Source organism: Arctopsyche grandis, chromosome 6, assembly GCF_051622035.1.
Source record: "Arctopsyche grandis isolate Sample6627 chromosome 6, ASM5162203v2, whole genome shotgun sequence".
Taxonomy (NCBI): Eukaryota; Metazoa; Arthropoda; class Insecta; order Trichoptera; family Hydropsychidae; genus Arctopsyche; species Arctopsyche grandis.
The window spans coordinates 16,855,965-17,073,413 of record NC_135360.1 but is presented as its reverse complement, the minus strand read 5'-3'; the positions used below and the strand labels follow the sequence as shown (position 1 = coordinate 17,073,413).

Sequence of the window (217,449 nt, the reverse complement as noted above, 5' to 3'; positions counted from 1 at the left end):
GTAGCATTATTTTTCTTTGAATTATTATATATCCTAGACCGTGTATCGAACTGAAATTTTATATCTATAACTTGTATTAACTTGTACGCTCGAACTTACACTATTTTTTGGACTTATTAATTAAATGTCTACTCTTATCGAAAAAATATAGTCCTTCAATTAATATTACATAAATAATAAATAATCAATAAGTTTTATAAACCGGAAACGAGCCTTTTATTACATACAAATCTCAAAAATAATGCGACTGCTGCTGCCGATGCTGCTGATTTTTTCGAAACTATTGGATACTCACATTAAACTAATAGTTGATAGTGTCATGCCGACTCGAATTGCAAGTCAAGTGCCGTTTTATTAAGTGATAAGCAATACTGTGTTACATTCATTGAAAGCCTAGGTTCTATAAATCATATTCATTAAGTAGATAGAAGAAACGGAATTCAGCGAAGAAATGTCATACGATGAACACTTACCATTTTACATATCGACTAATTCCGATAAGTCATATTTTAAATCCATTGTCATATGAAATAATTATTATATATGGGATAGATGAAACATATTGTGACTAATCAGAATATATTACAACAGGTAAATACACTTTTACTATACATATGTACTCTGTTAATATTTTTCTTATATAGATATATACTTTTTACCCGAACACTAGAAAAAGTCAAAGATTTGTGGAAACATTGTGTTTCATTTGATACTTACTCTAGAGAACAGCTGGCATTGTTATCATTAACAATCTTTGAGTTTTACTGAACAACATTTCAAATCTATTTTCAAACAAGAAATCGAACGGAAATAAACTAGAAAATATATATCACTCTTTATCTTCCGGCGACAATTCGTCTTAGATTGTAGAAGACAAGAGTCTCCACTTGCTGAAGTTAAAAATTATAAAGAAAAAGTAAATATATATTAATTATTTAAATAATGGGAATAAAAAGTACACAGTAAAATTTTTTAAATTGAAAGAAATAGAGTCTTTTGAAATTTTTTTAATACACAATAGTTATGACAAATATTAATAAACACGAAAACACAGTATTTAATGAATGGTCTGGTATACAAATATTTAAAATATAAAAAAACTCATGGTGTGGGGATTTATTGGCAGTCTTTTCACTACACAATAACCATGAGCGGTGACACATCACTTGCAAAACTTGATTTTAAGTGGCAGTCATTACATAACAATTCATTCCACAATAACAACAATTCAAAACAACATATCAATTCGGAAATCAACGAAAACACAGTATTTAATCATTGGTCTCGTATACAAATATTTAAAATAGAAAAAAAACTCATGGGGTGGCGATTTATGCAATAGTATTAAAGCTAATCAGTCTTTTCACTACACAATAACCATGAAAAGTTATAAACCCCTGATATGATATACATATGTAGTGTTTGTGTCCTTTTGATGTTGTCGATTTTATATGCTAAAAAATCAATTCACTATATTAAAAAAAAAAAATTATACTTTCTCGAGAATTTTCCTCGATTTGTCCGATATATTTTTGTGCTGGCCACCCCAGACTGACTGACAGTCGCGCTCCAACGGCTTCGGCATAAACACGTAGTTTTTGTCGCCACCGAAATCACCAGCTCGGCCACTGGTGATGGGTTGTGACGATACTTGGAGACCAGCGACCAGCTCCAGTATCGCCAGTATAGCGGTGTGCATCAGAGGGTCTGTCTCAGTTGTCGTCCAGAAGGCAGCTACTCAACAACTCGTAGCCAGCTACGCGTGGCTAACCTCAAAAGGCACGCGTGCTTTCTGCTTTCTTTGTTTACTCCCCCCCTTTCCTCGGTTGCTCTGCTTGATCTCTGTATAACTTATACAAAATACAGTCGCAATACATAAACAGATTTACGCCCTGTTTTCATTGGTTTACAATTTCCTCCCTTTTTTCCACATCACGCATCCCACGCACACTACGAAGGAGAAAGGGACAGCAGAGCAGCCGACATCTTAAATTAAAAAATAGCAACTAACATATAGGTACTTTTATAATATTTCTGATAGATTTTTAACTCATTAAAATATATTTTTAAGATCTTTTTTTTTAATTTGTCATAGGACCCAGAATTAATTTTCCCAGGGCCCAGGATATTGCGATACTGGCCAATCAAAATATGTACACGAATATTGAATTAATTATACCTCCCACTTTAGATACGGTGGGACCGATTTTTCATTGTATTCATATTTTAATTCATACTCTATCATCATTAGCTATAATTAATTATAATCACTGATGATGTTATATTATTATGAATGTGATATCACTCAGGAGATAAATTATTCACATCAATAAAATCATAATGAAACTGTGTAAATAATACGTTCTTGAACTAGTACAATTATTTATAATGCTGTATTGTTTTAGATGCAGATACCATTAATAATACTGCAGATTGTTTATCCTACCAGAACAGTGAAAATGTTGTAAAAGTACTTAAAAGAAGACCAGGAAATCGAATACGGTGGACTAGAGAAATTCATATCTAAATATAAGGGACAACCCGTGTCTGCAAAAAACCCTAACATCTGGATTGCTCAAAATGTCGGATTTTGGTATTCAGATAACTTCTCCATTGAAAAATCAAAATATTTTTTGCAATGCATACTCAAGTCTTGTTGATTCTGCACGTCAAAAGTCGTACATTTGTTCTATAGTCAAAATGAAGCCTTTTTTACGAGGCTCTTTTTTATCATTTAAATGTACTTTTGTTATACTCATAATGAACATTTCAAGAAAATATATAATATGCAACTTTTATTTGTGCTGAAATGTAACATGTCAAAATTCAATACTTTCATATATACAGTTATATTGTATGCCAAATCACTCCATAAAACTTGAAATAATTCATACCAGTAATAATTCATTTAGAATATTGTACTTTAGAAAAATTTAATTTATTTATTTATTTATTTGGAAAATTTACAGTTTATTAAGTTACATAGATTGATAGTAAAAAAAATATAATTATGTTAAATAAACCATTAATAATTTTCACATATAGGTAAAAAAAAGAAAAGCTCAAACATTTAAAATAAGAAAAGAGTAGGAAAATAAAGCACATGGAAATAAGGAACATGAAAAGTACACAGAATAAAATATAGCAATGTAATAAAAATAAGATAAATTGTAAAACGTAAATAGAATTGGCAATTGATGAGTACGTAGTGATAGACGTGTAGATATCCAGAAGCATAAATATCAGCAGTTATGTGTATATGAATATAAATATACACATACATACTTGCATCCATAGAAGCGATACGGAATTACCGAGCAAACCATCACTCGTGATACCAATTGAGTTAAAATAAAATTAATAAAGCGAATTATATAGTTTTTTGGCAAGTATTTGTTCATAATATAATAATAAACAATGATTTAGATGACAATTGACGATAGAATTGAAAATAAAGTGCGTTTAGAAATATAAGAAAGAACCAATAATTAATAATGAAAACAAAAACCATAATATATGGGCAGAATTGATAGAGTGCGTAAAGATAGACGTATAAGCCTACATGCGTAGGTAAGCATAGACATATGTATACAAATGAACATGCATCAATAATTATAAACAAAGATATAGAACTATTGTTCAAATAATAATCATTGATGGTAGTAAATGAATCTGAACATATATTAACAAAGTGAAATATGGAATTAACCAGTTTATATTCTTTAACAATAATATTAATATTGAGACAATAATCAATAATAGAAGTGAAACTATAGTTTTAAATAGAGCAAAAAGTATGGAAGAAATTACAGTAAAAAATGTAATTGCATGTACAAGTATATGTAATTATAAATGAAGATATAGAATCAATTATCAAACAACAATTATTGATGATAGCAATTGAATTGAAATAAGTATTAGTAAAATAAAATATGGAATTAGTTAGTGTATATTCTTTGATAATAATATTTATATTAAAATAATTATTATTAATAAAAGTGAAAATATAGTAAAAAATATGGTGGAAAATACAGTAAAAAAATAAAGTAAGAAATGTAGATATAAAATATAGAGAAGAGAATAACAGGATCGGTAAATATAATTATCACATAAAAGAGAAGGTAAGAAAAATATAAATAAAAAATTAGAATAGATTGCTTATTCATTGAAAAAATATTTATATAATCTTTTTTAGGTCGTCCAAAGTCTTAATGTGTAGAATCTTTGAAGTGGAGTTTTTTCTTAAAAGTATGTTTGAATTTCTTACCCAGACGTATTGAAACCCCTTATCTTTAGCATAGGATTTTGTTTTGGTCAAAAGTTGTTTATTGGCAATGGTTAATTGATCATTTATGTAGATTTTGGCATTATCAACACCAACACCTATATCATTAACTGTGAGATTCTTGTGTTTACGGGTAGTCGCAACAAAGTCTTCTTTAATATATCTATTGATGAAGCTCACTACAAGTAGTTTATCCGAAGTGCGGGTGGGAACTCTTGTGATATAATTAATTTCTGATTTTGGAATATTACAATTTACAGTTTTGGAGATCGAGTCAAAAATATTAAAGACGTTTTCATTATTTTTACAAGGGATTCCTTTTATTTCAACATTGTTGAGCCTTAATCTCTGTTCAATGCTTGCGATTTTATTTTGTAATACATCAACAATATTCTGAAGTGACTCGATGTCTTTCACTTTATCCTCTACTGCACTTATCCTACTTTCGGCCTCAATAATCTTTGAACTGTTAAATTCACATGTTGCTTTGAGGTCGCTAATATCAGTTTTTATCGTTTTTATGTCCTCTGCAAGCGACGGCAGGCATGATATGTTACGTTTGATATCAAGGATCTCCTTAAGTAGTGTACCCAATGAGGGCGAAGGTGACTCAGTCAAAGACTGAGGACATTGTGGATTACGGCATCGTGGACACTTCCATGTAGCCCTTTTAGTAGCTCCCAATCTATTGTAGCCGCCTTCAGTAATTTTGGCACAATTAAAATCGTAATGCCTCTTACAATTAGCACATTGAACACCATTAGAAAATTGCGTTTCACAAGATGCACAACACTGCATGATTGCCAAATTGAATTGAACTAAAGGTTGACAATCTATGAAATTCACTCTGCGAACGAGAATGTATGGACTACCCACTTGAAACTTGAATTTATATTTTTTGTAATTATTATGAGTATATTGAGTATATTTTATAAGTACGAATTAAAAATAGCACAACAGGAACAAACTTTGTTGACAGATTTTTTTATTTTATTTTATTTTTTTTTAAGACCGTTTAGGTACTTTAATTAAATATTATTTATGGAAGAGCTAATAACGGTGCGAATGCGTCATCGATCGACAACGAACGACGGCGAACTGAACGACGGCGACAACGAACGACGGCGAAAATGCCAAATTCACTATTTTATTATTATTATTATTTATTTAATGTAATAATTAAACGCTAGCAAAGCTTTCCCTCAGTTGTTCTCACCAACCACAACCATTAATATGAAGTACACGTATGATTTAAGTGAAGTTATATTTCGCAATTGCAATCACATTATCTTAGAATAGCATGAAACATTTCATTACTCAATATAATCAATTTCACCCTACTTATTTTATTTATTAAGTTTTGATAACATGGGATCAATTAAGGTAATGATTTTTTTTTTTAGACATTGGAAAACTATTTCTGAAGAGGAAAGGGTTGGAATAACTGTGGAAACTTCTGAGGACCCGTTGGTCCTACTCATCGAGCCAAGAATATCCTAAATTTGTTGTTAGTAGATTTATGCGACAACTAATGGAACAGTATCACATTTGTGTTAGCAAAATTTGATATGGGAGCTGTTTCGTTCACAGTTATCGTCGCAGGGAGGCAATCTGCGTTAGAGAATATGTCAAGATTAAAATTGCTGAATTCCATAATTTATTGATAAATATTACTTATACTATGCTATTTTTAAATTTTTCGTTCTAGTATATTTAGAACTGAAATTTGGATTTAATGTACGTTTAGAATCCTAGCTCCACGCTTGAAACCCAATTATAAATGTGATATTAAATTCTGAACTAAAAAAGGATTTCGAAAAAATATGCGGCTTCAAATTTTTAAACTCTTTCCAATGTTAAATTTTATTTATCGCTGTGTGAATGAGCTGATAAGCATTAAATTTTGTGCGAAACAATTAGACATGTCACAAGCTACAGTTATTGATTGAAATCATTATTTACTTAGGGTCTGTGTGGTGTCACTAATAGAACAACCAAATACCATGATCGGTGGAGAAGAGATGGTCATTGAAATTAGTAAACGTCTTTTCGTTTATATACGTACCAAATTTTTTGTAAAAAACTTCTATAGCTTCACACAAGAGTATTTTTATTACATGACTTGATACAATAGTCAATTTTCTTTAACGTTAGTTGTTTTACATATTGATTATTCATATATTGAAAAGAATATATGTGTTCTGTGTTGTCTGTAATAAGTTGACCATCTGTAATACCACTCATGAGTTTTTATTATATGAAAATGTTTATTATAAATTGGTTTATTTCTGTAACTTGATTAATAAATTATTTATTATTTATTGTATTGCTTGTTTCTTGTCTTGCTATTATTGTTTATATTTCATTGTGTTTTGCAATCTACGTATAAATTACTAACTGATTTATATTTGTTATGTATTCATCATAATTTATATTTATTACGTATATTTAAAATTATTAATTATTTATTATGGAAATTGTATCAATCGTAGAAATTGTACTAGTCTGTCTATTATACATGCGTTTTCTTCTCACCTTCTTTTAATATTGATGATTGGAAAGCCAATTTTAATATATGTACAATAAAAAAAATCTGTATATCTTTTTTGATTCCTTTTTATTACTTTGTTTTATCATAAATTTTATTGTAAATATGTACAATGTTTGCTATATAATATAGTATAGTATATATAGCAAAAGATAATACAAAGCTACAAAAGCAATTAATTTTTTCAATGTCCTTAATTTAGTTAACTCGCCATTAGGTGGGAAATCCTTTTTAAATCTTCTGTCGGGCGCAATATGGTGTATATAGAGTTTAAGGGCTATTTGCAAAGAAATGTTATAACATTTATCTGTCTATGTTACTACGCCATCTATTGATATCGCGTCGAAAAATTACTAAATAATAAAATTTACTACTATTGGTTTGAAACTCGGCTACTGCTGGTTTGAAACTCGAAATTAGGTGAATGTGTCATTCGGTATAAAGATATTAGGTGAATTTACCATTAGGTCAATAGATTTTCGGTAAAAGCGTCATTAGTGGAATTGCATTAGGTGAATTGATTTAGGTGTATTGCATTCGACCAATTTACCTGCTCCCGCCGCTCTGTTGCCATGCTACTTTTTGGCCGTAACGTTCACCTAGCGTCGACCTTTTGACAAATTCATTTTTTACAAGCTCTTTTTTTGTTTCGCTATGTTAGTCAGGGTTCGGTGATAACTGGTCACAAATTACTCGTCACAAAGTCACTAAAATCTCTATAACGGAACATCTGGCAGCCGAAAAGTCCATCATACTAACGATAACTATCATAGTAACGAGAACTTGAATGCCAAATATTGTGTATTCGCGATTTTCATGGCAAAAATTGTCTTTGTGACCAGCCCAATGTGACGAATAGTCTAATTACCGTTAGTCAGTTATGTTAATTAAAAACACACAACAATCTATCCTTTTATCTTTAAAAATCTTATAAAATTTCTTCTTCTGTTTCTTCTAAAAAAAAATAATATATAAATTAAAATCATCATCAATCTATATATATGTATATATAAAATTGAATGTCTGTCTGTTTCTCGTATAGGCTTGTGGCGGCTCGCTATACGACATGGTCGAGTTTGGTCACCTTCCTGCGAGTGGGGACCAACTCGATTGTGTTCGGAGTTAGCTACCTTACTCTGCCTTCAGCTGTCATAAATAAAACACGTGCATTAACATGCCAGTCGTCTCATTCGTTCATCCCCCATAGACTCCTAAACCACTGAACCGATTACGATGGAATTTTCAGGATTTGTTGAATCCATGTCCGAGAAGATTACTGTGAAAAAAATCACCCAAAAACGGGAACGGAAACGGGAAAACGGGAATTAGTGTCATTGCAACGCAATAATTTCAAATGTGTTCGCTGCCTGCGTTTTCCGACAAGTGGGAACGGGAACGGAAATTGCATTCGTTATTATGGCATTGCAACGCATGCCGGGTTCAGCTAGTAACTGATATATTTATTCCTGATAATCTATTTAATTGATTACATGAAACATGTTTCAATTTATTTAGTAGTTCGGTGATTACATCGCAAAAGTGAATCACTACCAAGATAATCGCCGCTACGAAAATCACGTGCGCGGATCTCCCGACGAACGAAAATTCTTCGTACAGAAAACTGTGTAAATGATAATGCGCGAACGTTTTTTTTTTACGAGATTTTTATTATTATCATTAAAAAACCATTCGCGCAATAATATTTGTGAAATTTTCTATACGCCGATTTTTCGTGCGCCGGGAGATCCGAATACGCGATTTTCGTAGCGGCGGTTATTCTGGTAGTGATTCACTTTTGCGACGTAACCCGTTTACTACTTAGGTATCCTTAAATTTTGGATGCATCTTAAAATCTTTGATGTCCACCTACTTATCGAGGCTATACATCTACAATTTCATCGACTAAGTTATTTTTTAGAATAAATATGATTTGGAAATTTTAAACTAAACGTGTCAACTTAATAAATTGATAAATAATGTGTGAATCAAATATATGACCTTTATTTATGATGTGGCGGCTCGCTTATACGACATGGTCGAGTTTGGTTGCCTTCCTGCGAGTGGGGACCAACCCGGCTGGGTTCGGAGAGCCGCTACTCACTCTGTCTTCAGCTGTCATATAATAAACATGTGCATTAACATGCCAGTCGTCTCATTCGTTCATCCTCCATAATATTATTATATTTATATTATACAATACGAAACAGATCTTATTATTTATAAACGCTTTATAATTACAATTACATACTGTAATCAGTTACTAAAATCAATTAAAAACAGTACAGAGCTATGCTATCTTCAATAATTGAATAGATTTTATTTTGCCATCATAATTAAATTGACTCAGTATGCAATAAAATAAAAATCACCGCAAAATATGTATGTATATGTATGTATATAATATATATGTATATATATATATATATATATATATATATATATATATAATATGTATGTATATGTTTATCGTCGATTTGTATATCTTATATCAAGTAAAGACACAATGTACAAAATTATTTAAAATATCAATGTTTCATAATGCCGATATGATAATAAGATAAGATATGGAAATTGTCAAAAATGTATCAGATAAAGACTTTTGATTAACTCTCAATTTCACTATCATAATCATAAAAGGTTAAACTGTCTCTCTTGTGTCTTTAAAGACTTGAAATGGGCAAGTTTATTTTATTGAAAATTTACGTTAAAATTTGAATAAAATATTTTTTTTGCTATGGTCACACTGATGTTGATGGGCCGGCGAGCAGGGTGCAGGTAAATTGGTCGAATGCAATACACCTAAATCAATTCACCTAATGCAATTCCACTAATGACGCTCTTACCGAAAATCTATTGACCTAATGGTAAATTCACCTAATATCTTTATACCGAATGACACATTCACCTAATTTCGAGTTTCAAACCAGCAGTAGCCGAGTTTCAAACCAATAGTAGTAAATTTTATTATTTAGTAATTTTTCGACGCGATATCAATAGATGGCGTAGTAACATAGACAGATAAATGTTATAACATTTCTTTGCAAATAGCCCTTAAACTCTATATACACCATATTGCGCCCGACAGAAGATTTAAAAAGGATTTCCCACCTAATGGCGACTGAACTAAATTAAGGACATTGAAAAAATTAATTGCTTTTGTAGCTTTGTATTACCTTTTGCTATATATACTATACTATATTATATAGCAAACATTGTACATATTTACAATAAAATTTATGATAAAACAAAGTAATAAAAAGGAATCAAAAAAGATATACAGATTTTTTTTACTGTACATATATTAAAATTGGCTTTCCAATCATCAATATTAAAAGAAGGTGAGAAGAAAACGCATGTATAATAGACAGACTAGTACAATTTCTACGATTGATACAATTTCCATAATAAATAATTAATAATTTTAAATATCCGTAATAAATATAAATTATGATGAATACATAACAAATATAAATCAGTTTACATACAAATATAAATATAATTTATACTACATATGTATTGCAGATTGCAAAACACAATGAAATATAAACAATAATAACAAGACAAGAAACAAGCAATACAATAAATAATAAATAATTTATTAATCAAGTTACAGAAATAAACCAATTTATAATAAACATTTTCATGTAATAAAAACTCATGAGTGGTATTACAGATGGTCAACTTATTACAGACAACACAGAACACATATATTATTTTCAATATATGAATAATCAATATGTAAAACAACTGACGTTAAAGAAAATTTACTATTGTATCAAGTCATGTAATAAAAATACTCTTGTGTGAAGCTATGGAAGTTTTTTACAAAAAATTTGGTACGTATATAAACGAAAAGACGTTTGCTTATTTCAATGACCAGCTCTTCTCCACCGATCATGGTATTTGGTTGTTCTATTAGTGACACCACACAGACCCTAAGTAAATAATGATTTCAATCAATAACTGTAGCTTGTGACATGTCTAATTGTTTCGCACAAAATTTAATGCTTATCAGCTCATTCATACAGCGATAAATAAAATTTAACATTGGAAAGAGTTTAAAAATTTGAAGCCACATATTTTTTCGAAATCCTTTTTTAGTTCAGAATTTAATATCACATTTATAATTGGGTTTCAAGCGTGGAGCTAGGATTCTAAACGTACATTAAATCCAAATTTCAGTTCTAAATATACTAGAACGAAAAATTTAAAAATAGCATAGTATAAGTAATATTTATCAATAAATTATGGAATTCAGCATTTTTAATCTTGACATATTCTCTAACGCAGATTGCCTCCCTGCGACGATAACTGTGAACGAAACAGCTCCCATATCAAATTTTGCTAACACAAATGTGATACTGTTCCATTAGTTGTCGCATAAATCTACTAACAACAAATTTAGGATATTCTTGGCTCGATGAGTAGGACCAACGGGTCCTCAGTAGTTTCCACAGTTATTCCAACCCTTTCCTCTTCAGAAATAGTTTTCCAATGTTTAAAAAAAAAAATCATTACCTTAATTGATCCCATGTTATCAAAACTTAATAAATAAAATAAGTAGGGTGAAATTGATTATATTGAGTAATGAAATGTTTCGTGCTATTCTAAGATAATGTGATTGCAATTGCGAAATATAACTTCACTTAAATCATACGTGTACTTCATATTAATGGTTGTGGTTGGTGAGAACAACTGCGGGAAAGCTTTGCTAGCGTTTAATTATTACATTAAATAAAATAGTGAATTTGGCATTTTTCTAAAGTACAATATTCTAAATGAATTATTACTGGTATGAATTATTTCAAGTTTTATGGAGTGATTTGGCATACAATATAACTGTATATATGAAAGTATTGAATTTTGACATGTTACATTTCAGCACAAATAAAAGTTGCATATTATATATGTTCTTGAAATGTTCATTATGAGTATAACATAAGTACATTTAAATGATAAAAAAGAGCCTCGTAAAAAAGGCTTCATTTTGACTATAGAACAAATGTACGACTTTTGCCGTGCAGAATCAACAAGACTTGAGTATGCATTGCAAAAAATATTTTGATTTTTCAATGGAGAAGTTATCTGAATACCAAAATCCGACATTTTGAGCAATCCAGATGTTAGGGTTTTTTGCAGACACGGGTTGTCCCTTATATTTAGATATGAATTTCTCTAGTCCACCGTATTCGATTTCCTGGTCTTCTTTTAAGTACTTTTACAACATTTTCACTGTTCTGGTAGGATAAACAATCTGCAGTATTATTAATGGTATCTGCATCTAAAACAATTCAGCATTATAAATAATTGTACTAGTTCAAGAACGTATTATTTACACAGTTTCATTATGATTTTATTGATGTGAATAATTTATCTCCTGAGTGATATCACATTCATAATAATATAACATCATCAGTGATTATAATTAATTATAGCTAATGATGATAGAGTATGAATTAAAATATGAATAGAATGAAAAATCAGTCCCACCGTATCTAAAGTGGGAGGTATAATTAATTCAACATTCGTGTACATATTTTGATTGGCCAGTATCGCAATATCCTGGGCCCTGGGAAAATTTATTCTGGGTCCTATGACAAATTAAAAAAAAAGATCTTAAAAATATATTTTAATGAGTTAAAAATCTATCAGAAATATTATAAAAGTACCTATATGTTAGTTGCTATTTTTTAATTTAAGATGTCGGCTGCTCTGCTGTCCCTTTCTCCATCGTAGTGTGCGTGGGATGCGTGATGTGGAAAAAAGGGAGGAAATTGTAAACCAATGAAAACAGGGCGTAAATCTGTTTATGTATTGCGACTGTATTAAGTTATACAGAGATCAAGCAGAGCAACCGAGGAAAGGGGGGGAGTAAACAAAGAAAGCAGAAAGCACGCGTGCCTTTTGAGGTTAGCCACGCGTAGCTGGCTAGGAGTTGTTGAGTAGCTGCCTTCTGGACGACAACTGAGACAGACCCTCTGATGCTTCCTCTGGCGCACACCGCTATACTGGCGATACTGGAGCTGGTCGCTGGTCGCTGGTCGCTGGTTGCTGGTCTCCAAGTATCGTCACAACCCATCACCAGTGGCCGAGCTGGTGATTTCGGTGGCGAGAAAAACTACGTGTTTATGCCGAAGCCGTTGGCGCGCGACTGTCAGTCAGTCTGGGGTGGCCAGCACAAAAATATATCGGACAAATCGTGGAAAATTCTCGAGAAAGTATAATTTTTTTTTTTTAATATAGTGAATTGATTTTTTAGCATATAAAATCGACAACATCAAAAGGACACAAAAACTACATATGTATATCATATCAGGGGTTTATAACTTTTCATGGTTATTGTGTGGTGAAAAGACTGATTAGCTTTAATACTATTGCATAAATCGCCACCCCATGAGTTTTTTTTATATTTTAAATATTTGTATACGAGACCAATGATTAAATACTGTGTTTTCGTTGATTTCCGAATTGATATGTTGTTTTGAATTGTTGTTATTGTGGAATGAATTGTTATGTAATGACTGCCACTTAAAATCAAGTTTTGCAAGTGATGTGTCACCGCTCATGGTTATTGTGTAGTGAAAAGACTGCCAATAAATCACCACACCATGAGTTTTTTTATATTTTAAATATTTGTATACCAGACCATTCATTAAATACTGTGTTTTCGTGTTTATTAATATTTGTCATAACTATTGTGTATTAAAAAAATTTCAAAAGACTCTATTTCTTTCAATTTAAAAAATTTTACTGTGTACTTTTTATTCCCATTATTTAAATAATTAATATATATTTACTTTTTCTTTATAATTTTTAACTTCAGCAAGTGGAGACTCTTGTCTTCTACAATCTAAAACGAATTGTCGCCGGAAGATAAAGAGTGATATATATTTTCTAGTTTATTTCCGTTCGATTTCTTGTTTGAAAATAGATTTGAAATGTTGTTCAGTAAAACTCAAAGATTGTTAATGATAACAATGCCAGCTGTTCTCTAGAGTAAGTATCAAATGAAACACAATGTTTCCACAAATCTTTGACTTTTTCTAGTGTTCGGGTAAAAAGTATATATCTATATAAGAAAAATATTAACTTTCATCTATCCCATATATAATAATTATTTCATATGACAATGGATTTAAAATATGACTTATCGGAATTAGTCGATATGTAAAATGGTAAGTGTTCATCGTATGACATTTCTTCGCTGAATTCCGTTTCTTCTATCTACTTAATGAATATGATTTATAGAACCTAGGCTTTCAATGAATGTAACACAGTATTGCTTATCACTTAATAAAATGGCACTTGACTTGCAATTCGAGTCGGCATGACACTATCAACTATTAGTTTAATGTGAGTATCCAATAGTTTCGAAAAAATCAGCAGCATCGGCAGCAGCAGTCGCATCATTTTTGAGATTTGTATGTAATAAAAGGCTCGTTTCCGGTTTATAAAACTTATTGATTATTTATTATTTATGTAATATTAATTGAAGGACTATATTTTTTCGATAAGAGTAGACATTTAATTAATAAGTCCAAAAAATAGTGTAAGTTCGAGCGTACAAGTTAATACAAGTTATAGATATAAAATTTCAGTTCGATACACGGTCTAGGATATATAATAATTCAAAGAAAAATAATGCTACTTCCGGCAGATTTGAAAATGAAAAAAAAAATTATAGCGCAACGATTAAAATTTTATTACACAGTAAAAAGTTTCAGTGTTTCAGTTTCAAAGATATTTAATGGTGTTTGAATTATTACTAAAATACACAGCCAAACACGCACATTTTTTAAAAACAGTGATCGACTTCATCTATTAATAAAATATAAATTTTAAAATACAACTTAATATTTTATTTTGTTTTAAATAATCTTGAAATTATCAATGCAAAAGTGCCATCTATCCGTCAACGTAAAACAACCTTCATTCGATCAATTTGTATTAGGTAAACTGCAGTTAGGTATGTATGACATTAGGTATGGTCGTCGTTCGGTATGTTGATATTCGACCAACTCGCTTAGGTATACTCGAATTAGGTGAATTGCATTAGGCGAACTTACAGTGAATCCGGCGAGCAAACTCCGGCAGTCGCTCGTAGCTCGTTGCGTCGGTTCGTCGTGTCGTTCGTTCATCCGTTGCCGGTTCTAATTTAGTCGTTGATTTGTATACTTCCGTTTACTTCGTGGCTGAAGATGAGGCCAGATATGCCTGCGCTCTGCGCTCGTTGATGTGATCGGCAAACGTCGAAAGTTTGGATCTACATCTTGTGTGTGACGTTTTGGAACGATCAAATCGGCGAAGATGATCGCAGACGGCCACTTGGTCGGCGACGGGTCGTGGACACTGAAGGTGTTCGTGACGGACACCAATGTCGAGAGAACCCTCAGGGTCAAGGGAGACACTCACATCGGCGGGGTTATGCTCAAACTAGTCGAAGATCTAGGTGAGTTCTTCTCTTCATTTCTTCTCCTCTCCTCACTTGTCCCGTTCCCGCGAAAAAAAACACGCTCTATAAGAAAGTATATAACACATTTTGTGTTAAATAATAGCATTCATTATTACAAAGATTATATTACGATAACGTTTTTTCAATTATTCGCGCAATTTAAATTTGAATTAAACATAACAAAAGAACGTCATCTGTCAAATGAGACGCGTCAAGTAGAGCAATCGTTATACACTTTAAACTAATATAAACCTTGGAAGAATAGTTCCAGTCGATATTACGAATTATGTTTAATGCATGTGCTAGAAGCAATTTAAAATGTTTTCAGAGCGTTGAAATTAAAAAAAAAAAACAATTGTAAATGGATGTTTTCATTTTTGACATCATCTTTTTTCTGTCATATATTTGAAAATGGCGGTAATTTGAGTAGTTGTCAAATTTTTAGTTGATGTTGATGTTCTTTTTGATAGTTATCTTCGTTAGCATTGCTTCAAAAATTATGTTTATTGTTTTCTCCGTGTTAAATCGTGTGTGTGTACGTGAGAAATTAAGATAAAAGATCGATTCATTTGAACGCGACCGGTTCGAATTGCGGTCTATATGAGATCGAAGGTCAGCCATAACCCGATCTCACAACACGAACGGCATTATTGCCTTAATCCCCTTTTAACTGATAAACGAACTAGGTACTCTTCGTCACGAACTTTAAATGATAATGTTGTTAAATGCTTCATTAGGCCTTTCTAAAAATCTATCAGCCCACCTTCAAACAATTACATAAAAAAGGAAGAAAAGAGTAGAACACTCAACACAAAAAATTTTTTTTATAGTTTTTATCTAAATTTTTACTTCGATATCTATACAACGTTTTTAAGTTTACGAGACAATGTGTTTTTTTTAATACATAAAGATTGACGTAATATAATTTTACATACAACGACTTTATGCGTTTCCCTCCCACCTCAGCCAGGTATCTTTTGGCCGTAAAAGGCGCGGGTGTATAATTCGAATGTTGTAATAATTCGAAGCGCATTATTTATTAGTTCTGCTGGGCTCCGATTTGGACGTCTCGACGACCAATTATGGACCAGTAAGGTTTCACGCGGTTAAATCTCCACGTGAACTATCGGAATTTTAAACGTTCTCGTGCCTCATTTGTCTTATTTTGTACAACTTGTCGTTGTTTGTACGTGTGGTCCAACGGACGAATTTGACAATCGATAATATGACAATAGTTCAACAAACGAACCATTCTTATCTATGGCAATGAATTTTAATGAATTCCGATCTATGATGCTTAGATCAATTACATGTGTACATATTTCCAACGAATATTTGTTATCTACATGTATGTAATTAGCACCTCGTAAAAATTCACATTTCCAAAAAAATGTTTATATAAAACTACTTATGACCCATGGGTAAAATATCAAAAAGTAGCGACCGTCAATATAAACATCCCAAGTCAAAAATGCCTCTGATCTCATGCCTATAAATTTTCTCTTAAATTCTTTGAGTGTAGTACTATCGATTTATTTTTTATTTTTTGGAAGCAATAGATTACCACGAACAGACGCGCTGTTTTCTAATTTTTAATTCGTACAGGTTTTGGCACATTATATATTATCAATAGTACGGAATTACTAAGCTGTCAGTTCAAAAATTTAAGTAAGGATTCCATTTCCTTAAAAAGCAAATATAATCATCGAAAAATCAACCAATAATGAAAAATCAGACTATATCTACATATATATGTATGTAAGTACATATAATCATCATCACCATTTTCAGCCATTCGCTATCCACTGCTGGATGAAGGCCTCTCCAACACGCTTCCATTCGTCTCTGTTTTAAGCACCTCTCATCCATCTCATTCCACACATTTTTCTGATTTCATCCACCCATCTCCCCTGTGTCTTTTCTTGCACCCTTTTACATTCTCTCGGGTACCATTCGAGCACTTATTTCGTCCATCAATAGTTCAGTTACGTGACCCGCCCACTGCCATTTCAATTTATTTAGGCTTAGTTCATAGTCTCGACAATGTCGCTGCGACGTCGCAACGACAATGTCGCTATAAAATTATTGTGTCCGCGTCACGACTTTGTCGTAACTTCATCCAGTTGAACGATGGATTTTGTCGAAATCGATATCGATATTCTCGTCATAAAAATTTTATATTAGATTCTTATATGAATTCAAAATATTTTTTTCAAAACAATTGAATTTTTTTTATTGAAAAAATTAAAAACATGTTTTCTTTGAATTTGATTCAATGGCGTTGTTGAAATACAAATGTTATATATGTAAGTAGTTCATATACTAAAAAGCTAAAATATGAAAAAGATTCAAACTGTATCATGCAAAAAAAGTCCTTCGATTTATGTAATTGATTTTAATAGGACCTTTTTATGTATTATGTTTTCAATTTGGATGCCCCTCGCTCCCCCATGACCATTTTATAGATCCGCTAGGGTCGTCGACCAATAGTTATCAACAAAGATCGGCGTTGGGTCGATGCTTTTTGCGCAAAAGATGTTCCACTATTGTCAACCATGCTTTTTTGCTCTCTTGCTTTGTACAGTAATGGAGCGGTCTATTGTTATTTTAAAAGCATCAAGCCAACGCCTAAGTCTAGTTATCAAGATCTACATGCATATAATTTACCTACTGCTAAGTTTACTTATAACTTAGAGCTTATTATCATTAAGTATCTGTTCACAGTTCAACCCAAAACTACCATGTACTTTCAAAAAACTAAGAATAGCCTTGTTAAAAGGATTTATTTTATTTTAATTTTTCTATGAAATTGTGAAGAATATCGCGATTCAGAGGTCAGAGGACTACACAGTGTGTGACTAACTCTTTTAGATAACTTCAGACCTCGACTAGTGCGCTTCTGAGCCTAATTAAGACCTCCACCAATAGGACCGGGTGGATAGATGGACAGCTATGCAGTTTTTATCGAACGGCTTAGACACTGGCAATTCTCCTAAGCTCGTTGCGCTCTCGTTGTGCATCGATGTCCTCGTATCGTGCCATATTAGTCGAATCGTGCTGCAAATGGCGGCTCGCTGTTCACGGGACAGCTACTACATACATAGGTGAGAGAGCAAAAGGAGGGGGCAAGGCCGCGTAAGGCCGCAGCAGGTGTCTCCGGGAAACCGGGAATCGCTTCCCCCTCCCCCCAACTTCCCGTCCCCGACCTTGGAATGCTGATGATGATGGAGACCAGCGATTTCGCCACGAGGAATTCCTCGTCGGATGAGCGTCCAGTCGCGGATGAGTCGCGCTCGCTCGACCGGACCGACCAGTTTCCGCGGTGACGATTTCAATGCGGATTTCGTAACGATGTACAATAGCAGCAGCGCTGGCGAAAATTCCCTCATCATAGATCACACAGTAAATGGAACTATGTACAGCGGTCGAGTGAGCTGTTGAAATGCTGCGTGTTGAAAAATTCGATCGTGCAAATGCTTCGGCCGCAAGAAGTATGGCGCCAATCTATCGCCGCTGGTGTTGCAACTCGATCCGGTTGTGTATGGTAGTTGTAGGACATACTCGTAGATCTTCCGATTTTCAATATTGACGTGGTGGTCACTCACCGGTCAGGAATTGAACTGAGCAAATGTGTCATAGCCGTACATAGTACGTACAGGTTTTGCAATTAGAAATTTATCCGATGACCTTGATCAGAATGCTGCCGGTGGCGAATAAAAGTGCATTGGAAATTATTGCGATTGAAATGATCATTTGAGCAAAATTGGTTATTTATATGTACATATCAGTGGCGTGCCGTGGAAATCTCTTTTTATTTATCGCACAGTCTTACTTACGTGTACGCCAGCAGGATAAAAGGAGACTAGGTATGACGTCACATAGTCCCCTTATATCTGTGCGACAAAAAAATGGAGATTTTCACGACACGCCTCTGGTATGTATTTATGTATGTGGTTTTGTTCGAATGGCTTGTAAACTTTGTGTGTATTATCAAACCAAAAGATCAGCTTGATTTTTTGTTGCGTTTCGATGATTTAGTGTCCACTTTTGGAGGTGGTTCTCTTCTGCAACATTTATAGGCTACTAAATTTAGTGTTTATCAAACTGGCTTGTCGAAAGCATTAAACCACTTTTTAGGCAGTTCTTTGCTAAGCGTGTGAAACTGATGTGTACAACTAGATCAGTTTTTTCTTATTATACGTTCAAATCCTATGTTGTTTTTTTACGTTATTTAGATAAGTATCCTTCAAGTTTGGCCAAATAGATAAAAAGAAAAAGAACTAATTTTATTCAATAAAATAATGTATACATCAGTGGCGTGCCGTGAAAATCTTTTTGTTTTTGTCGGACGGCTTTCCTGACGTATATCGTATGCACGAAATGATACAAGAGGACTCGGTACGATGTCACTTAGTTCCTTGTATCCTGCTCTCGCATACGTAAGTAAGCCTATACGATAATAAAAACGGAGATTTTCACGGCACGCCACTATTATACATATATATGACCAGCAGCATGAACTAGTGGTTAACATATCTTGCTATGGTCAGTGTGGTTAAGAATTCGAGTCACACTGGTTTCCGCTGGCCAGACCTTGGTTTGTGACCAGGTCGGTCGTTTCCTATCAGAGTTTGCCAATTTTTCTGATTTTCTGCAAAATTGGCTTTTCCTCCTCTCCGCAAAATCTTGAATTATTATGTTATATCTCAAGGTTTGCTCGGTTTCTCTCCATAGATGTTTCTGTGGATGATTGTTGTATAAAAATTCGTATTGTTGTATAAATGTTTGTTGATCATGTTGTATACGATGTTTGCAATGCACTTTGCTATGTCTGACCATAATTTGTATTAATATATAATTTGGTGTGTTTCTTGATCTGTATAGTACACGAGTCGCATTGGAGCGATCTGTAATGACGAGTGTAAATAGATTGATTGAATAAAATAAAATAAAAAATATACAATTTTATTGCTCGTACTAAACTGTAATCCGCAAATCTTTCAAACCAATTGGCGGTTGATATTGATGATTTTTAAGCTGTATTAACCCACCCACCTTTAAAATATTTAAAACACCGTTTTAAAATCAATTCCTAGTATATACAGTTAATGTTTACCCCGCAAAATAAGTACTCCACCATGTAAAACATTTTTGTATACATATGTATATACAAATACGACGACGAGATATACCGAAAAAGTCGAGAAAACGAGTGGCGAGAATTTTCAAATCGGTGGAACGGCGACGGTAGACCCCATTTTCATAATCGTCATTGGCAAAAACCAGATTCTGATTTTTCTCGCTCTTTGATTTGTCCTTATGTTTTTTTTTATCTTCTTTGAGAGTCAATGCGCCGGATTAATTTTTGCACAACCGAAACGAATTTTCTTCATGCATGTTTGCATCAAATAAATTTCGCCACACGTATTTTCACGAGCGATTAAAAAAAACTTCTGCCCAAAAACGAATACATATGTATGTACATACATACCTTTCTATATCTTTCGTTCGACCCCTACATACTTGAAGGGCTCGTGGTTATTTTTATGTGAGATATGTAAGTTTAGTCCCTTGTTGGGTTTTTTTTTTATTTGTTTTATGCGTTGGTTCACCTTGCTTGACACAAGTCAGAAGGAAAGGATAACCGGTTCTGTAGCCGAAGGAAAATATTGTACCAGTCCTTCGAGACTCCTTCGCACTCAATACATTCGTCCCTACAACAAAATCAAATAAAAATGATCCACTACAATGAGAAATTCTACACCAAAAATATATTGTATGTATATGTATTAAGGTTTTTTGATTCATACATATTTGTATGATCATTTTTTTTCAATTCCGGCACTAATTTATTTATAAAGCGAACAATTTATTACATATCTTCGAAAGTGTCAAAAAAAGAGCTCACACAACTTTCTTACTAATTGATCATTTTATCAACCACATATTTGTATCAATTGAATCGTGCTTATAAATAGGTAGGTATCGTATTTTTATCGAAATTTATATTTCTTCGGTTTTACATTTGCAATCTGAATTGGCTGATTTATCTGACCTCAGATAATTCTCAAGGATTCAAAACATGCTTTGGTACATTGGTAGATATTTTATTTTTTCGTTTCTAAAATGAATTACTTCGAATAGTGTCTATCATTTCTTTAATTGCGTAAAACACTCATTTGGAAACCTTGAATTTTATTTCTATGGAATATGTATATGAATATTAAAGAAAAATAGCACATCTATTCAAATGCCACAAACTTGACACAATTTTATAAGAAATAAATGCTCGTAATTTCCGCTTCTGCTCATCTAATGGCAAGGCACTTCTAAGCATCCCAAATGAGATATCACAGAACGCTCTATTATAATAATGGGCGACGAATAGACCCGAGATATGAAAAAAATAACCAAATCAATTACACTACACGAAGCTCACGTAACTGGGCGTATCATCATTAATTTAACGATTCGTACTGCTAGAACTGTACAACATTTTTTCCCCGTAAATGAAGCGGTAGTCATTCATCAGAAGCGATTACCTGTACTTTTTTTGTTCTGGACCCCTTTTTTCGAGTGCTCACTGCCCCCCCACAGTTTCATTCATTTTTGTCTACCGCAAGAATAATAATAAATACGTTTAGTCATCCGTCCATCTGTCTATCTTCGTCGAACTCTTCACGCGTCAATGGATGACGACGGTTCACAAGAAATTTTATTGGGTCAGGGTCGGTGGAGGTGTGTGAAGATATACGTGTGTAGATTTGCCGATTTAAATATACCTCATCTCGAGTTGTGTGCGTGCGTTATGTACGTATTATAAATATATCGACCTTACGAAGTGCCTTTTTTTATCAACCGGTGGCATTTTATTATGAACGCACCCAGCTTTGTCTCATTGTGTGACCACAAATTCGTTCGAATCACAAAAGGCATTCCGGTATTGTGCTGTCGTTGCACAAAAACTACTCTAAATCATCTAATATGTACTTTGAATATTTATCGACTATGTTTTTGGTAACGCGACGGCCTCGATTTTTATTAAAACGGATTACGAACGAGTATGAGCGCACATATTGTGCTTTTAGCGCCCCGGGGCTATCGAGATTAAATCCGCATTCTTATCCATCTAAAAATCTCCAAATTATCTGTAAGCACTTAATGCAGTGCGAAATCGATTTATTCAAATTTATCGTATCCTCAATGTGCGATTGTTTTTTTTTTTGTGACGGATGATAATGCGATTTGCTGGACCACCCTCTGTATATTGATGCGAGCTAAAGTGCAGACACAGAATGATACGCAGCACGTTTTTTTTCAAAGATAGTTTTGCCGAAAAACGCTAGCACGCCTAATCTATACCGTCGCGATTCTTAGAAAAAATCGTCCCCTAGAGGTTTTTCGATGATTTTTTATCCTTATATTGACAAAGGTTTGACAGTGATCGATAACGGTGATTCTAATATTTGAAATGTAGGGGAAACTTACGTATAAGATAATAAGCTAGTATAAGGAAATAATAAGATAATAAGGAAATAATAAGATAGTAAGGATTAGCAATGTCATAAGACACGCCCATTCACAGCTGGGGTCTATCTAGGCATGACGTGCCGTACGATTCTGTGCGTCTGCGCCTTAATACTTGTGAGATCATTCGAACATCATTACTACATATGTATTTTGTCTGTATGTACATATTTCAACTTCACATCGAGGCACAAAATCTCACATCCGATCGTCAACATTGACAAAACGCTATGCTTATGCGCTGTATAAGGAAATGCCACAGAAAAATTAGAATTGCATGAATCTAAAACGACAAAATCGCGATATATTTTATGCTGGCGATTTACAATGTCGTCGGTTCGGCCTATTCCAGTATAATAGTTTCTCTCAAAACGTTCGCATTTTATCTACGAAGTAGCTCATTGCGTGTATTGAATTACAATAAGCTCATCACTTATACAGTAAGTATTACTCGTGGACTCGGAGCTCAAATGTAATGCGCCGACTTCCTCTTGTCATTTCGATTTATAAGGAAAAATGATACGTGTTTTTTTAAATAAAAATTTAATACAAATACATATTTAACATACCAAAAATATGTACATATCTTGTACTTTAACGCTGTGAAAGAGTGGATTGTGTCAGCTTTTATCGTATCTTTTTATCGCTCAAATAAAAGTATAATGCTTCGATTGAATTTACTACTTTTATCATTTTATCTGTGAAAATATATGTGTACGTTCGACTATTTAGATCGAATAAACAAATAATCTGTACGTACATAAATGGTATAAACGTCAAGGCTCGTAACTCAAAATGGCGATCGATTTATCTGAATGTGGAGTAGTGATGGTTTGTAGTTGACATGTCATGCCAAATGAAGCATACGAATACAGTGACTATTTGCTAATTAATCAACTTAAGAACGCGTACGTATTTGTAAGTTGTTGGTTGCTAAAAGTCTGTATGTACTTGTGGAACTGAATTGTTGGTTGTCAAACCGGCAGTATAGCTCAGTAGTCGCATTAATGCTAACCACTGAGAGGTTCTCGAGCTAAAGCCCTGTGTACATCGGAGTATTTCTGCAGTGCTGAATCCACAAGCTATCTCCGTGGTTGAAACGATTCAAGATCAAATTGGCAAAAACAACAATTACAATTTGAAAATGATTTCAAATTTATAATCTATAAATTTATACAAGTTTAATTTACATATAATAATCATAGTCGACACCGATGTAAAAATACACAAAATATAGTAAAATTTGATCACGGCTCAACTAGAAATGTTAATAAATACGCAGTGAGTATGTAAACGAGACAGACGTCTTATGAAAAATAATATTATGTTATTAAACTATGCATACTTAATTACTAAATATTTTTTTATTTAAGCTGAAAATCCAGTTTTACCATGTTTATAAATTTTGCCGGCATTTTTTAATATGTCGAGGTTTATTTTTCAAACATATCGAATTCCATTAAATTTAATTACATACTATTTATTCTGAATATACAGTGGAAAATTTTTATGTCTAATTTATCTTATCGAAATATTTTTCATTGAAAATTTATTTCATAGTTAGGGTAATAAATTAATTATAGAAATTTCGTTCCGTATAAGAATTTTCTTTTACGTTACTCGTTTTCGATTAAATTTTTCACTATGACACCTTATTCGTTAGTGTTTATAAAATTTTAATGATTTAAATATTATAAAATGAGTGTCGGAATTAAATTAGAATAAGTCGTTCAATGTTTCAGAACATTAGGTAACGTGTGGTTATTATAGTATAAATCCGATTCTAACGTCATTTCCGTGTCTTTATTCAGTTAAATAGAAAATAAACCGAACATTTCCTTGTTATCGAAATCATCACGTACCATTTTTAAACCACATCCTAGCGATAGGTCGGTCATTCTGGCTTTTAACAGGAATATGTAATCACCTTTTAAACCAAATATTACGTACATATTTTCATTCCAATTTATACAATACATATTTTACCGGAGGAAACCGATAGTGTTCCAAATGTATACGGTTTTATTAGACATAAACCCTTTTTATGTATGTTTCGTTGTCATTTTATAGCTGTAGCTGATTTATGCTTAGTATAATCATACAAAGAAACCATGATTCTCAAGTGTTTTTCTCTGTCTTCCATATCATTCGCTTTTATAGTTTACTGTTGTTATCTTTACGTTTTCCTTTCTTTTACGACTTCGTAGTCATACTGCGGAGAAATTCGGCACGTTTTGGTCAAGCCCTGCTGAAACTGCATTCCGCTTCTCATGCAATTCGCATTTGCAACTACATACTTCATGGCACGCCTCCTGCTTCATACGAATCGTTAACCCTTCAAGTGCGGACAGATTCCCACGATTTATACACCCGTTTGACTGATAACCTCTCATATATCAACAAGATATGTGAAATATGTCGTGAGCAAATGAAAGGCAACGTATGTCATTTTATCGTTTACATATAGTATATTTATTTGATTTTCCGAATACGGGACACTGCTTACATTAACTTAATTTTTAACCGCCGAGTGTTTGATGCTACTACTTGTACATTGTACATATGTATATACTTAAAATAAATCGTCTTGCTTGCATTTTGCAGTACATCCGCCATCCGAAATTAGTTGATGAGTAAAATTTAACGGATTTTTGCAATCAATACATACTGTGAATAATTAGGACTAATATGGATTTCATGTCCCATATGACACTTATTTGGATATGTTTTGATGGATTGTCATACTTGTGTCGCCGGTGACATTTTCATCCTTGAAAATTTGCGAACTGTCACCGAAAATGTGACGTAGGAATTTCCCTGGTCGCCCCACATTCTGCATGAAGTCGAGCCAGGAATGCGGACCTCCCGTTACTCGAGGAGGCCGTGGTCCAGTCTTGACAATCGCAACACCACGGAGAGAGCTTATGGATGACTTTGCAAATCAAAGTCATCATCGCCTCAAGTGCGTAAAATCTCTTTATGAAAGGCTTTTATATATTTTTTAATATTTTTTCCCATGATGTAATTGTGGATTGCCCCTGAGCGACACCTATGGTATACTTGTAATAGTGTGTAGGATGATTTTGCCAATTTGATGAGAAACCATTTTAATAATGAAATCAGATAAATTAGCAAACTTTGACAGGAAACGATCGACTTGGAGTCACAAATATCCAAGTCTGACCAGCAGCACTGCAGAAATACTCCGAATTTCAATCGAGGTCAAACCAGGAGTTGAACACGGGAACTTTTCGGTGGTTAATATTAACGCAACCACTGCGCTATATTGCTGGCATATAAATTAATTTTTAAGATTAATTTTGGCTCAACTCCTCTTGGATATATGGCATCTACGCTATATGTTGAGGAAAACAAATTATAGCCAAACTTCCAATAAATAACGTGCTGGATCGATTCAGCAAAAAGGCATAAGAAATTTAAGAAAAGGAAATAAAAAAATAGAAAATGTAGGAGGGCATACGTAGGAGTTGTCTGTATTTCTCCAATATCAGTGGATGACTTTTAGCAAAATTAACTGCAATTACTGACAGTTAATCTTTATACAAATAATATTTTAACAGTTCTATTGAACAGGTTTTTACGGCATTGGAAACAAATTCGCGTTAATTAGAACCGTATCGATGACCAATGTTTGTAAATATTTTACATTTACAATTAATTTGCGTTAAATTTGTGGAAACTTTTTTCGACGGATGAAAATACGCCCCTTTATTAGTGCGCATTGAGAGATAAGTACATCTGGGGAGATTAAAAATAATATATTATTGAAATACCAATGATATTTATTATACGAATATCCCTTTAGAAAAGTCTTTATTTTATAGACGTACCAGTTGAACATATATAGTAGATCAAATCAAATTTGGATTTAGTGTAATACTTCCTGCTTATAAAAAATAAAACACTTGATGCTATTTAATGCATCTTGTCCCACGCATTTATTGTAATTACATATGAATATGTACTTTAACGACACCGAGGCGCGAATCTGAACCATCATTGACGATACTTACATGTATATTGTTCGATTTTGAACGCAATTGTCTCACCTGACACTGATGATAATCGACATCTACGAGTGCAGCACCATTTGTGTGCTGATTCTGTTATGTTTTTCGAACGCTATCAGCTCATCTCTACCGCATCCCGCCCACCCACCTACAACAATTGCGTCATTGTTGCGTCCGCTCGTTGCGCAATTGAAACACGGCAGGTTTGCTCTGCTTATCACTATTTGTTTCAGCGCTGAACGAACCGTGAAAAAACGCATGAGTGCTAACACTTGCTCCACATTCGACACACCGACTCGATGAGTACATACATAGATGTTGTACTCGCATAGTAGCACGTAAATGCACTCGCAGATCGTCTACTGGCGAATCTCGAGCTGATTTTGCAAATGAAACCTCCTCGCACACCCACTGAAATCTTCCGCGGATCACGACCATATGGCCGGTCGACCCTGAGCAAACATGTGGGCAATTCCAATCAACGTCACATTTTATTCTGATCCTCATATTTTTTTACACAGCATGAGGGCAAACGTTTCTGATTTGAAAATTTATGTATGTAAATTTCTTGCATTTTAATTCTTTATTATTATTTTTTAAATTTAATTGAAAAACAAGTTTGTTTATAAGTAATTTCGTAGCTGTATCTTTATATCATATACTAGTTGTTTTACCCGCCTCCGCTCAGTATCTAATATATAATTTGGAAAGTGACTTTGTATGTTACATTGGTTGGTTCGTTCGTAAATTCGTGACGTCATCGAACAAATGATTCGATTTTTTTCGATTCAAAGGATTCAAATTTCCCGGGGGCGAAGACGCCATTGGGGGTGCAGGCGCCGAGGGCGAGGGCTCCGGGTGGCGCCGGGGGCGATAGCGCTGGGGGAGGGGGGTCCGCCGGATTTTATATAAATTTATTTGAAATGCGTATTCAAATAAATTTATATAAAATGAAACTATTGAAATAAATTGAATAAAATATTTACTATTAGATTAGTCATGTTAAAGCGGTTTATATTACAAATACCGAGCGAAGTCGGGTAAAACCACTAGTTTTAATATAAACAGCTTAAACATGGCGAATCTAATAGTAAATATTCATTTGTTTTTTTATTAAATCTATTTGAATCGAAAAAAATAGAATATTCAACCAATTGAATTGTCGTCATAGAAACTTCGTTTTGTTTACGAAGTTCTCAACCAAAGATACTTACATACATACATATATACATACTTACATACGGAGTCTTTTTCGAAATTATATATTAGATTATTAATTCTCAAATCTGGAGATTTGAGAATCTTATTTTCTCGAAATATTTGAATCTCGGGAATTCGAGATTTTCTTTTTTGTTTCGATTCTCGAGAATTCTCGAGAAAGTATAATTTTTTTTTTAATATAGTGAATTGATTTTTTAGCATATAAAATCGACAACATCAATAGGACACAAACACTACATATGTATATTATATCATGGGTTTATAACTTTATTAAAGACATGATGAAAGAAAGATATAGAGAGATACAATAGAACATTGAATAGAAAATAAAGTAAAATTATATTAAAAAAAATATTATAAAAGAAGGCACGAAAAAAAATATATACAAAAGTAATTTAAAATAGTAAAAATAACAATATGTAACAAAGAATTTTATAAAATTCCCAGTTTCGCCACCTGGCTTTGCCCGTGTTTTTGTGACCGGACAAATAATAAAAATACTGAACATCTATCCATATTAAAATACTGAATATACATTGATTAATATATAAGGAGCAAATACATGAATAAATAAATAATAAATCAAAAATCTTTGTTTTATGTGTGTTACAGTGGGTTCATATTGTCAGTGAAAATATATTTTCACTAGGGTTTTAGTGATATCATAAAATATTTCATATTGTCAGTGAAATTATACTTTCCCACTAGTGACTAGTACCTACATACACATATATGTAACTTTAAAATGGTGCGATTTCGTTGTGACATGTGGATATGTACTTATGTATATGATGACCGGATAATAAGTTACCGGACAAATAATAAAAATACTGACCATCTATACATATTACAGTACAGTTTATTGAACAAAAACATGTAGTGATAAATTAAAAATATTCTCGATATTTTCCAGATTCTAATAAACGATTTCTCGAGATACGAGAATCTCGAATTTTCACAATAAAATATTCTCGAGAAACGAGAATCAAAATTTCTTGAGAATTCTCGAGAAATCTCGAGACGAGATTTCTATATCAAAACCTCTAATCATACTCATGGTGGTGACATAATAGGTAGGAAGGATTTTTAACCAATTTTAATCGGGAACCGTTTCAGCAATGAAATCAGAGCAATCAAATTAGCAAACTCCGATAGGAAACGATTGAACTGGAGTCACAAATATCCAAGTCTGTCCAGCAGCACTACAGATATACTAAAAATTCTTTTCAATCGAGGTCAGCTCATGGGATCGAACCCGGCGCCTCTCGGTGCTAAGCAGAAGCTTAAAGACCGAGCTATGCTGCTGGCTAAATGGATAAGAATATCGTTAGTGTTTGATCATCATATATAGTATGACGTAAGTTCGTTAAAAGAATTCACGGAAACTGATGAATTATCCTACTCAGTGGCCAGTTTATCCACATCAGAATAGCTATGCGAAGATAAATTGGCGTTGTTTGGTTAATTTGTCGTAATTCGTATTCGTATACGGGCCGGAATTGTTAAAAAAAAAAAGTCGTACGTATAAATCGCCCCCGCGCACATTCGAACCATCTCGTCCCATCGTGTGTGGGTCGTTTTATTATATTATATCTCTGACCGGTGTCACCTCCGGCTTTTAAATGGCGATATTGAATTACCCTAAAAAAGGTGTAATTTCACCACCCCTATTTACTGGTTTGTGTAAACGATATGTCGTATGTCGTCTTATCATGGATGTTTACTCTTGTGTTTGTTTACATAGGCATACCTGTGATAAGATAAGCTTTACCCTTTTTACGTCCTTTCGGAACGTACTAAATAAGTACCTTTGACGTATCGATTTTCATTATCAGTATATAATATATCATCGTTTTATCTTATTTAATTAATTCCTGATTTCGAATAAATCTTTTTTCGAGTATGAAGCAAGCAGTCGTGCTGTGCTATTAATGTATCCGCATAAATTGAAGAATTATTATATTTTGTATTATTTGTAACATTATATAATGGATACGACAATCCATTTTAAACGCGTTTTATCCATTTTAAACGCGGTAAATTTTAAAATTTTGAAGGATTTTGGATTATCTTTCCTATATGTATAACCAAATTGCCTTAAGAAAACGATCTTCAATCAACGTGTTCTCTCCGTGATGACTTATGGATGTGAAACTTGGACATCGAACGAAAAAATTAAATATATAGGTGAGAAGTATTACAAGGGTAGTTGATATAGTGGAGAATGTGAAGACATTGAATTGGCAATGGGCGGGTCAATGAGCTAGAAGAATAGACGAATGGTAGACAAAAGAAGTGCTGGAATAGTACCCGAGAGTTTGATGATAAATGGTGACTGTAGGCCACATGGAAAATAGGTGGATGAAATTAGAACAAATTCTGGGGCGAGATGGATGAGAGTTGAGCAAAACAGAGACGAGTGAAAGCGTGTTGGAGAGGGCTTGATGTAAATGAGGCCGTAAATGATAATGATGATAACCTTATTATTTGATTTACACTAACTAATTAACAATTGTTATCTTTTTAACTTTTTTCAATAATTTAAAAGCATTCTCGTGTGAATTTAAAATGATACAACGAGAGAGACATATGTATTTTTGCAAATTTAAAACCGATTTAAATTAGTTACATTTTGGCCTTCACAACTTACATACTATACTACATATATGTAGGTACATTGCATGCGTTTGCAGTTAGGATAAAAAAAATACGCCACTTCCTATTGGGTAGCTAAGATATATTGATCAAAAGGAATTGACCAATATATTTGCAGAATTTGTCTACTGCAAAGTCTAATGAAACCAATTATAGCGAGGGCACTATTATCCAATTCATATTGTAGCTATTGCCATCTACCATTTTTAAGTTGATTTATTTAAGAATACTTGGGAAAGGGGTGCGATAATACAAGGGTGTAGTTAAGTAGTACACAAATAAAATAAAAATAATAAGATAATAAAAATAAAAAAAATCAAAAACAAAGAAAACCGAAAATAAAATAGTAACAACTCAAAATAGACAAATAATCAAGAGAAAATACAAATTTGACTTAAAAGAACTACAGAAACCCATTTATGTTAAGGAAATCATCAAGTTTTTTTTAAAAAGGTTTAAATTACTAATTCATTGGTTAGACTATTCCAAATTTAAACCACTCTATTTAAGAAGGATTCTCTAATTATTTTGAAGTAAATACACATTTGAATGTGAGAGAATGACCTCAGATGAGTGTTATTGTTACACGTAGGGAGGTTTATCATAGGAAAATATTTTTATTTATAATATTATAGACTTCAATTAGATCACCCCTCAGTCTTCTCGTCTCCGAAGTGTAAAGATTAATTCTTTTTTCAATCATATGAAAGTGATTTAAGTTCGGAAGGCATTTTTGTAATTCTTCGTTGGACCCCGAATAACCAAATCTGACATTTTTATAGTTTTCGTTTGTTTATTTCTATATATTCGTATTGTCTATTTTTTTACTGCTATGTATGTTTCTAATGCGCTTTATATGTGTTTTTTGTTTTGTGTATAGCTCGCTCGTTTACGACTTTTCTTTGCCAATTCGACTTGGGTGTGAGAACTATAAATATTTGTCCAGCCTCGGAATTATTTTTAAACCCATTCTTTTTCAAAGAGTACACATGTATGTAAAATTTCACGGAATTTTTTTAATGACTGAAAGTTATGATACTACAGAAATCAAATCATGACCGTGGGAACGTCCGTCGAACGTTTGTCACTGACGTTTTGCGGCTTTCACCACCTTAAACAGACATTCAACACAACAAATTTCATAAGTGGCATTATAAAATTATGTACACCTATGATTTTATTATTTTCCGAGTGCGGTTTAGACTTATATGGCACTCATTATGTGCGGTGCTCCGTTCGCGTGTTTCGATACTAATTTATTGACACGTTCGTACGATTTGTTATAATATGTATGTATGTATGTATATACTTGCCGGTCGGAATTAAAATATTTGCCATTGAAAGTGAGTGTCAGCGGTGGGAAACTTTTTTCCTGATATGAATTTTTCTTGAGAGTCGTGCTATCTATTCGTATCTTCGAAGGGAGCAGAACATCCCGAAATGGTTTGAGAGCTTTTAAGGAAATGGGTGTTCTGGAATACTGAACAAGTGGGATGCTTCCCATTTGATAAATACACTCGAAACCACTTAGTTTATAATATTGCCTTATATTTATGCCCCATTATATTGTTTTTTTTTCATGAATGGCCTATAGTTACAAGTTGAGTCCGATTTACATTTACATCTGGGATTAGGCCTGGTATTGAACATAAGCTTTTATGTACTTATTTTTAAATATGTTTCATATTCATAGATCAATATATGATTTAACGATAAAATAACGACATTTGTCTGCATAGATTGAGGATTGTAAAATTTTTTATCACTAGTGAATGAAACCATAATACGTTCATAAATTACTGCACATTGAAAATTCGCAGTTCCAAATCCACGTAGTCAATTGGGGACCATAATTGGCCGAAGTCATTGCGACGCTTATTTAATTCACGTTATGATTGAGACAAGCGCCATAAGTGTTCTGTTGCCCAAATTGATGATGTTAAAAGTGGAATCACAATGACGCTTCCTCTCAATGACTTTCACCTTCCTGTGTTACTTGAAATCATCCTCTAATAGTTACTCGTCTTGTATCTGGTCTTGTCGTTTGAAGCTTCGCCGAGAACGACTGGCAACGTCAAATTTAGCCATTACGTAATTCTACTAAAAATAATAAACATGCTAAGGCCAACCGGCCGAGAATGATGCTGTGTCGCTTCAGAACCGGTGTCATCACCGAACAAATTATGCTAAAATACGTTGAATTATGTTTTTTGACACTAAACAGAACCAAATTGAATGCTCAAACTTAATATCCGAACCGTCGTTGTTCGCATGATTTTGCATGACCTTCACCTTACTATCTTCAAAAATCCAAATGCTATCTAATATGCTTTACACTTTCGTTAAGGTCGTTCAATCTTATCTGTTTAATAATCACAAATAATGAAATGCAATACATACATGCGTAGAATAATCGTAAATCATCATACATGTGTTTTTTTATTTATTTAAACGACCGTACGACCTTTGCTTACTACATTTATATGCAAATATCGTATGCAATGATGTAAGACATTTTCTATTATTATCGATGTATGTGCCAAAAATCGGATTTTCCCCGAAGCAAAATATTTTGCATGCATCTATATGTACATATGCATGTATGTACATATATCAAATGTGAATGTATAATTTTGCTAACATTTGGCGATACGTAGATAACCTCATCGTAATACTGGGAGAAATTTCCCTTATCTCAAATTTTATATAATTCGGTATTCCGGTATTAGATTCCACTCAAAAACCATAAAAAAATATTTTAATTTCAAATTAATTAATTTAATTTCAAAATTGACGGCAATATTGAATTTTCCAATTCAATTCTTAAATTGGTAATTGAAAAAGTTATTATCTATACACATAATGGAATCACACATGCAGGGCTCCAATGGGCGTTCATATTGCCGCACTGTGATGGATAGCAAGTGACCAGGACTTTCATTTTATTTCTCCAAATATACTGAATGCATGGTCTTCATATTTTATGTATATTCCTCACAAAACCTCTATGATTTGAATTATACCATTACTAAATAAAACATTAATTAATAGCAACGGAAATAATTATTTTCGCGTGCCTCACAGATGCGAGAGAGGTGAAATTCAGTACGCGTCGCGCTCAACTGTCAGTATGAGATGATATCCGCCTTGGAATGTCTTGTTTCAGTGGTCATTTTTTTTTATTTCCTGCACTTATTTTGTATTATTCGACATTTAATACATGGTAAGATAATTATTATTGGTAATTACAGTAATTTACCTCGCTGATTTTGCGTTATTTTAACTTAAAACACACATTTTTAACTGTACGCTTGCAGTCCAGCATAGTGGCTAGCGGATTTTTTTGGCACAGTAAGGCAAGTGTTAATTTCGATTCGATTGTATTATACTGAAAAATTTCACCTCGAGTGAAATTCAAATTTTATCCAAAAAAGACTCGTTCTAACGACGACACGCTTCTTTCAATTACCCTGTATGTGTGTGTTTGTACTAAGCTTCCTCATTCCTACCTTTTGTGTCGCATACTAATGTCCTAGAATTTTTCTGCGCAACTAATATCACTGCTAGTACATACATACATAGATACTTACTGGCAAAATGCTGCTGCAACTGCTTACTTACGGTTAGCCACATTCGTGTCGCAAGCCTCGACACACTTATGCGACATATGTTTTGTCGATTCAAAGAACGTCCGTCTTGTTAACACACTTCTTGCACCCAAACGCGTTGTTCCAAGTGTAGACAATCGGAGTTGCACCTTCGCCTACTCATTGCTATTCGGCACCCATCGACCCACCAAATTTCACTACAAACAAACCAGGCAAAAGTTATCGGGTGCAATGACTTCTCCCTCTGCTATTCACCTTGCTGTGTTCAACTGATACGTTTGCCTACATAAATGGGCTTATTTTTCTGCTTTGATTTTCGATTCAATCCATCAATTTGGTGCTCAGTTCCGAACAGGAAGACGTTGCGAGGATGTGCTTGCTTTTATTATGTACCTTTGCTCGATGCTATGCTATAAAACTGAAATGGTATAGATTCAATTCCTGTTGTTGTTGCTTCTGCATTATTCAAGTTCGTATAAAATATACATTTTCTTTCATTTATTTTGTGCACTGCTGAAAAGGTTTCTGCAGTTTTCACTGTTTGTATATACGATGCAGTGGCGGCTCGTACATATGAGCTGTGGCGCTGCAGCACCCTCAGAAAAAATCCGAAAAATTGCAATTGCAAGTTGCAACCTGGACAGGGTTACCAATGTTTTGGAAACGTTTCAATGAGATAAATTTGTATACTCTGAAACGATCGACCTTGGAGTCACATGTCCAAGGTCTGGCCCGCAGCACAGCCAGGGAGTGAACCCGTGACCACACAATCAGAAGCATTACACGCTAACCATTGATATATGCTACCAGTAGTTTGTTCATGCATAAAGTATTAGACATAAGTTTAAGTATTTATTGTCAATCGTTTGTTCCATACTCTTATGTTTTATGTATGCTTACCATGGATTGCAATATTTTTAATATTAGCGGAAATGAGAATTGTAACAACGTTGTAATACGGTTTCCATAGGATTTCTCTTTTGTATATTTGGCGCTTTGACATTTCAAAAGTTTCATGCCAAATATACACCAGGTGAGTCTATTTGAAAATAGCTTTTGACTGTTTGCGCTTAAATAGTTCGTATATGAACAAACTAGTATGTTCGTGAACACTAAGACTGTAAAGGTCTAAACGCACTAGGCGACAGTGTACTGCAGCGACGCAGTGCAACACTGATGTGCTGCGCCTTTTGTACCAACCAACTTTGATAAGTTGGTACAAAAGGTAAATTTGACGCGTAGTGTTGCGCTACTCGTAGTACGTTCTCCTCATACAATTTCATACCAACAATATTTGGCCGCGCTGCGTCGCAGCAGTACAGTGCCGCCTAGTGCGGTCTAAGCTTAACATACATACATATGTATGTATGTATGTACATATTTCATCCTTCACTTCTGTTTACGCGTTTTGTGTTTACATATAACAATAGCCTGATATAAAAGTCGATGATTGTATCACACATGCGTGTATAAGATTCACGTTTATGTTATGTGTCATATAGTTTGGCTTGGCGCCATAGGGATTGCACAAGGCGCCAAAATCGATTTGACTCGGATTGTGGTCGATTGTTGTGGTTTGTATTATTCAACTTTTAGCTAGTAAAGTTGAAAAATAATCTCTTCTACTTAACTATGTATGGATTACGCACTGAGGTCGATAAGTCATATTCCAGAAACTTTCCGACTCCGCACTGATTCCTAGATGAGAGTGCTCGATTTGTACATTGAAAGATTTCCCCTCTGTCGACAGTTCGATTAGCCTTGCCGGCTGCATGGTCATCAATAAAATGTGCGAGGGCGTTTTTCTCGTGCACTTTTATCCTCCCCCGCTAGTCGTGGACGACTTGATGACTTTATCACGTGATATTTACGACTGTTATAGCGCCATTCTGTAATCGAGATCGGAGTTATTGGGGGGGGAGACAAAAATAATATCTCCCTCGTTATATGCGTATTACGCTAATACGATCAGCTCGTGTCTTATTATGTATTTACATAATAATACATGGGGTGAATAATTTCATTTGTATATTACATAAATACATTATTCGGAATTGTAATGCATCAAGCGTGAAACATCAACGCGCTCATTTCGCTCTAACTTTAATCTGATCTGTAAATGTACTGATCCCAGCTTATTTATTTGGTTGTTTGTGAATTAATTACTGTCAAAAATTTTCCGTTTTTTATGTTCTGGGATTGTACATACATTGACGTAAATTACGGTTTTGCTCTTAAGATTCTCGTTCGTTTAAGATCACGCCTCCTACTTCCGTTCTCATAATAGTGTGTGAAATTGTACAATTTTTCGTGGCAAATGAAAATTGACCCCAATACCCCACTAACGATATAATGATCGCCGTTTTAGAATTGTTGTAGGTACGGCAGTTTCTAAAAATGGCGTCAAAAATACATACACCTGTATGTGTGTTTCAGTTGAATATCTTCCAGTTTTAATATATTTTGACTAGTTGGAATATATTCAATCTAACCTGGTATCAACTACCGTTATAGCTGTAGTGTATTTTCGGTTGAAATATTTTTTAACTAGTTGGAATATATTCCGTATAACCTAAGTAAATTGATTCATATGGCGAACTAAATTCCAACTGGTCAAAATATATTACAACTGAAAATACCTCTTAACTACATGTTGGGACCAGATTAGATGGAGAGGTTAGGTTTTCGTGAAAACGTCATTCTTAGAGTTATCGTAAAACGATACTCATTACCATAATTCGTAATACCTCGCATAATATTAAGACATTATTGAATTCGTACGCATTCGTAAAAACATCAGAACTGTCAAAACTCAACTTTTATATTACAACTGGCCCACATTGTGTATTTGCGCTTGTTGAGTTATAATTTACTATTGAATTGAATTGTATTCGAATATGAATGTCCTAAAACGTCAGTTGGAATATATTACAACTGAAAATACACTTCGACTGTAACATGTGGACTAATTGAATTTTATGAAAATGTATAACAAATTTATATTTTCAGCTAGCGTAAAGGTTAGCAATAGCATTGTAAATGTCAGTTATTTATGCTGTAATGCTATATGCTTGTTTTGTTACTTGTCTGAAGTCGATGCGTAGACACTCGTTAAATTTAACTGTTTGGAAATTTTAGCAAAATGCGTGACGTTTGAAATAATACTTTTTTGACTAGTTTGAAATATCTATTTAAATGATTTTTCAACTTTTCAGTATTACCAGTGGCGTTACAAAGATTATAATATTTTATTTTTCAAATAAAAAAATCTTTGAATTAAAAATATTCATGATGAGTAAATAAACAAGTATATGACTCGTGTTAGATGGTAGATATTATCTCAAATTTTGCTCCTAATTATTCAAACTGCGTGAAATTCTGTTACGGAGTGCATCCAGACTTTTACGAATGGAAAAATACATAGGATAGGGTGGTCAAAGTAAATTGAAAATGTTCATTGGAGCAAATGCGTATGTGGACCGAATTCGTATCGGTTAACGTTGCGGTGTTAAATGGGGTGTGCAGACATTAGCACGAATTCGTTTCGTCCCATTTGCATCATGTGCGCATTACTACTTATATTAAACTCGTGGAATATAGGGCACTGGAGTGTCTGTGACATTATGATGTTCTATCACCGGACTGCCAAGGAATATTCTATAAAGTGTACGAAAATGTCAATGTTGATAGAAGGGAGGACACGAATCACTCTGACAGCACGCCATACGCGTTGATTATAGTGTTATCAGATGTTGACAGTCGCTTCAACTCCCAGTTGTTCTGTAGTGCCACTTATGCATATGTATGTACTTGTACTAAGAACAAGTATGTATGTGACGCGTAAAACACTGTATGTCATACAATGTTTTTATCGGAAAATTTGTGTGCGACTGGCATTTGCATCTGAGTGCATTTCAAAGTCGTTTGTCTGCAACTGCATAATTTTTACTGCTGTTTTGACTGTCACGAACCACTTAAAAATGCACAAACACATGTATAAGCCAGACGACTTTTACATTTGTCTTTTATTTCCAACCGTTCTTTTCGGATTATATTTGCAGATTTCCTTAGTAGTTTGTTGCACTCTCATTATACTCCTTTGTCGTTCGTCTCTCTAGAGTTTTTTTTCTTTAAACCTAAATAATTTTACTTCCATTTCAATACACAAATAAATGTATTCAATGCCATTGAAATATATAGTAACCATCCGAAAGAAAAAATAATAATTAAGTTCGGTCTGTATTAATAGTAACAGTATGCAGAACGATCTCTACCAGTGGCGTCCGTTGAAATCTCCCTGCTTTACCGCACAACCTTCTTACATGTGCGCGAGAAGATACAAGGGGACTAGGTGACGTCATATTGAGTCCCCTTGTGTCCTGCTCGTGCACACGTAAGTGAAGCTGTGCGATAAAAGCAGGGAGATTTCTACGGCACGACCATGATATGTACATACCTATATAGGATTTTCTGTTTCAAATTCAATCATGAATTTAGATGAAAATTGAAAACGTTCCGAAACTATCCAAAACGAATCGGAAGAAGCGCTCCATCTTAAAATTTCACTCACCGAAGCAAATGGTTGTAGGAAACGCCAACAACTACTGATCGTAATGGATTCGCCACACGTGGGTATCTCCAAACGCCCACATCTCTTGGCAATCGACTCTCCAATATTTTTAACTCTCCCCGAAACATCACGGTGAATTTTAACCGAATCATTCCCACGTATGATACATCGGAACTCTCGTTTTCAATCGATCCGTTCACTTTTCCATTGAGCATGCATGTATCTTTTGGGTGTATTGACCCGTTACATAATATACTTTTCGTACCTTCTGGCGCTAACCTTGTTTTCCTTTTCGTAGGCTTTTAACCGCATTTTCCAGGGTGTGGCGTGCTCTGAGAACTCATACATCATAACGCGACCCGTAAACATATAGGGTTCTATCGATACTAGAACTATGATTTATTAAGACACTTCTCGAAAGATCTATTGTAATGCGCGCAGCACTGTAAATTGATACTGATGATTTTATTATAAGGTAATGGTTCGTGAATTAACTCGCTTTACGTGAGCTGGATCATTACTCAGACAATAAGTCGTTGATTTCCATCACGCCAACTGGGCGTATCTGTTATCACCACGTTCGGCAAAACATTAACAATTTGCACGCGTTCACAAAAATGAGTCGTCATTTTTTACTACTTTTACAGACGATCCGAAATAGATATGGCAAAAAACTGTCAGTTAGGTCTAAAAATAATAAAAAAGATCGTATCTTTCGAGATGACGGGTGGGCACATTATGTCAACGCGTTATGGATGTTTGCTCTGATGATTTTTTTTAGGTAGGTATATTAGTACCAAGATGTAAGCACGCGTTCATTCAGTGGCCTGCGGCTCGCTGTCTGGTTCTTCATCATCACCAATTGACGCTAGTTCGGTGTGATGATGAATAGGCTTCTTCCGATCGTATGAACCTATTTTATTCCCTTCACGTTTATGCGTTATAATAACAAGCAATCTAACAAAATCGACGATCGTTATCGACGAGTTATTTTCTTATATTATACCACGATGTAAATTGTAGAGTGCAGTCGGGAAGTATTTTTAGAGTAAAAATATTATATACTCAGTCAATAGGTGATTCTACAATAAATATCATCAAAATTTTTAAGTATAAAACCCTATGACCCTATAATTTATTTCATTTGAATCTACCGTATGATCCTACATATGTATGTACTTAAGTACGTTAAAGTCGATTTTTTTCTTATTTAAAATATATATTTACCATGGTGTCGTTATGGGATTTGCCCAAAGGCGACACATATGGCAAAATTAATACATATGTACTTCATATAAATTTGAAATTAAATTAAAATAATGGTGACACATAATGATAGGTTGCCAATTTGTTTGGAACCGTTCCAACGATGATATCAGATAAATTAGCAAACTCTGATAGGAAACGATGGACCTGGAGTCACACATATCTAAGATTTGGCCAGTAACACCTGGCCTGGGATTGAACCCATGACCGCTCAGTTATCTCAAAGAAGTAGAAATTTTGACGTCATTGAATAACGAAAATGCTTTAATTTTTCCCACTATCGTAGAATGGGCTAATCTATTGACATTTCCCGTTTACGTAAGTGTCTTGACATTTTACATTATGTGTGCAAAATTTTGTTAAAATACGAGACGATAGTTCGTTGGCTTCTTTTTTGAACAGTCTATCAAAACGCAAGTACGTACAATAAACAGGGAACATTTGAAGGTGACCGTTCCCATTAAAATGCACTCTTCTTTATTTATTTATCTTCTTTTTCTCAACCGACCGAAACTGTCGGCTCCCTCGCTAAAACCATAATAATAAACATAAATTCGATTATAACAGCTCGCAATAAAATAACCTCGATTCTTAAATACTTTTTAATTAAAATTGCCCCCATTATGGTCATATTTGTGCCCGCGGACTCGAACACGTAGAGCTCATCTTTTTATTGTGGCATTACGGGGGCTTGTGAATTAGTATGCTGGTCACGCGAGAGCATACGCAAACATTCGACTAGTTACAGGAGATGAGGGTTATATTATCTAATAATAAAATATGTAATCAACCGCAATCGTAAATAGTAATACAAGGTGTAACGAGCGCCACTGGTTTCCATTGACCGCACTAATGTTATATTGATGTTATCTTTTGTGATTTGATTCAAAGTAGCCGCCTATTTTTGTTAAGCTCGATCACTGACTTGTTGAACACCTGTGCGTTGAAATAAACAGTACTATTTCGCATACAGTGTATGTTTATACTGTCGATTCCTATTGTCTGAATAAAGGTTTACCCAACTATGTAAATAAATATGCATGAAACATCTTCAATTCCACTTGTTTATATATATTCGCACTGCAATCGAGAAATAATATTCTGGATCATAGCTATCAATTCACTTTCTAAAAACCACCTCATATATATACATAATTCCATCCTGGTCACAATTTGACTTTCATTTTAGCTCTTATGTAGGTCTATAAAGATTATTTTCTGAGGAAAATATCAGATTTACACTTTCGATCACTCACCTCATTCACCAATTGCATGTTTTCGATTTTCCTTGGTTTCTTTTACATCCTTTTGTATACCATTTGAATGCTTAATTTGTTCAACTGTCATGGCTTAGCTGTATTTAATGTAACATAGTAACCTATATTCATACATTATGAAGTGATGGTGAATTTAATAAACAACCGTAGACTGCGTAGAACAAGAAGAGTGTCCACTTGAAGTATTGTGTGTTCGCTTTAATTTTTAATTTGTTGGGATATGCTGCCTCATAACTAAAGAGCGGATCAAGTTTGCGCCGTTCATTGTTTATTGTTCGCCGTGCATTGTTCATTTTTATGATGAACCTTTTTTTTGCACTCTAGCTTTTTAGTTTTCCCTGTTTCCTGGAAAATAGACCCAAAACGTCCTGTTTCCTGGAAAAAGCACGCTTCCGGTCCTACCTCTACTCATAACAGCAGAGATGGTCGGACATGTTCTTTTACCCACAAAAAAAAAGTTCACTATTTTCAACTCTTTTTGCTCCTATGCAGAGATCGGCGGCCAGGATTATTTTTCAGTACAAAAATTGGTTCACTATTATCCTACAAAGCAAGAGAGCAAAAAAAAGGTTGACAAAAGTGAACCATTTTTTTGCTAAAAAGAATCCTTGCCGCCGATCTCTGCTTATAAGTAGTCACCGGAGCCTGAGGGGGCCGTGTATTGTTCAAAGGTTGTAAATGCATTGTTAAAGGTTTGCCGAACAATGGATAGCACTGTGACTATCCTACCTCTACTCATAAGTATCCTATCAGTATCTCAAGTCTTCGATGGGTAAACAAACCTGGTCTGAGGCCCACGGGTTCGATTTATTTTTACCAAACTACTGAACAAGCGTCTGGACTATTTCTGATCCAAGAAAAACTGGCGGCGCCTCCTCCCTCGCATGTCCCAAATTTGTATTTAAATGTTATTCACGAATACATATAGTAATTCCATGAACGTAGAATTTATTTTTGTTTTTATTTTTGTTACAGGTAAGAGATCACAACTTGAATTCTTCAGGTGTCGTACCTGTTCATCAAGCGTCCCGTGCGGTATTGTATTGTGTTGTGTAGGATGATTCTATTCTTCGACAAGATGTTTCAAACCACACTTGTACGATAATGGACGAACAAGTCGTTAAACCATTCTATCGCAATAAAAGAACAGTATTCTGCTTTTATTTTATGTATGTATGTACGTGAAAGAAGAAGTCAATGGATATGATCTTGTTCCCGAATGCTTGCTTCCTAGTAAACTTGGGTAGGGCTTTTTGTCGGCGCGCGACAAAGGGCACTTAAAAACAAAAATCTCTTTCAAAAAGTTTTTAGACACATTACACGGTTATAAAGAAACGGTATAGCAAAACAAGAGTTTTTAAATAACAAAGCCATCTCGCCGGACATAAAAATCTTCTGAGTCCGAACGCACTTTTGTTCTGTTCAGAGCAACCGTTCCGTTTGAAAGACTGCGCATTAGAAAAGTTGCTGTTTATCGTGTCATCTTCAAAAGATCTTGTCACGTAGCAGAAACACAATTTTTCATAATAAAAACCCACTGTCTGAATTTCCCAGAATACCTTTTTGCCGAGCGTGTTTGATTCGTTTATACGTTTTTTTGATTTGCTTCTCTTCTTTCTTCTACCTTTTTTGTCCCGTTCAAAGGGTGCGATCGTGTGGCCGAATTTCAATGTTTATAACAGTGGGGTGTCATAATTACATTAAACGCTCTACCGCTTCCTCCATTACTAGAAACCCAGAACTAGTTGAGTTTAGATCAGTGGCGTGCGGTGACTTTTCAAACAAGGGATGCTGTCTGTTTATTTTATTCTTCGTTCCTTTTTACAAAATTCATCGATAACCGCATCATAGAATTTTTTATTGTTTTTTAAATTTGACATTATTTTCTTTTCGATTGCAATTTTAGTAAGACCAGAGAGTCTTTCTTCACTTTGACTACTTCTGGTGAACGTTTTAATTCTTTTCATAGTCGAAAATGATCGTTCAGCCGATGCGCTCGTGGAAGGTATCGTACAAATTAATTGTATTAAACTAAATACTTGTTCCAAAACTTCTATTAGATCATCTTTCACAATTAATTCCTTTACGTCATTTATAGATTTCAAATGAAAATCTTGCGTTGAGTACATGTAAATTAATTCGCTTTTTAATTTCATCAAATCAAATTATTTTCCATAAGTTAGGTGGAGTGATTTAAATAGGATATCTGGAAAATTATTTTCATATTCTTTAAATTTTTTGACGTTAAAAAAAATTAAAAGAAATTTTAAATTTTCGATATCTCGAAATCGATTGGTTGTATTTACTGAAAGAGTTTCTAAAATTTCAGAATAGTGAAGTTTATACGTTGTTTTCACATCTTCTTCACATTCAGCATATTTTCTTTTTCTATTAAAATTTTTAGTTATTACTTTGTTCCACAATGAATCAAAATCGTCTTTTTTGTTATCTAAATATTTTACAAATTTCAATGGTTTTTTTTTGTAAAATTTCAAATAAAAAATCTGCCGAATTAAATATTGCAGAAAATAAATGCAAATTGAAATTGAATTCAAACTCTTTTAAATAACGATGAAGGACTTCAGCATTTATGACAGCATCAGTATCCCATTCGTCTTCATCATTAATTATTTGATTAAATATTTCCATTAATTCTGTTTGATATTCTTATACCATATTTAAAATTTTGCTATTGTAGTTCCATCGTGTAGGGGCAGCAGTGGGAAATCGTTTTTTTATTTGACAATCGAGAAGGGAAATTCTTCTTGAAGACTTACAAAAAAAAGTTGAAAATGACAACATACGGCTGAAAAAACGTTTGCATCCGGATATATGTTTAACAGATTGCGACAAAACTAAATTAAATCTATGAGCGTAACAATGGACAAATAAAGAATTAGGACAAATATCTCGAATTTTTCGTTGCACTCCATTATGCTCCCCGGACATTACAGCCGCTCCATCATACGTTTGTGCAATTAATTTGTCCAAACAACCAAATTCTTCCAAGGTCTCAAGTATGTGCTGAAAAAGAAAATTAGCTGTTCTATTGGGACTAACATCGACAAATCCAACTAATCTCTCCTGAATTTCATTGTTTTCATCTACATATCTAAAAATAGTAGATAGCTGAGCTTTGCGACTGATATCTGTAGATTCGTCCACAATTATGGAAACAAATTTTGATGCACGTATTTCAGTTTTAATCTCATCTAGCAAGACTTTTGATATTGCGGATACCAAGTCATTTTGTATATGGTTCGATAATCCAGTAAACACCGTAGAGTTATCTAAATGAGTTTTCAATTTTATGTCTGATTCACTCAACAGATACAGCAATTCAATATAATTCCCTCTATTTTCCGATTCCTGGTGCTCAAAATGTCCTCGTAAAGGTTGTTCTTGTTTTGCTAAAAAACAGATCGCGCTTATTAATTTCGACAAAATGTATCTATTTGCAGTAACTTCTTTGTTGTGCATTTCAATATTTGCTTTAAATTGAGCACTTAAAAAATTTTCTATACGAGGTCCCTTTCCAAATTTTTTAAATTGAGCAGCAGAACATATGTGAGCTTGAGAACATTCATGTCTCTTGCGCGATTTACTTAAATTGTTTAGGTCAGAAAATCTAAATTTACTCCAGACATTCACTTCTTGAGAAAATAAAATATATGGCCAACAGAATAATTTCGTTAAGTGAGCACATCCACAAATCCATGAAATTTTTTCGTATGTTTCTGTGTTAAAATACCTTTTAAATGTTTTTGTTTTAGACTGAATATTTAATATTGGTGTGGGTTTGGGGCTCTTAACAATAATCTCCTTTTCATTAAATGGGAGAGAAGCAAATCTTCTTTTCAGCACATTTTCAATTAAACAATTGCAATTATTATTGATCTCGACGACAAGTTATTTTCGATATCCATATTAAAGGCAATAATGAAAACTCGTAAGTAGTGGAACAGTAAACTAAAAATAAAGTAAGACGAAACTAATTTAAATGAAAACATAATTCAAAAGTAAAAAATAACCAACTTACAGTATAAATGATTAACTTCGTCTAAAGAAATGAATCGGCTAGCTTTTTGATAAATAACTTGGGGCGTAGCGTGCGGAAATATCGATCAACAGCGGCTTCCAAGTGAAACTCAATAGATAAGCAAACAGAGAAACCGAATCCACCGTAGAGGTTAAACAAGTGTCAACGCGTCCGCGCGAATAAGACAGCCTCATAGTGCGCATGCGCAAATGGGATCGGTCGCGACTCCGAATCCATGACGCGGGCGCAGTCAGCGTCTACACCCGTCACTCGCCACTCGTCTACGGCCGGCCGCCTATGCGAATCGTTAATAAAAATTATCAAAAGATCCTATATAATGCATCATGTAACAAAAAACACGTGATATGTGAAATATATATATATACTCATAAACTACATCATAATCACGTACATCACTAAGAATACATCGAAGCGAAATTCAAATATTTATTAAAAATACTCTTGGCTTTTTAAAGTTATAGGGGATGCGCCGCATCCACCGCATCCATGGACCGCACGCCACTGGTTTAGATGTTTGGTGGTTCCATGGGGCGATGCAATTACTCTCCCTTCGTTTTATTTTTTTTACTTTCAATAAAACACCCCGCAGTTTTGCTCTTTGTTGATATTATAACTGCTATGTGAATTGAACACTCATATGTATTTATATACCTACATATGTGAAATGTATACTCTGCCAAAGCCACACCCTGTTGCTATAAAAGTAATGATAACCATCAATTTGTATTGTATTATCACTGTGATACTAATTTTAGTTATCAGAAGACTCTTTTTTGCAATTGCATAATACAGCCTATTTCGATAGGACCGTCAATATTATGAAACCTTATCAAGGATGATTTGTGTCGATGGGCAGTCTTCAGAATCTATATCTTAGTATACGATAATACGCAATGCCTTATCAAGTATAATAGATAAAATGATGAATAAATAGGTCATGTTTTATCTTTGCCGACATTTCTAAATATTCATTCACTATCGAATTGAATAGAAAAAATGCGATATTTTTTCTTTCCTATATCAGTGTTTGCACTCGTTATGCAGGAAGTGACCGAAATTACGTTCGACTTTATTACGCACGTTTTTTTGTTTTTGTACGCGCCCATTTTCACTAGTTACCGTATATGCCAAGGTTGTCCAATTCCTTACAAAACGTCATTATCTGACGATAACTAGTCTTTCTTGGCATTCGAATACGTATTCATCTGTCGTCGATCCTGCGGAAGTCGCCATGTCGACGAACACCATTGTTCCTCTTGATACATCCTTCCGTTTATGATGTTGACCCACGTCAAATGTGCGTCAAGTCCATCCATATACACAGTTTCTTGAGCATATTTGATTGGCGCCCATGCATTTCCTTTCCATCTATGGGATATTTACTATTGAAGTAACACGTATTTGTAAAATTGTCGTACAAACATGCTTATGCTATGACGTAACGAGTGTAGCGAGTCCTTTGAGCCTTAAATGGTAATATAAACATGATCATATTACCTCTCATTGACAGTTGATACTTGCGAGCATTTAGTTTCTCGTGACACCAAGACCTACAAAAAACAACTAAAAATTAAATAAGAAAACAGCAAACATTGTAGAAATTAAAAATCAATTAAACTGCTCGTTTGACTGGAGTTTCACTCTTGCTGCTTAAGTTGCCGTGACTACATTTTGAACGTGGTCAAGTGACATACACAAATTAAATACAAACATATGAGATTATTTGTAAGGCTCATTACACACACACATACCGTTGCCTTAAAATATTTTTTGAATATTTTTAATAGTTTGTATGTGTACTCATACTTCTTGCTCAGACGCTTATGGAGAATGTTCATTGGGATTGTTTATTTGTACTGCCAACATTTCTGCTGATTCATTTTCGCATATGGTAGCATATTTGAAGAGAAATTTCGAGAATTTAAATGTGTAAATATTTCTGATAACATTCCAAGCTCACTTGCAGCTGAAAACATACATTCTCATCACTGTATTTGTGGTAGCGTGCTAGATAGCCCCACAATTCCTTTGTTACCCATAATAATGTAACATATCGCAACAAATTGCCTGTTAAAAAAAAATCTGTTTATTTGGGCACTTTCCATTTCGTATTTTAGACCTGACGCAACACTAGTGGGAGCGTCAATTTGGGTCAAGGGCCGATTACTGTCCACACCCAACTTTGTTTCCACCCTGCTAAAACTGACGGTCAAACAAACACAATGCGACAAAGGGTCGTCGATTTTATAGAAGGGTTACATTTTATATACATATAGGTCACCTTCGAAAGAACCCAACTGTGCCCTATAGAAGGATGCAGCAGAGAATCCAAACGTTCCATCTAATCGTTCTCTTTAATTTAATTCAATTTGGGCGCATTCAAAGCGCTGGCCCTTCATTTAATTGTATCCATAAAAGGGTAATCTGTTTCTTTTAACGTCATCGTAAATTTAACCGAGACTGTTCTGTTCTGTTGGTGGCTCTCCTAGTGAACGATCTCTTTGATCGCAGTTCAACACCACCGCGTTTTGTTCTATATCATTCATTTATCAACATTTTCCTTCGTATTTAAACATCTCTTAAATGCTTCGATTGTCATTGTCTATATGACCATATGGTCGAGATTTATCGTCTTGACATTTTGCGAAAAATCGCCTTGCGCCGCTGCCTTTGTCCAAGTGAAAGCTGTAGGTCAGGTCATTGTGCATTTCAACCTGCTTTTTCATACTCGCAAACCCACACACAGACACTCATTAAATCTGATTTAATAGATATTATATTATACATTCCGGATGATGTAAGCGAGCGATCGTGTCCTTATTTGCGATGGATATTCTCTGCAACTGTCAGGTGTTTCGAAAGGTCACCACCGCGAACAAACACACCTCATGAATGAAAGGAATACTGCGTGGGTGTCAAACCCGGTTCACTTCACGGTGACTTTACACCACCGATCGATTGATTATTATTATTCGCCGTGTTTTCCGATCCAGGTGGCCGCTAGACCAGTTTCATTCATCGTGTTTGCCGTGTGCAATTTTCGGAACGATTTGCAGTCGTCTGACCCAATTTGACCCAACAATGCGAAAGGTGAAGACGATCCATAGCGCACGTCCCACCAGATATTACGAAGCGTTTATTTCGGTTGAGTACTCCAGTTACGTCACTTTGTTTGGAATGTGCTTCGAGACTGCCTTACTGTGTCTTCTCGTGTGGAACTTAATTGGTTGAATTTCATCTGTATTTAAAATTGTCTTAGTTCTGTTTTATTCTACAAACTTCTAGATTGAAAAAGTTTATATTCAATGACTATTTCTTGACGTTGCTGGAATTTCTTTCGAGAATGCTAGATCACATTTGTGTAAGAATAGCAAGAAATAAAGCTTTGCTAATACCGAGAAAAAGTAATTGGTAGTCCTTAACCTTGTGTAGTGTACGTATTAACTGGACGCAGATATGTAGACATTGGTGATAAAGATTATTTAATTTCGTGACTATATTTGAGTTAGTGTAGGTGTAGGACTTGAGGTGTGGACAAAATTTAATTAATGTTTCATTCAGTCATTCATCACTTTCGGACAGCTCCGGGTAGACCTTGACCTCCACAAAAAACCTACTCATTTTAGTGTTTCAAGCAGGCAGTGGCGTCACAAGGCAGGTGCGGGGGGTGCGGAGCGCACTGGGTGTCACCATCCAGGGGGTGACACCAAATGAAAAATACTATATAATACTACAAATTTTAAATTCATTTATGCACAGCCGAAACCACTCGTCCGTCTGTGGATATGATTATTTACCAAAATTTCGTAGAAATATCTCCAATACAATGTAAAAAAATACATATGAAAGGGCATTCCAACTCAAGGGTAGCTAGGGGTACCATTATTATTATTATTACTAGAAGCTAGAAGATAATTACAGAAGCGCGGTCACCTAGTGTAGCATGCAATTGAACAGGTGCTTTTAAAATCGCAATAGAGAAGATCTAGGGTTAAAAAAAAGGTTGGCAGGGGAGCAAACTCACTTTAAAAGAAGAAGAGAGGATGTTTGAATGCATTGATCGTTTTCATTCTAAACTCAAGATCAGATCAAGTACCATTAAGGAACTAGCAGCCATAATTCAATCTATCTAAGCCAATAGTCTCATATCTGCCACCGAAGAAGAGTTTTTTTGCTTATTTAAATTTATGACTTCAAGGGGGGGGGGGGGTGACACCCTGAATTACCGCACCAGGTGACACCAACCCTAATAAAACCACTGCCAGCAGATATTCTCCAGTTTCATATTCTTATTTTGACACTTTTTGTAAGATTCCTTCAGAATCATAGAAGGGTCGTTTTCGTATTATCTTCAACTATCAATGGCGCCGTCCACACACACGATATCTACTACGGATATTTGCAATATTTTCCATATCCAGTTACCATATTGCAACCTGTGGTTGCTATTTAGGAACTGGATATGGAAAATATTGCAAATATCGGTAGTAGATATCGTGTGTGTGTGTGTGTGTGGACGGCGCCAATAAGCTTATTTCGAAGTGATTCTTATATAACGTGAATATATGAACAGTCAGCGAAGTAATTGATTGGACACTATACACTACAACTCAATTAACGCTTCTTCGATAAAAAAATTACAATAATATATTCCACCCGTAGACATTTTATTGCGGAATTCCTAATTTGTTACGCTCAATTCAATTTACAGATAACCATAGAGAGCGTTGGCGGTTTCTTGAATTCCAACGATAAAGTGTTCATTTTTAATGTTGAAAGTTTTGATCATATACGATGAAAAAACATGAAAACTTTCGACCTAAACTCGCCATACAACCGAATAAATTACGATTTTGCAACTGACTTATCAAAAAATCTCTATGAATAAAAATTGATTAGATTCATCAAACAGTTGTGGAGGGCCGAGAGGAGCACTATAGTGATTGGCGCATTGTCGTAGGCAGATCGGTTCGACCCACACGCGGCACAGTTAAAATCCTACGAATATGCGTGGGTTCGTACGATCCATTTCGCCTCGAACGAACAACAATTACCACTATTGGCCACCGTCTGTCAATCTTCATACGGTCCTCCGGCACCGGTACTCCTCGAACGGTACTCTTCTTTCATGCGACCTTGTCTGTCAATTACGAAGTCGCCCACTTTTCACCGAAGACGTTCGATACGACCCTGCTATTAATTAACCCCGGCGTCTCCTCTCTAACTTTTATCTGATTTATGTTGCCATTTTAAAACGAACAATTTACTTTAACGTCGCTTGAGTTATGCAAATGACACTGACGCGATGCACAGTGTGCTTGCTTCAATTAACCGAAGGTCGTTAGTGCTACCGTTTGCGATAGCGCACGGCTCGTGTTACGTTGGGCATGCACGTTACGACGCTATGACTGGGGTATTAAAATTTTTATCTCAATTGTGTCAGTCTGGGCACTTTTTTATCGCCTATTTTGTATGTAAATTCTGGCAGTTCTCCAAATGCCGACACGTTTTCGGTATCTGGAATCCCGCGTGCACATTGTCCATATGATGTGTCTATTTGAAAATGATCGATTTTATTTTTAAACCTAGTTTTTGGTATGCGTTGCGCTTAAAATATTCGTTTGATTCACAGGAAATTTTGCAGACGCAGTTAAACTGCCGCTTGTGGGCTGCGTGAGGCTCTGGTTATCCTACTTTGATAGTTACAACGCCAACTGTTGAATAGGGACTGATTAGTATTGTATATTCTAGAGGCAAAAGCCTCCGATATCACCTTCCTTGTACTTAACGGGATGTTAAATTCGTTCTCCGGTATAATAATGATTAAGTCTAATGGTTCTATATTTTGCAATTCTGAGCTTTGATAAATCTAAGAAAATCCTAAATAATAAATACCTTCAATTCAATGCGACATCCTCACATATGTATATTGATTTCGAAATAATACTAGATAACTTGACCCTAACTTCTAGATGGTAAAGAAGCTGCTCTGAAAGACTTTGAATATCTCGATTATTTCTTCCTAACAATTGTCTTTATCTAAAGAAGACATCTTTGGCGCATATTTTAATACCGTCAAAGCGTCATTGGTGAGAAAAATATAAAGTCTGTGTCTTTTATTTATTTATACAGATATACACCCATTTTTATTACTAGCCCCTTCTTATTGGGGCACCAACAATATTACTTACAATATTTTCCATATCCAGTATTTGAGAACTTGGGAACATTTGGGAACTATTGGGAACAAAAGTATTATTCAAGGCCAATTACAAAAATCAATCATCAAACATTAGTTGATGATTAAACATTAGTTGAAGTTGTCATAGTAAAATCTGCATATGGACAAATTTTTGCAGCATTTTTAAATATCAACTAATTATGTTGTAAACTCAAATTTTGCGAGAAATAGGACAGAATAGCCAATTTGTTGGGGCCGTTTCCAGATAAATTGGCAAACTCTTAAAAGAAACGATCGATCTTGGGATCACATATCAATGGTTTGGCCAGCAACAAAGACAGGGAGGACCCGTGAAAGACCCGTGACTACACAATCAATAGCATTACATGCTAACCACTTATCTATGTTGCTGATTGTCAAGAATAAAATGATGAAAAGACACAAATTGGAGCATTTTGGACATGTGATGCGAAACCAGAATACAATATCATGTGCCTATGTAGTGATCCAGGGAAAGATCGTAGGCCAACGGAGTCGGGGCTGGCGCAAAGCATCATGGTTGAAGATTCTTCAACAGTGGTAACGATCTCAGCACATGAGCACTATTCAGAGCAGCGGTGGACAGAGTACGTATGGGATTTTGATTGCCAATTTCTAGGGGGACAGGGCACATGAAGAAAAAGATGAAATATAAAACGGTTAATAATAGCTGACAGGAAAACGTAATTCAGTTAATCGTTATCAACTCAGTTATTCCGAGAGAGTATTTATAATTATTGTGCAATTGCGAAGAGAACGGACGTTAGTAATATTATTGTTATTATAGCATTGCAGTTATCTGAGCTCTTGGTTGACTCATACCATTCAATTCCATTGAAGAGAAGAAAAGCAAATCGATGATTTTTGACCTTAGCGACCTTCGCTTAATCACGAATTGGCGCCGAGATTCTATACAGTATTGTATATGTAGTAAGTACGTACATGTACTCATCCATATGGACACTGATTTTTTGTATGGAAAGATCATGACGTGTACAGACGTAAAAGTAATTATTTACGATGACGGCGTAACTTTGATATTAATTGACTCCTCTTAATACATCGATAATTATTATTGTTTCCGTTTAAAAATCGTTACGCTGCTCTTGATACGAAATGCATATTTACGTCATGGTTAAATTTAAAATTTATCTCAATCCACGCGGAAATGGTATACGCCCCAGCACGAGGTAATGGTATACGTTGCGTTTGTGACCCAGCAGCTAAACTTCCCCGCTCTGGTTTCGATATTGCTGGATCGAGTAGCCGTTTTATTTATTGCCTCGTACTGATTAACTTTCGACCGGAATCGTGAATGCGAAGAGATTGCTAAACTGGCTTTTCACAGATCGAGAATTGCACGCCCACGAAAAGGTGGGCGATCGCTGCCCACTCGCCCTGAAAACCTAGGCGAGCTGCACAAATCGTAGTGAAGCAACGCATACCTTCCTTCTTATGAAAGTTACGAGGCTGACGGCTCGATTCTTACTATCTGGATTAACCCTTTGTGGACTCTCCGAAACGGTACGCTACGAAAGTAACTAAATGCACTTCGTAAATGTACTCGATAAGCCCACGCATAGCCAATAACAATGGGTCGGACCTTTGCCGCTTTATTTGTTCAGTTCAACGTGAACTTTATCTCCTTGTATTGTTTTTAAGATGCTTCTAAATTCTGAAAGGTTAACGAGACGCTTGTAAGTTTCATTAAGACCCAAGAGAATGCTTTTACTTCATTTATACATACATACATGCATACAATGAACTGCTGCCTTTTTGGCTGCAGTTTGATTGCATTCAATAATATATAATTCTCATTGCACCTAGATATGTTCTGTATATTTATACCTCATCATCATCATTCACAGCCATTCGCCATGCACTGCTGAATAAAGGCCTCCCAACACGCTTGCATTTGTCTTCATGTTTCATTCCACACATTTTATTAATCTCATCCACCCATCTCCTCTGTGGCCTTCCTTGCACCCCTTCACATTATCTCGGGTGCCATTCAAATACTTCCTTCGTCCATCTATTATCCGCTCTTCTAGCCACTACATGCCCAGTGCCATTTCAATTTTTTAACTCTCGCTGTACCAAGCGTTCCATACTTCTTTAAGGCGAAAGCACATTCAAATGAACGGCACGGCATGTCTTTGTGGTTTCCAGTCAAGAAAGGACGTTCCCAGTTCATTGTTAATTCGTACCAGCAGCGTGGTCTAGTGGTGAATGTTGAATTATTTCGTACTTGATGTTACGAGTTCGATTCGAAGTCTCGTTGTTGGCCAGACCTTGATTTGTCTAGGTCGATCGTTTCTTATCAGAATTTGCCAATTTTTCCGATTTTCATTAAAACGATTCATGTAAAATTGGCGTTTCCTTCCCAATTTTCTGTTGCGAACCTTTAGTTATTGTTATATCTTAGGTTTCGCCATATTGCTCACCATAGATGTCTCTGTGGTTGTTTATCGAATATAAAATTCGTATTGTTACATGAAATCGGGTAATAAAGTTCACATCATATTCATCGTTATTTATCGTATTAATACGATGTTTGTAATATATGTATACTGACCATAGATGTCAGATATTTAGATTTACATGTATCTATGTAATAATTATGTGGACCAGGAAGGCGCATTTGGGGTTTACCTGTTAAGCCTTCCTGGTATATTTGTATATATGTATGTGAAAATATGTATGTATGTAAAAAAATAAAAAGTACGATCTTATTATGTCGACTCACTTCTCCTACATTTCTTCAAATATGAGATTAGTCGTTATCAATCACTGTCAATAAAGGACATATTATATCAATACAAGGACAAAATAACACCGAAAACACTTTAGGGGGTGATTTTTGGGACTGCGTGCCTCATGGATGGCTAGGCATGCTTGGGTTTTTTTTGCATGCTAAAGAGAATCTAAAAAAAATACGTGCCGTGTGCCTCTCTGTGTGATTTCGCCTTTAAGTCCACTGGAACTTATGCAACATTCAGTAAAACGACGCCGAATACATATCATTACCACAACATATGTACATACATATGTATATACATAGGTTGTTGAATTGATCTCAAAATATGTTTTCTGCAAATCAGTTGGAGCTGTATATACTTGAAAGTATGGTAGCACAATACACTTATCCTGTATTTATTACTCAATCATACTATATTTAACTTTGATATCATTCTTAAGGATACATAAAATTTCCTTAATGTATAAATATTCCTTTTTTACAATGTAAGGATGTATGTATGTATACACATACTACATATGTATTTAAAATAAATACATAGTTTGGTTTTCCTTTTTCAGAAGATTTTCCTGAACCGTTTACCTCCTTTTAAGAATGGCATCATCATACTTATTTGCCTGTTGTATAAATGTTTACCTTTGATATCCCCACCGGCATGTAATCCTGATGGATTACCGACTTCCGTCCATTCTAAACGTTGTTGATGAACGCCAGACGGTCTCCTCTTCTTCCCTCACATTTGAACTCATTGAAGACCGATTTTTTTCAATTCTAGTCTAAACCCAAGAGAAATATTTCCATCTACTATGCCACGTGTGTTTGTTTGGAAATATCGAAAGGACTGCAGTCTGCACACGTGCTTGCGCCATCGTCATCCAAAAGAGTCTGGACGAGGCCGATCACCTCCCTCGGCGTTCCAACGCGCTTATGTTTTTAGATTTTTGAAGATGTGTGTTTTGGAGTCGTGACCGATTTGCCCGGATACAAATCGCCCGTGTGATAGTACGAAAATAGTGACGGTTGTCGCGTGCACCGGATGTGAGGTGTCGGGCAGAGGCGCGTGCGCTCTCTTTCCGTCTCCTATGCAACTTCCTGGTGATATTGCGTTTTTAAAAAATCTTCAATACCATATCTCGGCTACGCTTTATCTTATTGGGTTTGGTTTCCTTTTCATTTTCTCAAATTTACTAATATTTCCTCCCTTAGACCAGAAATTGTTACGGAATCATCAGCAATAAAAATCTATACATACTTAGTTGAGTGTAATATATTTGTGTCAGTCGGAATTTTTTTTTAGGCACCGAATCGTACGGCTCCAGCTGTGATGGGCATATCCTCATATCATTGTTAATTCGTACGATCTTATTATTTTGACAAGTTGCTTTTACATTTCTTCAAATATGGGAAGGACACTAATTGGTAAATGTCAAACATATGTTAATACAGGGATAAAATATCACACTCCAGGGGGTGAGTTTTGGCCCGGATTGTTGTAGCATAGATCAGGCATGTTAGCATTTTTTTTTTAATGTGCAAAACCATCTAAAAAAACACGTGTCGCGTACCACTCTCGTGTGTGTGAATGAAGCAATTCTTTAAAACTTGAGAAGAAACAACTTTCAACCAAGTAGATTAGTAATGAATAGTAATCAAATACAATTATTATCATTACATGAAAATCGTTAAGTATTTATTGCCGTTTTTTGTATCATTTGACCAATAAATTTCTTCCCCCCCCCCTTATTCAATATTGGGACCGAGTTCCAACGCATCTGTCATAGTTTGAGTTCATTGTATTTACAATTCTTTCGAAATCAGTAAGTATTCTAATAACCAAATTACTAAATGTAGATTGACCAAATATACGTTTTTTTTAGTACAATTTGACATTTAAACGTTGACTTGGAGATGGAAATAGCGTTCGTCGATATTTAGGGTATAAAAATTGACTTTTCAATACTCGTGGGGGTTGACTTTTCTGCGTTGAATGAATTAATGCATGCTCGACATTTTCTATGAAGCGTTTCTCAATTTCTGGGAATAAATTGATTATTTCTCACATTTGACAGATCTGCCATGCACGATTGGTAAATTAAATAAGTGTGCGCTTTGAATCCGCAATGTCAACAAAACACGGGTAATAAAGTTCACATCATATGTACTCATAATATTGTTAAAATCGCAATGTTGTTAAAAATCCGATTGCGTGTTGATGTGATGAAACGCGTCTGTTGTACAAATTAAAGGTTATTTATGTACATACGTATGTATGTATGTATTATATTTATATTCAAACCATGTCCCCTTATCTGCAATTCAAAATTTGCGCTATTGAACTTGCTTTTATAATGCCGTATATAGTTGATAGGTGTCATCGGGTGATTTTTGTATATTGAATTTCATAGTTCACAGGTGAAAGAACTTTTCATCGATGCCAGACACGTTTCCATGACATCAGCTCTATCTATTTATTTTGGCGATTCTGCAACCGTAAATCGCGTGACCACTTACTTGCAAATTTTGTATTGTGACATCATTTGCCACATTTCTTTACACTTTTTTTTAACTGGGATTTGTTTCTTTTACAAACACTTGTGATTTCGGTTTATTATTTTAGGTGCACTCATTGTTGAGAATCAGTAGCACCCTGATTTAGTATGGCGCGTGCGTCGCACGTGTATTTACCACGTGTTCCCTCAGGGCAGCTGTTGCTCTGCGTTGCTTTGATTATACACACAGTTCACCTTTTATCGTCTAGGAAATTGTGTGCAGTAGCCTAAAATTATAATTTACGATTAATACCAAATGACGTTAATATACATAAAAACTTTTTAAAGACATCCGTTATTCATAGGAAGCGAAAATTTCGATCAACAAGCAAATAGTGTACTTTTCACTAGGGCTGTGGAGTCTGTTCAAAATTTCCCGGCTCTGGCATTATTTATGATTCAACTTCGACTCCGACTCCAACTCGAACGATTTTAGTAAGATCAACTTTTCTTGCCAACGTATAAAATTATTATTAATAAAAATAATAGCGATCTTCAAAATATAAAAAAAAATATTGAATTATTGGTAATGAAATATGTATAAATAAAAAATAGTCACATTCATAATGTATGTGTATGAATTTCATACACAGACAAATCAATTTAATAAAAAAAATGAGAAAAAGAAGATGGGATTAAAGAAACATTCGGCTGTGGCCACAACACATCAAAATATGTACGTGCAATTAAACGATTTCATTTAATTTTATGATTTTTACGAAGAAATTATTAAATTTAAATTTATTAGTGGATTTCCTTCAATAAAATTAGATATTCTTTTCGACACATACCGTAATACTATTAATTAAATAAAGTAAGAATTAGTAAAAAAAAAAAGGAATCGGATTCGGTTCATTTTTTTACGACTCCGGCTGTAATTCCACAGGCCTGCTTTTTTGTAAACAAACCAAATTTTTTAAAACGATAAGATAATACTATTATTCAATTTGAGCCCTCGACGAATATTTTGAATATTTTGTTAATAAAAAGTGTTGACTTTTCATCCCCTTCGTAGTGTGTAATTGCAGCACTTATTTATGTATAATTAATTTTGATCTTTAGGGTGACACTGACTAGAAAACCAAAAAGAGGAAATATTTTAAAATATCGCAGAAATTATGCTATATGAATTTATGTCAAACGGTTCTCTTCTTAGAACGTCCATTGTTTTGTATTGTAATTACACAGGTGATTCTTCAAACATTGTCCACCTTTGCATATAAAGCGGCCAAAACAAATGAGTCGATTGCAAAACAGCCAATTTTTACTCATACTAGTCATCCTGGGAACTACATAAATGCGTGCGAAGACCAGTCATGAAGATGTAAGGAGACGCATCTTAATGAGGTCGCATTGCGGCGAAGGCAATGTGCTGCCGATGATTTATAAGGATGTGCGGTTGGCGCCACACCCTCATCCTACTTTGCTGATCCTGCAGCTGAAGTCCAAACTCCATGACGACACCCTTTATAAATAGACGCCTCATGCGCGATCGTTTTTGGAAAGCAACCGCTTGTGAAATGATTATTGCCGTCGAGTCCGAATCATTGGCGTCGATGACCAAACAAGCATTCTAAAATGGCTAGTCGATGGGTCTATAAATATTCGAAACGCTGAAGTATGTTGGCGCTAAAAGGACATGGAATAGTATTGGGTATCAGTCATTATCCTAAATTAACCTAACCCTAGGTAGATTAGAGTTCATAAAGTTCCTTACGGCTATTTAACTAAATTTGTGTATGCACATATAAGAGTGAAATATATTCTAAATGCATGTACACGTGTAGTTTTCTAAAATTATCTATACTGAAAAGCACTGGGTTTGGTCTAATTAAGTTAGTTTAGACCTACATATTTCTCAAAGACGAGTCAAAATATAGTATTGAAATCTATTAATATAATATTAACTATTTCGTTTGGTGTAATTGCTTAAGCATTATAGGAGATGTTCGCATTCAACATCTCAATTGTATAATATGCCTAAGAAGAAATCCAAAATTAGCATCATTAATTTTTTTCATTCTATAAAACATTGTTCTTCTCATTCTGTATCAAAACCATGATAGATCACTTGCCTTACTTCTCTGAATGGTGAACCCAAATTATTCGAAAATGATCTGAAACTTCTTCAGCATCTGCCAAATCCTTCACTTCCACCCCAGACTAAGTTGATGATGCGCGAAATTGATCCAAAACTTCCTCTGCATTTGCCGAATCCTTCACTTCCACTCCAGACTAAGTTGATGATGCGATTCGACATGCAAACCGACGGGAAGTCTCATGTTTTTTCAACATTTTTCTTTGACACCGGCTCTCCCATCTTGGGCTGCTTCTTTTTTGGTTTGCTGACGTCTTCGCGTGGGATCAACGCTTCCTTTATTTTCTCTCTAGCTCGCCTTGCCCGGTTTTTACGCACTCCACTTCCTCCGTATCAAACTCTTCCTTTTATTTCCATCGTTCCACAATTGAATTCATTGAAGCCAATGTTTCGACAAGATTTCAGTCTTTTTTTTGTTATCATATCATTTGGTTGCGCATCCGCTTCACTTGTCTTCTTTTATTAGTGCTTAACAGCTGACAAGTGTTGTCACACTAACTAGGCTACAGCTTATTTTCATAATCGGCTCCGACGTGAAAGCTTCTTTGCACAATTTGCATTTTTATTGAACCCCATACATTATACGTATATTTATAGCGTGTTTTGTCTACAAGGTATGCTAATGCCTCGTTCCCCGAAGACAGAATAAATTAACGCTTCGGACAATATATTCCAACCTTGCGACTGATTTTTTACAGTATATCTGCTGAATAATCGACTTTCTCGCATGAAATGCGATATTTGCGCAAGTAACAAATACTGGTTTTTAAGTCTTCTCAAAGTCGCACGCATCCAATCGTGAAAGCCATAAATACGTCTGGGAAAGGATTAGTGTCGTCTGTCTTTCAGACAACTTATTCGCGTGAATTATACTTTCCATTGCGTATATGCAGTCATATTGAATACTCGGATGCTAATTGCAGTGGATTTGTCGTCTGGGATTCTCGCATGCCTTTTTGGTTTCTGAAAGAATTCCGATTTCGCATGCAAAATTATTGCCTTGTTTTTGCAGCAAAGTGGTCAACGCACTTTGACCACAATTTTGTATTTAAATTCCTTTACTTATATGGATTGGAGTGGCCTCGTCCGGCTTACTGCCGGATTAGGTGAACTTGAATATTTCCAAACAAGTATTATATGCGAAATATTCTACATTGTATACTTAAAATACCTCCTGCTTTTGCTATTTAAACTATTTAAGACTTAGTTGAAAGTCCTGTATTCGAATTCCAATGTGCTCTATCTCAACATAAATATGTATGTATATTCAAAATAAAACTTCTGCAAATTATTAGCATCTATAATAACCTAGCCTCATGCAAAAACTTAGTTCATTCTTTCTTTCCTGTTCCGCGTTCAGTTACACTAATTGAAAGTATGTACTACCATTATCCTTGGTGACACACATTAGCCACTAAAACATTTTCATTAAACTGTGCATTTTTAGACCTGTGTATGTATTTATTAAACATTGTATTGGCTATACATATGTATAACCAACAACAGAGCTCAGTGGTCAGCGTATAATGCTAACAACTGAGGGGTCAGGGGCTCGAGCCCTGATCCGGTGAGTGTGCTATACAGATTAAGAATTATATATGGTCATGTACCGTAAACTATGTAATGTATCGATTGAATCTTTTTGAGTTTGTAAGTTTCAGGTTGTCTGGTTGATCAATGTTCTTATGTTGCATTGAGAGCCAAACATCAACCACGTAACTTGGGCACATCAAACAATCAGACGTCATGCGCTGCATCTTGTCAACATGAATGTCGACAAGTGTCTTCGTATGGTCAATGCTTTTACGTATTGTAGTCAAGATTTATTCGATCTTGTAAGTCGTGACGAATGCAAATTCTGATATTTGCGTCGACCACGACATTTGAGCCACATCACCTTATTAGGTGTTGCTGATCATCTCGTATCGAACGAATCACACACGTACAAGTAAGCGTGTGCCGTTGCAAAACTTTCTCAGAGATCTGCCATCTCAAATTATAAACTTTGCTAGAGATGATCGCTCTGCGAATCCACGTCATCGTCTTGGCGATGAGTGCTCTTCCCCTGGCCAACACGTACGCAATATCCGATAGCCGTTTTCCTGTTATTTCGTCGGATCAATTCACTGCGAGTTCGATCATCTCTCAATGCTTTCTCCCACACCGTGACGTCATCTGACGTCTCATTATTTACGCGTCGTGTCGACCGTCACGCAATGTCGCCATCTCCATGTTTGTACACGCGGTCTCTTGTCGTCTGCATCGCCAAAAGCGAACGGAAACTGCGTTGCCTTGAATCGTGTGGGTCGAGCTGATGATGACCAGAAGCGATGACGCTCGCTTCCATCCGCGGACTCCACCAGTACCTTCTGCGTCTCCTTTTTAGACCACCACTTTGCATAGAGGCTGAATTGTTGGCGGAAGACGTACAACACCGTGGGCTTTGAATACTTGTAATTCAACAGTGGATTTTGCAAGTCGCAACTATATGTAGATTTCAATAATTCATTACCAAACGTTTCATTCTTCTTTTTTTAAACTGGCATATGTACTTTGTTTTGAGACTGTCTCTTCACTTTTTGATAAACATTTTGACAGTATGTATGTACTAAAACTTTTTAGTTACATAAAATTTATATTAGTTTTCAGCTTTCCCTTTCTATAATAAAAGAAAGGGTCATTAAACATGATAATTTGATCAAAAACTTAAATCTACCTTCAAAAAATTTTACTCTACTTTTACTCAAAAATTTTTTTATGTTAAAATTTGTCAATTTTAGACATTGTTCCATACAAAATAAGCAACATTAGGGCAAAAACATACTGAATCGTAAACCATGGATATTCTCGTGGCTCCCAGCTGGGAAGGGTGTTCCTTCAGATCATTGTTAATTCGTACGATCTTATTATTTCGACAAGTTTCTCGTACATTTCTTCTAATATGGGAATCACCGCTTTCAACCACTGTCAAACATATGTCCAGAGACCGGCGGACACGATGCTCAACGGCTAAAAAAATGTTTCACTATTGTCAACCATTTTTGTTTTGCTCTCCTGCTTTGAATAATGGAGAGGTATATTGTTATTTTATGGCAGCATCCTCGCCCCCCTAAGTCTGCCGATGTACATATGTCAATACAAGGAAAGTATATCACCGAAAATTTCTCCCGTGGATGATTTTGGCCTGGCATAGATCAAGCGTGCTAATGTTTTTTTACACGTGCAAAACTATTTTTAAAAATACACGCGCCGCTTATGATTCTAATACTTGTACGCCGCTTATACTTGTACGTTTTTTTGTGTGAATCTTTTGTTAAAATGATAATATAACATAAAAGAATTCTTTTCACTGAGAATGTACGTCGCGTATCAAGATCGAAAAAATCAAACAATTCGTTGAACCAAAAGCCATTCATGAACTAATTTCTGCATACACCAAATCTTAAACTATACTAAGCAATATCTCAAGTATGCGTCGAAGTTTCTATATAATATGTACTTATCTTATCATTGCAATATTTCTTCGCTGTTATATTGTTTACATTATTAAGATGTTTTCTTTTCATTTCTGCTGTCTTATCAACAATACAGTCTGAATGCTTATGTTAATCGTCTGAAACATGACTATTTCCAATCTTCGAAACTAAAGCGATAAAAACGAAATGCTAAAGAAATACTCATTTACAAACACATACCACACTGTGATGATTCCACCAGTGACTAGTCGATATCTGCATACACTCGGCGCAAGATCAAAGAGTTAATAGTCATCATAGCACACATCATACTTGGCTAGAAGTGCTCAAGCACGTGAGCTTTGTCGCGTGCGGGAATGCGTCGATCTTGAGCACGTGCCTCACTCCCCATTTAACCTGCACAAGATCAGGGTCCTATTTGCACCCATTAGATCCGCCCCCTGTGCGTGTCCCTCGTGTAACTCAGCTCAGCAGTTGATGGGTCATCATCTGACGATCAATTGTATTCATCGGCAGCTGTATTGGCTCGTGCCAACAATAGAAGTATTGGTATGTACCATCTGCTTTGTCAGTGCGTACATAGGTAGGTACTCGATAAGTAAATGCTTCAGTTTATTGCTACCACTCTCCATTGCTGTCTCTTTGACTCGCGGTTCGTTACTGCAATTTTCCGCATTCTCGAACCCCTCTACCTTAGCGTTGTGCTCTTAATTAAATTATCGCAATTAGTCTACCGTCAAAAGGAAATGCACCAAGGAATGTCTCGCTCATTTGAAACACTACTATGTAGAAGAGAGTACAAATTAACTTTTCGAAAAATCTCCTCATAGTATGTATATTTATTTTTTTGACTTTGAGTTAAAATTGTTTAGGTAAGAACTAAGAACACACTGAATCCAGCTGTGACGGGCGTATTCTCTTGTAATTGTTAATTTTGTACGATCTTATTATTTCGACAATTTCTCTTTCATTTCTTCAAATATGAGAATTACTGTCAAACTTATATATTATATGTATGACAATACAAAAGGATAAAATATCACTGAAAACATTCCAGCGTTGAGTTTTGGTCTGGATAGCGACAGTATAGATTAGGCGTGCTAGTGTTTTTTTTACATGTGCAAAACTATCTTTATCGTTTGTGATATTGAAATATCCAAAGAATACGATATACATACATACATACTTACATACATATGTACATATATCTGTTGCCTTTTAAATGGAGTTAAAAGGAGAAAGGACTGGAACAAAGACACCATATTTCTAAACTGACAGCTTCTAGAGATATCAGTTTAAACGACATGTTGAATCAGATTCAAACCATCATTTAATTGTCAGTCACATTATATCCATTTTAGCTGTTTATCTCGCATTTACATCAGCGTATAGAGCGCATTGACAATCGATTGGTGGTTTGAGTCCCACTTAGTAAAAATTTTCGCCATGCATCGATCTAGTAAAGAATAACATTATCTTAATTGTAATTGAACCACGTGGAAATGAAAACTGAGAAGTTCATATCATTGACTATCTGGATACGACTGACTGGATTAGATCGAATTCATTCGATACGAATCATGTACATACATGCGTATATCTAAAGCAGAGCTGAGTACCTTTGCTAATAGAATTGTAACGCAAACCAGCTAGACGAACCGCTTCCAAATCAAGACATGTGTTATTTTCTCTATCTCACCTTATCTTATCTCACGTGTTTCGAGACCACATCCTCAAATTTCACAAGAACCGCCACATCCTACACAGTCCGTGATATCGCAGCGTTTTTAACGACATCCATTAAACGCGATAACAACTCACGTACAGTGTTTCGCACACGCAAATTTTCAAAATTCGTCCATTATTTGACCTCTACACTGTGCAAAGTGAAACCGCAAACGCAGCAGCCTACATTGAACAAAAATGACGAGTCTGACACACGTGACGAACTTACAGGCATACCTGGTATTTATTATTGAACGCTACACGTAATGCAATGATTCACGAGGATTACGCATCCCTCATAGGATGTATTATTAGCGTGTGCATATCCTTTAACATCCAGGATTGGAGTATTGTCGTATCAATATTTGTACAAGTCAATTACTGTGCAAATTAAATGACGTAATTCTTATCGTTTAATATCTGCGTTGCCTTTTTTTACCGCACACGTATCATATCCTGTCCGACAGACGACTTTTCGATGCAAAGTCGATCTCCCTTTGTTTCTTTTAAGATAACAAATGTATATAGGTTTTAGCATAATTAAGGTCAGTTGCAGCGGTCAGACCTGATAACTTTATAAGAAGCACGATTCATCGTTTCCAAAATTATTTTGCTGACGGTTTCAAGATTATGTAGATTTGATTAATAAATAAGACAAGTCATTCAACATGGTAGTTATTATATTTTTTTTTCTTCCAAGTTTCGATAATTGTTCTGAAAATCTTTTTTTAAATAAAACTTTTTTGCGGATTGTTTAGTAAATTGCTTTGCTATGACGTCTCGCGTCACGAAAATTTGCAATGTCAAAACATTGAAACGAAACTTAATAAAATGGGACGGTGGGAAAGGTCATCGTTCATTTCCTGCCTTGAGGATTGTTTCACAAACGTTCGGTTATTACTCCACAAAAAGCGATCTCCCGCACGTCACTAAAATTTCGATCACGGAACATCTGGCACCCAAAAACTCCATCTACCGAATGCCACGCGAAATATTGTACTAATGAGAACTCGAGTGCCAGATATTCCGTATTCGCGATTTTTGTGGAAACGATTCTCGTGAGCGCGATCGCAATTTGCGCAATAATCCGGCTACCGTGTTAAACAGTCGTTTTTATTATAATTAAGAGTATTTTCGAATTGGAAACATTTTTTCCCGCGACAGCTGAATTGTGCTCGGTTTGGTTTGCCATTTCACCGTGAATAGACTTACGCTAGAACAACGCTTGCAAATTGTGCAAATTTATTTCGAAAATCGTGATTCAGTTCACGAAATTTAACGTGCATTTTACAGTCGTGAATTGGCCTCTTAGATCGTGTGATTCAACACCTTTGGATTATTTTCTGTGGGCATATGTGAAGTTGCTAGTCTACGCCTATAAAAAAGAGACAATCGAAGACTTGGAAGCCAACATTTGCCGCCATATTGCCAATATACGGCCCTAACTGCTGAAAAAAGTGATCGAAAATTGGGCTTTATTCGAACCAACCGCATCGCCCGTATCATATAATATTTAAACATTAATGGCATAACATTATCTTCCAATAAAGCCAATACCATAGCCACTAACAAATTTTATGTATTTTATTTAATTTTAAAGTTATATACCTCTAAAAAAGACACCTTTACATACATATATCATTGATAAAATGCCTTTGAGCTCTGCATCTCTTCCTTTTTGAAATCTGTTTATTTTTATCACATTCTTTTGAGATGAATGTTTTTTTTTCAAATTCAGTATTAAAGTTCTAACAGTGCAAATGATCGATTGACGACTCGATTAGAGGAATCATAGATAGACCAAACATATCTAGAATATGAAAATTTAGTCCCTATTTCACAACTCTTCGCAACTGCAGTAGTAGATCAGTCAAAATTTTCACCCCTCCGCTCTCGTTCAGCTCTTATAATCTCTGATGATCTGTTTACGACATCAATTAAAATTGTCCGACTAAGCAAACTTTTCTATGATGATTCCACACTTTATTTCTAGATCTTGTTTCATTGCACATTAGTTCAACCTTGAAGTTTTAATTTGATCAAATCGCTTTTGTCATTTCTGTAGTTTTAGTACGACTTCGCATTAAATTTAACCTTGATGAATAAAATACATGGATGTTATTGTTTGTAATCATATACATATTTCTCGAAGTGCTACTTTTCATACTTCAGCGTTAATGTTCAAGTGCTTGACACACGAGTATTATATTTCATTGTTTTTCCACTGAGCTTGGATACATGCACGATCAGAATTGCTAGTCGTTTATTGTTCGAACGTCTCTTCCTGTTTCACCAGCCGTCTGTTTTGGAAAGAAATGGGTCAATCGACCCTAATTCGACAGCGTTGTTGCAATTGGGTCACGCGTTCCATTCGATCCAAACAGACATACTTCAATGTTCGAATTTAAATTTCGTCTGTCTTTATTTATTGTGTACACTGGACCATTTTCATCAATTTGAAGTACCACGAGGAACTTGAGCCGAAAATGGACAGATCGATCAGCGACATTGCGTAGTTGTCAATTTACTGTTTACCATTGCCTATCATCAATCAATCACGAGAACATGTCGCGTTTGCTAAGTGCCGATATGTATTTATGTAATTGATATTGATCATTATTTATTTACATCCCATTTTATTAATTTATTAGATATATAATCTCACTTTTATAGTTTCATATTTTGAAACATGTTTGATCATTCGTAAGGCAACCAAATTATGCGATATAAAGTGCATAAATAAATATGTATCCTATACACACAGGATGTGAGCTTTCGTAAGATTATTATAACTTTCTGTTTTTCAGATAGTAAAGTCGCCTATCGTCGATTCTATCAAAATTGATAACCAAAGAAAATATCCCATTCATAGTGTTGGCCCTTTGAATTGGCTGTGTTTATCGAAAAAAATGAACCAGTCCTTTATTTTTACCACTACATTTACAACTTGTCAATAAATCGTATACGCTTAAGCGTTATTGATGAATAATTTCGAATCGTGTCCCACATCACGCTCAATAACTTTTAAATTGATTTTTATTATTGTCTGATGCGGGTAGAGAGGACCTATCGAGTCAGGCCATGTGGCGTTTTGAACCTCCCAATTAGATCAGCTATGAAATTTAAAACCCTCCTAGATTATTTTTACATTATTTATGACCGCATTCCGCACATAAAAATAACTATAAAACACTTGATAGTATGTACTGTATATTCATGATGCTTCTTTGTATCTTTTCAGCTATCACAAAGGATTGGTCTGACCATGCTTTATGGTGGCCCGAACGCAACTGTTGGCTGTCGAGAACTCGCTCAACCCTGGACCAATATGGGGTTGCAGCCGACGATCTTCTTCACTTTACTCCAATGCACAAATTACTCAAACTTCAATTACCCGATCGACGGTACATGAACTGTGTTGTCGATTTCTCAGTGAAAACTTTCAACGCTGTAATGAGCATATGTAAAGAATTCAGTAAGTTATAAGCTTTTCGAATCAAAGTGTCACAAATTCAATTGAAAATCTTTCAATGTAATCAATATTTTGTTTGCTTTAGAAATAAGACATCCAGAAGAGTTATCACTCTGTCGACCATTAAAATCAAACCACTTGAAACAAAACTATCAAAACGGAGGAAGTACTGGAGTGGTAGCACCGGCTGATACAAACACATTCATCGCAGCTAGTGGCCGAGCAAATGGTGGAAGTTTAGATGCCGGTGGTGCACCTTTATTGTGTGCTCCACTTCCACCACCTCCGCCTCCACCTCGTTCACAATCTGCGACACCCATTGGTTCACCCTTAGTTGTTAGTATATTTCTCGATTGAATTACCTTTACTATACCCATATTTTCATAGCCACAATATTTGGTTCAATATTTAATCGGGAGTTTAATTTGTTATTTGAAAGACATGGGAAGCAAATATTTGTGAGAAAAAAAGTCACATGATAAATAAACTAATTCATTTTTTCAGTAAAATCAACCCGAAATTTATTTATTATAAATTATCCTGAGCAAAGCTGGGTGTGACTACTAGTATTATGTAAGAAAGTACATAGTGTTCATTTAAATAATTGTTTTATATTTTCCAGCACCAGAATGGTACGTGGAAAAAGAGTCAAAATGGTACGTTTCAATCAAACGGTGATCTGTCCGATGGTTACCTAACACCTCAGAACATGTCGTGGGAAATGTTGAACGGTTCTGACACATCGTTGGCTGAAAGTCCTGCAGATCCAGGACATGAAGCAAGAGAATCAATGGTCAGGCCTAAGTCTCTAGTCGAGAAAGCTCGTATGAATGTTGGGTAAGAAACATCGTTATATCTGTTACAAATAAATGTTCCTATTTATTTATTAACACTAAACTTGGTGTTTTAAATTTTGCAGTTGGTTAGACTCTTCCCTCTCAATTATGGAACAAGGTGTCCGAGAAGGTGATTGTTTACTGCTGCGGTTCAAATTCTACACCTTCTACGATCTGAATCCACGCATTGACAGCGTTCGTATCAATCAGTTATACCAGCAAGCACGCTGGCAAATCCTCAACGAGGAAATCGATTGCACGGAAGAAGAAATGCTCGTGTTTGGTGCACTCCAGGTAATTACTTACTCAGCAAATTTATGACTTTGGGTAATATTATTAGTTTCAATAATCATTGATAATGTTTTATTCAGTTACAAGTAAATTTACAAGCCGCCAGTGGGCAAGGAAACGATTCAATAGATGGCATCACATCCGGAATGGACACATTAAATTTCTCCAACACAAATGGTTCGATGGGAGAAGACGAAATTGACGCAGCACTGTCAGAGCTTCAGGCCATGTTAGAAGGAGGAACTCCATCGACGCCGACCGATATAACTCGCGTACCCGAGCTATGCGACAACCTTCGTTTCGTAAAGTTAGTTTCTATATTTTATATTAAAATCTTACCATACATTACAATTCTCTTTTAAAATATATGTATATTATATTATTCTTATTTTACTATTGGGGGTCACAACATAAAGCAAACACAATGATGGGTCCTGTTTACCTACGTAAGAAGCTTTAATCTGAAGTGTATTTTGGTTTATACATAGCGTTGTAATTTTGCATGAAAATGTTTATATAAGCCCTCCATTATTAAATTCATTCATATACATATTTGACTAATGTTAAACCTACGTCAAATTTTACGAATAAATGGACTCCATTCATCTCGTTTTTCAAACTTAAAGCTCTAAAAACAGATCTGTCCCCAAGTGTAACCATTTTTGCGATGACCTTATTCAAACCCTTTCGTATTCTCACTAGCCCCAAAATGTCTTTTGTAAAACTTTTGAATTGATATTCCAACTTCTTTATTCAATAAATATAAATGTAAAAACATATGTATATTCTTATACAGACATGTGACTAAAAAGGTGTTCTGAAACAATTAGCTATATATATGTATATGTGCCATAACCAAATTTCAAGTCTAGGACCTATGTGTTTTAATAAAAATGTCCTTTCAATCTGTATATAGGTTTATACTAAAATGTTTCAGCGCTTAGCTTAATATTTTTGTGATCCTCACCGAGTGCGATTTATATTTTTAAATTAACTGTCCAATATTATGTCATATCAAGTCCCCTTAAATCTTGAGGAGAAATTCACTTGATTCCATTGCCTTAAATGTGTCAACTAGGGATCGGGTGGTGATAAGGGCAATGGCATTTCACAATACATGTTCCAACAATGATGAAAGCCATATCGTCCAAAAAGCATATTCCCCTAATCGCTATCCACTGACTAGTCATATTCCTGTATAAAATAAATGTACATAAATATGGTTGCATACTAAATTACATTTTCATGTTATTCAGATCCAAACGTTTCTTCACTTTGCGTGGATTCAAACGGTATTGGTTTACTTGTCGTGATCTGCAACTCCGAGCTTATCGTCACCGTCAGGATACTGAATCGGAAACGACAGCTGCATTCAGCGTACCTTTACGTGGAGTCGAAGTTACCCCTGATGTGAATGTGTCGCAGGCACGTTTCAACATAAAACTCGAAGTGCCGAGTGAGGATGGCATGACCGAGATGTTCTTACGATGTGATAATGTGAGTATCCATTATTTTATATTAAATGTATATTTTAAAATTTCGACTAAAATAGTAAAAGTATTTGATTTATTCCGTGTTAAATTACAGGAAGAACAATATGCCCAATGGTTATCCGCCCTCCGTCTAGGATCACGGGGACGTACTTTAGCTGATGCAGCATGGGCGACGGAAGCCCAAGCCATCCGGGACTTCATAACCCTCCAAAGACCTGCCCAAGGACCGACAATCAACCCGAGAGATTTAGATATCCGACCTCAAGATTATCTTTCACCAAAATACCAAAAGAAATTGAAGGGAAAGGTAAATACATCTTTTAGATAAAATATTGTGAATTTGTTTGTATTATTTTTCGTATTAATATATAATTTATTTTTATTCATAGACAACACAACGCATATTGGAGAATCATTCCAACGTTAAGGAATTATCAGCGATGGAAGCAAAAATGCAATTTATTAAAGCGTGGCAAAATCTATCAGACTTCGGCATATCTCTATTTGTCGTCAAGTTTATGGGTCATCGTAAGGAGGAACTCATCGGAGTTGCTCAAAATCGTTTAATGAAATTAGATATCAATACAGGAGATCATCAGAAAACTTGGAGATACAATACGATGAAAGTAAGAACAGAAATCCGTAGAATAATCATGTATTTATTAACAAACTGGAATTTGCTCTAAACTTTATAATTTTTTTCAGGCGTGGAACGTCAACTGGAAAATCAAGCATATGATGGTTCAGTTCGAGGAAGGCAACATAATATTCTCATGTCAATCTGCTGATTGTAAAGTCATACACGAATTCATAGGCGGTTACATCTTCCTATCGATGCGCTCAAAAGAAGCAAATCAAACACTCGATGAAGATCTTTTCCACAAACTCACAGGGGGTTGGGTATAATCAAACGCCCGATGTAATATTAAATATAAATTGAAATTTCAAGATAGTGTTACAAAGAAAGTTGTAGATTTTTTAACGCATACACATTACTATTGTAATGCACAGCTTTGAAGAAACTACTTAAACGAAGTCCACATCCAAAATAAATATTTAAAAATAAACAATGTTTGCTTAATTTTTTTTATCTAGTGCACATGAGGCAGTTTATAATACTGGGGGATAAACCGTGAATCTTATATTTATTATGCCATTCGCGTATTAAGTGCCTCATATCGATGTTAGTTAAAGAACAAATTGTGGACTATGAATAACATATTCACTAACTCTACAGGGGCCTTCTTTCCTGCTGGCTAAATTAGACAATTTATCCTTGCAACCGGAGTTGTCGTATACAATTATTGTTCAAGTTTTTATAAATGTATTTATTAATAAAATATACTTTTTATAATCGTGCACCGATCTAAATACATATTAAAGTTTGTATCTATTTCCTTTGATACTAAATATCTTCAATTTATTTCTATTCTTATACTGAAAGTTAATTTATTTGAAAACTAACATTTAATGTGACTAAATTGAAGATTAATCTGCAATGTTTTTCTATCTTAGGTAATTGAATCTTTTTTCATATGAATTGCTAAATTGTTTTTGCATTGAATTAGTGAGATGACATGCCATAATTATAAATTTACTGTAAATACATATTTTTATAATGACATCTTCCATTTTACGTTCACATTGATTTGGAGTCAATTCTTTTTATGAAAAAGAATGTAATGAATTACTTAATTTTAATGAATTGCATGTACATACCAAAAGTCCATAACGGCATAATATTATTTGTAATGAGAAATCAAATGAATTCGGTGTTTTGTAGCAATTTACACTACGATGTAATTTAAAATATGTACCGAGTGCCTATTTCCATCAAAATGCCTTAACAACTGAGCCTTCATTTACCTGGGATTTTTATTATTTTAATTTATTTGTTAAGTGTGTTAGTTAACGTAAATTAAGCGATTAATATTGTATTAAACTTGCCGTTTTGTATGCATTATATGAAAGCCTTAACCAGTGTATGTATGTATTGTAAATAAATGTAAATGTACCATATTCATTTTCCTAATAAATTTTAAATATTATTAGTCGTTTTATTCATCATTATGTATGTGAAAATGTCATCAAGTTTTATGGTAATAATGGAAATTAATAAAACAAACTTTTAAACTGAATTATTATTATTTTCAGGTTTCAGTTCAATTTTTTTGTAATATATAATCAGAAATACAAATAAAACCCTAAGGAATAAAATTCTGCATGATTACTGTAAAGATGTTTCACATTTCCATAAAAACCTCGGAATGATAACCACTCTGTTGTCATTAAAAGTTCTTCCAACGTCGGATAGATACCAGGACGCAATTGAATACGAGAGCATGCGTCAAATCAAAATGATCAGATAGCAAAAAAAAATAATAATAATAATTCGAATATGACCATGATTTTTGTTGGCTTCTTCTCGTTCATGAGACATGAGCGTTTAAAAAAAGCGATTTAGTTGGCTTTTGCAGTCTTAAACTCAAAATTTAGTATTCCTGTGCCAAAAGTGAGTATTGAAATCACATAAATATTAAATATATCTCATAAAGAAGAAGCCAACAAAAATTAATGTAATTCGAATTTAGTGGGTCAAACTTAGTATATTATTTTCCATTGTATCTTTAGTAATTTTGTTGCTCAGTGTAATTAATACAATTGTAATCATATCAAAAAGATGACAATACATAACACATAATAATGAAGTAAGAAACACAAAATAAAGATGACATTCATATATGTATATTTAATTTAATTTGTGGGTTTGAACTAGTTATGTCAGTCTTTTAAATCGTTAGGCCTGTATGCACCAATTTCGTAAGGTTTTGATTCGCGAGTTATTCACGGTACTTCGTTTTGATGAATTTCATCATGGAGTACGGGGATTCGCAAGAATAGGTAATACTGAAAATCGAAATAAGTCGGCAACAGTTTTTCTTAAATTGGGGTATTTTACTTCCGGAACAAGTTTCCAAAATTCTGTCGGAGATGTACATAGATGCCTTTTCAAGACTTGATATTCTCGAATTTCAAAATACTCTATTTCTAAAGCTGCCGTTTCAGGAAGCACCAACTGGGACATCGTAAAAGCATCGTTGATCAAGTCTATTTCATATATCGTCAAGTGTATCTGAATATATTTTGAGCCAAATCACAAAAAAATTTCCCCTTTCCTTGTAGTGCCAAATTTAAAAATTGTAAATGTTCCATTATGTCGGCCGAGAATATTATATCCTGCAACCAGTTATAGTCTTCGAGTTGTCCTTTCCATTAAGAAATTGTACAAGACGCTCCAGTGGTTCAACAACTCGATGAAGTATCTTGTGAGTCGACAACCATCTCACAAAGAAATTGAAAGATACATAATGAACAAACACAGCTGCAGATCATTTTGAATGTCTGTAGTTTCGTCAAGCGTTTAGAACGAGCTATGTTAAAAGATATTAAAAAAAACTGGCTTCAGATCGCCAAGTGATAACACGAATGTTGGTTGATTATAAATAGTAATTGTAAAGAATTCAGCTCGTCAGTCCTTAATTCCGAGTTCAATGGATATTTAATCGAAAATTGTGAATGAATAAGTTGGTAATGGACGTTTTCAGTTACCGGCCTTATAATTTGCGAGACTTCCTTAGCAAATAAGACTTGAGGGTTTTCTTTCACTATCAATAAATGTGAAATATTGTTCCCATTCACTTCTGAAGCTTCTATTTTCTTCCTCATATTTTTTTCTTGTTTTCAGATGCCATAATAATGAGTTTCAATTATTATGTAAGCGTTAAAGAATAAATTTAATCTTTAAATTTAGAATAAATCCAATCCTTTTTATTATATTATAGATTTATTAAAATGGCAATCAAGCCACCGAAGTGACATAAGATACAAAGTTTATAATTCAGTCTACAAGCGTCGCTATGAATGCTACTTTACAAATGAGTGAAAAATAGTGCATGAGCAGTATTTATACTCTAGCAAGCGGTTAAAAGCGAGACAGATGATGGCATCGATTGATCAATAATAGAAGAGCTAAGACCGAGTTCCAAATTGTAAAACAATACTTAATACGATTGCCTAGAAGGGTTTTTTCGGCTTAAGATAACTTAGCTTTCTGAAGAAACACCACAAATCTTTAATAGTCGACCGTCATTGAAAGTGTTTGCGACTTTCATTGGTATGAAGTTTAGGGGTCTACATCACGGCATCGAAAGGTCGAAAGATAGAAAAAGCAAATATAGGAAAAAAAAGATAGAAAAATCAAAAAGAATGTATGCATGGTAAACGGTACTGTGTATATATAATATAAATCAGTGGCATGCGGTGAAATTATCTCTTTTTGTCGTACAGCCTTGCTTAATGTGCGCGGGCAGGATACGGGAGGAAAAGCCTGTTCCTCTTGTATCCTGCTCGCGGAAATTAAGTGAGGTTGTATAACGGGGGGGGAGAGTTTTACCGCACGCCACCGATATACATATACTACCAGCTTTTCATATGTATTCATGGTAAACGAACATTTTCGATTTTTCGATGCAGTGACGGTCACCAGAATTTTAGCTACCTATGGCATAGAACTTATAACTAACGAGCGGACCCAGAGCGCGCTGTTCATTGTTCACATGTTGTAAATGCATTGTTTAAGATTTGCCGAACCTTTTTTACAAAGCATTTACAATAATGGAACAATAGACGGCGCGCTTCCGGTCCTTCCTCTACTTTTAACGAAACTATTTATATTTTAGATGTCTTCAAATTTCGTTTTAATAAACTTCTAGGAACTTATCAAATTATTACGTTTTGTTGAAAGTCCATTGTAGTGAATCTGGGAAAAAATGCTTTGCTGCTGTCAAACTAATTTTGTGTGAGACTTCGAAATTGATAATTTCACGATTTCAGTATTTGTCAACAGTATGGTTTATCTATATTTACCATTCCTTAGCGCATACTTTTCATTTTACTACTAGTATCTACCAGTTCCAACTGTTTTGCGCAGATAAATAAAATATTCATAAAGTATTTATATTCCTCGCGTATAGAATTATACCACAAAGCGCAATCCAGATATGTTATCACGCAGCTGCAGAAACTATAAAAATCACATAGACGTATTATTAACAACAATTTGTAAAATACTTAATACAAAGATTGAATAGCATCATAAAAACATTATTACAAACAGTCCTGAATCTGATAAATACTAATATAAAATACCTCTTTTATTCCATCAACCTATTAATTGGTGATGTCGGTCAAACAATTTCAGTACACAGCGACCTAGGCTTGGAATGTAACTTAAAATTTTACAGCCTCCAGTAAGACAGAAATACTTAACCCATATAACCTACCAATCTGCTAGCAGTGAAAAATTGCTTCATTCTTGTACTGTGTAGATTTTATCCAAACGGCTATTTATTAGTGTCAGTAGATATAAAATCGGTAAATGAATATCAATCATTAACACTTCAACACCGGAAAAACATCTTGCAGGTTGAATTCACAGGTCAAAGCAGTCAAAAATTCAAAGAACGTACAAGAGTTCTTTCAAATGGGTCTACCTCTTTTCACTGACATGAAATGGGTTGAGCTTGCATAAATACAAAACGCATGAAAATGTTTTACATAATGAAATACTTATTTTACAAGATAAATATTAAAATAATATAGTAAGAATTTATTTTTAAATATTATAAAGGTGTTAATAGATTAAAAATCTATGAATGAATATATCTCGTATATTAAAGATATTACATACAATATACAAAATCCTGTTCAAGCAGACAAAATTTCGGTAGAACGGAGCGCAACCATTTCAAATATGTGAGATTTATCAAAATTAGAAACTATTTTTTTTATTTCGGCCAGATCAATATTGAATTTCCTTAAAAGGTTCAATCTCTTAATCCATGAAAATGATTAATTTAAAATTTATTTGCAAAAATCATCCAAGAAAGTATGCTTTGAAACCCCCAATAGTTGAATAATAAAAATAAAGCTTGTAAATAGTGGTGAATTAATCGATGTTTTCGTTTCCGTAGCCCAAGTGTTAATTATTTGAACTGCATCCCTAAAATTTCAAGTGTATTCTAAAGATTCTAATATCTTCTCAGAAGTGATGACTACGTAGCGCCTCGATCCACCTGCACTGCCGCTGAAACACAAAAAGGTGTATAGTATATTTTTGAAAAATTAAAAATCGACAAAAAAACGAAAGGAAATTTGTGTGTTTCAATGATCATTTTATTTTTTCACTCAACATAAATAAATACGAATACAAAACAAATCATTTCACACTTAAATATGTGTTGACAATTCATCTAGCAAAGTGGAATTTTAGTAGTGCTTAGCTTAGAACTATGTAAAAGAAAATCGATACAATATACTTATCCTATATTTAAGATACGACACTGCCGTCCCCGTTCCAGCCTAACGCTATCTCTCATAACGAGAACAATCCACTGAAAACAAATCATTCCACATGACATTAAACGGTTCGTCAAGCTCTGAATACACAAATCAAACAAGGCACCTTCAGTATAATTTGGTTACAAAAAAGCATAGAAGAATTTACGGTATACATTATTGCGACAATTTTATTAGATTAACCAAATTACAAACGATGCTTTGTTTGCGGTAAATAACAATTTACTCCACCTTTTGAGATGCTCGATTGTGGAATTGTAGAATGTCGTATAAACAGCGGGAATCGACAGCACATTATTTCCTGGAATATATGAGTGCATTACTACAATGAATTTCATCAACTTATTTTACAATATACAAAAATTAAACACTTAAATTACAATAATTGTTAACGCTTAAAACTAGGAACTATACATCCAAAAATAATCGAACCAAGGTAACCAGAATAATAACCACTGTGTATTGTCACGTTTTAACATAAAATGCAAAGTATCACGGTTTCAACGGAAAGTTAATTATCTCTTTTCGAAAAAGTCAACTGTCGGCCAATCAACCAGTCACTCCACATAACATGTATGCCCAAATCAAACTTATGATTAATCATACTAACTTGACTGGTCATTGCCGCACATTATAAAGCGGTATTTTATAAAATGCACCCAAAGTTCGTTACAATCATGCTGAAGGATCCAGTCGTTAGTAATACTTTTTAATTTTTTTCTTTATCAAATATAATTTAACACTCAGATCAATCTTCGGCGTAGGTCCAATTGCGAACGGCGTTTTCGTTACATTTAGAGCAAAATTCTAAAGACATCTTTTTATTGGAGACGTGCAAGCAGACGCCCACTCCTTTAGGTATTTCATCATCGCCGTCGTCGTTATCGTCGTACATCGTCGAGTAATTGTGCTCTGAAAAACTGCCAGCACTCGGCACCCGTTTACCTGACACCGGTTTCATAGGCTGCAGGACATTCTCCATTACATTATCATCCATTGGCGAGAGGTTGACGTCGTTGAAAACGAATGAGTAATCATCGGAGGGTGAGAGTGGCATATCGGCTGTGGGCGAATCAATGGGAAATATTAAATCGTCCGGTAAGTCCTTGGTCTGTGAGCGCGTCTTTTTGACATCTGTCATATTAATGGGACCCCGCAACTTCCTGACGAGGCATCCTATCTCGTCGGCGTTGGCCAGGGTGGCTCTAAGATATTTGATTTCGGAGTGCAGTTCGTTAATATACGTAGCCTGAGTGCCCAGCAGTGTCCTCAGCTTCTTGGAGTCCCGTTTGAGGGTGCTGATGGTGGCTTCCAGCCCGTCCACGTACGCCTTCTTCTTGCGCCGGTTTTCCCTCGCCAGCAGAGCGTTCTTGGAACGACAGAGGGGGCGCCGGCTCTGGCCGCGCGCCTCCGCCCCCCCCTCGCTGTCCGAGCTCGTGTACCCGTTCATTCTCACGTCTACGAAACGCTTGTGTAATCACCTGAATGCGTCAGCCAGTCCGCACAGCGAAGGGCAACGCGCGAACAACGCAATAAGATGGCGGCTGCCGGAAACAGGGTTGCCAGCCCAAATTTGCCGCAACATGGTGTTGTCAAGCTAAAATTTTAAATTACCTTTCACTTATTTGAGTGCTAAAAATAAATTTTGATTACATCGCAAAAAATTATCACTACCAGGATAACTGCGGCTAGGAAAATCGCGTGCGTGGAACTCCCAGCACACGAAAATGCGGCGTACAGAAAACTACGCAAGTAGTATTGCGCGAATGTTTTTTTTAATGGTTGTTCAGACCAATTTCCGTATGGTCGGCTTACGACCCACGAGCTGTCCCATGTTTTTTGTACTGGCCACACTGGTGTGGCCAACAGTGACACTCCCGCTCCAACCGTCGCCGCTTGAACACTGCTTCTAAGCGACTCGCTTCATCGATCCCGAATCACCAGTTCGAGACTGGTGATGTTAGACGATACTTGGAGACCAGCTACAGTATTCGTCCGGGGTGACTTGAGGAAGCCTGGTCTGTCTTCGTCCCGAAGGCAGACAACTTAGACACGCGTGCTTGGTGCATAACCTCAAGCCACACAACACGTGTTCTTTGTATACGAACTCCCCCCCCCCTCCCCCCTGCTTGTACTCCTCTCTGTACATTTAAACTTAAAATACAGTTGCTCACATAAAGATTTACAACCTGTTTTCATTATATAATCTCCCTCCATTTTCCCTCTCCCAACATCACGCTCACATACGCACACTGTACGAGAGAGGGAGACAGAGCAGAGCAGCCATCAGCAAAGACGACGATCAGCAGGCACCTTGGGGGAAAGCCTCTACCGACGATCTACCGCTGAGCAGCTAAACATCACGTCCAGGTGGCATCTCGATTGAGAATGCCTGGCGTACGTACAATGGTAATAATAAAAAATCTCGTAAAAAAAACCGTCGTCAATATCATTTGAACATCTATACGCTGATTTTTCTGTACGCTGTACGCTGTTATAAATATAATAAATACAAAATATTTTACTAACCAGATCTCGGGTGCCAGATGTTCTGTAATCCATATTTTAGTGAAGTGTGCGAAATCGTTTTTTGCGGAATAATCACCGAACAATTTGAAGAATATAAGAAGTATAACAAACAAAATTCGACAATGACGCACGCATAAACATTCACACATACCGCCTATGAAAACTTTATCGATAAAAGTTTGAGCGCTAATGTAGGATCACCTCTAAATATTTTGAATTCTCAGAATTTCTCCGTCGAAGGTCTCCTACTTTCTAAAATACTCTTTTTTTATTCAAAAGGGTAGTATTTCGAACATTTTTAGGTATTCTATTATGATCTTATGTGAATTTCGAGTGAGTAACTTCGATTTGTGCGAAACGTAGCGAAACATCGGTAAATAATTTTGCAAACAAGCTCTTATAAATGTTTGAATTCTTGGAATTTCTCGATAGAAGGTCCCATACTTTCTAAAATGCTCTTTTTTATTTAAAAGGGAAGTATTTGGAACATTTTGAGGTATTTGAAACATGGCGAATTGTGCGAAACTTGAAGTGGCGAAAAATTGGCAAATAATTTCGCCATCTTCAAGAGGATTGTCCACACGAGAAATTACTTTGCAGTTGAGATATCAACGAATAATTTTAACACGTATAGGGGATGGACGAATGAGACGACTGGCATGTTAATGCACATGTTTTATTTATCACAGCTGAAGGCAGAGGGAGGTAGCTAACTTCGAACACAATCGAGTTGGTCCTCACTCGCAGGAAGGTGACCAAACTCGACCATGTCGTATAGCGAGCCGCCACATACGTTTCCTCAAAAATAATCGAGAAACGGAACCCGGTAATCGCAAGCAAGGTAGTCATAGCGTAAAAAAAATAACACCGCAAGAAAATCGGATGATAAAACTTTCGTGTTGCTAAACTGTCTTGCATTCGATATTATATTGTTGCGTAGGGGTAGGTGGAGGATCCAAGTCAAAGGCCAACAGTCGTTTCACAGCATTTATTGATGATTAAGGAGATACACGCACTGGCAGTGCTCAGTCCAGAATGACATGATATCGCCAAAGTATCGCCTTATAAGGGATAGATCTCTCAGGACATCTTCGTCGTCTAATTTGTTTACCTATTGTTATGGTCACGTACGGATATGTCTTCCCACGACATTCGCTCCCACGGTACAGGTCAATTCTGAGAAAGGACCAATACCAGCCAACTCGGTCGCCATTGTTTAGCCTACATGCACTTAGCCTGTCGCTAATCCTTGAAACCACTTATACCGGTCACACGGTCTCTCAGGACGCTACCCGGCCTAATCCGATCGCAATTACTCGGCGGCTCTTTTCAGTATACGTAACAATATTAATTACAACGTTTATATCCTAATCCATTTTGTTTTTCGTTGAAAACTTGTTTTATCAAAAATCACACAGATATACATACATACATATGTCCATATATAATATATGTATATAAGTTACGTAAGATTTATTTTAATATATCCCAATGCTTATTTACATATAAAACAATTGTTCATATATGTAAATATTGCATTGTTAGTATTTTTTAAATCTAGTCGCTGGCTATTAACATCTTTATTGTTAATTTATAATATAAACAATGTATTAATAATTACATCAATCTACCATAAGGTAATTAAAAAAATAATCCATTTGAAAATCGTAAATTAATAATATTTAATATAACAATTTATATTCTTAATCCGCATTTCATGTAAAAACCTATTCTATTGGTATGTATGTATATACGTACATACATACATATGCACTATGTACATATCTATGTATGTATCTATCGAATTGATATTTTGGTTTTATGAACTTACGTAAATATAATTAATTAAATAAATATATTCGACTTGTATTACTATTATGTAGATATTACAAAATGAAAATAGCACTTGAATATCTTGTTGTCATTCATACACATTCTTTGACCATTTACCATTTGCCAAAAAGGTATAAATAATTTTAATGGAGCAGAAAATGCCAAGGCAAGTTTCCTTGATATTTCAAAGCGATCAAAATTTAAATAAACATTGTATTGAGATTACAAATTAATTTGTGCCAGATCCCAAAGCGGAAGTCGAAGCACCATATCAAAACGCAGCAATTAAAAAAAAATTGATCGGTTCAACGCGTTACTCAAAATCACACATACATATGTATGTAATATACATATATGTACATACATACGTATGTATGTATTTTCACTAATACATATTGCTACAATAATGATAAACGATTTACATATACATACATTTATTTTATTATATCACACAAACATAATGTATTTAATCGGTAAAAACAGCTGAAAGACATTAAGCAATTAGGGATGCCTATTCCTTCATTAGCTATCAGTCAGATTTTAAATTGATTGTAAGCTAGTGGCTTTACCCGGATTTACTTAGTATTTGTAATATAAACCGCTTAAACATGGCTAATCTAATAGTAAACATTTTATTAAATTTATTTGAATAGTTTTATTTTATTTAAATTTAGTTGAATATTCATTTGTTTTTTATTAAATTCAACGTCACGAATTCTACGAACCAACGATAGTTACATACATACATATATAGTTACATTCTTACAAAGTCTCTTTCGAAATATATAATTTCAAAAGAAATTATATATTATATATAATATATAATTAATAGGTTTTTGAGCTCTTTTTCCTATTGTGCATCCACATCCTATTTTTCCTATTGTACATCAACTTTAAAATAATATAATATTATAATTACTAAGAAAAAAAAAATATTGCCAAAACATACAAAAATATTAGTAGATCAGTAGCTATTAAAATAGATATAAAATGTATTGTAAATATAATTAAGTTAAAATAAAAAGCGTTTAAAAATCAAAAGATTATAAATTTATACCATTTCTGTGAAAATATCGATTCAACGATTCAAAATCCATTAGCAATTAAAATTATAAAATTAAATTAAAAGTGAACGAATAAATTAAAACATCCCTAAATGACTGTTTAACGTTTTTAATGTGATTTATATTAAACTTAAAAAGGAAACAGATGAAATCAATAAAAATTTTTAAAATATATGATACGGGTTTAAAAAAAAATAATTGAACAGATATACCGTGCTATAGTGGCGATTATTAACTGTAATATTAGATTATACATCTACAGAATATATTATCATAATTATCAATTACAATCATTCACCATTCACTGCCGGATGATAGCCAGCACGTTTTCATTGGTTTCTGATCTGAACAACACTCATCCATGATACATAGTTGAATGTTCTTCAGATGAGATAGATGATCTATCTAACCATATTCTCCTTACTTCGTCGACTATTTGACTAGTGGACTTCCTCGCACCTTCTTATACTAACTTTAGTTACTACAGGGCCGCTCTAAGGGTAGTTACCCTCCCCCCAAAATTAAAATAAAAAATAAAAAAGTTCACGACTCCTTTCCACCACCATCCATCCAATGTTGACACACATACAAATTTTCGTTAGCAAAAATAATAGATATAATGTGAGGAGGGCGGCATCACAAAGAGTGCGTCTTTTTGGACGCCTCTTATATGATTGATAACTCCTATAAGATTTATTTCAAACATATCACCTTATTATTCAAAATTGAAGGTCTTTCTTAGTTCTATTTATATTATATCTTAAAGTAATATTAACTGATGTAACTCAATAAAGACTTAAATTATTGACAATTTTATTTTATTTTAATTAAGAATTATTTAGAAATTCAATAGAAAGCAGGTATACAAATTGTAGCTAATCCAAGCAAACCCTAGATCACTACCCTAGATAACTACCGCCGAGGATTTCGAGTTTTGTAAAGGTGTGCTTAGAAACTCTTATATATCTTGCAACAATATAAAATAAACAAAAAAAGTCTATTTTTCCAAAACTAGTTCCATCTTCTTCATTGTTGTTAAAATATAATCCTCACAATCTAAATGCCAAGCCACAATCTTAATTACTCAGCAGATTTCCATAGAGAACTTCTACTATGATTATAAATTCAGAAATCCCGGTGTAAACCAGTCTTTATAAACATTGACACGGATCACACGACCCATGTTCAATGCATTTTTTTCATTGCTACCTGGAAAGACTTAGCGGGTAATATTCTTGTAATATTTTTGCGGGTAATATTTTTGTACATGCTTAAAAAACAATTCCTATAGGCGTATTTCAGACTCATGGACTTGTCAAAACGCCGATCGGCGTTGGTTAGCATTCAAAGGGTTAACAGAAGCTGCCAATATATGTATATATATTTTTTTTTTCGTGGACCTTGGCGCCCTTTGGAAATTTGCCGCCCGGATGTTCTGCACCCTCAAATCACCCCTAAGGGCCGGGCCGCACCGAGCGACTTGCGAGCGACTTGGTCAATGAGCGACTTGGTCTAGACCAATGCATGCAGCTAGATGGGACATGCTACACCCGTCAACTTGTTTGTCGCACACATTTCCATACATTTTTTCGTGTCGCGCAACTAGTCGGCCGACAATGTTGCACGGTGCGGCCCGGCCCTTAGAGCGACCCTAGGTCAGAGCATCGTAACCTGTGTACCGCGGCAATATGTGTTCCCCGAGCAGCACGTCGGCCTAATGCGTGCGAGTGAGATCGCGTGTGAGGGAGAAAACCGATGTTAGTTAGTGTTTTGTCCCTATGCATATACGGAATAACTAGCGACTGCCGATGAAGTACATACATATGTATGTATGTACGTAGCTGACAAACTCTATGAGTCGTAAACAATGTGTGCCGCGAATATCCAAAGGTTACGATGCTCTGCTGGGTTACAACTCGAGCATTTTTGGCCACCATGTTTCTAGTTACAGCGGATATAAAATTTAAAGTTTAAGCTTTAACATATGGGCAAAATTTAGCAACCTTTTGAAGTTTTCCCTCTCACGGTGGGAAAACTAATGAGGTGGGGAGAGGAAACATGGAAGAACCTTCAAAATATACATCCGGTAAGCGCAGACGCAGGCGCACGTGGAAAAACCCGCGTAACTGCTCTAGAAATCGATCTCGTGCAGATAATCCAACGGCGATCGATTAGGCTGGTGAGCGGCCATAGTGGGGGATACGCGCGACGACATCGACAGTTCACCACGGTCGATCGGCGCGCGTGATCGCGCCTACGAATTTCCCGCCTAAATCCACACTCGAACTGCGAGTCGTAATGCATGTGACGACGACCATCGCCGCGGCAACCTCAAACACACTAACCCCCGCAAAGAGGACTACAGTACGAGAGTTGTGTTAAAAACTTATGGGTTACATCGATTTTCATGGGCAGTGCTGAAAAAAACAAAGTAAAAATATAAATAGTGTCGAAAATTTCGCATACTTAATAATAAAACATTCGCGTGTGCAAAACCATCGATTCGTTTAACGAGCATGGTTTATTTATATGAGAGGTGCGTGATGTGAAAAGTTTTTTTGGCGTCGAATTTTTTTATTCAGTCATTACTTACTATTTCATGAGGTCGTGTATGTGAAAAAATCGCGATAACGCATCGTCAGGTACATGCGCAAGTACAATAACGGTACTTTGATTTTCGCTACAAGTTTTTTACAGTAATTTTGACACATGCTGTATATAACTTTTAGTGCAGAGTAGCGTTCGTCTGTGCGTATTTTTAATTCATCGCTAATTGTTCTTTTTTTTATTCTATTTTCAGTCACGGCGTGTAAAGTATTTCGAGTCTTGCATGACACGTTAAAATACATATTATGTATATTTACATAAACAGAGTTTTATAGATGTTCATATTGTCGGTGTATTTTTGTTTCGATTATATGTGGGTGGGTGGGCGCCTATACGAACACAAGTGCATATTGCTGTCGTGCAAAATTTTCGACTTATCTCTGTGAGGTATCATCCCCAAAACACGTTTTGATCATTTGTAGCAGAGTGTCGGTGTATGATGATTAAGCTCTCCCTTTGTTTACGTTAAATTTTGTGAAAACTATGAATAACAAATCACGTACAATTTTGAAATATTAACTTTTCACCTATTTTAATACCACGGTCGATCAGATCGTTCCGTTGTAATGACCAAGGTGAAGACAAATCAAAAAATTATGTTCTTCACCCGCTTTTACCATACACAATGTATGAACAAAATGACTTATCGTGAGAAAGCTCAAGGCGAAACAAAACAAAAATCGATTTTCAACCACACGAAATTGTAATTTAAAAATAATATTCAATTCAATTTAAAAAGACTCACAAAAGACGCACGATACATATGTACATATATTATATTTGAAGTCTGTTCAAATTTCATCACAAAATATTTCTAAGTGTATATTGGACATCCACATATAAATTTATTCATTAAATTTTAGAGTTAAGTAATTAAGAGTGTATTTTTTAAATTAGCTAGATAGCTAAAATTATATAAATACATAAATCCGTATCTAAGTGACTTTAGACTATACATATTTGCCTGTTTTAATATATGTACTATTAACTTATCCATAATATGGCATTCTAATGATTTATGAAGATCCAAATTTCTAATAGTATACATCAGTGACGTGTCCTAAAATTTTATCTGTTTTTGTCGCACAGCCTTACTTAAATGTGTGTGAGCAGGATACAAAAGGACTATGTGGCGTCATACCGAGTCCCCTTGTATCCTTTTCGCGCACACAAGTAAGGCTGCGCGACAAAAATAGGGAGCTTTCACCGCACGCACTGGTTTACATGTAGAATATTTAATATGCAAAATTATAATATTATATCTTTAAAAAAATATAGGAACCATATTTGTGTTTGTGATTTACTTATTTTAAATATGATTTAATTTAATTTAACTCGATATTTGGGTGAGATTATAAAAAAAATATCAGCTGTTCAAGATACGCTGCTATAAACCACTTAAAATTTCAATTCAATTTTATTTTATCTAAATTTCACTTTCGTGTAATTTTTAAATCATAGATAAAAACTGCTTTGTTTAATAAGATTACCTTTCCATTTAAGTTTTGTTTTGTTTATCGGCTTATAGTGACACATGTGATTCAAATCACATTAAAAACCAAAATCCCTTCTATCACGTGTACCTACCTTGAAAAGTACTAACTACTATTTCTAACTCGTAATAAATACATACGGTCAAGGTAAACAGAGTGTTGTCGCTAATGGGTAACTACGTATCTACTTTTCATAAATCCGGTAAAAACTGTCCTTATGTGACTGACTTTTGTCAACATATCTGTGCCTTTATACATATATGTATGTATGTATAATATGTATATATGTTCATAATGTAAATATATATTTTTCAAATTGTGAACTATTTATTTGTGAATATGCATTTACATATATATGTATGTATGAGTATGCACATATTTGTATGTATGAAATATGCATATGAATGCATATGTTAGTGTCAATATGATGAACTGGTTATTTTTAATAAAATCGGTTAACGCAATTAATCTAATTATGAAGGAGATACAGTTTAGGTTATTTAAAGTTAGATTGTGTAAGGTTTGATTAAAAAGTAATGATTATTTTTAGTCGACATACTAACCGGTATTATGAATAATAACGGGATTTACCATATTAATCGTAAAATACATACATACATATGTATGTATGTATGTATGTGTACATTGTACGTATGAAGGATTGCGAATTAGATTATTTCACGCAGGAAAAACTGACGCTGTTTATCAAAAGTTGCTAAACTCTTTCATTAGATGCTCTTAGTATAATTTAGCAAACACGTGGGAATTTGTTTCATTTTGAAACCACCGTACGCATGTCTTGTGCAAATAAAAAAAACTTGCATTGGCTATAATTGGCTATTTTTGTTTGAATTAAAAAATACGCTCATTTGATTCTGTAACACTTTTTTGGTTATTATGAAATAAAATACTGTCAATTAAATATGCTTTTAGGAAAATATAATTCCAATGTATTCCCAATAGAAATGGGAGTGGAGAATCATCGATCACGATCCAAGCTAGCAGGCTGGATTGTTGACTTAGCTTAACATACTGTTGCGTAGGGGTGGGTGGAGGATACAAGTAAAAGGCCAACAGTCGTATCACAGCATTTATTGATGATTCAGGAGATACACGTATTGCCAATGCTCAGTCCAGAATGACCCGAGATCGCTTACGTACCGCCTTATAAGGGGTAGATCTCTCAGGACGTCTAATCTGTTTACCTACTGTATAGTCACGTATTCGGATATGTATTCCCACGGTATGAGAAGTGCAATCATTGTTTAGCTTTCATGCACTTAGCTTGTCGCTAATCCCTAAAACCACTTACACCGGTCTCACGGTCTCTCAGGACGTCTAATCTGTTTACCTACTGTATAGTCACGTATTCGGATATGTATTCCCACGGTATGAGAAGTGCAATCATTGTTTCATGCACTTAGCTTGTCGCTAATCCTTAAAACCCACTTATACCAGTCGCACGGTATGCATTTAGTTAATCCGTTAACAGATATCCGTTACAGATAATCTTTGAACGGTCACAGTCTCTGGGATTCTATTCGCTTAATCCGCGGCGTACGTTACAATACATACATATGATTATCAATTTGACAACTCAAGAGTGAGGCCTGTCTAAGTTGCCATTAAAATTTCGACCAAGATCCAAAGACTCTTTAATCACTTCTGACCAGTGGTGTCACCCCAATTTTGGAACAACGGTTTTCCAATTTTTTGTCAATTTATATACATACACCTATATATATATTTTTTTTTTTACATTTATATTTATACATATACATATATTCCGAAAAATGGTTTTTCTCCTTACCTGCTATGTAATCAACCTTTTCGAAGTTGTAACCGTCGAAAACAATTTTCAAGATTTGTATAATTTTCAGATTTCTAACGGGTTTCCGGAAACCCATGGAAACCATTAGGGTGACACCACCGTTTCTGACTATGTAAATTATCACTATTTATTTAAAAACATAATATGAAATGTGTATTATAAATCTTAAATCATATGGGCTGCGGCTGCAGCCCTCCCAGTATAGTGCATATGCATGCTATTTTTGTCGGCTATTTGGGATACGGGGTTGCAGCCCTCCTAGTATAGTACATATGCATGATATTTTTGTTTGCATTTGTTCATCGGTATGGTCAACAAGCTATTACAGCCCGATTCATTTCTGCAGCCCCCTACTGTGAATTCTCACGAGCCGCCACTGTTTTAAATTTGATTTACGGTTTACCTTTAAATATCCACACTTTGAATAGAAGGTATCTAATATACATATGTATGCATGTATATGATATTATAATATATGTAGCAAAGGTAAACAAATCATATTTCACTGTCTATTTTCAACGTGTAAGCGTTAAGATTGCTTTTTAACTCAATCAACAGCCTACAGTAAAAAATATATTTAATACAACGCACCGAAAGAAAATTATAGTAGTTTTCAAATAATATTATATACGACAGCTTTTATCACAATGAATTAATTTATTGAATTGATGTGATGTAATTTCGAAATATCGAAAACGCGCACTTGGTGCTGATGTCATTCTATGTGATAATTAAAGCATTACAAATATCAATGAAATGCATGTTTGAACAGACTTTATCAATAGCAAATATATAGAATTTCTATATTTATCGTATCTATTATACCTACTTATTTAGTGCGTCTTAAATCAATTCGACGTTTTCCCTAAGATAAATATGTATATACCATGCCGTAAAAACCTCCTTGTTTTTATCACACAGCCTCATTTACGTGCGTGCGAGCAGGATACATGGGGACTAAGTAACGTCATGCCAAGTTCCCTTGTATCCTGCTCACGCACACGCAAGTAAGGCTTTTCAAGACAGAGAGATTTTCACGGCACGCCACTGCTATGTATGTATGTACTTTCGCTTTTGTCTACCGAATTTTATCAGCTTATCATATTTTTTGCACCTGTACCTGATTTAATTCCTCTGATCTATGGATATCTTGGTCAGTAGCGTATCTATATTTTTATTTCAGGGAATGAAGAGGGGAGAATTGAACTATTTTTTTGAAAATTCAACAAACTAAGTGATCATATTAATTTCTGTCTTGTTCTCTGACAGTTAAGTTTTCCAGACAATATTCGTTGAAAGGGTAGTGGCTTCATTTTGATGGTTTATGTGTCAACATCAGTGATCTTTAATGAATAAAGGTGCAAGCACACATAATCATACGGCACGTCATGCCTGGGTAGACTCCAGCTGTGAATGGGCATGTCTTGTGACATTGTTACTTAGTACAATCTTATTATTTCGACGTTTCTCCTACATTTCTATGGGAATCATCGTTATCTAAATATCTAAATATGGGAAGCATCGTTATCGATAACTGGTAATACAAGGAAAATATATCACCGAAAACACTTTAGGGGGTGAGTTTTTGCGTGGTATAGATCAAGCGTGCTAGTGTTTTTTTGTGCAAATATATCTTTAAAAAAAAAAACACGTGTTTCGTAACACTGTGTCTGCACTCTAATAATTGTTTAATAAATACACATATTTCGTTTATACTCTATTTTTATCAAGAAAGTACGGAAGAAAAATCACTTCTCATCGATCCATTTCTCGATGACACTTCTTCTTACTTAGTCCCTTTGTAAAGAAACATGTACATACATCCCACAACTACTCGTGTTTCAAGTAATCGGAAACAAATTTCATTGTCACATCTTCTGACCGCTTTACTGCCATTATATCATATACATGGACATTTGTAGGAACAAATAAACGAAGATAATTACACTCGGAACTCGATCATTACTTATTATCTCAACTACTTAACTACCCAAAGTATGTACATACCTCGAGAACCGAGTAGGTTAGGTAGGAATCAATTACTCAACAACATAGGGTTGATTAAATTATTGTAATCCCGTTCAATTAAACGTCTGATCAATGTTGTTCACAATGTTGTTTACCCGTGGAAGCTTAATATTTTTTAAATACATACATAAGGTCATATGAGTTGTACGCTGCGTATACACACCTACATTAGTTTTTGACTATTTCGGGGAGAGAGCCGTGGATAAGGGACAGATCCAGAGGATCATTATCATTTAATCGCCTTATTGCGGATATTTGAATGAGTGCATCCATCGATTGCATCCAAATTGGTCGTTCGACTCATCGGGACATTTTTCGCGACATTTTCTCAAGTGGCTATTTCTCGACCGGACACCCAACCGGCTGACAATGACCCAGTTGTCGTACCCGACAAACTTTGAATTGGTACATTTCGATACTGTGCACCGATATCGATAAATCTGGTACAATTTTGCACCGATTCGATTCGTGAATGAGAGAGATAGTCAATTGAGGAGAGACCAAAGACTAATGTTGTTTCGGCAAATTAAATCACGAGACCATAATTCACTAGCTGTCACTCGTTAATAGTCACGAGTGATGCAATTGAATTTGAGTTCAAACGCTGTACTGGAACAAGAGGACATTTATGTATGTGTCCCAACTTAATGCGATCGATAAACAACAACGCTATTTTGAATTGTGAATTATTAGGAACTGTAGCAAATCACTTCGATTTGTGTGTGAGTGTGCGTGAATAAGATAAGATATGTGTGACAAACACATATTTATCTCTACCAAACAATTTCTATCAACGATTTTGGTTCGTTGTTTCTCGAGTGCTTACTTACGATGCAAACAGCTGTCTAGCATTTGTCAACTCAATTTTTTGTGTTATTTACAAAAATTTCTATGTTGATTTAGTCTTATCTGAGCATAATTTTATCACTGTGTATCTCTTGTAGGCGGGAAAAATAATACAAATAAAAAATAATATGCACATACCAGTGGCGTGCCGTCATTGGACTATGTACATATGTAGAAGGAATATTCCCCTTAAATTTAAAAATATCAACAATTTACATAAATCGTTGTCCATATTGATATTGTTCACTCAGATTAGCGAAGTTCAGAAACCGGAATCGGCCCTACCTGAGGTAGTGGTGGGGGTAGTAGATTGTAAAGATATGGTCCGCCGCGTCGTTCGCTTGCACGGGCTCGCCGTCTCAATTCTGTTCCCTTCGCGATACTGGCGAATTGTTATGTATAGGTGTTCCGTTAAAAACTAAAAAAAAAAAGATTTACTCTTCTCTTCAAGCATTTATGGAATTTTCACCAAGAATATTCTGATTGTCAATCAAACATCATTCTGAATTTTTTTTTATGTTAAAATAACACATATTTACACAGAACTTTTTGAGTGCAAATATAGCAAGGGACTCGGCTCGCGAAACGATTCCCTCAGAACAAATCAGTGTGGAGCGCGCGGAAATAAATAATGAAGGCTTGGAATGTTGCATTCTCGATCGATTGTTTGACAAATCATTCAGAACATTAAGTTTTGAAGACAAACAATATATTATTAAGAAAAATAGGATATTTGTGTTATGTATATATATGTATATGTACATATTTTTTTGTCAATACCAGTATCCCTGTCACCACTGGTAGATATGTACATACAAATAAAGAAAATTATTTTAAAAATATGAACATTATTCTACCCTACAATTTATTTCACTAATATTTTTGTATTTTCTTCAACGACAGCCCAATGAGAATTTTCCGCCTGTTGGCCCAGTCTATCTTTTGTGCTGGGTGTGTATTTTGATTTCATCGACATTCTTCGCAATGAGATAATATTATGCTCTTTCTTCCTATAGGAACATTTGCCTGAAACATTGTATGTATACCTACATATCAGTCTTCAGCTGCTGAATTGGCGTTCCTGCCTGTTTGGCGTCCATTCGTCAACCCATTTGGCTGGCCCTGACACCTTTACGGGTGCTGAACAAACAAGATGAGGTCGACATGTTGAGCATCTCTCCCGTTTCATTAATTTTGTCATCATGCATGGTTTACGGCATGACTTTTCAAAGCTATGTAGACACATTCGTTCGTCATATGTGCGGGGCTCTTTACAGTTATCTCGTTTTATATGCATATTCGATCATGTGTGTATACTTGATTGGGTCATAGAGCCTTGCTTGCTTGGCCTAGTTTTTCGAGAGCGAAATCCTATCCAACCTTCGCACGAGTTTAACTATATTACATACGACGAACGTATTTACCTTTCTATTGACCCTTGAATACGCTGTCATGTTAAATAACGAGCATATGGCAAACGGTGCGAATGCTTGCTTTTAATTTCTCCGTTTGATGCTCGATGCATTATACGTTTTGTATTTAAGCCAAAGACTGTGTATGAAGGTCAATTATGCTTTGGCTTCAAAACCCTTTTCAAATTACAATATGATAATATGAAAGTTAGCAAAGTTTCGCAATATAAAACTATCGATGTCGATGAATGGTGAGTTTTTCACTAGCGCTCGATTATAATTAGGATTTATTGGTCGGTTTACTCTTCATGGTCAAATGGTTCAAAATTTATATGTGATTCATGTGGGAGTGTAATTATAGCCTACTACAAATTTGCGATTGCATAAGAAAACGTGTTTTTGTAGTTTTTGTAACTAGGATTATTTTTAATGAAAATTATTTAAATAGTGTTTCTAGTCGGATTTCTATTGCATTATCATTAGAGTATCTCAACTGCATTCCGTTTTTGTAAAATTGCATAACCAGTTCAACAGTCAAAACATCCAATTGATTTTCAACAATCGATATGTATGTACATATTACGACGAATATGTGTAATTTAACTTTTTTGGGTAATAATATCTATAAATTGTTCAATATATATTTCGTCAGCATTTGTCTGCTTCCGTGAACAATTAATTTTTATAGCAACTTTAGTCAACCGGCACACATTAGTCAACTGGTAACTTAACCAACATTAGTCAACTGGTACACATAAAATATAAATACACTCGCATAAGTATTGTATAATATTTCGAGTTTATCAAGTCGTATATTATTATATGTACATGTTTAGTTTACATAATAATGTTTCGAAATCAAGAAAAACCTCCAAAGATCAGACGAATACATTTTTTTTAAATATACATATGTTAAATTTTAACAGCTACAATGTTACCGTCCAGCTATGTATGTGGTAATTGAAAGTTTTAGTGGCATCTGGTCAAAGAACATGCATTAACTTTCAAATAATGTTTCCTAGTGTGCAATAAATTGTGCTAATATACCAATATGTGTACGTAAAATAATTAATTTTCTAAATATATATATCGCAAACACACGTATACTTCACTTTAATGACGTATTGTTTGCCCTCTATTGTTCCTTTTGCGGTAGCATTCCTATATTACGTGGTTGAAACGAGTATTCACCAAGCAATATGTGATAGAAACAGACGTCGAAGAATTTGAATCTTATTGTTGAATTTGTTGATCGTGATTTGAATACAGCTTAATGAATTGTTTCATGAAATCCTTGCATTATTTTTCAGATTGCGATGAGCACGGCGGTGCCTCTATGGCGGCCACCACGCCAGGCGAGTCTCGCACGCTTAGGAGGCCTTTTTCTTAATTCTGCACTCTCGAACAAAGCCAAAAATAGTAAGTTATTTTAATCACATCGTTACGTACATACATATTTTATAATTTAGTAAGCGGAATATTTAGCAGTATCTATCCTGCCTAGACGCGAATGAGAAAAATACTTCAATAGAAGCAACAAATAGACTGTAAACAAGCAACACATGTAAACTGTTATCGATATATGTACATAGATATCATCGCCCATCGGTAACTGCAAGCAGTTTCTTGCTTTTTACAAGGCTCTTCTATTTGTTATCTTGCATCTACAGTGTACATACTCTGGATGAACATTGTACAATGTAAAAATATACACAGTTTTCCTTAATAGAAGTCACGTCACTTGTCAAGCATGTCAAGCTACATATGTGAATATGAACATACAAATACATATGTGCTATTTTAATCAATGGTTGAAAGCAATAAATAAATTTTATATAAATCATGCGCATGCCAATTAAATGAAATATATTCAAATATAAGACGATAGATTTTAATTAAGGGTTTCAAAATTTTTCCTCGGCTTGTTTTTTTTTTTACTATTGTTAAATTTTAAATTGTTCGCTTGTTTTCCGCGTTTTAAGTCCGAGTATAAAAAAATATTAATTTAGGTTTATTTCTCTACACTTCGTTTTCATTATTCATTAATTTAAAGTTCGTCGCACTGTGGCGTGAAGCAACACATTTTAATTGAAGAGAAAGGTAACAAACGACAGCTGCAAAATCACCGTGCGTTTTAAATTTCATACTAGGGATGCTCTTCAACATTGAAATAATACTCCGTTTGTGTCATAAATAACTTTCGCGTCGGTAAAATCGTAATTACGAATATTATTATTAAGAGGATTTTTCCCGGTTTTTTTTCACAATTAGCTTCCCGGACATGCATACATCAAATCCTGAAAGTTCCCTCGTAATCGGTTGAGTGGTTTAGGAGCCTATTCGAGACAGACAGACAAACAGAAATTCATTTTTTTACTAACCTCTTCTTACTTTCATTATATATACATATATAGAAGATAAAATTTAATAAATTTTTTTTGAAGATATATTTCAATTAAAGTTTGGATGTCTTGAGAGTGCGGTTCTCTTGGGCGCATTTATCCGATGACCATCCCTTTTTAGGGCTGCCACCTCAGACCCTGGTCACACCAGGAGATTATGATAAAAAAAAAATTTATTCATATAAATTCCATATTATTGATAAAAATATCGCAGTTCAAAATTATAGAAAATAATAATGTTTGGTGAAAACATTACAGGAAAATATTTCAATCCATTTGTTATCGCCATGCAAATTGAGTGATTTGATGGAAGGAATGATATTTTTTTAAGAAGGCAGATATTATCATACAATAAATCGGCATTTTATTCTACATTTGCGAATTTTGCAGCATCACAAAATTTTTCACTCTTGAGATTAATTACTGAAAAATATTTGAATGGGCAGTCTTTAAAACTAATTTTTTTTACTAAAACCTTTATCTTCACTTTAGTAACAAATTTTTGCACTCGAGATATCGCTAAGCATTTTGTAGACGAGATGTACGTCATAGACCTTTATGTACGTCATGTACATATGATGTACGTCATAGACCTCTTTAGCTCTTTATACGCGTTGCATACAAGTTGTAAATTTCTAATATACAGTTTTATTTATTTTTATAATTTTGTGGGGGAATTTAATACACATCCGGAGAAATAACACTCAAACTTGAATCCCGAATACGATTAACTGAAATCCAGAGATTCCGGGTCAAAACTATGAGGGCAGCTTTATTTCTCTCATAGAAAAATATTGAAATTGCACAAAAGCATGATATAAAAGGATATAACGCTATTATCTTACGTTTTAATTTTTTTTGCCCAGACGATTCAGAGCGTTATAGAAATTGACGTGTGTAATTGTGGTAAACGGACTACTAGTCAAATGTGAACCAGTCACAGGACAACCGGTCGCTCTAGATCGGTCACACGTGATTGGTTGACCGATTTTAGGGTGTGACCAGTTTTCTTGTGACCAGTTTTAGGGTGCGACCAGTTTTCTCGTGACCAGTTTTAGTGTGACGGGTGATCACTAGTTACCGGAGCCCGAGGGGGCCGTGTATTGTTCAAAGGTTGTAAATGCATTGTTAAAGGTTTACCGAACAATAGATAGCACTGTGACTATCCTATCTCTAGTGATCACGTGTGACCGATCTAGAGCGACCGGTTGTCCTGTGACCGCTTCACATTTGACTAGTAATCACCGAACCGTAATTGTAACTTTAAAACCTCGTTAAAGCGAAGTACGAACAGCAGTCAAAATGTTTCGAAATATTGAAAAGAATTCAAATCTAAATGTAGACAAACGGTGGAGGGTGCATATTGAAGGCGAACGAATCACATAAATAGTGCGATGGCGATCGAATGAGCGGCGAAAGGGGAAAACGCAGTCGGCGACAACGGCAGCCGTCACGTTGGCGAGAGTGGTCGGTGTGTTGGTGTGTTGGTGCGGTCTGGGCGGAGGGCGGTTCGCGGCAGCGGCAGCACCGGCGCGGCTCACGTCACGCGCGCCGCCATTGCCGGCCGCCGCTAACAGACATGGCCGGTGAGTCTCCAACCGTCACTCCTCGCTCACCACCCACCACCCACCACCCACCACCCACCACCCCCGCGCCCTCGCCGCTCGCCTCGCGCCTCACGCCTCACGTCTCACCTACTCGCCCTCCCTCCCTCCCTCCCCCTCGCCTATGCGACGACCGCAGCGGCGTCGCATCCGGCTTCGGATCTGACAAGCGCGCTCGCCCCTCCCCCCCTTCCTCGCCGCGCTCCCCGAACCCCACCCCTGCCCCCCGCCCTCACTCTGAAACGCTGACACGAGTTCGTCGTGTGATACGTCTATGTTGACAATGTGGCCTCGGCCGTGTACCGACCGAGGTCACGGCTTCATAACCTCTGTTCGAAGGACGCCAGCGTTGCCAACCGTCGCCCAAAATAAAAGACGCGGCTTTCCATTTTGATCCATTGCCTACTTGTCGACTTTCCCCTCCACATTCTCAGCAAAAATTTGCATAATTTAAACGTTGCTCTGTCTTTAACAATTCGCCACCAAGACAAATATCACTTGAACAGATACAAAGAAGCTCACCGATTTCAAAATTGATTTCGACTGAGAAGTTTTTCTACGCTTACCATACAAACCAGAGCGTTGGAGTAGAGCTCGGGACGGTGGAGCAATAGGGTATTTCCTAGGAGCCTGAAATTTAGTGCTTTTATATGTTCTTAATTGAAATTTAGATGTTCTTAATTGTTGTTAAAATTTAGGTGACCATTTTTTCCAAAAACATATTTCTAAATACTTCCAATTACTTATAACAAAGATTAAAGAATCACATCTAATATATAATTTCGGAAGGGACTTTGTATGTATGTAAGTTTTGGTTCGTAGAATCCATTACGTGAAATTTAATAAAAAAAAAACAAATGAATATTTAAATAAATTTAATAAAATGTTTACTGTTAGATTACCCGTGTTTAATCGGTTTATACTACAAATACCGAGCTAAGTCGGGTAAAACCACTAGTATATGAAAAAAATTGGTTTCATTTTCTTATAAAATTCGACACAAGACAGGTTAAAATTATACCAAATGATTGGCAAACATTTTAAAGTTTCAACATTCAATTTGGTTTTATCACTGAACTATATATTTTGTTCGTCGAAGTAAAAAATCCATCTGCTAGTGCATTTGTTTCTGATAAACGGAAACAACGTTTGACTAATTTGCCAATATTTTTGTGGGAGACATCGTTTTCGCCGGAGAATTTGTTTATTTATCCATCTATTGGATAAAAATATTCAATTACATAAAAAAAAGTGTACTGTTCTATCTCACGACTTACCAGGACAGATGTCCAAAAAAAAAATCAGTACGAATGGACACCTTACTCTAAATACTAAGGACGAAAACACACTGAGTGGTACGTGCCGTCACGTCCTCGGCTCCCTGCTGTGACCGTTAACAGTGGGGGTTCCCCAAACCGAATTCGGGTGTAGTTGCATGTGCAGAGTGTAAATGTTTGGGAGGTTAAATAGGTATTTAGTTCTTGTACCAAAAAACTCGAGTCAATTCTCAATGTTTCAAATGAGTATTTTATTCTTAAACCTACCCGGATATATAAATCAATTGTTGTTTAGAAATAGGACACTTTATCTACTTTTGTTCATTGTTTATTAATTAATTATAAAACTGAATTATTAAACAATAAAAGCTTGAACTCTTTTAATGTCATTATTAATTTCGTCAACTTTCTCCTTCATCGGCCATCTCTAGTACGATGTGTTGAGTCGTCACCATAGATACAGAATAATATAGATGAGGCATTATAAACAAATTTGCCTGGAGAACGCGGACCTAACAACGTAGGGGTTCGGAAGGTTACATGTGCGGGGGAAGGAAGTCAAAAATGTAAATCGACTTTGAAGCCAGCTAGCTATTTTTGTATACATCTTTCAAAAGGGAGACAAGTTTTCGATCGGCAGGCCCCATCAATGTTATTCACAAAAAGGAATTGCAGACTATTCCTCGAGCATAATTTTCTCGGAGGGTGCTGATTTTGAAAAAAACCTTGGAAAGAGCTAGATGAACGAGTTTTTAATAAAAAAAATTGTATAATGCATAATTTTAATGAAAAAGAACTTGAACAAGTTCCGGATAGTATAATATATACACAGGTAGACTCGATTGAAATTAGTGTTTGAGGATATTAAAGCTTACCAAGCGACTATTTTCCGCACTGAAATTAATTTTACGATTCTGTTACAAACATTTTCAAATACCTTGGCATCAGTGGCAGCTCATGAGAAATCATAGCGGCAGGACTATGTGGACGAACCATTGGGCTGCAGTAGCTGTTTGCCCATACTGGTGACCACTATATATATATATATGAAGAAAACCGCCATAAGCAGATTATGGATAATTCTTCTAGCTAGTCCTTTGTCCATCCGACAGAGAGCTCAATGAAAATAAGTCCAATAAATCACTAAAAACAAATGGTGGATACTTTTTTTTTAGAGCGTTGATGGTGTGATATCCGTAAGTCGGTACATAGCTGCAATCCTTTGCATTTACTGGGCAGACGACATAATTAATGTATTCCATTTGTACTCCTATTTAAGGCTCATATAGGAATTGAAATATAATTTATGAACGGTGATAATGAAACAACATTAATTTTATACCGAGTGGGTGAGTGGGTCGTATGCTTGATATGCGTTTTTTTATGTATTAAACTGTACTGAAACAATAATAAATGCAATTGCGTGCGAGAAATGATAGGAGATTGGAAAACATCGGGGATGATTATTAACATTTGCCACTTGGAAACAGTGCTCCAAATTTCCGTTTTTTTTTTGTGTGAAAATCTTTACTTTCAAACAAACTAACTCCATTTCACTCAAATTGAACACTCTAAGGATAAGCTCATAGAAGCAACATTCAAAATTCTCCAAACAGATGGCAATATGCACTCTAAATGATTGTGTGTACTACTTCTACATAACATCGATTAATGTATTAATTTCTGTTGTACAATTGGCCAACAACTAGTGTTTTCCCTACACTAGTATGCAAATGTAACGGAATCAACATGTATACGAGTAATTCCTTGATAAACTTTAATTATTATTCGCTCGAGTTTGCTCTGTTAGACTCAACTACATACATTAATGGTACAGATTTAGTAAACAATAAAAATAATGTGGTGAAATTTTAATATAATATTAAAAGAGTTTTATTTTTACAACTTAATGAATGGTAGGCAACTTTTGTAATAATATATAATATAATACGTTATCTTTTTCAATTTCGCCAATAAATCTTCATAGCTGTATTAATAATTTATATATATTATATAAATGCTGAGCAAATTTTTATTTATCAATTGAAAGTGTTACTCAAGTTTTGAATGAAATCTTTTTATGATTAATGTGGAATTCGGTAAATAAGAAATAGAAAATTTGAATCATAGATTACATAGTAAATCAGAGATAAAAAAGTATTAGTTTTACAAACGTGATGTTGCCTAATGCTTTCATCTCTCGTAGGTTTTTTTCTTTAATTAAAATTTTCGCTGATGATCTATATGTGTTCAATACAATTTTACCATTTAAGGAAGTAATTTACATTGCAAAATACCACTTGGCATCTGTTCAAGCATGTATTGAATACATATGTATGTATGTATATATGTATATGCATTCATTAAAAGCACATTCCATATACATACATACATATAACTAACTGGTCTATGGAAATTTCATAGCAATTCTTTTCAATCGTAAATTGTAGAAATTGTTTTCGTAATTTGAAATAAACTTAATTAATGTGTAATTTTCTATTCTTGTTTGCTGCCTTTTGTTATTGTTTTAGCTATTCATTGTTTCCATAAATACAATAAGTGTTGTCATTTACCTCATGAATATAATATTACTTGAGCAGCTTTTGAATTTGGGTTTTTCATTGTTGTCTGATGCAGTATCGTATATCTCTTGTTAATTTTAACATTCTTAACACACGCTTTTGTAAAAATCCAGTTTGAAACTATTGTACCCTCAAAGGCAATTGATATTCTGGTTGTTTGAATGCAACTTGTTTCATTTTGCGTCAGACTCTGGATGTGAACGTTGTGTTCGGACGTTTCAACTGTCCAGCCATTTTTATAGTTACCGCATAATTTAAATATAACATGATCCAAATATTAGTTCTATTCACGTAATGCGTTGAGTAATTGGCATACTGTGTGTCGCGAAAAGATAATAGTTATCTAGATAATGCTGAGACGGCGTGAGCTGCATCATAGATTTAAATTACCCGAAAACATCAATTTTAGACAAATATGTTCGAACACCTGTCACCACCATTGGAATTCTCGTTGTAATTGTCAGTGCCAAAAATTGCATAAAATTTTTATGCTTTCATATACAGTGAATCTTGTTTATCACGAACACCGAAGACTCGCCTTTAATCATACGAGAGATTGTTATAAATGGAAAATATTAGTATTACAAATAAAGATCTTCTCCGCTATTCAGTTATAATTTCGTTATAATCGAGTTTTACTGTTGTATCAATGTCAGTTTTTAATTTAAAAAAAAAAAAGAAAACAGTTTATTGATTGTGATGATTTATAATATTTATCAGGTAACGGTGGTGAAACATCATGGTGCTTCAGTCAAGTCAAAGGAACTCTAGAAGATGAGGTAACCGATGCCGATCTTATTAGTTGTGTGGAATTCAATCACGATGGAGAATTATTGGCCACTGGTGATAAAGGTGGACGCGTTGTTATATTTCAAGTGCGTATTTTTCCTTATATATTTACATATTATATTCAACTTTGGATTAAAAGCTAAATTTCTATTGGTTGTTTCAATAATTTTCAGAGGGATCCTGCGTCGAAAGTTTGTGTGCCTCGTCGAGGAGAATATAACGTGTACTCAACCTTTCAATCACACGAGCCGGAATTTGATTACTTAAAGTCGTTGGAAATAGAAGAAAAAATAAACAAAATACGATGGTTAAAAAGAAAAAATCAATGCCATTTCCTTTTATCCACTAATGATAAAACTATTAAATTATGGAGGGTACGTTTACGATCTATATGTCTTGTTAAACAATACTATGTATTTGTTATCATTCATGGTTTTTCATCAGGTGTCTGAGAGAGATAAACGTATAACTGGATATAATACTCGGGAAGAAAGTGGAGCTTTGAGAGATCCATCCCACATCACCCGTCTCAGGGTTCCCACTGTTCGACCCATGGATTTATTAGTAGAAGCCTCTGCAAGGTGAATTAAAATTTTCAATATGCATACTAGTTACTAGTTAGTGCATCTTATGTATTTGGTATTTTTACTACTCTTGTGTCCTTTTCAAAATTTCACGTGAGTATGGCGAGAGATATTCATCAGAAGTTGATGGAATTTTTAATTAACTGTTTTAATTTTGTTGGATTGATTACAGGCGAATATTTGCAAATGCGCATACTTATCACATCAATAGCATCAGTGTCAATAGTGACCAGGAGACGTACCTGAGTGCGGATGATCTTCGCGTAAATCTCTGGCATCTAGATATTACTGATCAAAGTTTTAATATTGTGGATATTAAGCCTGCTAACATGGAAGAACTTACCGAGGTATGGACAATTAAATTATGTTAAAGTTGTTCAATTTAACGATTAAAATTGAGCAGAAAAAATGCTTCATGATTTGCAATATTTTCAGGTTATTACTGCAGCCGAATTCCATCCCACAGAATGTAACCTGTTTGTGTATTCTAGTAGTAAAGGTGATTTTTTTTTTTTAATATAATGCTATTGTGTCGATACTGCATATTTCATGGCATATTTTTACATAAAATTTTATGTTTAGGCACCATAAGACTGTGTGATATGCGTGCAGCAGCACTCTGTGATCGTCATGCTAAATTGTTTGAAGAGCCAGATGATATGGATCCACGAAGCTTCTTTAGTGAAATTATTTCGAGCATCAGTGATGTAAAACTGAGCAACTCGGGACGTTACATGATAACTAGAAATTATCTTTCTGTTAAAGTTTGGGACTTGCACATGGAAACTAAGCCCGTGGAAACTTACAATGTTAGTTTTTCACTTTTTTGTTTATAACTCAAATTGATTTAAAAATATTCATTTATTTTTATGTTGCTTTTTCAGGTTCATGAATATTTACGTGCGAAATTATGCTCATTATATGAAAATGATTGTATTTTTGATAAGTTTGAATGTTGCTGGAATGGCACAGACTCTGCCATTATGACTGGTTCATACAATAATTTCTTCCGAGTGTTTGATCGTACAACCAAAAGAGAAGTTATCCTGGAGGCTTCAAAGGAAGTTGCCAAACCTAGAACAGTGTTGAAGCCGAGAAAAGTAGGAAACGGCACGAAGAGAAAGAAGGACGAGATTAACGTTGATTGTATAGATTACGTTAAGAAGATATTGCACACCGCATGGCATCCAACAGAGAACATCATAGCCGTTGCTGCAACAAACAATTTGTTCCTCTTTCAAGATAAGTTTTAGCAGTCTGTCAGTAACAGTGTTCGCTACCCCTTTGTGTATGTGGGTATAACAGTGAAACTCAATGTTGACAAGACTCTAATGTGCTGCTGCCTTGTTATTATTATGAAACGATGATTATGATGAAAAGTATTCACAGTCGCTATCACATGGTGTGTTGAAACGGATACCGATGGAAGTATTTTTGCTGTTAAGCGGCTCTACCACGTGTGTGATCCATTTACCGTTTCATCGGTTCATGGAATCTCTGCCAACTGTAGTGATTATTTTGTACATCTTTTTTCATACCTGTAAATAATTGCTGTGTAACTAATTCGTTGACAATATTTATATTTTGTAATTGTCCAAAAGACATGAATACAAACAACGTCACAACGCATCATCACCAGTGATTTTTTTCCAGTGATATGGATTCACGCTTTATCATGCTAAGAATTTCAAAATATAAATTTTAATTGAAGCCAAGGCTATTTCTTTTCATTACAGACTGATATATCGTGCAATTGAAATTAACGTTAATTTTATTTTAAAATTATTGACTCGCGAGGAGTATTTTTTATCCATTTGTGCTCAATTATAATAATAAATAGTTCTGATTTTAAAACGGTGAGGCGTTTTCAAGGTGATAGTTATAACGATCGATTAAAAGGAAAAAATGTTTTATTTTTTATATGTTTGTATTTTTTTAATATTACTTTTTACATTGATAATTGTTTCTAGAATATATTTCTTGTTATTTTGTGAATTGTTTCAATGTAAATTAATCAGTTATCAATATTCTGAAATCATTATTATAAGACATTTCAAATGATACAATTTTTTTTTCTATCATTAATTTTTCAATCCACATAAATGATCCCTATGTCCACATACATATATTTACTTTTTAGCTATAAGAATTTTAATAGTTTTTGTGTATATTTTGAAGGATAAATCTAGAAATAGGCGAGAGAATTTGTCAATAAATGAATTTTATTTTTTCATATACAAAACATCGAAAGTATTACACTTATTTGAATTAGGATATTTCGTATTTTCATAAATTTACAACCAAAATATCTATCATTAGCTTGATTATATCTAGTGTATATTTTGATAGACATACTCTGTGAAGTAAGTTTCAGAAACCATTCAACTTAATATTTGATGTGTATCTCAGATGAAGTCTGTTCATTTTTTATTGTTTTGAATGGTAATAAAAAAAACAACTACAGATGTCTGTCATGATCCGGAATGGTGCTGGAACTTACGTTCGATAATTTTAATCTTAAATACAGTGCTTTGACACTTAGTGGTTATGAATTTTCTAACGAGTCAATAATTTTAAAATTTATCAGTTTCATTTGCGTATTAGCATTTCTGTATAATTGCGTATCAAGTATCTCAGCGAGGCTACATGTAATAAATATGAACACTTAAGTGTCGAAAAATGTATACATTGACTTTGGTGACGATAAGTTGTTCTCCGCTAATGTTTGCATTATTCTGACAAATATTGTGCTGTAAAATATCGCAGAGCTTTAAAAAAAAGTGTCACTGTTAATATTCTTCCGTAAATTTGAAAATGCACTTGATGTTTTTAGTAGTTGAAGTTGACCATAATATTGATTAGGGTATGCAAATGTTAAAATATTAAAAAAAAATACGATTGTGAGATGCTTCGCTGAAATAATGATAAATATATTTGACACTATATAAAATACAACATAATCTATTGTGTAAGAATGGTTAACAAAAAAATCATTATTAAGTATATTTGCGGCAATCGGCCAGTGTTGTTCTAATATTAAAAAAAAATATTGTCAGTTGGCTGATGTATAAAAAAAAAGCTATAATTGTAAGATGTAAAACATGATCAAGACTACTTAAGTGTTGCAATAATCTTATTTTTGCTGTTGTTTTTGAGATTTCTTTTTTTTTATATATAGCATTGATTTAAGACTACATATTTCAAAGATCACATTTGTATTATGATATTCTCTAGCTTTGATTATGGACAAATGAAAGTCATTATAATTGACGTGTAATGGAGCATTTACATTGGAGAACACAAACAGACATTTATACTTAATTGGATCTGTGGAAACTTATTGAATCAAAATTAAACCCGTTTAGTGGACGATATTCAATCCACTATACTTTCTTGATATTTAATATATCGTTTGTATTTGGCTTTGCCAATGTAAATAAACCATAGTAACAACGATTTGTGATCAATACCCTTTTTTTATCTTGTACGAATTACAATAATCATAAAAATAAATAATTGCATACCTCACCATTTCAACTTGCTTAATTTGAAAAGTGATGCTAGTTTTTTATAACGTTTCTTAGTTATCTAAAACTATTTATAGTAAAAATTTACGGAATATATGATACGTTCAATTTTTCAGTTGTCCCTTATAAACTTGTTTAGTATAATATAAATTTAAAACGATTTTCAGTGCAGTATATATATATTTTTTTCCATTAACCAGTCGAGTGGGAATTGTGGGCTGATTGCTCTTCATTCACAATAGATGTAACGCGTCTGTTGAGTTTTGCTAAAATATATCACGTGTAAATTTAAGTACCTCCCACTTGGCTGAGTAATATATTGTGATGAGTGTAGATATTTATATATATATATATATATATATATATATATATATATATATATATATATATATATATATATAAATACGTATATTAAAATGTCATCATTTTGAAATTCTTTAAAAATGAGAATTTATATATACCTGTTTAACATCTCCGTAATGTGTAGTGGTTAGGTGAAATGCTCCTACTTTAATCGACATTTCAATACCATAGTGATTTATTATACCGGAGAAAATGGTCATACAATGAAGCATTTCGAGTAAAATTGCCATCGTCTCCCACGCAGGGGAATCCTCCCTCAGCACAACAGGTAATATATTTTCAGCATGTCAGCGTAATATTCTGTGAAACCGTTGCGATACCAACAGTCGGATCTGTACATTTTAATTGACAAGAATTTTCAATGCAAATTATGTAGGAATTGTCACAAAATGGCGTACAAACATGCAATAGCCTCCCCCCCCCCATGCTAGGAGAGATCGATCTACTGTGTAGCTCGAACCTTGCCCGCAAACAAGTGGAATTGTTCCCTGCATGTGCCATCATTTTTAACTATGAAATATTGTATTGTTTCCGTAAAATAAATGATATTCACTTTGCTGTCGGTTGGACAGTCGCCAGTGAAATGTTTTGTATTTTTATCATCCGTGCAACTTTCCTATTTATCCATTTTGAATCCTGCACAAATGTCGACACAACACATCCCTTGTGATTCCAGAAGGATTATTTTTTAATCATAAATAAAACACAAATTGAGATATATTTTTTTATTGAATTAACACATCTTCAATAATTACATGTATGTAGTAATGCAAAAATAAAGTTTATTTTATATTAAACATTAAATTAATTATATATAATAAAATCTGGTTAACTTTAATGAAATGCTTTCACTTTCCATATCTAATATTACTGTTGGTTATCATGCGATGTGTAAAATACACATACAAGAAGTAATTATCATAAATCAAGAGTAAATTTCCCAGCACTTACACAGTTCCAATTCTTTTACTGTTAAACAGCAAGTCAAAATTTACATTTTTTTTTTTAATAAATAATTTGAAAATACTCATGCTTTTTGGGTGTGGAAAATTCCAATCGGTAAAGGTCATCCATCAAGTAAAGGACATTCTCTCTATATCATATTTTACTAGATCACTAGGGATATGCAATAAATTTAACAATTCATCCATCATTACTTTTTCGCCCGTATTCTTATTTCGATTGACTTCAATGAGTTCTAATAAGGCACTCTGACACGCCGTTCGCCAAGTTATGATGAGATTCTGAAACTCGAAGCAACTCCGCACTTTTGGATTTTGAATTTTTAACATTTCTAATTTTTCTTTCTTTTCCTTTAATCTTGTTTTAATTTCTTCTATTTCTTGTATCACACTCTTCTGATTTTTCGATGTAGAAACTGTATTTAAAGATTTCTTTTTGAAGGTGGTCTTTACTTCAAAATCATCATCAGAATCGCTTGCCACGGACGACGAGACTGAATTTTGAGACAAGGCAATTTTACTTATCTTAGTTTTATTTGATTTACTGCAGTTTGTTTCAGATTTAGATTTTTTCATTTTAGTATCCTTTTTGCTTTGAGATTTCTTACTCTTCAAAGTTTGATCGTTTAAATTTGGCGATGAATTTTTTTTTGATGTAGAACTTTCATTCAATAATAGCTTACTACAAGATGAACGTCTATCATCAAAATCATCATCGGACATAGTAGACATAGATGCTTTCTGTTTAATTCCGTCTTTATTGTCTCTAATATTATGCAAAGTAACTTTCGAGTCATTGAGATCAACAAAAGGTTGGTTTGAATTGGTTAGATCTTTCAAGGGAATGTTGTCATTATCAGAATCATCGCTAAGTAAAATGGAATTTTTAGTTGTTGTGCACGTTTCATTCGATTCAGTCTTATTTTTTTGGGTGTCAACGATATCGTCACATGATACATCTTCAATGGCTGTCTTGGTTAATAGGTTTGTGACACCATCAGTACTTTTCATTTTGTGCGTTGATGTTAAAGTGACCACGTCTGGTATGTTTTTTATGGCTGATTTTGAAATATCATTCAAGTCGATAGGGTTGACACAGTCTCCTTCGGGCGATGAAGCTATGGGATAATGTCGGGTTCTGTTTCTTGTGCGTTTATTAGATTTTCCGTTCGTTATCTTGTTTTTTTGAGGAGATTGTGAGATATCATTAGTCTCGGAAGGAGTTTTAGCTGATTTATTTACTGGTTTGGTCGATTCATACGAAGTTAAAGTAAGGTTAACATTTCCCGTTGAAACATCAGGCAAAAGCTTGATTTGAGTACTTCGTTTCCTGGAAAGGCCAAGTCTGCGACATGGAGTGAGTAATCGACGATTGATGGTTCCTGCCGAGAAGTCTGAGGAGGCAGCGGGTGGAGGGGACGTAGGATTGCGAGACCTCTTCATCTTGTTTTGGCGCGCTCCGTGCTTCTGTCAATTGTTCAACTCCAAACTTGTTACATTATTTGGTCCTAACATTGCATTATTCGACCATATCGTACAATTATAGTGAGTTCACGATTTGGCTAAATTGAGTTGTTAATGCAATTTTGTTCCAATATTCATATTTTATTAGGGCACACCAGTAACTTTTCAAAATAGCGTTACATATTTTACGAAATTTAAAAGATTTATCATTAATTTCAAACCATGTATCAAATTATTTTCTAAAACCACACTTTCTTTTTTAAATCAGCGGAAAAAATATTGAAAAAAATAAAAGCCAAAAGAACTTTCAATTGAACGACAAATATAAATCATTTTTACATTTTGTCCCCCTTTTTCATTGCAATATTTAAACCGTCTTGATTCATTGAAACTTGTAGACATACTATCGTTGTATTCTACTGATGCAATATATAATATGGTTATTCTCGTCGACTACTTGCTTTTTAATTATATTTACTCTAATAGTGCTTCATTTCACTAATCGAAATACATACTCAGTATTAAAATATGAATGAGTAGATAGTCTTATTTGTTCTTGAGTGAACAAATGCATACTTCTTTTTTTTTAATGATTCTTTTACTTCTTTCATTTATCAAAATAGATTTAAAGATATTTTAGAATGTAGATAATAATAAAACAGCCATAGGATATACACAATTTTGTGATATAATAATGTTGACCAATACATAAGAGTAGTTATCTCAAACTTTTTAAAGGCAACAAATTACAAAGGCCAGTATTTTATTAACAAATGGTCAGTATAAATTACAAATGGACAGTATAAAAATCTGACGTACATTCGCCGGAACAAAAAGCAATGCATGTTGGATGGAATTGTTTATCAAGATCGTATCAATCTTGTGTTGTTACCAATGAAAAATTAATATGTACTGGCCATTCGTCAAAATAAAACTTACCATTTAACATGAATATTCACCATATAATATATGTATATGAAATTTCGAAAGAGTCTTTGTAACTATTGTTGGTTGAAAAACAAATGAATATTCAAATTTAAGTAAAATAAAACTATTCAAATAAATTTAATAAAATGTTTACTATTAGATTGGCCATGTTTAAGCGGTTTATATTACAAATACCGAGCGAAGCCAGGTAAAAAGACTAGTTTAAGATTAATACTAACCTTTTATTATTTATACTAACCACTTGTATACTGAATGATGGATACTGGCCGTTTAATATAAATATTGTTCTTTCATATTTAAATACTGACAAAAATAGATAAAAATACTTACCAGTAAAATAAAAGCCGTTTTTAAATAGATCACATTAATTAATATATCAGTACAAAAGACGCGCATCAAATATTTTCTTTAATCTTTTCAATTGACTTACAGATAAAAATGAAGCTATGTAAAATAAAGTCATATATAGTAACTTCAAATAAAGTAGATGTCAGAAAAACATAAAAATGATAAAACAATTATATGGGCATAAATGTATTACATACTAACAAAAATACAGAGTAAAATCATACAGATTGATTAGAAAGGATGTGGTCGGATTGGTTTGTTGGGATCAAATAATTTGGGATCTTTCAAAAACTCAACACTTTTCAAATAGGTCGGCATAAATGCAGCGTGTTGCGCTTTCACGATTTCGGCTTCAACTCTCTCTTGCTGTAATTTACATAGCCCCGTTACATGTCTACCATAAACTCTACCCGTGAATGGGCTTTGAAATTGAGACAGTAGTTTGACATTTTTGTAGTCTGGAACAATATTCATTTTACAAAGAATACATGTTTTCTTTTCACGAGTAAATGGATTAGGCATGTCTGGTTCGGGGCCATCCTCTGTGACTTCTTGTGGGAAGACAGGCAATACTTCTTTCTTTTCCTGAACTTTTTTTCGAGGTTCTTTATTATATTTCGGGTTGTTTCTTTTCAAAGCTGCCTCAGAAGTAAACAGCGGACGAATTGTATATTTTGACAATGCTGAAAATTAAGTTAATGTTAGCGGACATAATCAAATTTTTGATTATATGTAATATATAAATGTTTAAAAATCTTTCAAAAAAACAATTGAATCTGTAATTCATTTTTCAAATAGGAAATGCATGAATGAACAATTTAAAGGTTATGTAAAATACGAATGGGCGTAATACGTGACAATATGTACGTATCTACAAATTATTGAAGGAAAAAAGAAATACCTATTGACAATAGCTTAGAACGAGACAACATTTTCGAGTAATTTCTCAAATCAAGTTTCCAATCTGAAAATCGCCTCGTTTTTGACAGACAGATGGATATTGACGTAAAGTACAAATTCACGGCTATGACCAAAATATATTTTTGAAAAATTGACAATATTAACTAGATAAGTTTACAAACTTATTTTGATAGCGTAAATTTGTTTGAAAATAATACAAAATACTTAATTTTTTTAAATGACATGATTATTACGTTTGCATAAATGTTATAATAAAAGTGAGATGCGATAAATTACTACCAAAGGCTAAATCTGTCCTTCAGAACAACGTAAAATGTTTGAAATTTACTTAAAATTTTAATATCAATAAAAAAAAGCCAAACTAAATAATAAATGACTTTGACAGCATCATGGTTGTATTTACATTAGTTGGGTCCGTTTGAGTCAGTCGTCGTCGAGAGTTGGGCCTGGGTGTGTGATATAACCTGTAACTTGCTAACAGGTGAGTTTATATTTCTATAGATTAAATGTATTCTGAACCAATACCATCAGGTGAATTCGGCAAGATTGACACATTTACTTCACCATTTATAAATGAAAGTAATCCACAGCATTATTCACATATTTTTGTTTCTATAATCACCTGTTACATTATATTCCGTGTAGTAAAACACTACGTACACACCAAGCAATTCATATACCATAGGTATTTTTCAGAAATATTTTAATATATGTATAGACATTTCTACATATATATATATTATATAATTAATTAATTTTTAATTTTTTGTTTGTGGAATTATTATTGCATTCCAATCTGTGTATTAAATTAATTCACCTGAAGTCTGGATTATTTATGAGAACCGAGGCTTTCATGGCGATTTGCACAATTAAGTAAAATGAAATGTAGACGGTACGGAATTTTTATAAATTATTTCAAGAAACACTTAATTTTATTTTTTGATTTTTTCGAGATGCTTATACATATGTATATTGTAAATAAACGCAAAATTTGGCAAAATTCTCGTAAATATGATATCCGATTTTGAGATAATTATTGTATGCCGCAGTTGGACAAGAATTGAATGCAAGGCTACGTGACCAATAAAATGAAAGTCGTCTGTTAGGTCAGTTGGCGTTTGAGTTTCGTGTCTTGTAGACGTGTGGGCTTCAAATATATCACCAGGTACTTATCTATATTAAAAGTATTATAAGTACATATTATGTATTAAAATTAATTTTAACAGTTCGCATTTGACAAAAATTGTGTAAAAAAATTCAACCTTTCGTCACTTCATTCAACTATATCACAAAAAACTATCAACAACTACATACATTTTTTTCTTATGATTATTCTTTTGTTACTTTTTTTTATTTTATTTTATCATATTTTTCTGCTTTTGCTTTTTTCTTTTCATTTTATATTTTACTTATTTTATCTTTGTATTTTACTTATTTCATCTTTGTTTTTTCTTTATCAAATGTAGGCCATTGTGGCGCGTTAGGTTCTTCCTGTAATACCACAATGGTCCAAAACTATAAATAAATACATACATACATACATATTAACAACTATTGTACAGATATTTTTTTTAAATAATTATAATCAGATTTGGTATCCTTCGAAATTTCTAACTAGAATTGCATTTTTAATTAATTGAATTTACATAGTATATACATATGTATGTGAATCAATAAAATTTTCAGTAATCCTAGTTAACGTATAATTATTGTATTTTAAATTTTTTTAATTCAAAAAATTAAGTTTGGTTTAAAATATCCTCAATTAGGGCAATGCGTGCCTCCATATGTACGTACTCTAAGAAACGTAAAATTGAAGAATTGCTCCTTGTTCCTTTATAATCTTTATATACTATCTATATAATCTCGTATATAAAAATCAATGTCTGTCTGTTTGTCCATCTGTATGTCTGTCACGTATGCCTTCCTATACCATTCAACCGATTGCGATGAAACTTACATGATTTATTGTGTATGCCCGCGATGGTTACTGTAAAAAAAAAATCGCCCAAAAACAGGAACGGAAATTGCATGCGTTATTGTGGCATTGCAACGCATTCCGGGTTCAGCTATGTAGTTCTAGATAGAAATCTCGTTTTTAGTTAGATAGATATTAATATTATCTAATAATTCCAAAAATTCATTAGAAGTCGAATTATTTCGAGGAAGCTAATATGAACGTGTACGAGTTATTTTTTTTTAATTCAGTAACTTTATCTGCCAAAACCATTTATCGAAACAAAACTAATTCTTCTGGATATATTCAAATCGGATCATTTCGGAAAAACAAAGTTATTAACTAAAATAATGATCCTAAGAACACGTGATTGAGAGAAATAAGCTTATCAAAAACACGTCGCGACAGATAGATTGGGCAACTCTGGTGTCTAAAATGTTTTCAATTTTTGAAAGTTATTACATTGTTTGCATAAAGCGATAAAGTGATTGATAACAGATACAAAAAAATTCTACATGAATTATTTTGCATAATAAATGTATGTATACCTACACATCTTTTTTTTTAATAAAATTTTTGCTATCTTTAGTGTGCTCAAATTTTTGTTTGATTTTGATTTATTTTAGATTTGAATCCAGAGAAATTTCTCTGTTTGAATATTCTTAATCATTGCAAAATAATTTTCCAATAAACTTGACAAATTACTTTACAATTAGATATTACATTATAGAATTAGATATTACATATTAGAATTAGATATTATTATTATTATTTACACATTGGATTTATCCAAATTAACTTCAAAGCAAGCAGAAACGTCACGATCACTATACAATTAATCGTAACGTTTTTGCTTACTTTGAAGTTAATTTGGATAAATCTAATATGTAGTCGTATGCGTATTTCGCCTACATACATACATATATACGAATGCGTCTTCTATTATTATGTTTCGCCTTTTATTTAATTTTAACTTATTTCTAATGAGTGACGTTTAGTTTAGTTGGTCATGGACAAGTCCAAACAAAAATACAATATTTCTGAACACTAACTCATTCATGTATAAAAAAGAAAGCAAACATTATCTTCTTACAAGTTTAATAGTCGAAACGCATTATTATACCTCAAACTAAGATAGTGTATTTATGTATTTAAAAAGTAAAACGTTGTTTCTTGATAACAAGTGTTTACACCAGTCTTTTACTAACAGGGCTATGGAGTCGGAGTCGGCAAAAATTCGAGGAATTCCGACTTGATGTATGTATAATGTATGTATGTATGTATGTACACCGACATAATGTGTGTATGTTTGTATATGAATATTGAATTACTATATGTACTCACTAATATCCAGTGTGCATACGTATGCAGATCTGAGACACAGTTTTTCTTTGGCTTTGTATCTTTGTCTTTTTTCATGGTTAGGTCAAATTGAGGAGATACCTGATATTTGATAAATCTATCATATTACGCCAAATTCGTACATTTTATTAGCTTTGTGTATGTAACAGCCCTGCTTTATCACTTCTGTTTTTCCTTATCTTGACTGAAGAGCAAAAAGGTGATCGCTTGACTTATGTATAATTACGTTTATCCTCTTTTTTTATATCAGGTTTTCCTCAAACCCACACATACATAATCGTTACTCATGGAATGTCATCGTTTGTAAATAAAATTGGCGGTAAAGCATGACTTAATCATAATAAACCGGATTCGTCCGTCCGGTCCTTGACTGAAAAATCAACATCCACTGCTATCTTGATGATCTTGGATTCGCGTCGCCGCTGCTCTTGTTGTTCTTGGCGTATCCTATCTGGCGTCAATATGCGTCGATTTATTTGTCGATATCCATTGCAAATAGCTAAAATAACCGATCGCTAAATATATATTTATAGTGTTGAAATTTTTATGACACTTAACAACAATAACAGCAGCTATAATTGGTTCTGAAAGTTTAAATGGAACAATTTTGAGCGACTGTAACTTTCTTTATTTCACATACGTACGCACAATAAAATGACTAATTGTACGAATGCGAGTGATTGGTGAGCCAATTTCATTTATCTTACATTAATGTTTGCAATTAATTTTTATTTCTGATGGCTTCTGAGAAATACTGCTGTTATACATATTTGCCTTGCTAAGCAGCAGTTGTACCTAAAACCATTAGCATTCAATTTAAATTTATAAACAGTACATATTCAGGGGTTTGTATAGTAAATAAAAAAAAATGTGTTTAAAATAAACAGCAGCACAACAAAAATTTGGTCTTTTAGTTTTTGGTGTAGGGAAAGGTCACCCAACCTTTTTGAAGTACTTTTCACCTGAATTTTTATGTCGATCGACTTTTTTTAGTACTTAGAAGTTTAAAATATTCCTTTTTAAAGGGAAAATATCGTTAAATAGTTGCCGAAACAAAATAATTTTAATTTATTTGTATAAATATCAGTATTTTTCTATACATTCTGTATCTGATAATTTCAATTGTATCAACGTAACGTCATTTTGCAATTCAATTAACTGTAATTTTAAATTTCCCACATTCATTGGAAAAATCATTGCGATGGTTTTTGCTAGACTTTGGACATTGCTTTTATTCATATTTAAATTTTCATATTATAAGAAATTGCAAATTTTATGCAGCTCATTAATGTCGATAAACTTCTTGTTAACACAATGCAATATTTTTTATTCTACATACATGTAAGCCCTTCCTGGTTTCGAAGATACATATGCATGTCGCACTATTATACTTTTTCTCAATTAAAAATGTTCTTATTTCAGGTAATAGCTCTCGAACCGTAATAAAAACATATCCTTTGCTTAATCACCATTAATTAATTCTACATTGTGAATTCGCAAATCTTTGAGACGTGTCTCAAACTCTTCCAAAAGAAATTTATCGTTTCTTCTCCGAAGCGCTTTAAATCTAATAGAACTAATTATTTTTTATATTTTATTTTAAAATATGGAAATCATTACTATTTTTAAAATTCACAATCGTAATTGAGATCGACCAAATGTTGCTAGGCGATCGACCGGTTGGGAACCTTTGGTTGAGGGAAACTACCCGGGAATTTGAGGACCCATCTCAAAAATTTTCCCGATGAAAATTGGCAAATATGGTGAAAACAAATTCTAATTAGATTCAATACATTCCAATTATACCACTCCAGGATGTAATTTTTACTTGAAAAGTTTTTTGTCGAGTTTTTGGGTAGTTTACTACCGAAGCATGAATTCATGAACATATCTAAGCTAGATGAAGGAATAATTTACAACTCCAATAAGGGCGAAATCACACAGGATGGAACGCGGCACATGGTTTTTTTTAGATATTTTTAAACATGCGAAAAAAATGGGACATGCCTTGCACATATTCATGGCAGGCCCAGCACACACCGTTCCGAAATCACCCCCTGGAGTGTTTTCGGTAAAATTTTATCCTTGTAATTATCCTTGCTTGACAGTAATCGATAACGGTGTATCCCGTATTTGAAGAAATGTATGAGAACCCTTCCAACGGGGAGCCAAGCACACGTCGTGCCGTTCTTCCCTGTGTGAGTTTAATTAAGGATATATCGCAATGTAAATATTTTAACATGTGATCTAGTCTCTGTACTGATTTCTTGTGCTCAACCATAACGGTCGTTTAACCTAAAGAAAATAAGATTTTCAGACCTTATCGAACGCTAAACTTTTAAATATTCATCGTGATATTTAAGTATTCACGTTCTTTTCGATCGATCCAGGAGCGCTTTGGTTTGTTAACCCCGACTATGGCGACGTGCATCATTGCACAAATGAATTCACGACTACGTGACGTGGGACACCTCGGCCATATCAAGTTACGAAGCGTATTTAAATAGACCTCAACGTATCCCATAATTAAACATATGTATGTATGTATGTATGTACGTAGTTGCAGATTTAGTTTGAAATTAATTTTTTTTAATTTTAAATTATTAAAAGTGAAGAAACCCAACAATATCAGATTGAGTAGTGTTTGGCAAGTTATATATCGTTACCCAACTGGTAAACCATCTAAGTCGACTTTTGGTCAACACCAATATGCATTGTCATTGAGGCTTTGGAGTCGCTAAAAACTCAGACACCAGCATTTTCCACAATCCGACCGACCCCGATTTTAAAAATATAATTTTTTTCTCCATTGAGTCAATTTTTGAATATTATTTTTAAGTACTAAATCAGTGAGCTTATTTAAATCATTACTTCTACTTAACCCTTTGAATGCTGAACCACGCCGATCGGCGTTTTGCCAACAAGTCCATCAGCCTGAAATACGCCGATAGGCGTCGTATAAAAAATAAACAAGAATACTACCCGCTTAGCCTTTCCAGGTAGCATTAAAAAAATGCATTGAACATGGGTCTTGTAATCCGTGTCAATGTTTATAAAGACTGGTCTACACCGGAATTTCTGAATTTATAACAATAGCAGAATTTCTCGGTGGAAATCCTTAACTGCCGAGTATTTTAGATAGTGGCTTGGCATTTAGATTGTGAACATTACATTTTAATAACAATGAAGAAGATGTAACTAGTTTTGGACACATATTAATACATTTATTTTGTTTATTTTATATTGTTGCAAAATATATTAGAATCTAAACACACCTTTACGAAACTCTAAATCCTCGGCGGTAGTTATCTTGGGTGGTGATCTAGGGTTTGTTTGGATTAGTTACAATTTTTATAACTGATTTTTATAGAATTTCTAAATAATTCTAGTTGGAAATGTTAGCGAAATTTTCAGCGTGGCGGGCTTTCAACAGAAAAGACGTCAGCACTCAAAGGGTTAATCTTTTTTATTTTATTATTTTGTATTTTTTATTAATGAATACATACATACATCAAACTAATAAAATGTACATATTTGGCGTAACGGATTTGCTAAATATCAGACTTTTCTTCAATTTGACCCAAACATGAGAAATAAACAAAGACACTGAGTCTCAAATCTGCATACATTAGTTATTGAAGATTCATTTTTAGTTCTTAGTTCAATATTTATATATCAATCATACATACAGTATCAAGTAAAAATAAATAAATGCGAATTTAACGTGAAATCGGAGTCGTCCAAATTTTTAACTTCAGCCTAAAAGCCACGACTCCACATCTCCGGTATAGCTTTTAAAACCATAAGATCAAAAACACACTGAATAGTACGGAACGTCACGTCCTTGGCTCCACACTCTGACAGTGGGTGTTCCCTATTTTTTTTCAAATATGGGTAAATTTCAAAAGGATAAAATATCACCGAAAATGAGATTTGATTTTGAGAAAATGATTTTTGAGACTGCGTACAATGTATGTATATGGGCTAGAGGTGCTAGGTTTTTTCACATGTTTAAAAGCGGGGGCGTCCTTTGGGGAGGGGGGGGGGGCTGCTACCCTAGATTTGAACGGGACTATTCATGTTGTTTAATGTATTATTATGAATTAAAATATTAAAATACCAAACCAACAAACCAAATCTCTTAATAGATTTTTAAAAATTATTTTACTATTAATTTTAGTGATAAAAATATATAAATAAAGAAAATGATTGAAAGAAGTAGTTAAAATTCATATACACTCATTTTTTAAATATAATACACCCCCCCCCCCTTAGAAAGTCATTCCTTACTGCCTACATGCCTCCCTCTGGGAAAAGCTGAAATAACGCCCCTGTTTAAAAGTTTCTAAAAAATAAACGTCCCACGTCCCACTCAGTGTGTTTTCGCACTAATTGTAAAAATAATATGAAAAAAGCGCGATGAAAGTGATACATTTTAAAGTTTGCCTTAACAGCTTTCTCCCTTTCCCAATCAGACCAATTTTAAGTACGTTTTACATTAAATCAGTTAAGAAAATAGTGCTTTAAAAAAATTGTTTCACTTTTTCCACTCTTTCGTTATCTCTTAATTCATTTGTCATTGGCCCAAACAGAAAGTAATGAAATGATGGCGAATTAGGACTGTAGTTGGATCGTATGTTAGCCAGTTAGAGGTCATCTCATTATCATCCCTATGTTGCATTTTCTGTATAAAGTAGTATACAACAAAGGTAAATAAACCCAAATATATTTGAGTTCAAATTCGTATAAGTTATTTTGATAGATACTAACTATGCCGAACTATAATAATTATCGTGGTTTTAACGTGATCAATATTGTACATATTTTCTGTAAGTTTCGTTGACGATGAGGAAAGCTGCAAATGTTTCATTCCTTGTGACAAAATATATCTTCTCATATCAATAAATTCCTTAATAATCTATTGCTTTTATGAAGTATAGCGGCACAATGGTAAATATTCATGTCATACAAAAATATGTAGATATGTTTTTTTTTAAATGGCTACAAAGTAGCAATTCCTCCAGACGTTCGTGTGGTGTCGATTGCACGAAATAATCCAATTAGGTACGACAACTATAAAAATTTACAACACCTCTAATCGAGCATTGTCAAAGTGGCTATTAAAAATATTGACAATGGCGAATGTCTTTGTATATTATGAAACGATCGTTAGACACGAACATTTTATATTAATGACCTGAAAATTCTCCAGAAACTTTAGTAGATGAATGGTTCAATTTGTAGTAAGCATTTGAAACAAATGGACGCAAATTCGACCGGTTGCAAAAACATTTGCAGATAGTTTTTCCTGGTGTTGGTCAATTTTTGCAAAGGCAATTTCTACCATCCTACGTTTTCTGTAGGTTACTCGTGTGCTAAAAACAATTTTTCTTTCGGCTAACTAGATTCCACGTAGATTCTTAATTCGATGACTCCATTTTGTTTTGTCTTTGTAATGGAAAACCGCAATCTTTTTTTTTTTAATTGTATGCTTATTTAACACTTTCAATGCTGAGCTAAAATCCGTGCAATGCTGATATTTTATAAAATAGCTCTGTCTCACAAATGTTTTGACAGTGTGGAGGTCTAGACAGTTCTTGGAAGGCGCGTCTACCTGCATCTTGCATAAAGCACGCTATACAGTACCTATATTTATTCATTATTTTCGCTAGTATCATCTTCTTCATTATTATTAAAATGCAAAGCCCCCTGAATCAAAAAAAATCTATCACGAGACAAACTGGGAGAATGTGGTGAGATTGAATAAATAATGTTTTTTCCAATAATCACTTTGACGATTCATTCGTATGGTCCCCATGTGCAGCAAAAGTCCTAGCCAAATTTTAAATTCGTCGACTGCTATATCTTTCCAGCGTGCTATACGGCTATGCTCACAATTAATATTTCTACTGCATATAAATTGCTTTGTTCAATCACGAGATTATAAAATTCCTGATCTAATAATAAATTAAAAAAATCTATGGGTTCGTTTCCCTGAATAGCAACTTTAATCCGTGGCCTTATGTGAAAATTGTTTGCTATATACATATGTATATGCAGTTGATTTCAAAAATCTTGATACAATGCTATATTGTTATTGAAACATTAAAAATTTTACTCGGCAGAGCTGGGTGGTCATGCAATGTACATACTTACGTGATAAAATTCAAATTTGAATTCTTAATTGCTGAGCGCACATATTTAGTTCAAAGATTATTGAAATATGATTTATGCAGTGGTATCTGATTTGTAATTATCCCATTATTACACAAGTTTATTATTATCTTAAATCTGAATCGTCTGATAGTGTGTTTATGGCAATTTGAATGTAGATTTTATTGTTTGATCATTGTAATCGAACAAAAATTGATTTAATCGTTATCTGCAGAAACGTCGATTTCGTGTTTATACGATGGAAAACTGGGGAAAAACGGAAGAAAGGAAAAGAAAATTATGAAAGTTTAAAATAAAATAGATATATTTGATATCATTTGATCTCTCAAACACTTTTTTCTTAGTTTCACTTTTAATTGAACTGATCTATCGTGTAATAGCTGGATTGACTTTTTTATAAATATGAGATTCATATAATTAAAAGAAGTTACATATTCCCATTTGTAGATGTGTATATTCAATTGAAGTGTTCTTTATACTGACGTAAAATGTGTAAATATACATACATATAACATATGTATGTGTATGATGTACATATTTATGTACATTCATACATCATTAACATAAGCACAATCGTTGAATGGATTAATTTGCGACAGAATTTTGAATGCGTGCTGTTAATTGTGTTGCTATTATAATCAATTATTATCACTCAAATGTTTTTCCGAATTATTTTTGTGTGTATCAATTGTGTACTATCTCTACGTGATTTTTACAGGTTTCTGATAAATTAATCCATTGTATTTTGTAAATATAAAGTATTATGCGTAAGCCTTTGATTGATTCGTTTTTAGTAATACTTGTCTATATTCTGATTAATTTCATGAATGTAAAGTAATTTATCGATCGTGTTAAGTAATTTAAAAATGTTATATGTTACATGCCAAAGAGCCGGTTAACTTGGAATGAGATCATGGACTTTGGCTCAAAATCTTTCACTTTCTTTTTTTACTACACCGGTATATCCAATACTACACATATGTTTAATGTTATTGCATTTTTTTGTTCTCTGTATTTAATAATATACACATGCATATGTTATGTTTTAATTTAAACATACATTTACATTTACATACATGCTATATTATGTACATTCAATAATTAAAATTAGACCAAATAACCGAATGCATGTATTTTCTTCGTTCCAGATTTAGAAATATAAAGTTTACATAAAACCGTCATCATGTGTCCGGTGTGGCCTTTGCACATCATCTTCTTCTATTTGCTGACCATCATCCCAGTTTGGGTAGTGTGTCAAACGGCACCCAAACTGATGACCGAGTTCAATCCAAGTTATCTTGAAGTGCACATGGACGAGACGAAAGTGGTGAAAGTCAATATTAGTGATTTTAAAAATTGCAACAACGGCGATAATCTTTTTATAAAAAGTGATTCTGAACATATATCTTCAACGGACTATGGTAGTTATCAGTTGAAAGAAGAAGATCTGAACAGTTTCATAGTACAAAAGTTCAACGTTACTGGAAATTTTTTAGGTATAACACAAATAATTCTATTTATAATCGATAAGTCATGTATGTATTAGCTCGATGTTATTGCATATTTTTATTATAGGAAAAACTAAAATAAGAGTGGTTTCAAGTAATGCAATTTGTTCAAATACAAATGAACCTCTAGAAGTTATTGTTACTCGTAAAGAGCGTATCATCGATAGAGTATTTACCGGTAGTGTTGCCACTTTAGTAAGTATAATATTTGTGATGAGATTAATAAATTTATATGAAAATTCTCTTATATACATGGTTTAACTTTGTTTTAGGTTTCTATAATTTATATTAATTTTGGCTGTGCTATGGATTGGGCTACTGTCAAAGCGACTATCAAAAGACCTTTTGGTCCAGCTATTGGTTTTTTCGGTCAATTTCTTTTCATGCCATTGGTAATTTTATAATTAAATATATAGAATTTGAAATTAGTTTTAATCTTTAATTTTTTTAAATGTGTGCTTATTATTTTTTAGATTTCATATGGATTTGGTGTACTTTTGTTTCCAAATGACACAAATATGCAACTAGGCATGTTCTTTACTGGTGTATCACCAGGAGGCGGTGCGTCTAATATATGGACTTATGTTCTGGGTGGAAATCTCAATCTTTCGATTACAATGACTACTATTAGTACTTTAGCTGCTTTTGGTGGGTGCAAATACACATATCTACATAAAGTCTTTTGACAAATGTTTGTTTTTAATAGAATGTATCTTTATATAATTTAAATTTAGGTATGATGCCATTATGGTTGTTCACGCTGGGTCGTTCGATTTTCAAGTCAGGAGATTTGGGAGTGCCATATTATAGGATCGCTGGTTTTGCCGTTGGCTTGGTTATTCCATTAGGCTTGGGTTTACTTGCCCAACGATACTTGCCTCGCTTTGCGAAGCTCATGGTCAGAATTTTGAAAACGTTTTCAGCTCTGCTGTTGCTCTTCATAATAGTTTTTGCCATTGTTACGAATCTCTATCTTTTTGAATTGTTCTCATGGCAGGTAATTATAAATTAATTTATTCAATTAAAATATGTATATGTGTATTTATTGTTTTTAGTAATTTTTTTATGTTTTTATACATCGATAGATCATTGTTGCTGGAATGTGTGTTCCGTGGTTGGGATATATGGTCGGCTATGTGGCGGCTACTTTACTGAAACAACCTCCAGGAGATTGTCTTGCCATTGCTCTAGAAACTGGTATTCAAAATACAGGGATCTCAATATTTTTATTAAGGTTTTCACTTTCTCAACCTGAAGCCGATTTAACGACTGGTATAATCTTTATAAATTCATTGCTCATACGTTCAATACTCAATTTGATTTTAATTTGACTTATGTTCTTTTTTTTAGTGATTCCTGTATCGATTGCTATTATGACGCCATTGCCTATGATATGCCTCTACTTATATCAAGTATTAAAGCGAAGGTGAGATCAGAACGATATTAAAAGATATTTTAAATATCCATCATATGAACCAAATTACATATGTCAATTTTACAGTAGAACCCCAGTTTTGATGGTAGATTGATTATGATGATGTGTTATCTGTCCAGTAATGATAATTTTATTTATATTGGATAATTATAGGTGCAGTGTAGTACAAGAATATATTATACCATCCACAATGCAAGAAACTGTGCCATTAATGGATTGTGATTAAGTAATTTTTAAGAATATTTCAGCTTTTTTATAAACATTGGAGAGGGAGCAAACAGTTGCTTGTGCTTTTAACTGAGTTTGCATTGTTTTATAATGAAATTTAATATTTCATTTGGCTTAGAAATTAGTTTAGGGTTCTACTGTATGGTGTAATGTATTTTAATACTAACATTTTAAATACTCCACTTGATGGTATTCTTGATTGACTGATATTATTCTGTTGATTTTTATTTTTTCCAGATTTTTCCAAAAAGCACCACAGCAAAAAACTACTTATGAATTCAATGGTGCGTTGCCAAATTCCAATACAATTGAGGAAATGGTACCGAATGATGATAAATATTGATTCTATTATTTTATATTTAAATACGTTACGTTTTTAGAATATTTTTTAATCAGGGACCAATGTTTCCGAAATTTAATTATTTTTAAAGAAAGTTTAAAAATGAATGCTAATATTTGTTAAACATGCATTCACACTTTATTTACCTAAATTCAACTATTGAAATGTAATAAAATTACATAATTATTTATATTGGTGCGATTACATATTGTGGTGATTATTTTGATCTTTTGATTTTTATTGAATAGTTATAGATTAGTAATAAATATGTAAACCCATTTACATATATGTATAAGTAAGAGTATGTGGTTTATAAATTGATTTTCATATTTTAGGTATAATATTTATACCTAACGATGTATATCAGTGAATATAATTGTTATGTATTTTCAATTAAGTTTTAAAATTTATATATTTATGTATACACATTTTTCGACAATAGAAATGATGTAATATATTATTGCATTTTTATTTTATTTTATTTAGACGACTTTTACTTTCCTTACATAATTTTTCATTCCAATAAGTACATATGTTTAATGTGAATACAATGTAAATGTTGTATCTTAATGAAGTTCGTTTATTGAGTTCAACGATTCCATCATGATGAAGTTTGCATATTGATTTATGAAAAAATATGAGCCCTAAAGGAACTCCTGTACATACAGAGTTACATATGTATATACATCTGTCAAATCCATTGTGGATAATTTTGGTTCGGTGATTATCCCGCAAAAAGCGATCACAGAACATCTGGTACCCAAAAACTCCATCAGGCCACGCGAAATAATGTACTAACGAGAACTCGAGTGCCAGATATTCCGTATTCGCGATTTGCGCAATAATCCGTTTACCAATAATTTTATACTGTTTTCTTGAGTCTTATGTTAAGTCGAATCTTTTTCTGGAAGCAATGATGATAGCTGTTTGGCAGAAAGCTAAAACTTATTGTCCATCTGATGTAAAATATAACTTAGGTAAAACGCACATGCTGTCCTTTTCACCTAATTTCGACCAATAGAATTTCGCGCGTACAATGTTCTACTGTCTGCACGAAATACTATTGGTCGAGAGGCGGTGCAAGAGATAGTATGTACGTTTTTCTTAAGTATCTTCCTACAGCGGACCCAGTATAACATGATTATGGTTCGGTGATTACATTCCTAATGTGAATTCCTACCAGGATAACCGCCGCTACGAAAATCGCTTGCGCGGCTCTCGTGTCGCACAAAAATTCGTCGCACAGGAAAATTGTCGTACAGAAAACTGCCCAAATCTTGTAAAAAAAAAGTATTTGCTGTCATAGCGGCGGTTATCCTGGTAGCTATTCACATTTGGGATGTAATCCGTTTACCCATGATTATGAGTGATTCTATTTGAATGTGAAGTAACAGAATAGCACTTATGTTCAATTATATGTGAATTGAATGAATGAGAATGAAGTGAATGAGAAATGCCCTCATCTGAACTCCCAAATGAAGTCCCTGATATTCTGGGAACTAATTTGAAAGTTCGACAGTAATATTAAGAACAAGAGCACCATCGAAAGCAAAAAATATATTCCGTAAGGGTTCTTATTTTGTCGTTCAAGTGACCCACAACCTAGTAAGCATGGCCAAAAACTGAAAATTTTCGTTTACAATCAGGCGCGGTCATGCATGGGGACTTTAGTACTGCAATAGTTTAATCAAAATAATTTGTGCATGAAGAAACTATAGATTTAGAAACATGCAGTACCTCAAAGAAACATTTTCCAAGATATTGCCTATAATAAATATAAAAAAGGCAATAGAAGTCTTATGGCCAAAACTTAACCTAAACAACTAAGTTGTCACTTAACACACTGTTTTGTCTACTATTTTGGCGTGATCGGGACTATACATTAAATTTAATTTTCTGAACGTAATTTTACCTTCTTATTTTATTTTCTGAATCAAAATAACTGGTTGAGCCATCAGCTCATAGAATAAAATTTTTGTTTTTCAGGTTTCTGCGAAGAATGACGATGGAAGTCGAATGTGATGTAGATGACACTATTGAAAATTTACAAACAGAGCTTCAAGCAGGAACATTAGCTGCCCTTCCAGGAATGCGACTTTGGTCAGCCAGTGAAGATTATACTAGCGGTAGCGGTACTTACGAAGATAAGGGATATATATTTTCTAGTTTAGTTGGAATAGTAAAAGTCACGCCGGCAGAAGGAAACAAAAAAGTAATTACACATTGAAGCTTACCAGTATAAAATTATATGTAATTAATCGCATAGGAAATCATGAAACGTTTTATTTTCAGACTGTTGAAGTAATTCCTATAGGCGGAGGAGCAGCATTGGCCCGCACTGGTGAGATCGTTACGGCTATAGTAGCACGGGTTACCGATAGAGGAGCTCGTTGTGAATTACGTTGTTCGGGAGCAAGACCCCTTACGCGTCCACTACGCGCTCAACTTTTGAAAGAGAATGTTCATGATAAAAATAAAGATCGTGTAGATATGTACAAATCATTCAGACCAGGCGATATTATAATCGCTCGAATCGTATCCTTTTTTTTTAATCAATTAAGTTATATTACTTTCTGTGTATATTTGGTTATTTATTCGTGCATATTCCTCAACAATAATGATAGCTGCCTATAACATCATTACAATGTTATGATCTTGCAACGGATGAACCGGAATTAGGTGTAGTAATAGCAAAAGCTGCAGATGCTCCTCCTGGTGTCAATATGGTGCCTTTGAGTTGGAGTGAAATGCAGTGTCCCGTTACGTTGGCAAAGGAACCTAGAAAAGTATTATTAAAATATTCATTCCAAATTTATTTTTATTAATTTATTTTGTATGTAATATTTATATTTTTTACGTACGTAAAATTTTTATGTACGTTATGTTTATATTTTATTTTATTTTAGGTTGCGAAAGTCGCACCAGAAAACGTTCGAGATTTGATAGAAGGAAATAAATAGATTTATACTCTCATATTATGTATTGAATTTCTACTTATTATAAAACTAATTTAGTTATGCCTAAGAAGTTTTCATTTTTCATAATAAAGTTATTTTATAAAACTAATTTAGTTATGCCTAAGAAGTTTTCATTTTTCATAATAAAGTTATTTTATAATATAAATATTGTTTCTTATATGATGATAAAAAAGATACAATGGTTAGGTTAAGTTTTTCTTAAATGTACATATTTCATGAGTTATCATCGCATATCTTTGTTTTCTATTTAAAAATTTGGTTATACATACATATGTGGTTTGTTATTAAAAACTCAAAAACATTTTATGTGTGAAATCGCAACAAGGTGTGGGTAAAACTTTCGTGAGAAGAATTATGGTAATAGACAGCGCCAAGTCTCTGAGCAATTGGTACCATCTATTGAAAATTTATTTTTCTATATGTTTATATTGTTTATACATATGTAGGTGGGTAGGTAGTTTTTAACATTTTTTTTTCATATTGAACAATCTACTATATAATTTTGAAGGAGACTTTTTATGTAAGGTTTGGGTGGGAGCATCGAAAACAAATCAAAGCTTCTATGACGATGATATCGATATTGTTGAATTTTTTTTTCGAAAATTCTTCGCACAGGAAAATTGCCGTACAGAAAACTGCTCAAATGTATTGCTCAGCATATGCTTTTTTTTACAAGATTACAGAAGACACGCGCGTGCGATTTTCGTAGCGGCGGTTATCCTGGTAGCGATTCACATTTGGGATGTAATCACCGAACTGATAATAACATGGTGAACAAGGTAAACGGGTTGGTTCGGTGATTACTAGTCAAATGTGAACCGGTCACAGGACAACTGGTCGCTCTAGATCGGTCACTCGTGATCATCCGTCGCGCTAGAACTGGTCACACCCGAAAATACTGGTCACAACCAAAAATTAAAAATTGGTCGAATTTTTGGGTGTGACCAATTTTCGGGTGTGACCAGTTTTCTCGTGACCAATTTTAGGGTGTGACCAGTTTTCTCGTAACCAGTTTTAGTGTGACGGGTGATCACGAGTGACCGATCTAGAGCGACCGGTTGTCCTGTGACTGGTTCACATATGACTAGTAGTCCGTTTACCGAGTGGGTTCTAGCTCCTAGGCGCGGCCTTGCGCTCGAGCCTTGAATAATGACTGCCCATGGTAGTCGCCTGCGTCCGAATACGGATTTGGCATTAGAAGAAGAAGAATTAAAATACTCGATAGAAAATTGAGTAATGTAATGAACGGATTTACGCGCGTCTTTATGCAGAGGGCGTGATACGTCGTTATTCTTCCAAGAGTCGAGTTAGGTGGAAACGTGGACCAACCTTGGGATAGTTATATATGTGTATATAGTCGGGGAGGTTCCTGACTGCAAGTCGTCTGCGTTGATAACAGCTCCCTGGCTCCGGAAGCTGGCTCTGCGGTCGGGTCACAGCAGCGGGAGGGGGGAGGCAGGAGACAAACTCCGTACTGCCTCGTGTGGACACAAGATGGCGATCTCTGGGCGTCTCTGAAGACGCTCAGCGGAGATGCTGGAGGGAGGTCCGTCCCGGATGGTGGCTGGCTGTCGAGAGAGCGCGTCTCGATACTTCCCGAGAGGGGTATGGTGTTTGGCGCGGTACAGTAACTGGTGCCAACCTAAAGATTACTACCGCTACCAACTGAAGGGACACTCGGGAGAACGTCGCGTTACAGTAATAATTTGATAATAACATGATGAACGCTAGAGATAAATTGAGATGGCTGGAAAGCATATCGCCACGTGCCGAGTGAGCAATGCCGCCGTGCCGACGTCACGCTCACGTTGACGGGTCGACGGACATAACCTCGAGCGCCGGCCACCGGCTGGAGAGTGGATACGGAACATCGTCCACCTCGCTCGGGGATTGCGAGCCCTCGGACTAGTCGCGAGAGCCTCCGCCCCCGCGCCCCCAACCGGTACGCCCGCCCGCCCGCCGCCCCCGCCCGCCCCCGCACTGCTCTCCATCCGGACGCTTTCACCGGCCGCGAGACATAACCTGTGGCGCCGCCCCCCTCACTTGCCTCGCCGCCGCCCCTACGCGCGCCACTTGCTCTCGCTCTCGCTCTCGCTCGTCTCCCAACCCTGGCGCCACCATTGTGTTATTATATTTGTTTACCAACCGACTCGCCGTATTGACGTTTGCCTGGCCAAACCAAACCAAACCAAACACGACTCTCCCACGTGATTGGACACCTGTGATAACCTCTATCTCTCAATGCGAACTCTCCCAATCGGTCGTTTTGCAGTTTCAGCAAACTTCTGTCGACACGTGAACTTGTCCGATTCTAGTTGTTATCGTATGACATTTGGCGGTCAGAAAGTGTACCACGTTTTATTTATACAGTTTGTGTATACTTTTCACTTGGATTCGAGCTAGCTGATTTGTATTGTGTGCCCATAGTTCATAAGGTTTTACATTCTATATGAAATGTTTTGTTTATAAATTTGTATACAACAGACTATTTCATTTGAATGTTGAGTGGTTTGGTATTTGAACCGTTATAATTGAAAGTCCAATTTTCAGTTCCATATACATTATTTCTGTTTGATTTAATTCATGAATTGTTATAATTTCTTTCAATTCGATATGTTCAGAATCTCGGTAAAAGCAGAATAAACGTTGTTTCACACGCAACCAACTTATTGTTATTGTTAAACGTATAGCATTATATTTCATGTTTTGCGAGATATATCTCGAAATGAAGACAATTGGACGTATGCCACTTTCAATTATAACTGCTCATCTTTTAATTACTCAATACTTAATGGTAAACATTGTCGATACATTTGTACAGGCAATATTTATTTTATTTGCGATATATATTTTAGCTTAGTTTTACTCGATTAATTGTACATGTGTAGTTGATGTTTCATGTCCTTTTACAGGTATCCAACAGATCTTAAGATGGAAACCGGTATGTTGGGATCATTTCGCACCGAAGAAGAACAATTCATGAAGTCTAGTTTTGAAGATATACATTCGTTTGTTGATCAATCAGAGTTAGTATTGTAGATTTGTTGCTATGTTTAGTTCTGCGTTGTAAGAGGCTTATTAATGTATTTATTTTAATTTTTAGTGTATTAAATGATCGATTGCATTCATCACATTCTGAATCAAATGAAGAAGATTATGGAAGGACTCTTAGTGATTGGCAGAGACATGTCGGATCATTACCAGTAAATTTTTATACACTTAGCAATATATTGTTTTCATGAAAATATTGATTTAAATTTTTATTTCAGATAATGGATTCAGAAGATTGTATGGTCAATGAACGGTTAATAAAATTCGAATTAGATATACTAGAATATAATTCTTCACCGGATAAATCGAAAGGATCACTCCTGACCGCAGATATAGACACAAAATCGAATCCAAAAATATGTAAAATTAATTACCATACGTTAAGCAGTGGTGACAACAGATTGATGGATAATGATAATACGTCTCGTTGCAACACTATGATATCTAGTATTATAGACAATCCTATGGAAGAAACCTGTAACATATTAGATAGTTTTAATGAAGATAAATTATTAGAATGTGATCCGTTAAATGTAGAATGCGATCCATTAAATGATTTGTTCGATACTGTAAAAAGTGATATGGGATCAAATTTTGAATGTCCGGAATCAAAAATTACATATGTTAATACATCCCAACATGTTGTAGATTCTCAAGAAATTCACAGTGAGAATCATAACAATCCAATTCTTAAAGCTCCACAGAATAGTCATATTCATAAAAAATATGCAATGAATTCAAAAAGCAAACGAAGTAAACAAAAGTCATTATCATTACCACAATCACCAGAACATGACACATTCGGAATTGATTCTATAGATTTACAAAGTTGCTTATGTTTTGAAGATATAAGTGGATTAGATTTTAACGAAATTGTAGACGATGATATAAATATTAGGCCTGAAAAAGCTTTCAATAAAAGTTTTGACATAGCAGATGTATTTGCAACAAAAGATGACATTCTTAAGAAGGAAATGGACACGCCCGATGATTTATTCGATTCACAAATGCAGGATTGCGACTTAGAAGTCGATATAAATGATTTTGATTTACCCAGTTTTATCATGGGTCAAGGCGAAAATGATCCATCAGCCCTTCTAATAGACTGCTTTGAGGAAACCGAAAATGCATTACATTGTCCAAAAACTGAAATTGATGATATAAATGTGGAATCTATTGCTAACTGTGATGATGCTTTGCCAAATATATCGAAATTTGCGAATTGCAGTGATTTGGTAACTAAATGTTCCTTGTTAAATACAGAAAAAGAAAGTTTTCAAGAGACTGAAGTTATACCAGTAATGATACTGCCTAGCAATGATGCCTCTAAAGAAATTGATACTAATCCGCAATCACCAATAGACTCTACTTCATCCAATGGTCGAAAAACTGACACGGAAGATTACATAGATGTAGAAAGTGTTAGTGACAATGAATCTTTTCCCGTCCTTGCTGCTAATAATGTTAATGCTTTGTTGGAACAGTTTGAAGCTACCGAAGATATAAGTAAATCTTTAAGAAGTGTTCGTAAACTGACCATACCCAAAGATTCGCAATACACGCAGAACAATACTAAAGTATCAAAAGAACCATATTTAGTGTTTCCTACAATTTGGAAAACTGATTTTGAAGATTCTACGGGGACAAAAGACAATAATAAGATGCGCTTCATCAATCCTAGATTACAAAAGAATGTATGCATTTTTATATTTCATATTAAAAAAATATATATATATATACATATATATATTTTATTTCAAAACATATTTCTTATATTGATGTTATTTTTTAGGTCAAAACTGTTTCTTCTAGTACAAAACTGGATCAGGAACAGGTCTATTTAGATCATGACTATTGTTTTGTCTCTCCGTTACGTTCAGAACCTCGCATTCTTGGAAAACATGGTGTATCAACATCAAAATCAGAACAAAATCTAAAGTCAAGTGAAGAATCGGACTTTATCGATTTATCATCGTATTATGTTCGTCCTTCCAATAATCAAAACTTGATAATTACCAAAGGTAAAAACAAATCTCTGTCCGTCAACTCTAATGAAAAAACTATTTCCAAAAGTGAACCCAACTCTCTTTTAAAGCCACTTTCACCTAGTAAGGCATTTGTTATAAAGGGGAAAAAGAGTGCTAACAATATTTCGATCAGTTGTGTCAAGCAAAAAGTTACCGATGCTTTCGATGGAATTTCTGGTGTTGATCATTCATATTCTAGGGCTGGTATCGTTAAACAAAACATTTCAAACAAAAGTAATACAGGCGCTGGCAGTTTAGTTTTTGGACATTCAAAATTGATTATCAATAAATCTAATGACTCCTCTAATGTCAAATTGCCTGATAAAAATGAAAGAAAAGAAACGAAGAGTATTCAGAATATTATAGTTCTAGAAAACGGTAGTGAAAGACTAATTGATATAAATAAGGAAGGTCAAAATATTCTAAGCGTAAATAGAAATTACAATTCAAATAAAAATAGTCTTCTAATTACCAATTTTAAAAAGCAATCTGAAGATAAAATTGTTCAAAAAGATTTAAGCAAAAGAGTTAATTGTAAAGGTAATCAAAGACAAAAATTCAGCCTTTTGAAGCCAATAGTTAAAGAGAACGTCAAAATGATTTCTTTGTTAAAGTCTAATTATTGTGATGAAACTGATTTGAAAAAGAAAGAAATCAAATCACAAGAAGATACCATTTTAAAATCATTGAAGACACCAGAAACTCCAAATGCACCACCAATCAAAACGAAAGAACTGGAAAAAATAGTTGAAAATCCTAGCACAATCATTATTCAAGGCAATAAAATATCTCAAAAAAGGAAATTGAATATAGAGGAATATAAGAAACGTAGGGAAGGTGGTAACAACTCTCGTGATAATTCTAGAACTTGTAGTCCTACTGGAATCGGTGTTGTTGATTTAGAATCCTGTTCGAATTCACTGGTAAATAACAGTAGTATTCAAATCGATAAAACGCCAAATATGGTAAAAGAAATTGCTCCAAAAATAACCAATCCTGCTAACAGTGCTCCAAAAGTAATGGAAAGATTTGAAATGAAAACTAAAACTGTCACATCAAAAATTTTATTTGATCCCATAGCTGATGCAACTAGAAAAGCCCTAAAATTGAAGAAACAGTCCTCTTCAATTCCTCACGAAGATAAAATTATCAAAAGCAAGATATCGAATATTGAAAATGTTATTATTCTTCCACTTGCTACGGAAAACGGTAAATTATTACCAATGATAAAAAAAATAGACGAAAAAGAAGTAGTTACTTTATCAAATGAACCAGCCCCTCAAAAGAAAATTGAAGAATTTGATGAAATAACTACTGTTTGTATAGGGATAAACACAGACATTGACTATCTTCAATCTGTAAAATTTAGTCAAAAATATGTTCGAAGTTGCATCAATTTTGAGAAAAACGACCAAAAACCCCAAAATGACATTGTAACTGTTGAACTCAAATCGATTAAAATGGATTGCTCTTCTCCATTTAATTGGGAAAATAAGACTATTATGCACCTTAAAAAAAATCGAAGTAAACCTATAACTTGTTCGGTCTATGTGCAAACTGATTCAATAGAGATACCTGATGAAACGGTAGAAATTGATGTGCCCAAATTACCTGAAAAAAATGCTCTTCCCTGTGAGCAGAGTTCCACAAATGCTACCAGCACATTACCTAACAAGAAATCTCACCGTGAGAGAAGAGATAGTTCGATGTCCATTTCTGGTGAAAGCAATTGTGACAACCATACAGAATTGATAAACAGATGGAGAATTGACGCAATGAAGAAAAGAGAATCACGATCTCGATCACAATCTTCTAACTCCTCTAGCTGTAGTCTTTCACCACGCAATAGTAAGTCAAAAAGACGTAATCATAATGCAAAATACAAGTATAGAAGTAGATATAGTAGTCAATCGTCAGATTCTTCTAGACATAGCTCTAAATATAAGAGAAGATCTAGAAGTTTTTCTAGAAATAGACCCAAATATAGGAAAACGAGGGGTGAATCTTATAAATCTAAATATTATATGAAAGAGAAAGATTCCCCCGACAACAGAAGTATCCAATCATTACCATCCAATTCAAAACGTAAACGCAACCCCTCGATGACGTCCAATGATTGGAAAGAGAAGTCGAGCAGCTATGAAAACCAGTCTTCTCAACCACCCAGTAAAATAAGTAGAGATTATGGCAAAAATTGGGATACAAGAAATGAAAAAAGCGAAATTAATGTGTACGGATATAAAAAGGCTGCGAGAAGTAGAAGTTCAAGTGTATCGAGCGATTCATCACTTAGCAGTGGATCAAGTATTGATTCTGATTCTTCTACAAATAACCATTCGAGCTCGGGGTCTTCTGTCAGGTGAAGACGAATAAACTTTCTTTATTTTTTTATTATTATTTGTAAATCAATTCAATTCAATATTATAATTGTATGTTACTTTTAGGTCCAATTCGTTAAGTCCAAAGTATGATAGAAGTAGAAGTCGAAGCAGAAGAGGGTCACGGTACTCAAGGAGCGGAGGATCGAGAAGTAATAAGTGAGTGTGAACTTTTTGTAAAATTTGTTTTCTTCATACATTTTGTAATAAATAACAAAGATTATTAATTTTAAATCTCTTCGGATGTTTAAAAATTCCTATGAAAAATAAGAATATTGTAAAATTTCGATAATATTAGGATTACAGATACAGATTGAGTTCAATTGAATTGAATCTTTCTCACATTGCAGATTTACTAATGAATTATATTTTTTGTTTTAGAAGACCAAACGAATTATTTGAAGAACGGAAAGTAGTTTACGTTGGTATGTTGGAGCCGAATATCTCTGTATCTGGATTGAAAATGAAATTCATCAAGTACGGATGTGTCGAAGAAGTAACAATACATATGAAAGACGATGGGTGTGTATCTGAAATTTTTTAGAAATGCATAGTTGAATTTGAGAATATATTATTAATAATAAACTGTTGATTTCAGAATGAGATATGGGTTCGTAACATTTGCTCAAGCTCAACATAGTTACAAAGCTTTGGAAAATGCTCCCAAAGACCCTGATATCAAACATTACGATGTTTTCTTTGGTGGACGTCGAGCTTTCTGTAAACAGTTTTATGCAGATTTGGGTAAGTATTGTATTTGAAGATTTTTCTTAAACTTTTTTGTAAGAATACTAAGCTCATTCACTTTGACTGCATAAAAACAGACTCAAGTGATAAAAAATTTTAGTTGTAATAAATAGTGCTCATTAAATAGTTTTTACTTAAGCGTTGTTGTCAGTATGTATGTATGTATATATGTTTTGACATATCTGATTAAAATCTTAGGATTAAATATCAAAAATTGAAAGGGGGATGTTGGGTATATCTATAGCAAGCTGCTAAGGCATAAATAATGAGTAAGCAGTAATTTTGGAAATAAATTTAATAAAAAATCTTCTCTTTTAAGATGATCTGGAGGCAATGGAAGAAGAATCTGGTTTCTATCCAACTGTGGTTACTCGTTCGATTGCACCAGCCCCAGACAAGTCTTTTGAGCATTTATTACAAGAAGCGAAAGCCGCCGTATCTGCGAGAAAAGCAAGAGATCAAAGCAATCCAACAGAGAGTAGAAATAAAAAATGCGGTAAAGTGTAGTTGATAAACTTTGATGTAACAAAATAAGCAAAAATGAATGTGTATATTATCATGTAAATACCTGTATAAATCATTAATTCATCAATAGTTTATTAATACTGTTTAACGTGATAACAAACATCGGTTCAAACTCGAGGTGGATAGAAGACTGCAAACATAATAAATTCAGTCTATAGCTTTGATAATTTATTGTGATCTTGATTATTTTCATGTTCATCATTGTAAATGCTTCATTAAGTCATTTTATTCTACAATACATAGGTATATGTGTTAAACTGATAAATATAAATATTATAATCAAATATATTATGATTTATAAGCTTAATATGCGTAGGTTATGCTTTAGTGAAATGATTTTTAGCGGGATTATTACTTTTTTTACATAAATATGTGTATCAGTTAACGCTATGTTATTTTACAGTATGTTCGTTTTTAAATTGATTTGCATTGTAATTTAAAAAAAATATTGTTGGGCGTTATGTTGCATATATACATACATATATATATGTAAAATCAGTTAATTGTCATGCTGTTATTATAAAATAGCTAAATTTACATAGTCAAATATTAAAATACTGTCATTACGGTTGTACAAGCAAGTTTTGTCTATTTACAAAATAAATGTATGTAGGCGGTTAAATATATGTATTTTATACTTACGGAAGTACTCGGTTGGGCTTGGGTTAAAAATCATATGATTTTTTAAAATTCAATTGCTTGGTAAATTCTCACTAATCCTCCCAATACATGGTAATGGCAAATGGACCTGTTAATATTTTGATGTGCAATTTTTCGTTTGTATACTGCATAATTGTGTTTGTTTCATAATAATACTCATAGTATTGAAACTTCGCACTATTCTTACTTTTCATAAAGCACAAATATTCTGTGAATTCAATGAGAAAATGATTTACTATTTGATATGTAATCCTATTTAAATTTCAAAATATGTATATATATTTACATATATGCATATAATTCTAATTATAATCCAATAGCCCTAAAATATACGATATAAATAGAGAAATTTAGTTTTTTATCATGCCTTAATAGCTACTGTACATACGTATGGGCTGTTTATATATTTTTTTATTATTACAAAACTGAAGGTTTGCTAATGACGAATGGTCATCTAAATGTTTTTGTTTTATTGCAAACTACGTTATTGGCTTTAAATCAATATTTAGTAACACATGTATTTTCTACCCTCATTATTTGAAATGTAATATTACTAGAGCTACATACTCATACATATTATGTATATGTAAATACATATGTATGTATATTCATACCGAAATCCATTTTGTGACTTTGTATAATATATGAAATTTTATGTAATCAGTAGAGATATAATTCTTTAGTCTTTTATCTAGCTAAGTTTCAAAGATATTCATTATTATGACAAGAAGACATATCTTTTGAGTGATTTTTAAAGTTATTGAAAACTAGGTTTTTTATCTAACAATATTGTATATAAATATTTCATACTAACATGGAAATATTTTTTTTTCTTATAAGCATTATATTAGAACGCTAGCTAGGGTCTTTATTTTAGTGTGTTATTTATGAGCTCTAGTAGAAAGTCAAAATTGCAATAAAATACTACAAGTTAATAGTTGATCTTGTAGGTCAGTAAAGAAAATCTATGTATATGCTAAAGTGATTGATTGCTAGTTTGTTTTTTTTTTTATTTTATTGTTTGAATTCATTGTGATACTCCAAAATAAGTAAACATTAGTATATCTTTAGATTGTGATAATTATCACAATACTTTGTTTGAAAACCAATTTGTAAATGCTGATTTTTGTGAATATTCGATACTGTAGATGCGAGATAAATTTTATAGTGTAACTGTATTGATTCATTGCATCGGGTATTTATTGTATTTTTATAGTAAATGAAACTTTTATAGATGGATTTTTTAATGTTAAACAAGCGTCATGTATACTGGAGTAGTATATGTGCATTTTTAAATAGTTTAGTGTATTGTGATTTGGTTATATTTAATGATGAAATTTGATTATTTTTCACCTAGACAAAAAATAACTGAATATAATAGTTAGGATTTTTTTATAATGTGAAAAACATTATTTTTCAATTAATTGAATTTCAATGTTGGTTTTTTTTTCATAATTTTTTCGATTACTTTAATTTTACTGTAGGATGTTTTTTTGATGTTCTGTACAAATTCGAAAATATAAATTTTTGAATGTGTACAGAACATCAAAAAAAAAAAAAAAAAAAAAACAATAAAATTAACATAGTCGAAAAATGGTTAAGAGATTATGAAAAAAATATCAACATTTTTGGGTATTTTCTGACTCATATTATATAAAACCAAACCAAAGTTTTATGCGATACAATAAGATGTTTCAATTTTCGTAGTTCTGCGATACAAATGTATTTAATTATTTTTAGGTCACAAGAATTGAATAACTGACGTCGACATTATAAAATAATCTTAAAGTAATCGTTTGATTTACGTGGAGAGGAAATATACTGTGATAAAAAATGTTTAGTATTTAGGATCACATTGAAAAAGATTTATAAATTATTTTTTCATTTTATATTTTATCTTTACGCATATTATACAAATATGCGAAATAATCTAGCTAGACGATATATGTAGTTGGATAATATTGAAGATGCTGTCAGATAAAGTTCATAGCAATGAATATTTTCGTACATGATTCTGAATCCACAAGTTTCTACCGTTTTTCAAACAAAATCTCTTTTTTTTTTTACCTAATTTTTTTTATTAATATTTTTGAGGTTTATTTTGCCAATTTTTCCCCTCCATCATAACCGCACAGAATATATGTATGTAATTAATGTATTTCTGTACTCTGATTGAAAATATTAATTAAATATGTATAATGCTTTCACAGAATCCATTAAAGTCGATTGATTTGTTAATGAAATTATCATTTGAATTGTGATATGGTCTAAAAATAATCTTAACTTGTGAAGTATTTATTTCATAGATTAACACACATTGTGATAAAGACTAATTGTAGTTTTATACATCTATAATATATATTGTAAATACAATTTTAACATAATGCAAAATCGCCTCCACAAGGGATGCTTGTAATCGATTTAAAAAAAGATAGAAATTTACTACCTCCTACTTTGGTAAAGCTGCCCACTTTTTTTACTTTTATATTATTAAACATCATTTAAACTGTCAATGGAAATGGTTCCTAATATTCATTGCTGAATAACTATTAGCGCTTATGAGATTTAACCTGTAAAAAATACAGTTTTTGCTTTTGCAATTTATGTTCAATTGTCTAAATTGGGATTTCTTTTCTAATACTATAAAATAAAATAATGTACAACTTAAGCAAAAATATTTTACTAAAACGTTTTTTTTTTTTAATTTATAAACTTAAACTGAATATTTTTGTATATACACAAGAATACTTCTAAAAAAAATATCTCACCTAGTTATCCTTTTTTCTAAATATTGAGACCTCTTTTCGATTTTGATTCCTTGTAAAAAAATATAAATAGCAACCCATACTTATCGATAAAAAATTATCGTTAATTTCACCATACATACTTCCAAATATATCATATATGTACACCATCGCGAATTAATTTAATATCTTTTTATATGATTTTATTTTACATGACATTGTTGCCAAATAATTAATACATCTCTCTTTTTAAGTCACTTTCATAAGTCTTTCCACCATGTAAATGAATACCTCTACATACTTTTTGTTAGTATCATAAATTAAAATACTTAAGAAATAAATAGTACATTAAGACCGTAATTTTATAAAAACTATTTGATGATACTTTAGCTACATATGTCTGGAAATTCATGTATTTCATCTTTCATTAATGCACCTTATTTATTTTCACTGAAGACTGAAACTTTAATTTAGTTCTGTTACTGCCGGTTGACATAGTTCGAATATCGTAAGCATTAGTTGCGATAATTTATTTTAAAGTAATTATATGCGAATTCTTGATATCGCTGATGTTTAGTGAACAATCAATCAAATGAAATTTAACAATACGAATAATTTAATTACATGCACATTCTACATAAATAGCATAAATTGTGGTTCAATGTCAATGTCACCATAATATTATATTTAATCAATTTTTCACTATCTAATGCTCTTGAGTATTATTGTAAATATATAAAATTGATACATTACTATTTAAACTTGCATTTGTTGTTTTTAAAATTTGATTATTAAAGAAATATTTTTATGTTTATACATGTTGTATTATTTCACTCACATGTCTTATATGTATAAGAAATACATACAAAAAATCACGGTAAGGGCGAAAACACACTTGAAACATGAGAACAAAACGCAGCACCTCTAGCCCATTGATGCTTATTTTTATAAGCTTTTTATTAATTTCATTCGGTTATTCACATTGGCAAACGGATTATTTCGCACACTGTGATCGCGCATACGACAATTGTTGCCACGAAAATCACGAATGCGGAATATCTGGCACTCGAGCTCTCGTTAGTATGATAGTTAGCGTGGGTTACTCTCGATTGATGGATGCCAAATGTCCGTGATCGAAATCGTTAGTGACGTGTGCGAAATCGCTTTGTGCGGAAAATTTACTTTGTAATATAGGTAATATTTTTAATATACGTGACATATTGTGATTATTCATTGCTGTTAAAAAGGTCCGGTGATTATTACGCAAAAAGCGATTTCACGTATGTCACTAAAATCTCGATCACGGAACAATAGGCACCCAAAAAATCACCCACGCGAAATATTGCACTAACGAGTACTTGAGATCCAGATATTCCGTATTCGCGATTTTTGTGGTAACGATTGTCGGGGTCGCAATTTGGGCTGTCCCAAAAATCACCCCCTGGAGTTTTTTTGGTGATATTTTATCCTTGCTTGACTGTGATCGTTTTCGCCCTAAGTAAGTCATGTACATTATGCAAATTGATAATTTGTGTATGCTTCGAATCAGATGTGAAAATAATAATAAATTTTTCAAGATTTGAATTAAAATTAATATTCGGTTCGCGTTTTGTGCACGCAGCAACCCCTCACAGCTAATTTCTAATCATTAAGTCGAGCTCGCCTCCTTTCAAGGCTTCTACACCAATAACAATAAACCTCTCAATTTTCCCCACTTTCCATTTTATTTGGCCAGCAACTCCTCGTTAGGGGCTACCAGTTAAGTTATAATGTGAAGTTAAAACGTACCCCTGCCACTGAGCGTAACTCTCGATCTCGATCGCCGCTTCTCAACACTCACTATAAACAAAAGAGTAGTTTCCGAACCACTGCGCTGCGCTGGCTCTGGTGTAAAGTGAGCTATAGAAATTCTTACGTGTGAGATTTTCTTCTCCATGGAAATCAGTTTATATCGGCGTTTATTATAAAAAAAACCGAGTTTTTTAGAATGAAATTTACTTTTACAATAATTTAATTTTAATTACAATGTGAATGAACTATTGAATGGGGACTGTAATAATTTATCTATGTACATAAAGCTTTTTTTACGGTTATTTAAAAATACAGCGATTTTAATAGAACGATTATCTAAGTAAATTTATTCAATATGAAAATTCAAAAATATCTATTGACACTAAAAATTATTAAATTTTATATAGTGTTTCTTTTCATTTATTTTTTTTAAATTGTTCACAAAATGTTTCAATTGAAGTAGGGCTGTGGAGTCGGGAGTCGGAGTAGCAGAATCGTAGCATTTCAAGAGGAGCCAAAGTCGTAAAAAATCAACAGACTCCTTTTTAGGTAAAAGTCGGAATTCTCGACAAGGCGGACCCTTTAGGCTCGGAAGCGAGGCTCGATCGACCCGCTCCTTCCTGTGATTGGTTGCTCTATGCGACTATTCTAGTATTGCCGTGCCCTGAATTAACTCGACTTTTACCTGATGAAATACTCCGACATATACTGCCTGGTTCGCATATAATTTCGGACGGTTGGGGCAGCTTACGGAAATATTCCGATTTCTGGTAAAAGTGGTTATAATTTCGTGGATCCAAATGATAGTGAAATACATACGTAAAATGTGGAAAATATGTGGATGCGTGTGAAAAGAAAGATGAAGCGTCAATTTGGCACAACGCATGCCCGTTTTGATTCATATTTAGATGCATTTGTATTGAACCACAAACGAATGCGTGTATATTCCATTCGAATATTTCCGTACGCTGCCAAACCGTCCGAAATTATATGCTAACCAGGCAGTATATGTCGGAGTATTTCATCAGGTAAAAGTCGAGTTAATTTAGGGCACGGCAATACTAGAGTAGTCGCAAAGAGCAACCAATCACAGGAAGGAGCGGGTCGACCGAGCCTAGTGGGTCCTTCCTGTCAAGAATTCCGACTTTTACCCTTTTTAATATTTTTCTTAATTAATAGTATTACGGTATGTGTCAACTCGTTCAATTTTACTGAAGTGAATACACTAATACATTGAAATCTAATAATATCAATTACATAGTAAATAAACTCGTTGAATTTCACGTATTTTGATATGTTGTGGCCATCGAATAAAAAAAGTATGATAATACTTTTTTTATTCTAATTTTTACTCTCTTTTTTACAGGGTTTATATTAGGTTCACTTCGCTGATCAGTCTGAAAATTCCTACATTCTTCTGATCGGTTTGAAACTTTGCCATTTTGCGAGGTTTGGCCCCCGATGGAGACTTCAATTCTATCCACTAAGTCGATAGTGAAATACATGCATATATTCGTATTAAACATGTATACAAATTCAAAAAATCTCGAATCGATGACGGCTCTCGATTACGTTCGGGTGATTGCCAATGTTTGTTTGACTTTGCGCCCTCCACTCGTTTTGTCAGATTTTAATTATTAAATTGATTTGTTTGTGTATAAATTGATATACATACATACAATATGAATGTATTTACTTTTATTTATACCTATTTAATTACCGATAATTCAATAAATTGGGTTACATGTTAATTTTTAGTGATTTTTTAATTCGCTTTAATCTAATATATAATTTCGAAAGAGACTTTGCATGTACGTTAGTTTGGTTGGTAAAATCCGTGACGTTCAATTTAATAAAAAAAAATGAATATTCAAATAAATTTATATAAAATAAAACTATTCAAATATATTTAATCAAATGTTTACTATTAGATTAGTCATGTTTAAGCGGTTTATTATATTTTGAAAATCGCTATTAATTTTACTGCTCACAATTTTAAATTTCGGCAAGAAAAGTCGATCTTACCAAAATCGTTCAAGTCGGAGTTGGAGTCGGTTTCGAATTAGTACGTAGTCAGTAAATTTTGAAGCGACTCACAGCCCTGATTTTTAGTAAGTAATTATAATAAATATGTAAATTTATTCAAGTTAGTTCGTCATGTTACTTAAAAAACAGGCGGCAGATATACATATGGAGAACATGTTACAAATTTCACGAATATATTTATTTACTAGTGACCAATGCGCCCAATCACCACTCTGTACACACAAATATATGTACATATATGTATTACATTTACAATGTGCGTTCATCTCCCCTAAGATGGTCGGCCTTTGATAGAGTTAGTTATTCGCGTCTTCTTCGCGCAGCAAACTCAGGTATTTTTGGGGTCGAATCGAAATGGCTCGTTTTATCTACTTAGCCCTGAGGGAGGGCGGAGGCTAAAGGAGCGGAGATAGGGTAGGATGGGGTGGGTGCTCGGCCGTTTTGGGAGGGTGTGCGTAATATAATAGAGATCCCAAACCAATCTGGTGTCCTAATACACCCTATTAACTCTGGGCCTGGATAACGGTAAGATGTGCCTCGGCTAATGCGTGCGTGTCGTTCGACCCCGGAAAAACTTCGGAAAAACCCCTTTAACACTCGCTCGCTTAATATGATAATCGAGTTTTTCGCATTTATATGTTTATAATGAGTCGTGGGAATGTCCATTATGTCCACATCAAATAAAATTTAAAATTTTGAATCAGCATTAAATATATTTAATTTTTGGCGATAAATAGATTGTCAGTATAGATGTTAAATGGTTGGTATTAATATCAATTTTGGTCAGTATAAATAACAAAAAAGAAAGAATATTAGCTTGTTGACATTTGCAAATCGTCATTTAATTTATGACTATTATTAAAAGCATTGAATTAAAAATACGAGTCATTTAATTATATGAACCGTATATATGCGAATATTAATTTTCCATATATGCGAAACATATATGGAAAAATTTGCAGCATTTTATAATATCAGCGAATTCGAGATGCCGTAAACTCGATTTTTTACGAGAAAATAGGACAGGCTTGCCAATATATTGTAACCGCTTTAATTAAATCAAATAAATTGACAAACTCTGGTAGGAAATGATCGACCTTGGGTCACATATCCAATATCTGACTAGCAGTACCGTCAGGGATTGGACACGTGATCACACAATTGAAAGCATTACACACTAACCATTGATCTTCACTGCTGGCATAGATCAATGGCAATATATACACATATATTTGAAGCTTAGTGTAATTGGCCGCTTAATATAAATACTGAACGTTCATTTTATTATAAATACTGACCAAAAGTGGATTAAAATACTGATCAAATAAAAATAAGTCATTACATAATTCGTTTGAAAATTTGAATTCGAAACTGCTGAGAACATTTTATTTTACTTTAATCAGCGCTTGAAAATATATCCTTTCTGCTTTTGATTAATTGTATTATATAAATGGAATTTATATACATATATTTTGTATTTTTGAAGCTAATCGAAATCAATCGCGATGCTTTGGAAAAGTTCTACTATACATAGGTACATTCATATGTACATATCAGGCAATCCACTCTATGAATTTAGTCGACGAGTATTTAGATGAGATAACAACGAGTCCGTTTCCACAGCACCGTTTCGAAATCAATGATCTTTATTCATAAAAATTCCTTTTAAATAAAATGTAAGCACATAATACACGTACATACATACGTATGTGTGACAAATAATCCACACGAAGGATAATCGGAAGTTAAGCGCGACGTGTCTGATTCGGCTCTGCCCCTCCATTACGGCAAATTGTTGTGAGTGCTTCCTTTCTTCCCGGTAATATAATATACATGTATATATATATTTATATGTGTATGTGTGAGCTGGCTTTATGGCTTATGGTAGTGTGGATGATGGTGGTGGTGGCGGTGGTGGTGGTAGCCAGGATCGAATGCCTCATCCCCATTTCCTGTTTCGGGTGGTTGGTGAAACGTTGTTAGCGCTACCCGTTGGCCCGGAAAATTAGCTTGTCTGTCGCGACGCCCCCGCGTCTGATTTTTCCGATTTCTTTCTTGACGCCCGATTTTCCACGTCACATCCTCCTAATGGTATACATTACACAAATGTAGATATACGTATTTATATAATAAAAAGTAAATAAACGAGAATGAAATTCTATACGTACATTCATACATATGTACCTACTACCTACGTACATTCAGTAACATCTGACAAAGTAAAGGTATATGTAAGTATTTTGATATTGGATAGTGATTTAATCATTCATTGTATGGGTTATTATGTCTACATGTAATCTATTTTTTATACTGCTAAACATCTCAGTGAAATTATCAAAGATCGGCGTTGGGACGATACTTTTTGCACATTGGTTCACTATTGTCAAACATGCTTTTTGTTCTCTTGCTTTGTACATTAATGGAGCGGTCCATTGTTATTAAAAAAGCACATTTTTTATTTATTTATTATTATTATTTTTATTCTGTGAATGTGTGTGTGTGTGTGAGTGTGCGTTTGCTGTTTAGGTGTGTGTATGTGATTGTGTGTGTGTGTTGGTGTGTGTGTGCGTGTTTATGCGCGTATAAACATACATACATGTATGTTTACTTGAAGTGTGCGTGCATTCGCACGGCACATTTCAGGTATTGTTTCCTAACGCATACGCGCTTTATGTGTTCATGCGTTGTTGTTTATTTTGTACTTGGTTATGTACAGTGTGGTTTTTTTTAATAGAACAGTGATGTGCGGATGTTCTTGTGCGATATTCATGAACAACCGTCTCGTTCTCCGACGAAAGGGTTTATTAGACTGTATTCGTTGGGGGGGGGGGGGGTTGGCCTCATGTTGAGGGCTTTAAGGGTCAAATTCCTTGACCTTATAGCGGGCATAGTATTTAAAAAGCACCAAGCTAGCGCCTAGTCTAGCCAAGTCTAGTGACTATGTCGGAATAAAATCATCCCATCTGAATAATACATAAATTAATACTGTGGTAATTTTATTTCTTGATCTGAAAAATTATTTATATAAACGGAATTTATATACATATTTTATATATAAAGTTTTCTATACTGGGTCAAATTTTAAGATTCTTCTTAGTTCAGTTGTAATTTTGAGTCTTTCTTAAATTAAAAAAAGATATAATCATCCTCTTATAATGCTTTTAATACATACACATCTAAATCGTAGGTTGTATCCTTTAAACAAATCTTTACAATTATACAGAATTTGTATATGTAGCTGTGATCTGATCGATATAATCGACATTGCCGAGGTCAAAATTATTCAATGACGGGTACTATTTATAATAATTGTTTTGGTGTATTATTTGGCCTTCGTACGAGTGATTTAAATAAAAAATGATTTTTTTAAATGTAATACAAACAAAAGAAGTAAATCTTCTTTATTTAAAAATTTTAATTTATTTTTGTTTTGATTCAAATTTTGTACGCATTTTTTTTCTTGTCATAAAATTTAATTAATTTTTTTTATAGAATTTTAAAAATTTTATTGTTTATAATGAACGAAAAATACAAAATTGTTAATATTTTGTGTACAAAGATGAAATAATTCATGATTTGATTTAGTATCTGCCTACAGTTTCATCCGTCGGCAAGTAACATGGTCGTTAAATTAGCAATGTAAACATTTAATCATTGATAATTTAATATTGTATATATGTAGATATGTATGTACATGTTTTTCTAGTTTTTATATGATGTAATTTTACAGTGTTTGGTTTATGCATTAATTCAACGCATTCGTAATAAGGGTCATATTCCAATTCTTCGGGGAAATCAAGGGGCAGGTTTTGCTGTATAATCACATGCTGATAAATAGGAAATTATTCGAATGAAAAATGACATCTAATTTTGCATATTTATATTATAATACAAAGTTTATAGACGTGTTTATTAAGCTAGAAATCAATCCAGAAGTTTGCAAAAGTAATTTACATATTTTATACATTTATATACCTATGCAAATGTATGTACTATCATATTGTTCTTGGTAAATATTATACATATTTGTATAAACGTGTGTATCATAATAACAAAAAAATTAAAATAGTAAACATAACGCATTAACAGTTCGTCAGTCGGTTTCCATTTTGCGCTATGCCTATTTCGCACGAAACGCTTCAACACTTTATCGCCCGTTATGTGCAAAAAAAAATCTAAAAAAAAACGAAACATAAATAAAAATATAAACGTGTAGGTAGGCGGTGGCAGTTCTTCCGTCCCCTCCCATTTTATAAATACCGAAACGCGAATATCGCGGTGGAAAAAAATCTCGTTTGTTTTGATAGAGCTGAAAACCATTTCGGTAATACGATGGCATACTTTTCTATTTGGCCGGTAACTACCAGACTTTCCCGCTTCATTCCCTGTTTCTCGCATTTCGAGCGAAACTCGTAAACATATTTTATATGATATCGGCCCGGACAAAAAAATAAAACAATCTTGTTTAAGGCGGTATCGGGACAGTTTCGGAATACTGGATACAGTCGCACCGCCACACAAAAAACGGTCAACTTTTTATTTGTTTTTTTTTTAATCAAAACTAAAAATAAAAAAAAAAAAGTTTTTCATGCATACCGAAGAAAATTAATAATAGTTTTACCATGAAGCCATATCCCCAGTGTGTAAATATATACAAAAGTCACAAATATTAAAATTAGAATTCAAAGTTTATAATATACATGTAACAACATATTTTTTAATATTGCTTCTTATTATTTTTTAAATTTTTATTACATACACATGTATTTTTTATTTTATTTCAATCGAACATGTATACTCGCCTTTACAGATCGCTCCAACGCGACGAGTGTGCTGATACAGATAAAATACAATAATACATTTAATATAAGCATTTTTATACAATGCGAATTCATACAAACATCATATACGGTGACATTTTTGCAGTATTTTATTATAAATTGGCGAACTTCATGACGCTGATTAATTTGAGATTTGCAAGAGAGATTGTAAAGTAAATGCCAATTTACATGAACCGTTACAATGAGAATCAGATAAATTGGCAAACTCTGATAGGAAACAATCGACCCGGAGTCACATATCCAAGGTCTGGCCAGCAGCACTGGTCTAGGGATTGAATCTGTGTTCACTTAGTTGAAAGTATTACACGTTAACCACTGATCCATACAGACAAATGAGCTTAAAAAATAACCAAAACAAAAGATTTTAAAAAGAGAACGATAGTCTGGTGATTTCAACATCACCAGTCTCTATCATTTTTTTTTCTAATCTTTTAACTAACAATGTAAAATCTTCATGAATATAATGGACTAAGCATTGATAACTACTAGACTATATGCGATTAATTTACGAATATTTTCATACTTTTGAAAGAAAATTCGTAGTCTATGCGAGTTGCTGCGATATGTAATAAAATAAGCATTGAATAAGTCATAGATTAGTAGGTGGAGACTATTATTTATGTTTTTTAAAGCTCTACTTTCAAGTTTATATGAATGAAATAATAAAAATATCGGAAAAGTCGTCAGATGGTCGCATTTAACCGTGGGTAAAGAGTATTTTCGTTGCGTTTGAGCTTGAGGTTGCGCTGAGCGGGCTTTAAAGCGAAACGGCCTCGAAGGGGAAATCCCGCACATTAAACAAGGTGAAATATGGCGGCGGGCCTGCACAAACCCCTAAACCTGCTGCTGATGGCTCTCAAATGTCCCCATCAACACGCCCAAGCCACAGAATAAGCGACCGTGCCGCGGAAATTATGTTATTGCCGCCAAATTTGACGGTGAAACGAAACGCGGCACGCGAACAATTCAACAAAGCTCACACATAAATACACACACATATTACATGTACATAGCTCGCGTGTATTTACTAATAAGCGTTTCGAAACTTTCACACGGATTACCCGCCGAGATAAGTTTCAAACGCTTTTGAGACTGCGAGGCATTGAATTTTTAACGATCGCACGGGAATAGACGTGGAAATTGTAAAGGCTCTCGCTTAATTAGCTCGCTCGATAGAGGGCAGCCGATAAACGAAAGGGGGTTGGGTGGAGAAAAACGAGCCGACGGACGATTATTCGACGGTGAAGGGGTTCATCCGCGTTCGCGAACAGAGAGCGAACGCCATTTGTTTCGGCGAGCGTTGAGTCGCCGGATCAAGTTTTTTCGATTCGCACTTTCATTGAAGCGAAGTCGATACGCGTGAGGAGGTGAGGGGTGAGGGGTTGGGTGAATGGGGGCCGAAGGGGGCGGAGGCGATGGGGGCGCGCATGGGGGAGGAGGGGGGAGGGGGGCGCCACCTGCGGAACGGCGCCCCCGGGACTTTCCGCCATTATTTGGCGCCAACGCGTTCGTTACGTTTGCCGCACACATTGCTTAAGCTCGCATTACACTATTTCACCATAATGTGTTCGTATTATATTTGATAAGATAGTATGTACATATATTAGAATGGTATTTAACAGTTAGATAATTGTCTATGGGGAAAAGACAGCGAACATGCATTGCGAATGACGATCGAAAGTACTAAGCCACAGTGAAGTGCAACCCTGTTAACGTTTATAATATGTACATACATTGTATGTGAACATATGAGCCGCTATAATTGATATAGCAGAAGTCATATCAATTATAGCGGATATATCAGAAGTCATATCAATTATATCAATTATAGCAGATATTTCAGTTTCAAAAACGCTATTTCAGTTTGACAAATTTTTATCACTACTATTAATTCGATATGTTCAGAATATCAGAAAAGCAAAATAAACTTATTACAAGCCACTAGTATTTTTAAATATTGTAAAACGCAAAACAATATATTTAATTTATTACGAGATTTTTCTCGAAATGTAGGAAAGTGGAATTATGGGGTTTGGTGCATCCGCTCTAAAATCGCCAGACAAACGAACGACAGATTAACAGAACGGCAGCTTTAAACGTAATTCTCGTTTTCTCGAATGATAGATTGCACATCAGATGACGAGTAACCTTTCGATGTGCACAGATGCAATTATTCATGCGCAGATGCAAACCGTCCGTTAATCTGTCGTACCGCATCCGGAATTATGCCATATTCAAATATAACGGCTCATTTATTTAAGAAACTTAAAAAATAAATATATAAATTCAGTGACGTTATTTGGGGGGGGGGGGCATGCCATGGCAACTGCCATGCCTTAGTTTTGGAATAGTGTGAATTTAGAGAACAATAAGAATTTAAAGATTAATGAAATAATATGATTGTTATGTTATGTTACTTTTGAGTAGCATAAACAAGGCCAAAAATAGAATCGCTGCAATAAAGCTATGTAAAAAAAGGTTATATTTTGTTTTGTTAAATGGTATTCCTTGGGTAAAATTCTTAGAAATTGATCGACCTGTGGAGCGAATTGTTAGAAAGGTCCACCTTATTTTATTTACAACTGAAACGGTAATTTGTTTATGACTTCCCTTCGTAGAATTAACGGAACCGAATTGTAAGAAGATTTACTTTAAGTGAAAATCAACGATGGTATTCCTACTGTTAATCTGCACGTGCAATTTTTTCAGGGACGTCGTGGGGCATGGGGGGGGGCATTATTTAATAAAATTGCCTTCTGACCAAAACCTTATCAATGTTAGTACATAAAGAATACAAATATAAATTTTCAGCTTAATACGTTCGGGGGTGTGATAAAAAAAACCGTGTGCTCACAATATTTTTGACTTTTCTAAGAGGAAAAAATCCCACTTCTGGTTAATTAAACTTAATGATTTTTTTATTATATTTTCATCACATTGATACAAGGAATTATACCTGAAATCGTGAAGAGCACAGATATTTAAGGGTCGATTAAAATAGTGGAAGAAAAATCCGGTAAACTGCCACTGTCGGTTAACGGGTGTTCACAAAATTTTATATATAACTTGGCATTAAGTTTATAATTCTAGATATGAAATATCAGTTCAATACGCCAAAAAGCTTCCGAGAAAAACATAAAAACACCTCGATCTTATAGGGTAAAAGTACTACTTCCAGTTGAGATAAAAATAATTTTATATATACATATGTACATACATATATAAAATTATAAAAATAATAAAAAGACAATCAGAAACACACACTCTTGATAGTTTTTTAGAGACATAGTTTGATGGACGATTTTTGCTGACCATGTGAAGATTTTTGGAAAAAAATTATTTTTTCATAAATAAGCTTATTTTTTTATATTTTAAAACTCAATGAGGTGTATGCAAAGAATATTTTCCATTTTTATTCCGATATTTAAAAAAATCAATGACCAATTTTTGCCTGCCACATCTAAGAAAAAGCTGAAATGACGTCCCTGTATAAATTGAACAAGACTTCATGGAGTATGAAAATAAAGTTTCTTATTCCTATAGCCAACAATTTGGACTTGTTACGAATTTCAATTGGAATGTGTAATAGTTATACAATTCAAAAGAAGTATTTCCTTCTTGATAATTTTCTGAATATATTTGAAAATATTTTCACGTCGGCTGCGGTGAGAGTCGAGCTTAAAGTCAGCAGTTAAAGCGTACCTGTCATTTTGCACGCAGCCATTTTGTTATTATTGTGTAGAACTATTGTCTGCCGCATTCTAGCGCGAGAGGAGCAAGCCAAGGGTGGTGGGAGATGCGGGTGGTTCCGCGAAGGATGAGGGTGAACAGAGACGAGTACCACGAAGGGGCTGGAGGTTGCGAGGAGTCTCACCACCCACCACCCACATTTCGCCAGAGCTAAACGCCTCTGCGTCGGAACACAATCCGGCATACACCTATCCGGAACTTTATCGGATCAATTAACTTCAAACCGCACTCCGAAACAAATACATTTATTATCATTTACAGTCGTAATTCGAATTAATATTAAAATATTAGAATCGTAAATATTCCGTCATATATGTACATACATAAATACATACATATATATGGCCATGTGTTAGTCGGAATATATTATTTTTTATTAATATGTGCTTGTATGCTGTCTTTCTTTTTTTAATATCTTAAGCGAGAGATTGTGATGTATATTTTGCGAGAGACGCGATATTGTGTAGCTTTGACTCGTAGCGTTTTTTCCGCCCGCTCGCCGGGAAAAGTGGGAAATCCGACGAAAAAGCATGTCAAGTGGAAAGCGTTTCGCTTTGGTAGGCGCATTTTGCTAATAACTGTGCAACTTCCGCACAAGAATAAGAAAAATAAATGCACGGAACGTGCAAGAGACACTTTACAAAAGGACACGTAGATTGCGCGCAATATATCCGCCACTATTTCAATGATATATATATATATATATATATATATATATATATATATATATATATATATATATATATATATATATATATATATATATATATATATATATATTTTAATAAAATGAATTTACATATGAATAATTATTCTATAAATATTTAAAGCACATGTATAATTTATTTTATATTATTCAGAAGATACAATATGTAGTATATGAAAGGAAAACGTTAACGTTAGCTTTTAACACTTCACTATCTGCGAACACTTAAGGTCCAGTCCAGATTATCATACTATTAATTTTTTATGTAATGATTAATAATATCAGATGGTCGTCGGGACAGTGGAAAATAACAATAGAGCGTTTCATTGGTGCTCAAGAGAGCAAAGAAGCTTGTAAAAAATGGTTTTTCTACGAAATTAACAATAGCAATAACATATTCGGATCAGTGTTTTCAATTATCTAATAATTTGGAAAAAGGGTCCATATTTGTTTTAATTTATATCTTCTAATGTATGTACATATATATGCTGACTAGAGTATCTGATTTCCCGGACTTTTTCAAATTCCTGGGATACGAAACAGAGCTCGGATCATTCCTGGGATTCCCGGAGTCCTGGGACATATGACGTAAAATTTTATTCAATATAATTTATTTTTTATTGATAAAAAAATATTTATGTACTTAAAAATTATAAAGAAAAATAAGCAATACATCTATAAAATGAAAAAAAATCTAATTATAAAAATAAATTTATTTGAAATAGCTTCTTAAGAATACTAAAATATTTAAATAAGATTCCAAAAGCCCATTTCTAGATTTGGCACGAATATTTCCAGCAATGGAAAAAGCGCATTCAGTTTCGGTTGAGGTTGGTTTTATAGTCAAAAGGGTCGAAAATATATTTTTTATTTAATTATCTGTTTTTTCTCCTGTCATCATGTATATTTTCATTTCTTTTTTAAAATCAAGGCTATTTTTATTTAACTTTGATAACTCATTTTAATTCTAATTCAAATCTAATTCTTCATTCATCATCAAACACACACTTGTCTCATCTTAATCATAATCTAAAGGAGAAATAAGATTAAACTCGCTCAGTAATAGTTTCATCGTATGATAAACATACATGTTCCTTTATAAAACCATTTAAAGAATGGTTTGATTGAAATATTTTTCCCGGGATTCGAGATAAGAGTTCTGGGGATTTCCGTGATATCCCGGGAATCTCTATCCCCAGGCAGAAATCCTAATGCCGACGCTAGCATATATGTATGTATATACATACATAATGGTATGGCCGGAAGTATGGCTCGGTGGTTGGGCTTTTGCTTAGCGCCGAGAGGACGCCGGGTTTGTTCCCGATCGACCTCGATTGAAAATATTTTTTTCTGAGTATTTTCTGTAATGCTGCTGGTCAGACTATTTGTGACTCCAGGTCGAGTTAGCCAATTAAATAAAGTTAATAAAAAACAAATGAATAGTTACTATTAGATTAGCCATGTTTAAGCTGTTTATATTAAAAATTCTAAGTGAAGCCGGGTAAAATAACTAGTGTTAAATAAAATTTAAAAACATTACGGTCGTTTATTCGCTGCACCTAGAGCCAACGGAGTTGATGTCCGGCGTGGTGTGGGGGTGACACAAAGGAGACTGGAGAGTTGTCCTGTTTAGATAAGGATTTATTTACGTTATTGTCGGTGCAGGGGCTGGGTATTGTACTCGATCGCATTGTGTCCCTCGCATTGTTGCTTCACACTTAGTTTATTGTTGTTTAGCTCCAGCAGCACTAGCCATTGGATATCTCTACATTTAAACATTCGCATGAGTGTTATATAATATTAAACTAAAAAAAATCAAAGACATATTTTTTTTATTCCGGAACATTTTACGTATAATAAATAATATTCCGCAGAGGGCTATGATTATGGGATTATGAATCATTTGCATATTAAGCAATTGTTTGGTATGTAGAAATTACTCGGATTGAATCGATAAATTAGTAAATTCAGAAATGAGTAGCGTTCGTTCGCTTCCATTTTGTGTGCGTTATCGGTTCAACATGGCGGCCAATCAAGTATCGTAGCAGATCGTATTGCCGCACTTTACTTCCCGGCCACAGCACAAAAGAATCACAGAGGATCTTCAACAACAACGAAGAATGAAAAAAATCTATCGTCGACCAACTGAAGAACCTCGGCTTTATAACAGAATGAGGCAAAAAAAAGTTGAATGAAGAAGTTCTTTTATTTTCGCGCCAATGCAATGTCGCCAAGTATCCTCCAAACAAACAGTCAAATTGAGTACGTGCATAATGAATTTTTCTCTGTTCGTATATAATTAATTACAAATACAACCGTTCGATCAAAAATTTATGGTAGAATTTCACAGCACATTTGCAGTACAAAATTTATGTCACTCACTAATGAATGAAAATATTATATGAATTACATTGTGTTTTTCTAGATTTTTCCATGCTATATGCGTTATAAGTAGACACTGGACCCACAGCGCGCCGTCCATTGTTCAATTGTTGTAAATGCTTTGTTAAAGGTTCGCCGAACCTTTTTTTTTGCACTCTAGCTTTGTAAATAGAGCTAAACCGCCCCGATTCCTGGAAAAAGCACAGTCTGTATCCGTAGTCTAGTTGTAAGATAGAAATTATTCATTATTATTTAAACTTTTAGTCAGTTATCACTAGACTGCAAAAGGTTGGGTGAACCTTACTTACGTTCATTTACAAAAATTGAACAATAAACAGCGCGCTGTGGTGATAACTTATCACATTTAAAACATTAAAAAATAAAAGTTTAAAAGGAAAATGTAATCGAAAAACGAATGCAGAAATGACCTATTATTATGTTATAACCAGCAGCATATATCAGTGGTTAGAGTGTAATATTTTCAATTGTGTGGTCACGAGTTCAATTCCTGGCTGTGCTGCAGGCCAAACCTTGGATATATGACTCCAAGGTCAATCGTGTCCTATCAGAGTTTGCCAATTTATCTGATATCATTGAAACGATTCCAAAATATTGGCAAGCCTGTCCTATTTTCTCGTAAAAATTCGAGTTTACAACATCTTGAATTCGCTGATTTATAAAATAATGCAAATTTGTCCATAGATATCTCGCAAATTTAGAGATTTTCAGCATATACATAGAAATTCTGCAAAAATGCAATTTTATCAACATTTTATACATAAATTGTTTATCGATGTTTGTAATTGGCGCATTGTGATTAACTTGCTAGGCCTTAGATTAACTTGCTATTGGGATTAATTGGTATATATGAGACGTTATATTTTTTTTTAAATGGCATAAGTCAACTTTTCTTTCAGAAATATTTCCCAAAACATTAAATATAATGTTTTGCGTTTAACAATATTTAATAAAAATACTGGTGGCCTGTAATACGTTTATTCTGCTTTTCCCAGATTCTGGACATATCAAAGTAAAAGAAGTGATAACAATTCATGAATTAATTCAAACAGAAATAGTGTATTTGGAACTGAAAATTGGACTTTCAATTATAACGGTTCAAATATCAAACCACTCAATATTCAAATGAAATAGTCTGTTGTATACAAATTTATAAACAAAACATTTCATATAGAATGTTGGAATTGGGATATAGAAATTTGGGAATGAAATAATGTTTTTGGCACTGAAGACTGGATTTACGCCACTTTCAAATATAACGGGTCATATAATAAAAAAATGTTATTATGTTTTTGAATAGATCAGCTTTCGTCCATGCGAAAACGGGGTAGTGCGATCCTAATCAATTAAACAAATTCCTAGATAATAAATGACGAAATACATTCGTTGAACCTTTACATTTTCAGTATGTAAGTAATAAAATTTAAATTTAAAAATACGACCGTACTTCTAAAAATACTATACACATATACCTGTCGACTATCAAACCACAAGTCTTCTATAAAAAACTTCAAAACTTTACACAGATTAAGTTTTTGTTTGAGAAATTCAACGTGAAATGAGAACCACTGGCCAAATTAGAACGAGCGCAGCTTGGAGTACAATTTCCATTTAAGTCGCTTTTAAGCAACTCGGCAAACGGGCTAATTTTGCAAAACACACACACACACACATATACGGGAAAATACGGTTTGAGTGGTGCTAAGTTCGTCGAAACGAGCAATTAAACATCGGGCACACTCTCTGGAAAATTATTATTATTTATGTATTTGATATATGTATGTAAATACAGTGAAGTATATATGTATCATGTATGTATGTACATATAAAACATACTACATATGAAATAGTGCGTAAATGATGTGCCAGGTATATCGCAGCGAGTCTCGAAGTTTAAAAACTAAATAAACATACGGTAACCACCCTCGTTAGGAAGTTTCATTGCAGACGCGGATCCGGCGAATCCTACCCCTGTGTGTGTCGGGTAATCAGCCCTAGCTTATGTCGTATTAATTAAACGACCAAAAAGTGGCTCCCTAATTAGTTCTCTCTCTGTCTACTCTCAAATGTTCAGCCCGGGGGAGAGGTGGCAAAAGGAAGAAGAGGGTGAAGGGGAGTGGGCGGTAGTGGGAAGGGGGTGTCACGAGCTTCAGGGTAGCTAGGGGTTGTGACGTGGTGCCGAAGTAGCGACCCTTACAGTTTGAGGGAAAAATAACGACTTGATTGATTATCAATCTCGGGCAATCAATTATTTGATGGGCTACTCTTGTAACCATTACTAGGAAATACGATACGATCATACGAGCTACGATTACGAATAGAAAATATTCTGTTGCTAAAAATATATGTATCTATTATACTATAATATACATATATAACTTGTACTATCTACTCAATACTACTTATGAATTGATATAATATTATTAATGGAATCGGAGAAGGATTTTTTTAATACCACTACTTTGGAGCCCTTGTAAAATCAGTTGAAATTGAATTACATAATATAAATATATTATTTATTTATTTATTAAATACAGTTACATATACACCCATTTTTATTTCATCAACACGACGACATCCATGGTTAACATTGTACATAAGTATTATTCAAGGCCAATTACAAACATTGATCATCATAGAGAAATCTGAGAATAAATTTTTGCAACATTTTTAAATATCAACAAATTATGAGATGTTGCAGACTAAGATTTTGCGAGAAATAGGACGGGATTGTCAATTTGTTGGAACCGTTTCCAATAAATTCAGAGAAATTGGCCAACTCTGAAAGGAAATGATCGACCTTGGAGTCACATATCCAAGGTTTGGCCAGCAACAAAGCCAGGAATAGAACCCGTGACCACACAATCACACTGATCTATGTTGCTGGTTAATAATAATATTAATTATTATTGTAAGTTGTGGATTTGAATGCAGCATACTATAATATAGCGATAGTTGGTTAATGCTAACTACCGAGAGGTTCCCGGGTTCTGGGTTGACATCGATTGAATAGAATTTATTCTGAATTATTTCTGTAGTACTGCTGGTCAGACTTTGTGACTCCAAGTCGATCGTTTCCTATCAGAGTTTGCCAGTATATTTGATTTCATTGTTGAAATGGTTCCTCATAAAATCAGCACTATGTATTTGAATATGATTTCATATTTATAATCTGTAAATTTATATATGAATAAGTTTATTAACATGGTGTCACTCAGGGGCAACTCATAATGACACCATCGGAAAATATATGTAATTTTTTAAAAATAATAATAATATTAGATGTATATATTTATTAATTGATAATTTATATTTGAAAGTATAAAAAATTGTAATGTTTGATTGTATTTTAGAGGTACTTTTCAACATCAAAACCATTAAAAATGATATTTTGAATTTTGGTACACCCTATACGCGGTAAAGAGGGGTGAGAATCGGATAGATGTTTGTACTTAGGAGTTTTGTTGTTTAGGACAAACGTGGGGGAGGAGATGGTGCGCTCATAATGGTTATAAATCACTAATGGTTATAACCAATTACACCTCGTCGAGATTGTGCCAAGGGTGAAAGCACTCATCGTGTATTTTGCAATACTCTTCTGATCGAACCGTCACCAAATATCAAACGATGATACAGAGAAAGTTTTTTAAAACTTAAACGAAGCAAAGTAAGCGTACACATGATTATTATTTGTAGTAACGAGGACTCGTTATCTTGTTGGCGAAAGTTTGAAAAGGGTTTTTCCAACCAATAGAAGCACTTAGCTGGAGTTGGCAGTGGCGTAACGAGACGGCAAAGCGTCCGGAGACGTCAAAAACCGGTGACTCTTTTGTAACGGAGAAAGCGACCGCATTTTATGTACAAATTATTCCAAGTAACTTTGGCTCGGTTGGCGAATACGAATCGAAAGTTTTCTCGGAAAAGTTTTCAAAAACGAAACGTCACAGAAACGCGTCCAATTTGTACGAATTTGTTGCAGTTGTATATGTATGAACATACATATCTACATATGTACAATTATGTAAATAAGTACATCTGTACCTTTATGAGAAACATATCTCACCATTAGAACATTTGGACAATCTCGTGCTTAATGGAATCAATTCGCTTAGTGGAATCAATTTGAGTAATTTTATAGTATTATATTATCAAATGTCAGTTTAAAAATCTGACGTACATTTGCTAGAACATCAATGCCTGTTGGAAGGAATTGTCTATCAAGATCGTATCAACCGTGTTGTGATACCTACCAAAAAGTAATACTGGCCATTCGTCAAAATAAAACTTACCATTTAATTTAACATTACGTAATACTGACCATTTAATATAAATATTTACCTTTTATTATGTATACTGACCACTTGTGAACTGAACGATGGATACTAGCCGTTTTGGCCATTTAATATATGTAAATACTGACATTATATTTAAATACTGCCAAAAATAGACCAAAATACATACCAGTAAAATACAAGCCCTATTTAAATAGATGTAAGATATGAGCAATAAAAAAAAGAAATCTCAATAGGATTTGATTGAATAAATAACATAAATATCGATTTGATTTAATAAATAACAAAAAATAATTTTAAATATCGACAAACCAAACTGAAACTTTGCAAAACCATACAATCACACGAGTCTTACGTAGGTAAATTGAATCATCTTTAATATAATTTACATAAAATCATTGAAATTTTTTCAAAAGTTTCAATGATTTTATGAAATATTAACTAATTAAGTAGGTATATATGGAAAAATATCATTACTTAGTTTTTATTTTGTACTAGCTGAACCCGGCATGCGTTGCAATGCCACAATAACGCATGCAATTCCCGTTTCCGTTCCCGTTCTCGCTCCCGTTCCCGTTCCCGTTCCCATTTGTCGGAAAAACGCAGGCAGCAAACACATTTGAAATTATTGTGTTGCAATGACACTCATTCCCGTTTTTCCCGTTTCCGTTCCCGTTTTTTTTTCACAGTAATCTTTCCAGACATGCATACAACAAATCTTGAAAGTTCCATTGTAATCGGTTCAGTGATTTAGGAGACTATACGAGACACACAGACTGACATTCAATGTTATATATATAGATTTGGAAAATGCAATACATACAAAACAGGTTGAGTTGTTCCCAAATTTAAGAACTACATACATACATACACACATACTGTATGTAAATAGATTGATGTGACATCAGTACGAATTTCACAATTTCCGCTGAACAGCAACCAGTAGGTGTCAGTTCATTGCAGATCTGCCAAATTGGGGTTTTACCCTGTTATACAGGTAGAACCCGTGTATGTGTTTGTGTGTGTTTGTTGGGGTGTTGAGAGTGGGTCGCGGGTGGCGCATTATTCAACAAGGGGTTTGTCACTTGAGTTTCAGCGTTAATTGCGAAATCGTGTCGCCGGCACATGTGTGGGAGCTCACCTACATTACACACATACTTTCGTACATACGATTTTGCACCGCAAGTACCACCGTTTTACAACCGCTAGGACCGCTGATACAATATAATCATAGTCGTGACGGTCCAAAATCATACAGAGGGCTGGGCACGGCCGCTGTACTAAATATTATATGTACATATGTTGAGTATTCGAACAATATTTACCGTATAAAATAATGCTGTTGAAATTTATACTAATATTAATAATTTTAATTTTTTTTTGAGAAGAAAATCATTTGATTGTTTATACGTGTAATCGATGCAATACAGATTTTGATGAAATATGTATGTAAGTATTGTAAGTAGTCGTTTCTATCAAAGATTTTTTCCAAAAGGAATATCACTAGATGTATGAATTTTTTTGGATAAAAAAGCTATGACATTCCAAATTTTATTTAAGTTAGTTTGTTTCCACAAAATATTATATTATCTAAAATGACATACATTTACATATGTATGTTCGAATAAATTTAGATTTATTTTTACGTACGAATATTCTGTTCTGATTCTTGAAAATCTTTTGAATTCAATACTTAATTTGATTTACAACAACTCACATTTTATACAATTTCAAAACATGTAGAAGTCCAAATTTTTTTCCCAAATAGCGACTCGTCAACTTTAGAAAGTAAAATATATATTTGTATAAAATATATATGTACATATACATACATGTATGTATTATACACATTATTTTAATTTTAATTATGTTCATAGTCAAACGTAATATTATTAATATGAAATTTAGCTATAATAATAGCAAAAAAAAAAATTTAATATATACATATACGTCATAAACGTCTTTAAAAATAGGTTGACAGCTGAAGTAAATTTTTGCTATACACACAATTGAACGATACATACATATGTATACACACAGTGTAAATTATAAGCTATTATTATATATTATGAAAATCCCATAGTTAGTGAGAATATAATTAAAATAAATTCAATAGGAAAATAAAAGGTCTACCAGTATCGTTCGACGCAAAAGAGGAGCGTCTAATAAAAATGTGTATAATTAACCATTTTTGTTTTTTATAAAATAAAAACGAAAAAGAAGGGTGTCGTCGCGTAATGAGCGGTGTTTTGACGCTAATTAACACCGATTGTTGCCGACAACTGATTAAAAGCGACAGTGGATAATTTGTTTGTTGTCTTCCCTTACAAACCGGATGACACGAATGAAAAGAATCCACACCCTATCTACTTCCCTCCTTCAAACCCCCCCCCCCCACGTCAAGGGAGGGGTGTGTTTCTCGCGCAGACAATTAAAAGTGGAAAATTTACCAAGGAAACTTTTCCATTCGAGATATGACATTATATAATTTTATAAAGGTATTATATATGCGGCATTTAAATGTTCGTTTAGCCGAGGGTTTTAACAGGGGTGAGTGTTAGCTTTTCAGTGACTTTTACTTTTGCCATGGTGTGTGTACTGTTTTTTTTTTTTGATGTTTACCCTCAAGATTCCCCCTCTCACAAAAGACTTAATAATTTTATTAGGTTTATATATTCCTTGAAGAGGGGGCCCCGGGGGAAAGAGCACGTTCCTTGTGTTTTAATACGCGGGGATTGAAAGAATTATGGTGAAATAAAAGCCTCTTTTCGAGACGTTGATTCTCGTCTGGCGTTTCGAAAACATTTCACGCTAATGGCAGAAATGTTTAAGAAAAGGTTTGTGTTCCCCATTCAATCAGATCGGCCGCGGGAAAAATAAAAACAAAAACAAAAATATAGAAAACATAAAAAGAGCATTTTTTCCTTCTCCGATGAGATTTTTTGTTACTAAGCGGGTTAATTAGCGACGGATCACAATGAAATATCCAACATCGGGTCGGCGAGGTTTTTATAAAATGTATTGGCTAATTTACATTGATTCCATTCAATGATGATGATTCAATGATGATGATTCCAAGTACGTCCACTCATTAAATATTCGATACCGATTCATCGCGGTTAATTCACATTTACCAAAAAAAATCAGAGCTTAATGGTTTCAATAATTTAAATTTGAGTCATAAAAATACTTAGTCAAATAGTTAGTAACTAAATGTATATCAAAAATATGTGTAATATATTTATTCTGAATAAATTCTAACTTTTCAGTTATTGAAATATCTCATCAAAAGATTTTTCACATTATTGAAAATTACACCGAAGAAATTAATTTACATATTTTGCTTTTAATTTGGTAGCAATTTGCTACGAGTACTTTATATGAGTTGAAAGGCAACGAATTAAATTAGACGCGGACGACGGCTCGCGAGATGAATATCTTCAAGATGTTTCCGTACGTTTGATGATTATACAAAACACGTATTAACACACACACCCATACCAAAACGAAAAGACTGGGTTGGGGAGGTTGCAGGGTGAGTAGGTGGACGAGGGGTGGTTGTAGAGTTTGCCGTGAGACAGGCTCGCCCCGCTAATTCAGATGAATGTGAAAAGCATCCAGTTGTGAAAGCGGTAAATAATCTCGTGAAGAGCATTAAGCATCCGCTCCTTGTGTATTCTGAATCATCTTGAAGTGGATAACTTTGTGCTCACAAAACCCGGAGATATTAAGGCGGATGGCTCCTCGCCGTACAACCCAACCATACTAATCCAATTTTATATTCGATAATAAATTAAAATCGCAAAAATGTAATATTTTTATAAATCGAAGTAGTTTCATATTTTATTGACATGCTTATAAAAAAAATAATATAAGATGATTGATTTTTGTCAGCTATTGGTAAATAAGCGTTACATTATTTTAAATTATTCAATTGATATGGATCAAAATTTTAGGTTATGTAATGAAAATATTAAATTAAAATTAATATGTTCGTCCTCCAGAGACACGCGTTCATTCGCCGGTGGATACACACTTTTATAATTACCTTCGCTAGTCATTAAATCCCTCTCACAAGTGTAAAGCTTTCATGTTGCCCATCTTTTTACCATCTCGGGATTCCATTCAAATGTCTAACTTATTTTAGAAACTTTAATAACTCGCCGTTAAGGGGATTAGATTTCGTTTTGATTGCGAACGAGTTTCCAACGGAAACTGTGTGTCGTACGAAAATGGAAAACTGTCATTAGCGTGAAATACATGCAAGTTACATATGTATGTACATACATACATACAGAAACGAATAGGGGACTACATATCTATTTCATGATATTTTATTATACATACATGCATAGATATCAGTGGTGTAGTGCTAAATAAAAAATAACCAGGTCGGTGTTTAATTTTTACGACCCCCCCCCCCCCGCTTTTTTTATCACTAAAAAAAAGTTGTATCCTAATATTGGTAGTCCAAATATTTATAAAAAAATTCAAATAATAATTAACAAGTATTCTTACTTGTTATTATTTTATAAAAACTTCCATAATGCATCCTCTTCAACATCTTTGATTTTGCAAAACCGTGTTTGCATGTCAACAGCAACATTTGCTTTAGCAATGCTAAAACCATGTACATATGTACGTCAAAAAATTATCAAATTTTAAAATGTGAATTTAGAGATGACTATTCATTTAAGCCGAGTTACCTCATTTTTTTTTATTTATCCTCAAGTGCGTATGGTAATTAGTTAGAAAGAGAGTCTGCTCACAATATTTGAAATACAAAATTTTTTGTGAAATTTTGCTCCAAATATTTTTTAATTGTACTCGAAAAACAGTGTTTATATCATTCAAACTGCCAGCCGGCGACCTGGCCCGACTACACCACTGATAGATATGTATATTACTTCAAACAAATTCTACGGAATACATAACTACGTAACCAATCAATACAACGAATACTCTTAATTAGCTAATATTTTATTTGAAATATAATATATGAGATTAGCATCTAACTACTTACAACTGCTTAGTTGTCTCTCAATATTACACATTACATTCTATAAATTTAAATCCCCTATGTAATTTTCTTTATCAATAATAAGCGGTTATTTAGGGTTGATCTTCTGAGATCTTAGTGTTTTATTAAATTATCCTTCCATTTTCATATTGATTTAATAATAAGCAAGGCATATAGGAATTTGGGTGTCATTTTTAGACTATCCAAGCCCTGTAAATCCCATAAATTTCTATTCGTTTGTAAGAAGACATCTGGAATTTGCTAGTACTGTTTGGAATCCTTTCTATCATATATGTTAATAATTTATAACGCATAAATACAAATTCCATTCCTACTGCAATTCTAGATTTCTTCACAATGATCGTTTTAATTTCTTACAATCTAGGAGGAAGATTTATGATTAACCTTTTGAATTATATAATTGATAGTCCCTATTTATTTTGCAAGATCCAATGCCCAGCCAGATCTCTCCGCAATTCTCATTATTTATTTTCCTTTTAAATAGATCTTGCTCTTCTTTTAACAATATAGATCGTTTTCTTGTCCCTCATATAGATAGTTTTTCCCTCATATAGGTCGTTTTCTTGTTCCTTTTCTGGCTTTAAATTTCTATTGTTTGATAATTTTTCACAGTAAAACATATGTATTATAGATACATATATCCCATATCTATCATTATTCAATGCTTTTTTTTTCATTGTTGTTATTAATTTTAAGAAACTCTGTTGGTGTCAATGTTAAATTCATTGCTGTTTGTTTCTGTTTTTTTTTTAAATAAAATAAAATTATAATGATTTTTAAAATTTAATTCATCGTTTTATCCATACCATTGCATAAACTATTTAATAGTTACTGCAATTCGATTTTCATTACATATTTAAGGTACGAAGTGAAAAAAGAAAGAAAAGAAAATATTGTACATAAATGTAGGAAAGCGTGATGCAGAATTTCCTTCAATTGTTTTTAATTATTTTCTTTTAAAACGTTTCTCTTTCTAATCTAATCTATGTACTTGCTTTTTTCTACCGCTCTACTTATTTTTTTCTAACGGTCTACTACTGTGTTTTAATTGCCTCTTGTACTATGTATTATATTATGTTAACTTTCGTCGTATCATCTATGTATGTATATAAATTTGAAAATTTCAAGTATCAAGCTGAAAATTTATATTTGTATTCTTTATGTACTAAATTTGATAAGGTTTGGGTCAGAAACCAATTTTATTAAATAACAAACTTTTTTTGGACCGAATTCGTTACACATGAAGTTTAAATCCATCTCATTCGTTGTTTTGTGAGAGAATGGACGTCAGCAATAAAATAAAAATACGAGAAATAAAACCATTTGTGATTGAACCGATTCAGTAAAATATTAATTTAAAACTTTTCTTGAAAACAAAAAATATACGAACTTTCGGAAAAATAAACGTTACACATTTGTTTTTGAGACAAAATAAAGTAAAGGGGACCTTTCCCCCTAACCCCCCTATGCCCCCCCCCCAAATTACGTCCCTGAAAAAAATGCATAATATTTTCAATTAATGTTACTCGAAAATCGGGATTTTGGGGAGGGGGCCCCTATCCTATATTTCTATTTACATGGATGTGTCTGGATTAGGAATAGATTTTATATTCGGAAACTGTTTAAAATTGTGTATTTAAATCTTACTATATCGTCGAAGTATAATCAAATGTTATTTTGAAAGTATGAAGTAAATTTAAATCGCTGGTTGATGATGAATCGTCCTATCAAAATTGTTTTAAGCAATTCAGTTTATATTATTCACGGAAATTTGTTTATTACCATTTTTATTTCAGTAGGTAGTTGTTACATAGGTATTGGTATATACATAATATTGACGTTGGATAATTGCGTGGGCCTGGCAAAAGGGCCCACGCAATTGTTGAAACTTACTTCTGAGCCTAATAAAAAAAGTTAACCGATCCTTGGGCTGTTAAAGCAATTATTAGCTGTTTTTGTATATCGTAAGAAATTTGTTTTGTTGAAATATCCAAACTTTAGGTCCCAAAGTGCAATATCCTATAAATTTTTACGCACGTGAAATAGTTAAAAAGTATTTAATTTTACTGAGGGCCCATATTTTCTAACAGATAGTGGGGCCCACATGCCATCGGGCATGTTCGCTTGTATGGCCAGTCCACCACTGCATACATACGTTACACTGACAATGCGCATGCGCAATCTGTCAACTGAAATCACACTGATTGTTCGTGTAGACATTTAGCAGTTTTTTAAGCGTTGCTTACTTTTTATTAAATGCCGCTGGTTACTAGTATTTATTTAGGTTACTAGTTACTAGTATTTATTTAGGTTACTAGTTACTAGTATTTATATTGAGGATATTTAATAAATATCCTCAAATAATTAATCCCCATGTGGTCTACGGATACTCGTGTGTATAATTTTTAACTAAATTTCACAGTAAAAATATTTGAAACTTAATATCAAATACTTTCTACATATATATAATTTCCAATGGAAATCTGTTATTAGACCAAAAACCCTTATGTGCATAATACTAGATTTTTTTTCGATAGATCTAGAAGTAAAGTGGGGGCGTAAACGCAAACATATCAAACGACAATGGCCGTTTGCGTCTCACACACTATATTCTCGCACATAAACGCCACGTTTGACTATTTACTATTGTACGTAAGCGAGTATAGCACTCGTCCTACTTAAGGAATTACCTTTGAAGTGTCCTCAGAGTGGTTTCGGCGCGCATGCCCACACGACTCTTGAGTCTCGACATTTCCCAACAAAAGCGTTTTCTTCGTGCGCCATTGTTACCAAATAAAATTAACGTGCAGAAGGTACAACACAAACGCGGCTTTTGTTCGCGCATGCGCACAATATGTACATATAGGTACATACATACATACATATTGAACATATGCGTTTGCATGCCTGTACATATGCATGTCTTGTACCGGATATACTGAAAGAAATCAACGAGTCTAACCAAACATGTCAATAATTAAGAATTATGACATATCTATAGGTACATATGCATATAACGCTCATTTGTACTTATGTATCAATTTATTCATATATCAAATTGATTTTGAATCATATAACTATGTATTTATGTACATATGTATATTTTATTATTATAAACATAACATATTATTTTCATTAGTAAGACTATAATTGAATATAGCCTAAAATATTATCGGGTGAAAAACTGTGGCACTTTAGTAGTTTGCCTAGTATACATATGTATGTTTGTTAGTATTATAATTAATGTGTTTTTGATCAAAACTTCCGATTTTTAGCAACTTATTTTGTCTAATATTTTGCCTAAATATATTGGATTAGTACAGTTCAATTCGCAGCTGACATCCCTACATTACCTACAACTATTTGTGTTAGTATAATAAATTTGCTAAACAAATTTAATATATAATTTGATATAACTAATTATTTACATATACATATATACGTATATAAAATAGAGTAAAGTATAACGTAATAGTCAATTTAATTAAATCAGTCATCATATAATTTCTCCAAATACTGCTAAAATGTTCCAATTAAATTTTTTTTCTTGTCAAAGGCAGTATTAATGTTAAAATATTATAAACATATGACTTATATCTAATATATAATTTCGAAAAAGACTTAGTATATACATATGTTTGTTTGTTCGTGATAGTCAATTTAATAAAAAAGCAAATGAGTATTCAAATAAATTTAATAAAATGTTTACTATCAGATAAGTCATGCGGTTTATATTACAAATACCGAGTGAAGCCGGGTAAAACCACTAGTATCATATGAATTGAAACTGCATATTTCATTTACCTAAAAAAAGGAGTATATATGTATATATATATATATATATATATATATATATATATATATATATATATATATATATATATATATATATATATATATATATACATATATATATATATATATATATATATATATATATATATACATATATATAAATATAGTGTATATTTATTTAAAATATTGATGATATGAATACGTGCGGATCACCGTGTACTTCAAAGCCTCTCGAGCACTTACAAAGGTACTGGGGAGTATATTGTTCTCATAAGCACCTCTTAATTTGCTTCAAAAACACCTTTGCGCATCGCCGCGTAAAAGAAGATTATCACGTCGAGGAATTTCTTTCGTCACACAAGTTTACGTGGAATTTCAAAGCAGATTAGGTTTCTCGATGTGTACGTGTGTGTGTCGGTATGTATGATAGGTACCCACTCGTTCTGGAGCTTTTTAAAGCCCCGAGAAGTGGTGAGAGGAGGTGAAAAAAAGCTCATTTGCCAACGGTTTAAAAGCGTTCAAACGTACACAATGAGCTTTTGACGAGTCGACGTGCAAACAGCTTTATCTGATTCGGTACCTTTAAGTCCACGAGGATTATCATGAATATGCAATCAGCGCAAACGTTGGAAATTTAGTATGTAAAAATATTTATTTCTTAAGGGATTACGCTGTACAATACAACATTGTACTATTTCTGGTTAATGTTCGACAACGATCTAGGACTTTTTTGCACTTCGAATGAAACTATGTAATACTTGGGATTTACTTGCATTGACGCTCTTAGTGAAGTGGATTATTCTAAAAGATAAATGCAAGTATATATAATAAAATATTTCGTTTTCTGGACATAACATATACATATACATATATACATATACATATATACATATATAATAGTTCATTAGAATATATAGAGATTATTGTCTCCACTATTCTTCAATTTTATTGAATTAAATCCAATAATAAATTGAAATTTGATCATTTCTATATGGAAATTATGAATTTAAATTACATTAAATCGTTGAATTGCACGTATTTTGAGGTGTTGTGGCCAAAACCGATTGTTTCCTTCGTCTCATACTTTTTCTTATTCAGATTTGTAAATTAAATTGATTTGTTTGTGTATGAAATTCATAAAAATACAATATGAATGCACTTTCTTTTTATTTATACTTATTTCCTTATCAATACTAATTTAATAAATTGGGTTACATGTCAATTTTTAGTGATTTTTTAATCCTTTAAATTTTTATATTTTGAAAATTGCTATTATTTTTACTACTCATTATTTTATACGTTGGCAAGAAAAATTGATCTTACTAAGATCGTTCAAGTTGGATTGGAGATTGGAGTCGGAGTCGGAGTCGGTAAATATTCAAGTAACTCCACAGCCCTGGTTTCATCACCAGTTATAGATAATATATAATATAATATCTCATACCGGCGAAAATAACGTCGCAACTCAAAAAGCCTAACTTTACAGTGTAACGAAAATAAACTTCGTTTCTTTTGTTAAGAAATCGTGTTGTTAATTTTTTGGAAATTACAGTAGTGTACCTAATGATGCAGTCACAATATAACACTTCTGTCATTTACGAAAAATTAACAATTAGTTTTCCTAAAAAAAAAAAATGAAGTTTATTTTCCTAATATTGTCTAGGTAGAGGTTTTTTGAGTTATGACGTTATTCTCGCCGGTGTGCGATATGTATATTAATGAAGATGAATTCGTTTGATAAATTTACGAGTATGTACATACACTTAGGTCGCATTTTCGGAAAGGTGTTATAATGAGACGACATTTTGAGAAGCGCCGGTGTAAAAGCTCGCGCATTTGGGCGTGCAGAGGCCGATCGGCAACAATGGGGATTTATAGTCGAAAGTGTCAATTGTTTTCACAACAAAGGTGGCGTGTTTTGGTAGCAGAAGTGCCGATCATTTGTCGTTCCGAAGGATTATCCGACACCGAATCCGTCTCCTTAAGTGCGCCATTGTCGAGTGTTCTAGGAACGGATTACTTATACATAATCGCGGCCAAAAATCTTCGAGCATAATCCGCTTTCGGCGACGTTTTAACGTCGCATCAGAAGAGAGCCAGCCTGCGATAAAACTGACATGTCATTAGACATACATAACGATGGCTCTTATTACGGCCGAGTTGTGAACTATATGAATTTTTATCTCCGATATTACCAGAATTTTCGAATAGATCGACATCGTTCTATATACATACATATATGTATGTAAGTAGCTGTAGGTATCTGCTTAGCTTAATAAAATACCGTGGAAATGTTTCGATTCAAAGGTTTTTCATTTGAGGTTTGATGAAAACGCAAAGTGTCTCAATTTTCCTCGACATTTTTTCCGGCTTTCCTTTTTCACTTAGAAACCAATCAGAGCTTTTATTCTAGACACCACGCTCCACAAAGGACCGCGATTGCGGCAATTCCACAATTTAAAGTTACTACTACAATATTGAAATTAAAATAATATATAAATAATTTTATATGAGTATATTTACATGTATACTTTATCAATTTTAAATTATTCAAAACACATTATTATAAATATATTTTAGTGAAAATTTAATTGTAGAAACATTTCTATTATTTCTACTAATTATTATTCTCGTCGTTATTATAATTTTAATATAGGCATATATATATGTATTTCATTTTAAAAGGATGATAAGTAACAAATCAAACATTGAAAGAGTAATATTTAAAAATGGTCTTCATAGACTGCATCAGATGAAATAGTAGGTACAACATCGCAATTTAAAAACACAAAGGGAAGTGACAATTGGAATATTTAGAGATTGGTCTCTTTGCCAAGTTACAACAGGATACACGCTCAAAGCGGGGAGGGTGACAGTATTTTTAATGTACGATTAAAAATTGAAAATATGCAAGGATTTGTATATAAATTGACACAAACATCTATTTAGTTGTTGGTACATACATAAATATGGAGATGTGTTACAAAAATCGTTTCATATTATCTCGGTAATCTTGGAAGAATAAAAATCAACCAACAACATATTATGTAGTACATACATATACACATGCACAACACAAAATAAACTTTGAATTTAATAATAAACATAATAAGGTAAATATAATATGCCCATTAGTGCTTCCAATCCCGGAAGGTTACTTCAGCACCGGGATTGCGATGCTGGGAATTTCCGATCCCGGGATCCCGGTGCTAGCACCGGGATTTCAAATGTATGTATGTATAAGAAAAAAAATTCAATTGCATGTTTTCATATTTCAAAAACGTTCTATTGCATTTTGCAAAATCTCCCGATGTTTCACGCAAAAAATACTCCCATATTGGCGTACTAATTTTGAGAGTTTGCTACATTCTTTAAATTTTCGGTTCGTAAAACACATCCGAAAATGTAATTAAATAAAGTAAAAAACATCGCTTTGATTCATTGATTCGTTTTTTACAAATAGTTTGTACCGTCTAGTAATTATTCATCGAAACAATCCACCTAATATAAAAAAACTCCAATTACATTTACTTTGTGTAAAAAATTTGGATGTGACCAACCTACGACTTTATCTATGTATTTGAGAAATATAAGAAGGATAAAAAACAAAATTCGATAATCGAACATATGTATGTACATACATACATACACGTTCACAAATACCGGCTATGAGCGTTTTCAATACAAATTGAACACAAATGTAGGAAAACTAACACAAGACTAAATTTCTACTTCCGGCTTACGAATTCCGACCAAAACCTTATCAACTCTGTTAGTACAAAAATAATACAAATATAAATATTCAGCTAAATATGTTCAGGGCGTGGAAAGAATCGTTGTCACAACATTTTTAACTTTTATAAAAGAAAAAATCCCACCTCTGGTTTATTGTATGTAGTATTTTACGCAAGGCGGCGTCAAAACGGGTCAGAGAAAACAAATGGACTACGATTGTCATTGCTCATCCCGCTATTGTTTATTATATAATGTTGTTTTATGATTTTTCCTTATTATTTTTGTAAAAATAATATTTTTAAAGAAATTTTTCCAGCACCGTAATCCCGGTATTCAGACTAGTTTCAGCACCGGGATTTACGGCACCAGAAAACACCGGGATCCCGGGATTAGAAGCTTTAATGCCCATACAAAACCTACTCCTAATATGCATAATATTTATTTGAAGATGTATTTAAGTCTTGTATAATATAATATAAGTTAAACATATTGATAGCAAAAAACAAAAAAAAATGAATCATCTCCATAGCAGAGTTGTGATGTAGTGGTTGATTATAAAAAATGCCCAGAAAATATATACATAGATATGTAGGTATGTATACATATATATGGATACTTAAATATTACTGAAAAAAATATCATGTATTGTCTTCCTAATTTCGTGCTTTTAACTTATCTACATACATATATTACAATTAGAATATACATACAAACGTATCTGCCTGTATACTATAGTTCATCTTATATACCTACACCATTTAATGTGTACCTGTTAATTTTATTTGAATTTTGTAAACAGTCACATGTATAAATGTACCTATGTTTGAAGAATTTCACTCAGCTTACAGGTATTTATAATATGTATAATGCACCTACGTACATATGTATGTATGTACATAGGTTTCATTATAGGCGAGTATATGTAAGTATAAAGCATTTTTACATGACGAAAATAAATGTTAGGTATTTCAAAGAAAAATAACATCTCACACAGAATATATATGGGTCCCCGGAGAAAATACAAGTTGTTCTTCGTATATGTATTATCGCTCGTATATGTAAAACCACTAACATAAATTCAGGAATTTTCATATTAACTTATGTTGAGCGGATATTTTTCTGAACATTTACGCAAAAATATGTATATCTAAAAATAAATAAATAAAATTTGGATCTATACAAGTACTTATATGGAAATTGAGAGACTCCATAGTCAACGCTTTGTGCTCGGGCGGCAAAATCGCAAAGAGCAGATTCGATCATGCGCACGTTATGGGGTTTGAGCAAATGCAGGGAAACGAAGAGGTGAGGGGATCGGCAATTATTGCTTTGCGAAATTTCCCATAGAAAAATAAAAATATCATAACAGTATCGGCGCATTGTGTTCCCTTTGTGCGCGTCCGCCGCATCCCAAGATGACGGATAATCGATCCGGATCGCCATTGTGTCGGTTTTTCGGCATCGACATATTTGCATTGTGCTCGGCTCGATGACTACAATCCGACTGAACAAAGCGTTTAACTAACCGCTTAAATGCGGATCATCATTATGGGAGTACGCGCACTTTCGGCATGGTTTACAGCTGCTTACCTTATAAAGCGTATTTTGTGCAAAAAATAAATGAAAATGTGTGCATCTACATTACAATAATAATACACTGTGTCTTTTTATTGAGGACAAACTGGACATGACGATTTTTCAAAAGATATTTTAAATATAGGTACATATCAATGCGACTATAAGTGGACAAGTAAGATGCGGAATGAATGTCAAAAATGTTAACCTAGGTAATTCATATACCCATCATAATTGTTCTTTTATGAATGTTCTAAGGATTTGGAAAAATCTATTGTGGAAAAAGTGACCAAATTTTCCTTTTAAAAATTGAAAAATTGTAGATGGAAAAAAGTGATGGAAAGTTGACTTTGACTTTCCAAAGATCGATTATAAGTGTATGACAAAGTAAATACGTATTTTTTTTAGAATATGATAATGTCCTTTAAAATGTTATATACGTATGTATGTTAACTTAATTTTCTTTTCTTTTCCTTTTTTTAAATTTTTATTGGATTGAACCGGTGAGTAAAATTGCGGTTTTTTTAATAGAACAGTGATGTGGCGATTGTACTAGAGCTATATTGCTGGACAACCGTTTCGTTCTCCGACTGTCAGACTCCGTCTCCGTCTCTCAGACTGTATTCGTTGGAGAGATGATGGCTTCAAGTAGAGGGCTTTATTGGTCGACTTCATTGACCTCTACAGTGGGTAATTATTATATACACTTAATCATTAGTTTCACTACCACAATACTCGACATTTACTTTTGATATGGAGATTGCATTATAGTTTTACCACATAAAATTTTAAAAAGAATTATGTTTATTTTTAATTAATTTCTTCCATAAAATCATATTTTTTTTAGTAATAAATTTAATCAGTGCAAAATCATACGACATACTAAACTATGTAAGTAATAATAGGTACATACATACATACATATATATATATATATATATATATATATATATATATATATATATATATATATATATATATATATTTATCTATAATCTGTAAGGAATATTAGTATCAATATCAGAATATCAGAGAGTGTGTAAATAATAGATATTTTTGAGTATCAAATTATATTATGTATACAAATATGACTTTGTACAATAAATACAATGTTTTTAGTGAAAATTCATCATTTAGATAAAAGGAAATTTACCTTTTTCTTTATATATGTATACCTATATGTGTACCAATACATATATTTATATACATACCTACATATGTATACCTGTGTATTTACATCGCATATTATTCGGAATAACATGTAGAAACGCAAAAACAATTTAACAATACTTCTGTTCTTACAGAAAGCCCTTTAAACCTTTTTCCGGTCAATTTGGTTAAATTTTTTTTTTTTTTTTTGGTCAAGTCAAATTACGATAAGACGACGTCAAACGAGTGCACTGAAAGCAAATGACGTGCTTATTCGCCCATTCTCTACTCTCACTAAAAACGAATGTTCACATAGGAATTAAGTGCGTTTAGCGATGAAAAAAAACAGCACCAGTTGATATATGTATGTATACAAAGCTTCTCCATACGCATAAGTACTTACATAAATATACCTACGGATGGGGTGCATCGACAACGCTGCAATTAGCAATGATTGCTTTGTCCGTTTAAATTGGAAAGCAATCTACCGTTATACCAACCTACGTATGCGATGAAAGAAAATACCCACGCAATTTTATACGATGAGTATTATTGATTGAATTCTAAAAATCAACATTTAAGAAAATGAACAAATAAATATCAGAATGTACTTTCTCGAAAAGGAGCGGCAGGATCAGGATTAGGATCAAGATCACAGGAACTCATATGAGCGAGGCGTGTGGGATTCAACGCGTCACTGATATAACTCGCATCGTTTTGCAAGAGGTGGGAGGGGGGTGATGGGGAGGGGCCTCAAGTGACTTTGACCAATCAGCGCACACCTCGACTTGTAATTCCGTTTCCAAAAAGAAAGCGGCTGGAAGTAGCGTGCGAATTTTCCGCCAAAATCAATCAAATTGCATCTTTTTGGGTATCGTAAATATAGATTTTTTAAATTTAACTAATTTTTAAATTGAATTCGAGAAGATTTCGAGGCAGGTATGACGAATTTAGTGTTTCGCTGTGCAATTTTTGATATCACTTCGAACGAGTGTACAATTGAGGTACAATCGGTCGCGAGTGTATAATAATGAGTGCGGTGCAGTGGCTCAAGTGGTGCTCTATGCGTGAACTGCGGTGACCACACACACGCATTTCAATAATTAATTGATTCGAAAAATTGCCTATGAACACAGTGAGGTGTTTCCGGAGGGAATTTCAATTTAAAACAATCAAATTAAATTCAACACAATCGTCCATACTCTGATTATATGTAATTATTATTTTGTTACATTATTAGGACATTTAACTATTTACTACATATATATTTTATAAAAGGCTTATTTCGTCACACATGTTGTCACGCACACTGACAGACAATGCGCATTCACTGACATCAGTGGCGTGCGGTGAAATTATCTCTCTTTTTGTCGTACAGCCTTACTTAATGAGCACAGGCAGGATACAAGAGAAACAGCCTGTTCCTCTTGTATCCTGGTCGCGCAAATTAAGTAAGGCTGTACGAGAAAAGAGAGAGAATTTTACCGCACGCCACTGACTGACACGTTATTTTGTTTTTGTGATACTCTTCAATGTCACTATATTGAGCTGTTCGAGTTCGAGTTCGCGTATAGGTGCCTTCGAATATTAAATAAAAGGAGACAACAATCGAGTTCGATATTTGGTTCGGGATGAGCGATCTTTTTACTCTATGGTGTACAAATGTGTGCACCAGGCCACTAGTAAAATTATAATTATGTAGATAATGTTCACATATTAAATATGCAAATTTTGGAATTTCCCGAACAACATTTCAGATATTCATAGATATTTATTAAATTGACATACAGATAATACAGATATAACAATAAAATGAAAAACATAATTTATTATCTTGTTTAGACACATGTTTAGATATAGATAATTCATGCATAAAACACAAACCACGAATCACACAAAGAATAAAATAAAAAAAAACCAAAATCATTAGAAGAAAAGAAATAAAGTATAACAAATATCTAAAATCAAAATATTCTGAAACTATTAATTGTGAAACCAAAAATCTGCATCTTTAATTTAGCTCCGAAAATAGATAGGATCATACTATTAGAGAAAAGATCAGGGTACAAAATACTGTAGTGAAGACGACAACTCCAGGCAATTGTTTTATTTAAGACACCGGATAGTCACAGTGCTATCCATTGTTCCATTGTTGTAAATCCTTTGTAAAAAAGGTTCGGCAAACCTTTAACAATGCATTTACAGCCTTTGAACAATACGTGGCACCTTCTGGGTCCGGTGACTAGTTATTATAGATATATGTATGTATGATATGTATCTTCTTAACTTGAACATTGAACGCCAAGGTGCTACACAAAGTTGAATTCTCTCAAAGAAGCATGGAACGCTGTATGCTTGGCATAATGGGGAAAGACGGGAAGCGGAACACGTATTGAGAAGTATGACAATGGTAGTGGACATAGTGGATAGAGTAAAGAGATTGAAATGGCAAATGGACGGGCCACGTGGCTGAAAGAATGGATGAAAGGTGGAAAAAAGAAGTACTAAAATGGTATCCGAGAGAATGCAAAAGGGTAAAAGGAAGATCGCAGGGAAGATGGGTAGACGAAATTAGGAACATGTGTGGGGTGAGATGGATTAGAGTTGCGCAAAACATAGACGAGCGTAAGCGTGTTAGAGAGGCCTTCATCCAGAAGTGTATGGTGAGCGACTGTAGATGATGATGATGCATCTACTTAGTGACCAACATCTTACTATAATATGTAGTATGAACGTCATGATTTTATTTTACAAAATAAAAGCAAAACCTATAAAATATACCTATAAAAAACAGTAATTGACGTAATTTTTTTTCTGCTTTTACTTATTCGGAATGGAAAATTTTACAAAAGAGACCAAGTTTTAATGATATTCAAAATTTATTATTTTAGCAAAAATTTTGGTATAATAAAAAATAACGGAGTAATTTTAACGCAAAATCGCGTTTAAAAATATTTTGGGTGGGAAAATTTCAAGGAAAGTCCGCAAAAGAAATTGACTAAAATACGTGAAATTACATATGTACATTATGGTTACATATGTGGTTAATTTATTTTTGAAACATGTTTTCCAATTTATAAATTTTAAATTTATAAAATTTTAAATTAAATGAATGTAATTGGTTCATTTGAAAATTAGACCAACTGATATTAATCAGAAAATTGAAATTCAAAAAGTGAATAAAAAAAAGAATAAAAACACGCACTAAAGCGGCGGCAATCGATACTGTGAGCTTTATACAGAGCGCGGAAGTGCAACGTCGAACGAGGTTTTTCCGATCTTTTAAATCTAAAATCGACTAGGTGGTAGTAATAATAAAAATCACTGACACACACCACACATATACATTCACACGTGGACGTGCACGTGTGCGACGAGAGCGCCGCCTACGTGCGCGACATAAAATCCACTTTTATTACAGAGTCAGAGAAATTCCGACACCTCCCGTGTCAACAAAGCAAGAAAACGCAAAAAGTATATAAAAAAAAAACAAATCAAATCTGGCAATAATCATTCCACTCGCGTCCCGAAAAAGAGACACACATACCAGAAGCGCTATCAACTAGACAAGGACGCATCGTCGTTTTCAGGGGGTGGGGAAATGATATCGCCGTCTCGCTCGCACGGGGGTGTGCACCGAGAATCGGGTAGCCGCCCCTAGACGCTCGAAAGCTGTATATTTCCCCATCGGCTTTTCAGTTCACCCCTGGCGTCGCGGGGGTGCCACACGTTCTATATAGTAGCCCATTATAAAACAGATAAAACAATAACACCGTAAATAATTTATTCATTTATATGTAATTATTTCATTTTTATTGTATTAAATACATTAGACTGTTCAGTCGGCAGTGTTCAATGTGCTCGATCGTTGCATAATATAATCAATTATTGTTAATCGTTCAGTGTTTTTGTTGTGTTCGCTTCTGTAGTTACGGTAATATACATATAATACATACATATCTACGATTATCTACCAGTGTAATATAATAATTTATTTAATATGATAAATCAAACCCAATTTTTCACATTGATAAAAATGTACAAAAAACTTTTTTTAAACTTATAAATATTTATGTACGTGTATACAAAAATATTAATTCGTATACATATGTACACATCTAATGTGTATCTACCTCTACATACATATATACATATGCTATGAGAATAGTTTTTACTTTATCGAAAAATTCGAACTCATTTTTATATCGAATCTAAAAAAATGATTTATTTTTTATGTATACATATATGTATATGTATATATATAACACTTGGTTATGTTCAAGTCTTCTATTATTATAAATTTATTAAAACTCTAAAGATATATTTTATTATATTCATATAATAAAAATAAAAATCATGCAAATATTCATACTACATTTGCTAATCAAGTTTTGATTGTTTAATCATATTTATAAATAACTTAATCGTATTGAAAGTGTCTTCAAAATGTGTATATTATGCATAACTTATAATACGCATGATGACTTTAAATTGACTAATTGTTGATTTAGACTCGATATACATACATATGTAGTTAAATCGAATCAGATTACAGTTCTAAAACTTCGACTTCATTATCAAAACAATAAAATGTAATCACCTGTGTATAAAGTGAAGTTTTGAATGGGTTAGCACGGGGCATGAAGCATGTTCAGTGATACGCACGAACGTTTGCCGATGCCGTCAATGCAAAACACACGGATGATTGATTTTCAGAGCTTTCGGTCTGAAAATGCCGCCGGCTCGTTGTACGACACGCGTTTTGAGCTTTCAAAACCCACCTATCTCCCACACACCTCCCATTCAGCCTCCTGATCCTCCCCTCCATCCCCCTGCCCACTACTCCGAGCCTCGGCATCCCCGACGTCCATTGTTTTCGCGTCGCGTTTGTTCGCTGAAAGCGTCGACTCACGCGCGTTCACCTATACGCGACGAGACACCATACAAAATTTGCAAACACTTTATTGCTGAAAAAGGCAGCAATGATTCCATAGCCGTTGCAAGCTTTGATATAAAAAATAGCACGATTGAATGAAATGTCGATTTTAATTTTCCGTCAAAAAAAAAAAATAAATAAACACGGATCAAATTAATCAAACAATTCATAAGTATATATACATATGTATATATAAGTACATCGAACATTTTTTTTTAAGTTTTAAGATACATTATGAACATTTCTATGGGTTCTAATATTTATATCTAAATTCATGTACATTTGAAAAATGTTATAGCTCACGAAATTTTTTGTGGATTTTGTAACAACAGTACAAGTAGAAAAAAAATAAGTATAATAAATGCATCAAGTATAAACTTGTTATTAATGGAGAAGAAGCTTTTTTTATCATTAGTAAATTGAGATCCGTAAATTTCAGTAAACGGATTATTTCGCACATTGCGATTGAGCGCACGACAATCGTTGCCGCAAAAATCGCGTATACGGAATATCTGGCATTTGAGTTCTTTGATGGAGTTTTTGTATGCCAGATGTTCCGTGATCGAGATTTTACTAACGTGCGTGAGATCGCTTTTTGCGGAATAATCACCGAACCGTAATTTCCTTTTTGTTTAAAATATATACATACATATAAACTTGTATAAACCTATTATATCATATTATAAATATGTAAGTAGAATGACAAATACATATGTTTATTGTACATACATGTATGCAAATGAATCACATACCTCACAAGCTTTATTGTAAAATAAATCTATAATTTATAGTTAAATTACATATCCTAATTTCGATAACTTTGACTTTTATACACAATTTTTTTTTTTTTTGGAATTCTTTGCAGACTTAATAATATTATATGATTTTCCTTGACTTTCTATATGAAAGTTTTGCCGGTAGTTATGCATATTATAATTGATTATAAATAATCAAAAATACTCATTAGAAATCATCGATATTATACGGAGTTTACTTTAAAATGTTTACCAGACTAGACTTTTTATGTATAAGTCGGTCATAAATATAGAAACAAACAGCTGTAGAAAAGCGTGTTCAGTCATTTGTAAGACAAAAAGATTGCATTACACATCGATTGTGAACGTTCAATCGGTCATAGATCCGTACCATTTTTTTTTCATCGCCATACAAAATATAAGGTTTCACCGTACGCCCAAACGAAAAGCTAAATACCCGCGCGCACACACACACACACACACAATAAAACTAATAAGTTTTCAAGCCATTCAACACGAGACAGATAAGATCGACCATCCATTGTGATGTTTTGATGTGAAAGACCGCACAGATATTGGGTATAATTCGATATTTTTACAAGGCGGTCCAACCCCCTTGTCATACATAGATCGTTCGGGGGCGATAAGCACAACTATTAAATTTTCATCGCTGATAACTATTTAAAACGCGGCAAATTGGATAAGGGATTGCTACTGGGGGTTCCGACCATACAATGTATAAATGTAGAAACGTATAAATATTACAGTCGAATTATGTGGGCGCACTGTTTTGCCACCGGCAATGGTTTTATTTATGAATATTCATGATCCGTCGATTCACGGGCTGCCAAAACGTATCGCGGATAGACATCTAACAAGGGCAGATGTTGTCGATGTTCGTTGTTGTGTCTGCCACACGACAAAACATAAATTATAAACATATAAATAAAAGCGCATGCGCAACGTCCTTTGAATATTCAAAAACGCATCGCCGACGGGTGGATTACATTCCCTTCGTCGATCGCAATTCGGCCGTTCGGCGATAAGGACGTACATATACCTAATTAATCGTTTGCGAATAAGTAATAAAATAATAAAGCTGTTAATATGCACGATCGGTGATTATCAACGTGGAACAACGATCGCATGCCTTGTCAAACGTTAAAAGTTATATCTATAAATTTCCGCAAAATTAACGCGATGACGTACACCTACTCATATTCAATAATAAAATTCAAATTTTTATCAATATTTTAATTTTAAGTATCTACATATCAATTCTGATAATTCAACTCCGATCTCTTTCACGCAAAATCCAATTTCTTTATTTTTAACAATGAAATCTTCAATAATTCCATTGTTAATTTAGATCATGAAAGTTGTTTTAGATTAATAACTCACCACGTTACTTACTTTTTAATTAATTTTTATGCACATTGTGATATGTATTATATTATTCAACGCTATGTAACCAAAAATGTAAACGGCATAAAAAATATTGGTTTTTTGTTCAATATTTTTTTATTATTATTAAATAATGACTCAAATAGGCGAACACAATTTTAACGATCAATATAGATAATATGGTTACAAATTATTGAATTTAATTATGAACAAAGTGAATTTAAACTATATAACCAATATACTAAATTTTGTTTTTATTTTTCTCATTTCAGTTATATTTTTTGTATATGAAAATCAAAATCTAAACAGCAAGTGTGATTAGAAATGAACAATGAAATGTTGCTGAGGTTGTGCTAGTGATAAATTAAAAACAAAAACAAATCAAACTGATCGAAAATGAATTCGCCGTCGTCTCAAGACGAACGCGACATAGAAGTGAATGTAGTGTCCGAACCGAACAGTCCTTCGGAAATATCGAAATTTCGTTCGGTGAACTCTTTCCTGAACACGAACTCGCCTCAAAAGGTGGCTCAAAACTATAGTTTGAACAGTGATAGAAAATCGCCGAAGAAGGACCTCAGTCCCGGCTCGTCGTTCAAATTCAAAACGTTCCAACCGGGCGAACATCCCGGTCTGAGGAGCGGCAGCCCCGTTTACGGACACAGTCCCGAATATGTGAACGAGGCGATAAAGATAATCCAGGTGGCAAGCAAGGACAGACCCTTGCACCAGATAAAAGTGCCGTCGAAAGTGCAACGGGATGTTTCACCGCCGAAGGAGAGCTCGCCGGAGAAGCACGTGATAACCACTAGTTTAAAGACGAAGGACGATATCAGGAGCGATAAGCCGAAGCTAACCGACGGACAGACGTCGGGACACATGTCCTTTTCCATATCGAGTATCCTCAACAAAACGGAGCCGAAGAGGCAGATGTCGCACAACAACATACCTAGACCGCCGAGTCCTCCGAGGAACGCTTTGGAAGCTGCTGCTTTTGCGGCGCATCATTTGCACTCTTGTTCAGATGCCGCAATGCTATCTAGGTATTTATGATTTCAATAAATATTATTTTATTATTTTTAGCCCAAATATGTGTTTCTGTGACTAGTATAAATTTTCAACAAATAAAATTGAATATCGTCAAAGTACATTGTATGTACAATGTATGTAGATATTGCTCAATTTTATACAATTATACAATTTTAGGTTTAACTGTGAAAGTGATTAAGAAAGTACACCGATTTAGTATCAAAGTTTTGATGGCATCAAATATATTTTTATAGTGGGTATACCAAAACAATGGTAATACCAAAACAATGGGTATACCAAAACATCGTTAAAAAGTTGGAAATTTTACCACATTCTTTATTTTTCATTTTTAAATTCTACTAGATTTTTGGCATTTCGGGTTATTAAACGACATATGTAAAGTTTCATTTAAATAAATTTTCGACGGATACATCAAAATAATCTGAAGCATTTTATTTAAATTAATATGGAGACTAAATATAGAATAAAAAATAAAAACTAAATAATTGATTTGTTGTCTTACATTAAGAAATAATTAAAAACTGTAAAATATTGTATACAAGTGGTTTTACGCGGCTTCGCTCGGTACTTTCGCTCGGTACTCGGTACTCTCTTTCGAAATTATATATTATGTAGATTGAATCCGATTTTTTAAAAAAAATGTAAAGGTTTTTTATTATACATAATTATAATACAGTTGATTCCGTATTTCTTATTGTACATTTGCCTATTGAAATGTAATTTGACTGAAAATCACTTTCAAAATATATGTACATACATACATGGTTTCGTCAGAAGAATTCACGTGAGTAATATGTATAACATTTTGGCGTCTACCTCGTTTGACCAAATTGCAACATCTCAAGACTCGTTTTCCCAACTTTTTCGGTGTATTTCGTCGTCCAGTTTGTATATGTACGTATATAAGAAAATGTTTTAAATAGTGAAATACTTATTTTACGAGATGAATATTAAAAAATTTAGTAAGAATAGGTTTTTAAATGTTTTATTTTTAATATTTTAAAAGTGTGTAGTAAATTAAAAAAAAGTTTAAAGGTGTGTAGTGGGTATTGTAATATTTTAAAGCTTCTAATAGCTAAAAGTCTTTAAATGATCTTCTTCTTCTAATGCCGAATCCGTATTCGGACGTAGGTGACTACCATGGGCAGACATCTTTTATAGCCCGTGCGAATTCTTCCCTATCATGGGCAAGCCGAAATAACTTTTCGAGACCAAGTCCCATCCATGACCTGATGTTCCGGAGCCAAGAGAGCTTCTTTCTCCCAAGCCACCGTTTGCCTTCTATTTTCCCTTCTATGATTGTTTGTAGAAGGCGATATTTGGGGCCGCGAATAATGTGGCCAAAGTATTCCATCTTACGGCGCTTCACCGTGTCAAGAAGCTCTCTCTTTTTATGAAAAAGCTGGAGGACTGTTTCGTTTCTTACATGTTCCTTCGACGAGATCTTTAGCATCCTCCGGTAACACCACATTTCAAAGGACTCTATCCTGTTCTTTAAATGATCACAATATTATAATATATACAATATACAAACTCCTGTTCATGGGGACGAAAAGTTGAGATAATAAGTCTCGATATATTGCAAGTTGATAAAACGGAGCGCATGGAATATTTTGACAAACCGAAATATCAAAGATATTTGTTTATAATCTAAAAGCAGCCTTATAAAATTTAATAATAGTAACCAGACATTAATACTTACTATTTAGTTTATACTTCTGTACATACATACATATGTGTATGTACTATGTACTATTGTTATACTGTTGTTATGCTACTGTTATCTGTTTACTATTTCCGAATTTTATTAAAAATATCATTATATTCAATTGTCTGTTTATTCCTGCCAAGAAGGTATGTACAGTACGTTTCTTTGCTTTGGATAATGAAGATTCATAATTTACATTCTATTTAACTTTTTTTTTTGGATAAAATCGAGAACTTGTAATGCATGTATGTACATATCTCTAAAAAATACATATACTCGTATATGCTTGTATTTATGTCATTAATATTATATAGATATAAAAAAATATAAATAAAATTAAAATAGGTGGAAACGTTCAAAGAACTTGTTCGCTTTCCCTTCGGCTATTTTTTGTATTATTTGAAGACATATGCTAGAGATGAAATTAATTCCGAGTCGACGTCCCCTCTCATCGTCAGATTGCGGCCATTTACGAGGCCTGAGGGCCTTGCGAAAAAAGGGCCGCATCTCGACTGTCCCCTCTTTCCGGCATGTCCCTTTCTATCCCCTCTACCGAGGCCTATCTTACCCTTCCAGATGTTTTTACACAAATTAGACGTGTATCTTCCCCTTTTGGACCCCTTCCGCCCCTCGCACCATCCTACCGGCGTGTACCCACCCAGTCCCCAAGCTTCCGGCGTGGTCCACGTCTCGTTTACAAATGTCGCAGACATCTGTAAGTGTCTAGGGCCGGTCGTCAAGGGGTTATTCCGTTCAATGGCGGACGTTACCATCGTAGCCGTAAACGTTCGTACATTTTATGCGCGACTTGTGTCGCACAAACACCCTACTTTACGCGGATTTTTCTTCGAGACAGGCAATGCTCGAATCAAGTGAGCCGTGTGAACAAAATAATGAAAGAAGGAGAATGGGAGGTGAGGGGGGTTATGGATCAATAATACGGTGCTCTATTTTATTTTTGTTTGTTCGTCTTTATTTCTTTTCGGCAGTGTTCTTCAGTCTATTGTCGCAGGATATCGCCCAAGATGAATGGGAGCATCCAGCAATCTCTCACCGTGCTGTTCGTAAAGGCCCAATAATGTCGCAGACAAGAAAACATGGACCGATATAGCCACAATCGATTGCAACTTCTTTCTTATTTTTTTTTCGTTCGTCCAGAAACACGGACACAATGGGAAAAGCTCGAGTTGCGCGAAATCACTGTGGCGAAAAGCGTCGTTGGATTTTATTCGAAACGATTTTCTAGCCGATTATTAGTATTGTTGGGTACTACACACGTACAAGTGACGATATAGCAACCGTTTAAATGTCAATTTAATATTTAAGTTATTATTATTATTTAAATAAATCTCAAAAGCCTAATATTTTCGAGTTCAATACTATTCGATATCCGAAAAGAATTGGTATGGAAAATGTGCTAGCGATTCATTGACGGTCTTTGTTTAAATTGAAGATTCAGTGTTAGAAATGTCATAAAACAAAATCTAACCTTTGGAAACACTTTTTTGCATTGGGAGTATGAGGTGAAATTTCAAGGCTTGCTGCTCGTTTCCCAGTTTCCCAATGAATTCTGAAAATAAAATATAAGAATCTCAGTATAAAATTATCTCAAACTCTTACAAAATAATAACGTAATAGGGGACAATAGTAAAAGTTTTGATATTTCGGTTATATGTATACATATATACCTACGAAGTTGAGAGTGAGCGTCAAATGACCGTTAAATAAGTTTAAACCTGTCAATCACTCGCCTGGCGGGATCGCCGGAACATTATCGTGTCTACGCCAGTGTATTGATTTTTGGAAACTCATTTTATCGCTTTTCATAAATTGACATTATTAACCTTTTATTTTGAATCGGTAAATTTTAATTCAGACCTATGGAATCTAATTCAGAATTTAAATGTGGTGGGCCGGGGACAATTGTAACATACTATGGTGAAACAGAAGATGTTATGATTAGTGGCTGGATCCACAGCGCGCTGTTTAATGTTCAATTGTTGTAAAAGTTTCGCCTAACCTTTTTTTGTACTCTAGCTTTGTAAATAGAGCCAAACCACCCCAATTCCTGGAAAAAGCACTGTCTCTATCCGCAGTCTAGTTATGATACTACAATCCAGCACATCCAGTTACAGATTTTCATCGGTAATTATCAGACCATTACCAAAAGTACACAGTAAAAAGTACATTTGTACTTTTGTACAAAAGTACAAAATTAGCAGTAAAAATCGGAGGAAAAATAAAAACTGTAATATATGTATATATACAGAAACAATAAAGAAGGATGCCATACAGATAAAAAATAACAAGAAATAGAAACAAATTTATAAAACCTCATCGAATTGCGGTAAATTACGTTTTCATTGTTGTCTTCATGTCGTTTTCATTATAATTGATGTCATTCAAATTTTTAATGTTATATTACTATACTGGGCTCCAAATATCTCTTTAATAACAGTTTTTTTCATTGATCCCGGCTAAGGGATAGTTTATCAATCTTGATTTAAACTCTATTATTTATTTTTGTATGAATCATAGGAAATAATAATAAATAAACTTAAATGTTCCTGAATATACATATGGTTTATACTATGGCCACATTTGTTGTATTTCAAATGTAGCAGTTAAATTATAAAAAAAATGCCTAAATCAAAATGTTACTTTTGTCCCCAATCTACCCTACAGATATAGAATCTATAGTTCATGTGTCCCTAAAAACATTGAATTTCCATACATCTATTATTTTCTAAAAAAAAAACAGTCGACTTATCATCAAAATAAATCCAAGCATCAAATAATTACATAAAGACTTTTATCAGCTTGAAACTTCAAGATCACAATGTACGTCCTTAACCTCTAAACTGCTGTCAATATGTCGATTACACTCACGCTCCTAGCCGAACCCAATTAGCGCGTGTCCAGGCCAAGAAGTTGGTGGGTCGGTGGGTGTATGGCGATCACAAGGCGACGTGGGATAGATAGGTAGATAGATATATAGGGTTATGGGTTACGCTATGGTTGTAGTATAGTGGTAGGTAATCGTGTCCGGCGACCGCACGGTTTGGATGCGGCGTCGTGCGTTAACCCGCTACCACTTAACTTGGAACTCCTTAATGGCCATGGTCCGTTTTAACCCGCAAACTGCCGCTTCAGTGGACTCCGGTGGTACCCGCTGAAAGGACTCTGGTAGGTCGGACTTTACAGAAAGTTGACCGCCGACCGATCAATCGGGGTACAGCGATTAATGAGAGTACCCTAAGCTCTAAGCGACAGGGGTACACCTCAATCTACATACCTACATATACTATGTATATATAAAGCACTATATGTACATACATATAATGGAAAGTGTACTCAATAGTGCTTTGCTTTGAATTTTTGGGTAAAGGCTGGTTTTCACTCGTTGAGAGTTTTTCACCGGTGTTCCCGTTATACACAATGCGAGTGTGTGAATCTCCACTATTTTTTTTTATATACTAATACAAATTAAAAATATGCTTTGTTGATTGGTTCAATGCTTTTGAAACAAAATATTTTTTTTTCTTTTAAACAGGATTCATATTGTGGTTAAATTGAAAAATTTATTACATTATGTATGTACATACATTGTACATATATATTTATTTATTTTATTTTTTATTATAATCAATGTACACTCGTCATTACAGATCGCTCCAATGCGACGAGTGTACGAGAACGGTCAGACAAAGTATACAGTACGTTCAATAAACATCGAATACAATAATTAACCAAGTACGGAAATAATAATCATAGAGATATCTATGGATTATTTTTAGATTTTGTGCACAATTATTATTACAATTTTTATACACATATAATGAACACGAAATTATAGAGACATCTATAGATTTCAGATTTCTGTGCATATTTTCTACAAATTATACACACAGATTTTTATGACAACAGGAAATGATCCATTACCAATTTTCAGGAATCGTTTCAACAATGATCAGATAAAATTGGCAAACTCTGATAGAGAAACGATCGATTTGGAGTCACAAAACCCCCAAATCTAACCAGCAGTTTGGTGAGTCGAACCATCGATCGCAGTGGTGCTAAATATATACGCTACCATTAAGCCAATATGTAATCTTATGAAATTTTTTTGAGTCTATCTATTAGTGATGTTAGCATACATAGTTATAAAGAGCAATAATATCATTAAAAAATATTCTTACTGACAAAATTGGTCGATTTTGGTTAGTTTTGACAACCATTAAATGAGTTTATACTAATTTTTGTTTTTTAATATGAATTGTACGAAAATTAATAGTGTACTAGAATAGTCCAAGTGTAATTAAAATTGTATTTACAATCGACCGATGCACAATGGTGCAATTAAATATTTAACGCGAGGAGAGTGCTCCTCGATAGCTTTTCTTAAGTGTGCCCGATCCGCGGGGAATATATTAGCTTTAAACATTCAGCTACTTGTCGAGCTTCACGGAGAAGTTTCAGGAAGTCGACTGAGAAATATAAGAGAAGAACACCTTGCCAAAAGGAGCCAAAAAGAGGAGGGAAGGGTAAGAATACCGAGAGTAGGGAATTTCAACGTTTTTCCCAAGGGAAAGACGGAGAAATACAGGGGGTGAAAACTCGGGGTGCTCGGTAAAACGTACCTCTTTTACGCGAAAAGTTCCCAACAAATCTGCTACCCAGCAATTAGACCTCTTTAGCAAATTGTTTCATCGTATTATTTTCGCGAAGTTTGCAACTTGATTACGCGAATAATTTATACGCATAAAATTTTTACAACATTTCCGCTCTATGAAAGTACTACGCCGAAATTTCCAAACTGCTACAATCGTACAAAAGTTTTTCGGAATAATAATAAAAAAATAATTCATGGCGAAAGAGCGAGCTAAGCTTGGGCATAAAAAATAAAATACCTTTGAACGAATCGATTTTCACAGTTTTCCTTAGTGGAGCTTTAAGCTCCGCGCATCAACAGTTTTCCCAAACGACCAAATACCACTTTGCCACTGACAGCACTTGATGGTTTTCGATAAGCACTTTACGTTTAGTGGAAGATTTTCACCCTGCACAATTCACACATACGAGTATACATACATATATATTCAGGTACATACACTGCTACTTTGATACATACATATAATACATGGGAGATATAAGTTTACTCGTTTTTTCATACTAGCTTAGACTCAGTATTGAAGTAAGCGGTTTTCATTTTAATTGAATGAACTAGGTAAAATAGGATCAGAGCATTAAAAAAGATTATATTTGTTTGCTAGCCAGAGCTGTAAATGACACACTTAGATATACAAAAACACTAAAATGTAATAACAAAAGTAATTCATAATTCATTCGCAAAATACCACATAGTCATAATTTTAGCCCAATGCGATCGGTACGTTAATCAAAGTATTTCTAGGCGTAGTTTAAAAATAATTTTATATACATAGTAATTGAAAACAATAGTGGTATGTACATATATGTAACACACATTATATAAATTTTATGCACAAGATTTAGAATGCATACACTTCAGTGTATGTAATATTGCTTATACGAGCATACACATATGTATGTACACATACATTTTTATAGTTGAAATAATGTTAGAACGGTTCATTTTGCCACCTGACCGTGGAGATGGAGAGTGGTTCGGCTGTCCGGGGAATTGGAATTACTTGGGTCTGCTAAAAGCTGGCTCAATTCTTCGAGGAATTGCCTCGGAAGTAACGGAACTTAACTAAAGTGCCTCTTGTATCTACTTTGCCAACTTTGAACGAACGCACACATTCAAAAGCACACACACTCGTACAAATTCAACATTCGCTCGATCGATTTTATAATAGTAATTCTATATGCAAAGCTTTAGAACGGATATTAGAACGGATCATTATTATTCGAAAGACGTTCTACACAATCATATAAAACTTATGTAATATTTACATTTTAATTTATACATACATATGCATAATATATCTGCCACTTATTCATTCTATGATTTAATTATTGGTAAATTTAAGTATGAATATATATCAGGAAAATATATAAATCCTAGTATGTAAATATATTCATATAAAATAAAATATGGAATGTTTTGTTCTGTACTACTCAAAGTAGAAGTTCTGTGATGTAAATTATCTACAAAATTATATAAGACGATTGGCGAGCGTGATCCCCCTCCAATCTTGAAGTTTTATGACGCTTAATAGGTTGGATAAAGTTTGCCGAGAGTTTGCTCGGATATTCCCAATTACTGGCGAAGTTTGTACCGCGACGATCAATAATGGTGCCGTAGATGCACACGCCAGACTGAAGATTGATTGGGCAAAATGTCGCGCGTCGAATTCCACCTCGTCTCATTTTCTGCAGACATAGTCTATTTTATATGGCATGCACATTTTCATATAAGACTCATTTCTTTGTTGCAGGTTGGGGTTTATGTCGCCGTTTGGTCCTTTCGGAGGACGATATGGACCTCTAGCGCCGTCGCCTTGGTGTGCTTGGGGTGCCCTTCCTCCCCTATTAGATAGGCCTAGTCCAATTCACGGTAAGATCATTTATATTGTTAATTCAAAGATTATCTAATTGATAATGCACTACAAGCCATTTAAAAGTGAGAAAATTTCACGATCGATTATTCCATACAATGACATATTATGTACCTATCTATCATATCTTTGTGAGAAACGACTTGATTATTTTAAATACATATTATGAAACGAAAATTAAATTTAATCATGTTTCCAAGATTTCAAAAATTACTAATTTTAAAAGTACGTATTAAGAATGCAATTTATCACTTCTAAGTTCATTAATTTTATTTATCAATACAAAATATTTTTGACTGGTTCATCAAATTTTTTAATAATGAAATGTTAATAGGAGGAAAACCTTTTTTTATCATTAAAATTTTTATCATAATCAGGTACCAAATAATCTTACAACGTATTCAGATGAATACTTGCACATACACAAATATAATATAATACAAAACACACGCACAGAACTATTTTAATTAATGGTCGACTGAAACGCATTCTACAGCGCCAACAGATGGTTAATGCGTGAGCAGATGTTCGGATTAACACACATTTTTTTTTCGCTGTCCAGACGCTTTGTCACATCGCTAAACGTTAAAAAATTCCAACACAAACAAGCAGTTGACAATATAATCACAATTAAAAGATAATAATAATTACCTACATTTATTTATTTGCAACGAACGATCGTCGAATAGGCATACATACATATGTACAAACATACCTACCTACTAGTCGACAAAATAGGCTTTTAGCGGCAATGGAGCGTACACAACTACCAATCGCTATTATCGTTGAACGATTTTCGAAGCCGCACAAGTGCATTTTGCACATGCAATTTTAGATAAATCAGTTGAGCGGCGCGTAAACCGGGATTACTCTTTGACCAACTCATTTACATGGAAATCGCGTGTTAAAATATTACACAGTCGGCCCGGCCCAGTGATTTTGACCCTTTTAATTCACGAAACGAATGGTTCAATTTAAATTGTCGACCCCCCACCCCGCCCCCCCCCTCTCTCTCTCTCTCTCTATATATCCCTTTGTAGACATAAAGCAAAACCTTTCAGTTATTGTCAATACGATGAAAATTTATATTTATTTGTGAATTCGAGCGGTAAAATGGTGCTAATGTCGACCGTTGAATGCGACTATCAGATTTCAAAATAAGTTTCTGATTTCTCTATTTTTATTCTTAGGCAAAAAACTACCCTAATCCTAACCCTTAAATTACAGTATACATATATGTATAATGGGTTTTATCATATGAATTGAATTTATTTAAAGCTATTTCACACACTAGACGGAATTTAATAATATAAAAATATTCAATTGCTGTTTTTATATAGATATATTTCATAGCATATATGTATATAATTTTGTTTACATGAAAATATGGATTGCATTTGAAATAATAAATAATTAATGGTAACCTAGTCAAGCTAATGGTAATTTCAGATTTTTTTATGAATGTTAAAGTATGATATATTTGCATATGTATGTATGTATGTACATTTCATATAACGTACATCAATTTTTCATATAACTTAATATTTATATTTAATTTAATTTAAACTCAAATGAATAAATAAAGAGCTCAAAAAGTGTGAATATAAATAAACTAATACCCCATTCGGCAAGACGCAATTTTTTTAACACCGACATTCAAAGGTTAAATGGATCAGACCGTGCATCCTATACAAACCGCAGACGTCTTCATTTTTTTTAAACTAATATCCTTGATCCTTGTAATCAGATACTTTTCTACGCGAAGGCCAATTAAAAATCGAGTCTTAAAAAAATGTATTATTTACAGTCACGTTAATAAATCCTATAACGATACGCGCATCTATCAACGAGTCGTCACACGCTGCTGCTTATCCACCGTGTAATTACGCAATTTTTGTGTTTATTTTCGTCGTCGAAATACCTTTTATGCTAATTTTCCTCCAACCCAAAACGGGCATAATTTCGACCGGCGGAGACGTTATCTCTTTTATTGGGTTATAACAAATTACATGCGTTGCCCCATAAACAATTAACCCTCCGAGTTTAACTATTGCGTTATCTGCATCGCGGTAATTTATTGATGAATCACTAATACGAGTGTACGTATGTTAATTTGAAGTGCGGTATATAATTCGGACTACACTTTCGAGAGGTAATTCTAAAGTTAGACAAAGAACCAACCCCCAATTTGTACTTGTACATCTTGCGCATAATTCGTACATTTGTTACAAACCACAAAAAATTAAATTTAGTTATTATTTTCAACTTCCTTCTTTCTTATTATATGTAGAGGACTAGCCATTTTTTATATTATACTAAGCATTACAAATCTGAATGTGGACATGTATTTTTTTAAACATCTTTTTCGATGCATATTTAGTATGTTGATAAATGTGTTCTTGATTATGATATGTAAAAAAAATATTTCCTCTAAAAAGAAATATAATACATATAATAAGGGACTTAAGTATTTTTATTATTATCGAGTATTATATAGCGGCATTAAGTGGCTTAAATCACAGTCATCGTTTGTTACGCTTCGAAATTGTTATCGTATCGATTTCAAAGACTTGACAACTAGCGGTCAGTAGTAACAAAAGTGGATTGAAGCAATTTTTCGACTTGTCAGGTTTCCTCTAGTGCCGACAAACTGACCGTGCTTAGTTAATGCTCACCAATCCATTTATGTATCGGGGGATTACCTTGTTTGCTTGTCTACTCGATTCTATCCTCACTAAATACGTTTATTGCTTATTGATCGTAGTTAAAAAAAATATATTGCGCTATTCTCACGGTACGATTGTTTTGAAACAAAAATCTGGATGTATAGAGGCTAAATAAATATATTTTCTTCGATTCTCGATTCTCATTCTTCTCTATTTTATGTAGGTATACACGAGTATAACGTAAGTTAGATTTATGATTTTTCAACGCTGCTATATTCCACGAGGTTGCATAAAATTTAGCATATGAATAGTACCAAATATGGAGCAAAATAAGGAGGAAATATAGTAACAAGAATTCCTGTGTTACGCGTTGTGTTTTAGTACGCTTTTGATACAGTGTTTTGTTACGGACTTCGAGCGCAGGCTGGAGGCGCATGATTTTATGGAGATAACTTTAAAAGCTCTCTCAAGACGCGATAACTTACGATAACTTAATTAAAGCCCCGGCACACGTTAATATATTAATAAACATGAACGCGTTAAAATAACGACCGGAGAACGGTTTTCAGCGTAATTAAACCCTATATATATACCTATATATAAGGCAGTTAATATTGTTCCGGGAGTGACTTGAGCGAATTTCACAAATGCACGTACTAGCGTATATTTTTTTATACACATTTGACAATTAAACGTCGTATTTGCGTTGCTTCTGAACGTTTGGAAACCTGACGTGTATTGGAGACATTTAAAACGATTCCGTAAAAGTATCGTTTACACGTAATACGCTAATCTGTACTGGGTGTCAAGAAATAAACATGAAAGCCAAAGTGGATTTAACGAAATACTACAGCGAAAACTGTTGTTAATTGACCTTAGCTCTAATTTTACGCGTACCTAGTATTTCGTGTTTATTCATATATTATACAAATTTGAATTAAATGGTGAATTATTTATCATCTAAAATTCCAATAAGAGTAAATGAATCATATTACAAAAAATTAACAATAATGCATAATTACTAATGACTAATAAAATAATAATAAAACATAAATCAATCGGCATTGATTTCGTTGTGAAGCTCCAATTAAAATGCATGTAATTTTATTTATGACCAATTAATTTGGTTTTCTTATAATTTTGCTTAACCCTTTAATGATACAAATTTTTTTACCCAATTACCCAATTATTCATTGATTAGGGTGAGTTGGATGCAAATTTTTATGATTGGTCATAATATGAAATCGAGGAAAGTATTGAGGTAGTGAAGGGACAAGTGGACAAAGTGTAGATACGCAATACGAATTTATCGGATAAAAAATTATATAACATAGAAAACAGATTTATTTCGCTAACATGACTGAGGTTCATGCTCGATGACACATAAATGAAAAATAAAACTGAATCCATACAAGTTGAGCGTTCTCACTTACAAGTTGTTTTCAAAACGACGAGTTCTCAAACGATTAACGTTTATGTTTTATCATTTATTATTACAGATGGATCGAGTACAACAAACGAGGAGAGATCACCGCCGGTATCACCAAATCTACCAAGAAACCCATCGCCGAGGAGTCGAAGTCGATCTCCTAGACCGGCGAGTCCTACCCAGCAACTGGACCACCAATCTTCCGCTCAGCCATTATCCCATCCGGCCTACTTAGAGGCAGAATCATACTTTCAAAGATTTCGGCCCAAGAGTCCAGCGGTTATCCACCGAGATTCTCAATCGAATTTCAACTCGCCTCAGATCAGCACTTTTAACTCGTCGTCAAATTTGAATCAGAGCAACGACAGCATGGTCGTCGATTCAGACGGAGACATCGACGAAAGTGATGACTTTGAAAGCTTAAAAGACTCGGACAAAAGATCAACTAATAATATGTCTCCAAATGGACAAAATTCTTTGAATAAAAGAAAAAAGAAGACGAGAACTGTTTTCTCTAGGTCTCAAGTGTTTCAACTTGAGTCTACTTTTGATATGAAAAGATATTTGAGCAGTTCTGAGCGAGCTGGTTTAGCAGCTTCCTTACATCTGACTGAAACTCAAGTGAAAATATGGTTTCAAAATAGAAGAAACAAATGGAAGAGACAGTTGGCAGCTGAGTTAGAAGCTGCCAATATGGCTCATGCTGCTCAAAGGTTGGTCCGAGTTCCAATACTTTATCACGAGTCCTCTGTGGGTGGTGGACAGGGTTTGAGTTCACTTGGAGCCCCGCTTCATCATCATCCAGCTTTGGGATTACATCATCACTTCGATGGAGGATCTGGAGGTCCTTCTTCAGGCCTATTCTTGCAGCAGTCCTCCAATTTACCTCCTAGTCCAGTTGCACCGCGCGCTCCCTTATCGGGTCTGGTCTAAACCGCATATTATATCAAATTCTTAGGACAATAAATACGATTGTGCTTATCAGTTTAAACGCTTTTTATATATTATGAAAAATATATGTGCGATATTTGGACGCTAATGAATTATCGTTTCGTATAGAAGTGTATGTAAATTAATGAACTGAATAAAAATTATAATTTTTTAATAGTTTCATATCCATAGTACGATTTAGGTAAACATAAGAATTAACGTTAAGATTGGCTTTAGATACTGTGCAATTGATTAATAATTTTAGTAGCGATTGTTTGCAAAAGGTTAGTTGAGTAAATCTTTTATTTTTCAAAAAACACTTATTATATAAATTTTTTATACAAAAAAATTTCAATCCATGATTGAAAATTAAAGGTTTCATCGCTTCGAAACAATCTTGTACATATAGTGTGTAAATAGAGTTGAATTTTTGTTATTAATATATTTCATAGAAAAACTAAGCAATTAAGCTATGTATGGATGTACATAATTACTTATACGAACTAAAGGAGTTTTATTTTGGAAGTGATTTAATATGATACAATTTTGGTTTTCTTAAGAAAATTAAACTCCTAATCTAGTCTTCATATTAAATTATTAAAATTAAATTCACTCATTATAATATGTACAAAGAAAAATTATTAAATAGTTAGATAATTAATTAATTAATTAATTGAATACGCCTATTTGAAAATGTGTAAAATAAATAAATGTCGACGTGTGAGTGTGATTTTGTAATTTGCGCGCTCTCATTTGAAAATCACTGAAATTAAACCAGCGTGCAACGAGTGAAGGCATATTATAAACTTTGACAGTATAAGGATTACACTTAAATATCCGACATTACACAATGTAATTCGATTGGTCAAATTCTATAATATGCTCCATTCGTCTCCGCTATATACATACATATATTAGACAGTTTAGAAATTATTTACAAAAATATATATTTCAGTAATTACAGATATACATATATGTATATTGTTTAACAAACACCGCTATTTATAATATGAGATGAAACCACTGTCTTTATGTGTTGATATAAATGTGACAAAAATAAATATTAAATACGTGTCGAAATAAATTATTTTGATGTTTTCTCTATTTCTTTTTGTTCAAAAGCGCATACACACAATATACATACATATACCATCGGTTTACGATCCCCGATCGCCTGTCTAACTACCCCTGTTATCGCATTTAATCAGAAGCTCCTATTGTTGACTCCGCTAATACTTCCGTAATGACCGTTGCGTGCTACGGAAGTATTTTGGCGAAATTACTCAATCGGCGTTTGACTTACGGGGCACCCTAACGCTTTTTTTACATATAAATTATTTATCGCATACTTTTCGTGGCACACGGGGGAGGGAACGACTCTTCGAAACTGATGAGAAGCTATTTGTTAATTAATAGACGTTATTTATTTTCCGTGTCTGAATGGCGTTAGTGTAGCATTCAGCTCGTTTGCACGAGTGTATTTTTTCATCGGGTTCAAAAGGAAAAACTTTTACATAAAAAAGTGAAATTTAATAAACAGAAGTTTATGCTGCTTGGTATATTTGATTAATTTTTAAAAATTATTGAGCAATGTAAAAAGATAGATACATTAAATGAATCGGCAGACGGTCAAAATACAGAATATCAATATTTCAAATGAAGTATGTATGAAGTGTTATATTTGAAAGTGGTGGAAGTCCAATTTCCAGTTCCAAAAACAGTTTCTGTTTGACTTAATTCACAAATTATTAACACTTATTTTAATTGGATATATCGAGAATCTCAGAAAAGCAAACGTAGATAATAGAGGCCACAAGTATTTCCGATTTTTTTTAAACGCAATATTATATTTAATGTTTTGCGAAATATTTCTCCAAATTTCACTTTGAAATATAACGGCTCCTATAAAACAAGTGTCTATGATTTGACTAAATTTTGAAATATAACGGAAAAACTAAATTAGTAAATAAAAAATTAAAACAAATCAAGATCACCGATCAAAAGCGATCACTCTGGGCTTGATTGCGCTAAACCGTCGGTTTCCGTGCCGCGCGTCCGAATAATGTTTGTTTAATGATTTATGTAACTAGATTAGATAATCGAGGGCAGGATAGGTACGTGGCCGAAACGTCGCATTTAATTTGTATTAAAAGGGCGACGGCACGTGACCCCCTTCGAATTCTCTATTTTTTTTTTTAAATTGATCGTATCGTGCCATCTGACTTTTTATTATTATATTAATTAGTGGTCGTTTCCTCGCGCGGCGAAACCAGGCAAACGACTCGAAATTTTGGTAACCCTAAATCGGTCGGTATGTGCCAAACAAAAAAATTATTCAATGGGAACAAAACTGGATATAATAAAACAGAAAAAATATTTCAAATTAAGAAAAGATGCAAAGGACAAAATGAAAACAGTGCTATCATTATTATTCCCTCGCATTATTAGTCGGAACAAACACTCAACAATATGTATTAGGTACTTACTACATCACTGCAGAATATGTCAAGCTTTAATAACACTGCGAAATTTGATACACTTTGATAAATTTTGAAACACAGCGTAGTTCAAGTGAAAGCGGTGTTTTTCAAAGCAACCCTTCAACTGACAACTCTTTGTATACATTTAATAGAAGTGAGCTTAGAATATGATAGATACTACAATGTATATGAAAGTAAACCGAATGTGGATGCATCTCGGACATTCAAGCTTACTCCACACCATATCGGTTTGATTAATATTTCACAACCGAGTAATTAATAAATATACATATAATATAAATGTCATTTTTTAATGATTATCTTGAGTGAAAGTTTTAATGGGTAACTGGTGTCTCCATAGTAAAAAAGTTTCAGAAACATTGCAATACGCTACGATCGAGCTAAAGCCATTTAGCTTTAACGCGCTAAGAACCGGAAGGACTAATTTGAATCGTTGGATGCATCCTGCAGGCTACATGGACAGGTTAAGAACCTCTCTAATCTGATAGAACTGGGTTGAAATGCATGACCAGGTGTTGACGTCAAAAACAACGAACTGCTTGGTAATTTAACCCCAACTTAAATAATTAAAAATTGTATAATCATATTAATTGAAAGATATTTTTAATTCTTGTATTTATTACAAGCTTAGATGATTTATACATATATGTATGCATGTACTTATAGGCTGATCAGTGCCGGTTTTAGGGGGGGGGGGCAGGGTCGGAAGGCGCCCAAGGGCACCGAGTGACTTAGGGCGCCACTTGAAGCGCAAAGCGCTATAAAATTTAAAATTTAAAAATTAGAGCGCCAAAGGTGCTAAACGCCTTAGGCGCCTCAACTTTATAAGCTCAAACATTTGCACTCAGCAAATTGTATTCATTGGGCGAAGGCGCATTCCTTTTTATATTCTATTATGCTTCTCAAAAGAATTAGTTTCATATTTCCCTGTGGCATCCACAATTTAAATCTTGTGCTATATGATACTGATAAATCTTCTGTAACATCGCAAACTTCTTTCGGCTTCAGTATATCGCTGGAAGATTCTAACTGATCACGTGGAATTATATTCCTTAAAGTTTCAGCCAAAGATTTACCAGTGGCATTACAAATGGAGTCGGTATTTAAACAATTAAAAAGAATCATACGCGTAAAACAGCAATTTGACGAAAATACATAATACGAATTCATCATTTGTCTCGAGAAATAGTTAAAGGTCAAGTTTTTTAATCCTCTTAGATACAACATTAGTGTCAATAAAAGAAAGATTCGAGCAGTCGAACGAATATTAAAATACGTGGGCCTTATTGTATTTTGTAAACAATCTACCGGAAAGAGACGAACTTCGCAAATATTGTGCCGATCTTAAAATTTAGCTCAACGCGAATTCAAAATCTATGTATATCATTAGTAATGAACTTTGCGATGAAATAGTGTAAAAGCCTATTATTCAAATAAAATTCAAGGTAAAATCAATCCACTCATTGTATTAAATTTCATAAAACAACATAATTTACAAGAATTATATCCGAACATTTGGGTTGCCATGTGAATTTTCTTAACACTGCCTGTAACTGTAGCAAGTGTTGAACGTAGTTTTTCGAAACTTAAATTAATTAAAAATTATTCCCGATCTACAATGTCATCTTTGAAGAGGCGTAAACTCGGATTTGAACTCGAACAACGGCCTGCTCAATATGGCGTCGCAGAAGAAAATTACAAAAACAAAAGAACGAATAAAATAATATTACATTATACGTCAGCACATGCGCATTGGGTATCAATTCGCGTAACAATAAGCAGTGTGAAAAAATGAGCCGTTTGTACGCGTATATGTACATACATGCATACATATATACATACATATGTATGTATGTGTATATATTTTAATTTAATTTACAAATAAAAAAATTTTTTTTTTTTACTTTAAAAATTCCATATACACATAGTATTTATTTATTTTACGAGTTGGTTTACCATAAATTTAAAAAAATATATAGATTGTTTTTGATGATGGTCCACCGAATAACTTTTGGCTCCCCGACGGTATAAATCGCCCTCGTTGATGTGTACCTTTTTAGTAATAATTGGAAAGTACATATTGGGATTAATCGGAACCGCTCATTCTGATTTATTGTAAGTGAGTGTTTACGACAACGTTTTGTTAATTAAGTTGGCGGCCATGTTGCGTGGCAATACGATTGTGGCGCGTGCGCGCACTTCCGGCACGCGATTGGCTCGACCATAGACACGATTGCTCCACGCGCGCGCTCTCATTCTCCTCACTTTATGGTAATTGAATTATTAGCGGGGGAGAACTTTATCGGCTAGCGAGAGCGTCACTGATTGGAAAGAGGGCACACAAAATTTTTGCTTTTATAATACAGTTTATTGAATATAATTGAAGCTTTTGAAATAAAACTGTTTTTAAACAAGTTTTTTTTTTTAATAATATTATATGTATATGTAGAAATATAGCTCATTGGTAAGCACGTATTGTTAGCGACTGATGGGTCTTGGGCTTAAAACCTGGTTAGACCGTGATTGAAAAAAAAAGTTTTTGGAACGGTTCCTCAGAAATTGTCTCGTACCTAACTCTTTAATGTTACCACTCTCTTTGGTAGGATCACCTTCAACTTTAGATATACGTAATAGTCGATTTATTACAATTTATTTTATTCATACTTCTCATGATTCACGAATGAAGACTACGAGTGAAGATTATGACCAGTGCTAGGCAGTCGATAGTTGCTTTTCAGAAACAGTGGTTCACTATAGTCAATTTCTTGGAAAAAGCATGCTTTTATGCTCTCTTGCTTTGAACATTAATGGAACAATCTATTGCTATTTGAAAAGCATTTTTTCAACGCCGATCTTTGGTAATGACTAAAGCCCGGACCCAGAGCGTGCCGCGTATTGTTCAAATGTTGTAAATGCATTGTTAAAGGTTTGCCGAACCTTTTTTACAAAGGATTTACAACAATGGAACAATGAGCGGCCCCTTGGCTATCCTACCTCTAGTAATGACACATGTACATGTATGGTATTGTACAAATGTAAATTTAGGCAACCTCTTATGGCACTGAGGTTGAAATGAAAAGGAAAATATTCAACCGTATCTACCATAATAGAAATAATAAAACTAATTTAAATTGAATTTATTTATATCTCTTTTTACTGTACATTGCGCAAAAGAAACGGAAAAGCAGGCGGAAAACATCATGGCTAAAGAATCTTCGGCAGTGGTACAGCCTCAGCACCCGAGCATTATTCCGAGCAGCAATGGACAAAATAAGAATGGGACATCTAGTTGCCGACGTTCTAGGAGGACATGGCACATGAAGAAGAAGAAGTAAATGAAACGAAAGGGAGATGATAGTTCTAAAGGGTTTTTTCAAATTTCGTCCGAAGGAGATATAAACCACATATATGTATACTATAGATAGATAAGAGGAATAAACCACATATGTACATATATATGTATGTATGTACTATAAATATGCTCGGTATTCTGAGTAAATCATACTTAAAATAATTTCATAATTTTTTTCTTACTACAAATATTTACTATTTAAATCGGGGATAAATAATTTAAAAAGAGAAATATTTAGGATAAGCTTATAATAATACATAAATATGTAGATGTATGAAATCATCAATTTACATACATATGCACTTTTGTATAATACAATTAACCCTTTATGTGCGTACCAAATGATTGATGAGGACACCTACAGTAAATAGCGAAAACAAAGTAAAATTCGATGGAACGTATCAGTTACGTTTGTTGGCAATTAAATGTAACATGTTTATACAGGCAATTATTAATCACACTGGGCTTAAAAAAATAACAATAATTGAAAGTGCACGCTTGGATGTCCAGGCCATTACGGCATGCACACACGTCCTGTTGGAATATTAATTACTAAGCCAACTGTTATCCACACTTTTATTAATTCTAACATTTATGAGCTTACATTACCATATAGGCGAATTTGTGGTAGGCTACATTTTATAGAGAAGTGCCCGAAAAACACAAAAAATATGTTATGTATTCTATACATATGTACATATACTACCTATATATTTGTATATGTATACCTGTATACCTATATACCTGTATGTATGTAGGTGGCTATTCAGAGATTGAAATTTGATCAATAACATTAAAATAATGAAATATAATCTCATTTACAGTATCTTAAATTTGAATGAAAAAAGATCGATAAGAAATCATGAAAAATTGTGCAAAAGTGAACTGTGTATATATGTATGAGGATTTTACAAACCTGCTCTCACGTTTTATTTTATAAAGTTGAAATAAAAATCTAATTACGCGTCACAGATATAACAACAAAAGTGTTTTATTCAATAGACGAAACAAAAGAAGCAAAGTTTTATGGTTTAAAAAACAAAACTTATTATTACAATTTGAATTAAATATTAATTAATGACGTGTTCGTTTGACGATTGACACTTTTTAATATACATATTATATTTATTTACATCGTTTCGAATTTAAAGATTTCCAGTGACGTTTCTAGTAAATATATACACACAAATCGTAATGACGTATTCAGGTACATAAGTTAATTGATTCTCATTCCAGTAGACAAATCCTTATTCAACCATATTCGTGACAACGTGACTCGTGTGTGCTTATCGAAGTGTGGCCATCGTTATTTAAATGTTAATGAATTTAGCGACATGATCGCTGGGGAATCTAACTCAAGATCTTTTGCATTAGTGCCCTCTTTGTCCATTGGGGTTGAGTATGTGTGTGTTTTTTTTTATTTTAATTAAAATACCCCGTCCGGCACATGCCGACAAAACGTTAGAACGTGTTTAGACACAGGATACCCACAAACCATCAAAAAACTTTAATATAATTCTCAATATTCAAACAGCATACTGACGATTTAAGCTCATTAAAAATTAACATTCATTATATAACCTCTGAGTGAAGTATGTATATAATATCTCATATATATATATATATATATATATATATATATATATATATATATATATATATATATATATATATATATATATATATATATATATATATATATATCATCATTCATCATCATCATTTACAGCCATTCGCCATCCACTGCTGGATGAAGGCCTCTCCAACACGCTTCCACTCGTCTCTGTTTTGCGCAACACTCATCCATCTCATTCCGCACATTTTCCTAATTTCGTTCACCCATCTTCCTTGCGGTCTTCCTTTTACTCTTTTGCCTTCTCTCGGGTACCATTCAAGCACTTCTTTTGTCCACCTTTCGTCCATCCTCCTAGCTACGTGACCCGCCCATTGCCATTTCAATCTCTTCACTCTATCCACTATGTCCACTACCCTTGTCATATTTCTCACCCACGTGTTCCGCTTCCTGTCTTTCCTCGTTATGCCAAGCATACAGCGTTCCATACTTCTTTGAGTGCATTGGATTTTATTTTGCATCTTGGCGTTCAGTGTCCAAGTTTCACATCCATACGTCATCACTGGCAAAACGCATTGATCAAAGATCCTTTTCTTCAGGCAGAGTGGCATTTTTGATTTAAAAACAACATTCATCCGTCCAAATGCACTCCACCCCAATTTCATACGTCTCTTTATCTCTTCATTTTTACTACCAGACATGTCAATTATTTGACCTAAATATAAATAATTATTTACTACTTCTACTGGTTTATCATCTAAGGGGATGCTATCAGGCATGCAATAACTATTGAACATTAGTTTAGTCTTATCTACGTTAATTTTTAATCCTACTTTTCTACTTTCCCTGTCCAGCTGTGTTAGTCTGATAAGTAGGTCAGCTGAATCACGAGCTACTAAAACTATATCGTCTGCGAACCGAAGGTGACTCAAAAAGCGACCATTGATGCTTACTCCGGCTGTATCCCAATCCAATTTCCTGAAAACTCCCTCAAGCACCGCATTGAATAACTTGGGCGAGATTGTATCTCCTTGTCTTACTCCTTTTCCTATGCTAAATCTATCTGTACCTGAAAAAATTTTAACTGAAGCTGTGGCATTCTTATATATTGCAGCTAACAGTCCCACATAGGGTTCCGGCACTCCCTGTGTTTTTAGAGCGTTAAGTACTGCATTATGACTAACTGTATCGAAGGCTTTCTCATAATCGACGAAACCTAGGCACAGTGGCCGTTGATATTCGTTGGCGCGCTCGATTAGTTCGCCAACTACTTGGAGGTGGTCCATTGTGCTGAAATTTGCCCTAAACCCTGCCTGCTCTATAGGTTGGTTCTCGTCGAGGATATTCTTCAGCCTTTCTGTAATAACCTTCGTGAAGAGCTTGTAGACCGCTGAAAGTAGACTAATGGGTCGGTAGTTCTTGATATCGCTTTTGTCGCCTTTTTTGTGTATTAAAATGATAGTTGCGTTATTCCATCCTTCTGGTATAGCTTGGTTCTGGATGCATTTGCTGAAAAGCCTAGCTAAGATATTAATTAGGGGGGGGCCGCCACATTTTAGTAAGTCGATGGGAATATTATCTTCCCCTGGGGTTTTACCATTCTTTGCAGTTTTTAGCGCGGCCTCTACTTCGCTAGGCAATACTGCAGGAACCCTTTGGCCGTGTGTCGATTCCAGAGTGGGGAATTGGCCGTTGTCGTTCTCGTATAGTTTTGCATAGAACGTGTAAACTCTGTCTATGATTTATATATATATATATATATATATATATATATATATATATATATATATATATATATATATATATATATATATATATATATATATATATATATACTAGCTGAAACCGGCATGCATTGCAATGCCAGAATAAGGCATGCAATTCCCGTTCCCGTTCCCGTTTCAAGTGATGGCTGGAGCTCAATGCCGTGGAGTAACGTCTTTTCAACGCCGTGTCTTCATAAACCAACTGTTAACGTGGTTACCAACAAACACATTTCCTTGACTACACAATGGCGCTTCATAATTTCGCGTCGGTAAAATCGTAATTATGAATGTTATTTATACACTTAGAATAATATTAGAGGTTTTTTTTCGTTTTTTTTTCACTGTAAGCTTCCCGGACATGCATACAACAAATCCTGAAAGTTCCATCGTAATCAGTTGAGTGGTTTAGGAGCCGATACGAGACAGACAGATAGACAAATATACATTCAATTTTATATAGATATATAAATATGAGAAATAATGAGAACCTATAATGCAAATTTTATAAGATATAGTGTGAAAAAGGTAAATAACTAGGCATTACACAATTAAAATCTGACAAAACGAGAAAGAATGTGGAGGAAAGGCAAAAATATGTAATTAATTACTTACCATACGACGTCAAGATGTTCAAAATTGTAACATTTTCTAAACGTGTCTATTACGATTATTTTTCACCATCGTACTGGCGGAATTGATTTGAATATCTATTGTTGACCAAACCACGCAAAATGGCAAAGTTTCAAAACGATCGGAAGAATATAGGATATAATATCCATATGTTGTCAGACCAATGAGCAAAGTGAAATATATTATAGAAGAGCCTTATAAAAATCGTATAATATGTTTAATGTTTATTGATATTGAATTTCATATAATTTTTTTTTAATTTCGATTCGACTAATTCAGTAACTTGTCCTATTAGTATGTTTATATTTTTATTCAAACTTTAAGGACATACAATGTAAGGATGAGCAGGGCCGCGCCTACCATATGTACAAATGTGTTCAACGCACACAGGCGGCCGAAATAAATGAGAGTCGAAAAAATTATATTCCTTAAAAAATACGAACCAAGACATCGTACTTTTTAAAATGCATTTAGGTTCTCTTGTTGTATACATGTACATTGCTGTTGCAAATTACCATCATAAAACATCCGAACTATAATTCGGGGAAATAACGGGATAGCAGGTATAGCTTCGGTCCACATAGAGCTAGGTCATTAATGTTCTATTATCTTTGCGACTGCCAGATGTATTTCTTCAAGGCTGTTGAGTATTGGTTGATCATCGAAAGAACAATTTCCTAGATGTGGGATTGGGGGTAAAAACGCTATATTTTCATAAATGAACCTGAAAACGTTCGGTCTGTCTTGTCGTCTGGTCCTATTCAGAACTAAACGTTTCTGGTAAATTTTTATTTTTATTATATTTCTCATACAATATTTATCACAAATTGAGATTTTTGCACTACTCGCATGCACATAATTTGTTTACTTTATTTTATTAATATGATTTATACAAATGCTGATAAAATTAAAGGGCGGCCGATTTAAGTTTGCACAGAAGTGGCCGAACTTCTAGGCACAGTTCTGAAGATGAGTATACATATGTATGTATTATACTTATCATATTTTTTAACGTCCCGGTAGTCAAAACGGCCATTAGGCCACAAAACAAAACAGGGCGCGCGCTTCTCGAATTAAACCGTAAATTATAATGACCATTCGAATCCACAAAATAAAAACGTGGTGCAACTGATGACACTATGACGTGCCTTTTTATACACCAAATATCACCGGTAATTATAACCGTCCCTTCAGCATTTGATTACAGAGTACGAAACGAACATTATATTACTTACACAAACAACGTTTTGCTTGACGACTTGTATGAAAGTGATACCATTTAATGTACAACAGAAAACTCAAACATTCAAATATTATATAATGGATAAATAAACCGCAATATAAAATCTCCCACACGAGTGTTTCATTGTGTTAAAAATATGAGAAAAATGTAAGGGAACACTATACATATTTGTGAAGTTGTAGATAGAAAAATAATATGAGAAGATCACATAAAGAATTAAGCAATTTGTAGAGGTGTCGAATTGGCAGAGGCCGTATAAAAGTGCCAAGTTGTACACATACACACATACACAAATATGGCAGTGGTGTCACAAAGGGCATGTAATGACATAGTCGGCCGGCTGGTACCTTAGCCCTGTATCTGAAAGCCTCAAGTTACAAATGCCACTTAACAATGGGCTTGGAATCCAAAACGAGACTATGAGGGTCACCTTGATGGATGGAGAAAATTACACGACACCCTTAATTCAAAAATATAGATAAAATAATAAAAAAATCCCTATATATGAGAATACACGTAATAATTAATGTATCTACTTATTTATTTATTTTATTCTAAACAGACCATTGTGGCATAACAGGAATTCCTAAAGCGCCACAATGGTCAAAAAATATAACACAAAAAAAAAAACAAAATAACAATTAAACATAAACATAAATACATCCATACATAAACATAAAAAATAGCATTTAATAATAACAGATAAAGTAAAAATATCAAATAAAATATATGTACATATACATATGTATGTACGAGTAATTTAATAGGTTCCATTATATCTACATACATATTTTATTTTATTTTATTCAATCAACCAATGTACACCACGTCATTACAGATCGCTCCAATGCGACGAGTGTACTATACAGAACAAGAAACACCAAATTATATATGATTATTACACAATTCGAAATAACATATGACATTTATGGTCAAACATTGCAAGCATCAACACGATCAATAAACATTTATCCAACAATACGAATTTTTATACAATCATCCACAGAGACATCTATAGACATCACAGAGAGAAACCCCGCGAACTTTGAGATATAACAGAATAACTCAAGATTTTGCGAGGGAAAGCCAATTTTGCAGGTACCGTTTTAATGAAAATCAGAAAAATTGACAAACTATGATAGGAAACGATCGACCTGGTCACAAACCAAGGTCTGGACCAGCAGTGTGACTCGAACTCATAACCACACTGACTATAGCAAGATATGCTAACCACTAATCCATGCTGCTGGACTAGTAGTTAGCTAACTACTACTTAGCTACTAACTACTAGATATGTAGTTCCGTGCAATGTTTCAGTGTTGCAATGTTTCGTAATACATTTAATCGTATTCAAATAAATAAATCTTCTTTTGAACGACGAGTGGCGATCACTTTTGTGACCAGTTTAGTTTATTTAAGGGCTGTGGAGTTGGAGTAGGAGCATTTATAGAGGAGTCGGAGTCGGAGTTGGTAAAAAATTAACCGACTCCGACTACTTTTTATTATTATTTTTTAGTTAATAGTATTACGGAATATGTATGTCAACTAAAGTCTCGGATTTTATTGAAGTAAACCCACTAATAATTTGAAATTTAATAATTTATTTATGAAAATCGTTGAATTTGCACATATTTTGACGTATTCTGGATAAAACCGATTGTTTCCTCCATCTCATACTTTTTGTTTTCTTCTCATTTTTTTATTGAATTGAAATTCATACACCTTGAATGTACTTACTTTTTATTTATACTTACATATTTCATTACCGATAATTTGATAAAACAAGTCAATTTTTTTAATTCTTTTAATTTTTTTTTATATTTTGATAAACACTATTATTTTTATTGCTAATAATTTTACACGTTAACAAGAAAAGTCGATGCTAATAAAATCGTTCAATTTGAAGTCAGAGTTTGGAGTCGGAGTCAGAGTTGGAGTCGAAGTCGGAGTCGGTAAATTTTGAACCGAATCCAAAAGCATGTTTTATTTCCAAATTTTGCATTAGTAAAAAAAAATATTTTTAATATTAAAAAATATACATATGTACGTATATCCGACAATATTATACAGTCGTATTTTGTAGTGAAAAAATTTAAGCATAACTATCAAAACAACCCCTGCACAACGCGGAACATTTTATTTAATGCGAAATGTATTATAGTTTTGAAGTGTGAAGCTTTTAATAAACAGCGCGTATGGGGCGTTGTTCGATCACAAAGAATCCCATTCGTCGCACTGTTTGTGTAAATACACTTCAATAATGAATTTTTATTATATAACACCCGGAAAAAACTGAACACGCCCACGAGTTGAATAGCTCTGACTGGTGCAACCGGAGAACTCACGACGATTTCGTTAAAGCGATTCGTATATGTTCGATTGTGCCATTCATTTGTATCGTTACAATAAAACACACGCTTGACAAAGGAAATCATTTTATTGTACGGTGCGATTGTATTTTAATTCATTGCAAATATGAGAAGAGTACATACATACATACATACATACATATATACATATGTATTTTAATATGTATAGCAAACGGCATAATCAATATTTAACTAAGATTATATGTATAATATAAAGAGCCAATTTTATTCTTTTGCGGCGAATGGGAAGGGGAGGGGGGGGGTTGAAAGGCCATATTTCAGCATCAGTATGTGTGTGTTCGTGGGATTAAAGCGGAAATTAAAATGATAAAAGTGCGCGGACACCGGAGCCTGAAACGCGACGGCCTGAAATAAAACAACTGAAAAGAATCGTAATTCGGGAGCGCGTTTTGATGTTAGAAAGGGATGTTCGTATGCGAAAGTATGAGAGGGCGAGCGAGACAACGCTATCGCATCCGCACCATATAAAAAGAGACAAAGTGGAAAATATTAACATGCAAAAATCCTCTCATCGGTCATGCGGTAGAAACAGGCGAAATCAAAAACCCCTCTTTGTGATTCGGGAATGCCACTGGACGAACGCAGTTCACGTAAAACCAAAAAGTTTCTTAAATTTAATTATATTAAATTTTCATTACAATATGACAGGTTTTTTAAATTATGAATTAGGAATTAATATTTTAAAAATTGATTTAAAATTAAACATTATTTGTCAATATTTTACACATGATTCTGGAATAGGTATTTAAATTAAAGATGAGGTAAAAGTCGGAATTTTCGACAGGGCGGACCCTCTAGGCTCGGAAGCGAGGCTCGTTCGACCCGTCATTGGTTGCTCTTTGTGAGTACCCTAGTATTGCAGTGCCCTGAATTAACTCGACTTTTACCTGATGAAATACTCCGACATATACTGCCTGGTTCGCATATAATTTCGGACGGTTGGGCAGCGTACGGAAATATTCTGGATTCCGGTAAAAGTGGTTATAATTTCGTAGATCCATGATAGTGAAAATTCAGTAAGCGTAATACATATGTATATATATGTATGTACATACATAGATATATGTATAAGTAGTAAAAATATTCAACACGGGATCTGATCGAAATGTAATTTGATACGATGTATCTGTTGGCTCTCGTTGACATACAGCTTCATAGTTCAATCTTCAATGACTATGATTCGAAAGTGTCGGTATGTACATATTTATAATATGATCATATTTTAAGCAGTATCATAAGTTTTTAAAATAGTTTCGACCCAAATCTACCATTTCTATACATAGATTTGTCAATTTATTACCTGAAAATTTAGCCTATGGTAAGAACACGCTGAATTGTATGGCATGGGTCGTACTTGCTGCTGTGATGGGCGCATCTTCATGTCATTGCTAATTCGTTCGATCTTATTATTTCGACATGTTTCTCCTACATTTCTTCAAATATGGGAATCAAAGTTATCGATCACCGTCAAACCTATGTCAATACAAGGATAAAATATTACCGAAAAGTCTCCAGGGGGTGAGTTTTGCCCTGGATAGGGACAGTATAGATTAGGCATGCTAGCGTTTTTTTACACATGCCAAACTATCTAAAAAAAAGCCACGTAAAACTCTTTGTGTTTTTCTTCACGTTTATGCTAAAATAGAACAATACGAACGTCACTATAATGCTCACACATTTGAAATTAATAAATCAATTAATACAAAGAAGGTCTTTAATTTCTTTATTTTAATTCTTGAATGGTAATCGGCGGAAAATTTGGTTGCAACATTTTGCCCGAATATTGTTTACTAAATCAGAGTTCAAGTAATGTACTTCGCGAAAAAAAATAATGGCAGAAAAATTTTAGTACATACATACATACATATGTACTACCCACACGCCTCTCGCATATCTATCTGGATTAAGTAACATTCATATGTCAAAGTAGACAGGAACACCTAACACCTGATACGCGTACCTAAAATTACACATTCACGATACCTATTTAATTTTTGTCCTAAAATTCAACATTGACAAAAATTATATTAAGAACAAAGTCTATAGTTTTTGCATATTATGTGAAATTTAATATTTTGTTTTTCTTTATTGAATTTAGTTAATATGTATTGCACAAATTCATTTTTCATACAATCATTATTCAAACAATCATTTCATTACCTTTCAGCCATATATAAAATGAAATATATCTACAATATAAAATATTTAATATAATGTATATAATATGAAATAGTTTTAAATATAAGATGAAGCTCTAAATTTTAATAGTACAATGAATTTTTTCATTACCCATATTATTACCAATGCGACTAAAAAAGTACCTCCCCGGCATACCTCTCCATTGTCATCGCGGAATTATAAAATACTGCATATTAAATCTATACATAAAAACTACGGACTCTTTGTGGTTAATATGTCTGTTGAGACCAAATGAAAATATCACCAAAAGCAATAAGTCCACTTTGATGGCGAACGAATGATGATTTAGGGAGGTGGTTCTTTGTACCGATGCAACTTTGTGCATATGTGTAGTACGGGCGAATATGGTTTTTACGGATTTAGAGCTTGCAGAAAAATGCATTAAAAATTCGCAACGTATTTTCAGGGGCTGCATCGGTATATATGGAAGCTCCACATTTAAGGCTGAGTACTTATTAAAAAAATAATATGCGGAGAACGTGGAAGTGGAGGTATTTCATGACATTTCCTATATGCGAGTACAAATATTTCAATATGACTATTTATTTACCTATAAAATAGAAAAAAGAGATGATAATTATATATTCAACACCCCCTTTCTTCTAATCATCCCCGAATTTAAACGAATACATCAGCGACTGTTGCATTTAATAATGGTCACCGAAATCTTCTTGGGTGTTTAAAAGCAAACCATTTTATTAGGCACGTCAAAATATTGTAACGTATTTATCACCCAGGCCGATCTGAAGGGTGAGCAACCATTAGCCCCTAGAACTACCCCAATCGAATGAATATCTAATGCATCCAACTCACAAGGGAAAGAGGAGGGTTGAGGTGGGTGTAGGGGACAAATTTAACTAAACTCTAAACGGAGCATTTCCTCATATGGTCGAGTAATTATACATTCAAAATAAATTGGCCGCACGCGTTGCTATTAATTATATTTAAAAATAACATGGCTAATCCATATAACAAAAAAATCGTAAGTAGCAAACTTGAATTAATCAAAGATTTCTTATGATGATGAAACATGTATATTAGCAAGAAAATCGCTAAATTTTAATCTACAGACAACAGCTTCAAGTCTTGATGAAAAATTCAGGATATTGACGTCAGAAATAAGATAACTCGAGAAACAGGTGGAAATTGCAAGATTCCAATATGAAGTATTGGTAGGTGTGAGTGTGTGACATTCAACCAAATAATCTTTTACTATTATTTTTATTTTATTTTATTTTGCCCCAAGGTGATAACCATGGCCAACTTTGTACATTCACATAGGTGGCCAATTTTATAGGAACCGTTTCAACAATGAAATCAGATAAATTGGAAAACTCTGATAGGAAAAAATCTACCTAGAGCCACATATATCTAAGGTCTGGTCAGCAACATTGGACTAGGGCTCGAAACCATGACCTCTTAGTTGTAAGCATAATACGCGAACTACTGAGTTACGTTGCTGGTTTTTTTTATATCGAGGTAACTGGATGCACGTTAAAGGAAAGGTGGTTGACGATAATTTTCTTCCATAAAATATTAACAAAAAATCTATGCAGCGACCTAGAAGATGTTAGGAGAAATATAAGGATAAAGGGTAAATATAAATGATAGGGAAGCAGGTTCCCGTAGTAACTTCAGATAGAAGTACATAGAATTAGATGAAGAAATTGCTATTCTACTGAGTTTCTTGTATGTAAGGGATTAGCAGAAGTTTTAAATTTGTAGCAATCGTTAATATATTTATTTATTTATTTATTTTAAGGTCAAGAAAAAATCGACCATTTTACATAATGAAAATGGAGAGAGAAAAAAAAATAAAATCAATTAAAATGAAATACAAAAAATAATAATAAGAATAATGCATACATGCATACATACACATACACATACGTACATACACTCGCATACATACACATTTGTACACACACACGCATGCATACATGCGCAAGCAAATGTAAACACATGCATATACACATACACATATATATATATACATACAAAAGAAACTACATTTTACTAAAAAAATGTTTAAATAGAACGGATTTCATGTTGCATTTACTAACATTGAATAAATCGATCATGGAAAATTCGTTTCCAAGTCTGTGCAGTCTTAATATAGCTGAGTTCAATGAGTAATTAGTGGTAAACCTGGGCATATCAAAAAGATGGTTACATCTAATCTTACTCACTAAACTCACCAACTCAGAGCAGTCGATGGTGCCACTAAGAATACCACACAGAATTGAAATATCGTTAATTTTTCTTCTGTCGCATAATTTTACCAAATGAATCTACTTGTAAACAATAAAATTACTGACATGATAATTATGAATTTAAAAATAATTTAATTTGATAAATCTAATGAACTTTAACTTCACTGACTCTATTTGATAATGTATACCAGAGTGACTCGATTTGAGTACATAGCTTGGACCAAATAGTTTGGACGAGTAACTTGGACGTCCAAAACGTTCAAAAGCTGTTGCCACGCTGTGAATAACGTCCAAGCTACTCTTCTAAGCTACTTGGTCCAACCTACTCAAATCGTGTTAACCCGGTATTAAGCAAATACAACAAATAAGAAAAAATGTCATCAAAGTCAAAGGATCATTTGATTTTGTATAGCAGTACGATTACATACATATGTACATACATACGTATTCATTTTTGATGATTGAGTGTTGATCTTTGAAATGATGTGTCCATAATCCCACATACACATACCAGCACACACGCCTAACAACAATATATTTAACGGTAAATGGAGCGAAATATATTCGACAACAGGGATTGATTTTAGAGGGATTGGCATGAAAGAAATATTGATGGTGCAAAAAAAGATCCCACAAAAATGTGGCGAATAATTAAAACTTTGATTTCCGGGGGAAAAAATGTTTCTTTGAATGAATTAGAAGTCGAGGGAGTAGTATATAATGATAAAGAGGATATGGTTGAAAGATTGAATGAGTTTTACATCAATAGTGTGAATGATATAGTTAATTCAATACAAATAAGGCATAATAGTGTGAATGATGATATTAATTTGGGTTTAAATAAGTTTGAAAGGTTTAAATTAGTGGAAATGGGGGGATTAAATGGTGTATTGAAGGGCATGAAATCAGTTTCTAGTATGGATGGATTGACTCTAGATATTTTAATCAACACTTGGGACATGGTTGGACCTCAGTTACTGAAATTAATAAATGAATCGTTAGAAGTGGGATCCGTCCCGGATGCATGGAAGGTGTCTACTATTGTACCGGTACCAAAGGTTACTGGCACACATAAAGCCAGTGAAATGAGGCCCATCAATATGTTACCAATTGTTGAGAAGATGCTGGAGGAAATCGTTATGATTCAATTGAAAGAGTTCATTAGTATAAATGATTGTTTGGTTGTGGAACAGTCTGGATTTAGAGTGAAACATTCAACAGAAACCGCTATCCAGTTGGTGGTTTCTGATTGGATGGAGACGATGGATGAATCTAGCATGGTTGTTGGAGCAGTTTTTCTAGATTTTAAGCGAGCGTTCGAGACAGTAGATAGGAATATTTTATTACAAAAATTATATAAGTTAGGAATAAATGGTATAGTATTAAAGTGGCTTCAATCATACTTAAATAATAGAAGGCAAAGAGTAAAAATTGATAAGGTGTTATCCTCTGAATTTGTAACACCTCATGGAGTGCCGCAAGGGTCCAAATTGGGACCCTTATTATTTATATTATATATAAACGATATTGTTAAGGTAATTAAGATGTGTAAAATACATTTGTTTGCAGATGATACATTGATATATATAATTGGAAAGAATGTTGATGTAATGTCTGAGATTTTAAATATAGAATTAAATTATGTGAATGACTGGTTGTGTGAAAATAAATTAAAGTTGAATGTGAATAAAACAAAAATGATGTGGTTGAATGGTAAAAATAAAAATATATTGAATGAAATTAGAATTGATGATAAGTTAATTGAAAAAGTTGAAAATATAAAATACTTAGGTGTATACATAGATTCAGGACTAAATTTTAAAATGCACGCTGACTATATAATAAAAAAAATGGCTAGAAAAGTTGGTGTATTATGTAGATTAAGAAATATTTTAAGTAAAAAAAGTAAAATTTTAGTGTTTAATTCAATTGTCTTGCCACATGTGGTTTATTGTGCCACTGTACTTAATTTGTTTAGTGGCCAAGATTTAGAAAAAATGCAAAAAATACAGAATAAAGCTATGAGAGCTATTTTGAATGTGAGTAGATTTAAGAGTATTGGAAGTATGTTAGATGAATTAGGATGGATGAGTATTAGAATTAGTCTAAATATTAGTACATTGTCTTTTGTTTATAAGTTAGATCATAAGTTATTACCTAAGTATTTTGATGATTATATAATAAGGAATAGAGATAAACATAGTTTTTATACTAGAAATAAGGACAAACTAGTTGTAAGTAGAGTAAGAAAGAATAAGACGGCTGGGGGTGTTTTTCACAGGGGTGTGCTCATGTATAATGCCCTCCCTGAGTGCGTCAGGTCTGCTAAAAACATGGATGCATTCCTGCGAGGTGCAAAGAGACACCTCTGTGAGGGACAGTACATATAAGTTAATTATAAATTTTAGAGTTAAGTATAATAATTAAGATGTATTTTTAAATTAGCTTGATAGCTAAAATATATATAAATAAAATAAAAATAAAAAATAACAATAAAAGCGAGGGGTCGCCTCATCCACATTCACAGACCGGCTTATTCCACTCGGGGGATTTGAATCGACGTTCACATTTGGCATTTTTAATGCAAAGAAATCACCCAGGAGAATTAATAATGCGCACTACATATTACTCAGTCTATCATTTTGCAATGAATTACGGCAAACACGATTTCAACGCTTATATATCCGAGATCCTACCTAAGAATGCATTATTTTATTGTAAATTGAGAGACTTCAAAATTTTACTATATTTTTTTATCAGGGCCGCCTCCATACGGTAGAAGTTTTCGTTATACATACATATTTAAAATCGTGATACATAATATGTAGAATATAAAATTACAAGACGGTAAGGACGAAACGTTAATACCACTTCAACTCTAAATGCATAATCAAATTCGCATTGGACACTCGTCAGGAATAAATTTAGTAGAGCATTGGGTGTACATGGGTGTGGTATTGGGTGGCCGCAAAATTGTTATTCGGGGTCGACTCGTGTCCTGCGGGATTCGCGTCGATGCCCCCGACGGCCTAATGGACCAAAACTCGCCAGTAATGGCTCCCTATTATTGGCTTCCACTCTAATCTCGACCATCCACCCGCCTACATGATATCTCACTTATAGACCAAGGGGTTTCAAAAGATCCCCATTTGTCCCTGTTCGCGTATTATGATAGTGCGTGCGCGCGCACAACGCTTACGACACGTGTACTTGTCCAGGTTAATTATGGAATTACATATGTCCAATTATGATTATGGAATTCAAAAATTGACTTTTCATTTCGAGTGAAAATTCAGCAATTTTCTATCTAAGAAGCGGTAGAATTTTTATCGAGCGTATTACACTTGTGGTTTGATCCCTGACACAGTTGAAAATTTTTCTCAACTTCAATTGAGATACTGATATTTTTATATACCGACCAAAGATCTCATTTTAAAATTTACTGCTTTAATTTAACAATTGACACATAACATATTTCCGAAACTACTAACAAACTCACCAGTAGATTCTATGACAGAATCACTAATAAGCAATAACCATACTAACACACTTGTGAAAAGTATCGGTGATTACAACAAAATGTCTATACCCTTCACGTATAAACACAGATTACCTAAACACAATCTGCTTTAGGTCATCGAATTTAGAGAGTATTTAATTAATATTATGTATTAGATGTATTATGAGCATTTATAAGAATTTTAAATAGGTTTTTGAGCTCTTTTTCCTATTATGCTGTACATTAACATTAGAATAATATAATACTATGATTACTAACAAAATTAAATTAAAATTGTAAAATAGTAAATGATGAGTAATCATTAGTTATTAAAATCGATATACCAACTGGCGTTTGAGGTCATTCATATTCGAATACAATTCAACTAGTAAATTATAACTTTACAAGCATAAATATATACACTTTTAACAATATACGCCAGTTGTAATATAACAGTTGAGTTTTCACAGCTCTAATGTTTTTACGAATGCTTTAGAATTCAATAATGCGTTAATATTTGCTAGGTATTACGAATTATGGTGATGAGTATCATATTACTATAACTCTAATAAAAATGTGTTCAAAACAAAAATGTGACTTTCCAACTCAATTTACTAGTCGAATGACGTTTTTACGAAAACCAAACTCTCTACCTAACCTGGTACCAACTTATAGTTGAGATATTTTATCAATTGTAATATATTTTGATCAGTTGTAATATAATTCACCATATGAATCAACTTACGGGGGTTAGGCGGAATATATTCCAACTGGTCAAAATATATTACAAAAGAAAATTTACTTTAACTATAACGTTGGTTAGATGGAATATATTCCAAATGTTAAATGGAATATATTGCCATCTGTCGACAAACTGGTACAATCAAGAGAAAACAAATTCGATATACGACGAATTTGCGAAAAACACATTCTAAATACAATGCAGGTAAGCATATTTTATTAAATATCAACAAATCCGATATGCGGCAAATTTACGGGAAACTGAAGGGGGGGGGGGGAGAATGTTGACTTTATTGAATCCGTCTCATCAATCAAGCTGGATAAATCGGAAAATTCTAGCAGGAGACGGTCAATCTGGATTTTAATAACCATCCAGATTTTGCCAGCAGCGTATGTGAATCAAATAATCACTCGATTCCAACCGGGGTTTGAACCCAG

The 217,449-nt window shown here is 33.7% G+C and overlaps 8 protein-coding genes across 18 annotated transcripts; 5 read left to right on the top strand and 3 right to left on the bottom strand.

The window, feature by feature from the left end:
• The first annotated feature begins 14,911 nt into the window (after positions 1-14,911).
• Positions 14,912-72,546, top strand: LOC143913439 (unc-112-related protein-like). 2 transcript variants are annotated; one of them, XM_077433218.1, is made up of 10 exons: positions 14,912-15,282; positions 67,568-67,801; positions 67,884-68,134; positions 68,421-68,635; positions 68,718-68,928; positions 69,006-69,232; positions 70,182-70,422; positions 70,513-70,725; positions 70,808-71,044; positions 71,124-72,546. In XM_077433218.1, exons 1-10 carry the CDS (start codon positions 15,141-15,143, stop codon positions 71,322-71,324), a joined length of 2,172 nt encoding a protein of 723 aa, XP_077289344.1. In that variant the 5' UTR covers positions 14,912-15,140; the 3' UTR covers positions 71,325-72,546. The 2 variants fall into 2 exon arrangements, with proteins under 2 accessions (XP_077289344.1, XP_077289345.1); XM_077433219.1 differs by having other exon boundaries at positions 14,926-15,282; positions 67,884-68,131.
• Positions 27,811-110,340, bottom strand: LOC143913443 (small ribosomal subunit protein bS18m-like). 2 transcript variants are annotated; one of them, XR_013260709.1, is made up of 3 exons: positions 110,230-110,340; positions 109,178-110,011; positions 27,811-27,892 (listed from the first exon to the last, which is right to left on the bottom strand). XR_013260709.1 is itself a non-coding variant. In XM_077433225.1 (2 exons), exons 1-2 carry the CDS (start codon positions 110,258-110,260, stop codon positions 109,560-109,562), a joined length of 483 nt encoding a protein of 160 aa, XP_077289351.1. In that variant the 5' UTR covers positions 110,261-110,340; the 3' UTR covers positions 108,050-109,559. The 2 variants fall into 2 exon arrangements, 1 of the variants encoding a protein (XP_077289351.1); XM_077433225.1 differs by lacking the exon at positions 27,811-27,892 and having other exon boundaries at positions 108,050-110,011.
• Positions 76,074-78,369, bottom strand: LOC143913442 (uncharacterized). Its single transcript, XM_077433224.1, has 3 exons — positions 77,781-78,369; positions 77,067-77,136; positions 76,074-76,870 (listed from the first exon to the last, which is right to left on the bottom strand). The coding sequence occupies exons 1-3, from the start codon at positions 78,283-78,285 to the stop codon at positions 76,852-76,854; spliced, it is 594 nt and encodes a 197-aa protein (XP_077289350.1). The 5' UTR covers positions 78,286-78,369; the 3' UTR covers positions 76,074-76,851.
• On the top strand, positions 84,481-105,390 carry tws (protein phosphatase 2 regulatory subunit tws). 2 transcript variants are annotated; one of them, XM_077433221.1, is made up of 9 exons: positions 84,481-84,692; positions 93,789-93,897; positions 101,064-101,218; positions 101,306-101,506; positions 101,577-101,713; positions 101,889-102,063; positions 102,152-102,215; positions 102,299-102,525; positions 102,601-105,390. In XM_077433221.1, exons 1-9 carry the CDS (start codon positions 84,669-84,671, stop codon positions 102,967-102,969), a joined length of 1,461 nt encoding a protein of 486 aa, XP_077289347.1. In that variant the 5' UTR covers positions 84,481-84,668; the 3' UTR covers positions 102,970-105,390. The 2 variants fall into 2 exon arrangements, with proteins under 2 accessions (XP_077289347.1, XP_077289348.1); XM_077433222.1 differs by lacking the exons at positions 84,481-84,692; positions 93,789-93,897 and adding an exon at positions 96,332-96,466.
• LOC143913441 (uncharacterized) lies at positions 106,620-108,011 on the bottom strand. Its single transcript, XM_077433223.1, has one exon. It carries the CDS (start codon positions 108,009-108,011, stop codon positions 106,680-106,682), a length of 1,332 nt encoding a protein of 443 aa, XP_077289349.1. The 3' UTR covers positions 106,620-106,679.
• A 310-nt stretch (positions 110,341-110,650) lies between the features above and the next one.
• LOC143913437 (ileal sodium/bile acid cotransporter-like) lies at positions 110,651-123,733 on the top strand. Of its 6 annotated transcripts, XM_077433216.1 has the most exons (11): positions 110,670-110,730; positions 111,299-111,414; positions 120,891-121,238; positions 121,318-121,445; positions 121,523-121,642; positions 121,724-121,898; positions 121,985-122,247; positions 122,336-122,522; positions 122,601-122,676; positions 122,839-122,911; positions 123,151-123,722. In XM_077433216.1, the coding sequence occupies exons 3-10, from the start codon at positions 120,926-120,928 to the stop codon at positions 122,909-122,911; spliced, it is 1,335 nt and encodes a 444-aa protein (XP_077289342.1). In that variant the 5' UTR covers positions 110,670-110,730; positions 111,299-111,414; positions 120,891-120,925; the 3' UTR covers positions 123,151-123,722. The 6 variants fall into 6 exon arrangements, with proteins under 6 accessions (XP_077289338.1, XP_077289341.1, XP_077289342.1 ...); XM_077433215.1 differs by lacking the exon at positions 111,299-111,414 and having other exon boundaries at positions 110,669-110,730; positions 123,151-123,733; XM_077433213.1 differs by lacking the exon at positions 122,839-122,911 and having other exon boundaries at positions 123,151-123,733.
• A 1,310-nt stretch (positions 123,734-125,043) lies between these two features.
• On the top strand, positions 125,044-126,374 carry Csl4 (exosome component 1 Csl4). 2 transcript variants are annotated; one of them, XM_077433211.1, is made up of 5 exons: positions 125,044-125,155; positions 125,240-125,465; positions 125,546-125,788; positions 125,878-126,039; positions 126,160-126,374. In XM_077433211.1, exons 2-5 carry the CDS (start codon positions 125,253-125,255, stop codon positions 126,211-126,213), a joined length of 672 nt encoding a protein of 223 aa, XP_077289337.1. In that variant the 5' UTR covers positions 125,044-125,155; positions 125,240-125,252; the 3' UTR covers positions 126,214-126,374. The 2 variants fall into 2 exon arrangements, with proteins under 2 accessions (XP_077289337.1, XP_077289336.1); XM_077433210.1 differs by having other exon boundaries at positions 125,065-125,118; positions 126,160-126,373.
• Positions 126,375-127,991: 1,617 nt separating this feature from the next.
• On the top strand, positions 127,992-136,661 carry srl (PGC-1 family member spargel). 2 transcript variants are annotated; one of them, XM_077433208.1, is made up of 9 exons: positions 127,992-128,173; positions 129,144-129,257; positions 129,335-129,434; positions 129,501-130,976; positions 131,075-133,668; positions 133,754-133,846; positions 134,069-134,209; positions 134,286-134,431; positions 134,754-136,661. In XM_077433208.1, exons 2-9 carry the CDS (start codon positions 129,163-129,165, stop codon positions 134,939-134,941), a joined length of 4,833 nt encoding a protein of 1,610 aa, XP_077289334.1. In that variant the 5' UTR covers positions 127,992-128,173; positions 129,144-129,162; the 3' UTR covers positions 134,942-136,661. The 2 variants fall into 2 exon arrangements, with proteins under 2 accessions (XP_077289334.1, XP_077289335.1); XM_077433209.1 differs by having other exon boundaries at positions 127,993-128,173; positions 129,335-129,419.
• The last annotated feature ends 80,788 nt before the right edge of the window (positions 136,662-217,449 follow it).

Bases quoted from the DNA above. Each gene is read 5' to 3' on its own strand.
- Csl4 (XM_077433211.1), top strand. From the start codon at position 125,253: ATGACGATGGAAGTCGAATGTGATGTAGATGACACTATTGAAAATTTA. The intron at 125,466-125,545 runs GTAATTACACAT...TTTTATTTTCAG, and splicing joins CGGCAGAAGGAAACAAAAAA to ACTGTTGAAGTAATTCCTAT. The intron at 126,040-126,159 runs GTATTATTAAAA...ATTTTATTTTAG, and splicing joins TGGCAAAGGAACCTAGAAAA to GTTGCGAAAGTCGCACCAGA.
- LOC143913441 (XM_077433223.1), bottom strand. From the start codon at position 108,011: ATGAAGAGGTCTCGCAATCCTACGTCCCCTCCACCCGCTGCCTCCTCA.
- tws (XM_077433221.1), top strand. From the start codon at position 84,669: ATGGGCAGTGCTGAAAAAAACAAA. The intron at 93,898-101,063 runs GTAAGTTATTTT...AATATTTATCAG, and splicing joins CTCGAACAAAGCCAAAAATA to GTAACGGTGGTGAAACATCA. The intron at 102,216-102,298 runs GTGATTTTTTTT...TTTTATGTTTAG, and splicing joins TGTGTATTCTAGTAGTAAAG to GCACCATAAGACTGTGTGAT.
- LOC143913442 (XM_077433224.1), bottom strand. From the start codon at position 78,285: ATGAACGGGTACACGAGCTCGGACAGCGAGGGGGGGGCGGAGGCGCGC. The intron at 77,137-77,780 runs GTAAACGGGTGC...CATATATTCCAG, and splicing joins GCCTATGAAACCGGTGTCAG to GAAATAATGTGCTGTCGATT.
- LOC143913443 (XM_077433225.1), bottom strand. From the start codon at position 110,260: ATGTTGTCTCGTTCTAAGCTATTGTCAATAG. The intron at 110,012-110,229 runs GTATTTCTTTTT...CTTAATTTTCAG, and splicing joins TTCTAAGCTATTGTCAATAG to CATTGTCAAAATATACAATT.
- LOC143913439 (XM_077433218.1), top strand. From the start codon at position 15,141: ATGATCGCAGACGGCCACTTGGTCGGCGACGGGTCGTGGACACTGAAG. The intron at 15,283-67,567 runs GTGAGTTCTTCT...GTATCTTTTCAG, and splicing joins CAAACTAGTCGAAGATCTAG to CTATCACAAAGGATTGGTCT. The intron at 67,802-67,883 runs GTAAGTTATAAG...TGTTTGCTTTAG, and splicing joins GAGCATATGTAAAGAATTCA to AAATAAGACATCCAGAAGAG.
- srl (XM_077433208.1), top strand. From the start codon at position 129,163: ATGGAAACCGGTATGTTGGGATCATTTCGCACCGAAGAAGAACAATTC. The intron at 129,435-129,500 runs GTAAATTTTTAT...TTTTTATTTCAG, and splicing joins GACATGTCGGATCATTACCA to ATAATGGATTCAGAAGATTG. The intron at 134,210-134,285 runs GTGTGTATCTGA...TGTTGATTTCAG, and splicing joins ATACATATGAAAGACGATGG to AATGAGATATGGGTTCGTAA.
- LOC143913437 (XM_077433212.1), top strand. From the start codon at position 120,926: ATGTGTCCGGTGTGGCCTTTGCACATCATCTTCTTCTATTTGCTGACC. The intron at 121,899-121,984 runs GTGGGTGCAAAT...ATTTAAATTTAG, and splicing joins TAGTACTTTAGCTGCTTTTG to GTATGATGCCATTATGGTTG. The intron at 122,248-122,335 runs GTAATTATAAAT...ATACATCGATAG, and splicing joins TTGAATTGTTCTCATGGCAG to ATCATTGTTGCTGGAATGTG.